This window comes from Mus musculus, chromosome 15 (genome assembly GCF_000001635.26).
Source record: "Mus musculus strain C57BL/6J chromosome 15, GRCm38.p6 C57BL/6J".
Taxonomy (NCBI): Eukaryota; Metazoa; Chordata; class Mammalia; order Rodentia; family Muridae; genus Mus; species Mus musculus.
The window spans coordinates 6,522,482-6,810,839 of record NC_000081.6 but is presented as its reverse complement, the minus strand read 5'-3'; the positions used below and the strand labels follow the sequence as shown (position 1 = coordinate 6,810,839).

Here is a 288,358-nt window from a genome sequence, read left to right as displayed (position 1 = left end):
TTTGAGAGTATAACCAATCCGATGTGAGACATGCAAATGAGGTATGATAATGAGGCTCTGTGAGGTACAGAGAGAGAGTAGCCAATCAGATGAGGAACATGCAAATGAGGCTTAGTGCATAACCAATCCGGGTGTGAGACACACCTCTCCTAGGCCTATATAAGCAATACCAGTTCTGGGCTCGGGGTCTCTTCATCTCTGCAATCAAGCTCTCCCAATAAATGTGTGCAGTAGGATCCTGTTGCAGCGTCGTTACTGCTGGCCAGTCCGGCACGCAAGAAGTGGTGCCGAAAACCCGGGACAAGAAACATCTTCAGGCACGAGCGAAGACTCCCTGCTACAGGGAGGATTCAGAACTGCATCACGGGGAAGGAGCAGTTAATAAAGGTTCCCGTAAAACAGACTGCTGAGAAGGATCCGGCATGGATTCAGAACTCTTCAGCTGAGGAACGGTGGTACCCGTAAGTATAAAGAAATTAAGGTAAATCTCTGAGAGGTATGCTTTCTTACACAGTAGGTCTGGTAATTGTTGCTGGGTTTGTGTGGGACCAGCTGTTAAGGAAGGGCAGCCACTTTGTAGGAGTACCAGGAAGGCATATCAGAAACAGAGAGAAAGGAAAAAGAAGACGCGCGCAGAAAAATAAGTAACTTAAGAAATATAAAAAGAGAAAAAGAAAGGAAGCTAAAATATAAAGATACAAAGGATAATATAAAATATAAAGATACAAAGGATAATATAAAATATAAAGATACAAAGGATAATATAAAGATACAAAGGATAATATAAAAAAATGAAGAACAAAAAATTAAGTCAATTTACCCTCCTCTCGAGGACTTTGACTAAAAAGGCAGCCTTCATCAAAGGCTTAAAGATAGCTCTCAGGGAAAGAGGAGTAACTATTAGAAGCAGCCACTGTGCAGAATTCCTAGAGGAAGGAGAAAAAATGAAAATAAGCTATTTCAGAGCCCTCCTAGGGACAGACGGAAAACGGGAGACGTCCTGCTTCCTCTCTGGCTCCTATGGAGATATTTTTAGCTTCGGATAGGATATCTGTGTTCTATTGTCTGTTTTTGGTGCACCAAATTGTCTATATGTCTGTCAACTTATGTTTGTTTTTGTTTGGATGATTGAATGATTGTTGTTCTGTGTTTCATGTTGAAAAACATAAAAAGCAGTCTCAGTCTGCACAGCAAAAATTGACAAGTTCGCTGCACGGTGGCTGGGAGTCAAGTACAGCTGAAAAAGCCCTGCTGAGGGCTGATTGCAAATGGAGCTTTTAAAGGGGCAGGCAGCCTTTTGCTTGTAACAGAAAGTTAGCTTAAAATTGGAAACTCAAGGTTGGAGTTATTCTAAACAACATAAGAAAACAGGTGATATGCAAAAGCAGTGTACAAAGGGTACAAAGAGTAGGTTTGAAAATAATATCTTTACAAATAGAAGGAAAACCCTTTCAAGGTATAATGGATACAGGAGCAGATAAAAGCATTATATCCAGTAAGTGGTGGCCTGCTTCTTGGCCTGTTAATCAATTGTCACATAGCTTACAAAGATTAGGATATGAGGCTACCCCAACTATAAGTGCAAAATCCTTACAATGGAAAGATAAAGAAGGAAGGACAGGGCTTTTTCAGCCTTATGTACTCCCTTTACCTATAAACTTATGGGGAAGAGATGTGTTGTCAGCCATGAACTTTATACTAACTAATGATTATTCTCAAAAAAAAAAGCAAGGGAATGATGAAAGGAATGGGATATATACCTGGACTAGGTCTGGGGAAATTTTACAAGGTAGAATTTCACCAGTTAAAGCCACAGAAAAAGCAGACAAGAAAGGGCTGGGTTTTGTCTAGGGGCCGCTGAGGAGCCTTTGCCCATTCCATGGTGTACGGAGGACACGGTGTAGGTGCCTCAGGGGCCTTTACCCTTTGAGAAGTTAAAAGCAGCTAAAGAATTAGTACATGAACAATTAGACCTGGGACATGTGGAACCCACTCAATCACCCTGGAACACCCCTATTTTCATTGTAAAGAAGTCAGGTAAATGGAGATTGTTACATGACCTAAGAGCCATTAATGCACAAATGCAAGTTATGGGTCATGTACAAAGAGGACTCCCCCTACTCTCAGCTCTACCTACGGATTGGAGAATTATAGTAGTAAATATTAAGGATTGTTTCTTTTCCATTCCATTAAACGAGAAAGATAAACCTAGGTTTGCATTTACCTTGCCTTCTATTAATCATATGGAGCCTGATAAAAGGTACCAATGGCGGGTATTACCCCAAGGAATGGCAAATAGCCCTACCATATGTCAGTTATATGTAGGAAAAGCTTTGCAACCGGTTAGGGATGGTTTCCCCTCCTTAAAAATTTGTCACTATATGGACGATATTGTGATTTGTGGACTTGAAGAAGAAAGTATACAGCAAGCTTATGGCTTGCTCAATGAAACTTTAAAAAATAATGGTTTGATTATTGCACCAGAAAAGGTACAGCAGTCTAATGTTAGTCATTTTCTAGGAGCCACTATTACTTTACAGTGTGTCACCCCACAAAAGATTAGTATAAGAAAAGATCATCTAAAGACATTAAATGATTTTCAAAAATTATTAGGAGATATAAATTGGATTAGACCTTATTTAAGGATCCCTACTTCAGAATTAAAACCTTTATTTCAAATTTTAGAAGGAGAATCACATATTACCTCATTGAGACAATTAACACCTGAGGCTTCTGATGTTCTTAGGAAAGTAGAAAAAGCGATCCAAACAGCACAGTTACATCGTATAAATGAGCAAGAACCTTTGTGCCTATGCATATTACGCACCATCAATTTGCCAACTGCTGTGTTATGGCAAGATGGTCCTTTAGTATGGATACATCCACATATATCCCCTAATAAGACTATAGAGCATTATCCTGTAGGAAGCCGCCCTCACATTTGCCATTACAAGATGGCGCTGACAGCTGTGTTCTAAGTGGTAAACATAATCTGCACACGTGCAGGGGCAGTTTTCCCACCATGTGTTCTGCCTTTCTCGTGATGACAACTGGGCCGATGGGCTGCAGCCAATCAGGGAGTAATACGTCCTAGGCGGAGGATAATTCTCCTTAAAAGGGATGGGGTTTTGCCATTCTTTTTCTTGCTTTCTTGTTCTTGTTCTTTCTCTTGCTCTTGCTTTCTTGCTCTTGTTCTTCTTCTTGCTCTTGCTCTCTTGCTCTCTTGCTCCTGAAGATGTAAGCAATAAAGCTTTTGCCGCAGAAGATTCCGGTTTGTTGCGTCTTTCCTGGCCGGTCGTGAGAACGCGTGTAAGAGTTGGTGCCGAAACCCGGGACGAGAAGACCCGGGACGAGAAGACCTGGGACGAGAAAACCTGGGACGGTTACCATCACCGGCGCAAGGAAGATCCCTCATTCCGGAACCAGAACTGCAGGTCATGGTCATAAAGGTTCCCGTAAAACAGACTGTTGAGAAGGATTCAACTGCGTGAATTCAGAACTCTTCAGCTGGGGAACAGGGTACCCGTAAGTATAGCTTTACAAGGTAAGTCTGGTCTTGAACTTTCTAACGAAATTCAAGACAGTCTATCAGAAGTAAAGTGGGAAATAGCTTTACAAGGTAAGTCTGGCCTTGAACTTTCTAACGAAATTCAAGACAGTCTATCAGAAGTAAAGTGGGAAATAGCTTTACAAGGTATGTTTGGCCTTGAACTTTTTCTAGTGTTAGGAGCCTTTTTGTTCCTTTTCACATGTTATCAAGTGGTTAAGGCAGGGCTGAAAATTCTGGATGAAATTCAGGGCAATCTATCAGAAGTAAAGCGGGGAGAGAGAGTAGGAGCAAAGAGGAAATATGATACACAAAATAAGTATACAGGCCTTTCCACGGGTCTTGAACCTGAGGAAAAGTTTAGGTCAGGTAAGAATACCTGGGGAGAGATTAGAAGGAAGGAGAAGGAAAAAGAAAAGAAAAAAGATCAATCAGCGAAGGTCTCTAGGAGAAGGAGCCTATACTCATCACTAGATGAGCTCAAGGAGCCAGTTCTTAGTAGTTCTGAATCAGATGAAAAGGCTATTAGGGCCTGGAAGGCGCTCTCCCGAGCAGGTGAAGCCACTGGACAACTAACAAAGATCGTCCAGGGACCTCAGGAGTCCTTCTCAGATTTTGTGGCCAGAATGACAGAGGCAGCAGAGAGTATTTTTGGAGATTTGGAGCAAGCCGCACCTCTGGTAGAATAGCTTATTTATGAGCAAGCCACACAGGAATGCAGAGTGGCCATAGCCCCAAGAAAGAACAAAGGTTTACAAGACTGGCTTAGGGTTTGTCGGGAGCTTGGGGGACCCCTCATTATGCGTTACTTCCATTCAGTATGAGAAATTTACTAGGGCAGCTAATTTGTTAAAAAGTCTTTCTCAGTATATGTTACAGAATTGGACGGCTGAATTTGAACAGACCCTTCGGGAATTGAGACTTGCCATTATTCAGGTCAACTCCACGCGCTTGGACCTGTCCCTGACCAAAGGATTACCCAATTGGATCTCCTCAGCATTTTCCTTCTTTAAAGAATGGGTGGGATTATTTGGAGATACACTTTGCTGTGGATTAGTGTTGCTTCTCTGGTTGGTCTGTAAGCTTAAGGCCCAAACTAGGAGAGACAAGGTGGTTATTGCCCAGGCACTTGCAGCTCTAGAACATGGTGCTTCCCCTGATATATCTATGCTTAAGCAATAGGTCGCTGGCCACTCAGCTCTTGCACCCCACGAGGCTAGTCTCATTGCACGGGATAGAGTGAGTGTGCTTCAGCAGCCCAAGAGAGTTGCACGGCTAAGCACTGCAGTAGAAGGGCTCTGCGGCATATATGAGCCTATTCTAGGGAGGCATGTCATCTTTCCAGAAGGTTGAGTGTCCAAGTGTCCTTCTCCCCAGGAAAAACGACACGGGAGCAGGTCAGGGTTGCTCTGGGTAAAAGCCTGTGAGTCTAAGAGCTAATCCTGTACATGGCTCCTTTACCTGCACACTGGGGATTTGACCTCTATCTCCACTCTCATTAATATGGGTGGCCTATTGCTCTTATTAAAAGAAAAGGGGGATATGTAGGAAGCCGCCCTCACATTTGCCATTACAAGATGGCGCTGACAGCTGTGTTCTAAGTGGTAAACATAATCTGCACACGTGCAGGGGCAGTTTTCCCACCATGTGTTCTGCCTTTCTCGTGATGACAACTGGGCCGATGGGCTGCAGCCAATCAGGGAGTAATACGTCCTAGGCGGAGGATAATTCTCCTTAAAAGGGATGGGGTTTTGCCATTCTTTTTCTTGCTTTCTTGTTCTTGTTCTTTCTCTTGCTCTTGCTTTCTTGCTCTTGTTCTTCTTCTTGCTCTTGCTCTCTTGCTCTCTTGCTCCTGAAGATGTAAGCAATAAAGCTTTTGCCGCAGAAGATTCCGGTTTGTTGCGTCTTTCCTGGCCGGTCGCGAGAACGCGTGTAAGATTATCCCACCATGGTAGCAAACATGGCACACAAAGGTATAAAAACTTCGATTACTCACTTTGGAAAAATGCCTGATAGCATAATTGTCCCTTATACTGTCGCACAAATGCAAATATTGTGTGCTACTATAGATGAATGGGCCATTCTTAGATGCAGTTATTCTGATTTAATTGATAATCATTATCCTAAACATCCGTTATTACATTTTATGTTATTACATCCAGTAATATTTCCAAAGGTAACGGCTAATACCCCTATAAAGGGAGCCATTGATATTTATACAGATGGATCCAAAACAGGAATTGGAAGTTATGTAATCAATGAAAAGGCTGTAAGGTTGCAATTTACACCAGGAGCCCCTCAATTGGTAGAATGTTTGGTGGTTTTAGAAGTTTTTAAAAGATTTCCTATGCCCATAAATATTATCTCTGATTCTGTTTATGTAGTTAATGCGGTTCTAGCATTGGAGACTGCCGGAAATTTTAAGCAGTCTAGTCCAGTATCTGAAATTTTGAGGAAAATACAAAATTGTATTTTGATGAGTGAGCATCCCTTTTATATTCAACATATTAGAGCACATACATCATTACCTGGACCTATGGTTAAGGGAAATGCAATTGCTGATTCAGCCACCAAAGACATGGTTTTCCTATCACAAAGCTCTATAGACAGTGCTAAGAATTTTCATCAGCTTTATCATGTCCCTGCTTCTACATTACGACAAAAGTTTAAACTCACACGAACCGAAGCTCGAAATATTGTCCTACAGTGTGGTAAATGTGTAGAATTTATTAATGCACCTTCCGTGGATGTTAATCCTCGCGGATTGCGACCCCTAGATGTTTGGCAAATAGACGTCACGCATATCCCATCTTTTGGGAAATTACAATATGTACATGTATCCATCGATACCAGTTCTGGTGTCCTATATGCCTCTCCCCTGACCGGGGGGGGGGGAGGGGAGGAAGCAGTTCATGTCATATCTCACTGCTTAGAGGTCTGGGCTGCATGGGGCAAGCCCCTAGTGTTAAAGACAGATAATGGTCCTGCATATACTTCTTCTAAATTTAGCCAATTTTGCAAACAAATGCAAGTGAAACATATTACTGGATTGCCCTATAATCCACAGGGCCAAGGCGTCATTGAGAGAGCCCATCACACTCTGAAACAATATTTGCAAAAACAGAAAGGGGGAATAGAAGCTATGACGCCAAAGATGGCTCTATCCCTTACAATATTTACTCTTAATTTTTTTTAATTGGATGATGCTGGAAGATCACCAGCTGAAAGGCACGGACAATGGCCTCAATCGCCCAATGAAATGGTCAAATGGAAATATGTCCTTGATAATAAATGGTATGGCCCAGATCCTATCTTAATCAGATCCCAGGGAGCTATTTGTGTTTTTCCACAGGGTGAAGAAAATCCACTTTGGGTCCCGACGCGACTGACAAGGACCGTGAAAGAGCAAGATGAACCCCAAGATGATTCTCCTGCTCCTGATGATTGAGACCGGGATAAGTATACCTTTGTGGGCCATAGTAAGATCATGGCCAGTACCTTTACCGGTACATTCCAATTCTTCTACCTTGCCTTTATTTTTTGCAACAGAATGTTATTTGGATGTGCCTTGTGCACGACAAAACTCCTCAAGAGCCACGGGTGTATAATAGTACTAGTTTTCATTTGAATTATACATTATGCTTTGTGCATAATGTGGATAAACCTTTTACACCCTGTATATTTTTAAAGAAAAAGATTATCTCTAATTGGGCAGATCCCCTTAGCCAAAATAAGGTGAGCTCTGGAGTGTTGTTTAATGCTTTAACACAAGTTGCTCAAGGAGCTCAATCAGGCTCAGGTGATGTTGAAAATAATATAACTTCACCTATAAACATCACCACTATTATGATAAAGGGAAAGGTGACCATTCCCAAAAGATCACGATGGCCTGTTGGCAATGCTACTGCTATACGCAGCATGCCTTGGTGTCATTCGGACCTCGCATTTCCTATAGTTTTTTCACCTTGTCAATCAAAAATTTTTCCTCAGAAAGAAATAGCAAAGGGTTTTGTTTTGTCACCTCCACTAGATTTTGCTGTAATGAACGATAAAGGAGATGCTACAGGGAAAGAAAATATTTGGCCATATTACCAATGGATTTTAAGCAATGAGGCAGGTGCTAGTACCAGTCTGTCAGCCTTTGCATTGCTGACTGGAACCTTTCATGAGATATTGAATGTTTCTGCCACACTTTCCAATACCTCTGCTCATTTAGATAATGTGACAACTAATAGAATTTTCAGAAATATAACTACTTCTCCAGTAGAAGTTTGTGTCAATCCTCCATTTTTCTTTATATTGGCTGAATTTCAAAATAATACAGAGTGGTTAGATTGTACAAATGTCACTTGTTTTTTGACGCAATGCTGGAATGGAACCAATTTCTTAGTCTTAGTGGTACATCTACCAACCTTTGTCCCTGTTGCCTGTTGAGGCAGATCCAGAGAAGTTCCCGATAATGAGTCTTGTTCAGCAAAAGAGAGGTTTTGGAATCACAGCTGCCATTGTTACAGCCATTGTGGTTACCGCAGGAACTGCTATGGCCCATCAAATTAATACTGCTGACACCATAAGTCAGATAGCAGAAAAATCGTCTTAAGTATTGCTTACCCTGCAAAGGGTGGATTCTCATATCACCTCAGGGTTAATGTTAGTGAATCAGAGAGTGGATATTTTACAACATAATATGGAACAGATGATGGATGTCATACAAATGAGTTGTGTGGCATCCACATCGCATGTGTGCATTACTCCCAATAGGTATATTAATAATTCTTTTATTAAAAGTACAGACCTAACAAATTACCTGAAGGGGAACTGGTTGCAGAAGCTGGAAAGGTTGCAGACGAGGCTGCAGATACAGATCCTGAACCTTATTAATGGGACCAGAGTGGAACCAGTTACCTCTTGGCTCACCTCTGTTTTTTCTTACTTTAAGGAATGGGTGGGAGTGATTTTGTTTGGTGCTGCCATATGCTGTGGACTGGTGTTCATGCTCTGGTTGGTATGCAAATTCAGAACCCAACAAAAAACGTGACAAGGTGATTATAACTCAGGCACTTTTAGCTATTGAAAACGGCTCCTCCCCTGAAATTTGGTTATCTATGCTCAAGAATTAGTTGGCATCTGAGTTCTCTGCTCTTGCACTCCACGGCACTGAGATGAGAGAGACTCAACGATCATTGATCAGCCCTTGCACATCACTGAGGTTTCCTCATTGCAAGCGATAGGGTGATCATGATTTCCCCACTAATTCATTTTTTGGCTGGCCTCTTTTGCAAAGTTCTCCCTAGGTCATTTAGCAGTTACTGTCACACAGCACTGTGGTATCCAGAGACAGGCAACTTTCCTCATGCACAGTCCAACCTAAGACACAGGGCCCGGTGGCGATAGGGTTACCCTATGACGGGTAAGGCTGTGAAACAGAGGAACGACCTAAAACAGGAGCCACGGCGGATGGACATAATTGCACAGGCCTAGTCCAGCCTCATTTTATTAAAACAAAAAGGGGGAGATGTGGGAAGCCACATGTGCCGTTGCAGAGTGGCACTGACTACTGCTGGCCACCATGCATAAGTTTGGACAACCAACCAATGTGTACATATGCAGTAAAGCTTTTTGCAAAGACACTGCCTGGCCTGGGCATGATAATGAGGCTTTGAGAGTATAACCAATCCGATGTGAGACATGCAAATGAGGTATGATAATGAGGCTCTGTGAGGTACAGAGAGAGTAGCCAATCAAATGAGGAACATGCAAATGAGGCTTAGTGCATAACCAATCCAGGTGTGAGACACGCCTCTCCTAGGCCTATATAGGCAGCACCAGTTCTGGGCTCGGGGTCTCTGCAATCAAGCTCTCCCAATAAATGTGTGCAGAAGGATCCTGTTGCAGCGTCGTTACTGCTGGCCAGTCTGGCGCGCGCAAGAAGCTGACAAACAAGATCGTGAGTTATCTCCAATTCCTGGCTCTAAGTGTATGAAGCTCACCTAGTGCTCCAGATGAGCACCAAGAAAACCACAGTGCTTTGAGATATTATTTCATGAAATATTCATTAAAATTTTAGTACAGTGGTTTGAGTATTTTTAACATTTTGTGTGTATGTCTGCCTCCACCTGTGCCTATGTATATGCCTGATGCCTAGACACCAGAAGAGGAAACTAGCATTACAGATGGCTATAAACCACCAGGTGGGTGCTGGCATTTGAACCCAGGTCCTCTGGAAGAAGAGCTAGTGCTCTTAACCACTGAGCTATGTCTCCTGCTATGTGAATACTTGCATCTGGAGACCCTTTAAAAATAAAACCTATCACTGTCCTATTCAAGTATGAAAATATTAGGCATACTCCTCACCTGGGTGTTAACGACATTTCTGGTAAACACAGTATAGCGTGTGAGCAAGATATGAACACAGTCCAAACCCCTGCAACCAGCTTGCTCAAGGTGGGAAAACAGACTTCAGCAACTGCCACAGCGAGTTTCTCAGCTGGCTCTTTTCTTGTGGTGCGCTAGTCTAGCCAAGGCGGCAGAAGGCTGGCCTATCTGCTCAGGCGAGTGTGTGTAGACTCCTGAGCATCAAACCACTTCCATGGTGGTCGTTGTCTTAACACTACCTCAGCAAGCCCAGAGCTCTTCTACTTAAAGACGTTTCTAGGTCCAAATCCTTCACCGTAATGATTTGAAATTGAAGAGTAAGCATGGCACACTAAATTTGGGAGAATGCCAAGGAAGTACAAGTGGGACCTCTTTTCGTGGTACAAGACCATGCCCATTTATAGACTCAAAAACCCCCATTTACTAGAAACCACACCTGTCAACATCAGCACATGATTCATACCAAGGCCCAATGAGACACATTAAATTTTCAAATAATGTCAACACCACCACAAGTTTAAGAATTTTAAGTACATTTTATTAACAATGAATCCCTTTGATAAGATTATGCTTCAGGAGGCTTTAATGCCCTTAACATAAACTGTACACATTGTACAAAAACAATACAACCACAATAACAACAACAAAAAAATCAAAGTGAGCAAAACCATTTTGGGACAAATCTTATTTAAATTATACACAACTCAATGAAATATTCTTAAGGAAAATATATAAATACTTTTTCTTTCTATGTTACAGTTATACAATATAAATCAGATTTCAATGTCTGTTCAGTGACCTACAAACACCAGAACCTCCAAAAATGTAGCAGCGTATTACTAAAAAAAAAAAAAAAAAGGTCATGTGGTCAGAGAGCATTAAATCTGAGATCCTCTTTATAATCCCTTACCACTTTTCAAAGCTAATTTAATTTACATCATTTGTTTTACAATGCATCATTAGGGTTTTTGACAGGCTAGTAATGGAACATTTTTCAACAATCATACATTAAAAGATTTTACCACTCCCGCTCTGCCCCAAGACTTTGCATCTTGTGCTAGATCAACCTAGTTGGGGAAATTGTAAGATATGTTTCCTTTTTTTTTGGCATAAATTAATTTTTCATACTAAGTATTATAGAGTCAAAATGTGCAATCCATGCATCTGCGGCAGTTATCCACCTAACTATAAAAATACTCAAAGGGGCGGAATCCCACACTCTTGTGAGTTGTATAAATGTACTGTAATGAACCCCCGGGGACCTGAAATGACAACGGCTCTTGTAAAGACTAGTGCAGACTCCTGTGTCTTCCTCAGCAGTGACCTCAGGGTCACTGGCAGGCTGAGGTGAGACTCAGTGTAGAGACACTCTCCAAGCTAAGAGACGTTGGAACAACAGGCTTTGTCAGTATGGAGGAAATGGAGACCTTCCCAACTCACACTCGGGAAAATCTGAAATGTTTATTGCAAGCAGCTCTTCTTAGAAGTCTCCTAAACAATTTTACTTTTCTTTCATGAACTGTGAATTTGGGACAAAATGGAAGTACAAGAAGAGGGGGAAAAACTTTACTTCCAAACTATATTTCCAAAGAGGTCACATGTTCTTCTCACACAAAATTAGCACCTCTTATCACAGGAGAATAACCACAATTATAATTTGAATGACAATTTTGTTTATTGCTTAATGGTCTGTGCTTTGAGTGGGGCACCAGGGGCATCAGCTGAAGGGGCTGAGAGTGCATGGAAACAGCAGTGGGCAGTTTACACACACACTAGCAGCCCCTACGCACATCTGGTCTCAGTGATGGAACCCAGCTTCAACTGTCTCAAGCTCTGGACAAGAGCCGAAAGCTCCTGAGGACACGGCTCCTGGTGACTTGGATACATCACCACAGCAACAGTGCACACACTTCCTAAGAGCCTTGCACTGCTGCTGTCTTGTGGGATGTCTCTACACTTACTCTTTATTAGAAACACTTAGGTCAGGGGACACTGTCTTCCTCCATTATACTCTAAGCAGAAACAGAAAAGCATAAGACATTTTAGAGCCTATTTTCTTATAAATACTAAATTTCTCACTTTTTTATTTGTCAGTACTTAGTATGTGAAGCTGAAATCTGTTCTTGAAAAAATTTCAATTAGAAATGACAATTTACAATTAGAAATTCACAGTTTACAACCAGCTTAACTGTTCAAACTCCTCCAAATTATTAAATAATTATCAATAGTACAAATTTATATGACTAAGATTAATTCTAAACTCTTGAAAAACTACGGTATTGACATTTTGGTAATATCTAATATTTATAGACAATTTTTCAATGATTGCTATTACCATTGACATCATTCATAACCTTTTCTGCTATAATTTAATAGTCTTAAACACCTATGCTAATCACTTGGCACTGCATGTCGTTTTCGTCATAAAAGTCTACTTTTATACATGTACTTAAAAAGAAATGTATTACACCTGTTGGTGAAACCATGGTTAAACCAAATAGCACTATAAATTTAAGCATAGACAATTTCCCCCAGTATACTGATCATCACAAAGCTCTGATATCTTCCCAAAGTAAGTGCTATAGGCAGATATGATCACACACACACACACACACACACACACACACACACCTTTCAAAGTAACAGTCAAAGTGAAAACACAATCCTTGGCTTAGGACACTAGGGCACAGCCTCAGGTTCATGATGGCTGACTTGGGCGCGAGAATGGGCATAGTTTTGTGTGAAGAAAAACAAACAAGAATAGTTATCATTAACTCTCAAGGGACGAAACCACAGATTTTCTACTCTGTTAACTGAGGTAGTGTTTAAAATGAATGTCTAAAATGTTAATCCCATTTATGAATAAGACTACATTACTTCCTTTGGAATTGTAACCATTATTTGGTCTAGTATCTCTGACATTTGGTTCTCTGGAAAGGCAGTTTTATTGTCCAAGACCAAAGACCAAGGTGATAGGCATGCTCTTTCAAGCACTGCTGACATTTAATGAACACGGGTTCAGTGATGAAGTTGAAAAGAAAGTTTTACCCTCACTGAATTTTCTGGGAAAATGCGAACTGTGCTGTAATGTGAGCAGCAGCTTAGAGCCCTTGTCTGCTTTGTTATCATGGAAGTTGCTATACAGTGCACAGAAGAACAACTCGCTCAAGTGCAGTCAAAGAGGAGTCAGGAGGGACAGGAAATGCTTCGTCTCAGTGCCAACTTTCAGTGCCAGCAAGTTCAAAGACAAATTTCTGTGAGTTATGTTTTCTAGTTCACAGGGTACTTTACAGCAGTCTTGCAAACAAGACCATTATGAGAAGGGTGTACGACATGGGAAAATATGGACCAATGTCTATGACATGTTAAAGCTGATGTGCAATTGTAAAATGGGTTACACAAAGGAATTGCAAAGGTCCTAGTCAGTCCTAGTCAGCTGGATGGTTTGTTCCAAGATAACCCTTTCACGCGTAAGCAGTCTAGTAATGATGTTCATGCTACTTTATGTACAAATTTGCATATATGTTTAATTCCTGTGAAGATTTCCAAGTCTCTTTATACATAAACAAATTAGACAGACAAAGTCTCGCCTTCATCAACTTCACAAATGTGATAAAGGCAATGACTATACTTTTAACTCACCTATAACTGCAATTTATGCAAAACAGGAACACTAACAAAAATTAAATTATCGCTGCTTTAAAATTTAGTAATTAAGGCTTTTCACCACAATTCTGAATCTTAATAACGAGTCTCAATGACGTTTTAATAGGACATATGGCTCTTCCTTTTTCCCATGGAATGTGTAAACTGCAGGCAAAGCTGTCTTTTCCTTGAGAGACTGCAGCCTCACTTCATGCTTCCTTTGCTTTGTCCAGACTGCTCATCTGGCTCAGTCCCTTGTAAGTGGTGAGAGGAGTGGAGGAGGTTGGGTACAATGTGCTCTGAACACGAGAAGTATTTACTCCTTACTACATCACAACCATAGTGAAAAACCTTAATTAGTAGAAATAGCCTTTAACAACGTATTGCAACAACCTGAAGCGACAGAGGACAAGTAAGCATCCTTATGCATCTAGCATCGTAAACTAACTTCCAAGTTCCGAGTGCTGAGGTGTTCCTTCTGCTGTGAAGTTATAAACCTCTGAAGTAGTGTTACAGACATTAAGAAGTGTGGAAAGGCGAGTGTGTTCCTCTGATACCAGCAGTTACAGCCCACGGGGTAACAGGATGCAGTCTCGGAGTCAGTGACTCCTGCTTTCCACAAATTAGTTAACAAACAAGGCATCTTTTGTATTTACCCTTGATTAAAAAGCATTCAGAAAACAACGGTGTGAAGGATGCGTCTTCATGTCCTGTTTTGTTCCACTGCCATTGCGCTTTGAAAATAAAAAAATAGAAAACCTATGTAGATATTCAGTGCTTGGCTCTTGCATATGATGGTAACTGAATTAAAACCATGGTAATGAACCACGAACCCCGAGAAGGGCCCAACGCGGGAGAGAAGTTGGCTTGGCTAGGAATGCCAGCAGTCCCAGCTGTTCTGTACCAATAACTGCTGGCCAGTGTCAGAAGGCTCTCCTGCCTCACTGTCAGCCAGTCAGTATCCTGTGGGGCTTTCAGGAAGTCCACAGTAGGAATACATATAGAGTATCCAGCTATAAACGTCATAAGCATGAGGTCAGGATTCAGCAGACTCATCAACTATAGGCTGAATTGGTGGAATTGCCAACACAGCCTCTGCTTCTTCATGCATCTAGGAAGAAGTAATAAACTGTTAATTTTTTAAAAAATAAAATTGGTATGTAATATAGACATAAACTTTCAACTTCAAATACAGAATAATTCTGGGAGACAAATTTCAGAACTACAGTCTTCCTTACTTGTAAAAACTGTACATCCTGAAATAACTCTTGTATGAACCGCCGACACTGAAGTCTAAATGTGCAGTGTGACAACAGATGAGAAACTTCAGAATAAAGGCATATGTCATCAAATGTTTGAGGATACTTCTCTTTAATGCTAAAATTAAAAGAGAGAACACGCCGTGATAAAATAGCACACGATATATTCACTCCACCCCAGCAAATGACACTGCTGCTAAGTTTCCCTCACCCCGGATACTGACTAGATGGAGTGTTAGCAACAGTGCCTTACTAGTATAAGGCAGTCAGTCAGTCAGCCAGCCAGTCAGTCTGTCTGTCTGTCTTTTCCTCCAGCCTTGACCAATGCCCCCATGCCTCACGCACTCCAGGCCCTCCTGCCTCCATCTTCCAGTGCCAGGATGACATGTGGATGCCACCATAGCTGGCTTACTGGGAAGCATTTCTAGTTTACACTTTAGACAGTTCAAGTGTCTGATTTTGAAAGAGTATCAAGATCTGAGTGCTTATTGTAAAGTTATTTTCCAGTAACACCAGGAAATTATGAATTGTATTTATTAGACTAGCACGACTACATAACATGCTCACACTGTAAGGCATTTAAGTTATTAGTTATCTCTGGCTGACTATCTTTCCATGAGGACAGCACGTCAGGAGCAGCCATGTGGGTGGGAGGCTGGGCTGACAGCCTCACTCTTGCAGCTCTGGACCACACGGCCAACACACATACAGAGCACACATATACGTCTTTAGACAACCACTGCTTGCACAACCCTGAGCTGTGCAAATAAAGATGATTTTCTCACAATTGTCATTCATCAGGCTCTGACTGAGAAACCCAGGTTAAGCAGGAACTCGCAGCAGCCTCGGCTGCCTTTCAAGCTTGTGCTCTTTAGGTCTCCTCAACTTTCTTGAGACGTGGTTGAGAGCCGGGCAGTGGTGGCGCACAACCTTTGATCCCAGCACTTGGGAGGCAGAGGCAGAAGGATTTCTGAGTTCGAGGCCAGCCTGGTCTACAGTGAGTTCCAGGACAGCCAGGGCTATACAGAGAAACCCTGTCTCAAAAAAAAGAAAAGTCATTGAGAAATCTAAAAAGCTTTTTTTTTTTTTTTTTTTTTGTATGTTGAGTTATAGCCACCAACAATTATTTCAGAAACTGGTATTTAGAAAATTTAAAAACATTTTATAGGTTAAAAAGTAAGTTATTTAATTAAACCCCCAAATTTTACCAAAACAAAGAGGGGGTGCAAGAGTGGCCCCGCTTTTAGATATTGTGTTTCAAGTCTGGCTGAATCCTCACTCCCTCTTGTAGTCACTCTGCTCTGCAGACTGAGGTGCCACAGCCAATCACCTGTAAGGCCCACCCACAGGTGGGAACCCAGCCTGTGACAGCAGCTAGGGAGCACTCGTATCTTTCCTACAATTTACAAGCAAAACAAGCTGACAACCATCATGCAGTTACTCACGTCAGAAGCCCGGTCTCGTGACACTTGGTGGAAACTGAACTACTCAAATTGACAACTAATCTTAGCACTTCCTTACGAAGCAGGATCCGGCACATGGGTGTGTCATCTGGAATGGTTTTAACACCTGGAATGAAGACATCAGTGTGAGGTCCCCTATCGCCTACAACAGAGAATGATTACAATTCATGATAATTATTTTCTAACTACACAAGCAGCTAAAACTGCAATCAGCTGCACATAATCTAGGAGGAGGCAGATCCCTGACAGGGAACCTGAGGACGGATGACACAGGGGACTACTTAAGAGTCTGCTAAATGCTTTCACTAATACCGACCTGCAGAGCCCGAGACAACCCTAACTACAGCGCACTGCTAATGAGCAAAATCAACTGAAGATTGTTTTATTAAGGAGTAGGAAACTGAACCTCAAGACTCACCCAGTAACAGCTCAGTGCTTTTGGTGCTGCTGGCTGAGCCTTCTTCCTGAGATGCGCCATCGCTGCAGCCAGAAATCCCCGAGAACTTAGAGGGAACCACTTCTAAGGGGTTGTGGATCGTCTGCTCGCACCAATCGGAGTACGGAATATCTTGAAGATCTGAAGAAAAAAGCATTTGACTTAAAGATCCACTCTTGTAATAGCACTGCATACACTAAACTATCTCCTTCTCCATTCTCAGTGATTTCTCTTCCAGAAGACTGTCAAAGAAACCTGAATTGCCCAGGGATGAGCATTCAAACATGGGAACCTGCTAGAGAGTTGGTTTTCCTAGTAACAAAACACTGTAGGACTCTGTACGTGACTGAAACTCAAGCAGTTACATATAAAATGGGAACACAGTGTACTGGTATTGTTCTCTCTCGACCCATCCTTTCTACCTGTATCTGAAAGCCTTATCTGGCAGTAAATATATTTACAGTTAGAAGGTGATTTCAGATCTCTTCCTAGCGTAATTTTTCTTTTTTGTTCTTCTCTCCCATCACTGCTAAGGCCCTCACAGTGGCATTTTCAAGTCAACCAAACATTTAAGCTAAAGTACTTTTTTAGTTAAAAAATGTCAAGGGCATGGAGCGGCTGGAAGGTTCAAAGGTAAAAGGTGCCTGGTTGCTTTGCCTTCTTCCCGGAGTCCACCTCCAGGGCCCACAGAGTGAAAGTAGAGAACTGACTCCCGCACTTGTCCTGATCTTCGAGTGGGCCCTGTGGCACCTGCACACTGGCACACGTGCAAGTGTGGGGCATAAGCACACTCAAGATCACATTTAAAAATGTAATAAAATTTAAAAATAGTTCCTAGGAACTAAAATCAATGAAAACAAAACAAAATTCTGAAAAGTCCTCACCCCACTGTAAACACGAAGCAATTCTTCAGCTTTCAGTTTCAGGCTCTCACTATGGCTTTAATCCATACATTTATTCAGAGTTAGCGACCTCTAGTGTTATTTACTTCCAGGAGGAGACCCAGTTTTTCTTTTATCAAGCCACTGTCCTCACTCCAGCAGGTGTCCTTAGCCCCTCTGCTGGATGTCTGTCAGCTGAAGATGTATAGCTTTACCTCCAGCTTCTCTACTCTGTCATCGTTATGCCTGTGTTTAATGCTGGTCTCATGACGCGCTGACTAAAGAGCTTCGGAAGGAGTTTGTAGTCAGGTGTATAATTCTGGTTGTGCTCACTGGAACCGTTTGGTGGCTGGCCTTCCTGGGATTTTCATAACTACAGAGCTCCACCCCAAGTGCTTCAAACACTGAGCGTCTAAAGGAAAAGAATGTGGAGTCCCTAAACCATGCAAACGTTGGCAAATGACAGAAGATGCCTTCCTTTCTGTTATTTGTTTTCTTCCTTCCTTTTTTTTTTCATTTGTTTGTCTTTCAAGACAGAGTTTCAATGTATATCTCTATTTGAGCTGGACCTCACTCTTTAACCTCAGAAATCTACGTGCTTCTGCCTCCTGAGCGCTGACATCAAAGGCATGTGCGACCACCACCCAACCACAGCCCAGTTACATGCCCTCTTTCCTATGCTGTGTAGTACATCTAACACTTTACAAATGCTCAAAAGACAATCATAAGTAAACACGTTTGTAAAAGCACAAATCCGTCAGAGTCTACAGAGGCTCCGAGGGTCCAGAGTGTGAGAAGCCTAGTTTAGGAATCTCTCCAATTCAGGCTTCTCCAGGGACTTGGAACCACTGAAGGGATGGATGTTTCTAAGCACTCTCTCAAACTATTTGTGGCAAATTACAGCAAGTACATTGCTAACGGGCGTCTCCCTAGTACCATCAGCTGACGCAGTCACAAGCTGGGAAGTAATGAAATACTAGGGACAATTTCTGCAGAGTCAACCAGAGAACTCTGGCAGCACTAGAGTTCTGAGGGTAGCTAAGTGATATTTATCAAGAAAAGGTATCTGCAGGAACACTTTAAACACTAAATGAAAGTGTGTGTGTGTGTGTGCAGCTGGGAAAGTCAGCTTCATTTGCAGCAGCTGTTGAAAACTTAGGCATGGTCTACCAATGATAAGCAATGAGAATGGCGAACCCACAGAACACAGAGTCTAACTATCTGTCGATCTTAAGCAGCATTACTAAAAGACCAAGTGGGGGAATGAAGGCTGGAATACTAATAGCACACTAGGCAGACACTGAGGAGCATCCACGTCTGCAGTTGGAGATGGAGTAAGAAGGCCGGCACAGCAGTAGTGCGGCTGGCGGGCTTGTAAATAGAGTGAAGTCCAAGGGCACCACTCACCGGAGTGACTGCAGATGGAACTTAGCTGGTTACTGGGCTGGAAGCCCAGGAGTTCAATGCAGACGCAGTAAAGGCAATTGTCATCCGTGTGCTCCTGCAGCCCAGTGTCTTCTGTGCTCTCTAAGAACAGGGAGGCGTCCGAATGGACAGAGTTCATTATTTCTGTGAGACTCATCTGCTGCCGCAGCAAGTGAAAAGAGTTCTTTACGAGACCACCGGCTCCAGATGAAAGACCTGCATGTTTAAGTAAATAAAAACACAACTCGATAACGACACTGTCGGTATCTTTCTCATGTCTTAAAATAGTACTGTTTATAAAGAGAAATATTTAGAAATCTCTATGACCCAACATCTAATTCTGATTAGGAAGGAAAGAGAATTCTGTGTTCTAAGTTATGAAAATTAAAACAGCACATATTCCTTTACTATTTCAATATAAGGTTTTAAAAATACAACTGAAAAAAAAAACCAGATTATTGTAGGATTTCAATTAACTCTCATAATTGCTTAAACAAAATCAGTAATTCTAAGAGGTATAAGTTAGGAAGCTGTTGAGCCTATGCTTCACATACACACACAACTCCCAGCACAGAATAAAATGTGGACTAAGAAGTTAGCCCTCATCTTGTTTCATTCGGAACAGCTGTGTCTCTGACCTATAAAACTAGTTTTAACATTTCTCTTGCACTTTAAGAAAAATGAAAGAACTATTTTGGATTTTATCAACTTAAGAGGCTGGGATCCTCACTGCAAAAATATTTTCTTAAAAAAAAACAAAACAAAACAATGTGCTTTACCGTTGTCTGTACATGAGATATGTTCTTCTAGCTGGGCTGCATTGTCTGGCCTCAGTGAGAGAGGAAACACCTCGCCTTACAGAGACTTGAAGTGCCAGGGCGGGGGTTGGGGGAGTGGATAGTCAGGGAGGCCCCCAGACTCAGAGAACGGGAGGGGGTGGGAGGAACGGTTGTAGGAGGGGGTGACTGGGAGAGGAACAGTGAACAGGATGTAAAGTGAGGAAGTAAAAAGTAAAATAAAAAATTTTAAAATATGCTTTACTTTTTAGTTGACTGAATTATTTTGGCTTAGTGTTTAAATTTAAACCGCAGAGTTTAGTGCAGCTAATTTTTAGTGTTATCTAACTGAAAAGAGCATTTCACTTTTAAGGTAAGAAGTCTCAGTAAAACGAGCAGCACCATTACCTGCTCCATCATGGGAAAACATTCTTGCACCTCGGTCATCTGGTGGAGGCACGTGCTTTGATTGAAAATAAGGAACATCCTTTATCTAAAACGCATACAAATCATGATCAGTTTCATCACACAAAGAAATTCATTATGAATATTAAGAAAATTAAAGGAAATGCAACAGAAACAGAATTACTGTAGCATATAAATCTAGAAAGCAAAGTTTACTAACGATGATTAAAATTACCAAAATATAACCAAACACCGGTCTCTTAACCATGGTCCTGGTGAATTAAGTGGGTATTCAAATACTTTATTGTTTATCTAAAGCACCTAGAGGCTGGGCACGGTTCCAGTGAGTTAAGGGTGCTTGCTGTAAAGTATGAGTTTCAATATCCACATGCACATAAATGCTAGGTGTGTTCACATCTATGTGCTCGTCAAACACGGGCAAGAAGGATGGAGACAGAATGACTGGGAGGGCTTGCTGGCTGCCCGCCTAGCTCCAGATTCTAGGAGCAATCCTGTGTCAAGTGAGTAGGGCAAAGTACTAAGCAGGATGACCAACAAGTTTCTCTGTCTACTGCAAGCATGTGGAACTACACGCATATATGCACCACAGTACACATACTTCTACTGTACACACAAAGAAAAATAGACCGAAGAAATAATAAAACAGCCACCTAAGAAACAATGTATTCTCCGGTACTATTACATGCAACTAGAAACTGTCCTATCTCATGGGAGCAGGGCTACTGTCCGTGGGCACAATAACTGGCTGCTGGAGAAAAGGGATCAGAGACTACAACACATGAGTCAGACAGCGTGCTGCTCTAGAGACTGCAGCCTGACTAGAATACAGAGCAGCTCAGAGTGTGGACTTAACAGTTTTAGATGAAAAATCACCTCCAAAACCTATTAGTGTAATCCACTATAAATTACAACTTCTAATAAGAAGCTACAGAACATTAAAAAACAAAACAAAACAAAACAAGAAGCCAGCTCATAGAAAACAGGAGCACTTTGGATACCTGGAAGATGTCATTGATGTCTACTGGAAGAGCAAGTCCAATGTAGTCATCGGAACCTCCATATGTAGCACTGGACACCATAGACCTAACTGAGGAGGAGCGCTGGAGGGTATTGTGATTAATAGGACTTAGTAAATCTTCTTTATCTAATGACGCATAACTTAAAGCTTTCATAAACCTGTAACATCACAAAAGAAACCTTGTATTAGCGTCTTCACTTACACTGGTAAGTGTATTAAAAAACGACAACAACAAAACCCCAATTGACACTATCATCAAGGCAGGCAGTCTGCCAGGAGCGGACCACCTGTATCTACTGTGAGCACATCAGCACTAACATCAGCTGCTACGTATCAACCATGGGGCCAGCAGTAATGCTCAGTGCTGCCAAAAGAACAACTGTTATGGCCCCAGGAAAAGATGAGAAGGGAGGCAAAGAGAATAATGTCCATATTTAGAAGAAAACAAAACTAACTTACAGACAAGTACAGTCAAAGACTGCCTTTACACGCAGAGAGATGCTGGACTTGCTATACTGTGTAGCTAAAGATGTATCTACTAACACTAAGTAATGCATTGTTGGAAAGTAAGACTAGTTGCTTATCGATCCTGTGTGCTAATTAACGCTTTCATCATCATGTAAGGAGTCTGTAACACACAAGGTACACACACCGTGGTACAATCCTTCCTCTCTCTCATTTGTAAATAGTACAAGGGACATCTCACAGCCCACTGGTCCGCCCTTACAGGCACAGAAGACTCTATAACCACGGCATGTGGACACCTCCCTAAGTTAAACTCTGTCACACTCATTACTATTCATGCAACAGACACAGTTCACTCTGTGTATACCTTGTTAAATATATGAAACACTATTCGAAGTCTCACATTAATAACTGGAAAACCAAGTCTTAAAAAATGTACAAATGTAAATCAAAGGATTATTTCACACAAAACACACAAAGAAATATGTGTTTGAAATAGTAGCCATTAAGATTATAGAAGCAAAGTAATTCCTAATCTCCAAAAAAGTACTCGCTTCTGATGTTTATGAATTTTGTGAAAGAGGTAACATGAGTCTCTTCACTTTCCAATTCTATTTCAAGCAGCTGTAGCTCCATTTTGAACTGCATTGTTTATTGGATTTGTATAGCTATCCTTCAGGAAGAAAAAAAATGTCCTGCTTAGAAAGTTAACATTGTAAAAGTTTAACCCACGGATCTAGCCGAGTGTCCAGTAGGCCAGCTCAGAGCCGCAGCCAGCCTAACGCAGCAGCTCTAGCCCTCCATGCGTGCCTCGTGGCCGTGTTCCACACTCCCGAGGATGGCAGAGGCAGAGACTCCCAGTTACAACAACCATTACTGCACATTTTTATTAAGAGGGGACACAATTCACTATCTGCTGCCAGGACCTTCTTTATTAAAAATGCTACCTAAAAGTCAGAAATGAGACTGATCTTTTACAGCAGTAACTCCCAATTCTGACAGTGAGCATACCCTGTAAATGAGGGCTCACTCTCTCATTTTACTACCTGACACCTAGCAGTCTGCTTAGAGAAATATAAACCATTTAAACGGACATAATTCAACTACGAGAATTCCCAACAACAAACAGGTGTGGAACTTTTTATAACTGTCAAGTTTCAAAGTGTATCATGGTAAAAAACAAACTTAAACTATACTGTTAATAGCTTGATATACCCTAAATATGGAATATTTAATATATAATTAGAAACTCTTGCTTAGTCTTGAGGACCCAGGAATTCATTTAGTGTTTATTAGGTTCCTTTTTAATTATGTGTACTTAATGCAAAATAATTGACCTGAAGTTTTCAGCTATTTTAACAACTAGTAAGAGGTCACCGTTTGGAGCTTTACCTCGACCTACCTGAAAAGGCTGTTTGTTACTGTAGGTCTTAAGCTCCTGACTCCCCCGACATGCTTCTTTTTAAAATCGATCCTTGCAGAAGCGAGAAATAAATAAGAAAAGCTTGTGACTGTGTAACCTTGCAAACCATGTTTATTTTCAGGGCCTAATGGACCTTATTTTCCCCCCTCGCAGCTGCAAGAATCCATTTCAAATGCTATCAGGTAACGAGGAGCTCTCAGCCTACTGAGGTAAGTGGGTCAGTTCTGAGACTTGGTTTCTGTGGTGCTCAAGCTGACTAGTGTCTTACATTTCAATCTGTTAGAACACGCTGACTCATCTCTCAGTGCATACTGCTCACCTGCTTGGCGTCAGTCTGGATTCAAAGCTGTTGGCCTTCATGGTGATGGTGTCGGTAAAAAGCACATCTTTTGCCGGCGACGCCAAAGCTTCCGAGTGAGACAAGGACGGGTGCATTCTTTGCTGCTGTAACCTTTTCAATGTAGCATAGCCAAAGGCATCTCTAGAGCTTGTGTAGCTGAAGTTGCAATCTGCTAGACTTTTTATTGTTGCAATGGAGGGCGCTTTAAGGGACTGGGCTCTTCTAGGAAGGGTGTGAGAAGAACCTGGTGGCACCAGGGACACTGAGTTCGATTTGGAGAGAGACAGATGGTTAGACTGTGGTGTCAAATAGTGGCTCGTCTTAACAGTTTTAGTACTTACCACGGTACTCAGACTTCCACAGTCCGTGTCCATAGCTGTGGGGTCGACAGCGACTGTCTCTCGGGAGGGGCTCGAGCTCATGGAGCTGATGCCACTCGTCGTAGTGTCCGTGTTAAAGCTCTGGCTGCGGATCTTGATGTGGGAGCTTGCTGAGCCTTCCACAACCAACCTTTCTCGGCTTGTGTTTTCTCTGTGAGTCTCGGTACCAAAACTCTTGGGGAATTTGAGGTCATTCTCTCCAATACTTGGAGTGCTGCCCGCGTCTTCAAGGTGCTTATTCCCAACGAAGGAAGGCTCTAGCTGTAATGATTTCTGTGCTGAGGAGCTTGTGAAGTCTTCGCTGTGATTCAAGTCAACACTGGGCTCCGTAAGTGTTCTGATTCGCCGGTTGCTTGTCTTATTTTCAGATGACAGTTTTCCTCCTTTTGGATCACTGCTACTGCGGTGTTTTTTAGTAGGCAAAGTAAGTGAATTTAAGATACGATTCTTTACAAGTTTGCTGGAGCCAAAAAAGGGAAATGAATTTTTATCTTTTATGGGTCCAGGTCGGTCATAAAATGCTGGCTCAGCATCTTCATTGATGTCAAGGAAAAATGTGCTGGTGGAGGTGCTGCCGAAGCGGTCGTCCTCCAGCATGAACATGCCTGCAAGTCAACAATGGGCTGTCAGTCACCACAGTGCTGAGGGCTACCACACTGTCTAACCAGGCACGGGGACGGGGATTAGTTAATAAAACTGCTTCCCTGAAGCTCAGAGTTAGGATGTGAATGAAAAAAGATCGTATCATGGTGAGGATCTACGAAGAAATCTGCAGTGCTCATCCCAGTGCAGAGTATATGAGGTTCCTATTCCTAGGGATTGTTCCAAATAGTCAAGATAGAGAAAAAGAGCCCTTGAGCACGGACGCTCTTTCTGTTAGACAGAAGCGGCATGGCTTCTTTACATTACAGTGGCAGGAGACACTCACCTTAGAAGAAATGAGTTCCCTAACCCTGAAATATACTTCATCCCTCCACATCCGAGTTAGTCACAGACGGCTTCAACTAACCAGAGACCAAAAATATTCATAGAAAGGTGCTTATATTAAACATGTTCATGTGCCTTTCTTGTTATTATTTCTTAAGCAATTAAGACCAGAACTTAACATTGAGCACTCAGATCGGGCATTATAGAGGATGTAAAGACGATAGAAAGTATGTAGGAGATTTGTATCAGAATCAGTTCTGGTACTGAGGTGGGGGCCTGGGATCTCTCACAGATATTCAAGGATAACTAAACTTACAGAGAATAAAGGCACACTTGCAAGCGTCACACTTAAACCAACTATGTTCACTGTCCATTTTGCCTTATATGCTATTCTTAGTGTCTACCCGTAAGAGATCAGTTAATGTAGGTGTCTGTCCTACATTAATGGTACCTGTAAGATTTATTTTATTTGTAACTGTCCTGTTGAGTAATTATTAAGGACTTTAAATATACTTTGGGGAAAAAAAAGAAAGAAAGTAAAATCCTAAATAAGCTCACACATTACACTGTTTTTCCAAATTTTGCAACTCTAAGATACATCTTTTTATATGGAATTTCTCAGGAATAAATCATGTAACAAAGAGTATGGAGAAGTGTAATGGGCAAGATGTATTTCTTTTTCTTGTTGGAATACGAACATTAGTACATCTTATAATTCAAGTTATCAAAGACTTGGGGTGAAATACGGTTCAAAAAATGTATGATTATCTTTATGTTTTGAGATATGATTTTATACTGCAGTCCATCTGGCCTCAAGTTCACTATGAGCTCCAACTAGTGTTGACAATCTTTGAGCTTCAGGTTTAAGTGCTGGGGCTAAAAAGGTGTACTTGCAGATCCAACCTCTCTCCTTCCTTTCCTTACTTGTGTTGTACCAAACACAAACCTCATCTAGCTGTCCAAGTTGGTCTTGGACTTATCCTGTAGCTTAGAAAGGCCTCGTGATCTTCCAGCATGAGCATCCTGAGGCATGTGCGAACAGGACTAGTTTGTGTTATCTAATTTGTTGCTACTGGTGTTGTTTTAAGACAGGGTTTCTCTGTGTAACAGCCCTAGCTGTCCTGGAACTTGCTTTGTAAACCAGGCTGGCATGTAAAACATGGAGATTCACCTGCCTCTTTCCCCATCCCGCCCCCCAAGTGCTAGGATTAAAGTGTGTGCCACCTTGCTCACTTGTGTTATGATCTTAGAGCAAAGAAATATGCCTATACTTTTGTACAACTCATAGCATCAACACAGACTCTGAATCCATAGTCTGCTTCACAAATCATTTATTTCTGACATGCTATCTTTTTAAGAATCTACCAATTTCCTTTCTTCTCTCTAGTTTTGAGAATTAAACCCAGAGCTTTTCAGAAAATAGTCAAGTGTTCTACTACTCAGCAATACCTGTGGCTCCCCACACTTGTTTAACATCTATGATTTATGATCATCTCTGATTACAAAATTCCTAAAGCTATCTCAAAAGCAAGGGAGAGAACAGGCTAGCTGGTAGTTACTGCTATGAAAAGAAGTGCAGCTTCTAACAGGGTCTAACCATCAAGATACTACTTTTGAAAATGGTAGTGTTGGATCTGGGTATGACTACATGTCGTCTGTATCCTAGCACTCAAGAGATGGAGGCATGAATATCAGGAAGCCAACACCATCCTTGGCTGTTCAGCACGTTCCAGGTCATACAAGACTCTTGCCCCCCAACAGCCCAAAGTCTAGTTAGAAAAGAGAAATGTAAACTCAAGATGGTAATGAATACATTGAAGCTGTGAGATCACAAATAAAAACTCCAACCCAGATTCTGGGGTTGACTTGACGTGAGCCATCACGGTACTCACTTGATGGTGCAGACTCACTCTCACTGTTATGTCTAGAGCTGGTCGACTCAGAGTTCAAGCTGAGGGTGCTTGGGACAGATGAGAGCTCATTGCAGAGCTGCTCCACATCATCTGGAACCACTGGCCATAGATGCTTGCGACTGTGCCTTACAGAATCCCAGCTGTGACATTTCAAAATATCACAGCCTTGCTTGGTTTTAGCTATGAGCCCAAGAACATATACACAGGTCCTGCATGTAAAAATATGTGGTAAAAACAGTTTATAATTCCAAGGTAAGATTTCTTAAATAGCCATAAAAGGGTACTGTATGGGTATTTATATTTTCCTTAAAAAGACATTTAAAAATTGTTCAGTTTGTGATTAAAACAAAAAGGTCAGGTAACAAGGCCATAGACTAGCACATTGAAATCGACAATTAAGAACCATAAAACTCTGCCTTACATTTATTTCTAAGTACGAATATGTTCACTAGAAAAACTTCAAGAATGTGACATACCCTCGGATGGAAAGGACCTCACACTGTTTTGCAAGTTTTAGTATATCTGGGATCACATTTTCTTCCTGTAGCAAATTAAGCCCCCAATTCGATGAGCCAATATTTCCCTAAAAGAAATATCAAATATTTATAAGACTAATATTTTGAAGAAACCTTAAAATCTACCAAGAAATATATTTAAATCTAACGGGGGGGGGGGGGGAGTCCATTTAAAAAAAAAAGAACCAACCCAAAACTTAATAAATAAGATGTGCTAGGAGTAAGCAATTATATTTTAGAAGAAAAACAAAGGCACTAATAGTTTAATCTAACATCTATTTCTTATGCATACAGATAATCTTTAAATTGGTAGGAACAATCCTGGTCTTTAAAATATTAATCTAAGAAAAAGTTCAAGGTAAAGTAATTTTAACTTATTTAGTATTAGTGGAAGAAACCTAAAAAACAAAACCCATAAGCACTGGAAAGACCAGAACTGTTTACTACAGACCAAGGCCCAAAGAGAGGCTTTCAGCTTCTTAATGTCTTCCCATTTGTCCAAGTCTGGAGTGCGAACATTGTGACAGAGCTCTGTGATGATACTCTGGAGAGAGAAGGAAGTACCATGTGAGCATCTTAGGCTTATCTTAGACTGGACCCTGGCACAAGACAGCAAAGGTGCTCTCCCGTCATTTCTGCTCACTTAGAACTGCAGGAGTAACTTAGCACTCAGCATTTTTTAGGAGGCTCAGGCTCTGAGTTCATAGTCTACACTTCTCACTAATCTGCACTAAGTTCAGCTCAGCTTCCGAAGCAGGGAAGAAACTTAATTTTTTTGTGTATGTGATTATAATTTCTTCAGTGAATCATGAAGACCACAGACCTTAGCTGAGGCTAACACCAGAAATTAGTTATTCAAGTTACCGAGCATCCCTGTGCCTTGAATTCTTAACCTGTAAGTGATTATAGAACCCATCTTACGAGGTCTTGTGAGTTACTATTACATATGAAGTACTTACTGAAGTACACGGTACCTAGTATTACAAATCATAAATATTAATGCTTTTAAAAAACTGTGTGTGTGTGTATGCCACAGCACACTGATACTAGAGGAAAACTCACACAAGTTGGATCTTTCCTTCTACACAGCTCCTTAGGAGCAAACTCAAGATTATCAAGCTAGACAACAGGTGTCTGGGTACCCATGAGCCATCTCTTCTGTATGTTTGTTTCTTTTAGTTAGAAAATAGCATCTTCTTAAAACTAATGTCTAAATTTTATCACAGTATATGATTATGACACCCAGCAACTTGAATACTGGCTAAGTCAGTTATAAAACTGCTTTTGAGAAATCTTGGCAAAGATAATGATTTTAGTCCTATTAATATTTTCCTTTTACTTTTTCTACAATTAAAATGCAAATTATATTTTTACCTGTACTTCCAGTAAATGGCAGCCTGTTTTGTGGTGTACCAGTTGTCCATAAAGGTGTACGGGCAGGTAGACATGAGGTCGCTGTAGTCTGGTGTGACGAAATATGACCGAGAAAGTTATTAACATGCTTAAGTATGCTAAGTGAGTAAACAAGTACTAATAAGCTTGGCACAATTCCTGACAAAACTACAGAGGGGTGAAACCATGAGGATGTCTCTGGAAAGGTCTCAAAGTTTAATGGTGAGCAAGCTGGAGCTAGTGCAGCAGACTGGGCTGAGGCCATGGAGCGTGGCTAGGTAGGGTGGCATGGAGCACGCTCAGCATGCACTACATTCCATTAGCAACGTGGAGCCCTGGGCAAGCAAGAGCTCTCCTCTATCACTGAACAGGAGTCCTCGGAAACGTTTTTAAATAACTTATTAAGAGCTGCTTTTAATTTGGCATTTGAGAGACAGTTATACAGGGACACACCGACTGGATCATACCTTTGATTACTGCGACGAACGTAGTTATCACCATCAATAGGCTTCCTGTATGTAGTGAGGGCTTCATTAAGTTGTTCCTCAATCAAGTCAACATACTTTGAATTATATTCCTAGAAGATAATATTGTTTTAAATCTTCTGTTTTCATAATTATCTTCACCACATTATAGCAAACCTTAGAGTATGTTCACAAGTTTTTAGGAAAGGAAAAGCATAAGTTATGAAGGCACACGCTCTACCCCATCTAAAAGAGCTCTGTATCGCCTCTCCTTCCATGTAAATGAGCAAGTAATGGCCTCTGTCCTGTTAGAGCTCTCATTTTCATTAACAAGTTGTCTTCTTAGCATTATATTCTGAAGACATTCAGGAGAAATTGTAAAAAGAAAATTAACTGAATTATATAATTTTAGTGTTTTTAGATAAAATTCTTTATTAATTTAAGTCAGATCAAAACCAAAATTAATTTCACATACATACCACTGAAAAAAAAATTGTAACTCAATGTTTTAGGGTGAGTGTACCATTCTGCTATTGCTATTACAAGAGATTTTCATTTCAAACTGTCAGCAAAAATAAGTAAAACCAACTTGGAAGGCAACTTAGCAGTATTTACTGAAAATTAAATTCAAATTTATTTGTATTTTATTTTTTAACAATTTAATTTATATACTTTTAGAACTATGAAATAGCTATCCTTATACATGTAATATAAGCAAATACCATTTATTTAAAAAAATTAGGTGTTTCAGGCACAATCTAAATATATTTTAGTACCAGGATTGGTAAAATTATGCAGTCTTTAAAAAAAAAAAAAAAGTAGTGGCCAGTGAGATAGTTCAACAGGTAGAGAGACACTTGCTGCCATGCCTGACAACCATTTCAATCCCCAGAGATTCCATAAAGGAAGATAAATGACTAAATGATTCCTGCAAATTGTTCTCTGACTTCCACACATGGCTGAATACATGTGCGCGCGCACACACACACACACACGCACGCACGCACGCACGCACGCACAGTGAGGGTGTTTAAAAAATGAATGAAGTAGATCTAAATGCACACTATTCTGGAAAGTTCTAATAAATAAAAATTCAGTTGTATTTATTTTTTTTTTCAGTTGTATTTATTTTTTTCAGTTGTATTTATTTGCAAACTGAACTAATCCCTTTACATTTTAAAGGACATAAAAATATATATATATATGTATATAAAAATGTATATATGTAGACTTATAGCTGTGTACATAGTCAAGTACATAAAAAAAGAAATTGTGAAGGATATTCAGAGAAGACAGGGCCGGACAGAGAAGCCAGTTTGCATTTTAAACCAGAGACTATGCCAGTCAAGCACTTTAACTTAGCATCCTGCTCAGGCCACTGAAAGCTCTTCCTGGTCACTGGGTTTTATATTTCCTGTACATTTACTGAAACAAGGGCTTAATTAATACTGTCACTGTACTTGCCTCTAATAAAAATGTCAGTACAAAAAACTTGATTAAGACAAGCATTTTAGCTTTCTGCAGGATTAGTTATTATCCACGGAGATATATATACTCAATGATATCTTACCAGTGACAACTAAAACCATATCTTTACCATTGCTGAAAGTTATGAAATGGATTAAATTTCTAATAAGGGCTATTTTGAAGATCTGGTCCAAAAATATTGACCTGGGAGACATGGCCCTCCATCCCAAGTGTGGCTGTCTACTACTAGGAGGTGATACAAAAGGCAGAGGAAGGGCAAGATGGAAGGGCAAGGAGATACACTCCTTCATGTCAACTGTGGACCTGTAGCCACTACGAGATTCAGCCAGATGATGGGAGACACTGCCTTGTCAAGAGCTGTAAACGAGAGGCCCATGAATGTAGCCTCCAACAAAAGACTCAACATAAATCAGCTCACTTAGAGCCAGCAAACCCATGTGAGTTTACCAAGAGAGAAAGAATGTTCCTTCCTCCTGTTTCAAACCTGGAGTTGTGTGAAATTTATAATCCAAAAATAGAGAAAAGGGCTGGAGATGGCTCACTAGGTCAAAGCGATGGCTACTGTCTGGACCCTGGCTTGATTGTCAGTATCTACATGGTGGCTCACTGCCTTTAGGACGTCAGGTCGAGGGGATCTGCTGCCCACTTCAGGTGCCTCCACAGGCACCAGGCACATGTGGTTAAAATAAATGGGGAAGAACAAAGGGCTCAAAGCGTGCTGGCTACCAAGCCCAGTGATCTGCGCCTGATCCTATGATTCCATGACAGAAGGAGAGGGCTCATTTCCATAAGCTGTCCTCCGATGTTCATACAACACACACAAGATAAATAAATAAATCTAACATTAAAAAAGAAGTATACAAATATATATGTTAATGTAAGATTAATATAATTTAGCATTAATGAATGAATAATTAATTTGTTTTTTGTTTTTATAGATAGGGTTTCATGTAGTGAAGGCTGGTCTGAATTTCCAAAGGAAAAAAGTATATCTTATTATTTCATAAGAAGTTACCTTGTGCCACTTTTCCAACTGTTTTGCAACATAACCCCTTTCATTCAGGTAAGAAAATCCTTTCGGAATGGAAAGAAATCTGTAAATTAGAACAACCATAACTGAACATTTCGTCCAAAAAAATATCTAAATTAGCACAAAGCATATGCTTCAGAAACAAAGAGACCTTGGACTATGTCCAGTATAAAACAATCTGTAAAGTATTAATATTTCAAACATGTGGACTTCCATTTCTCTCTCCATCTGACAGTCACACAGATAAAACCATGGGTGCACTGTTGTAATAGATACGCGTACTGGAAGGGCACTCTGACCACCACACCTGACTCAGCCATTTAGCTGCCAGAAGCCAGATCAGCCATCACCCAGCTACGTTACTGGATCTTAGTACCATAGCATGCAACCATGTACCTTATATGTCTACCTGATTCAGAAAAGCCCACCTTTGCCGGTCTTGTTTCTGTCTTCTTAACATGCCTTCCTTAAAACGTTGGGCTGTTCTACCACACTTTAGGCTTCCTTTCTCTCAGGCTTCCCTCCCACCATGTGGCTGCTTGTCTGCTGCATGCCTGCCCTTCATGCCATGTTAGGGCACGGCCTTCTGGACTCCTCTCCTCCACTGCCTTCCTCAGGATAGCTGTTAAGGTTTTACACTTTGTCTACTCTGGAGTTTGAACTTTTAAGCTCTAATAAAGTTGTCCTTGACTTTCCAATTTGCAGATAAACTTTCACAGTATTTGCAAAAAGACTGACTGCAATAACAGTAAGGGAAACGTCATGACAAGCAGGAGCACAACGCTAAGCACAAGCTCACAATGAGGAATAGTTCAATTCTAAATGAAGCATGGTTCAGATGTTCAATGTAAATTCAGAGAATCTCCTAGTCAGATTTGCATCTAACACTAATACACATGACCAAGAGGGCACCACAAATGTACTTCATACTCACCTCAGCAGTAGAAGCAAGCCCTTGTCTCCAAGGTGGGATAAGGCTGGCTTCATCTGAATAAGAGCATGAAGATTGGCCTAAAGAGACGATCACCGAGTTAGTAAGTAAGCCAAGGTAGCGTACGTTCTGCTCCAAAACGCTTATGCACTCGGAGCTTTTCTAACACTGCCAATTAAGGTGGAATAGTTTAATAAAATTTTGCCCAAACGAAACTCAACATTACCTTGTCTTCACAAGCTTCATCAAGAATATCCAGCGCTTCAGAAGAAATTGTTTTGTTTTTATCATGTAGCTGAGTTACTAGTAACTCAATTCCCCAATTGTTGAAGAATTCAACGTTAGCTCTCAATAAAACCCTTAAATGTTTTGTTGCATACAGTCTGCAAGCCTAGATAGATAAAGGAAGACATCAAAAGTCAGCATATACACCTTGCTATCATTTTGAAAACAACAAAAAACCTCTTCTACCTGGAAAGACCTGGAACTGAGTTGTAGTTACTATCTGCAGCCTCATTGATTTAACCTAAAAAAGTTCTCTATGGAGTTTCTCAGAGACTAGATTTTTGTTTGTTTGTTTGTTTTTTAATTTAAGAATGTGTGAATGTAATTACAAACTATTATAAATTATATATCAAATATTTTGTATTTGGTGAAGCCACAGGGGTCAGCATATGTAAAGGACATGGTACCCTGGAAATAACATCTTTAAGATCACAGAATGTCCCCTGCCAGCTAAGTACAAGACTAAAGCTCAAGATTAACTCAGTTCCATCCCATATCTTAGTTACTCAGGTTCTTGTGACTCAGCCTCTAGTTTACACAGTACTGCAATGAGCTGGCTAGAAGAGTACACTTTCCGTCTGTGTTATACTCACATCTGTGGCTGCCGTGAGGATTTTTGAAAGAATGACTCTGGCTAATCCATCTCTGCTATAGTCTAGGCTGGAAACAGTGAGTTTTATCAGATGATCTTGGTTTTTCAAGGAACAAAGATTAAGGAGACTAAAAGAGAAGAATTATAAATTACTATGATGATTCATTAACAATAATTTTTCACTAGCTTTATTGAAATATGACTGACAAAATAAAAATTATGTATATTCAAACAGAATACCTAATTGGATATAAATTTAACCTATCAGGTGATAAATTCATTAACAAATCCATTAGCACAGACAATTGCTATCTTAAGGTATAGGCATGTGAAAACAATTCCACATACATTTTAAAAATCCTTCATAAGTAAAGAGTCTTGATAAAAATGATTAACCAAACACACATGCGTAAGACTAAAAGGCAAACTGTGTCTGGACTCCCTGGGACTAAAGCTTAGCTTGCAATGCAGCAGATCTGAGAAGGCTCACCACTGAAAGACACTGCACTTTTCCAGCATTTTGACTCCATGAGGATGACAAGAGAGTGTTCCGATAAATAAGAAGTAGTGTTGACTAAGGGTGGTCAGTAAGCCATTATTCTGAAGGCTTCTCTCAGGTTTCACTCCAGATGAAGCATTGAGCCACTGAACAATATCTTTCACGAGATCTTCTAAGTATCCTTGCCCATCCTGTAGTTAGAAAATCACCTTTAGTAGCCATAAAAAACTTAGTGATGGTAAGTCACTAGTAACAGATAGGATCACTGAGTGAATTTTAACTCTTTCAATGAAAACACTGTTACCTGGAGATAGTCTTTATTTCCCATCTCTCCATCTTACCTGAGGGTAAACTAGTCCATCTAGAGGGCAGATAATTCCCTAAGGTTTTATACCTAGGTAGGGACTACATCAGGATTCACATATATGGCTAAGCTTGTATTTCAAACAGCATATACAGTCTAGGAAATAGAAGTAAGCCAGAAGGGCAGGTATGGTAGGGGTACATTTTAATCTCAGCACTCTAGCAGGCACATCGTTGTGTTCAAGGTAAGCATGGCCTACATCGTAAATTCTACACAGTATGACCCATCCTATAAACAAAACACCCAACCCCCCCAAAAAAAAACCAAAAACAGAAAGAAAAAAATAAAGAAAAAGAACAAAAAAGGAGGAGAGAGTATCAAAGAGTAATAGAGGAGGAAAATGAAGGGGGCGGAGTCAACAGAAAACACCTGCTGTGAAAGTCCGCAAGGCTTACCTCTTCAGACTCGAGCAGAAATTCTGTAAACTGACAACCAACAACTGTGAGCTGCTTGGACTTGGCCAAGTCCAGATCCAGACTAGCGTACAGTTTGCTGCTGGGCTTGTAAAAGTAAAGAAGTCTGCGCACAAACCTAAAATGAAGATGAAATGAGCAACAAAGCAGGGAACCAAACAATTATTAAAGAACAGGTCAGGAAACTCATTAAACACTTTGGCACAGTTCACGGATTTTAAAACTCTGTTGGTTGAGTAAGAACGTTAAGAGTAAGACCTGGTAGGGAGTGTTCAGGCATGGGCAGGCATGGGACAGACACTTTAAGCCCTCAGCACTTAGGAGATAAAGGCAGAAAGAGCAGTAGCTCAAAGCCAGGTTAGACCACATAATGGGTTTCAGGTTAGCCTGGGCTACAAAGCAAACTCTGACCTCAAAAAAACAAACAAACAACAAAAACAAAGCCAAACAAAAAACCCTCAAAAACCCTAAAGAGCAACATAAGACTCCACAGAGCAGAGAGAACATACAGACTGTAAAGCTAGGGAGGCACAAGGAAGCCTCAAGCAGACGCCGATGTAACTGAACTTACATACATATTTCAGTAACTTTCAATGCTGTGCTCACTTCATATACATAGAGTTCAGCTTACTTTCATGCACAACAGTGTAACCCAGAAAGGTAGCAGGAATTATTAAGATATCATTCGTTTTTTCTTAAAGGTTCTCTAGAGAACCATGCTTCTTAATGCCACTGTACCTTGTTGGGTTTTTATATATTTTTTCAAACCTGATATAAACATAGCTCCTATCATTACATATGATTACAGCGTAAGAACTGTTACTGATAGGAACTTCTCTAAGACATAGTAAGGCCTTGTGATCCAAAGAGACTGACCGCAGTGGTTGCTCAGTAACTCACAAGTACAAGAGCACACGGGCGCAGCAGAGAGCAGAGGCTCCCTGTGCTCTGTGAGTTGAGACAGAGCATGCTCTACAGACACTGGAACTGAGGAGCTGACGAGGAGGCCACTCTCCAAAGATGATCTGAGTGTGAGCACAAGCGGCTTAATAAAACACACGCCCTTTCTTAATTAATGCCATCCTTGTGTCAGGGCTAGCATCACAACCTGAGTAACACTACCCTGAAGTAAGTAACTTAGAAAGATCAAAGCTAGAAGCAGAGTAAGTAATGAGAAATTTAGCTGATGCACTGATTATAAGACTGTACATAAAATTATCATTTAAAAAATATCAATAATTACTTTTAAGCTTAGTATAAATTTAAGTTCTTCAATAGATTTTACATACCTGTGCAACTGCTCATCTTTATAGTTTCTTAGATTTACATTTGGCCACTAGAAAAACACAATACATTATATAATGTATATCTGACAATTCCTAAGCATAGAACTCTAACAAATAACAGTAATAAAATGACGGCAATTGATTCGGCAATGTCCAGGAAGTGCTCTATCTACCTTAAGGATGGTCCCAATCAGATTCCAATCCCAGTCAAGATTCTCTTTATGCTGAAGGACTTGGCTGTCTCTAAGGTTTATTAAAAGAGCTTCCTCTGTATCCTAAAACACCAGACAGTAAGAAGGACAATTAGGCAGTCTATGCTACATCAGCAAACTAAATTCTAATTTTAAAAATGAAAAAAAAGGAGGGGGGTATGTAGATGTAGTATTTATAGTTAGGTCGTCAAAGATCCTCAATGCCTATTTTCAAAAGGTTGATAAGACAACAAGAAGGGCCTGAGATGGCTCAGTTTCATGAAGGGCTTGCCTTACAAGCATGCGGACCTAAGTTCAAGCCCCATAGGCTACACATGCGGAGACTGGTGACACACTTGGTATCCCAGCATTGTGGAAGAGATGTAAGGAGAGTGCTGGAGCTGGGCCCAGCCTATGGGGCGAGGTTTTTTTAATAAGAGACCCTGTCTCAAAAACAAACAAAAATGAAAAACTCAAGATGCATGGTCTCTGAGGAACAGCAGAATGCTGCTCTCTTGACCCCACACGCATCTGTACACATCCACACACACTGCAATGCATTCTACCCTCACATACACATAAACGCAGTTCAAGGATTCCTAGTCATGGTAAAACTAGACGACCAATCTGCTTGCAAAAAACCTGAAAATCCAGACAATCCAGTTGCTAAGAACTAGGAAACTAATTAAAATTGTGTCCATTTCTCATGTCAGTACCTTAAGAACAAATATATCTTTCTGAACTCGAAGATACTGATCCCGCTTGTGGTGAGTTGCGATTGCTTTCTGAATGATGTGATCTAAATGAAGGCTGTAGGGCTTAGGTCCTCGCTTCTTCATCTCATGGAAGCGGTTCAAACAGTTCAGGGCTGCACTGGCTCGCCTGACAAGGAAAGAAAAATCCATACTGTGGCAGGGCTAGCATCCTTTCAAGCAGTGGCTGCTAAGTTACTTAAGCTTACATAAACAACAGAGATTACCAAGCAAATTTTGGTGGGGCATGGGAGCATAATGACAAGTCGACACTGCTAATTTACATAAGGAAGCCTAATGTGGGGTCATACTTCCACATACTAACTCTTTCTTCTAAGGTGGTAGGCCCACTCTGTAAGAATTCCTTCTGGACTACTGGCATGATGGTCAGTAGGATCACTTGCACGAGGGGTAACTGGGTTTGGAGCCCTAGTACTCACAAGATGTAGGCACTACACCTGCAGCCTCAGGGGAAGTCCCAAGGATCACTGGCTACTCAGCCAGCCTAGGCTGAAGGGTGAGGTGGAAATTCATACAAGGAGACATCTGACTTCAACCTCTGACTGCTACATAGATGGCCAGCACGACTCCCTGTCCCCTCCACATACTCACAGGTATACACAAGTATTTAAGTCGAGAACCCACTTTCCTTACTAAAGCTGTAAAGCTTTGTTTCTCACATGTAACTCATTATTGTACTTGAAACCAATTTTTGTTTTCATGAAGCTGCAAAAACCATTTTACTGTCCATCAATATAATCCATGATCCTAGTATTAAAGGGATTCTCTCTATCTTCTGCACCAATTCATCATCCTAACTAAAATATTTTAAAGTTATTTAATTACTTATTTGTTACATGCGAAGTATAGTTTTCAAGAATTTGGCAGCAACTAAGCTTTAGACTTGTGTTAAGTAGAGTCTAAAACCCTTAGGATACAGTCAGACTGGCGAGTATACAACCTGTCAGTAAAGACAACTTAGGGAGCTAAAGAAAAAAATGTTTAGACTATTACTATCTCAGTTCTTTTAACCACAATTTTTAATCTTAATGACCCCTGAGTCTTGTGACCTTAATTTGATTGAGTTTAAAACGACCACCAGGTTTTGAGAAAGGCTTTACCTCAATCATGGAACTACAAGATAAACCTTGTATATTGTACTGTAAGCTTCTCGTTAGAACACGGTGGCCTGCTAATGCTTCAGCTGAACAATGTCTCTAGGCTACTTACTGGAAAAGCGAAAATGAATCGCTATTTACTGATAGTTAGGCCCATCTGTAAGCACACACATTACTAAAGCTAATTCAACTCTTGAAGAATGTGTCATTTTAAACAAATGTTCACAGCTCCCAGGAGGTACTGAACTGCATTTTGCTTATGGGGGAAATATATATGACTTTTCCCAGATCATAAAAGCAAACAAATTAAAACCACAACAGAAAACCTTTCTATTTCAGTCATACAGTAAAAGCCTTGTTTAGAAACATGAAAGGAAAAACGTCAATCTACCACTTACTAACACTTTACAGCCTCAAATACAAATTACTACTATTTTGAGAATTGTAACTTCCCCTTCTTGGGGTTCCCAAGGGAAACTGCCAAACACAACCTATCAACTCCTTGTTTTCTCTCCCCACTTAAAGGCCAGGCCATCGAGGCAGACGCTAAGCAGACCGAGCACGCTTTGCGGAGGCTCCGATACTCACAGCCTCTTTTCCTTGGGAATATCGAAGGACGCAGCCATGTTCATGAGGGTTGGCAAGCAGTGTAGATGGTGGCTATGCGAGTGAGGCAGGATGGTGTTTGCCTACAGGGAACATGATGCTTCATGAGACTTCAGAGACAAATACAGTATGCAGGACCAATAAAACCCAAGGCTTTTCATGAAAACAACTTAAATCATTTCTGCCCACAGATACTTCTAATTCTGTTTTGTTTTGGTTTTTCGAGACAGGGTTTCTCTGTATAGCCCTGGCTGTCCTGGTACTCACTCTGTAGACCAGGCTGGCCTCGAACTCAGAAACCCGCCTGCCTCTGCCTCCCGAGTGCTGGGATTAAAGGCGTGCGCCACCACTGTCCGGCATACTTCTAATTCTTAATCCCATCAAATTTCAGTAAGAATGAGATAGCTCTGCAGGACAGATATCTGCCACTAAATATGAGGACTGAGTTCTATCCCAGGATCTACATGGCAAAGAGAGAGAGAACCAACTCCTGCAAAGTTGCATTCTGACCCTCAATGCACCATGGCACAATTTTACACACACACAAACATACACAGACAAGAAGAATAAAAATTAATAAAGCTACTATCATATCTGTTATTATTAAATATGGCTTCTAAAAGTTGCCAATCTTAAACCGGGCATGGTGGTGCACACCTTTAATCCCAGTACTCGGGAGGTAGAGGCAGGTGGATTTCTGAGTTCAAGGCCAGCCTGGTCTACAAAGTGAGTTCCAGGACAGCCAGGGCTATGCAGAGAAACCCTGTCTCAGAAAAACCAAAAACAACAACAACAAAACAAAAACAAAAATGTTGCCAATCTCATTTCTTTCGTGATCTGGAGAATTATGTAGCAAAGCACTGTATTTGAGAAAAGTAGAGAGGCTGTGCTGTATCTACCTCAGAACATGTTGGTCCCTTGTAGCAGCAATCCTTAAATAGAAACTTTATTTCCCGGTGACAGAAACAATTTAACTACCCAACCAGCTTTCTACTGAAAAGTACATTTATTAAATGTATAGAAGGAGAAGGTATAATAAAAAGCATTGAATAGTGCTATCATTTAATCCAGCCTGCTTTTATCTTTCATAAGAATCACAGAATTCTGGGGCTCACAGAAAAAGATTAAATTTCTATTAAAAGATTCCTTCATATAAAGAAAATGAATTCCAGTGTTTGTAGAGGAAGTGGTCTCTGAGAACCAAGATACAGCTCATCTGACCTGAGTCTGCAGTACTGTTTTGTGTTTTTACCAATAGGCTCAATGAGATCAGAGCAAGTGGCTAAGTCACTGATTAAAGACAGACATTGTATACTGTTTAATTCTTTACCTCACAGACACAGCTCAGCTGCCATGTAGGGAGGAAACGCACTTGTTTGGTGTTGGTTTCTGAGATGGTATCTGGTAAGTAGCGCTGCTGTTCTGACACTCACTATGAAGGAAGGCCAAGCTGGCCTTGACCTCAGAGACCCTCGCCTTTGCTTCCTGGGATTAAGATCAGAAGAATGCTATCGCGCCCAGCCAGAAACGCTCATGAGCCAGGTGGGGGTGGGGCAGTGCTAACTCTTGACAATACAAGTAAGCCACTGATGGGTATGAAAAAAATGTGCCCAAAAAAAAATCACTTCAATGGCAAAGGCCAATAGTTTCTAATTGTTAGAAAGGTCATAAAATGATGTAGTTACCCGAGGCCTCGTCCCAGAGTCTCACTCTGTGAACCTAAACTATTAATTTATGGAAATCACTGACACTCAGGTAAAACAACTATATTTAGAACTTTTTCAAAAAAAAAAAAAAGATCAACATTCAGTATTTGGTATTTTTCACACTTGTTACATTTATAAAACCAGTTAATATTAAAAATTTAAATCTACCAGGAATAGGTACCAAAGGCTTTGGCAATATTATTAATATATCCTATGAGCTATCAAAAGTAACACCATTCATTTAACCCGATTTATCATTGAAGATCCTACAAGTCCAACCACAAGGCAGAAGTCATAGTACTCACCATATGCAGGAGCTCTCCTAAAAGGATGGTCGCCCTCACTGAGATGTGGTCGTCACTGTTCGTTATCACCTCGACCAAGCCCTAGGAGGCAAGAAGGAAGCACCAGTGTTGCCCAGCAGTGCAGGTCAACACATTTCTGCACCAGACCTGGTTTGCACTCCTAGGAAGTTTTTGAAAAACAATGTAAGATAAAGGTTTGTAAATGTTACCTCTAAAAGTCCATTACGAATAAATGCAGAGAGTATCAGAGCCAAATAATTGTCCATGAGGTCTGGCCTGGAAGCAAAAGCACAGCCACAGTTTAGATGTCTCACGGAACATAAAAGCAGTGAGGAAATAAGTGGCCGTCCCTTTTCTACCTAAGGTACCTGGATCTAGCACGATGGGGAAGAATAGTTTTTGCCTCAGCTGCCACAAAGCCATCGGAAAGCCTCCAACTGTCCTGGAATCTTCCTGGATCTAAAAGAATTAAAATGAGGTTAGGAGATCAGGCAATACTGAAACACACAGGCATGGGACTATCAGCTATCCAGGCTACAAAAACTTCAAAGTGGTTTTAAAATAACACTTGGGGAGAGATGGGAATTGTGTCATGACTGGCACAGGGGTAACAACCCGGGCTTGTCAAGAGGTATGTGCCTGTGACAGCAGCATTAGGAAGTGTGCATACCTGTACACGCACATGCAATACACCCAACTGTTTATGGGAAGGTACACACTTGTAACTTCCTTCATTTGGAGACTTAGGCATCTTATGAATTCTCTAATCACCAGAAAGAAAAGCAACTGTTCATATTTCTATTTAGTAAGTGTTTGCATCAAGTCCCATGGAAATGTAAGCGGCAGACCCCGGTGCCCTTCAGAACCTACCTACACTGAGCAGGGCTTCTATGAACTCATCCGTCACAACGGGCAGAGGGAGACGAAAGATGTCATAGAGCACTTCGAGCAGACCTCGCTGGAACAACAAGTACACTCCACTTATTTCTACAGAAAAAGTCCTTAATGGCTTTTAAAAGATCATGTTTACAGAATAACAAAGTAACAGAAACATATACCTAAGGGATAATTACTAAATATTTAACATATATGTCTTTTAATTTTTTAATCTTTCCTTATCACCACTGTACAAATCTGGAAAGAGATTTCAGTTCTTTCCATATAGGCACAGAGGCCAGCTGGTGGTCAGACGGGTGGCTCAGTAGTAAACTCCTGCCTCGGACATTGCAGGGCTCGATTCCCAACACATCAAAAATAAAAGGTGAACAGAACTGCTCCTTTGTTTCTTGACCAGAGCTCTGTGAGTTATCAGCAAACCCTCCCGCTTCCGTGCACACCCAGCCAATGCTTTCTAACAGTTTTTCCTCATACAGGAACAGTTCATTTAAAGAAAAAACTAGAAGGCAAAATGGAGAAATGAAATTAAAAATATTTAAGGGAAAAGACAGCTTAAAAGCTAATATATGTTTTCTCCACATTCAATCTGGTTTAGCTATTTAATATAAACTTACTAATTATAATAATAATAATTTAGAAATATTGCTAATAAATCAACACCTAAGAGTTGTAGTGAAAAATCACCATCTTCAAGATAAAAGCATGGTAACATGGTATCAAAAGTATATAAATTACGAAGCATGACTATGTAAATATAATACCTATTTTTTCTACAATTGACTCATAAAATAAGAATACCTTTCTACTTTACTTGCATTGTTTTAATAAACTATAATTCATTTATATTTTAACTCATTTTAATAAAACTGCCACTCCTAACAGTATTTTAAGTGATTTATATAATACTCTGAAGTATTCATATACTGAAAAATGCTCTAAACTAAAAATTGCCAACTTAAAGAACAACTTCAGCTAACATGATTTGTAAAGAATCTGTGTGCATGTGTGTAGATGCCTAAGGAGAGCTGAGGAGATGCTATGAGGCATGCTGGAGCCTGGCCTGCGTCCTGGGCCAGAGCAGGAGCTGCCCTTACTAAGGGGCCTCTCTCCAGCCTCTAGTGTCACTTTTAAAGGTCTAGGCATCTAAGAGTTACAGTAACTGTTACCTACCCTTATTTCCATATTCGGTATGCAAAGTACTCCAATTAGAGACTGTATCCCAGAATTTCCAGGCTTACATAAATTAATAATACCTGAAGAGGATAAAAGTTTAAAAATTAAACTAAGAAAGAACTTCTACAATAATGTGTCATAATATAAAAATCTGTGATTTTTTCCCCAAGTTAAATTATACTATTTGGTTATTATACTTGACATCATATAAATAATAAATACCAAGTATTCTCAGAATTTCCCTAACTGGAAATTGACATTATTCTCACCACCTAAATTTCTTATTAATTTCTATTTCATGTGTAGAAACTGAACACAGAGTTGGCTATAAATAAATGTTTCTCTGGGAGTAAGAACATGAGAGGAAAAAAAGAACAATATTTTCCCTGTCTAATACTCCTTGAAACTACAGTGAAGAGCTGCATGATGCTTGTCAAATTTAGTTCTAACATCTCCTAAGTGTACAAAGGGGAATAAGCAACAGGCTCCAAATAAAATTCACAGATCAAAGAGTTTTAAGTTACAGATAGTTAAAGACACTAAAATTCTGTGTCACAAAAAATATGTATGTGCAAGCACAAAATACTCAGGACCATTAACTACAGTGAAATACAACTGCTTAAGTGAGACCAACACACTGGAATAAAAAGCCAACAGCAAACAGTGCGCATGTGCCCCTCCTTCGGGACGAAAGAATGCTGCATCTGCAAGCGCTTCATGGTGCGCTAGAGAAACTTAGATGGAATGACGAAGACATAGAGGGATACACTGACAGACAGACAGTAGACAGATAACAGAATCTACACAGTGGGAATACATGCTAATCACCACACAGTTTTTTAAATGCTCTGGAATGTTTTATAGCAAAATCTAGGGAAAATGTTTTTGAAAGTCACATAGGACTCTGACTCTTTCTCACTACAATGGCTGAAGTGTCCATTATCAAACATCCTTAGAACCAGATGTGTTTCAGATTCTAATTTTTTTTCAAATTTCAGAATTCCTGCATATATTCTAAGAGATAATTCACATGTGGGCATAACAAATTCATTTAGGTTTCAAATATACATTATATACATATCCTGGAGACTAAACTCAACGTTCTTATGTTATGAGTGCAACTAGTCCCACCAGGTCACACGTACAACCCTCTGCTCATGTCACTGCTCAAACAGCCTCAGCTACGACAGCATTCTGGGTTTCATATTAAGGGCCATCAATTTGTGTGCCTGAGTGCATGAGTATCTATAATTCCTCAAGTTCCTCAAGTTCAGCACAGTAAGCAAAATTAAGTGCTCCAGTCCTTGAAGTGCAGGTCCCCAACTTTGACATCTGACAGCCGTGTGAGAAATCAGAGATTACGGTAACAGATCTAAGTCTTACTTACCCTGTGCTAACAGAGGAAAAAAGGTGTTGACGCTTGTAGAAAGCCTGTGCTGCTAAAGTTATCCCTCCAGAAGTTATTTGTAATCTTAAAACTTGTTGTAGAATCAACACTGCAAACTGTATCTAATTATAAATAGGGCCACAGAATCGAAACACTATTTAGAAAAAAACTACTTCTGTTAGAAGAGTATTTTCAAGGTTGTTATTATTTTTCTTAGTTTGATAGAGGATAGAAAGCATCTAACTCGTCATAGATCAACACATAAGGAAGGCACTGGAGAAAGAGTGTGCGATGGACTTTAAAAGAGGCTGACCACAACGAGGCACGCAGTGATGGCCAGCAGAGTCTAGAAGGAGGGCTGAGTGAGCAGTAGGTGACCTTGGTGGTTAGAGCCCAGTGCAGCGTGTGGGTAACATAAAGATGCTATAGCAGCAGCTGAGGAGCAGCAGAGGATACCTAGTGACAGACATGGCATTATCTTGGAGTAAGGGCAAAGATGGCTAAGCTGGCCAAAGTGACTGAAGTCATGTCCTTGTTAAAAGAGAACATGGGGGGTTAGTAGTGCACTGCTGGACACTTTCAGCTTTGGGGGGAGGACCTCAGAGATCATATGACAAGATGATGGTCCCTGGGAGGGGACCTGTTAGGTGAGGCACCCTAACAAATCCCCAAGCTAAAACTAAGAGAGGGAAGCCTGGCACTAGTGGACCAGCTTTCATGCTCGCCATACGATGCTCATGCCTCCAGAAGTGGGAACCACGTAAATCTTGATTTTGAAATGAATCGTCTACTCTTTGGTATTTTGTTTGGACAAGTATGAGAGATGTTATGTTTACTCTTAGGTCCACATACAACCTCTCAGTTGTCCACGAAGGTGAAATAGGTAGGGCAGGGCTCTCACGGGGGCACCAAGCGAGCAGAGGAAGCACACTGGAGACATACGAGCTGAAGCCTACTGACGGCTGGGATAAGCATTTGTATGGACAAGATGTCTGTAAGGTGGGAAGGCAAGCACCCAGCAGTGAACGTTCCTTTCTAAGCTCTCTGCCGTACTATTATGAAACTAAGTATTTACTCCATAGAAAAATGAAGCATGTATAATCTTTATACTAAAGAAATCTGGTGACCTGGAGACAAGGCTCGAGAGTAGAGGTCTTGCTCATCATGCATAAAGCCCTGGGTTCAGAACAAACAAACTGTAAAAACAAATAATAAAGAAGTTTGAGTCTCCTAACACCCTGCTTAACTTAATAATTATGACATTACTATACCATATTTAAGTAATACATACAACCCCCTCACTTTTTAATTTTTTTATTTTTTATTTTTGCCCTTTACTTTGGGAGCCTCAGGGAAAGAGGTAGATAATGCTGGATTTTCTTAAAATGTTCAGGTAATCATTTTAGCACAGTGAGCTGAAAATGTAATGAGTATATATCAATACAAAACTCAGAATACAGGATGCAGTATCCTACTTACTATAAATTTTCTGTCTTTTATTTTGTATAAATCTCCTTGACTACCATACATTTAAAACTAGTCATATTTAAATTAGATGCTGCAACAATTAAACATTTGAAAAACTAAGTTTAGTTTTTTATGTCACTGAGGAATATACATAACATACCTGCCCACGAGCGGAATGTCGCAATGATTCCCATCTTACTGGCTAGAAATCGTGCTTCTCTGTCTTCTCTGTTGCAAGGTGTGGGTGGGCAGTTATTAAAGACACAAAATTTAGACTGAAGTGAGTTTTTGCTGATAATCATGTATCAGAGAAAAGTCTATCATTAAAGTTAATTATTTACATTTGAAATCAAAACAAGATGTTCTGAAAAAGACCAGGTCTACTCTAAAGCCATTACTCAGCTTTTAGTATAAACTGGTCTTCAGTTTTAAGGTGTGGAGTAGTGCACACCTCCAATGTCAGCACTCAGGAGACAGAGACAAGAGCGTTGCTGTGGGTTCTGGGTCAGGCTAGACTACACAGCAGGTGTCTGGCTGGTCAGGGATAACATGGTAAGGCAAAAAATAAATAAGTGACTAAAACTCAAATCCACAGCACGGGTTACAATGAAGTCATAAACCTCGCTCTTTCTGAAACGTATTCTTAGATGGGCTTCAAATGAGCCCCCGAGCACAGTCGGTTCAGTAAGCATCACACAGCAACGACACCACGGAGCCAAGGGGCAACACCTGCATTCCTAACGAGAGGAACCCGAAAGGAATTGCTTTGTATCACTAATTAACTTTTAAGTTTCTCAATGCTATCCTTTCATTTGTGCTATGTACAACTGAGCCACGAACAAGGCCATCTCCTCCCGTGCTCTGGCTCTGTAACAATCAGTGCTTACTGGGAACAGACGCCCCACGTCCTGGCAGACATGCAGGGCACTTACTTGAGCTGTCCTTCAGCCGTATCTGGACTGTGTCTGTAGTGGAAATCAGTATAGGGTGCTAAAATTCGCTAATTAGAAAAGGAAAGAGAAACACACAAAAAAATTTATTATAAAAAGCATTCTTTCTTTAGCACAAAATTAATCCCATTTCTCCGCACCTTTAAGTGGATTAACCACTTAAGACATTTGTTCTTCAAATTCATTTTTAAAAATGTAACATGATTTTAAGTACAAAGTGATTTTTTAATTCATTAACTAAGGTATAATGTACATCTAAAACAAAACAGACATGGGCATAAAGGCGCTTCTGGATTGGGCTGGCAGTCATCTCCTTCAGTGTTCATTATGGTCCCTACCGGACACCTTGACTCCATTTCTTCTGCTGAGAAACCAGCTGTTACACTGTTGGTGTTTATCTTTCTGTCAGCTTCTTCTTCTCAAGTTGCTTCTAAGAGTTTAAGTGACCTGGGTTCAGTAATCCTACAATGGAGTGCCTGACAACTTATTTTATGTCCTTATAAAATGTAGTTAAAGCTAGAAAATTGTAGTTGTTTTTTTGGAACCTTGCTTGTGCCTCCTTTCCAGGACTGAAGCTGCTGTCTTCTATGTGCTGTGTCCTGTGGGCCCCTTACCCCCATTGTGATTTACTCTGGTTATTTTTATTGACCCTTTAGATTTCCTATTGAAATCTCCTTGTCCACAGTGAGATTTTAATTTTATAGAATTCTGAATTCTAGATATTTGGTTTTCACATTTTTGATTCATTTTGTATAGGTTGTGATAAAATTCTTCATATTTCCACCCAGAACAATTTAACTGTGGTTTACCTGAAGTCGTCTTTTTTTTCTATGTAGATTATTCCCTAAGCAACACATCAAAAGGATCATCCATCGTGATCAAGTAGGCTTTGTCCCAGAAATGCTGGGATAGGTCAACATATGAAAATCTGTCTATGTGATACATTATATAAACAAACCAAAAGGGGGGGAGCACATAATAAAAAGTCTTTGACTACATCCAACCCTAACCCTAACACTAACCCTTCCTGATCTAAGAAAAACATTTTTTCTTTTGAGTTTCCAGTAACACGATCATATCTTTGTGTATGAATAGAAATCGTATGCATGCACATGTCTATGTTGGGGGTTGACTTGTCTGTGCAAGCACTGTCCACATTACTTCCCAAGACAGTCTCAATGAGCCTACAGAGCACTGTTCAGGCTAGACCAGAAGGCCACGGAGACACCAGGGTTCATCTACTTCCGTGTCTCTGCATGCTCCACCATACCCGGCTTGTCTATGCGATGCCAGTTCAGGTCCTTGTGCTCGAACCAAGCACTTTACATACTGAGCCAACTAGCCAGGCCATGACTAGAAATTTATGACTGAATGTCCAAAACAGTCATTTTATTAAAAAAAAAATTACTTGATGTTATCTTCCACCAGAGGCGGTTAATTTTCTTTTCTATGCAGATAAATGAAAGCAGCTACTCATTCAATCCCAATGATGTTGTTAAATAGAAGTTATACCCTAACTTAGTCATGCTGAGTATGCCTGTCTGTTCTGTGTCTTAGTGTGTTCTCCTAGTGTTTTCACTATAACTTAGGTCATTTTTTTCCTCCTTAACAGCCAGAATGAGATATTTAAAAAGGTTTCTTTTTAGTACTTTTAGATATGTGTATGGAAATACATGCACGTTGAGTGCAGGTGTACACAGAGACCAGAAGAGGCAGGTCTCCCCGAAACTAGAGTTATGGGAGACTGTGAGAGGTCTGCCATGGGCAGGTGCTGGGACTCTAACTGTGGCCCTCTAAAGGAGCAGAGACTGGTCTTAACCACTGAAGCATCGTCCCGGTCCCAACTAGATTCCTCTTTTTTTTTTCTTTTAATTAAAGACAAGTTCTCACTATGTAGCCTTGGTTGACGTGGGATTCACTATGTAGATCAGCACAGTTTTGAACTCAAGAGAGATCTGCCTGCCTCTGATTCCCCAGTGCTATGATTATAGGCATGCACCATGCCAAGAATTTTCCAGAATGTATTTTATATGTTTAAACTGAGACCTTTTACCCATTTAAGCAACTTTAAGAATTTGGTAAATATTAAGAACAAGAGATTAGTTACAAAGTACGTAGTTTGTTATTTTAGTACTCTACATTCAGCAAAAGTTCTTGATTTTTCTAATGTCACAGGAAGAGCTTACTGAGTACTTTCTCCAACACACCACAAGTCATCCTGCAAACGGTAAGCAATTACACATAATTGTATAAACTCACTCCTAATGAGTAGCAGGTAAGCTAAACATCGAGACACACAACCTTAAGTTAGTCGCACACCTTCTGTTAACAAAAGGAAGGTGATGCCAAGGGCACTATGAATAGTTCTTATAGAAAATAAAACAAATTGCTTTAGAATGAAAACAAAATTGATTTGATGTAATAAAGACTGCATTCTCTAATTGATTCCACGATGAAGACTTGGGGGTGAAGACAGAAGACAGTGATAAACAGCCAGGGAAGCCAGATTTATTAAGTGTGAAGAATTACACAACACATTTTAGGTAGACTAGAAATACTGGGAAATGCATATAACTAAATATAAGCTTCTATAGTTGCCAAGTACTGCAGCTACAATTCTTAAGATTTGTTATTTACAACATTTAACTTTTGAAATAATTCTTTTAAGTTTGAAAACCATGACCTTCATTTTCCCTATTAAAAATCTAAGTCCAGAGAAGACCTGCTGCCGAACGCTATAAAGCTAGCAAGGCCGTAATGGGCTAAACTCACACCCTCACAGTACAGCAGGCTGTGTTCTCACCACTGAGTTACCTGCTTATCACCAAACGTAACTTATACAGCCTAAAGTCTACCATCTCAGGCTCTGTCCCACTGGGTGACATACTCCTGAGGGAGAACGGTGGTTATGGTTGTATGCACATAATAAAACGGTTTGTTTAGAAATCTACCATAGTCTTTGCAGGTTATTTTCATTTCTATAAAGGGTTGCTAGTCTGCTTTATAATGTACAGGAAGAGTCTATACACTTACCTTCTTCACTTATAATATAATATAAAAATATTCAACTTTAATATTATTCTATTTAATAAATTAAAGCACTCTATAAAATATCAATACTGGCATAGGACTCTAAAGAATACATTTAAAAATCACTGAGAGACTACTGTGCTTATTACATTTGTTAGTAATAACAGTCTGAAGAAAGCTTTACCATCTGCAATGTTCTAAAAAATAGTCCTAATGCCAAGATTGTTGGTTCTGCCTATCATTCAACCTATGTGGCAGGCTGACCTAGGAGTCTACCCTCTGGAGACCAGCCCAGAACATTGCAAGACCGCATCACAGGGGGAAAAAGAAAAAGAAATGGTAATATGATCAGAACTACTACAGTTAAGGCTCCTTCCCTAAAATGGTTCGGATAACTAGAAAATAATAAACATAAGTCCTAGATAATTTATAATTTAATACTTAATTCCTTCATTTAGACTTAATTTCAGATGCTGCCTTCAATAGACAATAATGTAGTGCGTTCTCCAAAACAACCTGCCCTGCCTGATGCAGTCTCACTAGTAGTCCTGGATGGTTTCCTCTCCCATTACCCCTCCTCTGCCTCATGAATGCTAAGATTACATCATGTGCCATCATCCTCAGTTAGCACCACCTATAAGAAGGAGTGGACAGTTATCTTACTACTTTAGCTATAAAACACTCTACCTGAATTAGTGTAAAAATTTTATGTGACATACCTTTTAAATAATGCACGCCAAATACCAAAGTGTATTGTTTCTTCATTGTTAATTTTCATTATTAATTTACTATATATGTAAATGTGTGGTATTGGTGTACAGGTGCAGACATGCCATGGTGTGCATGTGGAAACTGAAGGACACCTTTTGGGGACTCTGTTCTCTCCCACCTTATAGCTGAGGCAGAATTCTTCTGTTTCTGCCCCTGAGGTACCAGCCAACTCTTATGCTTTTCCAGGAATGCTGAGATCACAGAACTGAACTAGGTGTCAGGTCCACAGTAAGGCCTTTACCCTCTGAACCATCGCCTCAGCCCCCAAAATGGTTCTTGAGAAAACTTCAGTATCGCTCATGAATAAGCGGAGCCCACTTAGCTGAAGGTAAACAATATTAACAGAGCATTTCCTACACAGGCGCATGTCTTAGTGCAATCTTACTCATCCTTTAGGTGGCTCAGGAAACTTCTTAGGGCTAATACAAAATGAACGATTTTATATGTTTCTGAAATATTCTTGAGAATAACACTTTTAACTCATTCCTAATCAAATAACTTTAATAAAGAATGGGAATAAACCAAACTGGCATAGGTTAGACAGTTAATATAGCACCCGAGTCTACATTTCAAAATTTCAAAGCAAAGTTTTGTATTTAAGCTTATACTTTAGGGCTAGAGAGATGGCTCTAACATTAAAAGCATTGGCTGCTCTTCCAGAGGATCAAAGTTCGATTCCCAGCACCCACATGAGAACTTACAACCATCTGTCGTGCCAGTTCTTGGGGTGCCAACGCCCTCTTCTAGCCTCGGTGGGCACTGGACACACACGGTGCAGACATACATTAAGGCTAACCACCCATACACATTAAGTAAACATAAATATTTTTAAGTTATTGTTTATATTAGAAGCATACTAAAAGGTGCCTACCTCTAATTCTACATCAGCTCGCACATACTGCCGGGTCTTTGGATGATTAAGAAGGTGCAAAATTGTAGTAATGAGAGCCTCATTTATTCGACTTAATTGGCAATCAATCACATTTTTCAGTATGGTGTTTAGTCCTCCTCGAAGGGCTACCACCTCTGGGTTCTGAAGTGCTAAAATGAAAGAAAGACTAATTATATTCACAGCACTATGTACTTAAACCCTACTCTTTTACTTACGTCTTAGTTTCCTTTTAGGAAAACCTAAAACTTTCTAATTACCTACATTTACAAAAGATATCAGGTTCCTACTGATTTAATATCTTTATTTAATTTAAAATCATTTAATATCTTTCCCCAAGCCTGACTTTTAAAATGTCTTTGAACAATAGTTTACTGAATATTTTTCTTCAGTTTCAGAGTTCATTTTACTATGAAGACATTAGTCCCATAGGCTTTTTTTCAAATACTTTATAGAACTTCTTGTTTTTAATTTTGATTTAAAGTGTGTATCATTTATTTGCATAAAAATACACACATGCAAAACACACACACACACAAAGAATATTCAATTTTAAGATGAAAACCTCTTTTTATCTTCCTTTGAAGACCAGGACTGCCCCTGAACATAGTCTATGCTTTTTGCTGTGGGATTTCTGTTATGAAAATAGGGCCTGGAAGTCAGCACCGAGCTCAAGCAGGCTTCTCATTCACCACTCTGTCTGTCCCGAGTACTAGGATCACAGCTGTCTATCACCACGCCTGGCATGTGTGTGTTTTAATGACTTAAGTTCTATTTATTTCACTCCATCATGAAGTTTTTATTGAGATAAATGACATTATTGAGATAGTAATCTCAATTTTTTCTCATATTTTATTAATTACCCCAGCACATTTCTCAAATTGATTTTTATACTTTACGTCTGTTGAGACAAGCTTGCTGTATTTGCAAGCTGCCTTTGACAATTGCTCTCTTCCTGGCTCTGTCTCCCAAGGCTGAGATGACAGCTAGGTGTTTGTTACTAAGCCCATCTTCCCTTTTTATTCCTAATGATTTGCCAATGTGTTTTTAAAATAGAATATGCAACTTGTTAAAAAGTTTTTCTCTTAAAAAAATGAGTGATAGATAGTTTTTTATTTTTCTTTCCAAAAATGTTTCTTCCATCATGTTTATTCTCCTGGATGACTTCAGAATCGGGTTTTCCCTCGTGTTCTGAAATGCAGCAGAGCTGCACAGCACACAAATCCCAACAACACAGGCCAGGCATCTCTTGGTCCCCATCTCCCCCTCCGCTGTGGCCACTGAGCCCATTCTGCATGCTGGGTCACTTGTATCTTCACACTTATGTATTCTATTCTGATTATTAATGCTGATATGTATCAGATTTGAATTCTCACCATCCCACAGTAGTCATCATGTGAGCCATCACACTTGTCCTGTTTTCTCTGTAGATCTTGACAGTGACATCTAGCTGCTTTCTAGTCCTTGAACTTCATGACCTCACCAATGTAAACAGTGTTTACTAAGACTGCTGTTCCAAAGCCTAAGGTACAAAGTGACCCAGGCAGACACAGAGTGCCAACACCTGGTCTTCACATGCGTGTGCACACACCATGCACACCCATACAAAAAGGTTACCACTGGTGACCCCACAGAAATTCTCTGCTGTTACTTTTTCGCACAAGTGTTCATGGTTTCTTGTGTTGTGCCTGGTTACACTGTTTAAGATTAGTCCCTCCACGTCTCCGTGGCACTTTATAACTTTTCCATTACTTTACATACATACATGTAGAGCTGTGGACATGTTTCTACTGATCTATGTTTCTGGACAGGGGTGTGTAGGACCACCCTCAGCAGCTGCAATCACTTCTGTGCCTTCTGACCTAGCATGTATTTCTACTTTCCTGCAACTGGTTATCAGCATTTATTTCAAAATAAATAAATTCCAAAATATGTATTTTTTAAAAAAATCTTCTAGTTAAAAGAACTCCTATTAGATTTTAATACCTTATTAAGGTATTACTCAACTTGGAGTTTATGTATTTCAATGTTTTCTTCTGCTACCTACGTAAGTGAAGGGCGAGCAATCGGTCTTTCATCCTAACAATAAACTAATGTCACCCTCACTCCACCCTGCTGACCATAGGATCTGGCATTTCCTGTCTTTCCTATTCTGGTTTGTCACCCATTTACATTTTGCTTCAGTTTATGATACGTATCAATCAATATAGTTTTCTAGGCATCTCATACATTGGCATATTGTAAAACTTTTGTAATTTTCGTAGTCACATTTCTGCTCCCTACAGCAGGACAGTCTTTAGTAGTAGAGTGGCTCTTCTCTTTTAACTTAAACTTTATTAATTTATTATCCCAAGATGAATATGATCTCTACAATGTCCACTTTTTGATAATACCAAAAACAACCAAACACCCACACAGACAAACAACCACACAAACAAACCCCATCGTTTTCTTTCTACTTAAAATTACATTGCATTGATAATAAAGGAGGCTAAACGTTTACACTGTAGTGGTGAGCCATGTGGGCATCTGGGGAAGGGCTTGCTTTCACTCTATTACTTTCCTCTTATTGTTCTGCTTGTCTGCTCTGCAGCACTCACTTGTTTGTGCCAGATAGTAAACTCTCGTCATGAGAGCACGACTTGATCACTTGTCTCCTCTCAGTGCCACCACAGCATGCACTCAGTCTTTACTCTGTTTTCACTCTAACTTTTCATCTCTAATAAAACAGGGTTTTAGGATTTACTCTGCGCAGTCTAGACTATTACTTTTAAACATATCAAGATACCGTATCATCAATCAAGGAAGGCTAGATTTTAGTAGATATTATTGTTATTATTGGATTACACACCATCATGTTTCATAATGAATAAATCTGAAAAATGACAACATAATTTCTAAATTATTTGATAAATAATATCTAATATTCTATCACAAATGTACATTTTCATATTTTTTTGTAGCAATAGACAGAGCATTTTCCTTTAAAAGACATTGGGGAACGTTCCGTGTGCTTTATAACCTTTCTTCATGACTGGAAGACAATTCTGACCTAGTTCACAGATGATGGCGATGCAAGCCCGGACCATTCTGTCTCGTTCCTGAAGCCCATCATTTCCAACCGCAATTAATGAGTTGGCCACAGAACTAGGAAACAAGGAAGCATTCACAGTAATCATCTGTAACAGAGAAGGATCAGAAAATAATTCGGGTTTAGTATATTTTAAAATTCATTTTACTTGGAGGGAGTGAGTTAAGGGCACAACATTCTTGTTTGGCTCAGGCATCGATTTTAACACTCAGCTTTGTATAAAGGGCTATTATTATAACTAGCAGGTTTTTTCTAATGATTAAAACTAGACAAGACTTTGCTATCTCTAAGATTTTAAGTCCCTCCAGAACGGGAATGGCATCTTACAGAGCTCCTCAGTGTCCCTAATGCTGCTCAGGGACACAAGCACGGGGACCACACACCAGGGCTGGTCCATCTCCATGTCCCTCATGTTACCTCCACTTGTCCTCAGCTATCAGGAAGACTGACTAACCCAGAATCTCCTGATGTGAAAAACAGTGCAGTAGACCATACAGAAACCAAGTGATGAGACTCCGGGTGAACCTCGTGTCAAAGGTCAAATTGACAATAATACAACTGCAGTTCTGAAAACAGGTCAAGAAGGTCTACATATGATTCAGAAAGCAGAAAGAAAATAAAGCAGGTGGCAGACTACTGTTTAAGACTATCTGGTAGACAACCATTTCAAAATAACACCCGAGAGCAGGAAAAGAGAAGGTGGTCTTGTTTTGATAGGAGGAAAAGTAACCTCTCCTGGATATCACTGGAGTTATGAACCTGCTGAAGATTAAACTTTGTATTCTGACACAGGATATAGATGACTAAGGTCTATGAGGACCACAGGAACACTCTGTGCTAGTCAGCCTGGCTACAACACAGGTGGCTTCTGTCACTTCAACAGTAAGAAAGAATACACAGTTCAAGTGAAATTAAAGAATACTACTTCATAATCATAAAATGAATCTCATTCCCAAAGACCCTAAGAAAGGCTTTTTAGTTTTTTTTAAATTAATTTATTTTTTACACTCCATATTCCATTCTCCACCCTCAACCCCCCCCCCCCCCCATCTACCCTGACCTCTAAATTCCCTGGGGCCTGCAGTCTCTTGAGGGTTAGGTCCATCATCTCTAAATGAACACAGACCAGACTGCCCTCTACTGTACATGTGTTGGGGGGCCTCGTATCAGCTGGTGTATGCTGTCTGTTTGGTGATCCAGTATTTGAGAGATCTCTGGGGTCCAAATTAATTGAGACTGCTGGTCCTCCTACAGGATCGCCCTCCTCAGTTTCTTTCAGCCTTCCCTAATTCAACAACAGGGGTCAGCTGCTTCTGTCCATTGGTTGGGTGCAAATATCTGTATCTGACTCTTTCAGCTGCTGGTTGGGTCTTGCAACTGTTTCCACTAAGCAAAGAAAGGAGGCTGAAGCAGCAGGGTAGAAGAAAGCGGTCTTCCTGGGGAGGAGCAGCCTAGCCTCTCCTGGTCTCCACGCTAACTTTTACTAAGTGCATTAGCATGGGAGTCATGGTTCTTGTGATCACAGAAAACTTCCACCAAGGGCTGGAAGACAGATCAGTTAGAGTGCAGCTACTCTCCCAGAGAACCGAAACTCATTTCCCAAGATTTCCAACAATTTCAAGTGCAGTAGAAATTCTACTATACAATCTTATGTCTACTAAACATATACTTTTTTATTCAATGAATTATACTATGGTCCAAATGCAGAAAATTAAACTTTTATAAATGAAATCATAATTGCTATTTTCCAGGGAGATGGGTGCATTGCAGAGAAAGTTGTTTTTTTTGTTTGTTTGTTTTTTTTAAAAAGTCACTGAGATCAAAGGATGCTCTCCTCTTTGACCTATGAACACTCAATCAAGGAAAAGCCATGGCATGCTTCATGCTCTGTGGCCACTGTTACAATCTTCTTTTCTGGCAGGAACAGACATATAATAAACTAGGCAATAAATCTGCACAAGTGGCACAAAGCAGTTAGACAACAGTGCTCAGAGGCAGGCAGCTACAATCTGTGCTGTGACTGGAAGGGGACTGAAGGACAGAAAGAGGGGGAAATAAATGGGAAGTAAGCGGTAACTGAGGTCACGGTGGTCCTCTGCCTACATGGACAATGTCATCAGATGACAGCTTGGATAGAAATGCTTGGCAGAACCAAGGTAGGCAGGTTGTATTTAATACCCATTAGCCAATGTGACTCTAGGAATCTGGACACTGGGTTCTCACTCTAGATTTCCCACTATTTAGTGGTATGGAATATCAAAGGCATGTGATTCTACAAAATGGAATTCTTATATGTACAAGGAAAAGAAAACAGCCCTTTTATTTATTTTATGAATAAAAATTCCATATGAATATTATATGAAGTTAGCATGATAAGAAGTAAGACGTATTCTATAGTGTGTGTGAAGGGGGAGGTACGTGTGCACATGTCCCAGTGTGTGGAAACCCGAGACCAATGTTGGATGTTTTCCTCAATTACTCTCCATTTTATGTTTGAGACAGGGTCGTTCTCTGAACCTGGAGCTTAGTGACACAGCTAAAATGGCTAGTCAAGAGCTGCAGGGGTCTGCCTGTCTGTGTCCCATACCCTCTCCCCACGAGGAGGATCCCCAGCCTCGTCCTGAAGTTTGCTCCTAATGCATGGACTTTATTGACCAGCCCTGGTGGAATTGAAAGGAGAAGAAGAACGCGTAGGAGCACTTGCCCAGTGGCAAACCGTAGAGATCGTGTAAGACAAAACCAGAAAAGAATACTGGAAGGAACGAGAAAAGAAAGAAGAGATGAAAGACACTGAAAAACAAGTGCCAAAAAGAATCCCTTCAAATAAACGAGACAGGTAAAACAGAAGGGAACGTGACTTAAGTATTCCTTAATTGCTCCTAGACTAAAGAAGCTAGGTTTTTAACATGTTGAATACATATAAAAAGCCTGAGTTATTATCGTAAGAATCATCAAAGTATTAATAAAACAAATGTTTGAATAAAAGGAATTAATGAAGTGGTGAGATGGCTCAGTGGGTAAAGGCGGCTGTAGCTAAGCCTGAATACCTAAGCTCATACCCTGGGACCCGCATACTCACTCAACGCAGAAAACTCACTCTTGCAAGCTGTCCTCTGACATCGACTTGTGTGTCAGGGCACACCACACACACACACACACACACACACACACACACACACACACACACGTGCATGAGGAAAAAGAATATTTTTACACTTAACTTTGGAGGAAACTGAAGAGATAGTGCAGTCAGTAAAAAGCCTACTCTGCAACTATGAGGTCCTGAGTTTGGATCCCCAACAACCATGTTATTCAGGTGCCCTGGTATATCACCTCACCTATCATATAGAGCATCTCTAAATCCAATTCTGGGTTCAGAGAATGGCAGCTTTCTAGAGTTCCTTGGCAAGCCAGTCTAGCTGGATAGATAAGCTCCAGGTTCAAGGACAGATCCTAAAACACAAGCTGAAGTGAAACCGAAGCAAACCCCAGACACAGCCCTCTGGCCTCCAGATCCACCTGCACGTTATTGATCTCAGTGTCCAGGTAATGCTGAAAAAGGACACATGTACCTCTAATGCTAAAGGACAGCGTTTACTCATCAAATGTTTTAACACTTTTAGCTAAATGAAAGAGAATCCAAACACTATAGCTCTTCTTCTTAGCCTATATAGTTACTATCAAGAAAACATGTATAATACATTATATATATTTATTTTCTCTTAGCCTATAGTTTTATCTTAGTCTATAGTTTTCTCTTAGCCTATAAGTTTTATCTTGGCTTATAGTTACTACCAAGTAATAAATAGATAACAAATTTTATATATGTATACTATATGGCTATTGCTTTTTAAAGTAATAACATACCAATGATTTGTACCCCGGGAAACAATGGAATTAAACTGTCTCTGTGTTATGTTGCTATTAAATTATTTTTAAGAGTACAGTTTAATGAAACTATGTTATAAATTAAAATTTAATGTATACAAGATAGGCATGATGACTCACAACTATAATCCTAGCATGTAGAAGGTAGCTAGAGGATCTCCAGCAGCTTAAGCCCAGCCTAGGTTAGAGAGTGAGCCCCTTTCTCAACAACCCCCACTACCCCCCCCCACACACCCATGCTCCCCAAACAGAGAGACAGACAGATGGGGGAGACAGAATATTTACTAAATAATCCAAAACTTGGGGTCAACTGTTTGAATCTATTAGATACTATCTTTTCTTCTGAAAGCAACATATAGGTCAACAATTATGAAGGGTCCCTAAAATATTTTTAGAGGTTCTACAAGACTGTAACTATTTCATTAGTAACAAAAGGATACATTGTTTTTATGATACCTATACTTTCTGCTTGTTTTATTTATTCAGTATACAATCAAGCTCTCTCTTGAGGTTCCTCTGTATGTGACAGTAAAACAGAGTGACAGAGAAGCAAACATAACACTCTAGCTATCTTTATCAAGACTTACCCTTAAGAGAGTTACAAAAAATGTAAAACAAGAGCACTCTCCTCACTAATTTTCTCTCTTGGAAAATATACTTTAGAAAAAAGATGTTAGGCTTATTATTTTTAGCATATAATTTATTTTTAATGCAATCTATGCTGAAAATATAGCTCCAAGCTCCAAACTGTTCTACAGGAAGAAATTTTTGTTTCTTGTCATGAGTACTCATAGCATTAGGAAGAATTTATGAACAAACAAAAATATAGGTTATTTTAAATTATAAATATGAGAAGCCAAATCATAGTTCTAAGCTAACCATTTTCTTAAAACAAAAGTCTCCAAGCCTCTTCCCAGTATCACTTGAATAGAACTTCCACCTTCTTTAAAGAAACTCATCCTTTCCTTATTCTTTACTACAGTGAACTTGTGGACCATTACTAAACCATTAAGGCTAACTGGAAAGGAAGCAAACAAGTCAGTATACTAACTCTGCAGCCCACTGTCTGAAACATGCAGTGGATTCAATCAAAGACAGTAGAAAGAAAAAAGAGACAGCAAATAAATTCAATCAATCAATAGTTGAAAGCTGAGGTTAGTGATGCATGCCTGCAATTCTAGCATTAGGGAGGCTGAGGCAAGAGGGTCAAGCGTTTGAGGCCATCCTGGGCTTTGTAGTCTATCTCACCCAGCTAAGCCACATACTCAGACCCAGCTTTAAAACATCAGTAATAATAATATTAGACATTTTCACATCCACAAACATACACTGCATCAAAGGGAAAGATATGATACTTGTTTCAGGATGTATCCCAACCAACTTTACTTTCTGTTTCCTTTCCTAGTTGGTCATGAGGCAATCACAACTACAACAGACAGGGGAGGGATCTCAGAAGCATTGTGAACTGCCTTTAATCAAATCCTTTACTGGGCTTAAACTGTAGCATTTTATACTGTAAGGATGTCAGCCCAATTGTTTGTCACAAGTGCCCATGGGTTGTGGCCAAACTCATCTTGAAAGTGATGAGCTCCTGTTTGTGACATCCATTTCATACTGTTAGCTAAGGAACGGCCACACATTAGAGACAGATGAAGATAGTTGTGGGCAAAGAATCCATTGTCTAATAATTACGCTGTAACTACATTTACATGTCCACTGCAGACAGAAATCCCCCTCAGCACGATCATTTCCTGAGAATATTCTAGCTATCCCAATCACATATACTAATTACACAAATAGTCACGCTTCACATGTGTAACAGCTCTATGTACTTCATAAAATTTCTTAACAAAATTAAAGTGTTTAATGAAAAGTCATTCTTTAGCAGCATGACACTCAACGTACTCATCGCCCTTCTGCCCTCACACATGGAGCGTACCTTTCTGACTAAGCGAAGGGCTTGTGTCCTCTCCACCTCGTTGCTCTGCTGAATGTCAATGCACCTAAATAACAAATAATGCATCAGTCATTGGGAAATCCTGTGCAACAACACCTTACAGGATATTAGACCACATTTACCTTCATAGTCCAGTACAGTGTATTAAAACTGTAATACATGCTTTTACAGTAACAGCAAATGTTTAATGTACTCTAGTGATACATATTGCCAGAAATATGAGATAAAATCTCAAGGGGGAAAAAGGTGCTACACCTATCAAGAAAGAATCACAACATACAAATGAAGCTAAGCATCAGATTCGTGGGAAGAGTTCCCTGACCTGGTGAGTCACAGCAGTGTATGTATACTCTAAAGGAACCATTTCCATTGTCTTAGCTTGTGATTTTAATCACAGATTAAATTGTATCCATCATGACTGTCTTATTCAATGTAATATCCTATTTTAACCAGGCATGGTACACACCTTTAATCCCAGCCCTTGGAAACAGAGACAGGTGGAGCTCTGAGTTTGAGACCAGCCTGGCCTACAGGGTGTTCCAGAACAGCCAGGGCTACACAGTAGTGAGGTTCTGTCTCAAACAACAACAACAACAACAACACTATTTTACTAAATAACTTAAATTCAGAATTCTCTTCAATAATATTTGATCAAGTATCACTTAGATAACATTTAATAAAATAAGATAAAATATAATAAATTTTGTTTTATGTCATAACAAAATTACTTAACTATGTTAGGCAGTTCCTATTTTAACCAATATTTTATAATTAGGTAAGTTACTATTCAAAGCATTTCTGGTTTATCTAAATGGAATTTAAAAATAAACAGGGAAGAGCTAGAGTGTTCGCTCGAGGTTCAAGTCCAGCAACTAACTCTCTACAGAGTCTGTCTCTGTCTCTCTGTCTCTGTCTCTCTCTCTCTCTCTCTCACACACACACACACAAAATCATGTGGATGAAGATTTACATTTTACAACCAGAAAGCTTGGATCATACCTAATCCTCCGCCAAAACCAACTCTAAAGGCTGACAAGCTTCCTGCAGACAACTTCTACTCAACCCTGAAAAGACAAAGCTGAGGAGCCTCATTGTCCATCACGCCATCTCCACTGGGAACATGGTCAGCCCTAGCTGTGGGGCAGCAGGAGCCCTGCAGGGCTGACAGAGATGTACTTGAAGGCAGGTAAGTGGCCAAAGGAGGGAAGGACAGGATTATGAGCTTAGACATCTGTATCAATGCTCTCACCAAAGCACTGGACAGGCTCTATGCTGTGCAAAGGCAGGATTAGGCTCTAATGGGCCCAGTAAAAGCCTACTCTGAGAAGCACAAGAACAGAGCAGAGATGCAGGAAATAATTAACTAAGAAAGATTCTCCAGCTGGGGCTGGCCAAGGAGGAGGCTCTGTTAAATGATCGCAGTTCTAGCTTTAGACTCCGAATCGCTGCTACTTTGAACATTAGCAAAACCTAAACTAGTGAGCTGGAGAGATGGCTCAATGGTTAAGAGCACTGGCTGCTCTGTCATGAGTTCAATTCCCAGCAACCACATGGTGGCTCACAACCATCTATAATGAGATCTGATGCCCTCTTCTGGTGTGTCTGAAGACAGCAACAGTGTACTATATACTATATACTATATAGTATATATTAATATAAATAAATAAATCTAAAAAACAAACAAACAAACATCTAAACTAGTGCAGTAAGGCAAGACTCTTAAATAAAACTCTCCTCAAAGGAAAATGATAACATTATCCAGTGCCAGAAATCTTAAACATGAATGTTTGCCTAGTTTAGTTGTTATAAGCCATGTTTTAAAACAAATACCCAAAAGTCTCAAGAACTCCAAATTAAAAAAAAAAAAAATGACAACAGAAAAAAATACAGATGATTTACATATCAGAACTTCAAAAATAACTGATTTGGTATGTCTGTGAAAATAGAGATGGAAAAATAAAAGCAGAAACAAATTTTTAAAAAGATAATTCATAAGGCAATAACTGAAGCAAACATTAAAGAGGAGGACTTACTGGCAGGGCAGTCTGGAATAAAGTTAGGTAAGGAGTAATAAGCCTTGAACTATGACGACAACAGAACAAACAAACAAAGGAAGGTTAAAAACCCAGTAAGGGTGGGTTCAGATACATGGGTGCTGTAAGATGACCCAGCACAGTGACCTGAGCGCCATGGGAGGGTAAGATGCAGCATATAAAACCCTGTAGAGGGCACTGACTGAGAGTAAGGAACAGGTAGAAGACACGGACAGACATACACTCACTGACAATAGCTAGCCGATGGGGCTGGAGATGGCCTCATGGTTAAGAGCTGTTGCTATCTTGTAGAGGGCCCAGGTTCAATTCCTAGCACCCACACAGTGGTTCACAGCCATTAGTAACTCTAGTTCCAGAAGATCTGATTTTTTCTGACCAATTCAGGCACCAGGCAGGTACACGGTGCATATATATACATGCAGACAAAATACTCATATACATAGTTAATAAATATCTCTTTTAAAAAAAGAAAAATTACTAGTATCAAATTAACCTTAAGACAGCAGATTAAAATAGAGATGTTCATGAACAAGTAAAAGATGAAAAATTCACCTTTTATAGGCCTGTGCTACAATAAACAGTACAAGATCTGCCAAATAAATAGCACTCCAAGGAAGCATGAGGTGCAAACACGGGCAGGCAAATGTCGCCTGTAAACACTGAATGGGCTCAGTAACACTTGTGGAGTTAAGAAGCAGGTGAGGGTTAGGTCGGCACAACCCACCCAGCACAACAGTGCAGAAGGCACAGTCCACTCCTCTGCCATAGCAGGAATGGAGGACTCCAACACAGCAGGAGTCCAGGAATCAGGTCCAGCCTGAGCTACTTGAGACCTTGTCTTGAAAACACAAGCTGTAACAAAACCACAAGAAAAGAAAATGCAAAGAACAAATGAGACAAAAAACGCCCATGTCGTAAGGTGAGAAGCTTGAATTTATTTATGTGACGGGAGCTGTGCAGCAGGAGAGTGTCTGACGGATGCTACAGGACCAGACAAGGACAGAAGGAAGCAGCACCCAGACAGACCTCTCCAAGACACCAAAGTCAAGCCTTAGTGAGTCCCAAACAGACACACACCAACACAGAAAACTCAACAGTGCTGTATCAACCAAGCAAAGTAAGCCACAATTAAAACAAACAAAACCCACCCCTGTAAGGTTCATGGTCTAGTTGTAACCACCTAGGGGAAATACTAACACAAGTCACAAGTTTTACATAGTATCTTTACATAGTACCCAAAGCAGAAGTATGTATTAGCAGAACTAAAAACTAAATACCAATGTGTTCAGTCTATTTAGAAATGAGAAGCCATCATGAATGAATGAATTGACTTCAAAAATACAAGTGAGGGCCATAGTTTACTAACAGCTACGCAAAGTCAAGCCAGTGGAGTACTTGGCACCTTCCACGCGAACGAGGGACGTCCGGATGCAGTGCAGTTCTCGAGAAGCAGAGGACTGAAGCAAGACTAAGGCTAAGGGTCCTGGAGGTGAGTCCTCAGGAGTTCACAAGCATGGGAGGCCCACGGACTCCATAGACTGGGGAAACTATAGGGATTTACCAAGGCTGCTGTAAAAGAAGACAGTACGTCCTATTATCTATATATTAGTAGCTAAAAATCAGAAGAAAAAATAATGGCACTGCCTCCACTACAATGTCTAAAGAGGGTGAGACAGGAGAATCAGTAAGCCTGAAGCCAGCCTGGAATTTGTAGCAGAAACCCTGTCAAAACAAAGTAATACAACAACAGGAATAAATAAATTAACCCACAACAAACAACTGTTGTGGATAGCCCTGGGGCTAACTGTATTTGATGTTAATTCCATTCTCTTGTGAGGGGTTGTGAACAAGGAATGAGTCAGCACTCAGGTAATTTCCTGTAAACCTGCTTCCCACCTTAATTTGTAAAATAAAGGAGAGCTGATGATTAGGCAGATAAAAGGGAAGGTGGAGTGGAAGGTGGGAGAGAGAGGAAGGAGAAAATGAGAGAGAGGACGCAGAGGAGGAAGAAGAAGAGCCGGAGGAGAAGCACATGGCCTGAAGAAACTGCAAGTTCTAAGGGGGTCTCACAAGCTGTGGAAGATGGTAGTGTAGCGGTAGATCTGCCCAATCTAGGCACACAGCATGTAATCATAGTAACTGTGTTGTGTTTTCATTGCCGGGCCTATTTGGGAGGAGATTTACCGCAACAAACAACAGAAGTCCCAAACCCAGTAAGTGTGACTAAAGCTCACCAAACAGTCACGGCATCTAAATGATCAGTGCCGTGTCTTAAGAAAAAACCTGCGGCCCCAACACATAGTCAGCAGAGGACTGCCTGGTCAGGCCTCAGTGAGAGAAGATGCATCTAACCCTTGAGGCCCCAGGGAGAGAGGAGGCCTGGTGGGGTGGGGGTGGGATGGGGGTGGGGACATCCTTTTGGACACTGGGGTGAGGAAGGTATGGGATAGGGAGTGGATGGGGGATGAAGTCCAGACTGTAAAAAGGGATTAAAGAATAAAAATACATTTTACAAAGAGAGAGGGATGCCGACCACAATCACATAGCTAAGCACACATGCATCAGGTTCCAACATCTCCTTCTCTATGCCTGCTTCTAAGAAGTGAGCACCTCACAGACTTACACAAGATTGCAGGGCAGATTCATTCAAAATAGCTCAACACTGAAAACTATCCTGAATGAACAGATTCAAGCATGTCCTAAGCATAAGACCAAATACTTCATAGCAAAAATAAAATTTAAAAACAGATATGATCAATGTGGAAGAACCTTACAGATGATGAGAAAACAATAAATGTATACTTACATATGTCGATTATACACATTAATTAACATGTAATGTGAAATGCAAAGACAGGAAAACAAATCTCTAAGGAGAAAACTATTTACAATTGCTTGAAAGTATAAAGGGAGTCCCTCCTTTGCTAAAAACACCATTAGTCTTGGTCTTACTTGATCATGCACCTTTGCAAAATTAAGCTTTACACCAAAAATCTGTACAGGTTTGGCTGGATGCTAAACACAAAACTTTAAAGGCATAAGAAAGACAGGCACGTCTCAGAACATTACCTAGCTATTAAATAGTCCACTTTCAGTTTTAGCACCTTCTGGAGAATACTGGAATCTTGGATGAGATAGCGCAGCGCTCGCAACCCGGCTGCTCTTACTTCTTTTGCCTCATTTAATAAAGCTAAGCGCAAACTGTAGGAAAACAAAAACGTTCTGTTACACAGGCTTCAAAGACACCACAGTTCAGCAGAGGTTACTTTGCCCCCATGTGAAATGCTTGGGACGAGAAGTAGTTCTGATTTCTTGTATTTTTAGACTGAAACTACTTTCAAGACTATTTCAAACTGAGTATCTCTTACTTGAAAATCTAGACCCCCCAACCTTGTGAATGCTTGAGATGGCTCTAACAAAGTCTCGGATTTTGGAGCATTTCAGATTTTTCATACTTTAGGATTTACTCCCATATCAAGTTCTTTCATGGCTAAGGTATCCCAAACTTTTTGTTATATACAATTAATTCTATTTAAGAAAAGTCAACCAAACAAAAAATACTACAAAGTAAAGAATTGTATTTGGTGATGTCTTTATTCTGTGCTTCCTCTGAATAGTCACACTAATCCAGCCAATTGGGAGTTTTACTCATCTTCTGGCAGATTGTGTAAATGGAAGAAGAAATCCTATAGTCTTTTCAAACTGTATCTTTAGATGTTTCTACAATGTATCCTTTATTTGCATGTATGCTTCCACATGTCTCAAAGGATAATTAGTTTAATTCAATAACAAGATAGTTAACAGTAGTTAGTAAACACATACTACTATATTAATGTTTACTCCCAAGAACATCCAAAAGTGGCACTGAAACTGCTTGATCAATTACCTATTAGCCTACAACAAGTTTGTAATAGATACATTCTTTCTTAGGGAAAATCTAGGGTTTTTTTTTTGTTGTTGTTGTTGTTGTTCTAACGTTTCCTGGAAAGAATGAGACATTCAGTCTGCAAATTTAATATTTAATTACAATTTTTGGAGAAGTTCGTGTAATTCTGGATATTTAGGTTTAGTTCTTTGTACCCAGCAGTACAAAATCTGAGCTAATGCTCACACAGCCAAGTTACTGACTGCTCCTTTCAGCCAAACACTGTGTCTACAGAACCAGGCATGTGCTGCAGGCACCCTAGCTCGGACTTAAATTGTTATAATAGAAATTACTAAAATAAGGGATGGGAGAAAAAACTGAACTACACTTACCAAATTATGATGTCTTCATAATTAAAGCCCAGTTTTTCTTCACTATGGCCAATATCGCAAAGAAGCTGTTAGAAGAAACACAGAAATACCTTACATATGAGTTTAGATTTATATGCTTGTCTATGCACAATTTTGGGCTGAAAAATGGAACCTTTTTCTTTAATGAATTTCTAAAAAAAAAAAAATCTGTAATCGTGTAATAAAAATACACTGCATTATTTCTATCATCTAAAGTTTTACTTAACCACAACTTTAGACTGACCTCTTCCCTCGACTTTTTGAACTGCCTGTCTTTTGTCTTCTGCTGAGTTTCTGTCCCACCGTCTTGCGTCTTAGTGTTGCTGTCTAGCCACCACTCCCACGGTCCCTGCTTTTACAAGCACTGCAGATGGTCTACAGACAGCCCGTCTATCCCTGACCCTGCTTACTCTTATCTTCACTCTCCCTCCGTCCTCCCAGTGTTATTCAGGATGCTTAAGATAGCACTGCTGTTAACTGTTTATTTTTTCAACCCACACACAGTTAATAATAGCTGATATTCACACCGTTTTCCCCTTATCGTTCTTCCCTAATGTCACAGTTCCCCCACTGGTCACACTGGTGACATTGTTTGCTCATGTTGTGATCTTACTTTTGCCTAGGTTTACAGTTGTTTTTTGTTTGGAAGTGATTTTATTTTCGTTTTTAAAGCAATTTTGGTGAACACACTGAATTTTAGTTTAACTGCTAATTTCTTCCTAAAGTTTCAGGGCACTTGGTTGCTCAGAGTCTAGCATAAATCTTGCTGTCTGCTCTTTCAAAACATGTCTTTCCTCACATTCTTTCAGCCATTTTCTTCCTCATCATTGGCTACTTTGATTTGTTCAGCTGTGATTTCCTTTGCATCCACTTTGTGTAAAATAAATAATACCTTGGGAATCTCTGGTTTTGAACATTTTATCAATTTTTTAAAACATTCCATATATTATCTCTTCAAAATCACTTTGTCCAAATCTCTTCTCTTCTGCTGGCAAAAGGTATATGCATTTTCATTAAATCATCTTTTCTTCTCTATTTTCTCTGATTTCAACTGTTCCTTATTTTCTACTGACGTCCTCTCCTACTGTCTGAACCTTCTCTCCTATACCAGTGGTTCACAGAGGCCATAGATCAGGTAACCTGCAGATCAGACATTTACATTAGGATTCGCCACAGCAAAATTACAATTATCAAGTAGAAACAATAATTTTAAGGCTGAGGTCACACAACAACATGAGGAACATGAGGAACTGTGAGAACCACTGCACTAACACATCTAGGGATTTTTAAATTTTAGATAACGTATTTTTCTTAAATTAAAACTTTCTAAGATTCTAGTGAAAACCCTTCCTTTTTCACCCATTTTCTCCACAGTTCTATTTCTTTGCTACTTACATGGTTACTCATGGTGCAAACTGATATAGACGCTAGCGTCTTTGAGGCTCTTTTTAGTAGTTGTATTCCTTTGCTCTGACCATGCCATCAGCCCTGTGCTTTGCTGGCTCCTGTGCTCTTAGCAGACTGGCATTTTTCCGACGTGAGCTCAGCCTTCTCTCTGGCACTGACAGAAAGAACTGCCACCCTCTGGACCCGCCTCACCACTAAGGCTTCAACTGAAAGCTTGTTAGTAACAGCCCTAGTCTCCAGGATAATACATTGTATTTGTCTTATAAAAATACTACTAAGTTCTATGTCAAATTCTCTGCCTAGCTTAGGCGTTAAGGATCCCATCCGAGCTAGCCCCAGGATTCAACAGATCCATGAAGGGGATCTCTGGCCCCGCCTTTCTTATCCTTCAACTCCAGCCCTCTCTCCTCAGACAACTCATAGCCATGCACGTTCTGTGCTTCAAGTCAGCTGAGTATTCCCGGAGAATGAGAGACGGACGCCCACTTCACAGGAGCCTTTCTCTACACCTCTGGCCTCCGTACTTCTGGATGGTCAAGTAGTTTGCTGTCTTCAAACAACACTCTCTACTTGTTTTTAACTCTGGGTTTGTTTGGGGGTTGTTTTTTTTTTTTGGGGGGGGGGGGGAATGGAGTTCTCTGGGTAGAGCCAAAGAAAAACCCTAGCTGACTTTGGTATTTGTCACTGTGAAAAGAAGAGACCCTAAAGAGCAAACTCACAAGTTTACTATCCTCTTGGTAACACATGTGCACATAAATACAAATATACGTACAGCAGTAAGCTTTAACGTGGTTTTAAGATCATATCAAACACTCTGTATGTTAAAAAGTGAAGTAAGTGTGTGTGTTGTGTGTGTATGTGTATGATATACCTAAAATTGAAAGTAACATATCAGTCACAAATATGTGCGTGCTGGTAGCACATCTGCAATTCCAGTCATTGGGAGGCAGATAGGGGCTAGAGTAAGTGCCAGAGGCCAGCTTGGGCTACATGAGACTCTATTTTCAAGAAGGAAAAAAAAAAACAAAAAAAAAAAAACAGACGATGAACTATAGCATATATGATAGAAAAACTAAGACTCCTTTTTAGTTTGCCAGAGTATCAGAACATACACAACAGAGATGTACTTTTTCATGATTTGCAGACCTAAAGTCCAGATGTGGGCAGAAATCTGTCTTGGAAAGGGCTTTCCCTTTAGCTTGTAGATGGCTATACTTGTATCTTCAAATGATCTCTCCTCTGCACATATCTGTGTCCTCATCTCTTTTAAGGACAGTAGTCATACTGCATTAGATCCGCCCATAGCTTTTCTAGTAGCCTTAATCCCCAAATACACTTCTATTTTTAAGTTCCTAAGGGCTAGAACTTCAAACATTTGGGGAGAACAAAATTGAGAACTCTAATTCAGCCAGCCAAGTTAGTACAGATGCTTATAATATAAAATGGAGAAAAACTGTATAGTAAAAAACAAAATTTTTCAAGGCAAAGATTATACAAGAAATTTACTGAGGAAATAAATAAAATTGACAAATAAATATAACATAAAACCGTGTTTCCTAAAACCTAAAAAATAGATCTAAAAATTCCACTTAAAATTGAAGTACCATATACGATTTACTGTTGGAAGTATAAGCTAGAAATACTTCACCAAATTTGGAAAAAGCATCAGAAACAAAATCTACCTTTGTAGATTTATAGATTTATAAGCATTACACTTACACTATTAGTTTATAATACTAAATAACTGTTCTTCTTTCATCTAGGACTTCTCTCTGCAACAGATGCAGATCACTACAGAAAACCACTATGGATCAAAATGCCTGTTCCCAGCGGACGCATCTACAACACAACTCCTGCACCCAAGGCTCAGAGGTGGAAAGATTATAAGAGCTAAAAGAACAGGTAGGTAGTTTGCTGTAAGATTTTTCCTCCTAGGAACACAAGAGAAAGTACCCCGAGGAAGTCTGACAAAAATGGCTGGCTAGACATGACCTGAACAAGGAAGACACCCACTATGCCTTGGAGGAAGACAGAAGCTCAGGAGGCCTCATCCCCAGACAAAGAACTGTGCAACTAAGGAATGCAACGAAAGTGGAAAATCGGTCTTCCCCAGGAAAAGCATAACTGTTTCTGCAATAGCAAATGGTCGGTCATCCCTGAAGGCTGGATGGGGCAGTAACTTAGGGCTAGAGGGATGACTGCGCAGTTAGAACACTGGCTGGTGTAGCAGAGGAGCTGGGCTCAGTTCCCAGCATCATGGCAGCTCCTAACTGTCTGTACTCCAGCTCCAGGGGTCCGATGCCCACTTCTGGCTATCTGCAGGACAAAGTACCCACAGGACGTACTGACATATATTTGTGCAAACACTCATGCACATAAAATAAGTAAATCTAAAACAAAAAGAGAGAAAAAGAGAGACCCAGTGATGCACTGTCAACGTGAATTGTTTGCCTGAAATTAGAACCCAACATTTCATCATCATAACTATGTAAGAAACTAACTTCTTTTCATTTTAGTCAAGTTACCTTAGGTTTGTTAAATTTGCTGCCTACTGAAAATAAAGTTAATACCAATCAATACCATTAGAAAGCTATAGTCCTGTCATAAACATGTCAATTGTATAAGCAAAGTAAATGTTGAAGACAGAAATCTTCAAATAGGCTAAGGTTGCTACGTCACTGGTTCACCTGCTTATAAAACTCCACACTCATCCGTGTCGGATAATGTGACTTCCTCACATAATCACACTCACAAAATCACACTCACATAATCACACTCACAAAAGGCTACTTCTAAAAATGTCAGAACGAATTTGCAAATCATCTCTAAAGAATATTTTTCCTTTAAAAAATATTTATTTAAATTTTCATTTTTATTACTTCTAATCATGTGTAGGTATACGGGTCTGCTTGTGAATACATAGGGTGCCTTCAGAGGCCAGAGGCTCCAGCTACCTTGGAGCTGGAGTTACAGGGGGTTATGGGCATCAGTGTTGGGAACTAAACCCTGGTCCTCTGGAAGAGCAGCACATGTTCTTAACAAAGGCATTTCTCCAGCCCTGAATTTTCTTATTAACAAAGCCAATTTTAAAATATATAATAATAAATTAGAACTAGGGTTAAATAAATATTTGTCCTATTTATAAGAACACAGAATAACCCAAATTTTAAAAAATTTTCGCACATAGGAGAATTCTACAGCATGGTCTTAAAGGACAATTATTTGTTTGCTTACTGTATGAGAGGGGTTTGCCTACATATAGATGTATGCCCCACGTCCATGCCTAGTGCCTGTAGCAGCCAGAAGAGGGTATATGATCCACCAGAAATGGAGTTACAGGAGGTTGTCTGCTTACATGGGGTGCTGGGAGTCAAACTTGAGTCCTCCGGACGAGCCAGTGTTCTTAACCATTGAGCCATCTGTGGTGGTTTGAATGAGATGTCCCCCATAAATCTCAGGCATCTGAATACCTGGCCCCCAATTGGTGGTTGGTTGGGGAGGATTAGGAGCCTTGGTAGAGGAGGTATGTCACTGTGGGTGGACTTTGAGGTTTCAAATGCCTGTGGGCTCTCAGCTGCTGCTCCAGTCAACATGTCTGCTGTTTGCTGCCATGCTGCTCTGGTGCCCTGCCAGAGAGATACACTCTACCTTTACAGAGGATAGAGTCACATCCCTCTGTAACTCTAAGCCCCAAAGCTCTTTCTTCTGTAAGTTGCTGTGGCCACACTGTTTTATCAGAGCAATAGGGGTATCTAACAGGCCTTACTTATTTACTGTTTCGCAGGGCTGGACCCAGAGCCTATTCATGCTAGGCAACAGTTATTCTTTGTCACTGCTTCCTACTCTTTAACTCTGTGAGACAAGGTCTGACTAAAGAGCTCAGACAGGCCCCTGAATTTCAACTACGTGTATATGTCTTATTTATGTGTGTGTGTGTGTGTGTGTGTGTGCGCGCGCGCGTGCGCGCGCACGTGCACCACCAGCAAGAGTGTAAGTCAGAGGACGGCTTGCAGAAGTCGTCTCTTCCATCACGGGGTCCTGGTATTAAACTCGGGCCATCAGGCTTGGCAGCCACTCTTTTACCACCAAGTCTCTCGCTAGCTCAAGTCCTTGAACTTGAGATCCTTTGGCTCAGCCTTGAAAGTAGCTGGGACAACAGACTATACCACAAGGCCTCACTCTTAGAAGGTAATTTATACATACATACAGAACACAGAGGTGGGCATTTAAAAAACATGGAATGGTATATTTAGAAAAGCAAAGCGTTCTATACTGCAATGTGAAAAAATGCAAACTGCAAATCAACATATACATAGATGGATATAGACACACACAAACCTGTATTTATACACACTGATATCTTAAACTCATCTAAAAACACTTTGTATATACATAATAAATTACAAATAAAACTGAGCACTTTATAAAACACTTTATTTAGTTCATTTAATTCTTATAATGTAAACAAAACAAACAAAAGACACTCACATAAACATATTTACCCAATGTTTGTTACTACAAAACTAAGTACCTTCTAGCCCATAAGCTCTGCATTATGGTAGAGTGAGTACTTTGGAGGGGGAAGGGTAGCAAATGAGAGAAGTTCACTTTTTACTGTGACATCTATGCCATTTTCATGTAACTACCTCACATAGACACCCTTTAAATTAAAAAAAAAAAAAAAGCAAATAAAGATGCTTTCAAAGCTTTAAAATGTTTAAAATGAAAAGGGCCTAAGTCTCCGTCTTTAGAAAGCAGGTCGTTAGACTGCAAACATGCTGTCTGTTGTCAAAATCGAACAGCAGAATTATATTCATCATCAGTCTGCCGTACACTCTGCTCTGTCTAGTGCAATGATGGCAGAGGACAAGCATGCTGTGTGGCAGGTTGGCAACTGATTAAAAGATCATAGCACTCATCTGCTTGCTTCATGGCTCAGGAGGAGGTTTTAGGAAAGTTCACCCTATACATTACCACAATTAACACCAACGCTACACTTACACTTTACAGTAAAGCAAATGCTAGTTACAATGAAATCCCATACTTAAAATGAAAACTCTTATCAATCTCACATTACAATCAGAAGTCTGGAACAAGCTAGATCTGGGATAAAGAGAAGCAGAAGAGTGGAAAGCCACAAAATATTTCATGGTCTGAGAAGCTTGGTTTAGACGGCTAGTGTTCTCTAGCTAAACTTCAGAAAGAGTGTGTGTTCTAGGGCAAACAGAAGAGAATTCCCAACTAGCTCTCATTCTTCTAGCATTATAATTATTACCTTTTCATCTTCTAGGCCAATCAACCTATTGGGTTTTTAAGAATGTCTACATTACACTAAGTAGGCACATGTACATGCAGATTTTATGGGTATGCCACCTCAATAAGTATTTCTTATACCCAGGCTCTAACAATATGGATTTCAGAGGCTTACTATTATTATAATCCAGTTCAGTATGTGCTTGTATGTGGTAAATTTTATTACAAAATCTACACACATTTATTTGGAGCTGCAGCAGATATTAAATAGAGACATCTTATCTCCTAAGGAACATCTGACTATTCTTAAGGAAATTTCTGCTCATCACAATTGAGGTGTGTTAAGTAAATGTTCCTGTCATATGGTGGGCAGAGTCAGAAACAAGGCTCAGCCTTCTTTCAAAACCATAACCTGTTCTGTTAAGTCAAGAGTGCTATACCCTGAAGAAACCTGATCTACCATCTATCGCTCAACAATTAAGCAGGCTTACCTTCTTAAGAGTTAGTGAAAACCTAGTAAACAGGTAAAAAGCATAAATCAAAATAAAATAAGCTTCAAATTGTCATGCAGTGTGCTATAGAGCTATCTTACAAGCCAGCACCGCGCTGCATCCAATGGTATTAACAGTACTGTGAAATTTCCCCAAGATTGGCCTCTATTAGTTGAGGTTACATTTAACTGAAACTTCAGGCTTCTCCTATATCATAGCCAAAGTAAATTTTATCAAGTCTACAGTTAATGGATTTATTTATGGGGCAGCTCTCTAGCCCATAACTGAGGAATTAACCCCTCTTACTGTAAGCATTCTCTACCAAGTCTGACTATCTGGCTTCCCAACCCACACGTACCTGAAGACAGCGAGCAAAAAGCCAGCACCAGGACCAGCAGCACAGGCAAAAGTTGATTTTACAATATGGCTTATAAGTACAAAATACACAAAGTCTCAAGACTTCACTACAGAAGTTACCACAGTCTCCATACAGGAGGAGGAGAGGACACATGAAGCTAAGAAGAATTAGGAAAGAAAGGAGGGCACAATGGGGCAGAGGGAAGAGCAGGGAGTGGGAGGTGGGCTGGGGGCACGGTTCAAGAGGGGAAGGAGAGCGAGCAAGAGAAAGGAGACAGTCCCAGAATACAAAACAAGAAGCACAGACCAAGTACAGGAAAAATAAGTGAAGTGCTATGAAAGAAATTTAGATAAAGCCAGGAAAGGAAAAAGAGGGAGGAGAATCAAGAAATGGATCCCCTTGCTCCAAGGCCTAGACACAGACAGAAAAAACAAAAAACCAAGACAGAGACAGGAGAAACACTGCTGCTCTAGGAATGAAGGCTTAGACCAACCCCAGCCCAAAAGTCTATCTTGGTACCATCCAATACCTGGTAGTGCCAGCCACAGCTGCTTATAGACACTAGAAACATCTTTAGCATGAACTGAGCCATTTATCAGTGTAAAATACTCGTATGAAAAGTTAAATGATACTTAATGCCGTATGCTTCATATAGCAATTTTAGGATAGTTTTGTGAAAGCCTCTCTTCCTGAGCTCACATGGATTGCTATTAGACAGCACTGTTCTAGAACGCTCTAGGACTTAGGCTGGTGCCACCATGTTGGCAACAGCAGTCAGAGCCATCTTACAGCCAACCCTAGTTTTCAAACTACACCAAGACAAGTAGAGCCACACACTGAGGTGAGCAAAAGCAGTTATGATAGTAGTTAGGCAGTGGCTTATTTGAGTTACATAAAGATCAACAAGATAAAATTGATATTTAATAAAAGGAAATAAAACCATAAAATACACCTCACTTGGGCTCTAATTTAGATGCCGATGATGGGAATAAACAATCAGGATAAAGGAAGAGAAATACAACAGGTCTCTGGGAATTATGTTTGTTTTTAAGATGCATAAGAGATTAATAGTCATATGTTAACAAGATAAATAAGCCAATAAGACACTGGATTACAGTGGCTTGCTTCTGGATTTTCTACAGTATGAACATATTCCTATCACATTCATTTGACAGCTAGGCATGGTGGTGTACAACTCTGGTTCCAACTCCTCAGGGAAATGGTGGGCACTCAGGTTCTGAGACCAGTCTAGACAACATAGCAACATTCCTCAGAAACTCAGAAACATGATGAAACCAATGAAAATTTACTAATAAGTAAATACTTTAAAAACTTCTTAATAATTAGGAAATGTTTATCAAGTCAAATAAAAGAACGCGTCAGTAGAGTTTCAAGCTACTTGCCTTAGTGAAGTTATTCAGATGGCCCAGCTTTCTCATATTTGATACTCCTTGCAATTTGGCCACATTTTGGAGAATCTCCCTCAAGTTATCAGAAGGTTCTGGTAGAAAATACAAAACAATTTAACATAAGCTTTAGAGTATTACCATAAGCAAACATAAAGTGTGCTGTAGCGCCCCCCCCCCCCAGTGTTGGTTCTCAGTTTACAGCGTAAGCCTTCTCCCCAAGTGCACAGCTGGCTGCCTTCAGAGTTCAATCCCTTTCGCATCGCCACTGCACTCACAGAAGCCCATCGTCCAACGCTGTGGATCATTCAGATTATTGAGCTATGAAATCATAAGTCTTAACGTCACAACTTTCATTTTTGTTATTAGGTGACAACCAGGACCGAATATACTGTTCAAATTTATATAACCAAAAACTTAGATAAAACATTTATCGGGTATACTTCTCACAACCATGAACATATTCAGTAAGGAACAATGATCGCTGGAAATGAGAAGCATGCATGCATGCCCTATACTTGTGCTGGCCAACTGCCTAAGACACTGCCAGGAGAAAACGAACTTCACAGACCTGTCTTCTGATCTTCATGTGTTAAGGGGGGAGGGAAAATCTAGGCAAATTGAGTTGAAGACACAAAGCTCAGAGTACAAAAGAGACCACGGACTACTAGAGAAGTCGGGCACTGCTCAGGAAAAGTACTCTGAAGATCTGGCCAAGGAGCTTGTGGTGCATTCAGTGGAGCAACAGTCACTGCAGCAGTGTTGAGGGGACAAGGAGCAACGGATGGAAGCAATTATAGGGAAGGAGTCCCTTCCTTCCAGGCAGGTTAAAAGCACTATGTGACATCCATCAAGTGAGCATTATCAATGTAATAACAACAGCAAGGCAATAAATTCAAGACTCCAAGCAAAGGGAACATGAAGACAACTATCTATACAAAGGCATATCCTAATTAAACTGCTGAGCATCCCTGAAAGAGGCGGGCAAGATGGGTCAGCTGGTAACTCATACAGGCCTGGTGAGTAGACACGTATTATGACCCACAGTAAATGTGGGAGAACATGAACTTCACGACCCTGTCTTCTCGTCTCCATGTGCTGCATTGCACACCCAGTGCATACACAGTGATAAAACTCAGAAAAACCTATCACAGTTCCCTCACTTTACAAGAAAGAGCAGGCCAAGAGCCAGCCAGGCCTCTGCAGCAGTTTATCAAGCCCTCAAAAACAATGTAACATTTCTCAAGCAATTATTTTCAACATCTTGTTTTAAATAAAACAAAAGCAGAATCTTTAACATTCTATAATAACTCTGGTAATAGTTTAAGAGACATTGAAACTTCGATACTTTAGAAAGGAACAACTATTAGTTGTAATTACTGTTTTCCTTACCAGATGAAACTGTCCTGGTCTGCATTTAGCTTCTCTTCTACCTAATTCCACCACAAGGGTGATGGCCATGACAGTGCTGATACCCCAGGAAGCACAGCACCAAACCCTGCTAATTCCCTCTGCTGTGAAGCTGGCACCTGCTACTTCACATCATCTCCTCCATTTCTATCTTCATCTTTCGTAAATTACAAATTCAGTATGAATGAAATTCACTTTAGTTTTAAGTGGGTTAACAAAGGTCTACATTAATGACTTAAAGATCTGCCTAGCAATAAGAAAGAGCAAATCCCTAAAAAAAAAATTATAAAGGCCTGATGAAGGTCTTAGCTGGTCCTTTGTAATACTGTTCTGTTGTTGTATTCTATCTATACAGAACGAGGAAGGAAAACACATTAATGATTTAGTAATGTATGGGAAGTTCACAAAATTTCTAAACAACCCTTTAGGATAATGTAATTTAGAACCTATGCATTTTCAAGAGTCAAAGAGAAAAGTCCATTAAAAACCTCAGGAACCAAAAAAATTCCTCAAGTGACATTCCTCCTCTCTGCATCCTCCCAGTTAAGGCTCATCAGAATTGCCTCAGAGAGCCCTGACAAACTTTCTAGGCTGAAACTGTTGCCATTTAAAAAGCAAGTCTGCGGTTAAGGGTGCAATCTTCTCCTGAGCTGAGCGCTCATTCTCCTCAGGCCCTGTCTCAGGCACCAAACGGAAGTCAGCACAGCCCTTCAACAAGGGCCTCACACTAGGTGACAGTTGTTTCTTTGCAAGTAATTGTTGAAAACACATCTCCTTAAACTGCATGTCACTTCCCAGGACAACTCAAAACAGTTAAGAAGCCCTTTTCAGACACTGAGATACGAATACTCACGTGCTACAATGTTGCAATCAGGGAACTCTCAATTTACATTGGGTCAAGGTTCCCCTGGGTAATGAAATGAGAAATTGCTTATTTCTTCTTTCCCTGTTAAACTGGGGTTTGGCAAATTTTTTCTGTAGAAGTCTCAGATAAAAGCCAAAGTATCTTAGACTTTGTAGATCATAAAAGTCTCTTGTATACACTTGACTGCTGTTATACTAAGAAACTGAAGAAAGCATGTATGAATAGAAACAGTTTTGTATTTTAGTCTAGGCTGCTACTAAACAGAAACAATAACTAGGTATCTTTTGAACAGAAATTTATTCTCATAGTTCTTTAAGGCCAGAGTAAGTTTGGTGAAGCACAAGTGAAGGAGTGAAGTCCTCTTCCCTTTAATTTCTCATTATTTCCTCACATGGTGGAGAAAGGGACAAGACAAAAGATGCTCTCACTATCTGCTCATGAGAGGCCATCCTCACATGGTAAGTATCTTCCCAGAGTTCAGTCTCCTAACAGCGGCACACCAGGGACTAGGATTTCAAAAGACAAATTGGGGATGGACACAAACATTTCATTCACCGGACTCTATCTCAACATGACTTGGGGTAAAGTGGTGGTTTCTGCCTGCTGTCTTGATGGTCTACACCTGTAATCCCAGAGGTGTCTCAAAAGAACTGAGAATTCAAAGCCTGCCTAGGACACACTGGGAGAGAAAGTCAGAGGAAATAAATGACTTAAAAAGAATGCACAGTCCATGGCAGTGAAGAGAACAACATTAATCACATGCCCATTCCTGTTTTGTGTTTTGAAACAGTCTTACAAGGCAGTCGTGGATGCCCGTGAACTCGAGGTAATCCTCCTGCTTCTGTCTTGCTTGTGTTTTTCAAACAGAGTATATATAGCCCCAAACTGGCCTCAAATAAACAATCCTCCAATCTCAGCTTCCAGCACTGGGACTATAAGCATTCCCTACCGTACCCTGCTCTTCCACATCATTTCTTGTAAGTAAAAAAGGGAAAGGATAGTTTCTTACATTTTTATTATTTAAGTGCATTTATACAAACATATTAATAATATTGAGTATTTTGAGAATTAAGTGATATATAAAAATTTGCTCAACTTCTATATTCATATCCTTTCATACCCTAAAAATATCATTAATGAACATTTAATACTATCCATAACTAAGGATCCTATATATAATGTTGAATACTAAATTTTTCAAAACATACAAAATATTCTTTGATAATTTAGCATAGTAAAAGAGCATAAAATATTAAAAATGAATCATTAAGAAATATATTCAACCCTGTCTCGTAAAAACCAATACACACACACACACACACACACACACACACATATATATATATATATATATATATATATGTTCAAAAGCCCTTATATGATACCACCTGACATAGTGAGAATGAGTATTTAAAATGCATTATATATCTGTGTACATTGTTTAACTGTAAGTTTACTTTAAAAAGATTATCAGTGTTTCTAGGAGAGAAATTATTTTATCAGTAAGTATATTTTAAAAATTTCAAAATAGCAAAAAGCTCTTTGAAGTTAAACATTAAGAAAATGCTAATTTCAAGCACAGTGAGAAAATTATCAATAATATTTCCATGATGTTTGTAGAACATGAATTTAATATTGTCAACTATTAATATCCAACAGACAGAATAATTACTTTAAGGTATATTTTGTTGTTATGTCTCCTATTTCATTTCTGATTTTATTAATTTGAATACTGTCTCTGTGCCCTCTGGTTAGTCTGGCTAAGAGTTTATCTATCTTGTTGATTTTCTCAAAGAACCAGCTCCTGGTCTTGTTGATTCTTTGTGTAGTTCTTTTTGTTTCTGTTTGGCTGACTTCAGCCCTGAGTTTGACTATTTCCTGCCATCTACTCCTCTTGGGTGTATTTGCTTCTTTCTGTTCTAGAGCTCTCAGGTGTGCTGTCAAGCTGCTAGTGTGTGTTCTCTCCGGTTTCTCTTTGGAGGCACTCAGCTATGAGTTTTCCTCTTACCACTGCTTCCATTGTGTCCCATAGCTTTTGGTATGAAGTATCTTCAATTTCATTAAATTTTAAAAAGCAAAACAGTAGTTTCAAATAACTAAATATAATAAATATGTGCCATATATTTTACTGTACTATATAGTAATCACAGCACACACACACACACACACACACGGATAGAGAAAACACTTCTGCCACAGTATCACATATTTTTGTCACCATAAATTATATTATTTATGTTGATGTTTGTTTGGTAGAGTATCTGAATACAAAAGTAACTTTTGTTAAAAAAGAAAAATCGGAATAATAAAAGGATACAAAAACATTCTAACAGTTGCCATGGTAACCATTTTTAATTGCCAATTTGACTACATTAAAAACCCAGAGGAGCAGCAAAGCTTGACTGTTCAAATGTGAAGGTATGCATCACACCCATATACAATCCATAGCCACCGACTGGCACGTGAGGTTGAGCAGACTCACTAGAAAGATCTGTTCTCGGTGTGGGCAGGAGCCACATCCATTTGGCCAAGCACCGAGACGAAACAAAACCTTAGGAAACAAAACTAAAATCACTTACAAGAAGGGGAAAATAAAAAAGTCTGGCACCACCAAATGCTTGAGAAGAAGGGGGCATTAGGGCCCTTATACGCTGCTGGGAGAGCATAAAAAATTATATCCCTGCTAGAAAGCTACTAGTACTACTGTAACTACGACCCAGGTCTACTAAGTTGTAGTCTAGTCAAACACTGAAATACTGATCAACAAAATACGACCCCTAGGATAGATACTACAGACCAGTCTCAGAACCTTACTAGAAGCCAGCAGGCTAAGTGCACACTGTGGTGTTCCACTTACATGTAGTTAAAACACAGATTAAAGTAATGCAATGGTGGGAGGAATTAGTGCCTGCTGGAAGATGAAGTAACCAACAGAAAACAGGTGAGGAGGATAAAATGTTTATCTAAAGCAGTGGTGTTAAACCTGTCAAATTTAAGGATGTAAGTGCTGGCTAGTTTGACAGCATCTGGAGTCATCTGAGAACAGGGAACTTTAATTGAGAAAATGCCCTGTTGGGAGTATTGTCTTGGTTGATGATTGACACAGGAGGGCCCAGCTCACTGTGGATGGGGCTACCCCTAGGCAGGTGGTCCTTGCTTATAAGAGAGCAGGCTGAGCAAGCCATGAGGAGCAAGCCAGTAAGCAGCACTCCTCTACAGCCTCTGCATCAGCATCTGACTCCAGGTTCCTGGCCCAGACTTCTTTGATGTCCAACTGTAATAAGGATATATAAACTGAAATAAACACTTTCTTCCCCAAGTTACGTTTGGTCATGGTGTTTTATCACACCAACTAAGTTAGGTACATTCTGCTCTGTGTTAATTGTGGCATGAAGTTCTTTCTATAACATAACTAGATCCCAGACTGAATATCATCATCTGAAGTACCTGGGACATGAAGTGGCCTGGGTTTCATGTCTTCAGGTTCTAGAACATTTGCATAATAAAATGAAATCTCTTTGGGAGGTGAGCTCTAAATGTAAACAAGACATTCCCTTATGTCACACACACCTTATCACATAGTATAGAGATAATCATATACCACTCCCTGGGTTTTGACTGGAACCTGTCACATGAGGTCAGATGTAATTTCCATTTCGAATTTCTAGATTAGGAAAATCAATCTATACTTCAAAAGGAAGGATAACTGAATTAAACTAACAAAACAACAAAAACAAGGATAACTAAAAAAACAAACAAACAAACAAAACCAACCAAATAATTCAGTTATCAGGTTCTGAAACACACACTCCCTCCCTATGAAAAGATGCACAAAACTACTAGGAGAAAACTAAACAAAACAGTCACTCAGTTCTTATTTACACATTCACTTATTTGCTCAGTTCTCCACGTAGTCACAGACACCTGTAATGTTTGTTGATGAGTAAACCTTTAATTTTACATGTTTTACACGCCATTATAACTTGTAGCAATTAACTATGCTAATATCTTATCTGTCAATAAATAACAATCTTATTTTAAGTGAGCTTTGGGATAAAACTTAACTGTCATCAACTCCAGCTTACGTAGTCTGTTAATCACTTAACTTCACAGGGATCCACTTTTCTATCTACAGTGAAAACAGCAACGACTACTCAATAAATACTAACTATAATTAAAAGTTATTTGCTTAGCAATAGGTTTTTATGAATCAATCATGAAAATTATGTGGTTAGCTCAAGCAAATGTTTCATATATGCATGTTTAAATTAATAGATTTTATTATAGAGTACTTTAATGCATCACTTCCATGATCTAAGATTTTATCATATTTAAAGTACAATTATCTTTCAGAACTGTATAGTGATTACACAGCCCATACAGAAATAGTAAAATCACAATGCTATATGAATACTAGAAAATTATGATGTTTCCTATTTAGTATGAATGGCTTGAAATCATTATTTAACAGACAAGGGATAATACAGTAATTATAGTAATAAATCTACCTAAAATAGTTATTATATAATAAAATTTCAAACGAACCCTTAAAGAAATATATGTGTTAGAAAAGTAAATTATAATAAACTAATGTGAATTTAATGGTACAAATAAGATAAGGGAGCATGGTGCTGTTATTAATATATGTGAATTTAATGGTACAAATAAGATAAGGGAGCATGGTGCTGTTATTAATATATTGCTGACTGCATTTAGCAGCTTCGAGAATACTTTCAAGATTCCGTTTTTAATCTTCTATCCTACAGTTTAGCTTGTCTTTAATTTCTCAACCTTCTTTTTACCTAAACTCAATATTCTGGATGAGTTCCTGTGTGCACTGGAGCATTATCTGTATATACTGTTTTTTATTCCTTTTAAACAATAAAAACGAGAGTAAAAAATCAGGTGAGCATTTACCCAAAGGCTTTCAAGTCTCACAAGAACATTAACATCTTATTTACAACTACAGGGACCAACAGTCTCGACCATAAACTGATTTTCAAGAATTATTTTCTGTATTACAGCAGAGCTGAGCATGGGTGGTCACTGCACGGCACTCCTCATTAGGCTAAGGTAGCACTGGCACAGGAAAGAGAAATAAATGCCTGGGCTTACAGGTCCCCTGCTGAAAGAGGGGAAAGCTAAGAGTCAGGGAAGGAATGGCTGAAGGAAGGACACATGGAAGGAAGAAAGAAAGGGCAGTAGAAATAGGAAGAAATTATTTTCTTAATAAAACTAGGCTGTTGCGATAAAAGTACTCGTGACAGTGGAGGTTTAATTTTACTAAGTACTGCATGTTTTACTTCTCCGGTAGCCCTGAGAAGCTAGCCAGTCAAAGTGCAGGGATGTGGGAAGCAGTTTACAAAGGATGACAGTAGCACAGTGTTAGAGACCTAAGAAAGTGTCAGTGCCTCCCAGTATTTGGGAGGTCTGCCTGATCACCCGCCATTCAGAAGCCAGTCTAAGCCACATAGTGGGTTCAAGGCCTGCTTGAGTTACACACAAAGAAAGTGTCTAAAAACAAAGAGCTTGGCCAAAACAAGCAAACAAACACCACCTCATCTCAAAATGCAAACAAGCAACAAACAAGGAAATAAAAACAAACACCTAAAAATATAATAATCACTAGCCACTCAACATTTTAATGAATAACTGTATGTATTACTATAAATAAATTCATAAAAATGTAAAGTCCATCAAGCTGTTTCCTGGACTTGCTACTGGTGTCAGAGGTAGGAGGGACAATGTATAAAGACTCACAGATCTCACCGCTGATGATAAGCAAGTGTTTAAAAACAAAAATAAAAAATGCTTTGTTAGAGTTTCAGATGTTAGAGACTACTAGTCTCCATTTACAGAACACAGGAATATGCTACTTTAGGCTGACTTTGTAAAATTTGGCATTTATATAACAATAAAAGAAGAAAGAGAAAGAAAGGACAAGAAAAGAACAGGACAGGACTCCAGGTCAGCACTGTGAATGATAAAATATGAATTTACAATAGAACTTCAAATTAATTTTATGATTAGCTATAATGACAGCTGTAGTGTGTGTGTGTGTGTGTGTGTGTGTGTACAAAGGAACAAATCAAAGTAATGCTAGCTCAAAGTTCATCAACTTTCTAAATAAAGAGCCAAAAAATATATATAAAATAAAATTTCCCCCCATATTTAACTACACTTTATTGAACTGAAAAAGTTCCACATCTTTAAATCAGAACAAACATATTTAATGTAATTAAAACATAATGGGCTTTGCTCAAATTTGTCAAATGTAATTTTTAAAAATAGCAGCAATTCCTAGGAATACGAAAAGAACAAAAAAACGACTATAACTTTTTGCCTATTATCTGCCATCAGAACACCTGACTCCTGGGCCTGAAGATGGTGAACTAGTACCTGCAGTGTGAGTGTGGTATCCACAGACATGAAAGTCAGGTGTGACAGCAGCATGTCTGTAATGCCAGAGCTTGAGGGCAGGAAGGAGATGGGTAAGTCCCTGGAGCTCACTGACCTGCGAGCTTAGGAGAAGAGATTAAAGGCCATGTCTCAAAAAACTAAGAAGGGAAGGCACCTAATGTTTACCTTGTGAGTCACACACTTGATGTGGGTGTGTTCGTGTGCGTGCGTGCATGCATGCACACCCACATCAAATTCTTCTTTACCTCAGCCTCTCAAGTTAAAAGTTACCTAAGAACTAGGTAGAAAGAGCTACTGAATAGATGAAAAAGAAATCAAGTCCTTTCTTAAATTTTGCCTCTTTCTTGTCATAATATTGGGGAATATAGTACACATGTGTAGCAAATAAATGCCCAGAAAAAAAACGTAATTGTCCAGGTATGGTGGCACATGCCTGTAATCCCAGTACTTGGGAGATGAAGGGGCAGGTGTTAAAAACTCAACCTTGGACACAGGAAGTTCCAACCATCTTGGGCTACATAAGACCCAGTTTTAGAACAAAACACAGAGGATTGAATCAAACACACAAAGCACTTTTACTTTGTGCACAAGTATGTACTAAAAAATTTACAAAGGCCAATTTTCAGGCTACAGAAATTTCTGTCATTCAAAGAAATGTTGGTAACAATAATTTTCATGGTATTTTTTCTTGAGAAAATATGAAAAAAACCTACAATTTTGCTTAATGACTACAATACTGCATGTGCTGCTATCATTTCTATGTCAACCTTCATATCTTACAATGATAATTGCAAGGTAATTAGGCATCCACAGTCCTCTAATTAGGAGCCCTTTATTATAAGAGAAAAATTGTTTGCCTTTAAAATAACTCACAATTTAAATGAACCCCATGAAAGAACAGAACATCTGTGTCTAAATGCAAAAAACAATTAACTGTGTTATATACCCCAATAATGAGATTAACTCTACACCTAGTGAGATTAATTCTAAATCCTCTACAACTGCTCAGGAGCTGTGTGCACACCTTGCATATTCACACGTACTTTCCTGTTTGGTTTTCTCTATAAACGAGGCTGCAGCTCAGCCCGAGTCTAACACGTGTCATCTATGAATGTAGGGAGGCACACCACACTCAGAAACTAGTAACAGCCCAGAGGCACAAAGACATCTCAGCTCTGCAGTATACTCAGATGAGTGTGGTTTGAAACCTAGGAAATAGTACCATGCTACATTCTGCTATTTCCATATATTCTTTTTTTTTGTTTGTTTTTTTGTTTTTCGAGACAGGGTTTCTCTGTGTAGCCCTGGCTGTCCTGGAATTCTCTCTGTAGACCAGGCTGGCCTCGAACTCAGAAATCCGCCTGCCTCTGCCTCCCGAGTGCTGGGATTAAAGGCGGGCACCACCACGCCCGGCTCCATATGTTCTAATTCCTAAGTTCATTCTTACACTTCTCCTAATTATTTTGTCACATATCTTGTCTCTGACGTCTGTCTGAAATCTTTAAAACCTTTTCATTTTCTGTTTTTGAGACACTGCTCTTTGCTGCACTCCCCAGACACAAGTGAATGGGTTCTTTCCTTCTCTGCTCCTAACCCTCACCACCTACTCTCTGCTGTCGACTGAAGAACTAAAGAGTACAACATCCACCCAGCTCAAAGGCTGCCTGCCTGCTTTCCCTTTTAGCCTTTAAGACCACGGCTTTCCTGTCCTGGTCACTCGATGGCACGCATCTTTCCTGGAGCTCTCCTTACTCGTTCTCTGTGTTTCCCAGTGTTCCTCTCAGGCCTGTCTTCCCTCCGTCTCTAACACAGCCTCAGTCCTACCCTCTGCCTTCAGAGTTCTCTCTCCACCATGTCCATCAATTTTCTAACACGGAGGGAGAACAATGCCTTGAAACTTTAACTCTAAACTTTTATCTTCGACTACAGAAACAGATGTCAAGTATTTAAGTTGCAGGACCTGTCAACTTTAATAAGACCTCTATGATCAAAATAATTCATCTTAAAATGAAAAACAGCTTCTCAAAATTCCTTTCCTTATGAGATATGAAAAACGGAAATTAAGGCTCCAGAGTCTACTATATCTATGCATGTGGTTTGTAAATATCACTGACACACCTTATTACATATGTTTTAACATAGTTAAGTCAGCCTTTATCATAATTATGTCTTGCCTTCATATTCTAAGTTTTGACCAAGGTCTTGCAGATATTTTCCTATTTAGTATTCAGCAGATATCTTTTGGTTAGGTATAATCATTAATAACATCAAAAACATGGCATGCACAAAATCATCACACACAAAAAAATGTATTGGCTAATCTCAAGCCCCAAAAGGAAAAATGTTAAGCCTTTTCATGACAGTCTTAAGTCAGGTTAAAGAAAATTATACATATATATGGTGCAAATGGAAGTTGGTCCACTTATTTTAAAATGACTGTTTTTCTTTCCTACATTTCACTTGGACATTCCTAACAACTTCATAGCATTAAAAAAATCCAAACTTTTGACCACCAAAAGCTTTGGGCTATTGTAAACAAAATCACTATGGTCCATTTCTACCTATATTTTCCAAGAATAAAAGTGTTAGAACACAATATTCTGTGTGGTAGTTTAAATAAGATGGCGCCCACAATCTTAAGCATTTGAATACTAGTTGGTGGCATTATAGGAACAGTCACAGGAGACAGGTCTTTGCTGTGGGCAGGCTTTGACGTCACAAAAGCCACCTGAATTCCCAGTTGGCTCTCTCTGCTTCCTGTCTGTGAATGAAGTTGTGAGCTCCCAGCACTATTCCAGCACCCATGCTGGCCTACTTGCTGCCATGCATGCTTCCTGCCCATGATGGAACCTGACCCCTCTGACCATAAACTCCAAACAAATCCTTCCTTCTGAGTTGCTTTGGTCTTGGTATTTTATCACAGCAATAGAAGAGTACCTAGAAGCACTGTTAACATGTCTACATGATACATTGTTAACATGTCTACATGATACATTCTGACAATGCTCTTGCCACATCTGCTTCCATACTTCTGGTGATTATAATCCCCCATGTAGTGGAGAAAGTTTAAAGTGTGTGTGTGTGTGTGTGTACATATATATATGTGTATATGTGTATATATATATATATATACACATACATATATATACACACACACATATATATAATATATAGGAGTGCTCTGTCTGCATATACACTTGCATGCCAGAAGAGGGCATCAGATCCCTTAAATGGTTGTGAACCACCATGTGGTTGCTGGGAATTGAACTCAAGGCCTCTGGAAGAACAGCCAGTGTTCTTAAAGTCTGAGCCATCTCACCAGCCCCCATTTATCATTTTAAAATGTGAATTATTAGAGTATTCCAAAATAGTATTAGGGACAGCCTTGCTTAATTATAAATTATAATTTTCTGTTTTAGGTAAAACATGTTACTAGATACGCTACAGGAGATCAACATTAATAATAAAATTCCAGTCAGGCTCAAAAAGAATGAGTTTAAGCCAGGTAGCATTTTATCAGGTTATTGGTAGAGGAAAAAATAATAATTTCCAGAAATCTGGGGTTTCCAAGGTTGTAAAGTGACCATAAGCCTATATAATTAATATTACCCACTATAAATCTCGAACTTTACCACAAAGGTACATAAATAAAAGCTATAAAACAAAAGGCAAGGATTTCCCTCAAATTCTATGTTAGGAGGCATTCCCCCTAGGGCTCCCGAAAAGAGCTAAAGAGCTGTATCCCAAGAACAGCAGTCACAGTGGGCGCAGGACAGGCCCGAGGGGGCGGGGTCTGTGCGACTTCCAGAAGCAAGAAAAATTACCCTGGGGTTTTATTCAAAATAAAAAAAGTTCTGAGAATAAAAATACTAATCTCCCTGACTTCTACATGGCCTGCTTTGCCATATTCCCAAGGCTACTGACATCTAAATGAAAGCACCCAGCAGCACAACACAGCCCAGCCCAGCCCAGCGCAGGGATCACATGTGTGTGCAGAGCTGAGGGGAAGAGAAAGAGCCGGCCAATGCTCGCCACACCCCCTGCTTTGTCAGTCTAACCTAACTCTAGCCTTTCAAAATCACTTTTATAAAAAATGATATACAACTAACTGAATCCTCCTTAAGAGTACGGTCAGCACTATGTTATAATCTCAACCAGAAGCTGGCAGCGTGCCCATACCTACTCACAGTAGCTCCCTGTATAAATGAATGAGTGAATGAATGAATGAATGTAGCACTCCTACCTACAACAGAAAATTCACTGAAGTTAATGGTGTCTCAGGTATTCCTTGATAACTAAAAATATTAAAAAATGAGGGTTTACAAATCCATAGGTTACTAATGCAACCATCATCTGCCAAGTCCATTTTGGTTTGTTTCTGTGAGAGACAATATGTAAGCCTCAAGTGATAAAAACTGAAAAATCTTGCCTGTCTTGTGACTAAAAGGAAAGAATTAATTCACTCACTTGGTACTGGCTCCGTGATATGTGCTATCCAGAGTCTGTTCCAAGGACAAGCATCTCTCCAAACAATGATCTTTTTAAGTCAGATCACATGACTGCCTCAGCGTATCCTTTTATCCAAGCTCATACCTGGCTGCCTCTCCTCTGATCTCCTCTCAGTGACCGTGCACCAGCCATGTCGGTTCTTCCCCATCTCTGGGAACATGGACTAGTCATTTCTGCTATTTGGAAGATTCCCATCCTACCATTTACAGTGTTTCCTAAATACTACACCCTAGAGAGCATTTCTCTGAATCCCCCTTCCTCCAGCCATGAGTCAACATTCTTTCACATACCAAATTCCATTTAACACTGCCTAAAATTCCATGTTCCCATACTGACAGTCTATGTCCCTCTAGAGCAGGGACTCATTCTATCATCACCGAATTCAGCACAGCAGAAGGTCAGTATCCAGTATATAGTAAAATGTCAATAAATACTTGCTAATTTTGATTGACTATAATTAGCTATAAGGTAACATATACCATGAAATCCCAAAGCAAGAATTCAACCCTATTTGGGAAGTTACTGCTAACTTCTCAGACAATGCGCTGGCTACAATACAGAAGAGAGAACAGACGAGGGAAAGAGACCTTCTGAAGGAGTGGACATATAGCATTCCAATCAGCCAAGAAGAGCAAGGCCTGAGTAAAGCTACAACAGCAGGCAGGCAACACCAGACCTTCTGTGTATTTCAGAAATAGAAACTGTACCATCATCCCACTCAAAATTGGATTTGTGGAACAGGGACAAGAAACAAGGTTAGGATGGCTCTAGGGTATCTGATTTGGCCCAATTAAAGCACTTCTCTTAACACAGGTGAGAAATAGGAAAGCATTTTTAGAATAAGAGAATTTGTAATTTTAAACCATTAAGTTTAGTGTACTTGCCTACATGGTTAAGATATTGTAAGCAATACAAAATTGCTCTGAAGCTGTCAGACTAAAACATAAACCTGATCGTCACTTAATAAATATTTATTAGGCATATACAGCATGCCAGAGCTGTTCCAGTCATCAATACAATAATGAGCAAAACAAAATACGCATGCTCACAACATTTTCACTGCAGGAAGACAAACGATAAATATATACTATAACATCACCAATGGCAAGGGCTATGAAAAAGATGTATTATAGTCCAGTGGTAGAACACTGCCCTACCTTAAGTGACATCTTAGGTTCAATCTCAGCAAGACAAAAAGAAATGAAAGGAAAAAAAATAGAGGGAAAAAGATAGAAGAAATCTGAAGACAGAAAGAAAGGAAAGGAGGGAAGGGGAGGAGAAGAGGGCCAACAATATAAAAAGAGATCACCAGCTGAGCACAGTGGTCCATGCTGCTAATACCAGCACTTAGGAGGTAGTGTCAGGACTGGGAATTGGAGGCCAGTCTGGACTACGTGAGATCTGTCTCCAAAAATTTAAAAAAAAAAAAAAATATATATATATATATATATATATAGAGAGAGAGAGAGAGAGAGAGAGAGAGAGAGAACACTGTTTAAGCAAAAGTATTTTGTTGTATATACTTAGGATAAGGTGTGATACTGTCCAGTTCTGATTACATTGGACAACAAGCTCTAAGAAGTCACTGACAGCAGCTGTGGTGAATGTACCAGCTACACCCCAGAACAAATAGTACCATTGTGTCATTCTTAACAGCAACTATCATTCAAAATTCATCTCTAAAAGCAACTGCCCTTTGGGGGCTAATAATGTATACTACATTAACACTTGTTCAATGTACTACAGACTCACAAACAGCAAGGAGCTTTCAAAGTTAGTGTTTCCAACCATCAGGGAAGTGTAAGCATAAATATTTGGGACTCTTCAGTTCACATGATGTTGTATGCCTTTAATTCTAGAACACAGGAGGCAGAGGCAGGCAGATCTCTAAGTTCAAGACCAGCCTGGTCTACAGAGAGTTCCAGAAAAGTCATGGCTATACAGAGAAACTTTGTTTTGGGGAAAAACAGAAGAGAGAGTGAAAGAGACAGAGAGAGATAGACAAACAAATACAGGCAGACATACTCAAAATAAATACCATCAACAAGTGTATTTACAACAGTTCATGTGTTCTCGACATCTGTCTTAGTTTCTGTTTTAATGCTGAGAAGAGACACCATGACCAAGATAACTCTTTAATTTAATTGAGAACTTGCTTACAGTTTCAGAGGTTTAGTCCATTATCACCTCCACAGGCAGGCTGGAGGTTTGGGGGTGACAGCAGACAGACTGTACCCAACATGGGCTTTTGAAACCTCAGCGCCTATTCCCAATGACACACTTTCTCCAACAAAGCCACACCTCCTAATCCTTCTAATCCTTTCAAACAGCATCACTTCCTGGTGACTAAGTGCTCAATGTATGAGCCTAATAAGGGCCAATCTTATACAAACCACCACAGCACCAGGCCCCTTTATTCTTTGTAATTATTGTCTTACTTTGCATATAATAACATTGAAAGCCCAGTTCTATAAGCTCACCAAAGTGAAAGTTGGAAAAACTTAATAAGTAGTGTAGAGTGACCAAAGAAATGAGGCAACATGCAGGAAATCAAAGGAGCAGCAGGTGCTTCATAGCGCTGGAAATGAACTGTCTTTACTATGAAGTGAGATTCCTAATGATGGAACAGTTAAGGAGAAAATGAGGATGAAAGCTAAACTATACTTTACTCCTAAGTGCTCCAAATCTATGCTCTGTCAGTGTTAGCATCTATCTTCTACTGCACCTGTATTAATTTTGGAAAGACAGTAAAGAGTTAAACTCATTTGGTCTGTCATAAGAAACAATAAAAGTGCTTGAATATCATTTCTCTCTCAATGCCCATATGACCTTTTAGCCAGTTATGCCCTGTGACACAGCAAAAGTCGAGAAGGAATCAGCTCTGCCCGTGGACATGACTGTTTACAAGTCTGGATTGTTCTCCTCTCCAGCCATAGTGCGGCCTGTTTAGCACTCTCTAAGCTTTCTTCCCCCCAGTGATCTCCCAGCTCCATCATGTCGACAAGTCCTTTCCTTCAACTGAGAGTCTATAGGATTTGACAGCTTTCACTGCTTGTGGGAAGGGGGAACCTCTGGGAAATCTACCAACTTTTTTAAACAACCTCCGTTTTTCTAGTGTTGTTCATATACTCAGTGACCTTATCTCATCAGAGCTCTTTATAGTTACATGGCTTTTTTGTGAATGTTTCTCTCATACACTGACTGTCAATTATTCACACAAAGTCTGCAGTGTGTGTGTGTGTGTGTGTGTGTGTGTGTGTAGCCACAACTGAAATGCCCACCTAGGTAGATACCTAGAAAGATTAGTAAGACCTTCATATTTATTCATGAATTCATGGGTTAAAGTTTTAAAGATTTGCTTTTTTTATATGTATGAATGTTTTGCTTACATGTATGTACATGCACCGTGTATATGCCGGGTGCCTGAACAGGCAAGAAAAGAATGTCACATCCCCTGGAACTCCAGCTATAGACAGCAGTGAGCTGTTGGGGAGAGGGGGACTGAGCCTGGGGTCCTTCACAAGATCAGCCAGCGCTCCTTACCACTGAACCCCCTCTCCGTCCTCCTTGTTCTGCAATTCCTTTTCTGTCTCACTTTTCTGATATAAGTTTCCTCTCGTCAGTTCATAACGGTTCTAGCATCTAACCTACATATTACAACTAGATGGCATTATATAAGAAATGTATACGTTAGGAAACTGTGAAGATAGTATGTATGAGCATGTGTCTATTGTCATTAACATATGCATGCTTTAGAAACACAGATTGGGCATGTACCTCAGTGGTTGATTGCCAACTATGAACAAGGCCCTGGATTCAAGTTCCAATACTATAAAAACTAAATAAACATTAAGTTCATACATAAAACATACCTTCCCCCAACCCAGGCATATGCCAATACCCCAAATACACATTTCATGGCAATATATGTATTGTTTACAATAGAAAGCTGGGTTTGGAAGTCTAAGTTTGTGGTTAGCTCCTATCTCAAAATAATAAAAGGCAATTATACCTTTTCTGTGTGGCATTTTCTAATACGAAAACAGAATTATTAAAAAATGAAAGTAGGAAAAGAAACAATAACAGAATCAACTGTTTTAAACCCAGGCTCTTAACATCTTTTTGTTTTCTTCTAAAAATCCAAAAGCTTTTCCTTTTTTCAAGTAATTTTTCTCCTTTTGTCAGGGAAAGAACAAGGCTGGAACCTAATTAACAGCTAACTCTAAATTCTCCTATTAAATAAAGGAAAAGGACAAAGGGGGAGGAAGTATATACAGTAACCTCCATTTCAAAGCTAACATAAGCTTAAATTTAATTCGTCAGCAGTAACTAAAACTGTACACAGGAATTCCATATAATAATTGAAACTTAGGCATGCACCTGACTTCCTTTGTACCAGCCTGTGTCATTTTAAAACACCACCAGTCTAGTAATAAAAACCACAGGCCATTCTAACAGAGTATCAAACAATTCTAATATTCAGACAGTAATTACTGATTAAGTCAGTAACACAGGAGACAAATGTGATTAAACAAAATCATACCACCTCTTACAATCCACATGTAGAATACTAAGGACCACACTATTCCATTGTCCCTTGGCCACACACAGAAACACAGTACAATGTTGGAGCTCACATCACCAAAATGTTTCCTCAACTTAAGTTTCTCTCCATTCACTTCTTTTTCCTCCCCCCTCCCCACTAGCAGGAGGCAGGTGGGGATTATACAATGTTAAAGAGTACATTAGAGGATTATGAGTGGGAAAAAAAAAAAAACAGGGCAATTAAAAGTTTTAATACACCAGGGATGAACCAAGTGCGGAAATAATTAGCACTACTATTTCAAGATGTGACTTTCTAGATCTATGTAACTGCTGAAAAAATACATACATGCCCACATTTAAAGCAGTTAAATATCCTTTTCTCTGGCAAACTGCTCCTTTTAAGTAACTAAGTGACTTGGCAACCTCCTCTGTTTACAGCTCCTGTGCCTCTTCACTCTTTATTCATTATGAGAAACACATGAAATTGCACTGAATTCCAAGCAACATTACTAACATCTCTGCAAGTGACAATCCAAGTCTGGTTCTGCTACCCTGCTACAGCAGCCATTTCACCATTCCACAGAGCTAAACAGGTTCTGGACTTAATGAAACACTGAGTTTTCAAGACAGATGTTTCTTACGTGTCTAGTATTCATTTACTTATGTTGAGCCGGGCTTGGTGGCGCACGCCTTTAATTCCAGCACTCGGGAGGCGGAGGCAGGCGGATTTCTGAGTTCGAGGCCAGCCTGAACTATAGAGTGAGTTCCAGGACAGCCAGGGCTATACAGAGAAACCCTGTCTCGAAAAAAGAAAAAGGAAAAAAACAACATTTACTTATGTTGTATGTTGGGGATATGTGTACATGCACATGCTATATCATGTGTGCTACAGCAAGCACACGTGTCCCCGGAGACAAAGGACAGACTGCTGGGGTCAGTCCTCTCCAGGCTTTCTGTGCCGCTGGGCTTGTCTTGTCGGCAAGTCAGGTCCCGTCCGTCACTGAGCCCTCTCACCAGCCTTCAGGATGTTCACTTCAAATTACTTAAGATCTCATCAGTAGGTCATATGCTTAAGTTCTGAGATCAGAAAATAGTCACTTCGCTGTAGAAAATAAAAGTACAGCCACCCCACTTTAGTCTCGTGTTTCCAGGGTGCATCTATTCAGAATTAAGTTTTCTAAACTGAGAGAAAGAAGCCCTTGAACTTGCACAGTACCCTCTGTCAAGAATGTATTAATGAAGAGGAAGGTCACATGCCCTACACAGTAATAGGAGAAGAATCATTTATGACTAAGCTTAAAATGCAAGCAATTACAGATTCATCAACACAAGTGTGCAATTATTTCACAGTATGATTCAAATCTCAAAATCCAGTCCAGCATCACTGCCTATCAAAGGTCAAACAAACCCAAACCTAAAATATAATTAGTCTTCAACATTTCAGAGGGAAAACACTTGCCACCAACTTTCTCCCAATACTATCTTAAACACTAAATGACTTGTTAGTAAGATGTTTGGTCTCAAATTTAGGTTTTGATTTTTAAAACTGTCTCAGGTCTGCTATGGTGGCATGTGCTAACATCAAGAAAAAGCACTATACATCCAAATTCTTTAGTATACAGGAGTAAAAACTGCAACTTATTTATGCTAAGTCTTTAAAATCCAAGTTTATTTGGGTTTGAAAGTCTTTTTAACATATTTGCTATTATATTTACCTGGCTTTGTTTAAGGCATTAACATATTCTCAATGTTATTTTATATAAAACTCATTACTAGGTACACAGCAATAGCGCATGAGTCTACACTGGAACTGGTGGATGAAGAATGCACTCATGTTTGGATTCTTTGTCATCTACATTACTTGAACATATGAATTATTTTTAGCTGGTATGCATAATTATTTCCCATTTATTTTGGCATCTGCATAATTCTATACGCCATTCACTGTACAGGGAGCAATTTTGTTTAACGTGGTCACACTGACAAAAAGTACAATGGTATCAAAACAATGGATGATCCAAAAAGTTTAGCAGTTTCCTCTCATCACTCATACATCGATTATTTACTAAATATTTTAACCTGTTCCCTTCCCTCCACTACTGATAGCATTTACTTAGAAAATAAAAATACAAAAAAAAAAAAATCAACAAACAAAAAACCTACTGAAGGGAAAAAGAACAACATGACGATCTGACCAAGCGACACAGACTCCACACTATCACAACACACAGAGTCAGTAACAGGACTCCACACTATCACACTCCCTGGCAGCTTTCTAAGCGCAGGGCAGAGCAGACTAACTAGAGGGTGACAGAGGAACCGGCAGGCAAAGCACTTTTGCTAGCCCACTGTGCTTTTCAGAGCCCTATTTTCTGGAGCAGGAGACCAAGGTAGCAAGTCTCAGCAGACAGATCGCTTGACTGTAACTTACATTTAAAGTGCTATGAAACACTGTCACGCCAACACATACTGTTTATACATACACAGTATTTAAGAAATACTTCTCAATACTCCTCACCATCAACTTAACAAGGTTCCGAATGCTTTCTCTTTATTTAACCTTTCAACAGCCAGAGGTGATTATCTGAGAATCACAGAGACGGAAGGTCAAAGTGCTGTGTGCAGTAAGCGTTATGCACCCTAGAGGTAAGGCAGCCGAAGCCCACAGGGTAAACACCAGCCAGAGTCACTCTCACGCTAAGAGCAGAACTAAGTTCCACAGGCCCCACCTTCCACTACAGCTTCCAGCCCCGCCAACTGAACAATCTCAGATTAGAACCTTCACCACTTTCATCTGTTGAAGGATCCTATCCACAATGTGCAGTCTCTCTGATCTTGGAATGCTCAGATCTTTAGCTGTCCACGGAGGAGCTGAGGACATAATTCAGCAGTGAACATGTTTAGCACATGTAAGGTCCTACAGTCACTCCCAACACACACAAATCTCTCGCACGCTCGTAACAACCTATACAAAAAATACTCAAATCATAAATTCAGAATAACAACTATTAAACATTCACTCTATTTTGTAGTACTTTTTCCATATGGTTGGTGTTATCAATCACACGAAATTCAAAACCACACACTGAAGTCCTAAGTGTCTTCTCTATTTTACAGCTCTATCACTTTGGTTCCAGTCTCTTTAATAATATACTACTCTGTTGTTCATTTCTTTCTCCATCCTTTCATTCACTGCTTCAGGGGTTGGGAACAAACTCAGTAACAGACTTCTTGGTAAGCATGAGCAAAGACCTTCAGCTCTACCCCTTAGCCTTAAAGAATTACCGTTTTTTAAAAAATAAAGACTACTGAGAATACATTCCTAGGTAAAGGAAACAACTACAGTAAGTAAGCATAAAATGGCAGTCACGCTTCAAAAACCATATTTCTCTGATTCAAACAATTACTCTCAAGAGGAACGGGGGGAGAGTCAGTGCTTTAGACCAGAAAACTGACCCTAATCTCCTGCAAATGGTGCTCTGTGTATGAAGGAGTGCGCTACAAACAAGAGCTATGCCAACAGGCAAATACATTTTGATTGCTACAGCTGTAGTAGCACAAAAGAAAATGCATAAATAGCTTATAAAAGGCCTTGGATGCCAAGCTAAGGAATTGGACTTTATACTGTAAGCAAAAGCAAGCCTTGTTTCGCTGCCGTTTAGTTTCAAGTGAATACATGGCAAGATCAAATCTGGATTTACAAGAAAATGCTCCTAGTAGCAGTAGAGCAGGAATGAAAAAAAGGTAAAAACGGAGATCAAGTCTTTTTTATTACTCCACAGGGATAATGAGAACTTGAAGGAACACCAACAATGATGGGAACAGACTACCAACTAGATATTTCAGAGGCCACATGCAGTAGTTCATCAAGAGAACTAAGCAAATGAAGAGCAGGTCTGGAGTTTGAACAACAGAAGATACTGATAGTACCTAGAAAGCAGAAAGTAGATAAGCCTTCGGGTGCCAAGTCTGACACACTCAAAGATGATTATTAGATACATGGCATTCACTGGCCCTATGACACTGAACGACATCTCTCTAGGTCTCAATGCTTTAGAATTTCAAAGCTTTTCTTCTTTGATTGGAGTAAGTATAGCGAACAGTTAATGAAAACTGAGATAATTGAGTGCTTGGCACAGCACGGTATAGTAATCATAGCAAAAGCAGGATGTAAAACTTCAAATGGCAGTGAGTTTCAGGAGAGGCTGTTCACATCAATTAAGACAGCGTTTTCACTACATGGAGAGAGCCCATGGAGAGAAGGCAGCTGTGGAGGAAACTCTGCCTGAAGTCTTCAGAGAATTATTGTTCCTAGTCTTTATCTCTTTCTACTCTGCCCTGACCTATGTCCACTCTAGTAACCCATCCAGAAGGATACAGCAAATATCTGCTAATCAAGTGGAAACGGGGCCAACAGGGAGAAAGAAACTAAAGTAAAGGAAGAGTTGTACAAAGACTTGAAGGAAATCTATCAGGAGTAGAGTCGCTCCTGGAGAGGAACTGCTTTACAGCCTGACTAGCAAGAGAAGTCAGGTCTGACTTCATTAGGAATCCAGAATTCAGATCTCTCAGCCTTTGCCTTCTTAATAAAGAAAAGAAAGAAGCTAGGTGTGCTAGCACATGCTTAAGCAAGAGGATTACTCCGACCTGGGCCACATAGTCAGAACCAAACCAGCTAGGAACACACAAGACTGCCTTCAAAATGGGAGACAGACAGACTTTTAAGTTACCAAAACTTAAAAGTCGCTTTTCAATAGGAGAAAGCAAATCAGCTGATTTCCTCACTCTAAAATATCTTTGATTCCAATTCTGTAGCTAAACCCCTGGTCTAATCCTTCATCATTTCTCCGATGCCAGTAGATGCCTTCTACACAGCTCCTCCATCCACCGACTTTCCCTTTCCACAGTGTGCTGGATTCGGCAGGCAGCCCACACCTCCTTCCACGTAGCCACAGCTTTTATGGACAGCTAGCCCTTTCAAGGCTTCTCTGATCACCAATGCGCCACTACTGATCACACTCTCCTCTGGCTGCTGCGACACCACTTCTGTCCCTCAAACAATCTGATTGCTTATTATTTCACACCAAATCTCTTCTTTACTCAGCACCAATAAACTCTTTAGGAGGAGCGACATCTTTCCTGTCCCTGCTTCTCCAGCATTTAATTCAGTTTCTGATACATAAGAGGTTTCTGTCAGGGTTTGTTTGGTTTAACTGAAGCGAGCAATTAAAAAAATGAGTAACCACCCAACTAAGGGAAATTAGGAAAAAAAATGTTCAAATTCACACTGTTTCAGATAACCATCCTGCCTTTCTAAATACTGAACAGCAAGCTGAACCATCAACAATCTAATCCAACAGACTGCATTCCAATAAATGTCTAATGCAGAAGTGTCCGTTTTCTAGGAAGACACTTCAAAAACTATACTAACAGGGACTTACCCTGAGAGATTACTGTGTCTTTCAAGTCTGAGTAAACAGGACCAGAAGGGGATGCACTATTTAAGAAAAAAAAAAAAGGAAAAAGAAAAAGGTCCATGCTTGCTATGGAAGTAGCTAAAGAAGTATTTGGGTATTTGGACTTTCTTTTAAAAAAAACACATTTTGGTATGAAATACAGGGAGTATTTAATGGTGTCAGAAGCAAACTGGGGACTTTCACAAATTAAGTAGAGTAGGCTTCTGAACAAAACTGAAAGCAAGAATTACTAACAAATTAACTCTAAGATTTACTAAATAGACTCCTAGATCAAAATTAATCCGTCAACAATTTCTAATACAGGCATTCTGTATGAGCCACAGTAACAACACCAGTACCAAAACCAAAGGCCCCAAGCCCTCGCCCAGGAGAATCAGAACACAAGTCAATCACCAAACTAAAAGCTTTCTGGTGTTAAAGAAAACAATTCTAGGGCTCACAAACTGTAATCTCACATCTTACCCTAAGTACATACAACAAACTATACTTTGGGTTAAACTTAGCTGGTAATCTTTGAGACAGGTCTTCCAGAGCCCAGGCTGGCCTCCAATTCCCAGTTCTGTGTCAACCTCCTAAGTGCTGATACTAGCAAAAACATGTTATCACTAAATACTCCATTTCAGATATACCTGATAAATAAAGTAGATCATCTCCAAAACAAACTCTAATTCGTTGAATACATATGTGTAACAGTCAATGATTTGGGGCTTGGGGAAACCAGTCAGAGAACTGCTTGCCAAAAGCGAGAGGCCCTGAGTTCAAAACCCAGAGCCCAAGTAAAAGAGCTAGGTGTGGGGCATATATTTTGTTCCCAGCACCGAGGAGCCAAAGGCAACAAGCAGATCCTATTCACGGGTCAGCCGTCTAGCCTAACTGACAAGGTCCAGGCCACTGAGGAGTTACTGATACCTAGGTGGCCCTCTGGCTTCTATACACACATGCACACATGTGCCTCTGCACCTGTACACGGACGTGCACACACAACCACCTGACATCCTTCATAAATTAGGATTTAAAGATTCCAAATTCCCAATGTAGGCAAGCAGCTAACACTAAATATTGCTTACAAGTGATAAGACATAATTCATACTGAGTAATTAAGAACTACCTTCCTTTACCTTTCACTAACACTTTAAAGTTGTTTGGTTGGTTTGTTTGTTTGTTTTTTTTTCCAAGTTGGAGAAACCAGAAGGTAAGCAAGGTCAAATAACTTGTCCCAAGTCCCCCAATACTGCTGTCCCTGAGAGTACAATGCAGAACTATCTGACTTGACAGTCAGTGCTGTGATATGCATGGATGTCCCTTTTACAAATCACTATGACCACGGTTGTCCACCTACACAGCAGACTTCACAAAACAATCTGCACACTGCCTTAGCATGATGTGAAACAAAAATCTGGTGGCTCAAACTTTACATTTTTCCGTACTGGAATCTAATCTACAAGCAGCTGCAACCCATCTGCGCCGTGGGTCTCAAATCATTACTAAAGTTCAATTCCTCGTGGACTTTCTTCATGTGTGATCCACATGCCTTCAAACAATGAAATGTTTGTTCAAGTAACACTTTCTCTAATCAACTGTCTCCCTATATATGAATCTAACTCCTAACTTTTTCCTTCTAAGCTTCCTTATGATTGAGGCCTACAGTTCTCCTGTAACCTCTCTCTGTTGTGCATTGCTTTTGCAATCAGGTCAACTGGCTGTGAATACTTATTTGCAACACTAGTACGTTTTATCCCGGCAAGCAAACATAACATTGTCTAAGCATTTTACGTAACCCTAGAAACAGCTGCTCATCACATAGCCGTTTAAGTCAAGTCTTAGAGAACTGATGATTTTCAATCGTACCCACTGATTTGTCTTCCCGAGTTCCTATTGAAGTGAGGCAAGTTTCATATAAGCTTGTATATAAGCTTTTCTACCATCCCAAATTCTGACAGCCTCCACAAAAATATATAAAGAAGATTAACAAAATCCCACATCTGAACAGGTTTATACTGTAGGTACTAGGCTCTAGTTAACCAAGAGGTATCTTCACACAGTTTCTCCGTTACCAATTAAATCAGTGGCGAACTACATGGTTAGAAAAGCACGATGCAAAATCTCAGGTCTGAATTATGATACTCAGAACCGCTGTCTGGAAAACCTACTTTGTATACATTTTTCAGGTATATATTAAGTTTACAAATTTGAAAAAAAAAAACAACTAAAGCTTGACCTTTTTTCTATAGTGTTTCTGAAAGCTGGTTAATGGTAAGAGTGTTCCAGATCACTGATGTAGTCGCCATCTCTAGGACTGACACACCACTGCACTGGATCTTTAAAGAGGTTCCCCTTTGAAAGGGCTCCTTTACTCAAAACAGCTTCCTAAACTATCAGAACCAAATGCTAAACAACAAACACGTGTTCATGAAACTAAATCAAAACTAGTCTTTCAGTCTACACAGAAGGATTCTTACAATACAAAAACCGAAACAGAACTGAATTACGCAGTCAATACAGAGATGGGTCCCCCAAATCCCACATCCACCAAATAACTTTATACGACGGTCACTACATACAGGGTGGGTGGGGGAACCAAATTCATGTCGTATATACAATGTTTACGACTGTTCTTGTCTTGTTTTAACGTCCTAAGGTGTTTCACGGATCTCAAAAAGTGATTCCGTAACAGCAGAACTAGTTAAGTTACACTCCACTCCAGCGCTGTGGAGTCGGACCGTCCGGAATCTGTAGACCCAACTCCTGTTTAAGGAGGCAGAGAACGGACTGATGCTTCGGCGAGATACTGGGAGATGAAACACCAGCCCGGGGGCCGGTGACCGAAGCAAGAAAATACCGATCGTTCGCCGGGTGCGGTTCTTAAAAACAAAACACACGCGGGGCTCGCCCTGCTGGGAAAGGTGTAAACAAACCCAGCTCTCCTCCACTGCAGCCACAAGGTACACAATGAAGCGGCGGCCGAGTGAGGGGGCGGGCGGTCTCCAGCCAACTACAGCCCCAGCGGGCCCGGGAGACGGGAAGCGAGCAGCAGGGAGCTGCGGCGTGAACCAGACACTTAGCAGTCATCACGGGCTCTCCGGGTTCTCAAAAAGCTGCGGGGACCCCCCCCACCCCACCCAAGAGGATCCCACGGGCAGGGAAGAGCAGTCCCGCAGTGAGCAAGAAGCCGGCAGGGTCCAGCATCTGCTCTTGGGGGGAACGGGGAGGGCAGGATGTGGTCGCTCTTCCCACAAACATCCTCCAGCAACCTAAATAACAACCTCTACCTTGCTCCCCCACCCACCCCGTCCAAGGCCGCCCCCGGGATCCGGAGGTGGGGGGACCCGGGAGCGGACGGAGGGGGGACACACACGCGACCGAGCCGGCCGGGGAGCTCCGCAGCCGCCCGAGGCCCCGGAGCGGGCTCAGCCCCCCGGGCAACCCGGGCCACCCGGGCGCGGGGCAGGGGGATGGGCGCGGGCTCGGCCCCTCGCTGCCCCGCGCGGCTCGCCTGCCAGCCCGCCCGCCCGGCTGCCCGCGCCTCCCCGGCGGCCGCGGCGGCCCGCGTTACCTCGGGTCAGATCGAGCGGGACGTTCTCCTCGCCGCTGTCATTCCGCCCTGTGCGAGACAAGACACACAACCCCAGTTAGAATCCATCGCAGGCCGGCGGCGCCCGACGCCCCGCTCGTCTTCCCCGTCCAACCTCACCCCACCCCATCCCCAGGCCCGGAGCAAAGCCGAGCGCCGCGACCCGTGACCCGCACCGGGTGAGGCGAGCGAGGGCGGCGAGCGGGCTTACCTCGTATTCGGAGGTTCTTCAGAGAGCGGCCGCGGCCGATCGCCGCCATATTGACGGGTTTCAGTCACAACACCGGAAACCTCGCCCGATCGCGCGAGAACCCCCTTCCCCTCCCCGCGCGCCGTTCCCGCCCCCTCCGCCCCCCTCCCGCGGCAGCGCCCCCGCCCCTCGGCACGGAGGCTCGCCCGCGGGCGCCGAGCAACGCGCCGCCGCCTGTGCCGACCCGCATTGGGCGGTGGGATGCGACCCCCGGCGGGGGGACACGGGCAGGGCGTCGGGGCGCAGGCGTGGTGGGAGGCGCAGTTCCCACGGGGGGGGGGGGCGCCCATTGATGTGGCCCGGGACTCTGGGCGCGCGCGCGGCGGAGGTCGGGATGCGGGCGGGCCACCTGCTGGCCCGCCCCGCCGCACTCCCCGCGTGGCTTTAAAGCCCGTTTCCTTACTCATCGGCTAAAATTGTTACCATTATTTTTATTATTATTATTAAAAGAGAGGGTGGGGTCCGGGAAAAAGGCGCGCGGCGCACAGTTAGGAATGTCGCTTTGATCCTTTTCCCAGAACCGCGGCGCCCCGAGTGAACACGTAACAAAGTTTGTTTTCCACCCACGCTCTGACCATTGAGCTAAGCGGCTTCGCGCTTGATCACAGGCAAAGCCGCTCGCCGCCGCCGCCGAGAGCTGGGCGGCAGGGCGGAGGTTTGCTTTCGGTCCGCCGGGCATCCGACGTGCAAGGAGTGCAGAAAGCGGGCGTGCAGGGCGCTCGCCCGAGCGCGGGACTCTTTCCCCGGCGCGCGCCAGCGCCTGGAGGCCCGGGACAGGGTTTCCTCTCCCGGAGCCCGGGGAGGAGGCTGGGCGCCTCGTCCTGGCTTTCTGTTACTCCTACATCACTGGCTGATGCCGATGTCGAGGATCGATGTTTTTAATGCGGACTAGTCACAAGGATTAGTTTACGGGTTTCTAGAAGCGGGTTAGTACGCACTCATTTGGCCCTTAACCCAGCAACTCTCTTAAGCTAGATTACTTTAATGAGAGGATATTTTGTCTCCTCCTATTCCTCACCTCTCTCTTCCAGACTTAAAAGTCCAAAGTGGAGATCTTGCCTTAACCACTTAGTTTTTAGTACAGACGTCAAAAACGAGTATCTGTTAGTGTAAACCTTCAGCTCCTTTTGTTCTAATAATGTTCTAAATAATAATAATGTTCTCACTAAAAAAAAAAAAAAAAAAGCAAACCAAAACCTCTCTAAAATCAAAAAGAAAAATAAAAAAATATTAGAAAGACTCTCCGTGTTAATAATAGTGAGCAATTGTAGACTTGAAAGCCCAAAGGTAGAAATTATGCAAATGTAATTTAAAATGACTTTGTTGATCCAGTATATTAACAGAGTGGTATTAAGTAAGCAATTACAGATTTCCTTTACTCATAAATGCTTGAAATACATATAAAATTCAAATGGTTCATTATAAAATACTTTTACAAGCATTATATAAGGAAAAAAATCCAAGATGTGTATCTGAATGTAAACTACTATTCCCCTTTCAATTGTGGGATCATGCCTGCATATTTTCTTCTTGCTTGGTCACCTACAACCAATAGTTGTGGTTGGACTTTTAACCAATAGTCGATCTATGACAGTTGTAGAAGCAACAAAAGTTTTTAAAAGAAAAATAAAGAAACACCAGGAAAATAAACTTGAATTGCTGCTCTCTTGGGGTACTACCCCATATCTCAGGATGAAGTCTGCATTCTGGCATCTGCTGCCCTGTTGCACTTAGCTTTAAGGATCTAACACAATTACAGTGCTTTAAAGAAATATTCCCTGACACTATCAGCACAAGCCTTGATAAACAACAAAATTGCTTCCTTTTTATATAGCTTCCAAGTCTCTATGGAAGTTATTTATTCTATTTCCTGCCTTAGATGAAGACCACAAAGCTGGAGGTCTGGCCAGAACATGAAAAAGTTTATCTTTCATCCCTCCACACATCACAATCACTAAAAACAAAATAAATTAGTAGAAATCTGTCCATAAAATGCTAGCAGATTGTCAAATGGTCCTTCTGGTGCTAATGTCCATCCTCGCCTGTTTTAAGTCATTTCCTAGCCTGATGTAAGTTCCTTTAAGTTCCAGGCTTTCTTTAAAGTGAGTACAATTGACTGACTTTAAGTTAGTAGAGGAACTTGCGAGTCTTTCATCTTCATAACTGTGTGTCCTTATTTGAAGACCACTATTTATTTATTCCATCTCTTCCAGGAGGGGGAAAACACACATCATTTTCAATCTAGCCATCATTGTTTGTTTTCTTCCGTTTCTATTTCAGGGAATTGGGTTCTCCACATTTGCTCTTAAAGTGGGTGGCTTTCTGACCAAAAGAACAAAAGACACTCATCTAGGGATGAGGACTTTAGACATAATAAACATTGTACAGTATGCAAAGTTATGCTTGAGTTTTAAATGATGTCAATCATAATTGGCCCCAGAACACAAGATACTTATTAAGAAAAACATAAATAAAAAGCCTGGTTATTTTCTGTGATGTGATGTGTGTTACAAATCTCCCTTGAGACCCGTCCTCCCCTCATTTGTTTTCGCCTGCCCAGAAGACTTGCTTCTCTAATTTGATTGTGGCTCTAACCTAGCCACTGTGGATATGACTTCCTCTTCTTAGTTCTCATTTCCCAGTCAGCTTTCAGTTACTGTGTCAATGAATCTTTTTTTTCTAATACTAGTCATTGATAAAAAAAAAGTTACGTGAGAGGGAGTCCAAGAGCACACCTCTGACTGACAGCTCAGTTGGCTTTGCAGATGCCATGACTTCAGTGCTGGTCGCCAGCTGCTTCAATCCCCCGTCCTGCTACACACAGTTGATAATCCTGAAACTGTATTTTATCAGTTCGAGGCACAGCTGTAATGTTGAACAGAAACAAAAGCCTCCTTGCCAAAGTCTTGGTTCCCTTTAGTCTATCTGCCTTGCTACATAGGCCAAATGGAGATAAAACAAACTGAAAACCACAAGGTTCGGGGAGACCTTCTCTTGGTAACTTGTCTTTGTCATCAAGCCACACATTTACTACCTAGATAAAGGCCATTAAAATGACAGACGATGGAGTCAGTGAGACCGATGATACCACCCTTCTCCCACTGGAATGTGAAGTTCCATCTTTGATCACATCAAAACAAAGTTAGATTTAAGGAGGATTTAAGCACTTTGAGGATTTCTTTACATTTTGTTCTGTCCAAAAATAATTATTTGAGTTTTATTTTAAATAATTTTGTAAGGTATAAAGGCCCCTGCATAAATAGTTTTAAATGAAGAATAAACTTATGCTAATGAAAGAGAAATATCTGTACATTCATAACAGCATCCAGAAGCATGTATGCTATGGTATCAGTTGTGGTTTGGGGCTGTTAGAAATGTGAGTGATGTGTTTCCTTGTTTTTCTCAGTTTATTTTAAAAAACAAAATTTTAGTTGGATAATCTTTTGTAAGGAAAACTAGAGAAATTTTCCTGGCTATTTTAAAGTCAAATCACAAATACTTGTATATAATACTAATTTTGTAATCACTGAACATATCAAAATTATTTTTGTATCACTGTTATTAAAAGGGAAAAGAGTCAAATATGTATCACAATGCATACATATATTTACCATTTTATTAAGTTAAAACATAAAGATGAAATAAAAATATTAAAAGTCACTGCTTTACTAGTGGAAGAGATAGTAATTATAGAACCAAGATATGCTTAATTTTTTCCTGTATTTCTTATTGAATCTTGTGATATAGCAATTCAAAAGTCTGCTTCTAGAAACACAAATTAATAAAAATAAAATCTCACAACAATTAAAGCAAATAGCGAGGAACCACACCACTGCCTTCAGTTTTTAAACTTCTATCCTACAGTTCCATTAAGACTGACCAAGATTTGAAAAATTAATTTTACTAATAAATGTCCATTTTTTTTACCACTTTCCCCAGAAAACTAGAAGATAGAACATTTAGAAAATTTCAGTGAAAACTAACAACATGCTTTCGGAACAATTCACCTGAAAGATGCTTACACAGATAGGAAAATTCTATTTCCAACTTTTGAAAAAATGAAAATATAAAAATCTGTGTGGCCGTACTTAAATTTTAATCGTTTTTAGAAGGAAAAATCACAGCACTGTGAAACTGAAATGTTCTTGCCTTACCCCACGTCTGTTGAAAGTCATGATGTGCTCAGTTATTGACACCACGTTTTTCCCAGAGGAGAAAGAGAACGTTTTAAGAATCTGGTGGGTAGCATGCCTTGGGGAGCTACTTACTTGCCATCGAAGGACAAAGAGTGCCAAATAGTTGCTCTCTTCTCATCTTAAACTGTGAAGAAATTGCAGCATCCGGAAGGTTTTGTTTCTAGAAAATGATTAGAGGTTAAAGCATCTCTCTTTGAATCTTGTTTTCAAATCTCACTTTCAGGAGGAGCTTTCGTGGCTCCCCTGGAGCACTGCTCTTATGAAGGAAGTTGTTTGGTGATAAGGACACATATTCTTTGATATCTTTTTACTTTGGTGGCATGGGGCTGGGACAAGGAATTACTTGGAAATTTTAGTACTGAAGAGAATTTAGCTGATCTCATAAGAAGGCGTGTTTGGAAGCACCAATATGCTTCTGGCCGACTGCACGGAAAAAAAAAAAACAAAAAACTTCCATAATTGCTATATATTTTCTGCCCTGGTTTACCAATGGAGCTAAATTTTGGCTTCATCAACAGATCTTGTTTGTCCTTCTGTTTCAGCCAATTTTTCTTTTTCACCATAGCAGGAAATACCACTATAGTCCCTGAAGATAATTCTGTCTATGACTAGAAAGAAATGTCTCCTTTTGGAAAGTACTGAATTCAATAGCGTATAACTTCTAACATCACTAAAAGAATATGGCTATTATACTAATCTTTAAAAAATATTTTACTAAGCAGCCAGCTTTGTCGCATCAATGGCTAATGTTTCCTGGGGGCAGTTTATACTTCAGATCTCAGGAATAGTGGGTAATGGGTGTAAACTCCTGTTTCACATAATGCTAATAATTTCTGTCTTTAGACACAACATCTAGTTGTACCATTGTTGCTTTTGTTTTCTTATAAGAAAACCCTGAAAATGCTAGAATCAGAACCATCAGATCTCTCAGACTCTGGATAATTTGTGCTTTGCTTTCGTTATTCTGTTATATACACACGTAGTTTCTTTGCAAGACTTTTTTTTTTTTTTTTTTGGATAGGTTCTATGTAGCTCAGGCTGGCTTTGCACCTGCAATACTTCTGTCCCAGCCTCTTGAGCGCTGGAATGGCAGGCATGGACCATCACATCTGGCTCTGGAAGACTGTGTTTAGACCATGTGTACATTTTGTGATGTATAGTTTAAAACATCCTCCTTAAATTCATTTAGCTTGGTATATAGTCATAAGCTAAGGGGGAAGGCCGCTCTGGGAACTCCTGGGATCTGTAGAATCCCAATTCTTCCGTCCCTCGGGATGCTGTGTATAGACTTAGCCTGCTGACCAAATGCCAGGTAAATTGTGGATCTTTACACTATCAATAGACTGTCTTCCGATCTTGGAGAAAGGAGTCTTCAAAAAAAACCTCCTCAAGGGCTGCAGAGATGGCTCCGTGGTTAAGAGCACTGACTGCTCTTCCAGAGGTCTTGAGTTCAATTCCTACCAACCATATGGTGGCTCACAACCATCCAGAGATCCCTCCGTGTCTGAAGACAGTGACAGTGTACTCAAATACAAAAAATAAATAAGTCCTTAACAACAACAAAAACAAACAAACAAACAAACAAAAGTCCTCCACTACAAAGCATAAAACCAAAATAAGAGACCTAGGAGATTCAAGATGTATATCTCAGTGGTACAGTCCTTGCTTGGGAAGTAAAAAGCCTGTGGTTGATCTTCAGTAGGGACAGTAAAATCAGAATAAAGAACAGGAAACGTGGTGAGTGGTATTACTCTAGGGATAAATGCCACAGGCACAGCAGAGAGAAGACTAAGGTAATATCCAAGGTTGGAGAGCCAGTATCAGGAGGTGGACCAAACTGAGCCCAGCTTGGTTGCGCCCCCTGCCCTCCATCAGCAGCAACTACAAGTTCTTTTGGGAGAAAAGTCTAGCATGTACTGGAAAATGGAATCATGATCCAATAAAGAATACTTTATATTATCAAAATCACAGGGAACTGTCACCACTACTAAGAATCAGAAGACAAAACTGATGGAACTCTATAATTTCTGGGAAAATTTATACTTAAATTGAGTGATACTTGGACTTTAGGTAGTGACTATCAGAAACAGAATAGAAAATGCCCATTGTACGGTGGAATGATTTTTTTGACCATGTCTCCGTGATACTGTGACCTTGGGGTAAAAGAAACAAAGAGAATGCCACATTCTCTCTGGCATTCTCCCTGGGATCTTTAATATATATATATATACACACACACACACATATAAATATATATATATAACACAAAGTTGTGAGAACTAACACAACAGCGGTAACCCCTGACTAGGAACTGAAATGACTGAGTTCAGCTGTGTTAGATGAACAGAGTACCAGAAATGAGGGGCACCTACTGTGCTTAGAAATTTGCACATGGGTCTCTTGTTTATTTACTGAAATTTAAAGTTTTAACAACCTTCGGGCAGGGCTCTGGGAAGCTTTGAATATTTTACTATTATCTATGGTTTTGAGGGGTTTTTAATATCTAATGTCACGGCATATTAAGAGGAGAGGAGGTAAATTGCCATGTTAAAAAGAAGAATTTGTTCTAAAGAAGCAACATTTAATGATTTCTTGTCTCCGTGGAAAATGATATGGTTTATTTTTCTTTTTTTTTTTTTTTTAAACAAGACAGGGTTTCTTTGTGCAGCCCTGGCTGTCCTGGAACTGGCTCTCTGTCGACCAGGATGTCTTTGAACTCAGACTCTGCCTCTTAGTGGTGGGATTAAAGGTGTGCACCACCATTGCCTGGCATTTTTATTTAATTTTTCCGTGTGTGTGTGTCTGTCTGTCTGCATGTCTGGGTCCATGTGAGTGTATGCACTTATAACTGTGCAGCAAGTGCCGCTATGTGCCACCCCCCCCACACCCCAGCCCTATAGTCTTGCGCGCGCTCGACTCGACCAGCAAGAACGACGCTGCAACAGGATCCTTCTGCACACGTTTATTGGGAGAGCTTGATTGCAGAGGCGAAAAGACTTCGAGCCCAGAGCTGGTGCTGCTTTTATAGGCCTAGGAGAGGCGTGTCTCATACCCGGATTGGTTATGCACTAAGCCTCATTTGCATGTTCCTCATCTGATTGGCTACTCTCTCTCAGTACCTTACAGAACCTCATTATCATACCTCATTTGCATGTCTCACATCTGATTGGTTATACTCTCAGTACCTTACAGAACCTCATTATCATACCTCATTTGCATGTCTCACATCTGATTGGTTATACTCTCAGTACCTTACAGAACCTCATTATCATGCCTGGGCCAGGCAGTGTTTTTGCAAAAAACTTTCCTGCATATGTACACATTGGTTGTTTGTCCAATCTTATACGTGGTGGCCAGCAGTAGTCAGTGCCACTCAGCAACGGCACATGTGGCCTCCCACATCTCCCCCTGTTTGTTTTAATAAAATGAGGCTGGACTAGGCCTGTGCAATTATGCCCATCCGCCGTGGCTCCTGTTTTAGGTCGTTCCTCTAATGTCACAGCCTTACCCGTCATAGGGTAACCCTATCGCCACCGGGCCCCATGTCTTAGGTTGGACTGTGCACGAGGAAAGTTGCCCGTCTCTGGATACCGCAGTGCTGTGTGACAATAACTGCTAAATGACCTAGGGCGAACTCTGCAAAAGAGGCCAGCCAAAAAATGAATTAGTGGTGAAATCATGATCACTCTATCGCTTGCAATGAGGAAACCTCAGTGATGTGCAAGGGCTGATCAATGATCGTTGAGTCTCTCTCATCTCAGTGTCGTGGAGTGCAAGAGCAGAGAACTCAGATGCCAACTAATTCTTGAGCATGGATAACCAAATTTCAGGGGAGGAGCCGTTTTCAATAGCTAAAAGTGCCTGAGTTATAATCACCTTGTCACGTTTTTGTTGGGTTCTGAATTTGCATACCAACCAGAGCATGAACGCCAGTCCACAGCATATGGCAGCACCAAACAAAATCACTCCCACCCATTCCTTAAAGTAAGAAAAAGCAGAAGTAAACCAAGAGGTAAAGTCTCCGAGGGTCACTGGTTCCACTCTGGTCCCATTAAGGTTCAGGATCTGCATCTGCAGTCTCGCCTGCAACCTCTCCAGCTCCTGCGACCAGTTCCCCTTCAGGTAATTCGATAGGTCTGTACTTTTAATAAAAGAATTATTAATATACTTATTGGGAGTAATGCACACATGCGATGTGGATGCCACACAACTCATTTGTATGACATCCATCATCCGTTCCATATTATGTTGTAAAATATCCACTCTCTGATTCACTAACATTAACCCTGAGGCGATATGAGAATCCACCTTTTGCAGGGTAAGCAATGCTTCAGAGGATTTTTCTGCTATCTGACTTATGGTGTCAGCAGTATTAACTTGATGGGCCATAGCAGTTCCTGCAGTAACTGCTGATGCCGCGGACACCACAATGGCTGTAACAATGGCAGCTGTGATTCCAAAACCTCTCTTTTGCCGAATAAGACTCGTTATTGGGAACTTCTCTGGATCTGCCTCAACAGGCACAGGGACAAAGATTGGTAGATGAACCACTAAGGCTAAGAATTTGGTTCCATTCCAGCATTGCGTCAAAAAACAAGTAACATTTGTACAATCTAACCATTCTGTATTATTTTGAAATTCAGCCAATATAAAGAAAAATGGAGGATTGACACAAACTTCTACTGGAGAAGTAGTCATATTTTTGATAATTCTATTAGTTGTCACATTATCTAAATGAGTAGAGGTATTGGAAAGAGTGGCAGAAACATTCAATATCTCATGAAAGGTTCCAGTCAGCAATGCAAAGGCTGACAGACTGGTACTAGCACCTGCCTCATTGCTTAAAATCCATTGGTAATATGGCCAAATATTTTCTTTCCCTGTAGCATCTCCTTTATCGCTCATTATAGCAAAATCTAGTGGGGGTGACAAAACAAAACCCTTTGCTATTTCTTTTCGAGGAAAAATTTTTGATTGACAAGGTGAAAAAACTATAGGAAATGCGAGGTCCGGATGACACCAAGGCATGCTGCGTATAGCAGTAGCATTGCCAACAGGCCATCGTGATCTTTTGGGAATGGTCACCTTTCCCTTTATCATAATAGTGGTGATGTTTATAGGTGAAGTTATATTATTTTCAACATCACCTGAGCCTGATTGCACTCCTTGAGCAACTTGCGTTAAAGCATTAAACAACACTCCAGAGCTCACCTTATTTTGGCTAATGGGATCTGCCCAATTAGAGATAATCTTTTTCTTTAAAAATATACAGGGTGTAAAAGGTTTATCCACATTATGCACAAAGCATAGTGTATAATTCAAATGAAAACTAGTACTATTATACACCCGTGGCTCTTGAGGAGTTTGTCGTGCACAAGGCGCATCCAAATAACATTCCGTTGCAAAAAATAAAGGCAAGGTAGAAGAATTGGAATGTACCGGTAAAGGTACTGGCCATGATCTTACTATGGCCCACAAAGGTATACTTATCCCGGTCTCAATCATCAGGAGCAGGAGAATCATCTTGGGGTTCATCTTGCTCTTTCACGGTCCTTGTCAGTCGTGTCGGGACCCAAAGTGGATTTTCTTCACCCTGTGGAAAAACACAAATAGCTCCCCGGGATCTGATGAAGATAGGATCCGGGCCATACCATTTATTATCAAGGACATTTTTCCATTTGACCATTTCATTGGGCGATTGAGGCCATTGTCCGTGCCTTTCAGCTGGTGATCTTCCAGCATCATCCAATTTTAAAAAATTAAGAGTAAATATTGTAAGGGATAGAGCCATCTTTGGCGTCATAGCCTCTATTCCCCCTTTCTGTTTTTGCAAATATTGTTTCAGAGTGCGATGGGCTCTCTCAATTATGCCTTGGCCCTGTGGATTATAGGGCAATCCAGTAATATGTTTTACTTGCATTTGTTTGCAAAATTGGCTAAATTTAGAAGAAGTATATGCAGGACCATTATCTGTCTTTAACACTAGGGGCTTGCCCCATGCAGCCCAAGCCTCTAAGCAGTGAGATATGACATGAACTGCTTTTTCCCCTGTCAAGGGAGAGGCATGTAGGACACCAGAACTGGTATCGATGGATACATGTACATATTGTAATTTCCCAAAAGATGGGATATGCGTGACGTCCATTTGCCAAACATCTAGGGGTCGCAATCCGCGAGGATTAACACCCACGGAAGGTGCATTAACAAATTCTACACATTTACCACACTGTAGGACAGTATTTCGGGCTTCTTTTCGTGTGAGCTTAAACTTTTGTCGTAATGTAGAAGCAGGGACATGATAAAGTTGATGAAAATTTTTTGCACTTTCTATAGAACTTTGTAATAGAAAAACCATGTCTCTGGTGGCTGAGTCAGCAATGGCATTTCCCTTAACCATAGGTCCAGGTAATGATGTATGTGCTCTAATATGTTGAATATAAAAGGGATGCTCACGCATCAAAATACAATTTTGTATTTTCATCAAAATTTCAGATACAGGACTGGACTGTTTAAAATTTCCGGCAGTCTCTAATGCTAGAACCGCATTAACTACATAAACAGAATCAGAGATAATATTTATGGGCATAGGAAATCTTTTAAAGACTTCTAAAACCACCAAACATTCTACCAATTGAGGGGCTCCTGGTGTAAATTGCAACCTTACAGCCTTTTCATTGATTACATAACTTCCAACTCCTGTTTTGGATCCATCTGTATAAATATCAATGGCTCCCTTTATAGGGGTATTAGCCGTTACCTTTGGAAATATTACTGGATGTAATAACATAAAATGTAATAACGGATGTTTAGGATAATGATTATCAATTAAACCAGAATAACTGCATCTAAGAATGGCCCATTCATCTATAGTAGCACACAATATTTGCATTTGTGCGACAGTATAAGGGACAATTATGCTATCAGGCATTTTTCCAAAGTGAGTGATTGAAGTTTTTATCCCTTTGTGGGCCATATTTGCTACCATGGTGGGATAATGCTCTATAGTCTTATTAGGGGATATATGTGGATGTATCCATACTAAAGGACCATTTTGCCATAGCACAGCAGTTGGCAGATTGATGGTGCATAATATGCATAGGCACAAAGGTTCTTGCTCATTTATACGAGTTAACTGTGCTGTTTGGATCGCCTTTTCCACTTTCCTAAGAACATCAGAAGCCTCAGGTGTTAATTGTCTCAATGAGGTAATATGTGAGTCTCCTTCTAGAATTTGAAATAAAGGTTTTAACTCTGAAGTAGGGGTCCTTAAATAAGGTCTAATCCAATTTATATCTCCTAATAATTTTTGAAAATCATTTAGTGTCTTTAGATGATCTTTTCTAATACTAATCTTTTGTGGGGTGACACATCGTAAAGTAATAGTGGCTCCTAGAAAATGACTAACATTAGACTGCTGTACCTTTTCTGGTGCAATACTCAAACCATTATTTTTTAAAGTTTCATTAAGCAAGCCATAAGCTTGCTGTATACTTTCTTCTTCAGGTCCACAAATTACAATGTCGTCCATATAGTGACAAATTTTTAAGGAGGGGAAACCATCCCTAACCGGTTGTAAAGCTTTTCCTACATATAACTGACATATGGTAGGGCTATTTGCCATTCCTTGGGGTAAAACCCGCCATTGGTACCTTTTATCAGGTTCCATATGATTAATAGAAGGCAAGGTGAATGCAAATCTAGGTTTATCTTTCTTATTTAATGGAATTGAAAAGAAACAATCCTTAATATCTACTACTATAATTCTCCAATCCTTAGGTAGAGCTGAGAGTAGGGGGAGTCCTTTTTGTACAGGACCCATAACTTGCATTTGTGCATTAATGGCTCTTAGGTCATGTAACAATCTCCATTTACCTGACTTTTTCTTTACAACAAAAATGGGGGTATTCCAGGGTGATTGAGTGGGCTCCACATGTCCCAGATCTAATTGTTCTTGTACTAATTCTTTAGCTGCTTTTAACTTCTCAGAGGGTAAAGGCCATTGAGGCACCTACACCATGTCCTCCGTATGCTACGGGATGGGCAAAGGCTCTTCAGTGGCCCCTAGAAAAAACCCAGCCCTTTCTTGTCTGCCTTTACAGTGGCTTTAACTGGTAAAATTCTACCTTGCAAAAATTTTCCAAGACCTAGTCCAGGTATATATTCCATTCCTTTCATCATTTCCTTGCTTTTCTGGGAGTAATCATTAGTCAATATAAAGTTCATAGCTGATAACACATCTCTCCCCCATAAGTTTACAGGTACAGGGAGTACATAAGGTTGAAAAAGCCCTGTCCTTCCTTCTTTATCTTTCCATTGTAAGGATTTTGCACTTATAGTTGGGGTAGCCTCATATCCTAATCCTTGTAAGCTATGTGACGATTGATTAACAGGCCAAGAAGCAGGCCACCACTTACTATATATAATGCTTTTATCTGCTCCTGTATCCATTATACCTTGAAAGGTTTTTCCTTCTATTTGTAAAGATATGTACTTTATTTTCAAACATACTCTTTCTACCCTTTGTACATTGCTTTTGCATATTACCTGTTTTCTTATGTTGTTTAGAATAACTCCAACCTTGGGTTTCCAATTTTAAGCTAACTTTCTGTTACAAGCAAAAGGCTGCCTGCCCCTTTAAAAGCTCCATTTGCAATCAGCCTTCAGCAGGGCTTTTTCAGCTGTACTTGACTCCCAGCCACTGTGCAGCTAACTTGTCATTTTTTGCTGTGCAGACTGAGACTGCTTTTTTATTTTTCAACATGAAACACAGAACAACAATCATTCAATCATCCAAGCAAAAACAAACACGAGTTGACAGACATATAGACAATTTGGTGCACCAAAAAACAGAAAATAGAACACAGATATCCTATTCGAAGCTAAAAATATCTCCATAGGAGCCAGAGAGGAAGCAGGACGTCTCCCGTTTTCTTTCTGTCCCTAGGAGGGCTCTGAAATAGCTTATTTTCATTTTTTCTCCTTCTTCTAGGAATTCTGCACAGTGGCTGCTTCTAATAGTTACTCCTCTTTCCCTGAGAGCTATCTTTAAGCCTTTGATGAAGGCTGCCTCTTTAGTCAAAGTCCTCGAGAGGAGGGTAAATTGACTTAATTTTTTGTTCTTCATTTTTTATATTATCCTTTATATCTTTATATTCTCCTTTGTATCTTTATATTATCCTTTGTATCTTTATATTTTATATTATCCTTTGTATCTTTATATTTTAGCTTCCTTTCTTTTTCTCTTTTTATATTTCTTAATTTACTTATTTTTCTGCGCGCATCTTCTTTTTTCTTTCTCTATGTTTCTGATATGCCTTCCTGGTACTCCTACAAAGTCGCTGCCCTTCCTTAACAGCTCGTCCCACACAAACCCAGTAAAAACTACCAGACCCACTGCGTAAGAAAGCATACCTCTCAGAGACTTACCTTAATTTCTTTATACTTACTGGTACCACCGTTCCTCAGCTGAAGAGTTCTGAATCCACGCAGTTGAATCCTTCTCAGCAGTCTGTTTTGCAGGAACCTTTATTAACACCGCTCCCCAGCGATGCAGTTCTGAATCCTCCCTGTAGCAGGGGGTCTTCGCTCGTGCCTGAAGATGTTTCTTGTCCCGGGTTTTCGGCACCACTTCTTGCGCGCGCTCGACTCGACCAGCAAGAACGACGCTGCAACAGGATCCTTCTGCACACGTTTATTGGGAGAGCTTGATTGCAGAGGCGAAAAGACTTCGAGCCCAGAGCTGGTGCTGCTTTTATAGGCCTAGGAGAGGCGTGTCTCATACCCGGATTGGTTATGCACTAAGCCTCATTTGCATGTTCCTCATCTGATTGGCTACTCTCTCTCAGTACCTTACAGAACCTCATTATCATACCTCATTTGCATGTCTCACATCTGATTGGTTATACTCTCAGTACCTTACAGAACCTCATTATCATGCCTGGGCCAGGCAGTGTTTTTGCAAAAAACTTTCCTGCATATGTACACATTGGTTGTTTGTCCAATCTTATACGTGGTGGCCAGCAGTAGTCAGTGCCACTCAGCAACGGCACATGTGGCCTCCCACACTATAGTGTTGTTCTCAATCCAGAATGGTGATTATTGAAGACTAGGAAGGGGTCAAATGGAAGACAGACAAAGAGAAGCTGGATCCAATCGATCCCTGTAGTATGCGTGTGTTGAAGTACTGCACTAGGCATTATTAATACTTACAATACATTCATGTTAGTAAAAAGGTAAACAGAAGGGGATAGATACCCTGGGAAACACACATCGGGTGGAAGCTACTATAACCATATCAGTATGAGACAGGACTCAGAAGAACACTAGTGAGGGACATGGAGAAGTAGTTCATTTCTATGACGATCAATTCACTAGGGAGACAAAACCAATCTAAGTGTATATGCAATAATGAAAGTTTTCAAAATAATAAAAGTGCAAGGAAGTACGGACAAATATCCAAGGATGCTGGGAAAACACCCATTCCCTTTTGTCAGTAGTCTGTAAGAAACATTTTACAGATCAGTCCAGTTGTGGTGGCGGGAATGAAAACCTGGCCCCTACAGATTCATATTCGTATGCTTGGTCCCCAGTTGGTGGAACTGTTTGAGAAGGTTCAGGAGGTGTGGCTATAGGATGAGGTGTGTCACCATGAGGGTGGGGGCAGTCATTGAGTTTCAAGGCCCATCATTCTCTTCCTTCTGCTTGTATGTTCCAGATATGCACTCTCATCCAGATGTGTGCTTTCAGCTGTTCCTGCCTCCTATGCCTTCGCTGTACAATTATGGGCTCTAGCCCTCTGGAACTGTAAAGTCAACTAAATGTTTTCTGTTATAAGTTACCTTTGTCATAGTTTTCTTTTTTAAAAAAAGCTTTATTTATTATATGTAAGTACACTGTAGCTGTCTTCAGACACCTCAGAAGAAAGCATCAGATCTCATTATAGATGGTTGTGATTCACCATGTGGTTGCTGGGATTTGAACTCAGGACCTTTGGAAGAGCAGTCGGTGCTCTTAACCACTGAGCCATCTCTCCAGCCCCATCATAGTTTTCTATAACAACAATAGAAAAGTAACTAGTGTCCAGAGCTTAGAAAACAAAAGCAATATTATCAACCGTGTTACTAAAGGACATTTAGAGAGCAATCTGGCAGATAATGACTACACCTTCCTTTCAAACACAAAAAAAGTATTTACCAAAGTAGGGGGTAACTCAGACTATAAAACAAACTAACAAACTGAAATAATAAGAAGCATATGTGTATGCCCTATAATAATGAAATTAAATTAGCAATTGGTAATATTTTTAAAGCCTGACAAATTCCCAGATTGTAGAAATTAAATAGCAGGCAGCACCCAAATAACCCATAAAATAAACTAAGAACCAATGGGAAAACTAGAGTGTATTTGGAATTAAATATAAATAAAAACACAGCAAACCAAAATTGTTGGAATGGTTCTAAGCATTGCATAATTAATTTGATGATTAAAAAAAGCAGCAAATTGAATCAAAACCAAAGAGAAGAAAGTTAATAATGAATGAAAGTAAGTACAAAATTGGGAAGAGTAAAACGGTAAAAATCTGTTTTCTTGGGGCTGGGAAATGGCTCAGCTGTAAGAGTGAGCGCTGCGCTGTGCTTACAGCTTACACAGTGTCTGGGATCGGCTCCCACGCCCCACACTGGTGCCTCATTGCCCCCTGTAAGCTCAGCTCTCCTGGGACCTGACTCCCCGGGGCTTCGGGGCATCCTCACTCCCATGCTTATCCCTACATGCACCTGTACACTTTATTTTTAAAAATTAAAAAGTCTTTGTCTAAAAGAAGACCCCTAAAGTTGATAAATCTAGTCAGACTGATCAAGGAAATAGAGACGGATTCATTTAAAACCATCAGGATCAAAACATGGGCTATTATAACTAATACTCAAAGCAGGAAGGAAATATTAATTTTATGCCAATTATTTTTACTGCTTAAATGAAATGAGTCAAATCATCGGGAGATAGGAAATGCCAAAGCTTGCTCTCAAGTTATTTAATAGATATAGCAAATGACCGTCATATTTATATAAAGGGAAAGGTCCTAAGAGCTCACAATTTCTAGTTTTAAGATTTTTTTAAAGGTAACAGACAATTTTAGAGGAAGGAAATCCATATAAATTAATAGCAGAGCAATAAAGAGCCCAGAAAAAGCTATGTGCAATTAAATTTTGATTAACATGACAAACCAATCCATTGTAAAGAGAATAGCCTTTGCAACAAATGGTGCTGGCTTAACTGGATTTCCATCTATAATTAATGGATATTGATCTGTACCTTAAGGTTTACACAGAGGCTGAGTCAAAATGGATCATGAGCCTAAAACTTGAAATGTCCAGAAGAAAATAGTAGAACATGGTCATGATTCCATGAGAAGCCTTTCTGAGACATGATATCAGAAGCATGATCAATACAGGGAAAAATGATAAACTGGATGGAATTTTATCCTTAGGGAAGACACTTTTGAAATAAAAGGCATACGCTAAGTCTTCTAGGAAATATTGATGTGTGTTTGTTGTGTCTTTTTTGCTGAATTGGAGATTAAGCCTGGGACATCACATGATTAGTTATAGTCCCAGTCTGGGAAAATATTTTTAATCATGTATTTGATAAAGTACTTATATACAAGCTAACTAGAGATCTCTCAATATTTAATTGCTTTTTTTTTCTTTAAGAAAGAAATCTGTGGAAAATAAGATCACCAGTAATTACACAATGAGTTATTCGAAACATGCTCATTAAACCACACTAAGCTACCACTCTACACTTAATATAATGATTTAAGCAATGGGGAGACTGTGTAGCAACTACAATTATCTTACTTTGTTGGTTGGGTAGGGACATAAAATGATTTGGTGACTTTGGGAACCAGTTGGTTAGTTCTTGTGAAGTTACATATATATATTACATAAAGTCAAGCAAGCACTGTGCTTAGCTGTTTACCCAAGTGAAACCACAGCTCAACGTAGCACAAAAATTCTCAATGTGGATGTATATAGCAGCTTTATTTGTAATTGCCAAATAAACTAACAAAGCCTAGAAACAGGACGATGAGCCTTTACTTGGGGAATAGATGAATGAATTCAGTTAACACTACTCAGCATTAGAGAGGACTACATTAGCAAATCGTAAATCAATATGAACGAATTTCAAATATGTTCTTCTAAGTAAAATAATAGATGTCTAGTTATGATTTTATTTAATCGACATTCTGGGGAAGGTAGGACCAGAATGACCCGGAAGCCCCCAGGAAAAGGAACTGACTCCAGCACGGCATAGCATCTATTTTCCGAGGGACGGGGTGCTTCCGGGTTTTGTTCACGTTGGTGGTTGGTTCTATGACTGTGTTACGTTTACAGAGCTGCGTGTTAGAAGAGGTGAGTTCCTCTAAATGAAATCTGTATACATTAAAAATTAGAAACAAGTCATTAATGCAGAGGATGAAAGATAGTTGGTGTGAAACCCGAGAACACTGACCGTGTGCTGACAGGAAAAGCACTGATAGGGAAGAACGTGCGAAGCTCCACAGGACGGCTCGTGCCTGCAATCCCGGGACTTGAGATGCTAGGCAGGAGGATTGCCTTTAGTTCAAGACAGGCTGGGTTACAGAGTGAAAAGACAAAAGCAAACAAACAGAGCGTGATATCATAAAAGACTATGTGCTGCATTTGCTTAGACTTGGGATAGACACAATTTAACAAACATCGGAGGGTTAATGTAAGCCAACCGGGATAACGCTAATGAAATACTATACTTAGTACCTTGTAGTACAGCTTACATTAAAATTACAGTCCGTCAGAGGCAAAGAGATGATAGAGAAGTTGAAAGAAGAGATTTGGAGCCCCACAAGAATGTACAATTAGAATCATTACAGTTTCCTCGGGGAGGTAGAAGACAGGCACAGGGAATATACCTTTAAACTGTTAGACAAAACAACTGTCAATCAAGAATTCTTCACTAAAAAGATCCATCTTTGAGGCCAGGGAGACGATTGTTAAAGGACTTGCTGTACAAACTGGGAGACTTGCTTTCAATTCCCAGAACCTACTGTGTGGGTGGAAGAGAGCGCCAACGCCACAGAGATGTGCTCTAACCCTGTCGTGCACACACGGTTTATGTACCCACATACACATTGTCCACACAGGAAACCTCCCGAACACACAGTGATAATTAAATGATTATTTAGAAACTCCATCTCTGGGAAAAATAAACAACTAGGTAAAAAAGACAGACAGAGAGAGAGAGAGAGAGAGAGAGAGAGAGAAATGTTACCACCATGGTACTCAACAAATGAAGCTTAATATTCACACTTCTTAAAGAAGAAACGATCCTTGGGAGGATAGCACAAGATGCAAGCAAGAACGAACAGCAAATGAACTAATTTTTAAAATGTAGGGAAACTTAGACACACAGTTTGCATTTAATATTTTTTAATTTTAGAAATTAAAAAATATAATTCCAGCCAGGCAGTGGTGGCACATGCCTTTAATCCCAGCACTTGGGGGGCAGAGGCAGGCGGATTTCTGAGTTTGAGGCCAGCCTGGTCTACAGAGTGAGTTCCAGGATAGCCTTGGCTACACAGAGAAACCCTGTCTCAAAAAAGAAAGAAAAAGAAATATAATAATTCCAGACAGTAAGACAGTAATAGCATTAGTTACTTTTCTAGTACTGTGAAGAGACACCTGATGAAGACAACTTTTCTATTGGTTATAGTTTCGGAGGGTCAACGTCCATGGTCATGGTAGCAGGAAGCGTGGCAGCTGCCCTGGAACAGAAGCTGAGAGATTACATGTTAGGACAAAAACTGAGACAGAGAGAGCAATTTGAGAACGTCTGAAACCTCCAAGCCCATTGAATGATTGAACAAGCCCATTGAACAAGCCACACCCCTAAGTCCTTCCCCAACAGTCCCACCAATTGCAGACCAAACACATACATCTATGAGCCTGTGGGGGCGGAGCATTCTCATTCAAAGCACCACGTGGTGTCTTACCCAGGAGCAGTCATCTTAGTTACGATCCTCTGAAGCTCTTCCACTGTTCTGAGGGAAGGGTTGGCTATCTGAGCAACCCCAGATTCCCTGAAATATGGAGAGCAACAAATTACAAGGCTAAGCAGCAATAGAGAAGCAGTAGTGTGTAAATTTGCCTATGAGTAAGAGTAGGGTAGGAAGAATTCCACCAATGGAAAAAATAAACCAATCTCCAGAAAAATATAAGAAGAGATTGAAGAGCAGGGGGAGAAAACTCATGAACAGAAAGCTTCACATGAAACAGAAGTGGAGTCCCAGCAGGAACATGTCACTGATATCCCTCTATCTTCCCCTCCCTTCTTCCCACGTAAGATCTCTTCTTCCCCAATCACAGCCCTCTTTCTTGTGCCATGACCTACTATTGCTTTGATGTTTTCTTTTGAGATAAGATCTCATAGCCCAAGTTGGCTTGCTTGTAACCTTGCTCATAACACTCAAAATCCTTACAAAGCTGAGGATGGCTTTGAACTACTGAGGCTTCTTGTCTCTGTCTCCACATCCAAGTGCTAAGATTATAGGCAAGTGCTAACATATCTGGCTTTGGTGTGTTGTTTCCAATGAAGCAATCAACAGACTTTCTTGTTAATCTCCTGATGTCCAAAGATTCATATTAATGAATTGTACTTAAAGATCTTAGACCCGGTCCTCAAATTATATCAGCTTAATGAAATCTGCTGTAGCTTCTCATCTAGGATGCAAATTACCTCCAATAACCAATGTCTTAGTCAGGGTTTCTATTCCTGCACAAACATCATGACCAAGAAGCAAGTTGGGGAGGAAAGGGTTTATTCAGCTTACACTTCCATACTGCTGTTGATCACCAAGGAAGTCAGGACTGGAACTCAAACAGGTCAGAAAGCAGGAGCCGATGCAGAGGCCATGGAGGGATGTTCTTTACTGGCTTGCTTCCCCTGGCTTGCTCAGCCTGCTCTCTTATAGAACCAAGACTACCAGCCCAGAGATGGTCCCACCCACAAGGGGCCTTTCCCCCTTGATCAGTAATTGAGAAAATGCCTTACAGTTGGATCTCGTGGAGGCATTTCCTCACCTGAAGCTCCTTTCTCTGTGATAACTCTAGCCTGTGTCAAGATGACACATAAAACCAGCCAGTACAACCAATTTCTGTCTTTTAATAATAGATATTTCCCTTTTAGCTGAGTTTACATTAGGAATAACAATGTATTTACAAGCCTTTCCTGCACATGGGTGTGGTCAACTGACTTGATCACTGGGAAGGATAGTTAAACATTGTGCTTGAAACTTCCAGGAAATGTCCCTAAAATGAGGGACATTTCCTGGAAGTTTTCTTTTCTTTCGCCCTTCTTTTCTTTCGCCCTTCTTCCTTCTGAATGGAATCTGAACCATGAAGTACATTTGGAGTTAGAGTTATGTGTCATGCCCCCAGCAGTGATTTGTAAAGACAAATGTGCAAAGGAGGTCACAAGGGGAGCCTGTTAGAGACAAAAGTGTCCAAGATTTTTTTAAAAAATATTTTTATTAGGTATTTTCCTCATTTACATTTCTTTTTATTTATTTATTTTTCCAAGATTTTTATTAAAGGCTGTTTCTATTTGTACCTAGTATGTACCAAACTTCCAGAGGGTCATAAATGCTGCTAAGTCATATTGTCTGTACAAAGAATTTGGGGATAGTAAGTGATGCTTATCTGTTCTGGAGAAGGTTCTAGAATTCTCTCTAAATCAAAGTCTCAACACCAGCCTCAAGCCAGCTTTCCCAACAGTCCTTCATTTGATCAGGCCTTGTTTGTAAAACTCTTTCCTATACACAGTCTTAATTGGTATTTTATTGCCGAACATGGTGCTAAGAAAAAGTGATTGGATGCTGTAGTAGTTAATTTTCTCATTGCTGTGATGAAAAATATCCCAATCAAAGCAACTTAGGAAGGAAGGATTTGTTTTCTCACATTCTGCAGTTGTAGTCCCTCATTCTGAGACAATCACAGTGGCAGGAGCTGGATTCATCTGGTGACATTTCACCCGTAGTTAAGGAACAGAACAAGCATTGCTTGTGTGCTCAGTTGCCCCTCTCCATTATGTCCCATCCAGGACCTAGTTCATGAAACTGCCCACAATTAACAAGTGGTTTCTTACTTAAATGAATCCAATCTAGAAACTTCTTCTCAGGCATAGCCACAAAGTAATAGACATAATCTCTTACTGAGGCACCATTCTTCATCGATTCTAGAACCCACCAAGCAGACAATTAAGATTAAGCCATCACAGTTCTTAGATGACTAACATATCCACCAGTCTTTACAGGGTGGTTATATACCCACTAGGTTTCAACCACTGGTCAGATGCCACCATTTCTTCTAAAGGTTATAAAGTGTATATCATGTTCAGGAAGAGACATACTTTCTTGTACCTTTTTGTCTGCTTACAAGGCTAGAAGACAGAATTTAGAGTTATTGGGAGAGGTTGAGGCAACAAAATCTGTAGCTGTCCTTCCCATCTCAGTATACTGTGACTAAAACCAACCCTTTGCAAGGCAGAGTGGCTCGTTAATAATCCGCACATCATGAGTTTAGTGTCCTGTGCTGGTTTGAATGACAGTGGTTCCCATAGACTCGTAGGAAGTGGCACAATTAGGAGGTGTGGCCTTGTTGGAGAAAGCATGTCTCTTGGAATAGGCTTTGGGGTTTCAAAAGCTCAACCTAGGCCCAGTGGCTCACTCTTCCTTCCTCCCTGCTGCTGACAGATCTAGATGTAGATCTCTTAGACCCTCCCCGTCATCATATCTGCCTGCACTTTACCATGATTCCCACCACAATGATAATAGACAGAACCTCTGAGCTATAAGTCACTCCCAAAATGTTTTCTTTTATCAGAGTTTCTGTGGTCATAGTGTCTCTTCACAGCAATAGAAACCCAAACTTAGACACATACTGTCAACCCAAATAAGAGGGTGGGGCTTAGGCAAAGTCTGGCTCAACCTTGATCTAGTAATATTATAAGCATGTAATATTATAACTCTTCCAACATGGGTGCTTTTAAAAAGTGAAGTTTTCTATTTAGTTCTCATCCATTTTTCTTTTTACATTTATCTATTTATTTTCTGTGTGTACACTTACACACACGAGCACAAGTGCAGCCACATATGCTACCATGCCTGTGGAGGTCAGAGAATAGCTAGTGGGAATCTCTTCTTTCCTTCCACCATTTGGGTCCTGGGGACTGAATCCAGATTGTCAGGTTTGGTGACAAGTGCCTTTATCTGCTGAACCAGTTTGCAGTTGTGTTATTGCTTCTTGTCATCTTCTAGGAAAAAATTTAGCAGAGACATCGACACTTTAAGCAGAAGTTTATTTAACAAAGCATTGTACGTACACTCTACTTTGGAGGGAGATCGAAGAAGGTTCACACAGATGTGGGGAGGGAGGGAAGGAGTTAGCAGCCTACTATGTATTGTGGTTTAGATTTTAAATGTTGTTATGAATTGTTATGATCTGGGTAGAATATTCATGAGGTGAGATGACCCTTTCCTCTTCCCACACCATACTACAGCAGAGCTCTTGTAGGGTATTAATTCCCATGATCCTCTTGAAAAGTGTGTGGGGTTGGGGGAGAGGCTCAACCATGGTGTATATATTAAAATGGCAGCCAATGGTTTTTTTTGAGAATAAGAGCCTAAAAGTTGCTTCGAGGAGTTAAGCCACAAAACCACATTCTGATGCTCAGGGGCCATGGGGGGCAGGAGAGGAGGACAGAACTGCAGTTTCTGTAGTTATTTAGTCCCTTGATCCTTGCCTACCGACCTCACCTAAGACTACTGGCATAAGCTCTAAAATACATTTGATTTAAATGTGGGATATTTAAAAAGTTTCAAATGTGTTTCATCTTAGGGTAATGGAATACCAGGTTCTTTCATAAATGCAAAGCTTAGCTGGCAATGTGCTGTTGAAAGACTCCGAGAGGAGCCCCTCGCTCAGGCCTCAGGACAATAGCGGACACCCAAGAACTCACGACAGACCGAGCTTGTTGCAAACCACATGAGGCTTTATTCAGGGAAAGCCAGAGCTCTGGGGACGACTCATATCCCACGCAGGGGTAGAGGAGTCATCCTCGAGGGGAAAGAGTTCCCAGTTTTTATAGGCCCTCAGGGGGGAAAGGAGAAGGGGGAGATTAGGGGATTTCCAGATCTAAACAATGTCTATTCTCAAGAAATGAGTATGGGAGGGGTACAAGGAAAGAGTCTAATGAAGGTGCAGCAATGGGCACACACCTGGTCAGAACATTGGCAGACATACAGGTTCAAGGAGTGGCCAGAGTACTGTGCACCTCTATTTTTCTAAATCAGTGAAGCTAATTCTGCTAACACTGACGTCTATCTTGCCAATTTCAGGGCTTCTGTGTCCTTTTACATTCTGCCAGGATCTTTCATTCCCCACTTCTTCTAGTTACTAGTTCTAATCTTAGAACTAAACTGCAACCTCTTTTTTAAGGTTCTGCAGAGACTGGTATTGTTGTCTTAATACTAGCAGCTGGACAGTACCGATCCTCTCTCTGACAAAGGTCATTAGATTATTAAGAATTAGTGGGCCACATGTCAGCAGTAAGAGCAAAATTATTAGAGGGTCTATCAGAGTAGAAATGAGAGTGGTCAACCAAGGGGGTTTATTCTTTAGGAGCTCGCTTTACGTGAAAGGCATGAATAGATGCCTTCTTCTTTGACAGCAGTGGGGGTGGTCAGCAGCACGATGCAAGAGCCTTTTTAACAAGGTTTCAGATTCTCAGCTCGATGTCGTCAGACGAGAACTGCATCTCCCACCTGAAACTGGTGTGGTATCATCAAGTCTCCTGGTTCATAGGCCTCTTTGAACTGCTCTCAGGCGGTGTTTCTGACCACTTCTAGGGCTTTTATGCATGTAAACAATGAAGGACCAGGGTTAAATTTTAAAGGATCTAACACTCTCTTTACTTTAGTAAGCGGGGGCGCCCCCCCCACCCCCACCATACAGGATTTCATATGGAGTAAGCTTAAATTTTCCTGGTGTGTTCCTAACACGGAACAAAGAAAAGGGAAGGAGGGCTGTCCAGTCATTCCCGCCGGTCTCTAAGATTAATTTAGTCAAGTTTTTTTTTTTCTTTCTACCTAGCCTGAACTCTGGGGTCTATAAACACAATGTAATTTTTAATCAATCCCCAGTTGGATGGCCAGTCCCTGACTTACCTGGGCAACAAAGGTGGGTTCATTGTCAGACCCTATTACCTTAGGTATTCCAAACCGAGGAAAAATTTCTTCTAGGATTTTCTTAACCACAACATTGGCAGTTTCTTTTTTGTTGGGTAGGCCTCCACCCATCCCGAAAAGGTATCTACAAAAACTTTCACTAGGAAACTGCTTCCGTCTGTGTACCAGTTTGGAACACCTGGCCACGGCTGGTCACATAGATCACTTTGCAGGCAGTATTGAGAATAGCAGGAGGAGCAAACACGACCCGTTCAGTCAGCAGCAGCCTCTGGTAGTGAGTCATCCAGGCATTTGTCATCCATCGGTCTGGGGGCTGACGGATAATGCTTTCAAGAGAGTGGGGGGCTACCACAGTTATTTGCTGTCCCAGAGTTAATTTGTCAGCATCCTTAACGAGTAGGGCTACTGTAGCAACGGCCTTTAAACATGTGGGCCATCCGCTGGCCACTGGGTCCAGCTTCTTAGACAAATATGCCACCGGCCTCTCCCACGGCCCTAGAGCCTGAGTAAGAACTCCTCTGGCCACCCCCGCCCTCTCATCAACATAGAGGATAAAGGGCTTGGTTAGATCTGGCAGTGCCGAGGCTGGCGCAGTCAGCAGGGCCTTCTTAATATTTTCAAAGGCTTTCTGATGTTCTGATGTCCATCTAAATTCTCCACTTTCCTTGGTCAGGGGGTACAGGGGGCGGCCAGTGTTGCAAACCCAGGTATCCAAAGTCTGCAGAACCCAGCATTGCCCAAGAATTCTCTCACCTGTCTTGGAGTAGCCGGAGTTGGTATTTGAGTCACAGTCCTTTTTCTAGCCTCTGTCAGCCACCGTTTTTTATCCCGGAGAGTATATCCCAGGTAGACCACTTCCATCTGACATAGCTGGGCTTTTTTAGCAGAGGCCCAGTAACCCAACTCACCCAGTTCTGCTAGCAATCTCTTGGTCCCCTGCCAGCATTCTCTCTCCGTGGTTGCAGCAAGGAGCAACATATTGAAGCTGAGTTACCTGGGAGTTTTCAGCTCAGAAGGAGGCTAAATCTCGATGTAGAGCCTCATTAAAAAGGGTGGGGGAGTTTTTGAACCCCTGGGGTAACCACATCCAGGTCAATTGTCCTGTTTGTCCAGTGTCAGGATCTCTCTACTCAAAGACGAATATGGGCTGGCTGGAGGGATGTAACTTCAGGCAAAAGAAAGCATCTTTTAAATCAAGTACTGTATACCATTTTCGCTCCGGAGGGAGTGAGCTGAGGAGGTTATAGGGATTAGGAACAGTTGGGTGAATATCTTGGACCCTCTTATTGACCTCTCTCAGGTCTTGGACTGGTCAGTAGTCACTCGTGCCAGGTTTCTTTACCGACAGTAAAGGAGTATTCCAGGGTGACTGGCAAGGTACCAAAATACCTAATTGTAATAGTCTCTGAATATGTGGCCTGATTCCATCTCTTGCTTTACGGCTCATTGGATATTGTTGCACTCCTATAGGGGTTGCATCCGTCTTCAGTCCCACAACCACAGGGGGAACTCTGACAGCCATTCCCATGCCTGCAGTCTCTGCCCATGCTCTAGGGAAAGCAGTCAACCAGTCTTTTAGGTCTGGCACCTCTGTTTGATTTATGCCTTCATGCAATCGGTATTCTTCCTCAAGCTGCAGGGCTAAGACTACGGAGGTGGGAGATTCCCAAGTTACTCTCGGCCCTTCTTAGGTAAATCTGATCTGGGCCTTTAATTTAGTCAGATCTCTTCCTAGAAGCGGTATGGGACACTCAGGAATGACCAAGAAGGAATGACTCACTTGGCCTTTCCCCAGATCTACAGTGCATGCAGTGGTCCAGGGGTATTGTTTCTGACCAGTGGCTCCAATCACTATGGTTCTTTTATTTTTTAATTTTCTCAGTGGATGTTTCAACACAGAATGTTCTGCCCCTGTGTCAATTAAAAAATCCATGGGAGTCTCTTTCACCATCAGGGTTACCCTAGGCTCGGGGAGGGGCCCTGAGCCCCGTCTCCCCTATTTATCATCTTTCAGAGTCAGGACCTTAGGGGCCCTTCCCTTTTTTCTTTGGGCATTCTCGTGCCCTATGTCCTTTTTCCTTGCAATAGGCACATTGGTCCTTCTCTAAAATCTTCTGGACAGATCTTCTTCTTTTAGGTCTGGGTTCCTTGTTGCCCAGGTACCCTGTCTATCTATTCTCTGGCCCATTCCTTTCTTTACATTCCCCTACTACTGAGGCCAAAATCCTGCTTAAATTCCTCTCCTGTCTTCTTTCCCTCTTATTCTCCCTTGGGATACACCCTCTGTGCCTCCTTAACTAAATCTTGTAAAGCCACGGCATGTAATCTTTAAAAGCCATAGCAACCGTGGCTTGTTAACCCTCAGAGGTTGGGTTAAAAGAAGTATAGTATCTATAAGCTTCTATCAATCTTTCTAAAAAAACAGATGGGGGCTCTGTAAGGCCCTGCATCACTTCTCTTACCTTAGCCAAATTGATGGGGCGTCTCATTGCTCCCTTTAGACTAGAGCCCGGCCAGTAAACTGTCAACCTCTCCTTACCTTGCACCGTGTTGTAGTTCTAATCTGGCCGGTCCAGAGGGAACCCAGCGTTCCAATTGTACAGATCAGCCGATGAAAAAGGCCAATATTTGAGGGTCTGCAGAAACTTCCTGTCTGTGGGCGGGTTACCCACAGCTCGCAAAGGAAAAGGCAGAAGTGGTGTCAGGAGCTTCATCTGCTGGGGGACTCTGGGCTTGTCGGCTCCGGGTCCCAGCTGTAGGTCCTCCGTCCTCAGACTGTGCCTTTAGCAATCTCAGAGCCGGGCACAGGGACTGCTTCTTAGGGCAGAAAGCGAGGGCACTGTGCTGACCCACTCGAGTGCATGGGAGCAGCCGGGGGAGGACTCTGAGAGGCATGGGGGAACCCATGGTTTGATTTATGGCGGTGAATTCTGAATGAGGTAAGGCTGTTGATCCAGGTGGGACCCAGGTCCACTCTGAAAAACAATGGCTTTAACTTCAAAGATAAGAGTAAACCAAAAGTCCCTTCTAGTGACCATTTTACATTAAAAGTCGGCTACTTGGAGGCGCAGAAAGTCTGCCAAGGTCCCTTCTTAATTTCTACTGAAAGATTATCGGCCCTTGATCTAACTTCAGTCCAGTGGTCTAAAGTCAAACTTAGGGGGGGTCGTTACAGTCCGTCCAGTACCACGGAAAACACAAAACAAACACAGAAAACACACATACACACACTGACAAATACCTGAAAACAGACACAAAAAACAAATACACACTGACAAATGCCTGAAAACAGACACAAAAAACAAATACACACTGACAAATGCCTGTTTTCTATTAAACAGACAAAACCAACTCAGAAATGCAGATGGTCGAGGGAGTACACTCCCCGCCTCAGACGGACTCCTAGAGTCCTTCCCCTCGCTCAGTGCGTCCCCCAGAGCGAGCAGCAGCCGGTGATTCCAGCATGTCTGCTGTTCACACTCAGTGCCTCATCCCGAGGCAAAGGTCTCTGTTTCTCACGAAACATCGTGGCTGCAAATTTCAGCACAGAACCTAGCCAGCTTACAGAAATATTTTTGGACAAAAAATTTCACCTCCAAGTGGGTCTTCGGAGACGTAGGTGGTCACGCTAATCCCGGGATGAGCCCCCAAATGAAAGACTCCAAGAGGAGCCCCTCGCTCAGGCCTCAGGACAATAGCGGACACCCAAGAACTCACGACAGACCGAGCTTGTTGCAAACCACATGAGGCTTTATTCGGGGAAAGCCAGAGCTCTGGGGACGACTCATATCCCACGCAGGGGTAGAGGAGTCGACCTCGAGGGGAAAGAGGTCTCAGTTTTTATAGGCCCTCAGGGGGGAAAGGAGAAGGGGGAGATTAGGGGATTTCCAGATCTAAACAATGTCTATTCTCAAGAAATGGGTATGGGAGGGGTACAAGGAAAGAGTCTAATGAAGGTGCAGCAATGGGCACACACCTGGTCAGAACATTGGCAGACACACAGGTTCAAGGAGTGGCCAGAGCATTGTGCACCTCTATTTTTCTAAATCAGTGAAGCTAGTTCTGCTAACACTGACGTCTATCTTGCCAATTTCAGGGCTTCTGTGTCCTTTTACATTCTGCCAGGATCTTTCACTGTGTTCTTGTGTTAGAGCCCTGCCTTGTTTTATGTCTTTCATAGGTAATTGGGTTTTTTGGTTTTGTTTTTTTGTTTTTTTGTTTTTTTTTTGTTTTGTTTTGTTTTGTTTTACGAATTTTACTTCTGGTGGGGCTTGATTTGTTTGAAAATTGTCCTTTATTTTATTTGCTTGGAAAATGGAAGTCAGTTTAGAAAATATTATTGAAGAAACATCGCTATGTTTAAAAAGGTCATTCCATGAAAACAGATCTAGAAGTATCGGGACAACAAATACTGTAACGGTCAGCCTTGAGTCTTATTCTAAAATGTGATAATGATTAGTTTTGTATGAGTAGATAGACCATGAAGGATGCCCATGATATTGTCAGAGTTGCATGTTAAACCTGTGAGATGTGCTCTCAGATGATGAGGAGCCAGTCAGGATTCCAGATTGTGTTCTTTGGTGAGAAGGTTACCTAAACAACTTAATGCTGTAAAAACAAAAGAAAACAAAACAAAACCTAGTCATTTAGGATAGGAGAGCATCTTAGCTACATTTCTGCTGCTATGAAGACTCACCATGACCAAGGCAAATTATAAAAGGAAAGCAGTCATTTGAGGCTTACAGTTCCAGGGGGTAGTAGAATCCATGACGATCATGGCAGAAAGCATGGCAGCAGGCGTGGCCCTGGAACAGTAGGTGAGAGCTTCTGACCTATAGCATGAATCAGAGAGAATCAGAGAGAGACAAAGAGAGAGAGAAGAGGGAGGAGGAGGAGGAGGAGGTAGGAGAAAAGAGAGAATTAACTGGGACCAATGTGGGCTTTGAAACCACCAGGTCCAACTTCAATGATATACCTCCTCTAATAAAACCATATCTCCTAATCTTTCCCAAACAATTCCACCAACTGGGAACCAAGCATTCAGCACATGAACCTATAGAAGATACTGTCATTAAAACCACCACAGGGTCCATAAGTGTTTCTTTAAAGCTTAGCTGATCTCACATTTAAAAAAAAAAAAAAAAAAAGGCAGTTGAAATCCCCTTAACAAAGCAAAGGACTGTACACTCAACTCTCTGGAGGGAAATCAGAGAAGGTTCACTCAGATGTGGGGAGAGAGGAGGGAGCTTGCAGACCATTCTGTAGTGTGGTATAGATTTTAAATATGTCTCATGAATATTTATGAGCTTGGCAGAATATTCATGAGGAGAGATGACCATTTTTCTCCTTGAGCTCCATACTATTGCAGAGCTCTTTTAAGCATTTTTAAAAAGGGGCTCAAAGGGCGATAAAGCTGGAAAGTAGAAACGCTAGTTGCAGCTCACTTATTTCACTTGATGTCTGAAGGTCATTGGACAGCACTGATGGCCCAGATACTTATGTGGGGGACAGGGTTTTGCTCTTGTTTATTTATTTGACTTTTTTTTTTTTTTTGTAGTTGTGTTTTGAGATAGGATCATGCTACGTTGCCTTGCAGGGCTGGTTTCTAATTTCTGAGCTTGAAGGCCCTTCTTCCCTCTGCCCTGTCAGTAACTGGCACCGTGGGCACCTCCCTCACACTTAGAAAAAGACTTACAAATTTGTCGTTTACTTGCTTTTGTTTGTGGGTGGATTTTTTTCTCTTTTTTTAAATTAGATATGTTCTTTATATACATTTCAAATGCTATCCCGAAAGTTCCCTGTACCCTCCCTCCGCCCTGTTCCCCTACCCACCCACTCCTGCTTCTTGGCCCTGGCATTCACCTGTACTAGGGCATATAAAGTTTGCAATAGCAAGGGGCCTCTCTTCCCAGTGATGGCCGACTAGGCCATCTTCTGCTACATACGCAGCTAGAGATATGAGCTCTGGGGGTACTGGTTAGTTCATATTGTTGCTCCACCTATAGGGTTGCAGACCCCTTCAGCTCCTTGGGTGCTTTCTCTAGCTTCTCCATTGGGGGCCCTGTGTTCCATCTTATAGATGACTGTGAGCATCCACTTCTGTATTTGCCAGGCACTGGCATAGCCTCACAGGAGACAGCTATATCACGGTCCCTTCAGCAAAATCTTTCTGGCATATGCAATAGTGTCTGGCTTTGGTTGCTGATTATGGGATGGATCCCCGGGTGGGGTAGTCTCTGGATCGTCCATCCTTTCGTCTTAGCTCCAAACTTTGTCTTTGTAACTCCTTCCATGGGTATTTTGTTCCCCATTTAAAGAAGGAAGTATCCACACTTTGGTCTTCCTTCTTTTTGAGTTTCATGTGTTTTACAAATTGTATCTTGGGTATTCTAAGTTTCTGGGCTAATATCCACTTATCAGTGAGTGCGTATCATGTGTGTTCTTTTGTGATTGGGTTATCTCACTCAGGATGATATCCTCCAGATACATCCATTTGCCTAAGAATTTCATAAATTCATTGTTTTTAATAGCTGAGTAGTACTCCATTGTGTAAATGTACCACATTTTCTGTATCCATTCCTCTGTTGAGGGACACCTGGGTTCTCTCCAGCTTCTGGCTATTATAAATAGGGTTGCTATGAACATAGTGGAGCATGTGTCCTTATTACAAGTTGGAACATCTTCTGGGTATATGCCCAGGAGAGGTATTGCTGGATCTTCTGGTAGTATTATGTCCAATTTTCTGAGGAACCGCCAGACTGACTTCCAGAGTGGTTGTACAAGCTTGCAATCCCACCAACAATGGAGGAGTGTTCCTCTTTCTCCACATCCTCGCCAGCTTCTGCTGTCACCTGAATTTTTGATCTTAGCCATTCTGACTGATGTGAGATGGAATCTCAGGGTTGTTTTGATTTGCATTTCCCTGATTAATAAGGATGTTGAACATTTTTTTCAGGTGCTTCTCAGCCATTCTATATTCCACAGTAAATTCCTCAATATTCCTCTGCAAATTCCTTGAGAATTCTTTGTTTAGCTCTGAACCCCATTTTTAATGGGGTTATTTGAATCTCTGGAGTCCAGATTCTTGAGTTCTTTTTATATATTGGATATTAGTCCCCTATCAGATTTATGATTGGTAAAAATCCTTTCCCAATCTGTTGGTGGCCTTTTTGTGTTATTGACAGTGTCTTTTGCCTTACAGAATCTTTACAATTTTATGAGGTCCCATTTGTCAATTCTTGATCTTACAGAGCAAGCCATTGCTGTTCTGTTTAGGAATTTTTCCCCTGTGCCCATATCTTCGAGGCTTTTCCCCACTTTCTCCTCTATTAATTTCAGTGTCTCTGGTCTTATGTGGAGGTCTTTGATCCACTTAGACTTGAGCTTTGTACAGGAGATAAGAATGGATCAATTCACATTCTTCTACATGATAACCGCCAGTTGTGCCAGCACCATTTGTTGAAAATGCTGTCTTTTTTCCACTGGATGGATTTAGCTCCCTTGTCAAAGATCAAGTGACCATAGCTGTGTGGATTCATTTCTGGGTCTTCAATTCTATTCCATTGATCTACCTGTCTGTCACTGTACCAGTACCATGCAGTTTTTATGACAGTTGCTCTGTAGTACAGCTTAATGTCAGGCATGGTGATTCCACCAGAGGTTCTTCTATTGTTGAGAATAGTTTTTGCTATCCTAGGTTTTTTATTTTTCCGGATGAATTTGCAAATTGCCCTTTCTATCTCAGTGAAGAATTGAGTTGAAATTTTGATGGGGACTGCATTGAATCTATAGATTGCTTTTGACAGGGTAGCCATTTTTATTATATTAATCCTGCTGATCCATGAGTATGGGAGATCTTTCCATCTTCTGAGATCTTCAATTTCTTTCTTCAGAGACTTGAAGTTCTTATCATACAGATCTTTCGCTTCCTTAGTTAGAGTCACACCAAGGTATTTTATACTATTTGTGACTATTGTGAAGGGTGTTGTTTCCGTAATTTCTTTCTCAGTCCGTTTATCCTTTGTATAGAGAAAGACCATTGATCTATTTGAGTTAATTTTATATCCAGCTACTGCACTGAAGCTGTTTATCAGGTTTAGGAGTTCTCTGGTGGAATTTTTGGGGTCACTTATATATACTATCATATCATCTGCAAATAGTGATATTTTGACTTCTTCCTTTCCAATTTGTATCTCCTTGATGTCCTTTTGTTGTCGAATTGCTCTGGCTAGGACTTCAAGTAATATATTGAATAGGTAGGGAGAAAGTGGGCAGCCTTGTCTAGTCCCTGATTTTAGTGGGATTGATTCAAGTTTCTCTCCATTTAGTTTGATGTTGGCTACTGGTTTGCTGTACATTGCTTTTATTACGTTTAGGTATGGGCCTTGAATTCCTGATCTTTCCAAAGCTTTTATCATGAAGGGGTGATGGATTTTGTCAAATGTTTTCTCAGCATGTAACGAGATGATCATGTGGTTTTTGTCTTTGAGTTTGTTTATATAGTGGATTACGTTGATGGATTTCCATATATTAAACCATCCCTGCATCCCTGGGATGAAACCTACTTGGTCAGGATGGATGATTGTTTTGATGTGTTCTTGGATTCGATTTGCGAGGATTTTATTGAGTATTTTTGCATCGATATTCATAAGGGAAATTGGTCTGAAGTTCTCTTTCTTTGTTAGATCTTTGTGTGGTTTAGGTATCAGAGTAATTGTGGCTTCATAGAATGAATTGGGTAGAGTACCTTCTGTTTCTATTTTGTGGAATAGTTTGAGAAGAGTTGGAATTAGGTCTTCTTTGAAGGTCTGATAGAACTCTGCACTAAACCCATCTGGTCCTGGGCTTTTTTTTGTTTGGGAGACTATTGATGACTGCTTCTATTTCTTTAGGGGAAATGGGACTGTTTAGATCGTTAATCTGATCCTGATTTAACTTTGGTACCTGGTACTGTCTAGGAAGTTGTCCATTTCGTCCAGGTTTTCTAGTTTTGTTGAGTATAGCCTTTTGTAGTAGGATCTGATAATGTTTTGGATTTCCTCAGGTTCTGTTGTTATGTCTCCTTTTTCATTTTTGATTTTGTTAATTAGGATACTGTCCCTGTGCCTTCTAGTTAGTCTGGCTAAGGGTTTATCTATGTTGTTGATTTTCTCAAAGAATCAGCTCCTGGTTTGGTTGATTGAATATATCTTTTTGTTTCCACTTGGTTGATTTCAGCCCCGAGTTTGATTATTTCCTGGCATCTCCTCCTCTTGGGTGAATTTGCTTCCTTTAGTTCTAGAGCTTCTAGGTATGCTGTCAGGCTCCTAGTATATGCTCTCTCTCTCTAGTTTCTTTTTGGAGGCACTCAGGGCTGATTTTTCCTCTTAGGACTGCCTTCATTGTTTCCCATAAGTTTGGGTATGTTGTGGCTTCATTTTCATTAAACTCTAAAAAGTCTTTAATTTCTTTCTTTATTTCAACCTTGACCAAGGAATCATTGAGCAGAGAGTTGTTCAGTTTCCACGTGAATGTTGGCTTTCTATTATTTATGCTGTTATTGAAGATCAGCCTTAGTCCATGGTGATCAGATAGGATGCATGGGATAATTTCAATATTTTTGTATCTGTGGAGGCCTGTTTTGTGACCAATTATGTGGTCAGTTTTGGAGGAGGTACCATGTGGTGCTGAGAAGAAGGTATATCCTTTTGTTTTAGGATAAAATGTTCTGTAGATATCTGTTAAATCCATTTGTTTCATCACTTCTGTTAGTTTCACTGTGTTCCTGTTTAGTTTCTGTTTCCAAGATGTGTCCATTGATGAAAGTGGTATGTTGAAGTCTCCCACTATTATTGTGTGAGGTGCAATGTGTGCCTTGAGCTTTACTAAAGTTTCTTTAATGAATGTGGCTGCCCTTGCATTTGGAGCATAGATATTCAGAATTGAGAGTTCATCTTGGAAGATTTCACCTTTGATGAATATAAAGTGCCCCTTCCTTGTCTTTTTTGATAACTTTGGGTTGGAAGTCAATTTTATTTGATATTAGAATGCTACTTCAGCTTGTTTCTTTGGACCATTTTCTTGGAAAATTGTTTTCCAGCCTTTCACTCTGAGGTAGTGTCTGTCTTTTTCCCTGAGATGGGTTTCCTGTAAGTAACAAAATGTTGGGTCCTGTGTGTGTAGTTAGTTTATTAGTCTATGTCTTTTTATTGGGGGAATTGAGTCTATTGATGTTAAGAGAAATTTAAAAAAAGTAATTGTTGCTTCCTGTTAATTTTGTTGTTAAAGTTGGGATTCTGTTCTTGCGGCTGTCTTCTTCTAGGTTTGTTGAAGGATTACTTTCTTGTTTTTTCTAGGGTGTAGTTTCCGTCCTTGTGTTGGTGTTTTCCTTTTATTATCCTTTGAAGGGGTGGATTCATGGAAAGATATTGTGTGAATTTGGTTTTATCATGGAATACTTTGGTTTCTCCATCTATGGTAATTGAGAGTTTTGCTGGGTATAGTAGCCTGGGCTGGCATTTGTGTTCTCTTGGTGTCTGTATAACATCTGTCCAGGCTCTTCTGGCTTTCATAGTCTCTGGTGAAAAATCTGGTGTAATTCTGATAGGCTTGCCTTTATATGTTACTTGACCTTTTTCCCTTACTGCTTTTAGTATTCTATCTTTATTTAGTGCATTTGATGTTCTGATTATTATGTGTCAGGAGGAATTTCTTTTCTGGTCCAGACTATTTGGAGTTCTGTAGGCTTCTTGTATGTTCATGGGCATCTCTTTCTTTAGGTTTGGGAAGTTTTCTTCTATAATTTTGTTGAAGATATTTGCTGGCCCTTTAAATTGAAAATCTTCATTCTCATCTACTCCTATTATCTGTAGGTTTTGTCTTCTCATTGTTTCCTGGATGTTTTGAGTTAGGATCTTTTTGCATTTTGCATATTCTTTGATTGTTGTGTTTATATTTTCTATGGAATCTTCTGCACCTGAGATTCTCTCTTTCATCTCTTGTATTCTGTTGCTGATGCTCGCATCTATGGGCCCAGATTTCTTTCCTAGGGTTTCTATCTCCAGCATTGTCTCACTTTGAGTTTTCTTTATTGTGTCCACTTCCCTTTTTAGGTCTTGTATGGTTTTGTTCAATTCCATCATCTGTTTGGTTGTGATTTCCTGTATTTCTTTAAGGACTTCTACCTCTTTAGCAGTGTTCTGTATTTCTCTAAGTGAGTTATTAAAGTCCTTCTTGATGTCCTCTACCAGCATCAAGAGATATGATTTTAAATCTGAGTCTTGCTTTTCGGGTGTGCTGGGGTATCCAGGATTGGCTGAGGTGGAAGTGCTGGGTTCTGATGATGGTGAGTGGTCTTGGTTTCAGTTAGTAAGATTCTTACGTTTGCCTTTTGCCATCTGGTAATCTCTGGAGTTAGTTGTTATAGTTGTCTCTGGTTGGAGCTTGTTCCTCCTGTGATTCTGTTAGCCTCTGTCAGCAGACCTGGGAGTGTAGCTCTCTCCTGAGTTTCAGTGATCAGAGTACTCTCTGCAGGCAAGCTCTCTTCTTGCAGGGAAGGTGCACAGATATCTGGCATTCGGACCTGCCTCTTGGCTGAAGGTGAAGGCTCGAAACAGGGCCTTTTTCAGAAGCTGTGTCGCTTCTGTAGTCCACACTCTCACCTTTGCAGACTAGTCTCTGAGGGATCCGGGACCCAAGATGGCTCTCCCAGGTGCTCTGGCAGAGCCCTCCCAGGCGACACCTCCGCTGGCAGGGAAGGTGCCAGGATGTCTGGAGCCTGAAACGGGGTCTGTCTCAAAAGCTGTGTCACTTCTGCCTGTCCCAGAAGCTATATAGCTTCTGTAGTCAGCACACTCACCTGTGCAGACTAGTCACTGAGGGCGGACTTTTGTTTTTTATTATTATTTTATGGTTTGCTTTAAGATTTTTTTTTAAGACAGGGTTTTATTAGGTATCCAATGTTAGCCTCAAACTCTGAACTCTCCTGCCTTAACCTCCTGAGTGTAGAAATTACACCACCACACACAGCTGAGGCTTGTGCTCTAAAAGTAATTTGAGAAACAGGTCTTTAGGACTATGCAAGGGTGAAGAGTTCAGCTGAGAGTGCCCGAAAATCGACTCATTCCTGATTTTGTTTCTTAGTTGATGTCCAAGCTGAAGTGCTTAAGGGTGCTGGGAGGACCTAGGCAAGCCAGGTGATGTGGAGAAAGATGGCTATCAGATCTGGTCCATACACACACACGCTTATGCCTGGTTTATTCTGAGTGAATCACTCCCTGCTGACATTTGCAGACTTATTCTTGATCATTATCCCCGCCCTCTCCCTGATGTCCCTGGAAGGTGAACTGATCCCACAGTGGCTGTATGATTTGGCTGCTAAGTCTGTTGCTCCTGCAGATATTCTGGAGATGTGTTTTGGGCCCAAAGGAGCATCAGAGCCAAGTGATCCATAGGAACTGAGGCTGGAGAGGAGAACCTCTAGCAGCCAGGGACTGAGATGGAGCAAATACCCAGCTTCCTGAGTAAGTGGTGGTCTAGCCAGCGCTGTTCTTGCTCCAAGATGAGGCTGATGAGAGACATTAAGTCAGAACTTGTGTGTTCGTTCAACTTCTTCCACCATGTCCCCAACTTCCTGAACCTCAGAAGCTGTTGCTGAGAGCACTCTCTCAAGAAATCCTCAACAGTCTGTGTAGTCACAGACCTGCTGATAAGGACTTTCTATTGGATTAAACCATGTGTGAGTGATCTTCACTGGTAAATATCCCACAATAGGTCCAAACAAACCTTCTCTCTCTCTCTCTCTTCCTTCCTTCCTTCCTTTCTCTCTCTCTCCCTTTCTCTCTTCCTTCCTTCCTTCCTTCCTTCCTTCCTTCCTTCTTTCTTTCTTCTCTCTCTCTCTCTCTCTCTCTTTCCTTCTTTCTTTATTTCTTTTTGTCTTTTTGTCTTTTTCAAGACAGGCTTTCTCTGTGTAGCTTTGTCTGTCTCAAGACAGGTAGCTCTGGCTGTCCTGGAACTTGAGCTATATACCAGGCTGGCCTTGAACTCACAGAGGTCTGCCTGCCTCCGCCTCTCAACTGCTGGGATTAAAGGTGTGTGCCACCACCTCTTAGGTCTTTTTTCATAGCAACAAGAAAAGGAACCAGTGTATCCCAAGGTTCCTTCCTAATGTGTACTTCTCCAAATGAAAGAATTTCCCTGTTGTTTCTCTTCTAAGTGAGTGTACAACAATCTTTATGTGCCCATGATTACTGTGTGGTCTGGTTTTCTAGCATTGCATATTTATTTATATCTTGGCAGTTAGGTAACCACTGTAGATTAGCACATCTTTTTGAGATCTTTATATATTAAAAATGAGAAAACGCTGGTCCCTTGAGGAATGTGGGAGGCACCAGAGTTTCAGTGCCTCACTTAACATAGCTTCTCCCACTCAGGGTGAGGCTCAGCGAGTGCATTGTATTAGCTTATGAATTATAGCTCAACTCATCCTAACTTTAGAAATGACTGCTTTAAGAAGCACGCTTAGAGCTACGATAGGATAATGCTTTTGCATCTGATGACAGGTGGATCAATAGTTAAAAAGGAAGATGTGGCTTACATGTCTAAGTAAAACTCGGTAACTTATTAGATAGTTTTTGGAAAATATCACAATGTCTCAAACGCCTGCTTTAAGGAACTGAGGTGAATGAGTTGATATTGGTGTCATAGAAGGAGTTGCATTGCTCTCCATTGATAAGAACTTAGCCATTAGCTATGAGTACTCTGCTCAATAGGACATGCCTCAAACCACAGTTGTCCTTTAGAATTCTTTTCTTTGTTTGTGTTTTAGACAGTGTCTCTCTGTTGTATCCTGGTTATTCACTACGTAGACCAGATTGCCCTTAAATTCACAGAAATTCTGCCTCTACCTTTAAGGTTGGGATTAAAGGCAAGTGGATTCTATTTGGTTTCAAGCCATTCTATTTTCATTCTTAGAAAACCAAAGAATGGGGGAGCAACACTTTAGTAAAAAATAGATTTATTTCTAAAAATAGATTTTCTTGGGAGGAGTGGTAGGCTTGATGCTCCAATGTAAGGGGATACTAGAGGGGTAAGGTGGAAGTGGGTGAACTGGTGGAGGAGTACCCTCATAGAGGAAGGGGGAGGGGATAAGATGGGGTGTTGGTGGAGGGGTAACTAGGAAGGGGGTATCATTTGAAATGTAAATGAATATAATGTAAAAATAATAAAACAAAATAATAGATTTTCTTAGTTTTAATTATGCATGAGTGTGTGTTCGTGTGTATGTATGTGTGTGCACGCATGCGTGTACGTGTGCGTGTGCGTGTGCGTGTGCGTGTGTGTGTGTGTGTGTGTGTGTGTGTGTGTGTGTGTGTATGTGTATGTGTATGTGTGTAGGGTATGTACAAATGAGTTCAGATACCGCAGGAGGGCAGAACAGGGTGTCAGCTCCCTTGGAGCTGATGTTACAGGCAGTTGTAGCACACTCAACATGAGTGCTGGGAACCAAAGCGTGGAACCTGGGTTTACATCTAGATTCTGGAAACACTTGGTGACATGGACTCAGAAGCTATTAGAATTGAGTCACGTATCCTTAGGGGTTAGGTGGGAAACAAATGGTTAAGTGAGAAGCCGCAGGTAACTTTGAAAGGCTTGTTTACAAATGTGTAGACAGTCTGTGGAGACCACAAGATAAAGAGGAATCCTCTGCCGCTGACACTGGGTGTGTCTGACATCCTGAAGGAGCCAGATGAGGAAGAAGCAGTAAAATGAGAGAGCTGGTCCCAGTGGAAGCGTCTGTCTGAAAGAGCCGGAACTTCAGGGGAGCAAGGACATAACGAACAATGATGAGTCCCCCAGAAAGATTCTGAAGAAACCCGGCTCGCTCTCTGTATCTTTGATAGACCACAGTCATTCCTCGAGGGTCACATGAACCTGGAGGCCAGAGGTCAAGTGATCCTCTGCAGGGGGCTGATAAAGCACAGGCTCAAAGGGCAAGGGACAGTGGCAAGGTTGGAAAGGGCACCAGGAGAGCCAAGCCGAACGGAAAACATCTGTCACAATTAGCAACTTACTCCCGCAAGCACATGCTCATGTTTTTCATCAGACACAATCATCTGTTCATCGATGGATCTATCAAAAGCCAGCAGAGAACAGAGAGGGCCGAAGCATTTGAGAAAACAAAGGAAGAATACGTAGGAGAAATAAAATATGATTTTGAGCTTTATGTGTAAACAAATACATTTTTTTCTTTTAAGTTATTTGGGGGCTGGAGAGATGTCTCAGGCGTTAAGAGGCTGCTCTTGCAAAGGATACAAATTCAGTTCCCACACCTACATCAAGTGGCTCACAACCTTGAATTCTTGAATTCTGTCTATAGTTACAGCTCCAGGAGGATCAAATGTCTTTACCCTGCATGCATACAATCTAAAAGGCAAGAGTTTTGTTTCAATCTGATTTTAACCACTAAGTGTGTACTTTCATATTTTATAAATAAAAGATTTTGAGGCCCTGAGAAGTTGAGAACCTTGTTTAGGGTTATGCGACTTAGCTGATTGTCTCAAATAAGTGAGCAGGGTGTGCTGCCACGGCTCAGTCATCCCTCCCAGGTTGTAGGGTGAGGAGGCTCACACAGGGATGAGCACAAGGAGTTCTGTTGAAAGGGCTCACTACTTTGTCTGAAGGGAGTCTGCTGATGAAACATTTAATCAGAGACCTCTCTGTCCCAGCGGTTGCCAGGCCTGGTTCACAGTCAACCTTTCTTTTTTTTCTCACTCAATTTTGCTTGCTCTTCCTTTCACAGATACCGATCCCTAAGAGACAAGTTGTAATCTATACTCTCCTGCCATCTGTTTTCAGAAAGGCCAGATTGGAACACTGTTGTGATCAATGTGATTGTGACTGCAAATCACTTCAGCGAATGTAAAGTTGGCAGTCACCTATGTTTTGGGGGAGTATAATAGATATAGCTACCAATTCCTTGAAGCTCTTAGGGCATTTGAAATAGTAATTAGAAGAACAGTGGTAACTGTACAGGCTTACCCCATTCTTGTAGATCCATCACCCACTGATTCTTCCATTATTAAATGTATTAGTTATAGCTTCAAATACCATTTTATGCAGGCATGTAAAAGCGAATCAGGCAAGAGTCTTTATTTTCTTGGAGCTCTGTGTCTCAATAGACAAGAATAAAACAAAATAAAATAAAGTAGAAACAAACGTGTAGGTGCCAAGCTTGGGTGGCAGGATAATGAGATGCCAATGAGGAGGAATGTTGAGGAAGCACAAAAAGCTGAGGTCAAAGGAAGACTTCTACTTGGAGTCTTATGCGGCTGATATGGATGTTTATTTTTCTCATTGCTGTGAAAAATACCTAACTAAAGAAATTGAAGGGTTTGTTTAGCCTCAAAGATTGAGGAATTACTTTGGTGGTTTGACTTATAATGGCTCCCATAGGTTCATAGGGAGTGGAGGCGGACTTAGGAGCTATGGCCCTGTTGGAGGAAGTGTGTCAAAGCTGTGGGCTTTAGGATTTGAAGTGCACAAGCTGGACCCATGGCCTCTATCTTGCTGCTGCCTGTGGATTCGTAAGTAGAACTCTCAGCTAATTCTCCAGCCCCATCTGCCTGAGTGCCACCATGCTTCCTGCCGTGGTAATGAACTGAACCTCTGAACCTGTAAGCCAGTCCCCCCACCCCCGGGTTAAATGTTTTCCTTTGTGAGTTGCCATGATCATGGTGTCTGTTCCCAGCAGTAGATCATTGACCAAGACATCGGCACGGCCGCAGAAGAGTGAAGTGTCTAGTCCCATTGTGTGCACAGTCAGGAATCATAGACAGAAGAAAGCTCAGCTTGCTTTCTCCTTTTTATTCAGTATGAGATCTCAGGGAGACTGGTCCACATCCAGGAAGTGTCTTCTTGGTTAGACTTTTCTTAAAAAAAAACAAAAAAACAAAAAAACAAAAAAAAAGCCCAAAACTCCCTTACAGAAACACCCAGAGATATATTTCCTATTCTAGGCGATTCTAACCCTCACCAAGCTGAAAATGAAGATTAACGACTACGAGGGTGAGGCTCTTTTGGGGACATCACGTAAAAAGGACTTTAAAGTGACAGTAAGCTGAAGCCAAGTTGGAGCAGTCTGGAGACTGAGTGTATCTTGAGAACCTGAAAAAGGATTAACAGAGTGATTAATTCTCAAACTCCAGTCCCCAGTTCAAATTTAGGGTTACTTACAAATGACTTCCAAAATTACTTCCCCCAACTTTTGATTCAGTTTATTCTGGGGTTCAGATACAGGACTTAACAATGGTTTAAGCTGTACTGTGCTCGGTCTGGATTCCCTGGAAAGCTGCCGGCAAGATGAGCTGAAAATGCAAAATGGTGGACCGGAAAAAACAGGTGCAGGAAAGAGAGCCAGCTAGAAAAGATGGAGGAACCCTGTGTCCGCAGTGCATGCCTGCCGCAGTGAAGTTAGGAGGTAGAGTGGTTGGGACTCTGAGGAGGGGTTGTTAGCAAGGCCCCTGGGGAGGCCTCAGCTGAACTTGCTCTGTGAATAAACAGTATGTTATCTTCAACCCCTTGTTATTCTCAATGGTTTGTTAGGACAGCCTGTAGGCATCCTGATCTCTGTACACGTCGGTGATGCTTTGCAGAGTACAGTAGTGGGAACCTCTGTTTCATCAAATTCCACACAATTGGAGGAATCTGAGGCATGTTGTAACAGCTGGCACATGCACCACTCGCAGCTAATGGAATGAGAGAGGAATGCTGAAACGGGTTATAGGTGAAGAGGTATTTGTTTTCGGGTTGAAAATTCAGCTTTCTTACAGCTGAGAAATGTTTTAGTATAGTTTAAACATACAGAGAAAAACCACTCACAGCAAGTTAATGATAGGAAGGGAAGGAAGTGAAGAAAGAAGGGAGGGATAAAAGAGAAATGTGATAGAGGAGGAAGAAGAGGGAGAGAGGGAGGGGAGGGGAGGGGAGGGGAAGGGGAGGTAAAAGGAGATGAAGAGAATGGATTTTGTAGGAACAAGCTCAGAGAGAAGTTGGGGGAAATTCGGTCCTTCGTTATGGCTTTGAATTCGGGTTGCGGCATCTTACGCTCTGAGAAGTCTGAACGTGGGTGAAGTTTTGGTGGCGGGAAGTTGAAGAGACTTGTACTTAGTTATCTATTTCTAAGACAAAGCGGGAAGCAATGTCCTGGGAGGCACCAGGGGGGAGTTGGTTATGAATAGGAGGCAGAGTGAGACACACAGGGAGGAGGATGCAGATAGGTCTCTCCTGTAGATACAGAAGGAGCTAAGGGAGAGGAAAGCTGATGGCCTTGATATGGACATGAAACAGGAGGCCAGGTCACTTGCTGAAAAAGTATTTTATTGGCAGCTCTTCTCATACAACAAAAGTCCACACACAATCTACAACAAAATCATATTTAGTATATTAAAATTAACACCTCAAATATATATTAAATAATTATTACACAAATTTCTCCTAGGTATCTGTCCATTTCCTTGACTATACATCGAAGCTGAAATATTCTCTTGATCTAATTTGGGATTTTAGCATTGAATTGTGCTAATCTTAATCAGGGAAAATTACTGAAAAGGCAGGCAGCATATAATTTATATTTGATGCCAAAGCTACCAAATGGCCACTTTGAGCCACGTCATATTTATCTAGTGATACAAGAATTTATCACAGGGACACATGATGGCTAATACTGCCAAATACTTCCTAATCTGAGATGAGTTGAGATGAGTAGTTCCCAGCCCAGGAGACTCAGAGCCTGTATCCTATAAATTGAGCTGTAGCTACTGCTGACAGTCTTTAAAATTTCAAATCACTTGGCTGGGCAGTAGCACACCGTTAGTTAGTTCCACCACTAGGGAGGCAGAGGCAGGTGGATCTGTGTGAGTTCAAGGCCAGCCTGGTCTACAGAGCAAGTTCCAGAACAGCTAGGGTCACACAGGGAAACCTTGTTTCAAAAAACAAAACAAAACAACAACAACAAAGTAATAGAAACTCTAACCATTTGAAGGCTTTGGGCTATTTTTACAGATTTTTTAATCCGTATGCACATGTTCCTATATGTGAGAGGACATATATGTGTAGGGTCCAAAGGACTCCTCAGCTCTTGTTCCTCAGGTGCTGTTCATCTCCTTAGAGATGTCTGTCCTTGGTGTGGGACTCAGCAATTAGGATAGACAGAGTGTCCACTGATCCACAGGAACCTCCCACCTCTGCCTCCTCAGCACTAATATGGCGAGTACAGGTCTCCACATTCGGTTTTCACCTGGGATCTGTGGATTGAATTCCATCTTCAAGCTTGCCTGCAAACACTTTTACCAACTGAGTTATTTCTCTATCCCAGAGAATTTTTGATTTTAAAAAAATGTAATGGGGTCCCTCTTCGGAAACGCCAATGGACTTTTGCAGTTTACTTATATAATGTATTATTATTTAATCAGTGATTTCAAATAGAAAAACACAAAAGAACTTCTGAATTGTGCATCTGAGATGGAGGTAAAACTGTAAAAGCTTGAAGCTGGCAGTAGAAAAAAATGCTGGGACAAACTTAGTTGACGCCTATTTTACAAGAACAGTGGACGAGTAATGAATATTGCCAAGGTTGCAGCATGGTCAACAATAGAACCAGCCTCAGGACTCAGTCATTTTAAAACAGTGTTACCTCATCTGTTATCGACTTGGATGTGGGGGGCTCTGTTTTGCATAACGGTGCTTAGTGTTCTTAGCATATGAAAGCCAATGCTTTGCAGTTTGGAAGAGGTGGTGAGGGACAGGTCTCAGCGGGGAGCACCCAGGCTAAGCACTGGGAGCACTGGGATTTCTTGCCCTGCGTTCCCTCTGCTCAACAATTTTCTAGTAAAGTGGTTATAAACATCACAAAGTTCTGCAGAAGCAAAGCACAAAACCCTTCCCAAGAGACTACACAGTAAAGCGCCACTGTGAAGGAGAGCGGGTCTCAGGGTTCTTCCTTACAGTGTTTGCAACTGTCCGGTAGCCTCCTCCATTTCTCTAGGTAAGGATGGTATTTAAACAGAGCACAGAAGTCAACGATGTGTGTACAGATCCACAGAAATAAGATTTTAGACTCTTGTACACAGGTTAATCTTAGATGTGCATACAGAGCAGAAAGCATGCTTATCAAATAATTAACATATGATTTCATAGTGAACACAAAGGAACCAATTTGATACAAATGTTCTGCCACTACTCTTGTCGTTCAGCTTGAGAGGCGCTTGCTCTGTCTATTTTTTGGGTAGGTAATCTGATGACAAGTGAAGGCTGGCTGCTTGTGGGATTGAAAACTCCTTCTTTACATTCCTGTTTCTTTATTTCTTTAAAGAGCCTATGGCAGAGGAGATTCTGCTGCTGGTCTAAGAGAAGTGCGGAAGCAAAATGGGATCCTTAAGCCAGCTGTGGTGGCTCAGGTTGATTATTTCAGCCCTTTGGAGGCTGAGGCAGGAAAAAGGCATGAATGACACAGTAAGAAACCCTTGATCACAACAACAGCAACAGCAACAGCAACAGCAACAGCAACAGCAACAACAACAACAAAGAGGAAGGAAGGAAGAAGGGAAAAAAGCCCATTCCTGATCTTCCAACATATTAAACAGAGTTCATTTTCCAGGTTTAAAATTTCAAAACTTTATAGAGATTGACATTTCATTTTGTATGTTCACATTTTTTTCTATAATACCCAAGAACATTCTAATTAAAATTCATGTTGGCCACTAAGAGGCACAGTGGAATGAACAGAGCAGAGTGCTAGTCATTGTCATAGATGCAACCTGGAAGAAAAGAGAATATAACTTTAATTAAATTGGTTTTTATATTTGTGTGTGTGTATGTTTGCATGTGTGTGCAGGTGCGTATGCGTGTGACAGTGGAGGCTGGAAGACAACCTCTAGTGTCGTTCTCAGGAGCCATGTACTTTCTCTGAGAAACGGTCTCTCAATCTCACCAGTTAGGGAGAGCCCGAGATCTTCCTGACTCTCCTCAGAGGGCTGGGATTCTAAGCATTTACCACTGCCCGCCATTTTCCTAAGCACTTACCACTGCCTTCTGTCTTCCTGTGTGTTCCAGAAATTAGACTCAGCTCCTACGATTGCGACATAAGCTTGACTCCTGAGCCATTCTTCTAACCCCCTATTATGGTTTTGGAGGCAGGCCCTCCTGACGCCCCGGCAGCTCTCAATTTCTATAGATCATTGAACAGGACTTTCAACTTCTGAGTCTCCTGTCTTCACATTCTAAGTGCTGCTAGGTCTGCATTACCACATCTGGTCTTAAAATTTAAATACAGATTATATACAACATACCTTAAGTGTTTCAAGTTAGAATTCTGAGTAATTCAATCTCTCCAGAATTAAAATGAAAGGAAAAAAATAAAACTGGCTGGGTGGTGGTGACGCATGCCTTTAATCCCAGCACTTGGGAGGCAGAGGCAGGCGGATTTCTGAGTTCGAGGCCAGCCTGTTCTACAAAGTGAGTTCCAGGACAGCCAGGGCTATACAGAGAAACCCTGCCTCAAAAAAACCAAAAAGCCAAACAAACAAATAAATAAAACTGGCTTATTTTACACTAAAAATGCTAAGTGAAATTCCATACATTTAATCTTCTCTATTTGCTAGTTTTATGCCAACTTGACACAAGCTAGAGTCATCAGAGAGGAGGGAGCCTCAGTTAATTAACTATCTCCATAAGACTGCAGGCAAGCCTGGAGGGCATTTCTTAGTGATTGATGTGGGAGGGCCCAGCCCGTTGTGGGTGGTACCGTCCCTGTATTTTATAAGAAAGCAGACTGAACAAGCCACTGGGAGCAAGGCAGTAACCAGAACCTTTCATGGTTCTCTGCATCGGCTCCTGTGTCCACATTCCAGCCCTGTTTGTGTTCTTGTCCTGACTTCCTTTGATGATGAACAGCAATGTGGAGGTGTAAAAGAAATAAACCCTTCCTTCCCCAACTTGCTTTTGGTAATGGTGTTTCATCACAGCAATAGTAATCCTAACTGAGACACCTTCATTGCTAATCCAATTTCGACCACATTGGCGAAGAGATTTATTCTCCATCAAATGAGACTGAAGATTAATTATTCTGGCATCTCGTCACCTTTTGGAACTGAGATTAGCTAAGCATCAACAAGTATCACAAGCTTAAAAGACTAAAGGACCAGGGCTGGGGAATGACTCCATCTGTGAAGAGCTTGCTTGTAAGCAGAGAAAATAGGTTTGATCTCAGAATTGATGTAAAAACAAAACAAACAACAACAAAACCTGGACCTGGGTGGTGCCAGGTGTGGTGGTGCACATCTTTAATCCCAGAGTTTGGGAAGAAGAGGCAGGTGGATCTCTGAGTTCAAGGCCAGCCTGGTCTAGATAATAAGTTCCAGGCCAGCAAGAGCTACAAAGTGAAACCCGGTCTCAAACAAAACACGTGCACACATGCACACATGCAACATGATGACAACTGTGCACGTTTTGTTGAGATTAATGCTTTGGGTCATCATTTAGAAACATCTGATGATTTTACTAGTGTTATTAGTTATGAAATATGTACCTGTTCATTGACCAGAGCTGTTTGCTAGTCTCCCATTTCAGCATTTGCCAACTTTATGGTGGTTCAATTTGGATTTGTTAATTTCATATTTTAGAGGATGCAAAGATGAGTCTATTGCTAACTTCTTGAGTATTGTTTCAGTTGGTGCAGAATGAGTGCTGCTAGTTTTAAAACCTGTTCCTAATTAATTGAACAAGAATTCATTTTTCTGTGACAAAAAAACCAAACCAAACCAAACCAAAATCTTAACTCATGTTACAATACAAAATTTACCAAATACTTTTCCTTGCCCTCCAAATCTTCCCACTTCTTTCATGTCTTCCCTGTTCTGTTGATTTTTTGACACAGGGTCTCATGTAGCCTAGACTTGCTCCCTAGATTTCATTTTGTGGTTAAGGCTGCCCTTGAACTTCTGGTCTTCCTGCCTCCACCACCCAAGTGCTGGAATTACAAGCCTGAACCATCATGGCCATCTTATATTTTCTCACTCTCTTTTCTTCAACTGCCTCATCTCGTGCGAAGGTAATCCCTCTTCTCCCTACAACACCAAATCGTTTTCTGTCTTTGCATTTCTGAGAAACTCAAATTCTGATCAGCTCTGATGGCTCTAATTAAGCTAGCCAGCGGTTTTCACTGTTACTGTGGAGGGCGCTGCAGGAGACTTACCATCAGCGATGTCGTCATAGATTTCTCCATCACTGTGAACACAGAAAACCGTTTTTATTTTATAGAAAAGAGCTTCCCAACATTAACACACAGAAGAAGACAGCAGTAATATAATTGTCACGCATCAGAAACACTTAGGTGGATGTAAATGGTGAGTCTGTGCAGGTGGATGTGGTAGGGGACAAAGGTTTCACATCCATCTCTGCGTCATCCTTTCCTGCTTTGTCGACTCCTAGTTCATTCTATAAACAGAATAGCAAACACATGCCCTGAGAGCACAGACCGTGCCGTACTGTGAGCTTTGCCACGGGCTTAGGACATCTGAATTCCCTAAGAACTGGGTACCAAACAGAATAAACTGGATTGCCAAGGCACCACCCTCCTCCAGAGACCTCAATCCAAAACTGCAATGAATTTAAACAGCAAATAGTACAAGACTCATATCTTTACTTGAGTTTCAAGTATTCTACATTTTAAATGAAGGAAACAGTATTTAGCACAAAAATTGGCTATGTCCTTTCCATGTGTTTCCAGTTACAATGTTTAAAGTTTAAAGTATTTAAATACTTAATATGGAGTATATAGCCATTATGGAATTTTGTATAGTACTCACTGTGAAGATCACACCCACCACAGTAATTTTGGCTATGTTTATATTTTCAGGCTTTGCTTAGTCCTGAATCTTCATGAAATATTCTATTAACAAACACCGAGAGGCTCCCATGCTCTGGGAGACTTATAAAATATGAGTCAGATGTAAGCTTTGATTGTAAAAGTGTATGGTCTAATGAGTGATCTTTAAACAATAAAATAATATATTGTAAACATAAACACAGTCTTGTGTAGGATGCAGTTCCAAGCATCAGAGCAGTGTATTAGTTGTGTAACTTAGGGTAGACGAGTCCTTCTTTTTTTCCCTATCTCTGACTTTATCGTGGCGGCAGCAGCAGGCCCCTCGTTGTTGCCAAGTGTGGCAGATGCTATGAGTTCCGTATGTCTTCTGTTTAGATCCTTTCTCTGAGGTAGAGGGAGGCTTTGGCTAATGGAAAGCTGATGTGAATTCAAAGAGGACAGATTTTCCTGCTGTTTACTGATGCACGCCTTTTGGTAGGTACCAAACCAATAGTCACTTAGTCTCCTTTTTCAATGTTCTCTCATCCATCCCGCGATCATCACTGATGAAGATATGTTGCTATCTACAATAACACTCTTCTCATAAAATTTGCATCTTTCTTAGAACAAACCAGATCAGAAATACTGTGCCCACCTCTGTGACACTGCTGACCTCCAGCAATAACGCCCACCACTGGAGCATTACTGAATACTGCTCAAGAAGAGAAAACTCTTAGGATTCTTTTTTTTTTTTTTCTCTGCTCTCTTCTGGCTTGCTGACAGTATTTGTAACATGCATGGTCCTATTCAGATGTGTGTGTCCTGTTCCTTATGGTAAATGGCTTGTGAATCCTTGGGACTTACATTATGTCAGTTTTACAAAAGTTTCTATTGCTGTGAGACTCAGCCTGATGGTGGGTTAATTTTATGCTGGGTTTCTTGGACTTAGAACCTTAAAGTACTTTGGAAGAGTCTAAGGGCTTAAGTACTAGGCTGTGACAGACTGTGAAATGGTCTTATTCATAAGAATACAGGAGTCATTGATTACTATCTCTTTTAGGGGGATGGGCATACTCTCAATAAGGGCAACATGATAGAGAACTATGTCTGGTGTGTGTGTAGAAAATCTCCAGTTAGAGGCTAAACTATGACATAATAACTGATGATATTAGTACCTAACACACAGACAGTAGTTGGCTCTAATTGGGCCAGTTCAAATACTACAATAATTAGTAAGCAAAATACAGACAATTAACAAACAAGGCAGTGGCTTTGCACTGTGTATCTTCTGTGCTTGCTGAGCAGATGGCTCACCGTGTATGTAAGACTATTCATAAGTGAGCCAGGCTTTCTTCCTGGTTAGGACTGGCACTTTCAGCTTTGCTATTGGCATTATTAGATTGATACCAATGTCATACGTTGTTTTCAATTTATTATGAAAGTCCAGCTCATTGCATTATGGCAGTGATATTAACACTTTCTCCTTAAGGAAGCCATGAGAGTCTTTTAACAAATACAGTGATGAAAATGGTCTTACTTGTCCACCAGGTAACTCCGAAGGACATAACCATCTATAAAGGAAAAAGGAAATGCACTTTAATGACAGATACGGTTTTGAAAACATTTAACATTAACTACAGATACAGCCTTGAAAATATTTCATATTTAGTTTTGCAAGCTGAGAGACAAGTGAATAATTATGAGATAATATACTGAGGGTCTGAAGAGATGGCTCAGTGCTTAAGAGCTCCTGCTCCTTATCCACGGGATCCAGTGTGGTACCCAGCCACCATATCACATCAAACAGCTCACAACAGCCTCCAACTCCAGGGGCTCCAATACTCTGTTACAGCCTCTGCAGACACCCACATACGACACACCCATATAGACACAGACACCCACACAGATACACACACTCACAGTAATAAAAATAAAAAAACCTTTAAGACGATAGATAACATGGACTAACTACATGTATATAGAACGTGCACATAGAGGAAATTGATCATGTTTCTCTACTCTATTTCTTTTTTCTTTTTTTATTAATTTTTAAAGTCAGCCTAAAAGGTAATTTTATGACAGTGTTTTCACACATGTGTCCTCACACTTTTGTCTAAGTTATTCTCTTCTCTGGCTACATCCCCTGTGCCCCAGGTCCCTCTCTTGATGGTTCCCTCCCTCCTTCCAAATGGTGGCCCTTCCCACCTCTAAGGTCACCCTTTCCCTTCTCATCCCCTTCCTCGCCCCCTCCCACATACACATCTAGACAGAGGTTCCACGTGTGAGAGAAATCATGCAGAGAAACTTGTTTCTTGAAATCAGATTTACTTTGTTTAATATAATCATTTCGAAGTCAGAGGGCAGCTGGCAGAAATCCGTTCTTTCCTCCCACCATGCGAGCAGTGGGGATTGAACTCAGGTCGCCAGCAATTGAAAAAAATGTGTGTGTGTGTATACATACATACACATATATGTCAGTATACACACACACACACACACACACACACACACACACACACGCACAAAATTATAAACTGTTGATTAAGATTGCTGATAAGTTTTTCTAACATTAAATGTTTTTATTTAAAAAATCTCCAGATGATTACGAAAAATAAAGTTCATGAAAGGAAAATGTGACCACCTTTTTGGAAATTAAAGATTATTATTATTTGCTGATGCTTTTAGGTAATTTGCTTTCAATTAAATGACTTTTAATTTAAAACTCATTTATGATAAAAATTTGCAGGCCTGGTTAAACCACCACTAGCTGAGCTTTATGTAATCAAGTTAATAATTCATAACACGCAGCTTAATTATCTCAACTTCATGAACTAATTCTAAAAGCTATATTCTCTCACACTCCTAAACTTAGTATCTCCCCTCCTATCTGTCCTTGCTCAAGAGTTCGAAGTAACAGCTTTCTCCTCTGTTGAGGATTCCTTTATAGATGCTATTGTTAAAATCCGCTCTTCTCTCTGCCTCTTGCTGTTTCTTTGTGTGTGGGGGAAAGGAGGGAGGGAGATATCAATGACTGTGAATACTGAAGAAAGTTTACTCAGGTAAAGGAGGTCACGTGGGGGGGGGAGGCTGTGCTACTCTACCCGAGTTCCACGATGATGTGATAACTTAGGACTTGCTAACTATAAAATCTCTTACATAGTGTTCTTATGGGATTAGTGACTTTTAACAGAGCATAGGCTTTGCTGTCTAGCGCTCTCAAGTGCTAAGACTTTATTCTATTCCAGGATGGTTTGCAATAGTGTCAAAACAAATGACTTACCACGAATTGTTACACAACCCTGGCAGTATAGTTCCTAGATGTTATTTTTTAATGCAGGGAGAAAAATGTTCTCTGTATTCACATGGTATGCGACCAATATGAGATATTCATAGAAAATATGAAAAAACTCTCAAAGAACAAAACAAAATCATGGTCATGGTGCAGAACAGCCTCTCTGTTTAGCCTTACAATATCATGAGCACTGATATTCCTGGGATTCTCATGAGTCACATCAAGTTGTCATTTGGAAGCCTTCTGCTCACAGAAAAAAAAAAAACAAAAAAACAAAAAAACAAAAAAACAAAAAAACAAAAAAACAAAAAAACAAAAACCCAGTGCCAGTGACTTCCACCAGGTAGGAGCGAGGAGAGGGAGGGAGGGAGAGGGAGAGGGAGGGGGGGAGGGGGAGGGAAGGGAGGGGAGAGGGAGGAGAGGAGAGAAGAGGAGAGAAGAGAAGAGAGATTGAATCACAAGGAGTGACGAAAGGAGTTCACAAGAGTTCAGCTGAGTCAGTTTCTAGATGGTCATTACTTCTGTCTCTACTCCACACTTTGTATAACTCCTTCCATGGGTGTTTTGTTCCCCCCTTCTAAGATGGATAGAAGTATCCACACTATGGTCTTCCTTCTTATTGAGTTTCATGTGGTTTATGAATTGTATTTTGTATATTCCAAGCTTCTGGGCTAATATCCACTTATCAGTGAGTGCATATCATGTGTGTCCTTTTGTGATTGGGTTAGCTCACTCAGGATGATATCATCCAGATGCATCCATTAGCCTACGAATTTCATAAAATCGTTGTTTTTAAATAGCTGAGTAGTACTCCATTGCATAAATGTACCACATTTTCTGTATCCATTCCTCTGTTGAGGTGCATCTGGGTTCCTTCCAGCTTCTGGCTATTATAAATAAGGCTGCTATGAACATAGTGGTGGGGATCCATACCATTTACAATCACCAAACCCAGACACTGTTGTGGATGCCAAAAAGAGCTTGCTGACAGGAGCCTGATATAGCTCTCTCCTGAGAGGCTTTGACAGTGTCTCACAAATACAGATGTGGATGCTCACAGCCAACCATTGGACTGAATATAGGGTTCCCAATGAAGGAGCCTGACTTGAGGAACTGTAAGCTACATCTGGAACAGTCTTCATTCCACAATGTCCACAATATTGTTGAATTCTAATGGACATAGACGCCTGAGCATCATTAGCTTTGATGATCAACAAGACATTTCCACGGGAGAACAGAAGGGCTCCACTAGATATGATGGATGGATCACCAGCATGTGTCAGAGTGAAGTGCTCCCCATTCCCAGGACACCACACTGCTGGAGCAGAAATAACCTAGAAAGATTCAAACAGCAAGTATTTGGGGTCCACAGATGGGGAGGTAGCCAGTCCCAGTCATTAGAAAAGGAGATTAAGAGTAACCCACTGATAACTTCCAAAGCCAAATAAATAAACCTTACTCTGAGTCTCATTCTTTTGTAACCGGACAGTGATAAGCATGTGCTGCTTTGAATCTGCTTGGCCCATAGGGAGTGGTACCCATAGAGGTGTGACCTTGTGGAGGAAGTGTGTGACTGTGGGGGTGGGTTTTGGAGGTCTCCTTCTATGGCCAGGCCATTGCAGAAGAGACCCTCCTTCCAGCTGCCTGGAAGACAGTCTCTTCTGGTTGCCTTTGGATTAAGATGCAAAACTCTTAGCTCCTCCAATGCCCTGTCTGCCTGCATGCTACCATGCTTCCTGCTATGATGATAATGGACTAAACCTCTGAATCTGTAAGCCAGCTCCTAATTAAATGTCTGCCTTTATAATAAAGAGTTGCCTTGGCCATGGTGTCTCTTCACAGCACTGGAAAACCTATCTAAGACAACATAACTTAGTTATTTTACAAGTGTGCACAGTAATTCAATCTTTCTGGAATAATACTCTTTTTTTTTTTTTTTTTTTTTTTTGAAGTGATTTTACCTTTATTTCCTTCACTTTAAGCCAATCATGAAATTTCACAGTGATTTTCTGGGGTGGGGCAGAAGGAAGGCGTCATTCAGCATGATGGAGGCCGTGGCCCGGCTGGCCTCACTGGGGAAGCTGGAGAAGCACGGACTGGCCCGCTGGCAGGTAGGTGATGTTCCGAGAGCGGGAGAGCTGGTACGCAATGTCCTCGGCGGCCTCCAGCTTCCGCAGCTCGATCAGGCCGTCGCCTGCCGTGGCCAGCGAGTTGGCGATCAGCTCAGCGGCCTTGGAGTCACCCTCAGCAGAGATGATGGCTGCCTTCTTCTGCTGCTCAGCCTTTTCCACCACAAATCTGGCTCTCTCCGCTTCCTGCTGAGCCACCTGTTTGGCTTCTACTGCCTCTGTGAACTCCTTCCCGAAGGTCAGATGTGTCAGGGACACGTCATCCAGGATAAGCCCAAATGTTGCCGCTCGCTCTGTGAGGTCATCGCTCACCTGCCTGGAGACCAGCTCTCGCTGGGTAATCAATTCTCCAGCATCGAATCGAGCCACCACCGACTTGAGGATCTCTGTGGTGATAGAAGGCAGGACCCGCTCATCATAGTCCTCGCCAATGCTGGTGTAGATACGAGGAAGCTGGCTGGCCACCGGCCGGAAGAGGATTCGCAGTGTGATATTGACGTTCTGCAAGTCTTTGCTACCAGTGATGACCGGTACGTTCCGTGGTCGAGAGCGGCAGTCAAAGATAATTGGTTTCTGTACCCAAGGGATGAGGAAATGAGTCCCTTCCCCGACCACAATGTCCTGTACGCCACGGAATCGGTCAAAGATGACAGCTCTGTGTCCAGCATCCACATTATACAAAGCAGAGTTCACCACGCCTCCTGCAACTGCCAACGCCAGGCCGAACTTTCCAATGGACTCAAACACTTTGGCAGCCATGACTCCTTCTGTTGCTTCCACTCACACCTGCTTTCACACTGACCTCCACATGAATTCCCCAGCTCCCTGGAATAATACTCTTAAAGGCAACCTCAAATGTTCTCTACAACTACTTCTGTATCCATTGGTCCAAATTTCTGCTAATATTAAACCATTTTGTTCTATTTATGGAGGGCTTGGCTCTGGCTTCCAGAACTCTCTGTAAGATTGCTCAACATCCTGAATACCTTTACACCTCCCTAGGAGCAGCCTTTAACCTTTTGTCTAATCTTCTGAATACATACCCAGTTTGCTCCCTACCTGGTGGGACAGTAACTGACAAGGGTCACATCAACACTTAAGTTTAATTACTCAGGATCTGACAATTTGATAATAGTACTTTCCTGCCCGCCTTCTCTAACCTTCTTGTTTAAAATTTATTTTATGTGACTTCTAACTATGTATATGTGCATGTCTGTGTGGAGTTATGAGTACAATAGCGACGATTCCTGCCGAGGTTAGAAGAGGATGTTGGCTCCCCTGGAGCAGGGGTTACAGTTATTTGTGAGCTGTCAGATGTGACTGCAGGGAGGCAAACTTGGGTCTTCTAGAAGAGTAGTAAGACCTCTTAACTGCTGAGCCATTGTCTACCATACACTATAGTCATCTTTAAAATGAGGAAGTCAAACTAAAACAAATACAACCTAAAGAATGTCTTTCTGATAAACAAAACACATCCTACCGGGTGGGGTTAGGGTAAGAGATTTACACAGTCATCCTGTGGAGATAAGACTTTCAGGCTGTCTAGAATGGAAGCAAGTATCAGTGAGCTTAGAAATCACAAAGGTATCAGTGAGAAAGCTTATAGAAGGGTATGCAATGTTTCCACTGGCATTTTCAAGCCCGTGTTCTGCCACTGATGGTGCTCACAGCCTCCACTATGGTTTTAAAAAGATGGAGGAACACGGAGATTGGGAGAATGTCTTCCCCAGGGAAGAGCACAGCAATTGGTTATCAAATACCAAATGATCATCCCTGAACAGGTTACACACATACACACACGCACACGCACACACACACACACACACACACACACACACACACACACCAACAATTAAAGAAAAAGAGGCTGTGAATGAGAGCAAAGGAGGATACAAGGAAGAAATTGAAAACAGAAAAGATGGGGGTGGGCGAAAAGATGTAATCATGATATAACTTCAAAAGGCCTCCAAAGACATTAAAGTAGAATTCATCAATTTTAGAATAGCAGAAGCTCCAGTTTCTTAACATGTTCTACAACTCACAAACCACAGAGCAAAATGACTTAGGAGACAGGCAGGACCACTGTAGCCAGTCTGGCTGTTGTTAAAGGCACAGGGGGGTGTCAGCTGTGACTTACATTTGCCCTCTTCATTCCTGCAGAGAACTTTGGTGTCATCTGTGCTTTGTATAACTTCGAGTGACTCCCCAGGTTTTATCTGCAGATCTCTCGCTCCCCACTTTTTAGAGGTTAAGGAGGACGCAACTTTAGTTGAATATAGAACTCGAATTTCACCGTCGTACTGAAAAAGGTAAATATATTCACATTAATGATATGAATTATTATAGAAATGTACTGACAAATTTACTAAGAAGGGTTTTGCTCTACACATGCATGTGGGGGGTTATCTCAAATTTGTTACTCAATACAGGAAGAACTATGTTAATTATGGCTGGGACTATGACTTGGACAGGGACACCTAGCCTGTATAAAATGGTGAAAACAAGCTAAGCACCAATATGCATTCATTTGTTTCTGTCTGCTTTGTGACGGCAGACACAATGTGACCAGCCCCATGGAGCTCCTGCCTTTGTGATTTCTTCATAGTGAACAGTAGCTTAGAACTGTGAGTCAAAAGAAATCATGCCCTGTTCTTCAAGATGCTATCAGGCTATTTATCACAGTCCCGTGACAAGAACTAAGCCAACTCAAACCTCACCAACTTCACATACAAATACTTAAAGATTTATGTACTCTGAATTGTATTAAATATTACACACCTTAAATTTTTTCCTGAGGTCTTTTTCTTCCTTTTCTTGCTTTTTTAGCTTCTTGGGATCTTTCTCTTCCGTTTTTGCCCTTCCAACACTCATTCCTTGACTAGGGTGACAGGACACAAATCAGCCAACACTTTGACAAATAGCAATGGATAGATCAGAATAGAGATTTAATTCTTAACATTAAATTTTAAATGTTTTCTTTTTGTTACAGGGTCTTACTGTATTCACTGTATACATGTAGACCAGGCTGGCCTCAATGTTCACAAAGATCAATTGGCCTCTGCCTTCCAAGTGCTGAGATTAAAGGTGTGCACTACCACACCCAGCATGTAATAATAAATTTTTGGCCAATATTGTTTTTAACTCAGTACTTATCATTATAACCCATAATGTCTTTCTGACAGATAGATGGGGTTCATGAAAATAATACAAGTGAGTTAAACTGTAACCAAAAGGCTTACTGTTATATTAGACCAGTGCTGACATTCCATGGTTTCATGTGGTTAGACCTACATTTTAACCCTGTACATTTTTCTATCTCTTTCTCAAAAATTGAGTGACAGAGATAATGTTACTAAAAAGGCTCAAAATTGCTTTTTAAAAGAACATAGTTTTATGACTTATGAAATGTATCTATCTTTCTATATTCACAGCTAATTAAATTGGAGTTATGAGGGAGAAGACAGAGTTGAGTGGGAGAGCACTCACACATCACACACCTAGACTTGATCCACACAAGAGGAAAATAATACAGAAATAAATGGAGAAGTCATGGAAGAGAGGAAGTGTTGGCTAATGAGAAGCATGTACATAAAATTACTATTTTGATATCGTGAGGGAACATTTTAAAGACGGTAGCTAATAGTCGATCTTCACCTTAGCCATCTCATTAAGTTGCTCATTAGAATATAAAAGTTGAATACAGACAACTAGAAAGATGTGTGAATTCCTGTAGAAGGGAGTTTTTAAAGAAAGCACTAGAATAGGTGGGAAGATTGAAAATTTGATATTGTTATTAATTTTCATTCTGGTTACCTAGAAAAAATTGTCTGTGATCTTTTGAAAATGTTTGATTCGTTTTATTTTTTACTTTTTAAAAAATATTTGTCTTGCTCATTGAGAAAAGAACTAGGACCATTATCCACTTCATGTCCTGCATCTAGCCCCAGGAGCCTTTCATGCCGAGCATTGGTGGAATTGCCGGCCCAGATCAGCTGTCTGAGATGAGCAGAGCATGAATGAATGCTGAATATGCACCACAAGCTATGTTTGAAAATAAGTTATTGCAAAATAGGATACTGTGTTTAAACATAGAATTGTTTTTAATTTCTGAAAACAAACAGTGGGTAAGGGGGGGGGACCAACAGTCATATCTGGTTAAGTTTAATCAGCTGGCGTATGTTTTGCTCCAAGAAAAGGGCCAGGATGTGACTCTGGGTTCCCGGAGAGCCAGCTAATGGGATGTGGGGGTGTTTCTAGAGTAATGTAAACCAGAAAATTGTATTAAAGCTCATCAGAGACACGCACAATGACCGTGTGGTGAGTAAGATTAGAATGAGTAGGTTACTAAGGGGAGACTTTCCGTTCATAGGCAACGAAAAGGGAGGGAGTCTTCTCTCATCTTTCTTTCTTGTTTTGCCTGTAGAACTTGATCTTTGTGGACCTCAGCATATTTTGCCTTCTGCTTCTTCGATCTTGATACAGTCTGTAGTTCAGTCAGATTGGCTTAAGTACTTGACATCCTCCCATGTGCTCTTCAGTCCATCTCAGCAGGCTCAGCTCGAGTCAGTAATGCTATGCTCGCCCGCTAACTTGTCAACTCTACTGTCTTTTCTTTTCTTTATTCTTTTTTATTAGATATTTTTTAATATACATTTCAAATGCTATCCTGAAAGAAAGTTCCCTATACCCTCCCTCGCCCTGCTCCCCTACCCACCCACTCCCGCTTCTTGGCCCTGGCATTCCCCTGTACTGGGGCATTAAGATTTATTTATTATTTATCTAAGTACACTGTAGCTGTCTTCAGATGCACCAGAAGAGGGTGTCAGATCTCATTACGGATGGTTGTGAGCCACCACGTGGTTGCTGGGATCCAAACTCAGAGCCTTTGGAAGAGCAGTCGGTGCTCTTAATCACTGAACCATCTCTCCAGCCCTCCACTGTCTTTTCACTCGTCTCTTTCTTGGGTATACTGTTGGAGGCTTCTAGCTTTTGTATACAAGTTACCTCACATAGTTATTCAAAAAGTGAGCAAGTGTTCTAGCACATTACATTCTACCTCCAAAGGCTTCCCAAAAGGTCTTCTTTTTATCCTCACTGGTCTTAGATACCTTTCATACACTTTAACCTGAAAGTTAAACATAAATCTTGGGTAAACTGAAGTTATTATTCACTCTTAACTCAAGAAAGAAATTGGCATAAAAATTTTGAGAATCTAATGAACTTGTGAACAAAAACGACATACATTAAAGACCTCTTAAGTAATAATTTTCTTTTTTTTAACCAAGGAAACCATTGGTGGAGGACAGGGAAGAAGACGGTTAAGGGATGACATAGAAAGGAAGCGTATTCCAGGGGAAAGAAGTCAAGGAAAAGGGTAAAAATGAGAGAGAATGTGAAGCATGGAAGTGACTTGTGAGCAGAATCTCAAGTGTATGTTCCCAGTGAGCGAGCGACTACCCAGTGAGTCACCAGCAGACAGCAGACCTTAGTCAGGAAACCAGGGGCAGAGGCAGTGTCTGGGGTCAGAGGAAGGAATGGAGAGGGGCAGAGGAGAGACAAGAGATGGTTAGGATAATTTGCTCACAAACATAGCTGCAAGGTGCGAGGTGTGATCAGAAACAGGCACAGCTTTAGAAAGGGACAGCAGAGCCCACACGACTTCACACAGCACACATACACCCTGCTAGATTTTTACTCCTGGTCATTGCTGTTGAGCAATCTCCTTGTCAACACTTCAGTGCAAGGAAAACAGTTTAATGACCTCATCTCTGCAGGTGGAGGAGGGAAGTCTGAGGCATCCACATCATCGTAAACTTCTTCTCCCACATCTAATAAGAGACAGAACATCAAATATTAAAACATGGTCCATTTACACTCTGATATAAACATTCATTGATGTTACTTGAAACTGAAGACTTCCCATAGCCAGTAAGAGATTTTTCTGGATACATTTCTACTAAAGGTATTATCTACTTTTAAAGGAAAGAAGGAAGGAAAGAAGGAAGGAAGTCCTTACCATCCTGAATGTGAATATTCAACTTCAAATAATCAGTACATAAACAAACTAACAATGGAAACCAGTGAATATGATTACAACTATCATTATTTGGGGGGAACTTGAAATAGTGCTATTACTCTGAAATTCCACAAGTATAATCAGTGGATGATTAGTAGGACTTCAGAACAGTGGACAAAGAGGTCAGCACTCTTGGGCACTGGCAGTATTCTACATGCTATGGAGTGCTCTTGCACTCATCCAAATCTATGTATGTATGTATGTATGTATGTATATATGTATGTATGTATGATCTATGTATTTATCTATCATCTGTCATCTAACTCTATCTATCTATCTATCTATCTATCTATCTATCTATCTATCTATCTATCTATCTGCTATCTATCTATCAGCTATCTATCTATCTATCTATCTATCTATCTATCTATCTATCTATCTATCTATCTATCTATCTATGTATCCATCCATCCATTCATCTTGCTATCTGTATCATCTATCATCCACCATATCCTTTTTGTGATTTGTTAGGTATTAGTTTATATCCTACAGTGATAGTATAATTGTACTGCCTTCAAAAGCAAATCTCATTTCTATAAATAGTATACACCAAGTGATGAGAAATAGCAAAAACAACATTGATAGAAAGTAGCCATGAGCTGGGCTAGGTAGTGGTGGCTCATGCCTTTAATCCTAGTGCTCTGGAGGTAAAGGTAAGTGGATCTCTATGAGTTCAAGGCCAACCTGGTCTATAGAGTGAGAGCCAGAACAGCTCGGGCTACAGAGAGGAACCCTGTCTCCAGAAGCAAAAATGAAAGCAGGCAATCAAGCAGGAAGGAAGGAAAGGAGGGAGAGAAAGAAAGAAAGAGAGAGAGAGAGAGAGAGAGAGAGAGAGAGAGAGAGAGAAGGAAGGAAGGAAGGAAGGAAGGAAGGAAGGAAGGAAGGAAGGAGAGAGAGAGAGAAAGAAAGGAAGGAAGAAAGAAGTAGTTATGACTGGTGTGGTGAACTGAATGAGAGTAGCCCCTATGCCTGTTTTATGGCGTTCTGGGGATCAAACTCAATGCTACAAACCGAGCCACATTTCCAGCCTGACATACTCTTAAAAACACATTTACAAATTTAGGTAGATAAATTCTTTAAAAGCCCTCCAATATTTTAGAAACAACATTTTATTTTATTCAGAGCAACATTTTAAAAATTGTTAAAAGATCTGTCCTAGCAGAATTTTAAAATGACTGAAATTGTACCAAGATGAAAGCATTGTACCATTCCCCCCCCCTCAAGTTCAACACAAGCATATGAGTTGAAAAGAGGATATCTGGAAGTATCTGGTTGTATGCCTTCTGCGTATTTTTACACATGTATATCAAGCACAGACTGAATTGGGGTGGGGCCATGGCTCACATTGGGTATCCATTACTTTCCACTTATCTCTATGCCACAGTGACTTTCAGATTAATACTTTTGAAGCCACTTGTGTCAACTTGAATGAGATGTCTCTTATGTTCTCAGGCATTTGAGTTCAAGGCCAGCCTAGTCCCCAGTTGGTGATGCTGTTAGGGCAGGCTTTGCAGGTATGGCCTTGTTGATGTTTGTCACTGGAGGTGGCTTTGAGAGTTGAAGGCACGTACCATTACCAGGTGTGAGATCTCAGCTTCCTGCTTGTTCACCATGCCTTCATCAAGGTGTTTCACAGTAATAGAAAAGCAATACAGGGGTTGGTACCAAGGAGTAGGTAACTGTTGGGACAGGCCTGACCCTTCTGCTTTGAGGAGGGATATTAATGGTGTTTTATCACAACAACATGAATTTTATTTTTATGGTTGTGTTATTCTATTGTTGGGTAATTGGGCTCATCTAGGATAAAATTGTTTGTGTAATGTGATATATTTATTATTTGGAGTCAGGACTTAAAGCAGGAACAGAGATGACATTCAAAGCTTCCCTCTACCACATGTGTGAGAAATAATTTGTAAAATGCATAATTAGTTTTTACTACATACCCAGTTGCTTATGCTGAGAAGGGAGACTGAAAGAGAGAGAGAGAGAGAGAGGATATAGTTAAAATCAGAGTAATATGAACCTTGAACTTAATTCCTTTACATGAGGGAGATGTGAAAATATTCTAAAGGTGTGACATGGGTTAATCTGCTGACCACCATACCTTTCTTATCTTCCATTAGCCACTAACTTCTAGCCATCGATTTGGAATTTGTTGAGACTGGCTTTGAACTAGCTTTGTTGTTCAAAAAAGGTCAAGAATAAAGACAGTCATTTTATGTTGCCCACAGTTGCTAGGCCAATATCTTAGTTTTGCTCTAAAGTTTGAGCATGTCAACACACCAGAGTAAGTTAAATGGACTTAGTATTTTAGAGCCCCATGCTATTCATATGCTTGGCCCAAACTGTTTCTTTGAATTAAGGACTGAAATTACAGAGTCTAAAATCAACAGCAGTCATTGGAACATGACCACATTTCTCCAGTATGTCCTTATCTACACCAAACTGGAGAGTGATGAATAAGAAAGGAATGTACTCTTAAACTAGACAGTGAGAGCTGATGGGCAGAGGTGAGAGGGACCAACATCAGGTGGGTTTAGTTGTAGCAGAAGAGGAAGTTTTTTTTTCTGAACTATGACAGTTAAGCACACACAAGCGTGCGCGCACACACACACACATGCATTCACACAAGCATGAGCACATTCGCATGCACGCAAGCAGACACACACACACAGCAGACCCCCTCCCCACACACATGCTCACTCACTTCTGAAAGATTCATGTACAGCACAGGAATGACTGGTTAAAGTATGATATAAAGACATTCGCTCAAATAACCACAAATCAGAATTTGGTAGTGTGCAAACAAGGCAGAAAAGTAGCCTTCCTTTGGCACCAAGTGAAGGTTACATTTGAGCAATGTTGCTCAAGAGAAGACTTCTTGTTCTGTGTCCTCAGCATGGTAAGTGTGCTGTTTATTCACTGCTCTTTGGTGCGTCACACAAAGGATAAAATTAGGAAGGCTGTGTGAAACAATGTATAAGGGTTTCAGTTAAATGTGAACACACTGAAAAATGCAAAAACGGAAAGACTCATCTGTACATGGTTAAGATTCTTCAAATTTATATCCATGGAATTTACACTAAGGGGCTGTTTTGAGGCTGAAAATTGTTTATGCATTAGTTATTTAGATTAACTTGAAGTACTGAAAACAAATCTGTATATGCATATAATTTAAAAAATAAATTACTATTGTAAAATTTCAATTTTATATTTAGAAAAAAATTCTAAATTATGCCTTAGATTTTAACAAATTAAATTTTAATAGAGAATATGGAGTTTTAAAAGTAGTCAGTATAAAATACCATACAGTAAAATGGAGGCTTGCAATCAAAATAGTAAAGTTTTAGATGATTGTTCTGATGAGAGAGATCCTAGTGGTGTGTATGTTCATGAATGACTGTGTGTGCTTGAGTTCTTAAAAGTGTGTGCATATGTGCACATGTGTGTGTATCTATGGTATTTATGCAAGTTTGCAGGGAAAGTAAAGTGTACCTTAGAATTACACAATAATTTCAGAATAAGTGGGGTCCTCTGATGTAATTAATTACACTGTGAGATGAGTGTATGATGATTAATGGAAAATGGCAGTTAAGTGGTGTAAGTTCAACAGGATTTCCTTATTGGTTATAGAATATTAGTAGCATTCAATTAAACCAATATTAGTGTAGTTATTGTGCACTGAAGGCAGTCAGTTGACTCTTACGATGAACCTTCATTATTGTCTGATTCAGAGACTTTAGGTTTCTCTCGAATGCTTTTCTTTCTGTCATCTTTTCCCTTTAACATCTTCAAAATCCCCCAGGACCATGCGTTAGTCTTCTCGTCAACCTGTGGCACGGATCTTGGGAGCATCAGGCATTGACAGAATGTAATAATCAGCAAACCATGAAAACATTGCGTGGACATTCAGAGTTTAAGTAATTATACTATGCTGACCATAAATAATAGTAAATAGATCATTTTAGCCAATAATATGGTGTTGCTAGATTTATACATGCTGGTGAGTGAATATTTCCTTTGCCCAGCTAGTCATTTCTTAGTTATTCAGTTAGATTTATTTAGGTTTCTAAAACACAAAGCTAGGACAAGTCAGCTAGAATTAAGTTTAAAATGTTGACTTGGAATTATTTATGACTAATGTAAAATATACACTAGATCTTAAATATGTTATTTTAAAATGGAAAGAAGATTTATCAACTCAAAAGATTTTTATAAATTATAATTATAAAAATAAAGGCATTTATTATCAAGCAAAGGAATAAATATTCAATACCAGTTCTGCTATGAAATTACCACAGATAACAAAGGTCTCAATTTACTTGAAACAGAATCTCATCCTACAGCTCAGGTTATCTCCAGGTTTACGAAGCAGCTGTGACTGGCCTTGAGCTCCTGGGTTCAAGTGATGCTTCTGCTAAGCCTCTGGGGTCCCAGAATTATAGGTATGAGCCCTGACGCCCAGCTATAATTATGTTATTATGCAGAAGACACCACAGCCATGTAACTAATAAATTCTAGAAATGGTTGTAAAAGTATTATTGATTAATAGATAAATGATTGTGAGATTCTTTTAAAAAAATAGAAACATCCACATCACTTGTAATTTGTCCTCTTTTCTTTCATTTTTTTCTCATAAATGAGATTTTTCAATTTACTAGTTTGTTTACAGTGTGATACAATTATCCTTTATGATTTACCCTTAATGACAATTAAACCTTCTCACAATTTTAGGACCGAAGAAGAACAACATTTTCTACTGTTTATACTATCTGGAGATGAACATTAAATTGTCATATATGTGATACCATGGGGGAAAAGCAATTCAGTGATTATTCTTACCCATCGTCATCATCTTCCTCCTCTATTCCGTCATAGATCTCGTCGTCTGTTGGTGGCGGGGGGAACATCCCTTCATTCGGATTAGGAAGGAAATCTTTTGTCAGTTGTACAACCTGATCACATACAGGCCACTCTGATTTTGATACAATTCTCTCCCATTTGACTGCGGAAAGCATCCCTTTTTCGTATTAGTCATTTAAGTGGAAAACTTTGCATTTCTCACTACCACGTAGATAGTTCCTAAATCAGTTGCTTTATTGATTATTTTAAAGCGTGTTAGGGCCAAAGCCATCATAAAGAAATGAGGGATGATGGACACTCCGGATCTGATGTAAAATGTGTGGGTGAGAATTAATATGAGAAAACATAGTGCTCCCTCGCTCATGGATTGGCAGGATTAATATAGTCAAAATGGCTATCTTGCCGAAAGCAATATACAGATTCAATGCAATCCCCATCAAAATTCCAACTCAATTCTTCACAGAGTTAGGAAGGGCAATTTGCAAATTTATCTGAAATAACAAAAAAACCTAGGATAGCAGAAACTCTTCTCAACAATAAAAGAACCTCTGGTGGAATCATCATGCCTGACATTAAGCTGTACTACAGAGCAATTGTGATAAAAACTGCATGGTACTGGGGAGGCTTCTTATTCTAAATTGCACTCAGACAGTGTGCAGAAAGCAAGACTATCCCAGGCACTCTGAGAGTGGAGTCACACGAGGATCCACAGCAAACGTGGAAGACAGAGGTGACCGAGTCACAGTCACTTGGTGACCAGGTCTAGAATCTGGGTCATAGACTCCGAGGACTTTCCCTCCTGAAGATCCTGTTGGGTCTTTAATTTCTGGTTCCTATACAGATCTATAAAATGATGTATGTATATATGACAAGAAAGCAGAAGAGAAATGGTCTAGGGGAGCAAAGGTAGGAAGTAAGGGGAGGGGGAAGAGGAAGAGGAAGAGGAAGAAAGGTACGGGTTGGGGAGGATATGATAAAGTTCATTACATGCTTACACAGAAATCTTGTGGTACAATGGCTGTACCAATAAAATTATATTTAAAACCCTTGACTTGATGTACAGAAATATAAAAAACTCCTCTTTACAGTCAGCAAACTACAGTGTTTTCTCATTAACATTTTCAAACATGTTCAAGACTACAAACAGAAAGCTTGTGTCTCACCTCCACTTCCGCTCTGACCGTGGCTAGGAACGAAACAGAAAAAAAGAAATGTGTTAATGAATGAATGATTTAATTTCCAAGAATAGAAATTCAAACACTGAGCAGACTGTAAATATTTACATTCTACTTAAAACTAGGATGAAATACAGGAAAAGCAAGAAGAATGTTAAGTGTAGTAGATCAGAAGGGGCAGGGCAACAATGTAACCAATATGCACCCGGCAGGAAACAGTGAGCTCTAGCATCCTAGTTCACGACACTGAAGGCTGCTTTCTTTCAGTAAACTTCCCATTAGGCAGTTTTCAGTCATTACACATTATATTTAAAATTACTTTAAAAGCCACCCTGTGTTATTTTAGGAGTCAATTAGGACAATTATCATTTCACCAATTAAATCCATTTTCAGTATCTTAGACCCACAGTATCTCTTAATCTAATATCATTACACCCTTGTTTTAAGAGAAAATAAAATAAGCTGATCTCTTGATAGGACTTTTATCTCTCAAAACCCAGGTCGGGTTTGTTTTTTATTTTTATTTTATTTTATTTTTTTACCTAACAGTCAAGAATTTCTATTTTAGCTTTTATAGTCAGGTACTCTGGCCTGTGTCTCCCTGTGTGAGCCAAGTGTGGGCACTGGAAAAATGTAAGACGTCTGCTTGTACAATTTTGTCATTTTGCAGGAAGGAATCTGGGATTCCGGGGGTTTAACTCCTTTTGAACCTAGCTGTGTGCTGACCCCATTTTGGTCTTTGTACCAGCAGCAGGCACAAATGTGATGTTATCTCCATGCAGGACAACTGTACCCTGGTTCTCAACTTGAACACTCGTTTTATAAGCCAGTGTAAGGAACTAGTCTGATACAGACCACTGGATAATTAATAAAGGCACACTGCTCTCAATGGAACTTTGTAGAATGGCATGGTACATCACCCTCTAGAAACTGCTGTCACACTGTCTCTAGCAGTCGCCGTCGTATCTATTTTCTCTGCTCCTCCCCTGAAAGAGGCAGTTCTTAGAACTGTGTTCTGGATAACTGATGCTCCTGGAGAGTGTCTCCCCTCCGAGAGTCTCACAGCCAAAGCCTCAGGCGTATCGCACGCTAGGAGCAGAGCTCCACATGCTCATTTCGTCTCTAGGGTGAATTTATTTATATTTGTATGTAGTATATACAATTCCTTGATCTCAGAGTGGAACTTCCAAAATACCAGTTACACAAACCTTTCCTCTTTATAAGTCACAGGTCTCAAGTATTTCAGTGTAGCCATGAGAAACTAACGTGCTGGCATGTGGGAGAAGATGCCTTTATTTGCCTCTCCAAATAGGGCACTTCCGTTTTGTTCCTCTGCTCCGTGAAAGTGTGTTTATTTTTCTAGGAGGAAATGCCACTCTAATGTAGTGGAGTAATTAGGTGTAATTAGACACTGGAAAGTTGGATTTTTACTGAATGTCTATGGATTATAGAAGATTGAGATCTGATTTATTTTAGGCCTATACTGGAGTTGTAGTGGAAGCCATTCTCTTTCTTGTTATATTTTTACACAATGACATGAAATGTATTTAGACTCAGAGATTTAAGGGTGAAAAAGTATGTGTGTGTGTGTGTGTGTGTGTGTGTGTGTGCAAGCACACACGCATGTGTGGTATACTTTACCTCTTCTTCTTCATAGTTTCTCAAATCATACTAGTTTACGCATGTCCCTAAGATCAACTCATAATGAACACTACAAGAGTGTTGTGTAGCGGACAACACATTTAACACAATTATACAACCCACTGTGTTTCAAATAGCACATGATGTGTGTGGCCAACAAGTAAAAGAAGATAATGAGTTTCAGAGGGCCCTGCACTCACTCACACTGGGGTTGTACACAGTGATTTAGTTTGGTGACTGAGGGCATTAGGTGACATGGAAGGTACAATTGTGGAATCTTGAAATACATGACGTCTGGCAAGGGGGCAGTGGTCTGCTCGCTGCCTGGGTGTGTCACACACCTGTTAGGGGCATCCTGCTCAGCCACATCATCATAGACATCCTGGTCATCTTCAACAAGTCTTGGTGGGACAGCATTGAGGGAGTTCTTCTTCCGTTTCAGCGAATCATAGTCAATCTCCACGGCAGTTGTTTTAATATAACCATCTACCAAAGGGAGAAAAGGGTCCGGGCACCTGGAGTTTAGACACTTGAGAGTGTGTTTTGAAGTATCAATTGCTCACTTACTCTTAGAGACTTCTCTTCAGGGCTGGGAATGGAGCTTAACATGCCTAGAGCTCTGGATTTGGTCCCCTGGCTACATATGTGCACACCTATGCATGGACGCATGGGTATAACCAATGGTACTTCATTAAACATTAAAGGTCTCTTTGCTTGCCACCTTGACTTAAGGACCTTCTGTGGTTTTTATATGCTCTGTTAGAGACTTAACTTGTGACTCTTTAAAGTGAGTCAAGATTCAATGTGAATGGGCTGGTGATATGGCTCAGCGGTTAATAGCGCTGACTACTCTTCCAAAAGGTCCTGAGTTCAAATCCCAGCAACTACATGGTGGCTCACAACAATCCGTAATGAAATCTGATGCTCTCTTCTGGAGTGTCTGAAGACAGTTACAGTGTACTTACTTAAATAAATAAACTAAAAAAAATAAATTAAAAAAATTCAATGTGAAGATTCTAAAGTGCCTCGCAGGACACGTTTCTTTTCTTTCCCCCAACAGAAATGAAGAACATAATAACTTTTGTAAAAGTTTACATCACTCTTCACTAAAGAGAACTATCCTTTTTTTCCCCCTCTGTCTATCCAGTAGCATATTCATGGAAGGTATGTATAGTATCCCTTCCTCCAAGGCTCGGGGATATTGCAGAAGGACAGAAAGAGTTTAAGGACCAGAAAAAGGCAGACAATTAGAAGAAAACCGTCCTCCAGACACAGCAGGACAACTGTACATACAAACTTATAGCAGTTGTGATACTATTCACAAGACCTGTCAAGACCTAGACAGGTCAAATCCCAACACGAGAGGGGAGTTGGGCATGAAGTTCCACTCCTAACTAACAAGTGACTGGTAATTGATAGTTATTGGAAAAGAACAAGTAAGTTTCCTCTAAGGTATAGCCCCTGGTGTAGACCACATGCCAGTGAAAAGACACACATCCAAGAATATTTGGGTAACATAAATTGCTATGGATCAGGGAGAAAGGGAGGGAAAAAGATACAAAGTTGGTTGAAAAGGAGAGAGAGTTTGAATCGGGGAAGAGCTGGGGGAGGAAGGTGACTATGATCAAAACATGTTATATAAAGTTCTCAAATAAAACTAGCCAAAAATAATACAGAAAAAAATGAACACAGGCACAGACACAGACACACACACACGCACACGCACACACACACACATACACACACACATACAGACACCCAATCGAGGGAAAGAGAGGGAGGGAGGGAGGGAGGGAGGGAGGGAGGGAGGGAGGGAGGGAGGGAAAGGGACAGCAGAAGGGAAGGAGAGAGGGAGAAAAAGGGGAAGGGAGAGAGGTAGGGAGGGAGGGAGAGAGGTGGTGGGGGGATAAGAAACTGACTAGCCCCGGAAGCCTCCAAGCCCCTGGAAAGGCGAGCTCACATGACCCCCTTGCAGTCCTGCCCAGCCATTTTCCTTCTGGGTTGTCTGTGATGCGGATAATCTCAATGTCCTCTCCTTGTTTGAAGCTCAGCTCATTCTTTCCTCCTTTGACATCGCAGCAGGCTTTTGCATGGTGGATGACTTGAATGGGGCCCGTGAGCTACAAGGTAGAAATCATAATGAAAAAACACTAAAAATGTAATCTCAAAAGACAATAATTCCACAACAGTCACTCCTGGTGTGTGCTCTTATTAAAGGGGTTAAGGCAGACACAGTGTCCCACAGCCAAACAGTAGGCTTACCTCAGGGGACCCTGTAGAAGGGGAGGAAGGATTGTAGGAACCAGGGGATCAAGAACACCAAAGAAACCCCACAGAACCAACTACCCAGGGCTCACAGGCGCTCACAGAGAGTGAACTGACAATCAGGGGGTCTTACTAGTGGATCTAGTCAAAGAATAATACAGAAAAAATGAACACACACAGAGACACACACACACACACAGAGACACACACAGATACACACAGACACACATAGAGACACACATGGACACACAAACACACACGCAGAGGGAAAGAGATGGAGGGAGGTCTAGCTCTGACTCGTGGGTTTAACCTTGGCCCTCTGCATATATGTTACAGTTGTGTAAACTGGCTTCTTGTGGCACTCCTAAGAGTGGGACCAGGGGCTATCCCTGACCCTTTTGAGTGCTTCTGAGATGCTTTTTTCCTTCCTGGGTTGCCTCATCCAGCCTTAATATGAAGAGTGGTGCCTGTCCTTACTATAACTTAATGCGTCATATTTTGTTGATATCCATGGGAGCCCTGAACTTTTCTGAAGAGAAGTGGAGGTGGAGTGAAGGGGGGGCAGGGCTAGGAGGGGGTGGGGGAAGAGAAGCTGCAACGGGATGTAATTTATGAGGGAACAATGAAGAAAAGATACAAAAGAGAAAGAGTTAAGCACCAAACCACAGAGGTGGTGCAAGACCAACAGAGACCAGGGGAACAGGTATGTGTGGTTCATCAGAGAGTGGTGGGGGTCTGATGAGCAGAAGACCTCTGGAACAAACACCGAGTAAATGGGACCGCATATGTACTGATGTACACTAGCCCTTTCTCCCTCCCTCCCTCCTTCCCTCCCTCCCTCCCTCCCTCCCTCCCTCCCTCCCTCCCTCCCTCCCTTCCTTCCTTCCTTCCTTCCTTCCTTTGTTCCTGAATTCCTTTCTTTTGCTTGTTGAAATATAAACTTGTAGTAAGTACTATCTGCTACAAATAAGATAGCAGTTTATAAATAGCTTCAAAAATAGTAAACAAATACTAGGCAAAGTTTTCATAACTAATATTTGAATAGTATGATGATTTATTAATAGAATAATATATTTTAAGGCATGAGTTCTTAGATCCTAATTTTCTTTTCCTAAATGGCTGTCTTTAATAGGATGTCTCTCATCTTTTGACAAATAAGTATGGATTGTGATGGGGGGGGGGAGAACGTGTTTCATTGAGCCTATGTTGTGAATTAGGTGACATATTAATTAATTAAAAGCATAAATTGATAGCCAACTATCATATCAATTATGGGATTTATTAGTAAAAGCAGACTCAAGTAGAAAGGTTTTGGGCTGAGCTGGCTTTATTATATAGTTGGACTCTGTAAACAATCTGTAATCTGAATATTTGAATAACAGATCTGCAGCTGCAGTGGGCTTGAATTCATGCAGTGTCCAGAGTATGAATTGGTTACTTGTTGACACTTTCTTATGACTTCAGTGAAATACATAGTGTCATGCCAGTTTTTGAGGATGATTTCTTTTCTTTTTTCTTTTCTTTTTTTTTTTTTTTTTCTTTTTTGGTTTTTGAGACAGGGTTTCTCTGTATAGCTCTGCTGTCCTGGAACTCACTTTGTAGACCAGGCTGGCCTCGAACTCAGAAATCCACCTACCTCTGCCTCCCAAGTACTGGGATTAAAGGCGTGCGTCACCACCGCCTGGCGAGGATGATTTCTTAATAAAGTCAAATTTATTTTAGTATCAATAAATTGATATGTCAGCAAAAAAGAAAAACTATAAATTTAATTATGATATGCCATTACACTGATGGATTCTCACATTTATGAACCCCAGTGTCTATTAGCATCTGAGTGAAATATAGGTCTCAGACTTGACAGGCTCTTGAGTTCCTATTCACTGATATGACTTCTATACTGGTTTCGTATTAACAAAATTATTTGAATGAATGTGGGAAGCAATGTATTACCTTTTTTCCCCAAACTAACCTCAAATCCTTTTTTTTTCTTTTTTGCCTTAAACATAGAGGCTTTATTATTGTATAAAATTATTCCCTAGAGAAGTTATTTATTCGTTAAATGTTTAATGTGTATGGAGTTTTGTCTGCATGTATGTCTGTGCACAAGCATGCAGTATCCATTGAGGGACTGCAGTTACAGTTTGTGAGCCACTATGTGTGTGCTAAAAATCAAACCAGGTCCTCTGGAAGAGCAGCCAGTGCTCTTAAGAGTTAAGCCATCTCTCAAACTCCAAGCTAATTATATATAAAAACTGCCCTAAGTCAATAAATATCCCTTTTCCTGAAGAGGAGACATTGCTCACAGGCAGGACACAAAGTACTGTCCAAAATCTTTCTGGCTAGCCAGTCAGTTGGATTCCAAGTCCTTTGGGGTAGCATGACTCTCCGACACATCTCCCTGTCCCTTGCAATGAGCTCTGCTGTGGCCCTGTGCAGGGAGTAACTAAAAATCCCTCTAACGCTTTGCTTGGGGTTGGTGTGAAGGCTGCTTGGCCACTGAAATTCTCTTCTTGGTAATCAAAAGTCCTGGATGACATTTGAATGCCTTGTTTTTTGTTTCTGTTTTTGTTTGTTTGTTTATCGTTGTTGTTGTTTAAGATATGGCTGCCTACTACAGTTCTCCTGGGTAGGCAAAGTCTTTGTCAAATCCTTGAAAACTATGGATACTCTCTTGTGAAAAGTACACTACATGCATTTTCCTGCATTAAATGTTTCCTTCAAGATCATTCATCTTAGTAGTCACGGATTCTGTGTAAGTAAACTGTTTCAGCTTTTACATTACGATCGCAACGTTACTTGTACACGGAAGACTTTCTCCAAGATGTCATGACGACTCACAGTAGATATAGAGGCTTTCATATAATATTCCATTTAATCTTGTAACAGACTATGGAAAGTGTCATTTATTTTCACTTTAAAGACTAAGAATCTGAATCCCAAGGAGTGAGTAATAAGTCTGAGAATACAGAATGTGTATGTACAGCTGGAATTGGAATCTATGTCTGTCCCAACGACTCCAAGCTGGGTGTTTTCCTTGCAGCATGCTGGGAAACTTTTGTTTTAACATAACAAATGCACTGGGAAGTTATACATGAGTCACACTTCGTAATCCCATGTATCAAATTCTCTAGAGAAATAAATACTTAAAGGAATAAATATTTAACGAAAACCATGTGAATTCCCTTAGAAGTGAAGAATAGTTTTGTAACTCACATCATTGCTCCAAATACTTCTGAGGCCCCAGAAACATACCAGATGGCTTCCATCATCAAAGATGGCACAGCCATGAGAGTTCAGCCTGTGCATGTAGCATAGTAGGGGTAGCCGTAGAGGTGACAGTTACCAGCATTCAGAGAAGATAAAGGTCGGAAGTTGAAGCATTTAAAGAGGGATGAGAGGCAACAGGTCATAGATTATCACTAAGTATGAGGCTTAAAGTGTATGGTTTGATCCAGAGACCAGGGTCTCTGGTAACTCCAGGGAATGTGGTTCATCCAGGAATACTATGTTCAAAGCACCACTCTGTGATGTGCCATTGGGACATCTTGTGTGTGGGTCCAGACTCATGGCACACAGTAATGATGTATTCATTTCCTCTGTCAACAGAAAATCCCTGGGTACCCACGAATTATAAGCTAGTTTTATTTTATTTTATTAATCCCATTTCATTTTTGATGGTAGGGTAAGATGATGTTTTGGACAAAAATGATGCTATGGCTTTATTCATCAGCAAGTAAACTCTCACCTTGAATTTCTTCTTCAGTTCTTGCTCTTTCTTCTCTCTCTCCTTCTGCTCCTTTCGTTCTAGTTCCAACCTCTTCTTTTCTTCTTTTTCCCGTTTCTTGTCTCGTTCCTTAGATGAATCTCTGTGAATAGAAATTGTTATATTGTGGTTACATGTGCAGGTGTTTGTAGGTCAGGAACTGCTGTGCAGAGGTGTTGTCTACCCACTACAGAAGGAGGTCTCCAAAAATGAGAGATGAAGGCAAGAAGCTAAAGATGTGAGAACTCTGGCTGTGTGAGATTGTTTGTAAAGCCAGAGGAGCCCATAGCTACAAATACCTTCTCTGGCAGTGCAGCTCCTCCCCGCTGCAGCGTGTACCACAAGGAGGAAGGCACTGATCAGAAAGCCCCTGTCCTTGATACTAGCAAGTCGCCCCCGCACTTTCCTAGGCATGCGTGAGCGCAGTTCCTCAGACACAGTCTAATCTAGAGACTCCATGGAACAGGTTGAAGAATTGGGCAGAGGAAATTAAGACACCTGAGCTCAGCATTCAATCGAACGCTATTAAAGATCCTTTGCTCTGCTTGCAAATAGGAACCCAGCATAAATATCCTCCGAGAGGCTCCACCTAGCAGCCAATGGAAAGAGACACAGAGACTCACCCAATCATAAGATGGAGCTCGGAAGTCTTATGAAGAGTTGGGAGAAGGATTGAGGGACCCGAAAAGGCCGGGGACTCCACGGGAAGACCAACAGAGTCAACAAACCTGGTCCCTTGGGGGGCTCCCAGAGACTGAACCACCAATCAAAGAGCGATCATTGGCTGGACCTAGACCCCCTGCACATATATAGCAGATGAGCAGCTTGGTCTTCATGAGGGTCCACCAACAACTGGAGCAGAGGCTGTCCCTGAGCCTGTTGCCTACCTGCCTGACTGTGGATCCTGCACCCCTAAATGGACTGACTTGTCTAGCCTCAGTAGGAGGGGATGTGCCTAGTCCTGAAGTGACTTGATGTGCTGGTGTGTGTGTGTGTGTGTGTGTGTGTGTGTGTGTGTGTGTGTGTGTGTAAAACACCCAGAAGGGGGATTCCCTTTTTCAAAAGAGAAGGGAAAGGTGAAATGGGGGGAGGAGTTGTGTGAGCGGGTACTGGGAGGAGAGGAAGAGCTTATATTGGATTGTAAAGTGAATGAATAAATACCTTTAAAAAAGATTACTACTAGTTCCACACACTTTCTGTGGTGATTTGAATAAGAATGGACCCCATAGACTGATAGGCATGAATGTGTGGCCCACCAAGAGTGGCATTATTAGGAGGTGTGGCCTTGTTGGGGGAAGTATATCATTGTGGAGTCTGGCTTTGAGGTCTCAATATGCTCAAACTAGGTCTGGTGGGTCAGTTGCAAATGTTGCCTGTGGATCAAGATGTAGAACTCACAGCTCTTTCTCCAGCATCATGTCTGTATGAATGCTGCCATGCTTCTCACCATGACAATAATGCACTGAACCTCTGAAACTGTAAGCCAGTCCCAATTAAACAATGTTTTCCTTTTTAAGAATTGCCATGGTCATAGTATCTCTTCATAGCAATAGAAATCCAAACGAAGGCAGTTTCCAAGCAATTTCTTAGTCTATTTTAAACTCCATTGCAGAGTCATTTTTCATATCTACTCAATAGACTATAACATGGGCATCTGGTACAGTCCATAATAGCTGGGTGAAGAAGATACAACACACACACACACACACACACACACACACACACACACACACAGAGAGAGAGAGAGAGAGAGAGAGAGAGAGAGAGAGAGACAAAGAGAGAGACAGACAAAGAGAGAGACAGAGAGACAGAGAGACAGAGAGGGAGAGGGAGGAAGGGAGAGAAAGATACAGATTTTGGAGTCTATTCCCTGACTGTTTTTCAAGTGGCTTCAGGTCCCACATGGCAGTTTGTCACCAGAGTCCCATGTTGAGTTCTTGAAGAAGTGAACCAATTTCAGTCCTTTGTAGTAAAATAAGGAAGGTCATGACAGGCCAACCGTTAGTGTAAATAAAGCTTTTCCTTCCTAGTGCTTTTGCATACCCATCTGCCCTCTTATAAAACATGGTAAGGAAAGCACTGCATACATGTCTTCGTATGTTTCCCCTTCACTCTCTTGTTCCTGTCAAGAAATATCAGATAATTACTGTGATTGTTCCAAAAGGTCACACACATATTTCATTGACAATTTATTCCTTAAAATAAGTGTTTAACACATATCTCATTGGCAAATTGTTCCTTAAAATGTTTATGAGTTTATATAATTTGAGCCTAAATTGGCTTATTTGAATTTTCCTTTTTTTTCTCTCTCTCTCTTTCTAACTGTGAGAGACACTAAGAACAAAATAAAGGAAATTGAATTCTCTGTCTTGTTCATAATTTAGCTATGCAGCCAGACACATGTTCAGCGTTACCCTTCCCTACCATGGGTCAGCATGCTGGCTGGCATATACTATTTCAAGCCTTTGAATTAAGTGAGGTTAGAAAAGGAAAAAATACCATTGGGACTTGTAAAACTTTTTATTTGTCTGTTTATAACAATAGTATGTGAATCATAATAATTGTTAGGCATTCCCATTTTAGCGATAGAAAAAGAGATATAAAAATATCTGACCTCTTCTAGATTTCCAGTACCTAAAGGATTGAAAAAACAAAACAAGACAATATGCTGTAATTAGACACACTTCAAAATGGATAAAATAGTACTAATAACAATTGAAAGTATAACTAAAATAAAATAGTACTTATAACAATTGAAAGTATAACGGAACTTAACCTTTTAAAGCACAAAATAAAAGATGTGCTTGGTATTTTTAACACTTGTAATTTAATGACAAAGTTATTTTATTAATTTTTATAAGATAATGCAAAACTAAATAACAATTATGGTACCTATTATTTGCTTTATGTGGGGCATAGTACATTTGATGCATGTATTTATGTGAAATGATGTAAAGCAGGGCAGGGGGTGGGAAGGTGGAAATCACCAATAGTTCACACTCATTGGCACATTCTTTCTTGAGGATTTACTTTCATGAATTAAATAAGCTAAGGTGATTAAATTAAAAAAGACGACTCAAGAGCCTAGTGTAAAATGTGCCCTGGCAGATATCAAGCCATGATCTGATATTATGTTACTAAGATAATAACATTAAGCACAGCCATAATAAAACAACAATGTTGTATTGCTTTAAAACACATAGGTAGGACAAAGGGAGAGAAAAGAGCTCAGGGACTGTACTGGGTACTTTTATGCCAACGTGACAGAAGCTAAAGTTATTTCAGAGAAAGGAACCTCCACTTTTAAAAAATGCCTTCATAAAATTGGGTTGTAGGAAAGCCTATAGATTAATTGGTGATTGATTGGGGAGGGCCCAGCCTATTTTGGACAGTGCCATTCCTGGACTAGTGGTCCTGGGTTCTATAAGAAAGCAGACTGAGCAAGCTGTGAGGAGCAAACCAGTAAGCAGCACCCCTCCATGGCCTCTGCATCAGCTCCTGCCTTCAGGTTCCTGCCCAGTTCCTGTTCTGACCTCCTTTGATGATGAACTGTAGTGTGGAAGCTGAATAAACCCTTTCCTCCCCATGTGCTGTTTCATCACAGCAATAGTAACCCTAAGACGGGGACTAAGAAAACTTCCGATTGGCCACATCATATATGCACACACATACCCACATTCATATATAGTCGATATACTATAGGGGTGCACCATAAATTATAGGAAGAGCATGAATTACTTTGAGTTTGGTTGGAAGAACACTGGCACTGTATACAAACTCAAGAGCAGAAAACAGAATCATGAAATGAAAACCAATATGAATTAGCTGAGGAGAGGCGCTGATTTCAGCGATGAAGCCAGTAGTGGGTTCCCAATGTTCCAGGAGAGGGGTCCACACTCATTCGAATGTAGGTAGTTTGCTAAATTCAGTGGGTTACAAAACAGAAGCATGAAATAGAAAGGAGAGTGGGGAAGTGGTGTTGTGTGGGTAGGAGTGGAAGAGGGAGGTGGGAGGCTGAGCGGGGCAGAGTGTATGGTATAAGTGTACAGAGTATATGATATAAGTGTACAGAGAGGCTACAGAATAAGTTTAATAAAAATAAAATGTATAAAAATTAAAATGAGATCTGTTTTATACCATAAGACTGGGAAAACGATGAGAAAGCTTAGTGAAAGGTGGGGACATGGCCACATCCGTGCCTTGTGGCTGAGACTGTAGACAGGGTATCAGTTCTGAGGAGCACTCTAGTCCTATCCAGCAAAGTAACTCTACCTTGGAGCACATAACCAGCCTTTCCACTGCCATTTCTCTGTGAAGAAATGGCGTCTCTGAGGTCCACCTGGATGAGACCATAGAGGAGCACTGCAGTGTTTCTTCACTCCCAGTGAGGCAGATGTGCATTCCATGCTGTGCTGGGCGGTGCCTACTAACCACACACTAAATGTGTGCACAGTCATGGAGTAGAGGCTGGAAAACCCATGCACTGAGTGTTCTCAAAAAGAAAACTTGAGAATCTGCTTTTCATATAAGTTACGTGTGTCCTTACATATAATCATATGAGAAGAATATGTACAAATGCACACTGAGTGTTGTAGGATGTTGTCTGTAGTGAGAAAGAGAAGGAAATGGAGCATGAGAATGCTAAGAAATAAGTAAAACAGGGGACCTGGCATAGGCCAGTGATGGTAACTGGCCATTAAGGATGCCATGACATTTAACTAATTCAAACATGTACTTCAGATTTTAAAAAAAAAGGAAGAAGAAGAAAGTTACTCCTTACCATCAGAGTGCATGACACCATCTTGATTTTCGTCATTTATAGGATGTCTGAAAACAAGAAAGAAAGAAAAGAAAAACACCCATGAGAATAAAGTAGAAGCTTGCCTTAAAGTGAAAATATACATAAACATATACATATAAATGGAAATTTCTTCTGGCCTCAGTAGACACTCAGTGTGTATACAGCACACATACATACAGGCAAAACACTCTCACACATAAAATAATGATAAATAACATAAAAAATACACTATCATCTAGACACAAGCTTTACACCAAACCAAAAATAAAACAGTAAGAAAGAAAAACCAAATGTCATCAAGCCAACTTTGCATTCAATTAGCAATCTTCAGGAGGCAGAGAATCTTCTAATAGAGACCCAGTCAGCAAAACCCAGACAAGGCTAGCCATAACATCCACAAGCAAACAATCTGATTTCCTTAATAAATAAATTGCAAGGAAAAAAAAAGAAAAACTGAGGTGGTAGGCAAACCTCCGTGCGAAAGGTATAAATGCATGAATACATAAAATATGAACATGAATTATCAAAGACTTTAGGCTGTGAGCTCTTAGTCAAAGTTAAGGCACACAGGCATACTACGACTGAAAAATTTAGCAGGTCAAGTTGGCCTTGACCTAATAACCTCCATGGTTCAAAACCTTGAGTGCTGGGATGAGAGGCCTGTGTCCTGCTGATGGCTGATTCGATATCTTATGCTAACACATGGGGTTTACTTAGTAATTTAATCACAAAAGCTCTTGGGTTCTTTAAAGGAACTGATTTAATTCCAAAGCTTTTACAGTGTCATGGGAGGGGTTTCTGTAGTGAAGTCTTTGGGACGTCCATTTAAGGCAGTGGTGCTTAGCCTGTGGGTCATGACCCACATTGGGAGTCTGTATCCGATATCCTGCATATAAGATATATGCATACAATGCATAACAGTAGCAAGATTACAGTTATGAAGTGGCAACAAAGTCATTTTATGATCGAAGGTCACCACAGCATTAGGAACTATATCAAACGATCACGGTCACAGCGTTAGGAAGGTTGAGAACCATTGGTTTAAGGTATTCAAAATCCTTAAAAAGGAAAGTCGGTATATTACATTTGTATATGGGACGTGCAACATCCCAGAATGGTTAAGTCACTTTAACCTTCAAGCCAACACGTTGAAGCCGCCTGAAGTTGGGTGGTCCAATCAGTAATGAACAATTGCTGTAGCTTTGTACTTACATACTTATTTATAATTGCGGTACTCTGGGGTTCAAAGCCAACCTGGACTATATAATAAGTTTCCATTTCAATGACAAAGCAAAGCAAAGAAAAAAGGATCCTGTTGGAAATAATTATTTAAATAAGATTGCTAGGTGTGGACAAGGAAGAACAAGTTTTACAATGGAAATTAAGTAATGTTTGGTTTCTGAGCTGGGGGAATGAAGTGCTTACTTTACATATCAAAGCAGATCTGGACTTAAGGTTCTCCCAGCATCCCTCAGTCCATACCTGGCACACCCTGCTCCCATCCCTGAACTTTCCAGCCTAGGGGTTGAGCTGCCCTTCCCCCAAAAGGCTCCTGCCTATATAATCCAGACATTTTGATCTCTCTCCCTCATTTCTCTTTCTCTTTCTCTCTTCGGGCACACACACTTTCTCCCCCCCCCCCCCCCCCCCCACACACACACACACTCATAGTGACTTCCCTGGCCTGGTCTTTGGGGTTAGTGAACTCATCCAAGAGCAGCTCCCCAATAAACCTGACTTCAATATATTCTAATCTGGCTTGAGTTGGCTCATTTCACTGGCAGAGAAATAACCTATCTCTTAACATAAGTCCTTCACCTTAGCTTTAAGGAATAGCATTTTACTGAGAACGTAAATACTCTGGACATAAAATACACTGACATTCAACCAATGAATGTCCTTTTCACGGTGAGCAGGGCGCAGGGCTGAGTAATGAACTCTGTTCTTCCACTGCTTTGCTTTTACAGAATCCTCACTCTGTCTCGGACACTCTCTTTCTCCATGCTTAGCTGGGGGGGGGGGGGGTTTACTGGGTTAATTCCATCTCTAAAATAAAATGAAATAAAATAAAATAAATAAAAATAAAGAACTGTTACTAGGGTGTGTGTGCGCGCGTGTGCGCGTGCGCGTGCGCGCACGGACACATGAGTAGAGGTCAGAAGAAGCATGCTCTGGGGTTGGGTCCGTCCTTCCATCTTTCTGTAAATTCTGGAGATTGGAGTCAGGTGCTCGCCCTGTATTCTTTTTTCATGTCATCCCCCTGCTGTAGACCCCTGACCCAAGTTTTTCATAAAAGTGCCTCTTCTGGGAGGTTATTACCCAGTTCCAAAGCCTGCCCTTTGCTGCTTCCGGGTGTTATCAGTCCACCTCTACAGGGCTACAAAGTCTCTATCTATAACCAGACCACAAAACCTTTGATAAAATAGATTGTCACTTTGCTAATTTACTATAAAAGTTATCATTTTGAAAATACTTTTAGAGTAACTCCTGTCTTGCTAGTTCTGGGTGTGTTTGTATTTTTAATGAACTAATGATACAGAGACTAGGGGTACTTTTATCACCCAAATGAATTATTGCCATTTGTTTAAAATGATGTAATCACCATCACCATCATCATCCCCCACTGGACTCATCGACTACTTTCTAAAACACCTGGATACATAATAAATAAATAATAGTAATAAGACAAAAGGCATTGGCACATTCAGTCAAAGTGTTTCTCACCCAAGGAGATGTTACTTGTATACATAGACTCAATATTATGCCATATAAAGTGTGATGCCATTTTATATAGGTCTGAGTTCATGAAGTTTATAGTATTAAAATATTAAGTATGAAATAGTGACCCCAATGGCCATGACAGTGGAGAATAAAATGGACCAAGATGAGGATAAGAAATAGATGCAAATGTCCTGAAAAGATCCAAGTCCAGTTGCCACCAACTGCTCAGTGTTCCAGGAAGGCATAAAGAAGAGTTTCACAGAGAGAAGAAAGGAACCAGCCACAGCTGACCACAGGCAGCCAAGAGGAGGCAGTGGGCAGGGAGGAGAAAGAGCAGGAAGCTTATCTGAGGAGATGAGTCCCTGCAAGCCGGCTTCTCACTACAGCCCTTTGTTTCCTGCGCAGCCTAAAGAACCAAATGAAATTCATTTAATGTTATGCCCGTCATTTTGGAGCACTCTTAGGGTGGGGTGGGGGTTGCAGCTCAGTGACAGAGTGCTTGCCTAGTGCCTGTGAGGTCCTGGTTCAATTCCCAGGAAGGTAAAACCAAAAACAAATAAACAAAGGCTCTATATCTTAACATTTAAAGATGTGAAACTATATATTTTTTTAATTTTATTTTAATGCTCTTATTTACTCTTTGTAAGTTTAGCCTTTAACTTTATATGCCTCAGTACAGGGGAACGCCAGGGCCAAGAAGTGGGAGTGGGTGGGTAGGGGATTGGGGGGGGGAGTATGAGGGACTTTTGGGATAGCATTTGAAATGTAAATGAAGAAAATATCTAATTAAAAAAAAGTTTAGCTTTTAACCTTTTACTGCTGATTTTTTTTTTTTTTTTTGTGAAGAAATCTAAGTGACACATATCGTTATTTTTATACCTGCCCTTTTCAGGAATGGACCCCTCCCTTGGGAACACGTCTTTCTATATTTCACCTATGAGAAATTTCCAAACGATGACTGGCCTAAGCCAAATATTGCCAAATGGAATTAGGTAAGGCTATCTGATGTGCCAAGTGTCCAGTTCTGGAAAATTCAAAGCACTTGTAGTTGATTACAAGATCACACTGGTACATTCTTGTTTGAAACAATCCCTGGTCCTAACTAGAGTGACTTCAGGGAGAACGCTTGGCCCTTCCTTTTCTGACCTTAGTCACTTCCCATTCATTATTATTTCTTATTACCTCACGTTTCCTGTCTTATTACTATTAATACCCAGAAAATTTGCTTTGTATATAAAATCTCAACCCAGGGTTCCATCTGAAGGATGGGTTATACTGATACAATTCTGATTCCTTCTAAAACAGCCCTAAGAAATGTGCTATAGTCAAAGACATGGACTTGAACATTAACAACAAAAAGCTCCCCCTTCCGATTTCATTTCACTTGGTCAGACTACAGGAAAATGTAATGAGCGGCCTGCTTTCTGCCCACTAGGTGGCGAAAGAATGCAATTTAAAATACCGGTAACATGCCTCCCACAAACTCAAGATTTTTGAAATGATTCGTGACTTCTGGTTCCCATTTACCTTCAAACCTTTCAGACTGAAACATAAATCGATCTGAAGGACATGATTAGAAATTATTCCCTAGAATAACTTCAGAAGCTGAGCAGGTTCTGCATGGTCAAAGTCCCCATCTCCCCAAATTCCCTCCCCACTTCCTGGTTGGAGATTCCACTGTGCACCCAGGAAGCTCTAACCTGTCAGTCATTTAGCCCAGCCCTCACTGAGGCTGAGCCAGACTCTGTTCCAGAAATTCTTCCCAGCCTACAGCATTGTTTTTGCCTTTGCTGGTTATTTCTTATCACCATATATAAGCATGTTGTCATTTTCATATAAGCTCCATGCTACCCTTGCTACCTAATATCAGCCTAGGTTATAGTGACATGAGATCCTGACTCAAGATACAGAAACAGAAACGAACCAAAATTCTTCCCATCCTAGTTGTTACTCCGTGTCTTTGCTTCACACCTTGAACAGACTCTGAATTGGCTCTTTCCAGTTTCTTTCTACGTGTGTGCATGCATGTCTAGACCGGCAGTTGAAGTTGGGGAATCTTCCTTTATCACGTTACACTTTGTATTTCTCAGTGAATCCAGAGCCCTTGATTTAGCTACCATGAGCCTCGGGACTCTACCTGCCTCTGCCATATCCGTAACCCCTCCACTTCGTCAGAAATGGGGTTCCATATACATGCTTTTAAATGTGTGATGGGCACAAACTTCATGCTCCTGTGGCAGGCACTTTCCAGTTGCTAAGACCACACACGATCCTCACTGTGAGTTTCATTAATAAATTCAAATTCTGCTACTGTTCCCTTCAAAATGTATCCACAGTGCAGACATTTCTTGCCGCCTCTGCAGAGGACAGCCCATCTTGGCTAGAATGCTTTGGTAGATTGCCTGCATTTCTGCACCGTCTAAATGGTTCTGGTGCTGCCTCCGCGTTTGCCCATCTACTTAAAGTGGCCTTAATCAAACAAAAGTCAAAAAACCTTGGTGCTGTGCTGCAACCATCGGGGTTCGCATCTCACTTACCGTGACAGTCGCAGACTGTCACAGCACGCAGAGCCCTTACAACAGCGGGCTCTTTCCCCATTGTGTCTCTTGCTGCTGTTAGTGTAATTCTGCCCGCCTCCTCCTTAGACTCCAGCCTTTCTGTTCTCTGCCTTGAGCAGCCCCTCCCCCACAGCTTTATGCCCAACGCCCACATCCCCTTGCATCTTTGCTCCCTCGCATCTCTGTTTAAAGCTGTAACGCTATGCTGCCTGTAACACCCCTCACGTTTTCCTTTCCTGTTTTCTCCCTCAGCACTTGACCCTTACTGCCCACCGCAGTGTCTTCCATCTGTCTGTCAGTTCCTGTTTCTCCTGCCCTTGCTTCATATAGAAGCAGAGATCTCTGTTTTGTGCATGGCCTTCCCGGAAGTTCAATAGAAAAGACACAGAGGAGTGACTTGAAGGTTTATTGAGTGACTATTTTACACACCTTTTTTTTTTTTTTTAATGTATGAGTACACTGTTGCTGTCTTCAGGCACATCAGAGGAGGACATCAGATCCCATCACATTGTGAGCCACAATGTGGTTGCTGGGAATTGAACTCTGGACTTCTGGAAGAGACTTGGTTAAGAGCAGTCTTAACCAAGGAGCCATCTCTCCAGTCCCAGTGAATATTTTAAAAGCCCAATAGGTTGTGACTTGTGAATGGATTCTGAGTAGGGAGGGAACAGCATCCCAAGGGTGCTCTGAAGGTGGGATAAGAGGCTTAGAAACACATGCCTCTTCTACTTTTCTGCCTCAAACCCAACCCAGCCATTTCCTCCATACTCTTGAGCATGACTAAGGCTCATTTTGCTTTCATTTCCTCTATGTATTTATCTAACTTCCCCTTCAGCGGGGGAGATTTCGCATCTAGATATTTCCTCATTGTGGAATTTATGGTTGGGGACTTTAAGACTGTTAGAGTTTTCTGTTTTGAAGAGTCGACTAAGCTCCTAGAGGTCCTTAACTTTCCCACTTCCCCCCTTTCTGCACACCGTAGTTAACTTTACAGTGCTCTAAGTATAGATTGCCCAGGCAATGGAAAGCACCCAGCCTCTTTTGTTCTTTCCAAGTTCCTTCTAAGTTGGATCTATTTTTATGAAGTTGGCTGGTCATAGATAAGCCACGTAGCAAGAGGAAGCCTTGATATGATGGAGATTATAAACGACTCAAGGTTTATTACTATCAGTGGGCGTTGGAGATAACTTAAGGAAACAATATTGCCTACAAGAGTCCAAGCCTACTGGGCGGGCTGTTGGCAGCCATCTTGTTGGTTTTAGAGGGAAGTTGTTTGAGGTGTGTGTGTGTGTGTGTGTGTGTGTGTGTGTGTGTGTATTTGTAGGGAGTCATTCTTGGTGTTACTTGAATTCTTGGACATAGCCATCCCTGAGGCAGCCATTTCTGGGCTTTACAGTTATACACACCAGTATTGCCTTCCTTGCTTAGGTGTGAATTCCTGCCACATGCCAATTAAAAAGCCATGATCCCAGCACTTAGGAGGCAGAGGCAGGCAGATTTCTGAGTTTGAGGCCAGCCTGGTCTACAGAGGGAGTTCCAGGACAGCCAGGGCTATATAGAGAAACCCTGTCTCAAAAAACAAAGAAACAAAAAAGACTCCAAGCATGTTGCCTTTTTTAGTGATTCCTGCAAAGCTGGCACGTTGACTAGCATCCCATGCTCTACCACAGCTTTTGAAATCTGTTCTTCCTTCTACAGCCTTATCCAGGACAGATTCTAGCAATGAGGTTTTCAGAGAGTCAGCACAGCAGGCCCCATGCTGGGTTTTAGAACAATATGCTATCAAGTCTGGCCTATGACTGACAGAGGAACACATTTTCTTTATAATTATACACTGCTGTAAAAGTTGCCTAGTTGATAAAAGTATTTTTGCTGTGTGAGGCCTTATCAACAATGCTTGCTTTTTGTCTAGGTTTTTAGGTCTTCTGACAGGTGTCAGGCCTAAGGAAACCATGAGACAGTCCCCCTAGTCCCTGTGCAAACCTTAGTTTCTACCAACCTCAGACCGGTTCCTGATGGAAGCTGCTGGAGACACCCACTGCTTTTTCATAACGGTGGTTTCTGTAGGCCCTTCTCATGCTTGTGGAATTGCCTGGAAACCCGTGCTTAGATAGCGCCACCTGCTGGCTGTCCTTTCTTCTTAACCTTATTGAATGCCAGCCTCTTCTGTTAACTGAACCCTGAGACCTGGGAGTCCTTTTAATGAGTCATTACACTTATGGGTGGTCTGGAGGGCCCCTGAAGCAGAGGATCTATTGTCAAATACATTTTTTTTCATAATCTCAACGAAATGATAACTGGCCTCCAGGGTTTATCAACTTTCAGATTGTTTGAGCCATTTGTGACGATTTCATTCTAAAAGCTTGCCATACTCAGAGGCTTTGCTGGAGCTGGTGTCTGGGGGAGGGCTTTTAACAGACTTTAAAAGTGCTAGGATCCTGGGCCCACTATGGTGTCATATGCCTGCAATCGAGGTGGAGGCGGAGGCGGAGGGAGACGGAAGGATCTTTCTAACATCAAAGTCAGCCTGGGCTACATAGTTAGTTCTAGGCCAGCTAGGGGTATATAGTGACGGTCTGTCTCAAACAAAACGAAAAATAAAACTAAAATGTAAAATAAAAGTAAACATATAAAAAAATTCAGAGATCTAAATTTAATGAGTTAAATTGACCAGAGGTTAAAATAAACCTAGAAATAAGAAATATGATTTTATTTATATATGTGAACAGAAAAAATTTATATGGAAATTAAATGTTTAAGAGAATATATACTAGTTATTTTAATTAGGATAATATTTATAGGCCTAATAAAATATATTTAAATAAATATATAGATAATGTTAACTAGGCTAATAATAGTAGTAGGTAGATGCTCACATGTTGATTTGGTAGCAGAATCTACCAGAGTGTTCACAAGGGTGTTTAAGTCTTCAAACAAATATCTCTAGACTCAAATGCCTGAAAGGCTGTAATGTTAATATGCACACACATAGCAGCCCACATAGAAGACCCACCAAGCTGTACATACATACTTAGTAACTTGAGACTCCCGTGGAAGTATTATGATGTTAAAAAGAATCATGGGTAACTCAATGCGTTTTCAATCACTGTTCTAAATTGTAACCATGAAGCAATTAAGTGATTTTGTAATTAATACATTCTATTATGAGCAAAAGACAAACACATCATGCTGGGGATAAGGTGAAATCAAATTATGCTTCTATAGTGGAATGTCACTTGTGAAGGTTTGTATATCCTTGGACCAGGGAGTGGCACAATCTGAAGGTGTGGCCTTGTTGGAATAGGTGTGACCTGGTTGGAATGGGTGTGTCACTATGGGTGTGGGTATAAGAGCCTCACCCTAGTTGCCTGGAAGTCAGTCTTCCACTAGCAGCCTTTGGATGAAGACATAGAACTCTCAGCTCCTCCTGCACCATGCCTGCCTGGATACTGCCATGCTCCCACCTTGATGATAATGGACTAAACCTCTGAACCCGTAAGCCAGCCCCAATTAAATGTTGTTTTTTATAAGACTTGCCTTGGTCATGGTGTCTGTTCACAGCAGTAAAACCCTAACTAACATCACTGTAGTGTGTATAGCTTTGTGTCAACTTGACAAAAGCCGGAGTCATCAGAGAAGGAACCGCAGTTGAGGAAACACAGCTATAAGATTCTGCTATAAGGCATTTTCGTAGTTAATAATCAGTCTGGGAGAGCCATACATGGGCTGGTGGTCCTGGGTTCTACAAGAGAGCAGGCTGAGGAAGCCATGGATAGCAAGCCAGTAAGCAGCACTCTTCGTGGCCTCTGCATCAGCTCCTGCGTCCAGGTTCCTGCCCTGAGTTCCTGTCCTCACTGTCTTTGATGATAAACTGTTATGTGGCATTGTTGGTGAAATGAGTCCTATCTTCCCCAAGTTGATTTTGGTCATAGTTTTCATCACAGCAATAGTAACCCTAACCAAGATAAGTTGGTACCTGGTCAGAGGTATTACTGGCCATGTCATTTTGGAGAGGAATGTAGAAGGACTTTGGAATTTTGGGTTAGAAAGGTCATTGAGCGTTGAGAGCTCTGATCTGTTCTATAGGAGCTTTGAAAAAGTGAATGTCAGAAGTAGTGCAGACAGTGGAGGCCTGGCTTGTCAAGTTTCAGAGGAAAGCAAACACTCTCCTGGGCTTTTTTTTTTTTTTTTTTTTTTTTTTTTTTTTTTTGGTGAAGAATCTGTAGTTCTGGTCAGCTGGAGCTGAAGAATCAGCTGTGATTAATAAGATACCAGAACCTTTGCTTTGCTGGGATGCTTTATGCTGGTCAGCTGGAGCTGAGAAATTAGCAGTTCATCAGAAGCTCTCACGAGGTGAGATCGTCTGGAAAGCTTTTCCCTCAGCACATAGAACCTGTGTTCCAGGTGTGGCCAAGGTTGTACCTTGTGTTCCCAGATGAACCCGGTAGTGTAGGAGTCACCCAGGGGGTGCTCGTTCTGAGGGTGTTGAAGGGGTCATGGAGAGTATCTGAGACTTAGCACTGTGTGACAGGGCTGGAGTCCATGAATAGAGCCCAGGAGAGGCTTCTGGTGAAAGTGCAGCCCTTTCAAAGAAGCCCCCTGTAGTTTTGGAGATGTCAGTGCCAGGGGATGACCACCAAGAACAGCGAGCGAGCAGCAGCAATGGAGCCTGCTGGAGCCTAGAAGACAAGCTGCATGTGTGGCAGAGGGCAGAGCTGGTGAAGTGACCCAAGTATCTCAGTCCAGAAGATTGTCAGTAAATCCCAGACAATTAGACATTGAGTTATCTACACTGCTGGAGTCTGGTTTTGCTTTGGTTAGATTGTGAGTGTGCCCTGGCTCTTTCCACTGGAAGTAAGAAAGTATGCAACATAATTTTGCCTTTTTTCCCAAGGAGCCCACAGGTGAGAGATTTCAAACTTTAAGAAGAGCCTGCCTTTCTCGCTGTCAACTGCCTACCAAAGTACCATGGGCGTTTTCCACAGGCCGTTTAGCACCCAGCCATGCATGATTTGGACAGCCCTGGCGAGACCCTGCTGATGAAATCGGAAGATGATCCTTTACTTACTTCAGGTCAAGGGGAGGTTTGATGTTTCTGGGGGGCAGGCTGGGGACTGGCGGATGCGCTGGGTGAGACGCTGGCAGAGGTGGCTGGCTGGCTGGATGTGTAGGCGGAGGTGGTGGCAGGGAAGTTGTCGAGTAAGGTGTCTGGCTTTTGGTGGCACCTAAGAAGCAAGGGATGGTAAATTAAGAACTTACTGTTCCAAAGATGCAGAAACAAACTTGAATAGAAACCTTAGAAATATACCACCTTGTTGAGCAAATGCTTTAAAGTGTCTTAATATTTTATGTATATTACCTTTTATGAACTTTTTTATAAACCTTAATTTTAACATTATTTTGCGAACAACTCTATATGGATTTTATAGCACTTTCTTCATGATTTTGCAAATACACTTTATTTTCTTTTCATTAGATCTGTATTTTAGACCAGAGAAATCTAGTATTCACATCTCCTGTCCCCAGACCTAGCACTCACATCTACTGTCATCACAACACACTTTGTTGTTTTTGACAAGCTCTTTGACCTTTTAAAAAATTATTAAGTATTGATTTTAAGTATGTGAGTTCACTGTCACTCGCTTCAGACACACCAGAAGAGGGCATCAGCTCCCATTACAGATGGTTGAGAGCCACCATGTGGTTGCTGGGAATTGAACTCAGGACCTCTGGAAGAGCAGTCAGTGTTCTTCACCACTGAGCCATCTCTCCAGCCCACTCTTTTTTTTTTTTTTTTTTTTTTTTTTTAAAGAGTGCAGTCTTTTAATATATTTTTAAAGATTTATTTATTTATTATATGTAAGTACACTGTAGCTGTCTTCAGACACTCCAGAAGAGGGCGTCAGATCTTGTTACAGATGGTTGTGAGCCACCATGTGGTTGCTGGGATTTGAACTCCAGACCTTCGGAAGAGCAGTCAGGTGCTCTTACCCACTGAGCCATCTCACCAGCCCTCCAGCCCACTCTTTTGCTTTTTAACAAATGATATTTTGTTTGGGCTCTCGTTTTTAAACATGGAAGCCTATGAAATCATCCCATGAGTAAATCGGATACATTGCTAAAATTATATTATAGATATTAAGAAAATTTAAGCATGAATCACCCATATTCCCACCTCCCCCACTGCCTATTGAAACACATGTATTTTTGAGTGTTAAGATGTGAATGTATGATATCTGTATATTGTCTCCTTTCAATTCCTCTAATATGACTCTGTTGACTTTTATTTTATTTGGAGTTTTGATATGGGGTCTTGTTGTGTAGACTAGGCTCACTGGAACTCGGAGGGATTCACTTCCCTCTACTGCTCGAGTGGCATAAAAGGTGTGTGCTAACACACTCAGGTCTCTGTTGCTTTTAAATTCTGCAGCATGGTACTCATCTGGATGTCTCTTTGCCGGCCTCGTGGCTCTGATGCCCTCAGGGAATGTTCTGTGGCAAAGAGCATGGGAATGAAGTCCGAGAGCCTAGTCCTGGCTTGGACCGGCTATTTCCTGCATTCTTTTATGAAATGGAGCTAACCATTATGGCCCCTTATATGTTTGTGTGGGATGTTATGGTCCAACAATATAAAGCACTTACGATAGTGTCTGGTGGGTAGTAAGTTCAATGTTTTATTTTTTATTTAATAAATTTTTGTAGAGTGCCTACAATATGCCAAGTTCTGTGTGAGGTACTAGGAACGCAGCAGAGATAAATCAGACAGTTTCTGAGGAAATATATAATACCTAAATACATAAATAATACTTACTGTGAATTGTCACATAAATTGTAATACGTATAATGAAAGGTGGAAATGTTATGTAACTGCATGCGATGGGTGTTCCCTCCAGCTCTGCATTTAATGACCTGACCATGGTATACTGGAGTTGGACCATATATATAAACACACTTTTTTCTAATAGAAATTGAAAGCACCAGGCTTCTTTCGTGACTATCTTGAGAAAGTCAAGAGCAAAACACTGGTGATGCTGTTTAGATTTAAGAGTCCCATTCCTCCAGTTATCATATTATGAACAGCATAAAGTCAAGGAAATGCTCTTCTAGTACTTAGCCAAATAGTTATAGTTTTTGTCTAACTCACTGAAACACTCACTCATCTCATTCACAAATGAATGAAGCTCTGATGTGCAATTTTATTACCTTTGCTTGCCAATTACTTGAAAAATACTCAACTTCATCAATATTTCGGTTGGTATAGAAGTCGCTTATTGATTGCAACAATAGACTGGCTACCAGATACAACAATCATGTGCATTTACTACATGCATATAAGCACACAGGCACACACACAACCCCACACACTATTATTAGTTTTTCATGAGAATTTGACAGCATGTTTCAGTTGGTGCCTGAGAACCTTGTTCTGGCTAATGGGGAGCATGGAGGGCATGGGAGAGGCACAGTTGCCTCTGTACATTCCTGGCTTGCTTTGACTCCTTTCCCAACACACAATTCTCCATTTACTTTCTCACTTGACATTTTAAGCTTTAAAACTACTTGTCGTACCCAGTTTCCTTGATTAGGGAGATTGTGTCTCTTATCGTCCTTGCTTTGATGTGACTTTTTAGAGAGGGCAAGAGGGTGTGTTAATTTTATTTGGAAAACATATTGTTTTTATATAAATTTAAACACTGGTGTAATTTTCTATCTTTAGATTTGTGTTTCTTTTAAAATGTTTAATCTATTCAATTCTTTGTCTATATTCTACATACCATGTGTTTGTTCTTATTTATTTATACAATACCCTTATTAGGGACATGAACCTCGGGGGCTAGAGAGATGGCTCAGTTCTTAGCAGTGTGTACTTGTATTTTAACTAATAATCTTATAGGACCCCCTCCCCCCGTGGTTCATGTAGCCTGGTGTTGACTGACATGCTATTTCATGACCCATGGCAGTGCTTATTAATTTGAAATGCTTCTTTCACCAGAGCATAAATATTAGATTATTGGGCAGATGAAAAGGAGTTTTGCTATTTTAATTCATAAATAAGTGATTTGTAGCCAAAGAGAATATGCTGTTGTGAGTGAATGCTAATAAGCCATTGCATACATACAAAAATGTTTATGAGCCATCTGTGACCTGTATTTCAAGGATGGAATTTTTGGCAAGCCGGAGTCATTACCATAGGAGAGTGAGCTAAGGACTGGAAGGGAGGAGTTACAGCCGAGGGCCGGGCAATATCTAGTCTTGAGAGAGACAGTGTACTCAGAAAGCTCTCTACCTGCCCACAGTCTGGTGGGCCCTATCTGAAGAGGTGCCTGTGGCCTGTGGTAGATACCTCCTGTTCTGCATGCCTTTCACCCACTTGCTGTTCACTGCTAATCATAGCCAGAGTCAAGTTGGAAGGGTGTACTCTCCTTTCCATGGGACTTGGAGCAGAAGGGTGAGTGAGTTTCAGTTGTTGGCAACCTTGTGCATCAGCAGGACAGGGCTTGCCTGAAAGTGCACCAAGGCTAGAGAAGGGCAGGACTCAAACAGAGAGAAATAGACTGGATTTGAAATAAAGACGACCATTGGGAAATTGTTAAAAAGAAACAGCAAGACTTCATAAGGCACTAAATTAACTGTTAATTATTCCCACTCCTCTTGACACACTGAAGTCTCCCTGTGATACACTAGGAGTTGGCAGTGACAGATTTTGCTTTGCAAAAATCTGTGGTCACTCTCAAATACTGCAAAGAAAAACCATTTGCATCTATGAAAAACTATTCTTTTTTTTAAACATACTGCTTTATTACTACTATTAAGATGTTTGCTTCCATTACACTCATATGAGTCATGATATTTTTCTATTAACACTGAAATAACAATACAAGAAATGATAAGACTCAAAATTCATCAAACCTTTAAAACACAAAGGTGAGCTTTTTACAATGTAACACTAGGATTTGTTTTAGTAGTAGTTGTTGTTGTTGTTTAGATTTATTTATTTTTATGCAAAGTGTATGCTTGGTGCTAGAGAAGATCAGTCATCAAATGGATTAGAAATGAAGTTGTTTATGAATATGAAGCACAATGTAGGTTTTGCTAATGGAATGAATCTAGGTCCTCTGCAAGGCCAATGAGTGCTCTCAATCACTGAGACATCTCTCCAGCCACGCAATGGTTTGTTTAATGAAAAACTATTCTAAAACAACGCGTCTTAGTTTTCCTAGGACAAAGAAATGATCAGACTAACCCCCCTCTCTCTATCTATATCTATATATATTTATATAAAACTATATATAACCTTATATTTAATTATATATAAAACTATATATAGCTATATATATATATATATATATATATATGACTCTAAAATCTCAACCATACAGGCTTCATAAAACACAGCCAATACTGAGATTCTTGTTAGGAAGAGTATAGACATTGAACTATAATGGAATATGGAGAGATAGATAAACAATACACATTGGCAGAAAATGTCAGAGAATAAGAGTCCATTCCTGAATTTTAGTAGGGACCCTACAGGTGTTGTACATATGCAGTTTTAGTTATCCCTTATAACAGCCTTGGGATAATGCTACCATTTACTTTCAATTTAGTGTTGAAAACTGTTCAAGTTCAAAGTAGATGAGCAACAAAATGGAGATAAACCACAGTCATGTTTTTGTTGTGTTTCTGCCCTTTCTGTTATGGTGTCTTGCTGTAATAAAACTGAAATTATTAGAAAGTTCAAGTAGACAATAAATTTTCCTAAGATTGAAATATAATTCAACTATTTTTGATTTTTTAAAAACCTTTCTTCTTAGGTCGATTTTATAAGGGTATTGGGCAAAACTGGGTCAGACTACCAAGTATATATGGAGGGGTGTGTGGGATGCTAACTTTGTGTTGCTTTAGAATCTGATTTTGGAAGTCCAATGACAGGTATGTAGTCATCCTGGAGTTAGTAAACACTCTTAAACATGCTGCCCGACACTAGGAGAAAACTCCTCTGGAATTAGTCAGGGAATTGGAAATAAAGCCACAAAAGTATGTTAAATCTATGAAATAACAGCAAAGAACAAGTTTAGGCTTTTGCTGGCATTAGGAATTACAGATGTGAAGTTTGACAGATGCCCCCTGCAATCCTCATCTACTAACTTGTCTTGTCCCCCAAGACTTGGGCACTTTGTTGGGTGGTCTGTGGTCCTCAAGAACCAAGACTAAAAGATCAGGAGTGTTTTCCTCTGAGAAGGACAGGATTGGCCAGAGATATAGAACCCTGCATCTGTAGACAGGGCTGGTTCCTCCAGCAGTCGTTCTCAATCCTCCTAATGTTGTGACCCTTTAATACAGCTCATGTTGTGGTGAGCCCCCAACCATAAAATTTTTTTTTTTGTTGCTACTTCATAGCTATAGTTTTGCTACTGTTATGGATTGTAATGTACTCTGATATGCAGATGGTTTCCTTTGATCCCCCAAAGGAGTCTCAACCCACAGGTGGAGAACCACAGTGACCTGGAAAGTCAACAGATATTTTAGTAAGGTCCCCCTGTAGCCCACTCTTATCTCTCTAGTTCAGATGAAGGGGCGCAAGGGAAGGAACTGTGTTAGAGCACTGGAGCCGGAACCTGAAGCCTCAAGAGGAGATGTGATGGGTATTTTGATGATAAATCAGATAGGATCAAGAGCTGCTATGGGTCATATAATAGCATGTCAGTCATGCTGAATTTTATCCTGTCATGCAGATAGATCACATTTATGTATCCATCCATAAGTTGGACAACATTTATGTTATTTGCAATTTTGTCTATGCTAAAGAATGCCTGCTATGAACATACACACATACACACACACATCTCGATGGGCCTGTTCTCACATCTTGAGTGTCTATCAAGAAAAACATTGTTGGGTAACTCCACAGCTGTCATTCTGAAGGCCTCTAGGTCAGTTCCTAGTTTCTGACAGCTTAGGCGATTAAAATTTAAAAAATAAAATTATTCTCGTGTTTGTGTCTTCAACTACACATATAAACAAATCTGTGGAATTCATTTCTGGGAAGTGGAGCTACTGCCCTAATGAGCTGAGCATGGAGACACCCTGGTAAATGTCACAGAGTGAGCTTCTTCCACTTCGTGTGCCTCTAGCACAGAAGAGCACCTGTCATAAACTCAGCAACATTCTTAATACTGAAAGGCAAAAGCACAGTGGAATATTGCTATTTAATTTGCATTTCTATACTCTAGGCTAAGGAATTTGAACATGCCCACGAGATGGTTTATATCTCGTAAGCATGCATATCTCTTATAAACAAGCATACACTAATTTGTAAAGTATAGCATTTATCTACACAGTGCGCATGTCTTCGTTTATAGAGAGACAACAAGAGCATCAGATCCCAGGAATTTTAGTTAGGCTCCAAGCATACCCCCTCACTGGCACATATCTAACTATTTTGGAGAAAGCAAACTTTTGAAAATCTGCCTGTCCTTTTGAAGCATACATAGTAAGGGTGTGTGGATGAAAAGAAGCTGGAAAAGCATACATTCCCTTTTATGAATTTATTTATAGGATATAAAACATCGCACAGAATATAGGTACATAGATAGCTCCTGCTATGTTAAAAAATTTAGAGAACTCTCAGCTGCCTTCAGTGGGTAAGGTCTTGAAACCACTGGGCCTTACTCTTAGTCTGGTTTTACAACACTTTTGCTTGCCTCAAGTCAATATCTTCTGTTCTTATCTTCAAAGAACTTGTGAGCTGCAGTGGATGGGAAATTTTGCAAACCAATTTAGTTGAGAACAAAACACAGGAACTATATTAGTAAGAATTGCTTTTGATTTGAAAGCAACGTGCCAAGAAAATGTTAGCCAGCTTAGAACAGTCCATCAGCACGGAAAGAAAAGTAAGACCGAAACATGAGGGTCACACAGGGAGCCAAGGCCATACATAAGTAGGATGGAGGTGAAGAGGTGGAGATCAGAATGGCTCTGAGGATGAGTGAGAGGAAAGAAGTTAACTCTTCAGACACACCTTTAACTCCACATCTTATCCAAGACAATAACACCTAGAGCAGTGGTTCTCAACCTTCCTAATACTGTGACCCTTTCATACAGTTCCTCGTGTTGTGATGACCCCCAACCATAAAATAATTTTCTTTTTTTTTTCCGAGACAGAGCATAGAATTATTTTCACTGCTACTTCACAACCATAATTTTAATACTGTTGTGAATTGTACTATAAGTGTCCATTATGCAGGATATCTGTTATGTGACCCCTGTGAGACCACCATTTGACCCCCAAAGGGGTCATGACCCACATTTGAACTCAAGTCCTGTGCTTGTCCAGCAAATACTAAATCCCACTGAGCTATCTGCTTGGCCCTAAAACAACGTTTGACATTAGAAGAAAGACGTTGGGACCCACTGATATAGAGTGTTCAATTATTGTTTTGGACTTACTTATAATGCTCAGAATTTAAGTGTGTGAGCATGTCATCTCCCATGTGTGGATGCCAGAGGATAGCTTGCAGGAGCTGGCTCTGTCTTCCATCATATAGGTAGGTTTCAGAGATTGAACTCCTGTCCTCAGACTTGAAGGCAGGTGCCTTTTCCGGATGAACCATCTTGACAGCCCTTTTCTTTTTTAAGTCTTAAAAAATTCTTAGCCGGGCGTGCTGGCACACGCCTTTAATCCCAGCAATCGGGAGGCAGAGGCAGGCAGATTTCTGAGTTTGAGGCCAGCCTGGTCTACAGAGTAGTTCCAGGACAGCCAGGGCTACACAGAAAAACCCTGTCTTGAAAAACAAAAAAACCCCCCAAACCCCCCCCCAAAAATTTCTTTTCCCAGTAACAGCTCTAGTGGCTATTTAATTATATGTAACTGTAAAGGAAAACTAGTTTTATTAGTGATTTTATTTTTAATACATAAAATGTCATGAAATTTAATTTTTCAGTAAGTTAATAAATTGCTGATTTTTGCATCTTGTCCATTTAAAAAGGATGCCAAATATTAATTAGCTTATGTTTAACATTTTTAAAATATTTAAGTACTTTAAAAATAAAGTCTTTATATAAGATAAGCTCTTCATTAGATATTTGTAGAATACAAAGTATTGTTTTCTGTTTTCAGGCGGAAGACAGTAGCTCAGTGTCTTTCTTCTGATGTCAAATGTTGTTTTAGGGCCAAGGAGATAGCTCAGTATGATTTAGTGTTTGCTGTGCAAGCACAGGATCTGAGTTCAAATCCCCAGTGACTACTTAAAAAGGTGGGTGTGACTCTGTGTGCTGTAGTGTGGGTCGTGTGCTCTGTGTGGGTGTGACCCCAGTGCTGTAGTGTGGGTCGTGTGCTCTGTGTGGGTGTGACTCTGTGTGCTGTAGTGTGGGTCCTGTGCTCTGTGTGGGTGTGACTCTGTGTGCTGTAGTGTGGGTCGTGTGCTCTGTGTGGGTGTGACCCCAGTGCTGTAGTGTGGGTCGTGTGCTCTGTGTGGGTGTGACTCTGTGTGCTGTAGTGTGGGTCCTGTGCTCTGTGTGGGTGTGACCCCAGTGCTGTAGTGTGGGTCGTGTGCTCTGTGTGGGCGTGACTCTGTGTGCTGTAGTGTGGGTCCTGTGCTCTGTGTGGGTGTGACCCCAGTGCTGTAGTGTGGGTCGTGTGCTCTGTGTGGGCGTGACTCTGTGTGCTGTAGTGTGGGTCCTGTGCTCTGTGTGGGTGTGACCCCAGTGCTGTAGTGTGGGTCGTGTGCTCTGTGTGAGCGTGACTCTGTGTGCTGTAGTGTGGGTCCTGTGCTCTGTGTGGGTGTGACCCCAGTGCTGTAGTGTGGGTCGTGTGCTCTGTGTGGGTGTGACCCCAGTGCTGTAGGGGCAGAGAGGATGCTGGGATTGTTGTCGTTCAGTTCAACTTTATCACAAAGGACTAAATTAAAGAGTGACAGAGAGGGATACTTGATGTCTTTATGTGGCTTCTTCCTGTGTACAGTAACACGTGTGCACATACTTCACCCTCCATGCCAGCTTTAAAAGAGCACCTATAACAGGCATAGGAGAAACAGCACTAGAAATCAAGTTTAGAAATCTCTGATGAACAATTTAAATTTCTTATTTTTTTGAGGGAAAAATAAAAGTTTAGAAATCCTTTGAGAATACTTTATTAAGAATGTTGGTGTCACTCCCCAAGACAGCATTTACATGTAGAGAGGGAATAAATCTGGTCCCACAGTGGCAATAGTCTTGAGGGTGGTGCAGACGGAGGCAGAAATAGCCATCTAGAGTGTCTGGGGCAGTTGAGCCAAAGCATGCTTTTGACCAACAAATAGGCTGACAGTAGAGCTCATGAGGTTATTATAAGCCTTGTTATTATGGGAGGCCACTGCTGGGATAAATATGTGAACAATAAGCCATGATATTTCCATAACATCTTCCAGTTTTTGAGTGTTTGCAGCTAGTAAGGTAAATAAAACAATGGAGTTGTGCAGAGAAACAAGCACACCTTGGGGTTATTCTGGTTTCATATCCATTATTGGAAATAAATGCTTAGGATGAGATCTGTTGCAATCTGTGCACACCTAATGAGATATACAAGAGATGTGACCTAAATGCAAAGGAACATGAAGATAATGAATTATGTGTGTTTTATTCACAGGGCATGAAGGCAATGTTACACAGCATGTTCAGTTCACCCAGGGAGGTCAAGGAGAGGTGACAAGATGGATTATTGGGTGAAGAAGCTTGCTGCCAGGTTTGACACCCTGAGTTTTATATCTGGGACCTTTGTGATAGGAGGACAGGACCTACACCTGGAAGTTGTTCTCTGACCTCTGCATGTGTGTTGTGGCATGCACGTGCCCTCCAATAAATAAAACCCAAACAAGCAAATTTATGTTACAAAGGAGAGCAGAGGTGTGCAGCTTGTATTTCAGTGCCCTGCTGAAACTTTCAGGGCATTTAGGGTTTTGGGTTTTTAGATTAGTGAGACTCAACCTTTATCAACTTGTGGCAGACATCTTCTTTTAAAATGCATTTGAACAGACAGGTGTTTACCGTACAAGTGATATCTTGTCACATGTTTGCAGTACATTAAGGACATTAATAAAATCAGGGTATTTAGGTCATCTCTGATCTCACAAATTTATCATTTCTTTGTAATAAGAAGATCCTAAATCACTTTATTGATTATTTTGTTGTATCAGACACAGTGTTGGAAACAGTCCCCTTCTCTGGGACAAAACACAAGTGCTCCCTCCTCCCACCTGGTGAGTCTCAGTGCACCTGTAGGCCTTGTCCACTACAGCATCCCCTCTAGAGCCCCTGCTAACCACTATTTTATTTTCTACTTCACCAAGCTCAATTTTGACATGTTTTGTTTTGTGTTTTGTATTGTGTTGTTTTGTGTTGTGCTGTTTTGTGTTGTATTGTTTTGAGGTGGGGTTTCTTTATGTAACCCAGGCTAATCAATCCATAGAGCTAACTGACCTGGAGCTCAGAAACCCACTTGCCTCCCTGCCTCATGAATGACACTTTTTTTTTTTTTTAAAGTAAAGGGAATAGCCGGACGGTGGTGGCGCATGCCTTTAATCCCAGCACTTGGGAGGCAGAGGTAGGCGCATTTCTGAGTTCAAGGCCAGCATGGTCTACAAAGTGAGTTCCAGGACAGTCAGGGCTATACAGAGAAACCCTGTCTCGAAAAACCAAAAACCAAACCAAAAACCAAACCAAAACAAAAAAACAAAAACAAAAACAAAAGTAAAGGGAATACTACCAAGAAAATGTTTGTTAAGGGAATTTTTCTGACTCGTGGTTTGTCCAGAAAGGCTCTCTGATCCTACTACAACTATGGGATTTTAACAGTGACAGAGTAGAATCAGACCAGGCAAAGAGCCATAGACACCGGGGAAAGAGCAGGAAGGACCACCTAAGAAAGAAGAGCCTCCCTCCAGCCCTGGACAAAACAGATATTTTGGGAACAACTCCAAGAAAGATCCATGAAGGTTAACAAACTGGTGTAGCTAAGAATTAATCACACTGAACAGCGAGAAAAGACTGTTTGTTATTTCAGCTAGGAAAATGACTGCTGTTGTCGTTGCTATTTTGGGAAGTTTACCTCTGTAGAAGGTAGGGGCACCAAGTCAAAAGACAACACAAAAGGCCAAGCTGATAAGTCAAGACCAGAGAAGAAAATGACAGGGTAGATATGGAAAAGAGGAGATGAAAGTACCAAGGAGCAGTGCAGTGCAGAGGGAGGAGCAGTGCTGTGCAGAGGGAGGAGCAGTACAGTGCAGAGGGAGGAGCAGTGCAGTGCAGAGGGAGGAGCAGTGAAGTGCAGAGGGAGGAGCAGTGCAACGCAGAGGGAGGAGCAGTGCAGTGCAGAGGGAGGAGCAGTGCTGTGCAGAGGGAGGAGCAATGCAGTGCAGAGGGAGGAGTAGTGCAGTGCAGAGGGAGGAGCAGTGCTGTGCAGAGGGAGGAGCAGTGCTGTGCAGAGGGAGGAGCAGTACAGTGCAGAGGGAGGAGCAGTGCAGTGCAGAGGGAGGAGCAGTGAAGTGCAGAGGGAGGAGCAGTGCAACGCAGAGGGAGGAGCAGTGCAGTGCAGAGGGAGGAGCAGTGCTGTGCAGAGGGAGGAGCAATGCAGTGCAGAGGGAGGAGCAGTGCAGTGCAGAGGGAGGAGCAGTGCTGTGCAGAGGGAGGAGCAGTGCAGTGCAGAGGGAGGAACAGTGCAGTGCAGAGGGAGGAGCAGTGCTGTGCAGAGGGAGGAGCAGTGCTGTGCAGAGGGAGGAGCAGTGAAGTGCAGAGGGAGGAGCAATGCAGTGCAGAGAGAGGAACAGTGCAGTGCAGAGGGAGGATCAGTGCAGTGCAGAGGGAGGAGCAATGCAGTGCAGAGGGAGGATCAGTGCAGTGCAGAGGGAGAAGCAGTGCTGTGCAGAGGGAGGAGCAGTGAAGCGCAGAGGGAGGAGCAGTACAGAGAAATCAAGTGAGCTGAGACTACATTGGGCAGGTCTTTTCTCTCTCTTTAATAAAAAACAAACATGCAAAAAAAAAACCCACACGCATTTTTAAGCTGTGACTCATTTCTGGATAAAAGAAATAATCATTCATATTGATGTTCTCTCCCTTATTCCCCGCTTCTCCTTTCTTTCATATTGTTTTAGAGACCGGATCTTACTATATTGATCAGGCTGGCCTTGAACTCACAGTCTTCCTTCCTCAACATCCTGAGTTCTAAAGATTACAGGCATGGTCCACTACTTCTAGCTCCCCCCTTTTATTCTCTACACCCCCAAAATGAGAAAATAATTTTCTGCTTCTTCCTCCTGTACTCCTCTGGTTCAAGCTTTATTGTAGTCTTTTAGCTAGCCTTTTCTTGATTTAATTACTTGTTTATTTAATGCATATGTTTGTCTATGCATATGACATGTATACATGGATGTCTGCATGTGCATGCATATGAAGACCAGACCTTGGCACTCGGTGTCTTCCTCAATCGGGCTCTGCCTTATTTTCTGAGACAGGGTCTCTCATTGACCCCAGAGCTCACAGATTCTGTGAGGTTGGCTGGTCATCAAGCTCTTTGATAACCTGCTTTTGTCTGTATTCCTGGCCCTGGAATTGTGAGCCTGTCTGTGGGTCTCATCTCAGATTCTCCTGCTTGCATGTCAAATACCCTACCCTCTGACCATCTCCCCGGTCTCTTGCCAGCTTTTTGTCTTATTCTTACTTGCCTACAACTTACATTTGACATAGCAAATGTGGGTTCTAAAGTGCCATCCAAACAATAATATTCCTTATTATAATGGTTTCAATGTCAATTACTTCAATTGCAAATATCAAGCTATGATCTAAGATCTGTAATATTTTGTTGGTGCTTATTGCTGCAGATGCATCATTAGTCTTTTCTCTTTGATTCCACCCCAAATTCTTCTTTCTTTTTCTTTTTTAGTGACATCAAAAGTGCCCTGTATCTTCAGTGATGAGACTATGCCATTCTGTCTGTAATGTTTATAGCACTCTCTCTCCATGCTTGGTTATTCATCCACAGGTATGGTCTATTCATCCAACTAGAAGTTATTTGTAATAGAGACAAAACCCCATGTATGTAATTCCTTTTGTATTTTTGAGTATAAACACATAGTCGGGAGTCACTAAATGTTGAATAGGTCTATGAATGAGTAAATGGTTTTCTGGGGGAAAGAAAGAGGAAAGTCAACCTCTGCTAGAGACATCCACTCTTACTTTGAACCATAGAGTTTTGCTATACTAAATTATATTAGGCAAATTATTGGATCTAGATCTATAATTTTCCTACCCTGGCATAAATAAGAAGCATGCTTAGTAGACGGGCTCTAACAGTCTAGTAGAGGGATTCTGCTTTCAAGTGGTCTTGGATAAGCTCAGAGATCTTGCTTAGAACACCAGAGAGTTCGTGTGCAAGTGACCTATGGGCACTTTGTGTCCTAGGAGTGAACTTTGTTAGTTTGGTTTTATTTTTAAATTACGTATTTTCCTCAATTACATTTCCAATGCTATCCCAAAAGCCCCCCATACCCTCCCCTCCCACCCATTCCCACTTTTTGGCCCTGGCGTTCCCCTGTATTGGGGCATATAAAGTTTGCGTGTCCAATGGGCCTCTCTTTCCAGTGATGGCCGCTTAGGCCATCTTTTGATACATATGCAGCTAGAGTCAAGAGCTCCGGGGTACTGGTTAGTTCATAATGTTGTTGCACCTACAGGGTTGCAGATCTCTTTAGCTCTTTGGATACTTTCTCTAGCTCCTCCATTGGGAGCCCTGTGATCCATCCAATAGCTGACTGTGAGCATCCACTTCTGTGTTTGCTAGACCCCGAGGAGTGAACTTTGTTGTCTCCTCTTGTGGACTGGAGATCATTCAGTCAGGTAACAGTAACATTGCTAGTCAGATAGAACTATAAATTATGACATAAAGACAAGTTTTAAGTAGGTTTTTCAAAATAACTAAAAAACAAACAAACAAACAAAACAAAACAAAACAAAAAAGCTGGAAATAACATTCACCCATTTTATTTTACTGTACTGAGGATAGCAGATCTTAAATTCTGATTGGCAGCATCAGCATCAACTGAGAACCTATGAGGACCAAAGCTCAGGCCTATTGCAGACCCACTGAGTCAGACACGCAGAGTCTGATCCCGCAGCTGCCTTCTGCAGGTTTTCACGAGTAAGATGCACACTGAGATCTGAGCAGCGGTTCTGTAGTCCAGCGTGAGGATGTTCGGATTCAAGCCTCTGGGGCTGGAGCAACTCCATGAAGCGCTTGCCCTGCAAAAGTGACAACTGGCTGCCTGAACCCCACCACTGCCCGCTCTCCCTTCTTAGACAATACCTATTTTGACTCTTTAGTTTTCTTTCCAATTTTTATAATTTAATTTTACTTTTAGAATTTCATATATAAATACTGTATTTAAACTATTTTTCATCCCTCTCCAGCTTCTCCAATAGCCTCCCCATTTTATGCATTGTCATTATTATCAGGTATGCATGATGTGTGCACGGGAGGGTAGAGAAAACTTTCAGGACACAGTTTTCTCCTTCTATCATGAGATCCGGGTACTAAACCCAAGTTCTCAGGCTTCTGTGGCAAGCCCTTTCCTCATGGGTCTGTCTTACTAGTCCACACTTTTTGCTCTTAACCATACAGTATCAACTGTTTTCTGATATTTTTGGTTAGGATTTCATTCTCTGAGAGTTCCTCTATCACTCCTTGCCCATACTGCAAGGGGCAGGACATTTATGAACGTCTGTAATTGAAGTAAGAGAATGCAGAAATTTTGAGGGACAGAAGCTCTTTTAGAAGGCTACAGGATCATCCTGTTAGAAACTGGATGAATGGGTTGCTGACATGGGGGTGGCGGAGCTGAAGGGGATGGTGAAGTCAGATAACTAGGAGAGGTATATTCAAAGACTCGGGACCAGAAGGTAGCATGTACCCTCTGATGTAGACATCAGTATGATATGGCAGAATAAATGCTCTACCATTTGTGTAACAGTTGACTAAAGACTGAATCACAGCACCCTAGAGTTAAAAGGACTCATCAATTTGTTGTTCCAGTAGTTTTCAATGATGTTTGTTGTAAACAGTGCGATTGTTTTTTTTTTTTTTTCTAGAGTCACTTACTTCTGCACTGGACTTTGAAATACAGCGGAAGAAAATAATTTAGGGTTCAGGATGATATAACACAGGCTAACCCTTAAAAGCATCCTCCATTCTTTCCAAAGATAAGAGGTCCAAAGTCTGGCTAAGAGTAATGGTTCACTCAGACACAAAGCTTAAAACCACAAGATCTGGGATAAGAACCTGTTTTTCTTATTTAAGGTTGAAGAGGTTTCTTTGTTTGTTTGTTTAGCATGCCATGAAGCCAAATATGCTTTTTTCAAAAATGCAGTTTGTCTCAAAGCCTCTGTAGGTAAACATCTCCCTTTAGTGAGCCTTACAGCATCTCAATGATGAAAGAAGCTATGAGATCAAGCAAAAAAAAAAAAAATCAATTACTAATATACTAAGGATAAATGCAGACAAAACTCTCTCTTTCTGTATGTGACCAGCTCATATGTGTATGTGTGTGTGTGTGTATATATGTGTGTGTATGTGAGAAAGAACACCAATTGCCTGATAGTTACAGCCAGATGCGTTGTTTGTGCATACTTTGGTATGAGCCTGTGACTGCTGGATTCAGCAAGATTAGTCATTAGTTTCCCAGGAGGAAGAATTGTTGCTAGTCACACCTCTGGTTTATGGGAGTGGGGAAAGAAAAGAGACTTTAAGTTAGGAAGGGAGAACAGAATGGAAATTTACTACATTGACTATTCAGCCTGTTTTTGAAGATTTATTTTGTTACATATTTTGTGTGTATGCCTGTGCATTTGTGCATGTCTGTGTGCACACGTGTATATATGTGATGTGACTTAAACTGCACCATTCTGAAATGAGACTGTCTTGTGTGAAACGGAATAAGTGGGTGTCTGGTAAGTCGTGAGGTGTTTCTTTCCATCTCATTAGGAAACACCCCATAACTTGTGGCTTTTAACAGAAATGTATGGAATTGCCATTCTAATTTCATAACGGGCTCAACCATTTCTGTGTTTCTTACATGCAAAGTGCCTGCCCATGTGTGATGTGCCTATGAGGTTTAGATGACAGCATTCTAAATTCTAGTTCCTTTTATCCTTTAGGGATGCTAGTCGGGGAGGAGTCCCAGAATTCACCTCAGTGGTTTTGATTGGTGACAGAGCAGTTCTGTCTTCTATGGAAATATTTGGAATCCCATGTGGGTCTAGGGGAAGGGTTGCTTTTAGTGGGCTTATTTTGGGGTTGGTAACTGCTCCTAGCTTGCTTGCGCTCTCTCTCTCTCTCTCTCTCTCTCTCCCTCCCTCCCTCCCTCCCTCTCTCTCTTTCTCTCTCTCTCTCTCTTTCTTTCTTTCTTTCTTTCTTTCTTTCTTTCTTCACTTTTTAAAAAAGATTTATTTTATGTATATGAGTACACTGTCAATGTCTTCAAACACACCAGAAGAGGGCATCAGATCCCATTATAGGTAGTGAGCCACCATGTGGTTGCTGGGAATTAAACTCAGGACCCTCTGGAAGAGCAGTCGGTGCTCTTAACCCCTGAGCCCTCTCTCCAGCTCACTCCTAGCTTTTGATGACAAGAGTTCAGGAATCTAAATTCCCGCAGTGGACAAAGTTATGATTTATAAAGAATAGAGCGTGCCCACTACATCAGTGGCTGTCTAGGACAGTGGGCAATTCCTTTTGTGTAAAAGATGCAGAGGCATGGAGCGAAGCAGGGGACAGATCAGTTTACTTCAAATGCTGTGTCCCTTGTGTCAGAGCTCACCCTGCCCCCACCCCCACAGTTGTATGTTCACACTTGTCTTAGGAGAATCTTAAGTTGTTTCAACATCTTTCCTAAGAACAGTCACATAGGGAGATATGCTGCCGCTTCTGATATTGGCGCCATTCTCATAGGCAAATCTAGAGTTTTAACTCAACTAAATATCTCAGAACCCACAGCTCCCATCACCACAGCTAGTCTTCACCTGATGCCAGTTATCACGAGGGGCATAACATTAGATACACCAGTCTTCACCATGGTAAACAGTATTTGCTTCTCAGAACAATCCCAAATTATGGGGAAGGAAACACAGATTGTATGCAACGTTAGAGTTTTTCAGAAATGAGGCTTGCTGTTAAAGTTAAAAGTAAAACTAAGAGGAGCAACACAGCTTCCTGATTTTCTATTTCAAGATGTCTCTCCTGTTATAGTCTTTCTGTTTGCCTTCTCAAGCCCATTTTAACCTAGGTTGCTGAAGGAACAACACATGGGTGAAACCAGGAACAGGTTTCACCTCAAGAGGCAGGCATCGGATCTGAAAGGCAAGAGGCTCCCCTAATTCCAAAGTATCTATCTGCACATATGTACATAGCACTTCTGACTTGAAAGATAGAGTCTACCTCTAAACCTTTGGTCCAGACAATAGAGGAATGTAGCTATTTGATGGCTACTGTAATTTCCAGGCAGTCTGGATGCATACTTACACTTTTCAGCCCATTTTGAATTTAGCAACATTACACCAGGCCCTGAAGGCCGAGGCTCGACACCTGCCTAGTCTTCTGTGGGCTGTGGCTAACCTAGCTAAGTTGTTGCTACATGTTTACTATGTGCTCGGCTCACGCAGGGAGGCTTCTCTTTCCTTAGGGGAACTCACAAGCCTAGGAGGTCTGTAGCCTACCATCTTCTCAAGAACAGAGAGTTAGTTCAGAGAGACTCCTTGGTGGAAGTCTAACTCAACTTGCTCCTTTTGAAAATGAGAAGGTGATTGAAGAAGTTACTTGGTCCAATATCTTCTGAAATTGATATGATTCGGCCCAGAATGGAATCTCTCTTGATGTTAAACCCAATTGCATTTTCCAGTTTGACTGCAGTAGGCTGATTAGATCCTGTCTGGCTGATCATTTTCAATTACAGATTGTAATATTATACATATTACGGATCGCTATAGAATTAGGGCATCCTTTAGGAAGAAACTTTTAATTTTCCGCCCAGCGAGTTTACAAACTTTACACTTGCTTGACTTCATGTTTTGAATGTGAACTGTGATATTTGATAGAATTCAATTTCGAACTTCAAATCTGGAATATTCTTCAGTGTGAGCTTGGTGATCTTGAGCTTGGCAGAGCGTGTGCACACGCCTTACCACATCAAGTGATCAGCAACCCTGCAGAGTTCTCAGAGACTGCAACAATGGCCACTTCCTACTTTACTCTGTGACATATTTCTGAAAAGTCGTTCTTAGCTTCCCCATCTCAAGCACACTCGAGATTAACAACAGAGAATACAAGCTCCTTTTACTTCCTTTTACGTTTCCACTCTGATCAGTCAGAGGGCTCTCCTAGCAAATGCAAGTCACTTGTCCCTGCTGAACTTGAACTGTAACCATTATCCACCAGTCTGTTTTTTCTCACCTGTTACTAACCCTAGGGTTAGTTCTGAGGGAGACTGGTCCCACTGAGGTAATTTTTAGAGAGGGAGACAAAAACAAAATAATCAAACTAACAAACAAAGAAACTGAACCAAAATAGAAACATTCTATAAGAATTGTGATTGGGAAATCCCTGCAGACTGTCCTCTCACTCTGATCCTTCTAGGTCTCAGTTCAGTCACGGTTTTGGTTTTCTGAGATGAGGTCTCCTATATTCTAGGTATTCTGGATTTGCGTTGTAGCCCAGGCTAGCACTGACCCCACAAGACCTGCCTGCTTTAGGCTTCCATAGGTATGCACCACCACACTGGATCCCTCAGTTGTGTCTTTATAATAAAAAGACAATCTTAGCTTATCCTGGGGCTTTCCAAATATGTTTTACTTATAGAACTTTTTTTTTTTTGCACAAAATCTTTCAAAAACTTGTTTTACTTTTGTGTGTGGGTGTTTTGACTGCATGTACGTATGCACACTGCATGCATGTCAGATGCCTGTGGAAGTCAGGAGAGGCCATAGACTCCTCGGGAACTGCAGTTACTATTGGTTAGGAGCCACCAGGTTTCCTAAGAATCAAACCTAGATCCTCTGCAATAGCACGTGCTCTAAATTGTTGAGCTCTGTCTTTAGCCCCTTCTGCAAAAATCCTAATTCTGAGATAAGGACTAATGTTGAGTGTATATTACATGTCTTACAGCATCTTAATAACTTATAGAGATGGGGTTTTTAAAGGAGCAGGTATTGCAATATAAACCTAGACTCCACCCAAAGGCCTGGGGTGTAGTCTGAGTGCTGCTTTTGACTCAGTCATTGGTTGGATAAATCACATGATCTTCCAGCCTTGGTATTTGCTGCAAAGTAGAGAGAATCAGAATCGTCTGTGGCACAAAAGAACTCACTTGAGATGCACTCACAGGTAAGTGGATATAGCCCAGAAACCTAGAATACCCAAGATACAACTTCCAAAACACAAGAAAATCAAGAAGGAAGTCCAATGTGTGGATACTTCATTCCTTCTTAGAACAGGGAACAAAATACCCATGGAAGGAGTTACAGAGAAAAAGTTTGGAGCTGAGACAAAAGGATGGACCATCTAGAGAGTGCCTACCCGGGGATCCATCCCATAATCAGCCACCAAATGCAGACACTATTGCATATGCCAACAAGATTTTGCTGAAAGGACCTAATATAGCTGTCTCTTGTGAGGCTATGCCAGAGCCTGGCAAATATAGAAGTGGATGCTTACAGTAATCTATTGGATGGAACAAAGGGCCCCCAATGGAGGAGCTAGAGAAAGTACCCAAGGAGTTGAAGGGGTCTGCAACCCTATAGGTGGAACAACAATATGAACTAACCAGTAACCCCAGAGCTCGTGTCTCTAGCTGCATATATAGTAGAAGATGGCCCAGTCGGCCATCATTGGGAAGAGAGGCCACTTGGTCTTGCAAACTTTATATGCCTCAATACAGGGGAACGCCAGGGCCAAGAAATGAGAATGGGTGAGTAGGGGAGCAGGGCAGTGGGGAGGGTATAGGGGACTTTCGGGATATCATTTGAAATGTAAATGAAGAAAATACCTAATTAAAAAATTGAAAAAAAAATTAACTGCAACCAAAAAAAAAAAAAAAAAAAAAAAAGGATAGCCTGTGGTATAGTGTGGATAGCCTGTGGTATAGTGTGGGTGTGGGTGGTGCAGAAGACAAAGATTGGTTGTGGACTCTCCAGATACAGTGGAAGTAGTGAGCGATGGTTTTACCTGTACCGACATAAAGATAGGCAGGAAGCGTGGCCATTGTATGTCTTGTAAAAAGTTCACTTTTAAAGCTTAAAAAATTATATATCATCTTGGAAAGATACCACTAGCAGTATTAAAATAGTTTTCCCTTAAATTTCTTATCTCATTTATTACATTTTGTTTTCGAGACAGGGCCTAACACAATAGCCCTGTCTGGGTAGAAAATCACTCTGGGACCAGGCTGGCCTCCAAATCACTGAAATCCGCCTGCCTTTGCCTCCTAAGGACTGGGATTAAAGACATGAGCAACCACATTTAAAATATGCTGTAAGCTTTCCTTTGATTCAGTTAAAATGTAATTACATGGTTTCTTCCCTCTCTTTCCTGCTTCTTACTAGTCCTGTGTACCCTCCCAAATCCATGAGGCATTTTTTCTTTAACCATCATTATCGTAGTTGTTTTTGATAGGGACCTGAATATTTTCTGACTGTCTTAGGAACACCTTTATTTTGATAAATGTGTCATCTTGTAGAATACATAGAAAATCAGCTAGAGCTTTTTTTTTCTTTGTCTTTTTTTTTTTTTTTTTTGTCTTCTTAGCCTTGGCATTGGTGGAATTGGTGTGTATAGTACTGTATAAATGTACAGTGAATAATATTCTCACACTGGCTACCAAGAAAGAGCCTTTGTTAATCACATAAGATAGCTTTTGCCGAGTGTTTCCTGTGTGACAGACACTGTTGTATTCAGCTCAGACAAGTATTTGCTTACGTAATCTCTCCAAAAAACCTTATGAAGCAAATGGCATTATTTGCTTTATTTTAGGCGAGGAAATAGATACACTAACTTACCCCAAGTCCTGAGGTTGCCTGTTTGCATTCTCTCTGCTGGCCCTCAGAGCTTCAGTCCTTTTCCCTCACCCAGTACCAGATCAGGTAGGTGGGGGGGACCCCCAGAATGCACCAGAGACCTGGGAGGTGAGAGACTCCCAGGACTCAAAGTCCTTTGAAGAAATGCCTGACAGTAGGGAGAGGGAACTTATAGAACCCACCTCCAGCAGGAAGACAGGACATCAAGTGAGGGATGGGGCTGCCATCCCACAGTCACATCTCTGACCCATAATTTTTCCTGTCTGAAAGGATTTCAGGGATGGAAATGGAGAGAAGCCTGAGGAAAAGAAGGTCCAGTGACAGGCCCAAAGTGGGATCCAGCTCAAGGGGAGGCCCCAAGGCCTGACACTATCACTGAGGCTATGGTACACTCACAAAAAGGGACCTATCATGACTGCCCTCCAGAAGACCCAACAAGCAACTGAAAGAGTCAAAAGGAGTTATACATTGTACCCAACCAATGGGCAGAAGCAGATAACCCCTGTTGTTGAATTAGGGAGGGCTGAAAGAAGCTGAGGAGAAGGGTGACCCAGTAAGAGAACCAGAGTCTTAATTAACCTGATCCCCTGAGATCTTTCAAACAGTGGACCACCAAACAGACAGCATACACCAGCTGATATGAGCACCCCAACACAGATTCAGTAGAGGACTTCTGGGTCTGTGTTCATTCAGAGATGATGCACCTGACCCTCAAGAGACTGCAGGCCTCAGGGAGTTTAGAGGTCAGGTAGGGTGGGGCATCCACGTGGAGACAGGGTGGGGAGGAGGTGTGGGATGTGTAGGGCGGATGGGGAAGGGTGGGGAACAGAATATGGAGTGTAAAAAAATATTTTAAAAAACCCAAACAAACAAACAAAAAGAAAAAAAAAAAAAAAAAAAAAAAAAAAAAAAAAAAAAAAAAAAGAGAGTTGCCCCAAGTCTGACAGCTAGTCAGGTAGATCTGGGCTTTATATCCAGAGAGTTCGGGATCTGGTCACTGGGTGTGTCTCCCCATAAAGTAGCTGAACAGCAGATTCTGTTTGGATTTTACTTTGGGCTCAAGAAACAGGGAGTAGGCTAAGGGGAGGAGGAGGAAGAGGAGGAGGAGGAGGAGGGGGAGGAGGAGGAAGAGGAGGAGGAGGGGGAGGAGGAGGAAGAAGAGGAGGAAGAGGAGGAGGAGGAGGAGGGGGAGGAGGAGGAAGAGGAGGAGGAGGGGGAGGAGGAGGGGGAGGAGGAGGGGGGGAGGAGGAAGAGGAGGAGGGAGACCTTCCTTTCCATTTGCAGGAAGCACAGAGGGCCCACAGAAGCCTCAATGGTTCACCTGTGGAGACTAAGGTCACAAAAGGCCACTTTCAACTTGTCCACTCTCCCCAGATACCTGTGTAAATTTATCTCTTCCCTCCAGTCCCTTTCCTTCTTCTCTCCTCTCTCCTTTTCTTGGCTGGCATGCCTGTACCATTTTGGTGCTCAACAAAGGCTTCAGTTCCAACTAGAAGGCTTCCCTCCACTGTCTAGGACTTGGAGACTTCAAACACTCAGCACTCTGTGCTGTTTTACTTTAGTGCCCCCCCGGGGGCATCTGTGGATCCTAATAGAAGGCACGTGTCAGGTGGGTGGCAACAAACCCTTCCTAGAGAGCAGGCATCTTGGTAGCTATTGTGAAAATATTCTTCACTGTATCTGTATACAGAATACTGTATACAAACCAATTCCACTAAAGCCAAGGCTAAGAAGACTTAAAAAGCTCTAGCCAACTTTTTGTGTATCCTACAAGATGATACACATTTATTGACGTTAAACAACGATGGTTAAAGATCTCTGGAGATCCCTAAGGTCTAGCACAGTACCTAGCACGTTGTTGTGGCTTAGTAGATATTTGTTGCTATCCCTAGCTACGTCTTTCCACAGTGGCTTGTCCTGTGCAAAATAATTACCCCTCACATAAAGTTTGTTTCCTTTCTGGTGCATAAATAGGTGAATGCCTCAGACTTCATAATACTGTTGGAAGAAGCTTTATCCGTTTGAGGGTTGCCTCGCTGGTCCCGTTCTATGTTCATGTTCCCACCATCCCTCTAATCTGCCTCACTAACTTCATTCTCTTCTATATTTGCTGAGGTTCCTTGAAATGAAATCATAATGGGCATATACGATTATGTTGGTGGATTCTCAGGGACGTCTGTACTGGGAAAATGACCGGATCCCAAACATCCTGTGGACAGGACTCTCCCTATCATCATAGTTATCCAGGTAGTTACCATGACTTTTAAGAGGCAGAAGGTAGTGTGGATGGAAGCAGAGATGTGACTCTCAGCGATGCGATTGCGGTGTAGTCTCTATGGAGTGGTGAAATCATGTGCTATAGAGTGCTGGTGGAGCCCAAGCTGACCACAGTGGGGACAGGAGGCAACCATCTGTGTTCCAACCCTCCCTGCTTTTCCTCTTGTTATAATTTTTCAATAACCCCCCCCTTTTTTTTTTACCAACACTATTTTATGGCAGCTCTACTGCTCCACATCCTCATTATTTTTAGTAACTATTTATTTTTTTTCAACACAAGTTGAAGCGCTTAAGTAAGTGACACTCTCCCTGGAACTGAAGCTGAGGTGTTAGGTCCTCAGTGACACAGGTTCATTTGTTCATCTTGTCTCTTACAGAGCCTCAGGAAAAACTCGTGGGTGACTAGGGCATGTGTGTAACTCACAATGGTTCTGGTTCAGCAGGAGATACAAATAATACTGTTCAGAATGGACGAGGACTGTTACAGCTGTAGAAGCAGAGGCAGCTGACGCTATCTCTTTCATAGTGTTCTAAGAAGATAAAAAAAAAAAGACCCAGTGTCTGAGTTACCCTATAATACAGCTACATGCGAACTATTTAAATTGGGGTGAGTTCAATTATTCCAGGTAGAATTATATTTTTAGGAAAAATGAAATGAACTACATGAAAGCCTAGGTCTACACATACTAGGTGATAAAGTGTTTTCGGGTGTCTCAGCATCGGATTGTATTTTTGGTTACAGTCAGACCCATATCTAGGAGTGGTGGTACACAGCATCTTCTGTTACAATAGAAACAAGCAGAATCTGCCCTGGACTCGTTGGAACCATCCGAAGGGTATCTGTCTCCGCTGGGGAGCACGGAGAAGCCTCAGCGTGAGAGAATGAATGCTCTTCCCCATCATCCCTGCTTCTGCAAGTGTAGACTGCTAGATGCCAGCCCTTGGGGATTTAAGTCAAGCCAAGATCTACAGGAAGTTCTGGAGTGATTGTTACCACTTCTTTGGTACATAGGCCTGCTTTATCCTTAGTTTCTCTACCCTTCCATTCTGACTCCACACAAGGTGTGGAAAATGTGATTCTAAAATAGCTTCAAACACGTCATTTAAAAAAAAATATGTTTACATGTTAAGTGTGCATAAAAATCTCCTGGTGGGGCTGGAGAGATGGCTCAGTAGTTAGTGCTCTTCCAGAAGACCTGGGTTCAATTCCCACTACCCAAGGGTGGTTCACACCAATCTGGAATTCTAGTTCCAGGGGACCTACTGTCCTCTTCTGGCCTCCATGGCTATCAGGCATGCAAGTGGTACACAGGTATACACACAAGAAAAACACCCATAAACACACCCAATAAAATGTAAGTGACGCCAACAAAGAATCTCTCAGGAGAGTGATCAGAAGTGGAGAAACTAAGACTCCAGATAAGGAGCTGATGAGGGGCGCTACCTGGAGTTAGAATAGGGACAGGAGCCTCAGTTTCTGAAAATGCCGAAGCCATTCTGATGGAGGAATTGCTTTGAGGCCCAACTGAGACAACCCAAAATCCATGATGGCTACCATCGTAGAAGTATTTTGAGGTGAGAAATATTAGCTTTATCTAATGGCACACTGGATTCTAGTTACCAATTCACAAGGCAAATTTTGTTTTTAGAAAGAACAGAAAAATCATTGCAAACTGATTTTCTAGGCAAATTTTGTGAGCAATTGAGAAAACATAATCAAATTTTTATCTAACAGTTACCAGGGTTTCATAGTGAATCAGAAGTGAGCCAAATGAGTGACGGACGCTCCAAACCCCCTTCTTCACTATACTCGGGACAGAACAACCATCTGACACAATGAACAAGTCATGAGCAAGTCAATCCCATGAATCACAGCGCGGCTTGATGGGCTTTCTTTTCCAAAGGGTGTGTTTCCCTTAATACATTCAGCAATGTTGTCTGCTTGGGTCACTTTAAACTATTACAATGTGAACTTTTTGAAAACACAATTAAATAGCTTGTTTTGGAGTTTCAACATGAAAACCACAGGCTATTAGACGGTAGTCACAGACTACAGAAACCCTTATTTTCTTACCTATTGAAGAAAAATTCCTTAAGGATTTTCACCTTGGATGTCAGTCTATTTGGGGGAAAGGCTAATTTTACTTTTCCAGAAGAGGCTAAATACGTTCCTGATATTAAGAATCAAGTTTTTGTTAATTTTCTTCATTGTGGAAAGATGCTGAAGTGTTTACCATCAGTTTTCTAGCCTGGCATAAAAATTCTCTTCAGTATTTGTTGATGATTTATCCTTTCCACCAATTTCTTTCAGTGATATAATAGAGACAATTTGGTGTATGTTTTCAAGGTATGCCCTTCCAAAAATTAAGAGATGAAAAAAATCAGTTCTGACTTAAACATACGACAATTCTCTTGTCTTTAGTATGAAACAGTAAGTATCAAGCCTCTGCCCCATGAATGTCTTTCAATACTGCCATATTTATCTCCCCTCTAAACGTAAAGTCCTTTAAGTAAGATCAATTGTGCTCCACATTCGTTGACTTTGACTTTAGCTTCTACCATCGTAGAATGGTTTAAATACAGAATTATGCTTATGCTTTAAATATAGGATCTCAGTCAAATTTCTTCTTGAAAAAAATGTGACCCCTGAGATTCCAACTAATTACTTTTGAGGCCCTTTAAGGAGCACTGAGTTCTTTTTGTTGTTTGTTTGAGACAGGATCTCTCTCTATAATCCTGATGTCCATGAACTCACTATGTAGACTAGGCTAGCCTCTAGCTCAGAGAAGTCCACCTGCCTCTGTCCCCCAAGCACAGGAATTAATGGCGTACACTACTCCATCCACACCCAGTGACACAGAGCTCTCCAAGATACTGTTTGTCCTATGACATAGTACAAGTAAAAACTTCAGATCAGCAATTAGCTTCACAGGATGCTTGCTTTCCCTGTTACTTACTGCAGACGTTACACTGATGTATGTACTTGTTCCAAACATGGCAAGGGGAAAAGTTAAATACCTTACAGCTAAAATGTAGACATCTGATTAAACATTGCTAGTGAAAGTGGTAGGCAGAGTTGTGTTGCTGCAGCCTAATCTGATTGCTGTCAGCCTCTAGAAATGATGGGTGAGGTAACTAACACACACTCACACACACACACACACACACACACACACACACACACACACACACACACATGTGAGTTGCTATCAATGCTTTGTGTCTTTGTGATGTACCAGGAACTACACGGGGTACTTTTTCTATATATTGTTTAACCATCATAATAACTGCACAGCATAGAATTTTATCTCCACAAACATGAAAAAACAAGGCTTATAGAGGCCAAGTATCTTTATCGGGTCCAGCAGTAAGTGGTACAGCTTTTATGGGGCTTGTGTCTCTAGCAACAAAATACCTTCAGGCCTCTTGAATGAAAAAATGATTGTGAAGTCTGCATCTTCAAAATAAAAGCATGTACTTATCTTTATAATACAACTTCAATTTTATAGGTAGATGTTCATAAGATGTCTACAAGGCCACTTATCAACTTCACAGCTTAAAACAAGTCTCCTGGTTAAAAAAAAAATACAGCAATGAGCTTGAAAAAAAACCCTGTTTTTGTAGCCCCACCTCCTCCTCCTCCTTTTATCGTTAAGCACGTAAGCATGAGTGTCTATCTGCATCATCAAAGCCTGAGAGTGCTTCCTTCAAACTGGCACATCTTTGGTTCAACTGAAAAGGCATTTCAGAAGAAAAGTCACTCCTTACCACAGGACAGCTGCACAGCACTGTTTTCTAGCAGTCCATGTTTTTAAAAGTACTATGTGAATGCTTTAAAAAAGCTCTTTTAAAGATTAGGTGTTGGACAAGTGCAAAATTATTGCGGAATAAATGAATGTTGTTGCCAAATGACGAGTTATCCAGAAAACTGAGCAAGTAAAGCTGGGCACGCCCTGATCAGATCTAGACATAACCACCACCAATGTTTTAACCCCTTACAGCCCTTTCTGTTGTTGGTCAGCCGGGACGTGCTCTCCCTAAACACGGGGCTCTCCCAAAGGGACAAGGAGGTACATGCTGTCATCCGTGTTAGTTGAGATCTAACAGTTGTCAACATAGCGGCCACTCTTAAAGTAATATGCAATTATTCCTATTTTCAAAGTCAATTTTCTTAGCACCTCTGTTGTCTATCTACCTACCTATCTATCTATCTATCTATCTATCTATCTATCTACCTACCTACCTGTCTATTTACTTATTCATGCTTTGAATGCTGCTTTGAATACCACCAATAATACTAAATATGGGTTTAAATTTTGTTTGTTTGCTTTTTTTTTCTTTTTGCTGTTTGATAAATAGCAAGCATATTGTGCAGGGCAAACTTTAAGAGCAAAGTATGGTAGAAGGAGGGAGAAGATTCAGGGACTAGAACAGAAGAAAGGTATAGAGGAAAGTCAGGTGAGTGTGCAAGAGTCCTGGGTGACTGACTTGGTACTTCACTCTTCCAGGCTGATAGGCAGTTGGACAATTCAACCAACAACTGTTTAGATGACAAATGACAACCACAGCTCTCTAAGGGCTCCATACTCCCTCACAACTACCTGAACCTCTTTGCAATCAAGAAGCTAAAGCATTAATGTTGGCCAGAGCTCTGCCACCCTAGGTGCTATATATTTGAATGCTATCTTTGTCCTTCCCTTAAGTAAGCAAATGTCTGAGACCCAGTGTGAGGCAGTGCCTGTTTGCTCAAACACATCACTCATCCATTTGCATGTTTTGATGTAATCACCATCTTCTAGTATCCTCTTCCTGTGCTATGGACTTTTTTTTTTTTCATCTGAGAAAAACACCCATGGCTTATAAACTCTACTTCTCCCCAACTCCTCAATTCCTTCATCCCACTGTGACCAAGAACAGCCACGTGAAAGTCACATGATGTTCAATACATACTCCTACCCCTGTGTCCACCCCAGACCTCTCTAGATGCCCCTCCCCCCCCCCAACTCCTGTGATCATCCTAGATTCCTTGAAGGTGAAGCATGGGGATCTTTTAAGTGCAACTGTAAGTTAGCCCTTGGAAGACTAATGCCCAGTTTTGATGTTTTGTTTTTACTTCTGAATGGATGACACATTCGCATTGGTTAGAACCTTAATCCACATTTGTTATCTTGCTCCCACCAGGGGTTTGTTGGTTTGCTTTCTGTTTTTCCAGGTCTGGCAGCACAAGGCTACCTTTTTTTTTTTTAAGGCTGTCTAAGTCATTTAACACTAAAAGTAGGTAAAAGGGTAAAACAACCTGTTTGTTATAGCAGCTTGGGACAGCTCCTCCCTCTCCTTGTATTTAGATGAGTTATATTCTCACAGAGATGTTCTGTCCATCAGATATCCATTTCTAGTAAAATAACAGCACCGATAACAACAGAAACTAAAACCACTTCCCCTTGGCCACCCTTTTCCATCCCATCTGCTCCTTCTGTGGGAAGTGACCTTGAAGCCATGAACACCTGCTTATAAGTATAAAAATGGCAACGTTGGGTAGAGGGTTTAGGCTGAAGGCGGTTGGTGTTCTGAATAAGAAAGTGGAAAGAACATTTTTTTTTCCTTTTCCTTTGCTGTTGAAAAGGATAAGTAAAGATGTGGATGCTCTCAGCCATCCATTGGACTGAGTACAGGGTCCCCAATGAAGGAGCCAGAGAAAGGACCCAAGGAGTTGAAGGGGTTTGCAGCACCATAGGAGGAACGACAATATGAAATAATCAGTACCCCCAGAGCTCCCAGGAACCAAAGAATACACATGGTGGGACTCATGGCTCCAGCTACCTATGCAGCAGAGGATGGCCTAGTTGGTCATCAGTGGAAGGAGAGGCCCTTGGTCCTGTGAAGATTATATGTCCCAGTGTAGGGGAATGCCAGGACCAGGAAGAGAGAGTGGATGGGTTGGTGAACAGTGGGAGGGGGAGGGGGGTAGGTTTTCGGAAGGTAAACCAGGAAAGGGGATAACATTTGAAATGTAAATAAAGAAAATAAAAAATTACTAAATTTAAAAAGAGAAAAGGATGGGTCAAGAAAATGCAGAAAAGGAAAGAGGTGAGCCACAGGAAGAGGTAGATGCCTTTGTTCTCAAACCCTTAACTGCCTTTGAAGAGCAGAGGAAGCCACCATCCCATGTCATATTTATGCTCAATATTAATGCCTCCGGTTCATTTTTTTACATTTTTAATTAGATATTTTCTTTATTTACATTTAAAATGTTGTCCCCTTTCTTCATTTCCCCTCTGAAAACCCCCTATCCCATCCCCCTTCCCCCTGCTTACCAACCCACCCACTCCTGTCCTGGTATTCCCCTATACTGGGGCATCAAACCTTCACAGGACCCAAGATAAAATTCACAGACCACATGAAGCTCAAGAAGAAGGAAGACCAAAGTGTGGATACTTCAGTCCTTCTTAGAAGGGGGAACAAAATACCCATGGGAGGAGATACAAAGTGTGGAGGAGAGACTGAAGGAAAGGCCATCCAGAGACTGCTTCACCTGGGGATCCATCCCATATGCAGTCATCAAACCCAGACACTATTGTGGATGCCAACAAGTGCTTGCTGACAGGAACCTGATATGGCTGTCTCCTGAGAGGCTCTGCCAGAGCCTCACAAATACAGAAGTGGATGCTCAGAGCCAACCAGTGCCTCTGGTTCTTGAAGCATTTGGTACAATCCTTCCTGCATGCAATTGCTTTGCAATAACTAGGCTTTAGTGAAAACTAAAGACTCTGCCTGCACTCATGCTTGGTTATGGCAGTCTCCATCACACGGGAAGGAAGAGATGACTTTCAAGCCTATCCAGATTAGAAGAAGCAGGAGACAGAGGCCAAGCTTGTCCTTGAGAAATTGAGCCTCTTGTTCATTTATTAACTAGCACAGAGTAGTCGATATTTCTATAGTCTTCCAGCTCGTGCTTGGAATTTCCCCCCTTCCCCACTGATTTCAAGGAGCACAGAAACAAAAATAAAACCTTAGCTTTCTTATAGGTACAAATCACACTAACAAAATTTTCCGTTTCCCTAGTGAGTTACTTAGTAGCCTATTTACATCTCTACGAAACTCAGTCATTATAACAAGAGTTTAGCTCCTAACACCTATGTTGGGCAGCCTACAAAGACCTGTTGTTGAGCTCCAAGGAAACTGATGCCCCATTCTGGCCTCCACAGGCACACATAGGTGCACACACATAGGTGCACATACAGAGTCATGCATGAACTCATGCACGTACCTCTATAAAATAAAATTCTTAAAAAGAAAGAAAAATGATCAAGGAATAAGTCAGAGTAATAGCTAATGCTTGTGGAGATAAATGCATGCAGAAGTACAAATGCTTATGTGTCTTCACGTGTATATGTGTTTGGTGTGTGTGTGTGCACGCGCATGTGAAAGTGTGTGGAGAAGCTAACATCTAGATAACAAGTAGAAGTAGGATTCCTGGTGAAGCTTCAATCTAGGTCCTCAGTAACTGAGGTCACATATGGTGGCTCACCTTCTTCAAGGTGACAGTCTGAGAGAGAGCTAGGAGTTACTGTACAATCACTAGATACGCCAGTGAGGAGAAAGTCCTCTCACTTAATCTAGGATTCTCTTCTTACTCTGGTGAGCACCATTTATTGTTTATAAAGTGAGCAGGCGCTAGATCTGCTGTGAGGTGTGCAATGTGTAACTGTGTGGCCTTAGTGGTTTATTTGAGTAGGAATTTGTTCTTGCCTGGTCACCCTAGTCATGGTAGCACATAGGTTAATTTTGAAAATCAACGGAGCCTGCTTATTCCCCCGAGAGACTTCAAGAATTGAGAGATGTTAGACTGGGTGTGGTGGCTCTCACCTCTAATCCTAGCACTCAGGAGATAGAGGCAGGAGGCTAGCCTGGTCTACTTAAAGAATTCCAGGACTATATATAGACACCCTGTCCTCCTGCCCCTTCCCCGCCAAAAAGTGGTCTGTGTGCTCTGCATGTCTCTGTCTCGTCAGTCCTCTGCTACCCACAGAGAAACACAAGCGCAGTTGCCAGGAGAGCCGAGGAGCTGTTGTGTAGAGCAGTGCAGCTGTAGAAACATGGCTGCTGCCTGGAGCACAGACGTTGACTCAACAATGCAGCTCCTTTCTCGGGGGAAAGAAAAACCTCCTATGGTTTTGGGTTCAGGTTTTTTTCTGTAAGCAGATGTTGCCCGTTTGGTTACAGTTTGCTGATAGTATCTATTGCTACTGGGGGCTCTAGAAGGAGTTTCCACTTTTGACATGTCAAGCAGAATTAAGCCTCTTCTTTTCTCCTCCTACTGGAGACATTAAAACAGAATAGAAATGTGTTTCTTTTCTTTTTATTAGCAGTTAACAGTTAAATTTCCCCAAACTTTTGGACTCTTTTCGTCATCCTTATTTCTCACACATTGGAGAAATACACAGTCTAGCATTCTAGAAGGTTCCCTGGGCTTTGGAGACATGCTATAATTATCATGTTTATGCTTTCTATGAAAGGATAGAAAACTTTCCAAGGAATTTTGAGAAATCAGGTAGCTGGATTTGTGCTCCTGGGGCAAAAGATTTTGTTCTTCCGCAGCTGCAGTTAATATTCCTGGTTTGGAAGCCGATTTTATTTTGTTCTTAAAATAAAAAACATATGCACAAAGATATGATTTTGGGATTCAAATTCATCATCAACATCTGACATAGTTTTGATCACGGCAGAGAGACAAAGGAGCCTTTAAGGCCATTTACACAGAGTCTACAAGTCAAACTATTTTTAAAAGGTTTGTTTGGCTTGGCTTGGAGATTATTTTAGCAGATCATATGATAGAAGTCATCTCCTGTCCAGGGATTATGTAACACACACATCTGTCTGATCTTCCTAGCTGGTTTTGTTAGTTTACTTGGCTATGCACAATCAAAACTAAGCTGAGAAGAGCTTTCTTATATTTCATTATTAGACTTACCCTCTGTTTTTGTCAGCTTTGATGATTAAACAGAGAGCCCCAGTATGTTGGCCTTGTCCTCTCCCTCTGAGCTTGATGTATATACTATATGCATTCCCATGCCTGAGTTTGTATGTGATTATTAAATGTTGTTTTAAAAGTTTCCTTCCTTTCATGAAAACATTGAAATTTCACTCTAATGATTTTGAGATTTTGGGGAGGATGTGAATTTGATCAAACTTGGAATAGACTAAGAGTTATCTTAGAGTATGTTTCACCCTTGAATGGTAAGAGACACCATTCCTTTATGTTATAACTGGTCAGCATTTTTGGTATTTCACAAATGTGATTAAAGTTAATATAATGTCTACTTTTTTGGTACTACTTCCACATATTATTAAAGTTTAGGAAGACACCAGTTTCAGCCTTCTGTCCACAGGAAGAGGTTTTACAAAGGAAAAAAATATCATGGCCTGTTGCCATAAAATTTTATAGGAACTTCTGTTTTATAAAAGAAAAGTGATAGCCTTTTTCACATCTTACAGGGTGGATCTCACTGGAAGAAAATTTTTCTCTAGATTGGCAGGCATGTGTGGATTCTTGAGCTAAGACCCTGTTAGAAGAATAGCAGATGGGAGTGGGAAAAATTGTGAAGGTCAAACTCAGGCCCAAACAAAGAACCAGGAACCCACATATCCCAATGACAAAGTGGCCTAGGCATCGGAGGGAATGGCTGCTCTCCCTACAAGCGACGCTCTTCTTGTCCACTCTGCCAACCACTACAATATTCATTTTTCTCAGAGTATAAAGTTGGTAAAATGAGGACATTTCTCAAGACATTTACAGAATAGCAGTCAGCACACTGAGGTGTCGGCAGGGTATGTTAACGGGTAAGAACTGGTTAGTTTCCTGTCTGTCTGCTCAACTTATGAAGATCGGTTGCAGTCAGCACACTGAGGTGTCGGCAGGGTATGTTAACGGGTAAGAACTGGTTAGTTTCCTGTCTGTCTGCTCAACTTATGAAGATCGGTTGGCTGGTCTTTTTGAAGATGTCACCGAGTCCTAGAATAAATCATTTTAGCTGGTACTAGTTAGCTAGATTACAGGATGGCTCTCCTCTAATTCTCAAATAAAAGTATTAAAAACAAAGTAAGACGGACATCCGAAATAACTGGTTAGCCACCTTAGAAGGAAGGAAAAATAATGCCATGCATAAACTTTAAGAAGTTGTTGAGTAAGGAAAGAAATGATGGTCCTCATGCCATAGGTGACAAGCAAAGCTCCTAACCTGTTTCCTAGACCCAGAAGCATTTTGGGAGGGGAAGACAGTGATTCTAGAAAAAACCCTGTGAATTCTCACTGGGACATTCTACTTCAGAAGTAGGCAGAGGGGTAAGAGAATAGCCTGGGTAAGGTCAAGAGAAATCCTTGATAGGGAGGCCCCAAATATCATAAAATGGATCGGTGGCTAAGAAGCACTGAACAGGAGCTCAGAGAACAGCAGACTCTGGGTCCCCAGTAAGGGCTGCCCTCAAATCCTGCACAGTTAACAAACACTGCGGACAAAGGCATTTAAAGCCATGCTTACATCTGAAGTCATATTTAGAGGGGATGTCAGACTTATCAGCCTGGATGATGACGTCAGACATCTGTCAGATCAAAAGGCATGGGGTGATCCCTGTGTGTAGGGATAAGATTCTTCGGATGAGCCCAGGAACAACAGAGGTGCAGCATCTCTCGGGAAATAGCTGGTGTGGTGTCAGGAATAGCCTGGCTAAATTTCTAGACTTCTGAGACAAAGGTTTCTCCAAGAATTCTGATAGAAAACAAATAATTTTCAAAGGAATAAACACAGGAGAACCTCTGAATTTTCCGCAGTAAATTTACAACAGAGGCTGTGTAAATGCTAGTTGATGTGGTAAGAGGTTGGATTTTTACAAAATCCAAGGGGTGCTACTGGGATATACACCTTTCTGGGATGGTTTCATCAAGAGAACTCTTTATGCCAAGGACCAAGGTTATCTTGGGCGGGAGATACATGTCTAGAACTCAGTGAGGAAAGACTTGTACATTGAAGGGAGTCATTCTGAGGTATTTATGTGAAAGGGTTAAACCTGGGTAAGATGGCTAATTGGTTAACCTTAACAGTTTCCTCTATCGCAGGGTTGCAACCTGTGATAGAAAGAAGGACCATAGATTTTTGAAAAACAGATTTCTCAGGCTCAAGAAGGGTGAGAGAACTGAAGTTAAGACAGGGGTCTAGGCTCAAAGTGGAGAGAGAGAGAGAGAGAGAGAGAGAGAGAGAGAGAGAGAGAGAAGACTCACATAATTTGGAGAAGGCCTCATTTCCCTGGTCAGGCTGAAGCACACAGATGCATAAGCTCTGATTCATCTGTATGCTGAAGAGCCTTGCCTGCAGATTCAGTGTCCCAATATATTCCAACGAGACATCCTTGGATCAACTCTAGATAGGCTGCATTCTTAAATTCCAAGTGTACAGTGGGATTGCCAACCATGAAAACACTCTGCTGTACCCTCGGATCTTTTTGTCGCTTCTGAGCCTTGAATCCCTGTCCCTATCATGACCTGTTCCTATCAGCAACAGGGTAGGAGAGGCTGCGGTACACTGAGATAAAGCATTTTTTCAGTACATACAAACCCAATGAGGTCATATCACAAAAGCACATGTCAAAAGATGATGGTGGACCTGAAGGAGGCAGTGATAACTCTGGGAACCGTGCAGGAAAGTCTCACTGTCTCCTAGAAACAGGTTACCTGCTTAACATAACCCAAGATCCTCTGCTTTTCTGCCTTAGGGTACTAAGCCAGGAGCTCCAGGTGACCTCTGCTCCAATCTCAAACCAAGATTTTTTTTAAGTTTCTCTTTAGAGGCTTATTTATCTTATTTTATGTGTATGAGTGTTTGGGCTGCATCTATGTCTATGTATCACATGCATGCCTGGTGCCCATGGAAAGCAGAAGAGGGGGTAGGGTTCCCTGGAACTGGAGTGACAGATGGTTGTGAGCTGCCAAGTGAGTGTTGGGACTAATCCCAGGTCCCCTGCAAGAACAGTAAGTATTCTTAACCCCTCAACTATCTCTCCATCCTCTGCTAAACTCTTCCTGGGGTCAAGGTTTCTGTCAGCTGTACTAGTTGAAGAAGCAAAAGCACAATACAAGAAGGGACATGCAATCCTAATGGGCTCTGGTGAATGCTGGCCCTGGATTCATTCCTGGAGCTGTTAAGGCACCATACTGATTATTTCCAAAGTTAGCAATAGAATAAAGCAAGAAAGAGGGCTGAATCGAATGTGTTCTGCTAGGCTTTCACTACCTCCTACACATGAAACCGACAGCTGGGTCTGGCCGGTGCTCAAGAGCCCAGATATTGTGGTGACTAGTACCAGAACACCTGGGAAGAAGCCTTCTAATGGAGTCAAAAGCAAAGAGAGTTTAGAGAACCTGCTGATGTTTCAGTGATCATGATCAATAGCTTAAGCTTTTTGTGGCAGTGAAGGCTTGGGATTACTGGGGAGTCCAAAACTCTTATTAGCTCCACATTCAGAAAGCCATGTGATATAGTCATGCTTACAGTTTCCAGGTAAGATGCTGAGAAGATATTTTTGGGGTGGATGCTTTGTGCAAAATGATTTTGTGTCAAAGCTCCATGTAATTGGATATGCAGCCAATCTGTGAAAATAATTAGTGAACTGTGGGGGGCATATTACAATTTAATTCTGAAAGGGCAGAGAACAACTAACTAACTTCTTACTAACATGCCTCTGCAGAATGATAGACCTCGGAAAGTGATGAAAATTCACATTTTTTTTTTTCTATTCCAGAAATGAGAGAAGAATGGGAAGCCAACTGCTCTCTGCTCTCATGGAGCCTGCAGGGGCATTGAGAACAAATCTTTAAAGGACAGATTTTAACCGAAAGACAGAGGGAGACACAGGAATGTGGGGTCTGTGGGTACCATTTACACTTTTTCATCATTTCAAGGGATCTTATGTTTCCTGAAAGGCAGCCAGCATCGAGTTAGGACAGGGATGAGGACACAGACTGCAATCACAGAGACCTGACCCTGCTTAGTTAAGGCTACACTTTGGCAAATTTCCTAATTGTGCTGAAATAGAATTCCATTTCATCGCTTAGAAAGAATAAATAAAGTAGGGTTGTATAGTATTATATCAAAAGTCCTCTATAAATGATAAAGATTTATCTGAATATAGAAACGGAAAAGGGGTCATGAAGGAGGGAAAGATATTGAAGTTTTGAAAGCCAACTGGACCATTACGTAGAATTTTGTTAATTTGGACACTGTTGTAATTACCTTGAACAACAATAAAAGTACCCTGCTTAGAGTAAGTCACTACCTTCACTGCAAAGTCTTTGACTCCAATCAGTATCCTTACATCTTAGAAGATTGAAAAAGGAACCACCATTGATAAACAGTTTTTCCAAAGCACACAGTCTCTTTCCTTTCCCACCTTATTGCAAGTGAATGCCCAGTGCCCTGAATTGCACCAGGCTACAAGTCACTTATTGCAAAGCTCTTCTGTGTGAAACTTCACATCTAGCCAGGCATGGTTATCAAGGGTATTCGTCAGAGCTGGGGGGGGGGGGGACAGGACTGTGAACTCAGAAAACCTTGGTGGCCATAGAAGATGTCTAGAGTTTCCCTGCAAGCTGTCATTCTGAGTTAGAGAAACACATCAAACTGGGCACATTTTAGTAACTCAAGAGGAGAAGCACTTTCTGTGGACAAACTGCCCTTGAAGAGACCAGTGTTGGGAATAACACGCTATGGGAGCCTGGCTCTGTGATCTTTCTCCACTTCTAGTAGAATTGGATGGCTTCTTGGCCTCAGTCAGAACCAGGTAGCACAGTCTAAGGGTGACAATGCCCTGCGCTGCCTAGACTGTACCTTATTTTCTTGCTCACCTTTGTACTAGGCAGAGAGAGCCTATGGGAAGATCTTCCAGAGACAATGATTATGCCTACGCCTGCTTAAATCAGACTCGTTTTTGTTTGTTTCTTTTTAAGGGAGAGTCTCATGTAGTCCAGGATGACTTCTAACTCGGTTCCAAGACTTTGAGCTTCTGATCCTCTTGCCTTCAACTCTCAAGTCCTGAATCACAGGCCTGTACCATCACGCATAGATTCAGACCAGTGGCTCTCAACTTGTGGATTGACCTTCCAAGGGCTCACCAAAGACCCTCAGAAAACACAGATATTTACACTACAATTCCTAATGGTAGTAAAAGTACAGTTATGGAGTAGCAATGAAAATAGTTTTAAGGTTGGGAGTGGGGTCACGAGAAAGTGAAGAACTGATTTCAAAGGCTGCAGCATTAGGAAGGTTGAGAACCACTGCTCTTGATGACACTTTGGAGATGCATCCGACTTACAGTGGTATCGTCTCTCGTAAGTATCATTCTCTTTCCATCTCACAATGGACAGCACTTGGGTAACATTTGCTAGGATATTAATCACCGCAAATATGGGAGAGCTTTTCTCATCAAGACACAGGGTGTCAAGTCTTTACCGAGACTTTCAGTATCAAATTCTACCACATGCCAAAACATTGCAATGACATCTTGGGAAGAAAACCGGGGGCTGGTTTTCTTGAAGGGCAACAAGGCACCCATTGTCTGCCTTTGTTTTCTAACTGTGTATTCCTTTGTAAACTGGAATAGTACAGATGTTTCTGTTTTGGGAAAGTAAACAAACAAACAATCAAGAAACCAACAAAACAAAACAAAACAAAACAAAAAAACCAAAAACAGCTAGAATACAAAGCATGGTCTCCTAAAATCCCTGCCACTGTCCTATTTGAATCTTGGGCTTAGGGGACATGATGAACAGTGTAGATATTTGAAGTGACTTAGAAGAGGAGTTTCAACTTCACAACATTGACATTTTGGCCTGGATAGTTCTGTGAAGGACAGGAGTAAGTGGCTCTATTTACAAAATATCATTAGCTTCATCCATTGTGACAATCAAACATGCCTCCAGAGAATGCACACATCCTTTGGCTATCAAATTTGATTCTTTCTAGAGTACTGACTTAGACTACTCTCTTCTCTCTGTCAACGGGCAGCATAACTTCTTCAAGTTACAGAAATGAAATACAACCAAGGGAATAAATGCAATGGTTATCCTTAAGCAAAACCAACTATCCGTTAAATAGGTATATTTCTTCCCTATTGTCTCCCTAAAATGTCAGTGCTCCCCACCCCAAGGTCCTTTCTTACAGAATGCTCAACCAGAACTTGGATTTGCTACTCTCTCAGACCTCCTACACAACGGAAAAAAAAATGCCAAAAGAAAATTGACCCTATACTCACATGAGCATCAGTTATGCAATCATTCCTTGCTCTAAAGTTTCCCCCAGGAGCTGAAACACTCAGTTGTGTGAGCAAACCACAGCTACCAGCAATGAGAAACAACTCACTGTTTGCAGAGTCAGCCTTTCGGAATCTGGTCAGGTCAACGTTGGGTGGTCTGTTGGGCTTGGGTGGAGGCGGGCCCAAGACGGACAGGGGTGGCAGGGCCTTCTGCTTCGGGGTTGCAGAATTCTTGTCTCCTTCTTTCTCCTGACTTTGGCCCCACGGTGTCCCCGCTGTCAGCTTGGAAGGGGCCTTAGGGAATCTGGCCGGCTCTTCTTGATTCAGTTTGTTCAGAAAGATGTTCTTTGCAAGGTCTGTTTTCCTATCTTCTTTTTTTTCTTCAAAGTTTTTGGAGAGACCCGGGCTCCCTCTGCTCGCAGCAGGTTTCAGAACCACTCCAGGAAAGGGTGAACTTGGTGCTCCATGGTCTTTATCCTCTGGGTCTTCCTTAGGTGGTTTGAAAGGGGCGCCCTTGGACTTGGCGCCCAACTGCACTGGGGATCCTTTCTGGACAGGCACGTTCTTAGAAGTGTTCTCTTCCTGGGAGTCCTCTGTGCTTAGGGATGGCTTCTGGCCAAAGGTGTGTCTGGGAAATCGGGGTTTGGAGTCAGTATCTTGTGCCGCTGGCATGAACTTGCTCTTAGCTCCAGCTACCTTTGAGAATCCTGGCTTCAGTTCGTTTTCTGGGACTGGGGGAGCGGGCCCTGGCTTCGGTCCTGGCGTCTTTAAGTCAGACTCTTGGTTCAAATTGTGAAGTTTATTCCCAGGTGGCCGTAAAACCACAGGTTTGGAATCTTCTTTGGTCAAGCTGGTGGGTTTGGGGCTTACAGGTTTCAGGAACCCCACTTTGACCTCAGGGTCTCTAGAAACTGAGTTTGGCTGTGTTCCAAATCTTGGGCTCCCTCCAGTAGGTTTTAAAAACGGGGGTTTAGGTTCCTTCTCAGGCTTCTCCTCGTAGGTAGGTTTCGCTGCCAAGGGTGGTTTTGTGGTCCCAAATTTAGGCATGCTGCTGGGTCCTGCGGGCGGGCTGGCATTTCCTTGGTTGTCAAATAAATTCTTTCTTGATTGTATTCCAGAAGGCGAGCTTTGTCCTGCAACTTTGAAGGGCCTGCTGCTGGTGGCGGCCTCCTCTGTCGGGTTACTCCCCGTGTTGAACTTCGCCATGAGGGATTTTACATCTGTTTTTCCATCCTACAAGCACAGGGAACAAAAACCAGCTGAGAGTCAGAAATCTCACTTGCAATTTAAAATACTGTACCTTCAAGGGTTTCCTGATCTGAGGCAAGAGTGCTGGGGTGCCGGCAAGCTGCTGATTGGTTGACCAGATATTGTAACATTTAAGTTCCTCTATGGCAAAACAAGTTGTGAATGTTTCTCGCGAAGGAAAGGCTAGGGCTGTGTTTAAACTTCTGTTGTTGGTCGTACAGGGACACAATCATTTATCTTAAAAAACGTTTCTCTTCTCTTTCCTGGTCTGCCTCGCTATCTTGTTGGAGATATCTGATTCTGTATTTGTTTACATTTTTTGCTTCACTGAAAAACATACAGCGGTGGCTACCAAATGGATTTTCCCACTTTTTACAACTGAGACTCATGTGGAAACTGGACTTCAAAACGAAAGTAGGCACTGTAAACTCAGGCTACATGCTTTTTTTTTTAACCCAGCAAAGCAATGCTTAGCATCAGTGTGCTGGCCCGTGCTTCCCTGTTCCTGTTGCGTTTAAAGTGCGTTTGCTGTCGGGGAGGTGTTACAGAACAGCCCAGCCCTTCTAAAACGAAAGAAGGTTTCCTTATTATTTGCAAATCCAGAGTGCTGTTGTGTGGCTGTATGCAGACTAACGGGACATGAGCTAAACCCACGGGACAGCATGGGCTGAACAACAGGCCAGCAGAAGGAATTGCCTCGTTTCCAGATCTTTCTCTTCAATAATGACTTTTACCAGTCCTCTGAGAGGTCCTGCCTCACCTGCCTTCCTCATAAGAATTAGGAAATTATGCAGTAAAGGTATCAGATAGTCACCCTTTTTTTTTTTTTTGTTGTTGTTAATATAGTCCCGTTTAACCTGGGAGAATTAATGGTGTCTTTACCCTTTCTTTCAAAAACAAGGAGTTTGAGCTGGAGATGAGGCTCAGCTGAGAGACAGAGAGAGAGAGAGGGAGAGAGAGAGAGAGAGAGAGAGAGAGAGAGAGAGAGAGAGAGAGAGAGAGAGAGAGAAAACCTACTTAGCATCTAACATCACTAAACCCTGTCTCATGTGCTCAGCATTCAATAAATCAGGTTGGTGGCGTACTCTGTAATGCAGGAGGTAGAGACAGGAAGATCAGAAGTTTATGAAGGTTAAGGTCATTCTTGGCTACACAGCAGGTTTGAGACAAGCCTAGGCTATGTGAGATCATGCCCGCCCCCCACACTCCCCCCCCCCAAAAGGATAAAAAAACAGGAAAAACTTCCAGGGCTCTAAAGCTTGATGAGAAATATGAAATGGTAGACAGAAGATATAGCTGGGTGATGGAGCAGGAGCTCAGCATGGGTAAGGTCCTGGGTTTGCTCCTTAGTGTACACACACACACACACACACACACACACACACACACGCACACACACACGTGCACGTAAGCGTGTGCACACACACACATGAGTACACGCATACACCCCCCCCCCCAAAGTTTTCTTTCTGTTTAGAAGGAAGTTTGTTTCTGAGAAAGAATTTCTGATTATCCCTTCCCCTCTACTAGTATTGTTCATATTCTTTATGTATAGCTTCTTTTAGGTTTATAAAACAAGGTGAAATAGCAAAGTGATTAAGAATGTCAGCTCGGGAGCCAGGTAGCAGGGGATATTAATGCGTTTTCTTATCTTCTCACTGCAAACAACGTCTAGGCGCTGCTCTTAGGCAGGCACGTGTATAAAGCAGTAGAGGACATTGGCACATCCGAGGGCTTCCTGTTTTTGTATAAAGAAGACACTTAGTGATCGTCTGCTCTCCCTCCTCATTGCACTGCTGGGGAACAAGGTCATTCATTCCCCGCTGTGGCAGCTTCAAGTCTAGCACATCCCAGGGGGAAAACCTTGAAATGTCTCTGGCCACGGTCAAGCACTGTGCCACATTTAGTTCCAAAAATATAGAAGTTGTACATTAAGGATGGAAGCTTTAGTCTTGGCTGCTAATCCAGATCCAGGAGAGCCTGCAAGTGTCGGAGCTAAAGGCACGGGCCTTGGAGTTATTGACTGAGGCTCAAGCCTTGACTTTGCCGTGTAGCATAGCATCTAGCAAGTGATCGACTTTTCCCAGTCTGCTTCCTTCATCTCTGAGATCAGAGCTGGAATTCCATTTCTCACTGGAGTTTTGTTTGTTTTGATAAAGACTAATAAACAGGTCAATACAAGTAGTTAGGTGTTTAGCTAAAGCACTTGCTTAGCAAGCACAAGGCCTTGGCTTTGGTCCTCAGCTTCAGACACACAATAGCAAACAAAAAGATCAAGGGTCGAATGTCACACATATGCAGTGATTTTTTTCTGCCATAGTAATGATTTCTAATTCATTCATAATATATCATTGTCTTTTCCAGACAGATCAAAAACTTGAAATTACTTACTGTCCCTGTGAACAAACACACTCGCAAATGACACATAGATAATGATGCTTAAGTTTGATTCACCCGTACTCTTGAGAGTTTTCACTGGGAAGGAAGGAGCAACAAGTTCCTTTGTGAGGAACACACACACACACACACACACACACACATGCATACACATAGATACACATAGATACACACACACATGTGTGCATATACACACACACAAATACCTTGCACACAGATCTACCTTTCCACCTTCTGTTTCCACTTAAAAATTGGGAGCCCCCCACCCCCAAAGCCCAAAATCAAATCAAACCAAAACTCAAACAACCTGGAAGCCCGTGCTTCTGGACTTTGCTTTCTTCTGGCAACCTTGTGGGTTGTAGGATTCCTGTAAAGCTTGGGTTGTTAAATATTCCCCATGTCAGCTCTGCGTTCTCTCTTTGCATAGAGAGGTGTTTATTATTTCAGGACCTTCCTTATCCCCACTACCCCAAATGTCACTATATCTCCCTGGCTGCCTGGAACTGGCAGCGTATACCAGCCTGGCTTTGAACTCACAGTGCTTATCCCACCCTGCCAAGAGTGCTGGGATCCCGAGGATGTCCCGCTTCTCTTGGCATTTAAGCGCTTAGCCCTGTAAAGGTGAGCTGAGCTCTGTCCTACCTGCTCAAGTGCTGGGTATCAGATGGAGAGCTTGGAGTCGGGAGCTCTCCCAGGGAGCTACGTTCCGGCCTGTTTATTCCAAGAGGCATTTCATGGTCTGGAAGACCTCAGAGCCTTATGTTTTAGGTAAATCAACATTTCATACCAAGTTACCCAAATTTCTCTTTGTAAGTCATGTGAAGGGATTTTTTTTTGATTATTTTTAGTTGATACATGCCTCTATTTTACTATGACCAAATACTTGACAAGGGGTGACTTGAGGGTGAAGAACTTATTTTGGCTCGTGATTTGAGGGTACAACTCTTTCTACAGTAGTGTACTGTACTTTTAAATAGTGTGCTCTCTAGCATTCCCATGCCCCTAGATATGCATCTACGGAGCTGAGTTCTACCCTCTTCTGTATCACATCATTGATAAATATTTGAGGGGATAAAAGGCTATTACCAGAGATGGATTTTGAAATTCCCTGTTGTTTTAAGTCATTCTCTTCTTTTCGGCTTAGGTATTGAATCAGTGGGATTCTGACGGTGAGTCGCGTGCTCTACTTCCAGGCCACATTCTTAACACTTGCCAACATTTTAAAATACAAAAGAAATAAAAGATTCATGAATGATGGGTAGCTAATGCAAATCTAAAGTAACCTGGAAGCTCAGTTTTGACCTTTGTAAGGCGTGTTCTTCATTCTTGCAATTAAAGCAAGGGGGGAATGAATCATTTCAGTGGGTGTTATTATTCTTTCCTGGGCAAAATGCACAAGAGAAAAGAAAATGTCTTCATGCCTATAGTGCTCTTATTCTCCAGGAAATGTAAGTCAATAACAATCGTTTATGCAATTTTAAAAAGAAGTTTGTTGATAAACTTTTGGCTTGTTGTTGGGTCTTCTTTGTTTCATTGGTGTCCTGACTCACTTGTTCTGAGTCACTGATTTTTCTCCCTGAGTACCAGTCTTTTCTACTCCTGTCATGATGGCCCATATTAGGATCACAGGGACAGTGACATCACAGGATACCATAAGGCTGTGAGGGGCTCATGCTTAAAGAAAAAAAGTTGTAGGAAGCCAGCCCCTAGTCCTAAGTTCCAAGGCTTAACTGATTCTATATAAGAAGCAGAAAGTGATGGGATCGAATAAGAAGAGGAGGCCCAGCTTCTCAAACATATGAATCGCTCTGCCAAAGATGAGCCAAAAGACATGGCAGAAGTCAGAGAAAACAGAAAGCCTTCTTCAACCTGGAAAGGTCTTCTGTCTTGAAGTAGATAGCAACTCAATGAAAATGTAATGGATTCAAGATCAAATAGCACAGAGAAATAGCTTTCAGCCATAGCAGTTTGCTTCACTGAAGAAAGACAAGGAGAAATACACCTTGAACAACTGAGCCCTTTTCCCTTCTCAACACATGTGCACAGGCATCCCAACATGTATGCATGCATGCACACACACACACACACACACACACACACATGCATGCTCACACACACATGCACAAAGTGGAATGCCATTGCTTCTATTTTACCTGATACACTTGGAAGTTTTTTTTTTTAATCTGATAATAAACATTCTCAAATCTTATTGTTAGAAATTACAAAATAAAGTTATAAAGTTAGGGTTAATGGAAGATTAAAATCTAATTCTTGTGACAAAATCCTAATCAAATACAAACATAGCAAGTCTCACTAAAGAAGAGCAGACTTGCAGTGAGCTTTCTTTTCCCCTCAAAGGCACTGCACAGACATTTAACTAATTATAATTTGCATATTTAGTGTGTACACTATCTACTTGGCAAGATATATTTTCTTTTCCCTCTTTAGGAACATGCCTCCTCCCTTGCAAACATTCCAACTTCAGGCCTGGAACTTTCTCGAACAACATACATTAAACACGCAGGCTGGTGGACTGAAGTTACTTGAATTTCTCTATGACTGATCACAGAGTAGTTGGCAAATGATTTCTTCACTTCTTTGGTTGACCTCAGCCATGAATCCAACTCTGAGATCTCTAGTCCATTGCAAAAGGGCTGTAGTGGGTTCCAATCAGCTGAACCTCTGAGACTGGAGTGAGTCGAGGCCCCTTTCTCAACAGGATGTGGGAACTTGTCTCTCACCACAAACTTAAGTCCCCGAGGGCAGGAGCCTACTGTCTCAGAGGGCAGGGCATTGGTGGGAAGATTTATTGACAGAAGCCTCATTGACAGCTTTAATAATGCTGTCACTCTTTTTGACATATGAGAGGAGATACTTTTGTGATATCCCACCAGGCAGCAATGCCCTTTCCCTTATGGCTTACACTCTGAGGTAAAAAATGTCCCCTGAATAATACACCTGGCAGCTGTGCGCTCTCCTGAGGCTGTGTGTGCTTGCCTGCTTTCCTGCGGGTAGGTTGGCTAGCATACAGCATAGTAGGCAGAGAATTCCTGTGGGTATTATGTCATAGCATTGGCTCTAATGCTGCTCAATGCTATGATGTTCTGTTACCCAAACCTTCTCCTTGTTTCTACCGTGTAAATGGAGGGAGAGGAAGCAAGAGCATTTGGTGACCTATTAAAAGTCCAGATTCTGGCTACACAGCTCCCAAATGCCTTGCATTCTCATGGTATATCAATCAGTAGGATTTTTGTGCCCTTCCTTGAAGATTAGGAGCTTGGAAATCTCTAGAATTCTCCAAATTGGAACTGGCAGACCACGAATAATGCTATTCTATCAAATACTTCTGCACACCATTTTTAGTTTGTCATGACTCCCAAAGTCTTGTGCATAGAAAAGTGGAGGAATAAAACATAACTTTCCATGTGCTTCTGATATCTTTCATGCTATTAGTTTTTAAGATTTTGATGTGAATAGAGATGGGATGTGGAGCACGCAGAGGATGATGGTGTGGATTCTATAGACTAGAGAGAACAATAAACAATCTTAAAATTGCTTCTTTTGCTTTTCTATTTGTGTGTGTGTCTGTGTGTAAACAAAAGGATGATATATATTAGAGCAAATTTAGTCTACATCCTTTAGCTTTCATTATCAAAGTATATGAAATTAAAGATTATCTTTGAAGAATTTACATTTCCAAGTTTGTAGCTTATAGATAATTATGAAAGGTTTTCACACATGTGTTATTTGTTGCTGATTTGATTCTTGGGAGATTATTGTTTGTTGTATAATGCAGGACAAATTCTTCCATTTTTCCTGGTCCTTCCAATTGTCTTACTTTCAGTTGCTCTTTCTTGTGGTGGCCCTCTCAACACAGCAGCAGAAGATTCACTGTGCTGAAAACATAAACAAGTCCTGTTGACGGAGAATCTCCTCAATATGGAGGAAAGAGGCTCTGCCCTCCCACCTCCTCAGCTTCTGGATTGCTCCCCACAGCCATGAGCACACCCACACATGTTCCCAGGCATGGAGTCATTTTTATCACCCGAGAAAAACCCTAAAAATTCAAAGACTATGGGGAGCTAGAGGGATGGGGGCATCTGTGGGGTTTTCTAGAGGCTTCCTTCCCAGGGTGTGAAAAGATCCGAGACAAGAGACCTGCCCAGATGGTGACAAACGGAGACCGGTAGCAGCTGCTATTCAATATTCAGAGTTCTGAGAAAAGTAAAAAACCAGACATTAAGTGAAGGGTCTGGAGGGTCCCAGGACAGAAGCATGTAGTCTTTTGAACGATTACTCTCTGGAGTGTGACAGGGAAGGCTCCTCTGATTCATCTCCTACCTTCCAAACCCCACCTCATCCATCCCCTCTCTGAACCTTGAAGGATGCAGTATTTAGTGTCAGCTTTCAATGACGTGATCACTTGATTGCTCTGAGCACTGACTGCTCTTCCAGGAGTCCCGAGTTCAATTCTCAGCAACCACAAGGTAACTCACAACCCTCTGTAATGGGATCTGATGCCCTCTTCTGGTGTTTCTGAAGACAGCGACAGTGTACTTATATACATAAAGTAAATAAATAATTCTTTAAAATAAAAAAAAAGTGTGGTGTCTATATAAACCACTGCTTTTAGAAGGCACGTGAGCAAGAGGACCTCAATGGTCTGGTGGGATAAAATGAGAAAGAACATTCTCTTTCAAGAAAGCCTCTTGAGGGAGAGAGCCATTGGAGATTGGCTAGGTCCAATGCCCTGATTTAAGACTTCCTTCTGTTGTTACAAGCCACAGTTGATGGTACTTTGTAACAGAAGTCACTAGGAACTAAAACACGTAGCTTCATATGAAACACCTTGTGTTAGATTTCTGTGCGGGTTCAAGTGCCTACATGGACGAAGTTTAGAGAGAAAAGTAGAAAGGGCTCTTCATATGATTACATCACAGGGTAATGTTTGTGGCTCCCTCACCCTCACCCCTGGGGAGCATCCAGCTGGTGATTAGAACAGAGAAGCCTTGGTCATATTTATCCTGCTCAAGCAAGGTCATAAGTTGTTCTGACCTAATCCTAGGATACATGTCCCGGCAGGTGATTATCTGAGTGAGTCAGTTAACAGCATTGTTGCTGCAACAAACTACCTGAAGAAAAAAAGCAACTTATGGGAAGAAGGAACATTTTATTTTGGTTTAAAGTTGTTGAAGATATAGATAGTTCATCGGGACTAAGAAGATACGGTGTGGCAGGGGCATGAGGTATCTGATCATATCACATCTCCAGTCAGGATGCTGTGCTCAGTTCAGCCCCACACCCTTTTACTGATCTGAGAACCCAGCCCATAGAACAGTCCCATTTGAGTTTTGGTTAATTGACCTAATCAGACAACCCTGTCCTAGACATGTTTCCATGGTGACTCTGAATCCCATCAGGTTGACACTGAAGACAAACCGCTACACAAAGTATAATATGCTGAGCTTATAGATAGATAGCCCCATAACTTGCCTGGTTTTCTGCTTGTGGAACTCGATTGGTTAGCAGAGCCATGCAAACAGGGTCAGCCTGAAGCTTTCCACATCACCAGAGAACCGCCAGACTACTTCCTAACGGGAAAATGCCTTTTGGATTCGACAGCTTCTGTTGCCTTCTCACCTCTGTCTGGACACATCCGTGACTGTTCTGGTTAATGCAGAGGCCATTCTGACCCCTCTGCTCACTCCCAGCAACTGCACAGTAGTTAAACAAAGGCTCAGCCCCAAGCTTTAATAAGAAGAAAATGTGTCAAACTGGGCCTTATGGCTAAACCAGTTTAATGGTGACCCTAGCATAGAGTCACAGTGTCTGAGAAAGAGACAGAGCCTTAAACACTGGACAATTCAATGCCCCACATTTTTTACAAGCAAGAAGCAGGGTAAGGGGTCTGTCTGGATGACCCATGGGACCCCACTCTGGGCCTTTATCTTGCTTATACACTGCACTGCTTACTGTGACATTGGTAGCTGTATTGCCATCAGCTGTCGGATCACAGATAACCTATGCTGGCCCAGGAAAATTTTGGGTGTCACTTAATAAATTCTTAGCTCAATGCTCATTTTACAGATAAAGAAACCAAGGCACAGAGACTTCATTCATTTACCCACCGCTCACAGCTGGCACATGGTTGAATATATACCAAGCTTACATTTTCATGTTGAAGCTACAACCTCAGGAGTCAGAGAGCCCAAACCTTCTAACGACACACAGTTTACTTCCACTATGTTCTTAGTAACATTTCTTCAAAGGCAGCCCCCAGCACGACTTCAGACAAATTCATAGCTCTGGCGCATCCCGGGACTGCCCTGCGTTGATAACTTGAGATGCCAAGTGGGAAGCTACAAACTGAGCATCCAAGCTGCTGAGAACGTCCCAGCCACCTGGTGAACTTAGTCTGTGGGCCACTAGATGGCAGTATAATCACTCCCGGCATTTCCCCAGATACTACTCTACCGGGAAATGGAGAAGGGAGGGAAGAAGGGGGGAAGGGAATTAGACCCCAATGGGTGTTAAAGAGATGGAAATGACAGGGATGTAGAATTGAATCTGTGGAAATGAGTCTTTCCCAGCCTTTCTCCCCTGTTTTGAAATAGGAGACCAGCTTTTCTCACAGTGTTCCCAAGCTACAAGCTCTTGGCTATTAGTGATTGCCTGAGTAGAGGGTTTTAAGGATGGGATTGGGTTGAAGAGAATAGCTTCATCTCTTGCCCCTTCACCTCTTGTTGTTTGTTGCTAGCTTCTTGGGACATTAGGACTCACTGCAGTCTGTGTCTGATCTTACACACACACACACACACACACACACACACACACACATTGGTGTATATATATCTGTTCAGTAAGTTCCCCTCCTAGCAGGAAGAGAAAGGCTATATCTAGTTATGACTTTGCTTATGGGACTGCACACTCTTTTGGTTCTCTATATGAATTAGTCTGTACCCGGTGCCAATATATTTCACATAGCAAGTACCAATAATGTAGTGTTATGCATTAGTATTTAATATACAACTTTATCCCCACAACCAATGTTTGAGGCCAGTACTACTATTATAGCCACTTGTAAAGAAGGAAGCTTAGAAACATTATATGGCTCTCTCAGAGTTACACAGAAGATAGGAGGTAGAGTTCAAGGTCCATTCCCTTTTAATGACTTCAATATAAATATAGTAAATGAAAGAGGAAAAAAACAGTCTTACACTCTTCAAAAGCAGCGCACAGCAGTGCATAGAAGAGGAGCAAAGCTTGCAACTCAAATGTGTAGTTACTGATCCCTCTCAAAAGTCTTCCTTGTCTGACTTATAGCTGTTTGTCATCATCTATCCATGTTGCCAGGGCCTGTTTGGAGAACGAGGGCCACTGGGGATATGGCCTCTTTTCTTTGTCACTGTGGGAATCTCACAGAAACCCTATGCCCTGCCATAGCTTAAAGTCTGAATGAGACTGAACGCAGCGCTTCCCAATCCCCATCATGAGGGCAAACCCACATTTGTTAAGAGCCAGAATGAGGCAAGTTGCTGGTGCCCAGCTCTGCAGGCAGTAGGGTAGTGCCTCTGGACCAGAAGCACGTGCAAGACCAGAGGCTGCAGGGCACAGAGGCCTGCAAACGCAACTGGTAGACAGGTCCCTGGCTGCGTTGGCTGAGATGAGGCTGAGATTTAGCATCTGATATCTGTCTCCTCTGCTGCTTTCCAACGGGGCATGCGCCTTTCGTCCACTTCCCCAGCTGCAGTCTGTCCTGCCAGGATTTGGAGGTCTCATCATCCCCTACTGTAAAAACAATCTGTACATGGATGTGAAAGAAGAGACCTTGGGCATAGCTGTTACCTGGTCGCTGCAGAAGATGTAGAAAGATGGAGAGGCTCATTTAGTGCATCTTCCTGGGGCCCGTGACTTGTATCCCCTTGCTTTAGCTGCTGTATCTGTCCTGCACGCAAACTCCAAGAATGGTGGCATATTCTGATGCCTGTCGGGGCTATGTGTAGGGGGATGGTGGAATGAGCTGCCTCTTTCTCCCTGTGCCAGGCTTACATGCACAAAAACAGTTCAATTATGGCCTCAGGATATTGAGCAAGAAGGGGGAAAAGACGGGAACTAAAAAGTGTCTATTCAGCCCGTGTACTTCTGCTCTCATTCCCACCAAGCATGTGATATGCAAAAGAGCAAAGCCAGAGTTCTAGCAGCCACGATTATGTACAAGGGAAGTAACTTGTGAGGACTTTGGTTCCAAGATCTCTCTGTATACCCGGAGCTGTCACCTTGCTGTGGAGGCCAAGTTGCTATGATCTTGATTGGGAAAGTCCCCTCACCCAGTGTGTGCAATACTTGGGGCCTAAGTCTGCTTGTGGTCTAGAGATGAAGGGATGTGCGTGTGGGTGGCATATGTGCTGGAGAGCCCCATGGACTCACTTCTAATGTTTTTGTGAGACTCTCCTTCAAACTCTGGGGGAAAGCAAAGGACAAGACAACAATTTGTGTTAAGAAACAACAGCTAGGATTTTAGCAAGTTTTACTTAATTTCTTCCTTCCTTCATAACATGAAAGACCACCTTTGTAAGCCAAGTACTATCCCCAGCCCAGCAAAGCGAACCAGGCAAGTAGACCTTGTAGATGTCATACTAGAGCCTCCCACTGTCCTCCCAGGAAGATCTGCCTTCATAGATGAGTGAACACTAACTGACTCGCGCTCTCCTGCCAGTGACCTACTTCAGACAGCTCTCAGAACAAGAGATTCCTATATTTTGATAAGGGCTGTGAAATGGACAAACAAAAGAAGTTACTATGAACCTCAGCTCCTCCCTCTGCATCCCTCACCAGCTGTCAATCAGGATGCCTCTTTTTCCTCCCTAAGGAAACTGAAAGTAGAGGCTTGGGGCTGAAGCCCATCCTTCCATAGGGTTCCTGTGAGGGTCTTTACCCCCACATCCTTTTGGTGGGTGTTTTGACATCTTCTAGGATAGAGCAGTCTGAGAATGTTGGGTTTTTTGTTTGTGTAGTAGATATGGCAAAGGCAGAGCGCCTTCCCTATACTTTCAGGATAACATATTGCCTTGACATTTGTTCCTCCAACTGCAGCAGTGGTTTTTCAGCTCTCCTAATGCTGCAACCCTTGAGTACAGGTCCTCATAGTATGGTAACTCCTGATCATAAAATTATTTTCATTGCAATTTCATAGCTGTAATCTTGTTACTGTTATGAATCATGATATAATTAACTGATACGAAGGCTATCTGATATGTGGGGTTGCGACTCACCGGTTGAGAACCACTGATCTAGAGGCAAGAAGACACATCATAAAGAGTGCATTTTTTTTCTTTTTTCTTTTGTCACCTTGAATCCTTCTGGAGATAGTGTTAACGGAAGAGTTGGAAAGAATTGCTTTCATTATGTCCTAAAAGAAACCTGCTAGGCTGGCGGAAAGGCCTCACTGGGGAAAGTGCTTATCATGCAAGCATGAGGAATTAACTTTGAATCATAGGAACTCAGATAAAGCCCTGTGGCAGCAACCATGTTGCAAGTTAGGAAGCTTGTAGTCCTGCTGTATAGTGAGTGAGTGGTGTATAGAGTGCTGGATGGAGAAGAGACCATGTTGCAAATAAGATAAAAGGTACTGTGAATGTGCTCAAGTGATCTCTCTGTCTCTCTGTCTCTCTGTCTCTCTCTCTCTTTCACACACACACACACACACACACACACACACACACACACACACACAACATAATTTTAAGAAGAAACTGATAGATAATGTTTTCATTATTCTCGTGCTTACTTCCCAGTAAAAGCTTTGGTAAATCACAGGAAAACCTGAACAGTTAAATAGAAATAAAATCACGTCTCTAACTTTGTGGGTACGGATGCCAAGCCCAAGCTGCTATCCCCCATCCTGCGCTGCTCTAGGGCACAACACAAGGAAAGACGAGTCAGTGTAGAGCGGGGCAGGGCCTGGGAGGATCAAATGAGTGTGTGGGGTATCAGAGCCCTCCTTCACTACCTCTGCAAATTCCTCTAACTCAGCCCACCCTCGCTCAGGTTGAGAAATCAGACCCCGTTCCACTGGACCAGGAAAATGATAACTGCTCACATCCGTTGTTGTCCACATGCTTGCTTCTCTGTTTCCACATTAGATGGAGAACTTACTATTATTGTTGCTTCATTTTAGCAATTAAAACACTCCAACTCAATTGAAAAATAATATTTAATATTCTGGGTCTTTAAAAAAAATAGTGACCAACCTGAAACCGACGCCCAAGGCAGTCCTGTTTCAAATATGGTGATCTGGTGTTGGTGGCTATGTTAGTTCTTCTGGCCTTTAAAGCCTGTTTGGGAATGAAACTCATTTGGCCAAGAGTCTGCCTTCAACACAGTCCTAACAGCTTCCTTCGTGACAGGGATCTAAGTGCAGTTTGATAGCTCTGGGGCTCCCTTCTGGCTGTTCAGCAAAGGAGTGAATTTGGCAGCAGGGTCACGCCCTTCCACCACCAAAACTGACGTGGAGTAGGTGAAGTTCAAATGAATGGATGTCTCAGGGAAAGTTCGAGATGCCTTCGTGATGGTCAAGAGCTTTGTGAACCGAATATGTCCCGACCACAGCTCATCCAAAAAAGACATCCCTCCCTCCACTGAGCTTACAGTCTGCGGCGTTAGGCTGCATGGTGCCCAGACCCACGGGGGATGGAGAGGGGAGTGGGTTCTGTAGGAATGGGGAGACAATGTGAAGTCTGCTGATTCCCTTTGGCTTTTGTGGCCACTTCTTCTTCCTTACCTCAAGACTTCTGCACGCAGAGAGAAACATCACAAGCCATACCGTGCAGGACTGGCTCCTATGTAATGTGTGAAAAACAAAAACAAAAACAAAAACAAGCCGGGCATGGTGGCACATGCCTTTAATCCCAGCACTTGGGAGGCAGAGGCAGGTGGATTTCTGTGTTCGAGGCCAGCCTGGTCTACAAAGTGAGTTCCAGGACAGCCAAGGCTACACAGAGAAACCCTGTCTCGAAAAACCAAACAAAAACAAAAACAACAAACAACAAACAAACAAAACAAAACCCCCAAACAAAACCCCCAAACAAACAAAAAACTCACCACCAACAAAAAAACCCAAAAAACAAAAACAAACAAACAAACAAAGAACCCCCCCCCAAACGGCAGTGGCTTTTCTCTTCTGTATTTTGTCCTTTTTAAAAAAACCTCGACATTATTCGTCTCATTTCTCTTTTCTTTTAAAAAACTCTCTGGCGGAGTTAGTTTCCATCTCTGAGCTTCTAAAGATCCTAGAGACATAGTTACATTGGAGAATAAGACTTTAAAAAACCTACAGGGCCAGGGCTGGAGACAGTGCTTACTGCTTAAGGACACTGGTTGTTTATCCCGAGGACCTGGGTACCCAAACAGTGGCTCAGCATCTGCTGGACCCCCAGTTCCCGTGGATTGTGGTGCCCTCTTCTGTTCTCCATGGGTACTGCACACAGTTGAGGTACATAGATATCCAAATATTAACAACAACAACAGAATCAACATGGACAAAAAAAAAAAAAAAAAAAAATAGTGATGAGGTCTCAACCCTACATTAAGACATAAAGGCGACTAAGGAATGCTGAATCCAGGAGAGATACTCTTTCCCAGGGAAATGCACACGGACTGGCTGGCAATAACAAATGTCAGCGCAGAAGAATGTACATATGAGTACCATTATACAGATCGAGCGGGTTGTATTTATGAATTTAGAAATATATCTAAGTAGCAACAGTGAAAATAAAAGAGGCTATGAATTTGAATAGGAATGGGGGGGGGGAGACACGGAAGGATTTGATATCTAATTATGACCTCCCACACGAATGGTTTAACTTGGTTTATCTAGAGTTTTTCTTTGCACAAAAAGTACAATTTGATGACATCAGTATTTGATAGAAAAATATAAGGAAAATTAAAAAAAAGATTAAATGTTTAAAATAGAAGATTCGAGAATAGTCACAGTTTCTTCATTCTTGATGAATGTCTTGACCAGATTTTTTTTTTTTTAAAGTGGGGAAAGGAAAGCCTCAAGGTCAGCTGAGAACACAGGGAAGACTTTCAGCAAAACCGCAATGTTTCCTCCCCTTCCTTCTGGCTCCACCCCTTTGATTTGGATAGCAAGTTCCCTATAGGGCTGGAGTGCCTGGAGAGGCCCCATCTGGCTTGCACCCTACCCCTGACTGCTCACTGTGTTTCTTGTTAACCTCTTATCCTCACGCTCCCTGGTCCCTGTCTTTCCGATCCAGTGAACACACACCGGTCAATGTTCTCTGGCTGTCCGGCCGACCGGACATGAGACACATGAGTTGGCAATCTGTTTTAGACTCCTTTTTCTGACTCACAGTCTTACCTCCTGTCAGCGTGTCCCTGTCTCTCAGCCTCCCAAGTATCTTTGGAATTTCGCCCTCCCCTCCCCCACCGAGCACTGCCTCTAGTCTTCCTGTCTGGCACTAACACAGCCTCTTACAGTACTGCTTTTCTTCAAATAGGATCCTTTCCCCGTAGGCCTGTCACGATCTCTCTGTGATAAACGAATCACATTTGCTTAAAGCATTTCATTGGGTTTCCAACCCTTAGGGTTAAAAAAAAAAAAAAAAAAGACATTTTTTTAAAACTTTCTTGAGTTCTGGGTATTGAACCTATAGACTTACTCTAGGTAAGTGCTTTAATATTCCATATTCCAAACCCTCAGTGGCAAGTGACACTGTTTTATTAACTTGGAAGACATCTATAGTCGCACACAGCACCCACTTCTCTCAATTCCTGCCTTCCCCGTAACTTCACCTGGACTCCTGCACATCTGTATGTAAGCTCAGGTCACATTATTCTCTCACACTCGCCTCCTAACGATATTATCACGTGGTAATATCGTTATGTCCTGATTCATTAAATCTTGTCCTGTCCCAGTTGACAAGTTATTGGTAGTTGATGGCTGCTGAGGGAGGAGCATCATCTTGCTTTGAGGAGTATGGCCACAGCAGGTCCCCCATGCTCCAGTGGGTGACCTAACACTCATGTGCACACTGGCAGTACTAATTGCACTCTGTGGGCTCAGTTAATTAATCAATTAATTAATAACTAGAAAATGAGCACCTGGAAATGAGAAGGAGATGTGCTGAAAAGTCCTGGGTGCAGAAAAAGGGTGAATATGATCAAGATACATTGTATACATGTATAAAAATTTCAAGTGTGTATTTAAAGCATCAGGGGACATTTATGCCAACAGCACATAACCAAAGCAAGGTTTTAATCTTTATTAGACCTTTGATTTGGAATAAAAACAAGGATTCCAAAATAATTTGGACCAAGATGAAGAAATTTCAAGATGAGCCATCAATAATATACAACTGTTATGGTTTGTAGGCTTGATAATCATTTTGTAAGAGATGCATACTGAAAAATTTAAGAACTAGTTATTCCATTTTACATAGTTTATGTACTCAGGTGGTTTATGAAGTATTTATATAAACACGTGTGATGCGTCAAAATGTTAAAAATCTGAATGAATTTAAATGATGAGAATGAAGGATTTCAGGAATTATTGTTTAAGCTTTTCTGTAAATTTGAACTAAAAAAAAAACAGAAACAGAACAACAATAACATTGAAAAGGGAAATGTAGACTGGGCATTTTCACATTCAGACAGACGTCTGGCTGCCTGTGAGAGTCTAATCCCATTAGTGGTCTAGAGAGCTGGCATGGCTTGCTCTACTTGGTCCCGTCATGAAAGTCACCTGCCTGACCTCAGCTGGCATTGGCTTTGCAAGTCATGATGTGATGAGCCTTCGAAATTCTCCTCCTGGCTTATCCTTCATGGCATTGCTTCTCCTGAAGTCTACAGACTGACCTCAATTATGACCTTGAAAAATCCACATGGAAACTGGAAACCATGGATTGCATGAGCTGTAAGAGCATGTATGTCAGATCACACACATGTAAATGCATCTCCCCCAAGTCAGTGGCCAGATGAAGGGGAGAAGCATCAAGAGATAACCTTTTTCCTGGAGAAATAACATCTCTATCTTCCAGAACTTGGATCCTGGACACACCATCATGATGAGCAAGCCTGAGTTTTGTAGGTAGTGAGCACAGAGGAACCCCAGGAAAGTCGTGATAGTCTGTGGCAAGTAATGGCAGCAAATAGGCCCCCGGAATAATGATGATTGAAGTTTGACTTTCTTTGAGCACTTGGTCTTTCTTTGTCTTTCTTTGACTTTCTTTTATATTAGAAAGACCAAGGAGCTGTTGAGATGGCTCAGTGGTTAAGAGCACTGGCTGTTTTTCCAGAGAACCCAGGTTCAATTCCCAGCACCCACATGGTGGCTCACAATTGTCTGTTACTCAAGTTTCAGGTCCTTTGACACCGTCTTTGGTCCTCCATAGACAATGTATGCCCATGGTGCCTGGGCATACATGCAGAAAAAAATACTCATACACTAAATAAGTAAGTAAACAAATAAATAGATAAATACCAGCTGGAGACACTGTCACCTGTAGCAATGCTCTGTGAGTCTTCCCCCTCCCCGAGTCACCCCCCCCACCCCCCGAATTGAAGGAAGAGGAAGCAGAGCTCCAAAGCTGAGGTTCTCCTGAATACAAAAACCCCACACATTTTAATCTTACATCACCAGACTTAGGTGTTTTTAGATATGATATTTCTGCAATGCTCTCAATATAACCAAGTACAGCTATCTTATAGAGAAACATGAGAAATATTACTCACAACTTATTCACCTTTGAACCCCAGGACATATTGTTTTATATGCCAAAGAGGAACTGCAGGGGAAATGATTCAAGTTCAAGGTTATATGGGAAAAAAAAAACCCAAATGCATAGTGCTGTGTCTATTACAGCACAAGATATTTTAAGCCTTGAGGAAGAGTGGTCACGAGAAATCATTTCAAGATGGCGGAGCCTGAAATACTACTTGAGAGATGTGTAGTGTTTGGTGGGATGGGGGAAAATGTGAATAAGGAAGTGACCAGAGACGAAGTATTTTCAAAATTCTTCTGTGCCACGAGGTAAATAGCTACAGGGAGTATTCTTCTTTTCACAGAGGTCCGGGGAACTGAAACAGAGAAGTCTAAATTCCCACGGACTTAGCTCATCTCAGATGCTCCTTCTTTAGTTGGGGTTTGACCACTAGGCCACCTTGGCATTAGCCTGTGTGTGAAGCCTTGGAGGGGAGTCTAGATAAGGTTGGGTAGAGTTTGACAATGGTGATGAGACTTGAGGAGTAATGGCAAACCTGCCTCAGACAGGACAGAGTCTATAGGGATACAGGAGAAGGCTATATTGTTCAAGTGTGTGGCTCTGGGCTCTTGGGAAAAGGATTACTATAGAATAATGAAGAACAGTGATCTTTTCCTTCCTCCTCCTCCTCCCCCCTACTCCTCCTCCCCCTCCTCCTCCCCCCTCTTCTCCCTTCCCCCTCCCTTTCTCTCTCTCTCTCTCTCTCTCTCTCTCTCTCTCTCTGGGTAGGTAAGGGTATAAGGGTTACTGGAAGAAGTAGGCAGACTAATATCTGTTTAAAGGACATATGCGTGCATGCATGAAACTTCCATTCTCTTTAGTAGTCTTCCTTGATCAATATGAACACTGTAGTGGCTAAAGCTGTAACTCAATGGGTAGATGTCTTTATTGGCATAGACAAGGCCTCATGTTCCACCCCTAGACCTTGAAAACGAGCAAACAAACTAAAACCAAAACCATTTGCTTTGTTATATTTAAACCATTGATTTGATGTAAGTTTTACTGGTATCATTAACCCCCAAATATAAGTCATATGAAAATAAAAAAAACAACAGGCTTCTAGGAATGTGAGACAGATGACTTAGGCAGTAGGCTACTCATTATTCTTGGAATGACCCACAAATACGTGTGTGTGTATAATATATATATGTGTGTGTGTGTGTGTGTGTGTGTGTGTATGTGTGATATCCATGTGCTTTTACTACAGCCTCAGCCCAGGCTGCCAATAGTTCCAGCCATCTTCTCCAATTAAAATTAAATCCTCATTTAAAACTCTTGTGAACACAGGATCCTGAAGTGACTATTTTGTGAAACAAAAGAGTTTGTATGCAACTGGAAAGTGCTAGCAAATCTTTGTTTGAGCAAATGAGTGGTTTTGTTTATGGGGGGATAAAAGTACGTCTTAGTTGTGGCTGTGAAAAGAATAATTAGCTGATGGGGCTATGAAAACATGGGAATGTCTCTAAGAACGCTTGACCATCTGACCAACCGTCCCCTCCGCTTCTTCCCTTCTTCAGTTAAGTGTTGTCTAGGAGGCTATTTCCCTTATGTTTGTACATTCCATATTCTAGAGCCTTGATTGTAAGCTCTGTGGACTCACTGGATACTTAGAACTCACTGGAGGACCCTGAAGAACTTTTAATGATATGGTAATCATTGAGAGCACTTCTATTTTTTAGTAATCCATTTAGAATAAGACATCATTAAATAGTAATAAGACTATCACTTTTATGAAAACGGTATTTCCCCAATATACACTCTATTAGGAGGCGTGGATTTGTCATGTGGTCTGCAAGTGTCTTTAATGTCTGCTATGACAGAAAGCAGCTGCGTCCTCGTATTTACTCAGCATTTAATCGGTTGTGACATTGTTTTGGACGACATATTTGAAGACACGGCCTCACACAGATATGCTTTTGGGACGTGGAAGGATATCGTATTTGCTTTTTCAGATGGTTATATAGTATCTGGAAAATCCCACTGAACATTCTCAAGAGTGAGAATCCAGAAGACGAGTGACCCCTTGGCATTATTGTATAAGCATTCCGAACCTCATGGATTGCTGGAGAGGGAGTGGGAAATTTCCAATCATCTTGGGACTTTATTTGGAGCTGTGATGCTCTGGCCCTTCTCTAGTTGATGCGAATCTATAGCTTTCCAGGATGCATGAGGTTTCCTGCTGCCTGTGGTCGATCTTCACATAAACCACCTTATTTCCAGGGCTGTGGACAGCATTTAGCCTTTGCTCCTAAACTCACTACATTTCACACCGGTGCCGTGACAGCTACTGTGATTTTGTGTGGAGCCGTAAGGAGTCTGAGAAAAAGTCACTCCTCATACCCAGCCTGTTTCTTTATTAAAATATTGTCAGTGAACTAGTAAGATGGTTCAGAGGATAAGGGCACTGGGTGCTGAGCTTGGTACCCTGAGGTTCATCTCAGGACCAACAAGGTAGAAAGAAAGAACCAACTCCAACAGGTTCTCTGACTTTTACAGGTAAGCCATGGCACTTGTACACACACCCAAAATAAACAAACAAGTAAATGTAGTTTTTAAAAATCCAAGCATAATTAGAATATTATTAATATTTAAAAGACTTAGCTTTTGTCAAGGAGACACATTCATAAATCGTAGCTGATTAATATGTATAAAATAGGTATCTATCAATCATTTCCATTCAAGTCATGTCCTCCTGCGTCATGGGACTTAAAGTCCGACTCTAACGGTATTGTGAGGAGGGGTTTACAATTCTTTTTAAAATTTGTTTTTATGGTGTGTGTGCACACGTGCATGTGTGTAAGCATGTGCACATGAGTGCTGCTGTCCATGGGAGCTAAAAGCTTTAGATCTTCTCAAGTTATAGGCAGTTGTGAACTACCCAGTATAAGCACTGAGACTGAACCCAGGTCCTCTGCAAGAGCAGTATGTGCTCTTAACCACTGAGCCATCCATCCCTCTAGACTCTACAGTTCTCCATATCCCAAAAGGCAATCACAGAATTGCACATTTGATAATTATAAGCTCAATATTCAATTTAAACTCCTTGTAAGAAAAAGAACTCGTGTGACTCAGAGAGTGATAAATTCCTTATTCATCTTATGACTGAGAATAAAGGCAAGATGGTGCCTTTAAGTAGGGAAATACAGCGAAAACCCCAAGGAACAACTTTTTCTCCTTTGTAGTCGATGTAGAATTCTAATAGTTTTCTTGAGAAATGAACAAAGATGACATTTTTCCTCCTTTGGGCCTAAACTGGGGTCAGCATACATTTCAAAAATAAATCTCTCTGAGCTGATTTGATGCAGCTGTCACCCACAGCTGTGCAAGCAGGGGCAGAGCAGTGTCAACAGTTTGTCACAGATTTACATTTCACATTTGGCAGAACTCGTGAAATGTAGATTGCTTATTTCAGAACCTCGTTTGCTTTTCTTTCTGCCCCTTTCATGATGACTTTAAACTCGGGTCACGCCGCCACACAACTGGGCAGCTAGATAGGAGTTGCCAATTTTATCCCACGAACGCTTTTGAACACAGGTTAGGTACCAAGTGTGTTGTGTCAGGTGGGTAAATGATGAATAAAACCCTCACACGGGAGAAGTATTAAGCAGACACAAGAGCTGCCACAAATGACGTAGTTCTCAATAAAACCACTGATAACCTTCCAGAGTAGTGTTCTTCAATAGCTTGGACAGATTATTATTATTATTATTTGCAAAGTAGAACTGTTGTACAGCTGTGTGGTGTAGGGTGGCATTCATAACCGCATCTCCCTATGGAACACCTGGTATGTGTCTCATGTAGCTAAGAAACTGAATCTGAAGTTGCTTAGCAACATTTTTGAGACAGTATCTTGCCATGTTGTCTTGGAAGTCCTGGGTTCAAGTGATTCTCATTTGCCTCCTAATTAGGGTGCTACAGGGATGTGCCACCCCTCTCAGCTCTTCATTTTCAGTTGTTTAAAACTCAAATGGGCACATGCGGCTAGGGTCTACATTGCTGGGTAATGAGTACAGTTCTAAAACCTAGGACCAAGTGTTAACCGTTTGCTATCTAAGCCTTTCAGATACTAGATCACGTCTAGGTGTGCCACTAGATTTTGAGAGTTCCTTCTATAGGAAGTCAAACTACTCATCTTGTCATTAAAGCTCAAATTTGGGTTTATGTAAAGATTCATATACAACTTCCTTCAGTCCAAAGCCAAAATATATCTGAAGACAACCTCTAGAAGGCCCACTGCATTCTAGCCTTTAAAGAAGGTAGATTTCTATACTTTGAAGAAAAACTAGAGTCTAAGCTTTCAATAACTAAAGAAAACACTCGAGCTTTTTGATATTATAATACTCTATAAATTGAAAAAAATTAGGCTACTATATATCTCTGATAAAAGAGACAGAGAAAAATCAAGATAAGACATGTCAATCAAATCTCTTGAGAGCACTGTGGTATAGCTCAATCAGGCCAAAGGCACTACAGTGTCTAGGGGAAAATTCAGAAATCAAGTTCTCATGATCACAGAGACAAAGCAAAACCTAAAAAACTGGAAGGGATACAGTTTATAGTCAAAAGCTCCCTGAGTAGTTGTGCAGATCAAGAGAGAGATGTAGATAGAGTTTAACTGTTGAAGAATCAGAGACCCACAAGGAACACTTGAAGGATTACTGCTTTATAGCAAACTTTAAATTGACAAATTAGAAGATTTGAAAGAGATGAAATGAATCAAGAAAAAGCTGAGCTCACATCTGATAAGGACAGCAGAGAGAATGTGATGTTTGAAGTCAGGCTGAGATTCGCAGTGTAAGCTTTCTGACACTTGGTCTGTTTTTTCCTTTGGCTAAGTTACTTTACTTGAGTTTCTACCTTTTCACCTGTTCTCAATGGGGAATAATGTCAGTGAACACTGAGATTAGTGGTGAACCTAACATATCAGGAACTCAAGTCTGCACGAATGCTCAAGAGTCTTGACTGTTGGTTATCAGACTTCCCAGAGAGAGCAGAGCAAGTATTAGAGACATGGTGATGCTCATGAGAGATAGTAAGTGAACATAATTTGAGAGGAAGCTGCTACGTGAAAGAATGGATAATACTGTGCCAGGTAAAGACAGGTTTATAAAATCTCTTTCCTTGAAATTCTGAAAGGATTTCTCGGTTATCCATCATAGATAAAGGGAAACAAGAGAAGGCTCAAGCCCAAAACAGGAGGGTAGCTTAGCCAGTGGAAGCCCAGAAGGTAAACTCCTGGGAGAGGCTGGGAAACAGGTGTGAGAACTTCATGCTCACTTTTTTTTCTTCCGGTTTTTCGAGACAGGGTTTCTCTGTATAGCCCTGGCTGTCCTGGAACTCACTCTGTAGACCAGGCTGGCCTTGAACTCAGAAATCCACCTGGTTCTACCTCCCAGGTGCTGGGATTAAAGGCGTGTGCCACCACTGCTTGACTTCATGTTCACTTCTACAATTGAAGAAAGGACACTGTCAACATGAGCTTGCAAATCCCCGTGACTAAAGGTTAAGGCGAGTAGAGATCTTGCTGCACTAAGGCCTTGGGTCTGTGGAAAATACTCTCTTCCCAACAAGTAAATAGTCCCAGACACAAGTAGCTTATTTTTGGTCAACTCATCAGCCATACCATCATTTCCTGTGTGGTGTGGCAACAGGCGTTCTGGCAGCCGCTAAGCTAAGGAACTTAGAACCACCCTGAACATAATGAAAGAACGAATAATTTAAATGATGACAGCACTTGTTCTTGTGGATGAGACAAATGTTGGCTATGGGCGATATACACTGGTAAAGCTCACCAGTTGGAAAATAGGAGCATGAGGATCAGAAATCCTAGGTCCTGTCCTGGCAGCAAAAGCAAAGCCAAGAAACCAACCAGCCAGGAACAAGATGGTGCCTACTGCTCATAGCATGTCAGTGAGTTTGGTTCTGAAACTTTCATTTGCTGTGAATAGGAAATCTTCATGAAATAAATAGTAGGGGAATAAACCTCAAAACAAAGAAGACAAAGATGAGGGTTTCCTTGGACACGGAGGTCCTCTGTACTACAGTGGAATGAATAGAACCAATTGAGTTTGGCTCAAGTTCCACTCTGAGGATGTGGATTAATGGTTGGATATTAACCTATTTCTATTTCTTGGCTTTTAAGTCTATTGGAGGAATCATCATCCTCGTCTTACACAAAGATAGAGAAGCATTCTGACTTTGACAAGCGGTACAGATCCGAGAGGGCTGTCTGCTGTCTTGACTGACGTAATCCTGACTCAGGATGATAGGTTGCCCTAACCTCAGAAGATAAAAATGAACATTGCATGCAACCATGAATAGATACTTACATACTTAAAAAAATGGTAGGTGGAAAATTTCATATTATGCCTTATAATTCAAAGTTAAGGAGTTAGAGAGGTGGCTTAATGATTAAGAGCACATATAGCTCTTGCAGAAGACCTGGGTTCAGTTCCCAGCACACATATACACATCATAACTGTACATAACTCGAGTTCTGTAGGAATCTGATGGCTCCGGCATCTGTGTGCATCTGCGCCTATGTGTTACACATCAACACACACATACACACACAGATCACGTAAACTTAAGCAATATTTACTGTAAAATCATAAATGTGTGTATGCCTACATTGTATGTACCATATGTAAAATATATGTATAAGATGTATATGTGCGTCTATACAATTACTGTGGTGTGTATAATAATGGAAAATGCTTTACATTGTCAGGGGAATTTTTTTTTTCAATGCAGGAAATGAAATCCAGGACTTCACGCCTATCAGGCAAGGACTGTGCCCCTGAGCTACACCCCAAGTCCTATTAAATGAATATATATTTTCTTCCTTTGACACTGACCTTAGAAATCCCCTCTGGAGGGAAAAACCAGCCTCCAGCTGGAACTGAACAAAGCCCTAACTCTTTACCTAAGGTACTTGCAGTGCCCACTGTGCTGACTCATTTGCCTGACTTAGAGGGCAGGAGGGGCGGTTATTGTGTGAAGAAACAGTGTGTGTGAAGACAATGAGGTCTCTTATAGTCAAATGGGGAACTGTTACTGGGGTGTAGGAAGAGGAAATAAACAGAGAGTTTTACTCCCAGAGTACAGGCTGCTATTCTCTGCAGACACAGGTCAGCATCGTGCTTGTCCAGAGGCAGTGTTTGGATGATTAACTCAGTTTGGAAAACTTCACTAATCCGTGGCAAAGATTACCTTTGCTTTGACAGCTTTTTTAATTGAAAAAAGTTTTTTTGTTTTTTTTTTCATACAATATCTATCCTTAGTATGTTTTCCCTTCCCCCAGTCCCTCCTGGATCTTCCCTACTCATCCAAGTTTATGTTGCTTTTTGTCTCTCTTTAAAAATAAAGCAAAACCAAGAAGCATACGTGTACACACATATGCACACCCCGCACCCCACCCCCCACAAACACACACACACACACACACACACACACACACACACACACACACTAGAAACCAAATGTTCAAGAAGACCACCATTTTTTTTTAAAGAAGCCCAAACAAAGCAAAATAACACACACAAAAAAAAAGGTCTACAAAAAATACCATCAAGCTCATTTTGTGTTGGCCAACTCCTGTTAGGCCCAGTGCCTTCCCTGATCTGTGCTTGATATACCTGGTAAGACTCCATTGGAAAGAACTAATTTTTCCTTTCTCAGTGGGTAACACTAACAGATAGCTTCTCAGTTAGGGGCGTGTCCACTTCCTTCTCTCAGTTGACAGCTAAATGTTGAACCACGCCCTTCTGACTGTGTGGCAAACTCTTGTGGGTAGAACAGGCTGACTACTCCTGTACCTGCCAGTGGTTTTTGCAGACGGCTCAGTTGCTCGTGGGCACTGGTGTACCACTAAGCTGCTCTCAAAGGGGCATTGCCATCTGGAGTCTCCACTAAGCTTTGGAGCTTAGTTCCTGTTACTGTGATTAAAAACCCTGACCAGAAACAATGTAGAGGGAGGGCTTATTTGGTCTACAGTTCTAAGTTACAGTCTTTTATTTCAGGGAAGTCAAATGGCAACTTGCAACATAGTATCCACTGGCCAGAACAGGCAGAGAGATAAGAATCCACTTGGCTTTCTTCACTCCAAGTCAGTTAATAACCCAGCTCTCTTAGCTAGCCTCCAAGTTTTTGCTTTCTTTCAGTATTCTTTTTTAACTTGTAAAATGCTAGAGTATATAACATTCATTACTTAACAGCCAGCCAACAGTCAATACAACTGCCCCAGTCATGTCCAACAGGCCAACCCGACGAAGATAATTCTTCAGGGAGACTCTGTTCCCAGGTGGCTCCAGGTTGTGCCAAGTTGGTCCCTCAAGCTAAAGAGCACATACCGCTTCCTTCTGCTCTCACCTCCCTCTCTCCCACTCGCTTTCTCTTGTGGTTTAAAATCTGGAGTGAAGGATAAGTGGAAAGTCTGGAGGGAGGCACGGCCATGTTGAGAGTGGCAGAAGAGCTCTGCCCTATTTCCTGAGTTCTCATTTATAAGGGTGTTTCTATATACAAACAAATGGGTGAGGCCAAACTGACTGTGCCTTGTACAACCTCAAGGGGCCCTTGCCAGTGTGGTGTAGAATGCAGACCACTCTCGTGAGAAGCGTACCCCAGTTGAAGAGCGGGTGCCATGGCAGAAGAGACCTAAGAGTCTGGTTCTTCTGGAGTCTCCCTGCTGCAGCTGATAGTTGGCTTTTAGCTGGAAGGCACCAGCTTACAACCATTTGTTCAGAGGCTTGGTTATTTGAGGTACAAGTTTCTTGAAAACTTAACATCAAAGCTCCAAGGTAAGTTTTATCAGGCTGAGGACTTTGCATCCGTTTTGCATCCGTTCCCTCTCACTCACCCCCACAGCCCTCCAGTTGCCTGCCCTTCCCAGTTGTCCTGAGATAGAGGTCTCAGCTGTGTCATACGCCAGTCACATACATCACTTCCTTGTTACTATCTTCTCAAGTAAAAATCATCTCAACTCTTGGGTATCCTCAAATTTTTCAATCTATTTCAATTTAAAAAAATTGTGAAATGCCGAATAGAAAAGATATGCATTTTGTCATGATTATTTTTAAAGAGTGTGTTCTAGAGAGAACAGGAGATAGAAGGAGATGATGACATGTCCCTAATGTGTATAAGGGACAGTGACACACACACACACACACACACACACACACACACACACACACACACACACACACTGTTAATTTATTGGGCTAAATGGGCAGTCAACAAACATCTGTCAGACTTCCTGTGAATGGGCCACACATATCTGGGGAGTTGAGGGGGGAGAGATGGTAAACATAGTTGTCTTAAGTGTTCTACGGAATGACGCAGTAGCTGTTTGATGGCTTATTCTTGTGAGTTGTGGAACAGGCTCCAACTGAGGATTCACTATGTTCCCACTGTGCCTCTACAGTTCCTGAAGTGAGACTGAAGGGGAGGGGTGCTGCTAAGGCAAACCCAGAGAGAGAGGCGCTTGCTTGAGAGGTCCAGAGGACCTGAAGAGCAGGCCTTTGAACAGTGGATAGTATGATTAGTTAACAAGACTCCTGTAGTAGGACCATCTAGGGCATTTATTTCTGATCTTGTTTTCTTTACAAACCGTGCAGTGACTCTGCTCTGCCAAATTGGTGTTTTGTCTTTTGTTTCATTTGTCCCGTGCCTGATCGGGAAGAAAAAAGTAACTCACTCATGCAGGAGGAAAGTGAGACAACCCTGAAACGAGAGAGAACCGGAGGCAAGTAGTGGGAGGCTCAGCCCCCCACAAAATTAGAGTGTTGCCTTAATTCTTAAATTAATGTTTTATTTTATGTCTATGTGTTCTGCTTGCACGTATGTCTGTGTTGGTGCCCGTGGAGGCCAGAAGATAGCATCACATCCCCTGGGACTGGAGCTCCAGATGGCTGTGAGCTTTCACGTGGGTGCTGGGAATCGAACCCAGGTCCACTAGAAGAGCAGCTAGTGCCTTTAGCTCTCCAGCACAGAGAGTGTCACTTTTTAAAGCTCATGCATGAGAACTAGCCTATCTCTTGAATGATATGCAGAAAACATGGAGGGCAGACACTTAGGAATACACACACCATTTCTTTTTTTTTTTTTTATCACAGTGATTACTTGGCCAGATTAACCTAATTCCCCCACCAGTATTCTAACCCATCAGAGTTCCTATTACAGCAAAAATGCCATTTCCTTCCACAAAATCTAACATATACTTCCACACAGTTTTCACACACGCCCCACCGCCCATTTGTACAGACAAGGATTTTAAGAGTTGAAAGAGCCTTTTATTGTGGGAAAGTACAAACATAGTGTCCACGGGTTCGACTAGCTTAGCCCATGTGTAGCATATACAGACATGGGGATATTGTTTGGGTATGAGAAGGATGGTACCCATGTAAAGCAAAAGTAAAAGATGTACCTGTTCCAGAGGCACGTGGCAAAAGACACGTCGAGGAAGCTGCAGCATCATCTTGGGTCTAGACAGACAGAAACAGTAGCCAAAAAGACAGACTGAAGCAAGGGAGTGGGCTGAGCCGAGGAGCTGAGCGGAATGACTAGGTGTCAACGGGAGCTCGGCTCTTTACTATGAAGTCAAGGACAAGGAACTTCTCATGTTTCCGTACGCTGTCTGAAGACAGATTGGTGGTAGCAATGGTATCTGTCTCAGGAGATTATAGCAGTGTGTATCAGACACCAAGGAAGGACACACAGGCACAGTGAGTCTTGATATGCCCAAAAGCTGATAAGTTTCTTGCCTAGTAGATTATAGTTTCCAGTAACAGGGTTTTGAAATAATTTAAAGACCTCCTATTTCAATCTCTTTGTGTGTGCTTAGTCTAAGTGCTGGTATTTTCAATCTCAATATGCAGATCATATATCAAATATTTGTCACCATGCACTTCACTACATCTTTTGCTTATAGATTCCAATATGCTGATCACCTTTTACACATGTGAAAGATTAACAAACAAACAAACAAACAAACCCTGTAGTTTGACAAAATGCAGCAAACGAGATTCAAACCTCCTAATAAGTACTTCAAATGGAAAGACTTTGATTTCAAACAAAACCCCTGGGGCAGTTTGAATATGCTTGCCCCATAGGAACTGGCACTATTAGAGGAAGTGTGTCCTGTGAAGGTGGGACACACACACACACACACACACACACACACACACACACACACACCTAAGTTTGTTTAGTGTGACACAGAGTCTCCTCCTGGCTACCTAAGAAAGATAGTCCACTTCTGCTGCCTGCAGAACTCTCCACTCCTCTACCACCCCGTTTGCCTGCACTCTGCCATGCTTCCCACCGTGATAATAATGGACGGAACCTCTGAAAACTGTAAGGTAGCTTCAATTAAATGTTTTCATTTACAAGAGCCATGGTCATGCCTCTTCACAGCAATAAAAGCCCGACTAAGACCACATCCCTACAACAAGTAGAGCAACGGAAGTATAATATATGAAGTATCATTTATGTTGAATCTTCTTCATTCTTTCCCCCTTAGTGTCTTTCCATGTACTCGTTGCTGTCCTGATCTCAAACTCACGGCAGTCCACCTGCCTCAGCTTCCCAAGTGCTGCGATTCTAGGCTGGTGTTACCATGCCCAAATTGAACGTTTCTTATCCTAAAAATATATGGACACTTTTCTTCATATTTCAACTGTGGTATCTCATCAACATATTCTAGAATAAAATACACATCAGGGCTTACTGCTAGCATTTAGCAAACAATTCCTGAGCATCTAGGACTGCCAGCCTCATGCTGTGCTTCCAGGATTTTGTACTGTTCTTATAAACACTTGAGAATTTGCCCCACTGGCAAAAATTAGGTTTCTTGGCTTTGGGTTTCCTTTTTAATTTATCCAGTGAGCCCGTGTTTCCTGTTTACAAGGCTTGGGAATTTGGTTCCACAGCTTTGAAGAAGTCACAGCAAGCCTGTGGCTACTCAGTTGTATCAAGACAAAATGGTGACCCTTTTCAAGGGGCTCTCTACTTTCTGGCCACTCTGGGGATGGGAGTCAAATGGAAGCCTTCTGTGGTGCTATCAGTAACCCCAGACTCAAATCCCACTCACTGATGTTATAGCCCCAGCAGAGTCCCAGGTGCTTCCAAGTAATGTCAGAAGTTGGCTATAATGCTTCTAAGTAGGAAGTTCAGCTCATTAAAATCATTTCAGAAGCACTAAAATCCATCCAAAGTGATTTTACTTTGAGGTCTTTAAAAGCATATGCACTAACATTTGAAACAACTTAAGAAACACAAATAAAGTAGCAAATATTCCAAGACAGTTACACATCATCAAACATTCTCCTGCCATATTGGGTCAGTGGATATTCCAGAACAGGGGTACATCACTGAACACTCCCCTGCCATATTGGATCAGTGCATGTATGCTAATACCCTCAAAGACAGAGGCTGTCATCACCCTGGTTTTACAGCGTGGCAACTAAAGGTGGCTCGCTCAAGGCACAACAGGTAGCAAAAGGCGGATTCTAGACCCGCACAACAGTCCCGCAGGCTGTTCCAGTCACACCAGGCTTCGCTGTGAGGGTCAGGTAAATACACAAAGCCCATTGCTATCTTACTATTTCCTGATATTCTCTGATCCTACAAAGATGTGGTGTTAGTGTGTGAATACAGTATTAGGGAGTTACAAAGTCCTTGGCATATAGGACAACTGTCTGAATTTTAATGTCAATAACTTAAACACTGTGGGTGAATCTTGAAGTGAGTCACCTTCCAGAAATTTTATTCCATATGAACACACGGCTCCACAAATGCCAATATGTATGTCAAACTTCAAAAAAGGAAGCCTGCAGCATATTTACTTTGATACTTTAAACGCTACGAATAAGGGTAGTTATAGATTTGCAGCCAACTTTGAAATCTACCTCACTAGGTTAGGTCCTTGAAGCTTCTCAGATTTGCTACATGAATTTCTTGGATCCTGCTCCTAAGGGATTCTGTTTCTGTAGGTTGGTTGTTTTAAGGGACACATGGAAGTTCTTAGAGTTTCCTGTCTATTCTCAGCATAGGGGGAGGGGAGGGGGAGGGGAAAGAGAGAGAGAGGGAGAGAGAGGGAGAGAGAGAGAGAGAGAGAGAGAGAGGATAGAATATATGCATGTGTTGGAGGGGCATGGGGACATGGTTGGTACTATGATAGCTTATTTTACTTTATGTGTATGTTGTTCATTTGTCAAAGAATTATGAATGAAGGGAAGAATTTTACATATTAGAAAAGAAGTTGAGTGTAACATTGATGAATCTATTCCATCAGAATCAATGTTGATTCAGCTTCCGACATTGTGCTAGCTTAGAAACCTTTGAGTTAGAGACAAGTCAATGGCTGTTGTGGTCGGAGGAGACAGATCAGAGCCTGTTCTGATGTTCAGCAATGGATTAGTTGAGACACAACATGAGCAGACTTTATTAGTAGAGTCTATTTGGAGAAAGGACTCTAGACTCAGTGTTATAACACTTGCCTTGTGGGAGTAAGTCTCTGGGTCCAGTTGAACCTACAAAGAAACGAAACACCTACAGAATAAAATACAGCCCCAATAGAGACTTTTAACAGTTGAAAGGTATCAACCGAAAGGAAAAGGATTGCTAAATGACGTAATCTATCAAAGGTGTTCTTAGCCTTTTACTTTCTGAATGAGTAACTTTCTTATTTCTGTCATCAAGTACTTGGTAGCAAGCAACTCAAGGGAGAAAGGCTTGTTTTGGCTTATACTTGGGAGAATACAGTCTATCATGGCAAGGACAAGTGTCTGGCAGGAGCCGGAGGTGGCTAGAGACACCCCTGAAGACAGAAAGAGGTGAGTGTTACAGCTGCTTCCTGGATTTCTGGCCCCCCACCTCCCAGTCCCCCCATGTTCAACATGGACCTTCCCTCTTCAGTTAAACATCTCTAGCAATATTTTGGTAGACATACCAAAGGTGACTTTAAATTCAGCTACAGTGACAATAAAAATCAATTATCACAGAGACACAGTCTTGCATAATACTACCCAATGTAGTAGCCCCTAGTCACTTGTGGCTCTTTTAAGTTTAAATTCATGTTAATTAAAATTTATTACAATAAAACATTCAGTTCCTTGGTTGTGCTAGGCACACTTTAAGTCAGCAGTTACATGCTGACAGTGGTAGTGGCATTGGGTAGCAGAGACACATGATTGCATCTACATGTGAGCACTGGCAATGTAGATACATGACCTGTCTATTAGGGGAGAAATTTCTACTGACCCATGTTGGGGACCAGCAAACAGGAGGGGAGCAGCTAGGCAAATATCTGGCAAGATCTGGGCCCACAAGTAGAAGTTATGTCCAAAGAAGGAGCCACTTTCTCATGCCACAGTGTGAGCTTAGACCATACCCACTCAGCTGGATATCAGCAATCTTTTTCTACAAATCACCAGTTGGTAAATACACTGGGCTTTGGGACCATGCAGTTTTTGCCCAAAATAATACACTCTGCTACTGTATCACGAACCAACTACAGACAATATAGAAATGAATGAGCATGACTGTGTTCCAGTAACACTTTATTTGAAGGAGAGAGAGAGAGAGAGAGAGAGAGAGAGAGAGAGAGAGAGAGAGAGAGAGAGGCAGAGAGGCAGAGAGGCAGAGAGGCAGAGAGGCAGAGAGGCAGAGAGACAGACAGAGACAAACACAGAGAGAGACAGACAGAGAAGGGGAGGGGAGAGGGAGCGGGAGGGAGATAGGGAGAGGGAGGAAGAGGGGAGAGGAAGGGGAGGGGAGAGGGAGCGGGAGGGAGATAGGGAGAGGGAGGAAGAGGGGAGAGGAAGGGGAGGGGAGAGGGAGCGGGAGATGAGGAAGGATAGGGAGAGAACCTGACAATGGGCTGGATTTGATTCTCAAGTTATATTTTGTTGAACCCTGCATTGGGTCAACGAAAGCTGTATGTGTGTTACAGCCAAAAAGTTACAGAATTGTGTGCCTAGAAAGCACATTCTAGTAGCAGAATGAAGATGAACTTAGGGAGTGTACGACACAAGGCAATCACAGTCTGGTCAATAAGGATGGAGTAGGTTCTGAAATATGATTGGAAAAAGGGTGCTGGAGGCACTGGAGAACACATACAATAAAGGAACACAGAGATGGCACTCAGCACATTATAAAATGTCGAAAGGGGAACAGATTTGGGAAAGATGACTTCATTGGAGTTAGGTGTCACTTGAGGGGTCGAGTATGTGGGTTGTCAGCAGAGGCCAGAGACAAAGCCCAGGGAGGCAGGAGCAGACGAGGAAGGCAAAGATGTCATCTTGTGACGTAGTGCTTGGAGCAGACCAGATAAGATGGTACAGTGTAAGGGGGCTGAGGAAAATGTGAAAGAATGAAGCTGGAGGAACCAAGAGAAGATTTGCAAATGATGCTGAGAAGACAGAAGATAACACTGGGTTTGGCAATTAGGAAACAGTTTTGAACATCACTCAGAATTAATCTTGCAAAATGAAATAAAACCAAAAGAGCATCCACTGGCATTGGGAGCCCCTCTGGTGCTGCTCTGTATTCAAATGCTAACTATTGGCCTCAAGATCTGTGTGCCATCTCAGGCAAGCGGACTGGTAAAGAAAAAAGTGGCTATAGCTCATTATTTGGGAGAATAGAGATAGGTGGGGTCTTGGTTACTGAGCTGGGGGTCACAGGTAGCAACATGTAGAAAAGAAGAAGAGAAAGAAAACAGAGAGGACTGGAGGTCTCTATTAAAAGGGGTGGACCAGGGGCATGTGGCCAAGAGAAGTGTGCCCAGAGGACAGGTGGATGGAGAAAAAACAGCCTGGGCGAGATTCAGACCGCAAGGAATTGGGGAGCACCCCTGGGAAACAGCCGGTCTAGTGTAAAATAGATTAGGGGTAATCACCTGGTAATCACGCTAAAGCTGATTAAGTAAATAAATAGGTCTCAGTCTCGATTATTGGGGGGCTGGCTGGGTCATACTGAAAACTAATAGAGTTACTGATAACATTTACAACCACACACCAGCGTCTGGATCTTCCGTACAGGAGCTACATTAAGTGGGGTGGTAATGATGATCTATCATGACCTTGGATCACATGGTAGGCCGACAGTGCGCATCTCTCTAAGCTCATCTTATACAGTATGTGCAGCAATTGCTCTGTGGGCCAAATTCAGTTTCATCACTCGGGGTGAAACCTTGTAAACTTGGATGGACTGTAGGTTGTGGATGCTGTGAAGCGGTTCAGAACCTTTGCAATTTTACATTTGGGGTTCAGATGTATTGTGGAGTTAAATGAACTGTGAGAGAATTTAATTATGAATTAAAAGAAAAAATGAGAGGTTTAAGTCTGTGATCCTAAGGGGTGTTTTATTTTTCTTGTAATAACCTGTAGTGGCTATTCCTGGTTGTCAACTTGACAATATTTGGAATGAACTACAATCCGGAATTGGAAGGCTCACCAGTGACCCTTATCTGGAGGCTTGGAGATCCTTATCTGGATCTTGGTTTGAAGATCTTGAGCCATAGTGGCTATGGATTCCAGAAGATTGAATCTCCGAGTTTAAGGAACACACCTTTAATCTGGGCTACGCCTTTCATCTGGGATTAAGGGTGTGGCGGAACACACCTTTAATCTGGGCTACACCTTCTGCTGGAGACAATATAAGGACATTGGAAGAAGGGAGTCTAGCTCTTGCTCTTGCTCCTTCGCCTGCTTGCTGCGTGAGACTGAGTAACTGCTAGATCCTTGGACTTCCATTCACAGCTGCGACTGAACAATTGTTGGGAATTGGGCTGCCGACTGTAAGTCATCAATAAATTCCTTTACTATCTAGAGACTATCCATAAGTTCTGTGACTCTAGAGAACCCTGACTAATACATAACCATTCTTTCAAAAATAATTTGCAACTTTAATTTTCTTTAATTTTTGAGTTTCATTATAATTACATTATTTTCCCCTTCCTTTTCCTCTCTCTAAACCTTACCATGTATCCCTCTTTAATCTCTTTTAAACTCATGGCCTCTTTTTCACTAATTGTTGCCATACATATATATATATATATGTTTGTGTGTATGTGTGTATAGGTATTGTATATGTTGATATATATGTATATTCATAAATACAAATAAATATTTAATTCTTAAACTTAATAAGTAGACTAACTGCATATTTAAGATAGAATGATGAGATTGTCTTATTTTTATAATTTAATGCTCAAAGTCATTGTTTCATGCAAACATTTTAAATGACTTATAGCTACGTTTGAAGAGGTTTATAGTAGAAATATGTTTTACATGGTTTCTGGATGAATGTATCTCACCAAATGTAGGCCAATCCAATCTGCTTATAATTTCTTTTTTAAATCTTGAAAAAAATGGACAAAACCAGATTCATGGTTTATAGGAAGTGCTTTTGGGAGAGTAAAAATTTGCTCCTGAAAGAATTGCTTACATTGGAGCATGAACGTGGAGTGTATGCTGCTGTGTATGCACTTCAGCTTCACCTGGACTAGCCACCATTACTGGTCAAAGTAGAATCACACTGACAACATTGTCTCCATCCTGGGGCCTACTGGGTCTCCAGGAGCAACTTGGATGCAGTTGCAACTGATACACAGTTTTGTTATGGAGTGGCTTTGTTCTCAGGTGGGGTTCCTTGGACTTTCTGGCTAGACTATGCCCTGGCCTGAAAAGCCACTGCTCTTACATGGTAGAAAGATCTCTAAAGGACAAAGTGTAAAAAGATGGCAGTTTCTGCCCAGAGAAACACTAAAAATAAAAGCAGTTTCTATGTATCTCCTGCGTTTGATTCTGAGGAGCAGAGTCACACATAGAACTCTGTAAGAACTTAAAAATGTTACCATCAAATTTACTTCGAAAATCACACGTGAAAGATATTAATAAACATGTAAAAGCATGAAAAAGAGGAACTGCAATAGAAAAAGTAGTGAAGACAGTCCCTAGTAGATAGTATATATTATATCACATAGAATGAATACATTGTTATAGCACATTATTATGTATTATAATAATGAAAACAGTATGATAATCATACAGAGATAAAATTAAGAGACTCAAAAATCTATAATGTGTAATAATGTTACAGTAACAAAATTAAGGTAAGAAAATATAAATGGGTATTCTTTTAGGCTCACACAAAATTTCTTCCATAATTTAGGACAATGCTGAGTAGAATGTACTGTTTAGAAGGGAAGGGAACAGACCGAAGGCTACAGTATTTATCCACAAATATATTGATTTGAAAAGTAATTGTAACTGGGAAGACCAACTAAAATGAATGATTATAAACCCCTACAAGTGTTAGATTTTCAATCTGTGCCCTATTAAACTAAAATATAATAAATTAAGACTTCTGATATGAGAATATCACTTAGATGGCCATAGAGATGGCCTAACTCTAAACTCAGTGGAAGCAGTTATGGACATTGCTCAGTAGAGTAAAAAATGTTCAGTTCAATAGGATTAAAGGAAATTGATCTAATGCAATTTTTACTATTGTTTTATTCACTAAGATATACATAATATATAAATATATAAAAATATGTATTTAGGTATCTAAATATATAACATATTTAGATACATAAATATAGAAAAATCCTAAGTTCCTTATTGTCAGCCTATAGATGCAATAAAATAACAAAATTTAATCTTTTTGATTACCTCTTGGATTTTAGTTGAAAGAAAACTAAAGTAAGGAAAAACAACGATCATGTATGGACATGATGATTTCAGTTTTTCTAACGGAAGAGTTTTGGCAGCCACAACTATCTATTTGTTAATAGATAGTTGAAATAAGAAAACTATTTGTGTCATCATGGAATGTCAGAATCAGCACAAAGACTGTGTACAGTGATGAGGTGGCATAAGTGGATATCTTAGTTCAAGGCTAGCCTGGTCTACAAAGTGAGTTTTAAGATCACAGTGAAACCCTGTCTCAAAAAACCCCAAATCAATCAATCAATCAATCAATCAGTCAATCAGTCAATCAGTCAATCAATCAATCAATCAATCAATCAATCATGGATGGTTAAGAATCAACATGGGAAGCAGTGAAAGGCAGCAGAGAGGCAGAAGCAAAATAATCGCTTGCATTCAAGGCCAGTCTGGTCTACAGAGCAAGTACCAGGACAGCCAGGGCTACACAGAGGAACCCTATCTCAAAAACAAAACAAGCAAATGAACAAAGCATGATAATGCTTCTAGTCATGGACAAAGACCGACAGGTTTAATGATATAAGGTAGTTAGCTACAGCAATGGGTATTTTCAAATTACTTTCAATGTATTTTAAGTATTATATACAAAAATACAGAAGAACAGTTAAGGAAGTAGAATTAATTATCAAAAATTCCTTTCAAAGAAAAAGACCTCTGAAATCATATCTTAAGAGAAGGTACTGTGGGCTGGAGAGATGGCTCAGAGGTTAAGAGCACTGACTGCTTTACCAGAGGTCCTGAGTTCAATTCCCAGAAATCACATGGTGGCTCACAACCACCTGTAATGGGATCTGACGCACTCTTCTGGTGTGTGTCTGAATGCAGCTACAGTGTACTCATACAAATCAAAATAAATAAATAATATTTTAAAGAGAGAAGGTACTGTAGTGTCAATGTATCTCACATCACTAATGACCTTGTATTAACCAACCTACTGTCACCCATGGAGAGACATCCAGAAGAATACATGAATGAGCAGGTTCTCTTGCTCTGTACACTAGGTTAGTGGCATTCCTTCTTAACTCAGAGAACTGACAGGGTAAAATACTTTAGCCACACTCTTGGGGGAAGTCTGATTTAAATAGTTCTGGTTCCTTGTTGCTGAACACCCACGTAACACACACATACACCTGTTCTCTCTTTTTCCAGGTCAGTGACCGTGCCTCCAGGAACAATCCGAGAGAATTCAATGCATTGAAACCTTCGCAGTGTAATAGTGGTCAGCATAAAGAAAGCATTTGAGAACTTGTTAGGAATTTTTTGTTACTGTATTCCCAATTTTAAAAAGTATGAAAGTGTTTCGAACATTTTGTATCTTAGGACAATGCTGTACTTACAGGAAAAAGAAATAATAATAAAAATTCCTAAAAAATATGCACTTTTTACTCCACAGACTATCCCATCTGTCAGTCTGGGCTCGTATGTTCTCTTAAAGGAGTGTGTGGTGAGAATAAATAAGATATTTCTATAAAATCAGAACAGTCTAATTCAAGAAAGTGAACTGATAGAAATATCCCAGACCCCTCTTTTCTGTGAATCTGCGTGTTTCTTTTCACCTTTTAAAGAATGAAAACCCACTTATCCTGTGAAATAAGGATGCCCACAGTCACTGTCTACACATCTGGGGAACTCTGAACCTTCCCTGTTCTTTAGTTCAGTGATGTGTCCTCTGGGACAAGCCTAAGGGAAACTGTATCAGCATTCAGTTAAAGACGGAGGTGGATTTTGTCTTATCAAACAGGAAGTATAGTGATCTAAGTTTGGTCTTACTGTTTCCCATCATCATTTCACATAAAGTGATTTACATGGATACCCTCTTCCCATCTGGAATGGGAGCATTTTGTTTTTAAATGGTGTCATTACATATTAACATAGAAGCACAGTTTTGCCTTTAAGTAGATTAGGCTTTTGCAAGTAGGAGTCAGCCAACAAATATGCAAGATTGCAGAACCAAATGAACATTAAAGGCACTTAGTGAGAATTTCACTGATGGAGAAGGGAGACAGGGAGTAGCCAGTCAAGAGGCATTAGGTGGGCAAAGGAGCAGTGAACATTTTCATGAAGGAGTAAAGTTGCTGCCAAGCGATAAGGGAAGTGTCCCACCTGCTCTGGCAGGAAGGGAGAGCGAGGAGGCTGTGCCAGGGAGCCACTCACAGGAATGTCATCTACACTGTCTAGTGATATGTTTTCAAAATCATTGACTAAAATGTTAATAGATATCTGCTTTGGGTTACTCGGACTTTTATTTTCTGAAAAATAATGTGTCATCCGTGCACGCTCCACTTTCCCAAGAGGGGAAAACGATAAAGCTTTTTTGTTGTTTTCATAATTGAAGGGAAAAGATTTATTACTGTTTCTTTCCATTGGTGGATAGAGGGTGGCTGTACACATGCATTGGTTAAGAGTGCAGAACATAAAAGTCAAATGCATAGCTCCTTTTGCCAAGTCCATGTGACATTTCAGCTCCCCCCCCACATTTTATTATAAAATATTTCAAGCATATGCACGCGTTTTTATTGGCATTGAAGGTGAATGTCTGGACATCTGGCACTGAGCCTGCACAGCTCTCTGGACTGGTTCTTGTCTCAGCCCACCCACCCATTTGCTTACTCAGCTCTTCTTAGAGGAGGGGGACACATACCAAAGTCAACTGTACACATCAATAAGCCATCCCCAAATTCCTTCCACACACATACACTCAAGGCTAGCCCAGAGCCTTCCTGGAGGCTGGTATATATTTAATCTAATTTCCACCTCTAGATGCTGTTTCCACATCAAATGCACTCCAAAACCAGCAACCTATTCAAGGGACAAAGTCCACCAAACCTGGTCCTGATTCTTTCTGTTATTTCCAGAACTGTCCATGGTGTTCACTAAATAGTAAATCCAGAAACAGAAACTGGATGGGGGTTATCAGGTCCATTGTTTCCAGGAACTAGTCATGGAACTTGAAGAATGGACTGTGTACGATCAGGTTTAACGATCAGGTTTAATGATGGAGAGTGACTCAGTCCGGTTGCCAGCAAGGCAAAAAAGGAGGAAGAGTTCCTCGGCACGGGAAAGCTAAGGGCTGGTGATGGAGGCAAGGCTTCTCCATTGGCTTCTAGTTCCTAGGAGTCCCGGCTTTTATCCAGCATCTCTCCTGTTTCTCCATTGTGGGTTGAGTGCTTCTAAATGTATTTTCAGAACAGCAAACTGCACATTGCCAAGCAGAAATGTTCATTACAGACCCCTATGGACACACTATTCATTGCCATGTAGTTAAATGTAGATTTTTAACAATGAAAACAGTAAATAATCACAACTTGAAGATATCTTCGTTTCCAGTTTTTGCAAGTCTTTGCCCAAGAAGGCGCCACCCTCCCAGGTCTAGTTTGACAACTTGCATGTGATAAACCCAAGGGAAAGAGAAACCTGTTCCTCAAAGGTCAGAGGATGGTCTGGCCTCTGTTACCCAGGCAGGTACCCGCTGTCTGTTTGCAGGGAGAGTGAATTGCAAATTAAATAGAGGGACTTACCATGTGGAAAGGAAGAACAGTCAGACAAACAGGGATGCAAGTCCCTCCCTCCTGCCTTGTTCTGTGTATCAGTTTAACAGCACTTGTCCAGGTTAGTTGATGCTTCCTTCTGAGGACCGAATCACCTGCAGCGGGCACGCTCAGTAGCTTCAGGTGAACTCAGCTTAGAAGTTAGCAATTACAGTAGTTCCTCCCTCATGGTCATTTCTGGGACTGAACATGTTTTGGAAACTCCCTGAGTCACCCTCCCCAGCTCCTAGGTGACTAATGTGAACAATCTGCTCTTTGGGTCTGCTGTGTTGGGGTGGCTGTGTTCTGCCACAGAAAAACTCTACTCCATTCTGAAATGCTGCTTCATGCGGTTATGAGTACATGTGATAAAATTAGGTTCTCTCGGATGAATGTCCTCTTGTGATAAGCTCAACTACACCTCCCCCCACTTTTTTTCTTCTTCTTATTTTTTTTTTTTTTGTAGTGAATAGCATTACAACAAGTTCAATGGGCTACTTTCATACGCTGGGAAATCAAAATGTATTCATGCACAGTAACCCTCCAAGTTTCTAAGTTGTTCTTAGTAGACTTCACTGGAATTCTTTCATCTAAATGTCTGCCGTAAATCAAATTGAGCCCATGTTTATTTCAGCTCGGTAGCTTTTAGTCTCTGCCAGGATTTACATAAGGATTGAATTGATTGCTGGCTTATCAGTATTTGTAGCTGAACACCAAGAATAGAATAGTGAGTCTCAACTCAGGTTTTAGAATTACGTACCTGAGATTGAGACACGTGACAAAATTCTGAGAATTTTTGTGAACAAAAGTTTATTTTTCAATGTTTAAAAAGAACATTTCAATAAGCAAAAGCTTTCTCTCTCTCTCTCTCTCTCTCTCTCTCTCTCTGAAGAGACAAGGTTCTTTGACCTCTTTAAAAATCCCCCTGCCTCAAACACTTTGACTTAGGCCTATTTTGTGGGTTCTTTGCACCTTTTTATCTTCAAGTAAATACTTTTATACAGTTTTGTAGAACATTTGCTTATGTCAGGCACCTTTTAAAGGCATCCATTTATAAATTATATATTCTTTATAATATCCCTATTCAGTAGTATAATGATTTATGATGATTTATTCATTTTACATATGGTGACACGGAATCACAGAGATCTTGCATTGTCCAAAGTCACAGAACTAATAGTGAACAGAGAATTGAGATTTCTATACATAAAAGCCAGTCTTAGGACATATCATTTGTAGTGGCTATTCCTGGTTGTCAACTTGACTATATTTGGAATGAACTACAATCCAGAATTGGAAGGCTCACCAGTTATCTGGAGGCTTGGAGACAGAAGTTTCTGATCTGGATCTTGGTAAGATTAAATCTCTGAGTTCAAGGTCATCTGGGATTAAAGGTGTGGTGGAACACACCTTTAATCTGGGCTACACCTTTCATCTGGGATTAAAGGTGTGGTGGAACACACCTTTAATCTGGGCTACACCTTTTATCTGGGATTAAAGGTGTGTGGAACACACCTTTAATCTGGGCTACACCTTTCATCTGGGATTAAAGGTGTGGTGGAACATACCTTTAATCTGGGCTACACCTTCTGCTGGAGACAATATAAGGACATTGGAAGAAGGGAGGTTTGGGTACGTTGTGGCTTCATTTTCATTAAACTCTAAAAAGTCTTTAATTTCTTTCTTTATTCCTTCCTTGACCAAGGTATCATTGAGAAGAGTGTTATTCAGTTTCCACGTGAATGTTGGCTTTCCATTATTTATGTTGTTATTGAAGATCAGTCTTAGGCCATGGTGGTCTGATAGTATACATGGGACAATTTCAATATTTTTGTATCTATTGAGGCCTGTTTTGTGACCAATTATATGGTCAATTTTGGAGAAGGTCCCGTGAGGTGCTGAGAAGAAGGTATATCCTTTTGTTTTAGGATAAAATGTTCTGTAGATATCTGTCAGGTCCATTTGTTTCATAACTTCTGTTAGTTTCACTGTGTCCCTGTTTAGTTTCTGTTTCCACGATCTGTCCTTTGAAGAAAGTGGTGTGTTGAAGTCTCCCACTATTATTGTGTGAGGTGCAATGTATGCTTTGAGCTTTACTAAAGTGTCTCTAATGAATGTGGCTGCCCTTGCATTTGGTGCGTATATATTCAGAATTGAGAGTTCCTCTTGGAGGATTTTACCTTTGATGAGTATGAAGTGTCCCTCCTTGTCTTTTTTGATAACTTTGGGTTGGAAGTCGATTTTATCCGATATTAAAATGGCTACTCCAGCTTGTTTCTTCAGTCCATTTGCTTGGAAAATTGTTTTCCAGCCTTTCACTCTGAGGTAGTGTCTGTCTTTTTCCCTGAGATGGGTTTCCTGTAAGCAGCAGAATGTTGGGTCCTGTTTGTGTAGCCAGTCTGTTAGTCTATGTCTTTTTATTGGGGAATTGAGTCCATTGATATTAAGAGATATTAAGGAAAAGTAATTGTTGCTCCCTTTTATTTTTGTTGTTAGAGTTGGCATTCTGTTCTTGTGGCTGTCTTCTTTTTGGTTTGTTGAATGATTACTTTCTTGGTTGTTCTAGGGCGTGATTTCCGTCCTTGTATTGCTTCTTTTCTGTTATTATCCTTTGAAGGGCTGGATTCGTGGAAAGATATTGTGTGAATTTGGTTTTGTCGTGGAATACTTTGGTTTCTCCATCTATGGTAATTGAGAGTTTGGCCGGGTATAGTAGCCTGGGCTGGCATTTGTGTTCTCTTAGTGTCTGTATAACATCTGTCCAGGCTCTTCTGGCTTTCATAGTCTCTGGTGAAAAGTCTGGTGTAATTCTGATAGGCCTTCCTTTATATGTTACTTGACCTTTCTCCCTTACTGCTTTTAATATTCTATCTTTATTTAGTGCATTTGTTGTTCTGATTATTATGTGTCGGGAGGAATTTCTTTTCTGGTCCAGTCTATTTGGAGTTCTGTAGGCTTCTTGTATGATCATGGGCATCTCTTTTTTTATGTTTGGGAAGTTTTCTTCTATTATTTTGTTGAAGATATTAGCTGGCCCTTTAAGTTGAAAATCTTCATTCTCATCAATTCCTATTATCCGTAGGTTTGGTCTTCTCATTGTGTCCTGGATTACCTGGATGTTTTGAGTTAGGATCCTTTTGCATTTTGTATTTTCTTTGACTGTTGTGTCGATGTTCTCTATGGAATCTTCTGCACCTGAGATTCTCTCTTCCATTTCTTGTATTCTGTTGCTGATGCTCGCATCTATGGTTCCAGATCTCTTTCCTAGGGTTTCTATCTCCAGCGTTGCCTCGCTTTGGGTTTTCTTTATTGTGTCTACTTCCCCTTTTAGTTCTAGTATGGTTTTGTTCATTTCCATCCCCTGTTTGGATGTGTTTTCCTGTTTTTCTTTAATGATTTCTACCTGTTTGGCTGTGTTTTCCTGCTTTTCTTTAAGGGCCTGTAACTCTTTAGCAGTGCTCTCCTGTAATTCTTTAAGTGACTTATGAAAGTCCTTCTTGATGTCCTCTATCATCATCATGAGAAATGTTTTTAAATCTGGGTCTAGATTTTCGGTTGTGTTGGGGTGCCGAGGACTAGGTGGGGTGGGAGTGCTGCGTTCTGATGATGGTGAGTGGTCTTGATTTCTGTTAGTAGGATTCTTACGTTTGCCTTTCGCCATCTGGTAATCTCTGAAGCTAGCTGTTTTAGTTGTCACTGTTAAGAGCTTGTTCTTCAGGTGACTCTGTTAGCCTCAATGAGCAGACCTTGAGGGTAGCACTCTCCTTAGTTTCAGTGGGCAGAGTATTCTCTGCAGGCAAGCTCTCTTCTTGCAAGGCAGGTACCCAGATATCTGGTGTTCGAACCAGACTCCTGGCAGAAGTTGTGTTCCACTCACCAGAGGTCTTAGGGTCCCGTGGGGAGTCCCGTGTGGGCCCTTGCGGGTGTTGGGCAAGACTCTGCTGGCAAGGTAGCCCGGGGCTTGAGTCTCGAGTCGAGCGGAAGGGACTTGTGCCCCAGATCAGGCCTGGGTAGCCTGCTTCCCTATGTACCGCAGTCTCAAGTTCCACGCGATTGGATTGGGGCAGGCGCTGTGTTCCACTCACCAGAGGTCTTAGGGTCCCGTGGGGAGTCCCGTGTGGGCCCTTGCGGGTGTTGGGCAAGACTCTGCTGGCAAGGAAGCCCGGGGCTCGAGTCGAGCGGAAGGGACTTGTGCCCCAGATCAGGCCCGGGTAGCCTGCTTCCCTATGTACCGCAGTCTCAAGTTCCGCGCGATTGGATTGGGGCAGGCGCTGTGTTCCACTCACCAGAGGTCTTAGGGTCCCGTGGGGAGTCCCGTGTGGGCCCTTGCGGGTGTTGGGCAAGACTCGGCTGGCAAGGAAGCCCGGGGCTCGAGTCGAGCGGAAGGGACTTGTGGCTTTAAAGTTTCTAAAGCCCACACAGGATCAATGTCTATCTCTCCCTGCTGCCTGTGGATCAGGCTTTCAGCTCCACGGCCTGCATGTCTGCTTGCCTGATGCCATGCCCCTCACCATAATATAATATGCTCTGTAACTGTAGGGAAGCCCCAATGAAATGCTTTCTTTTATAAGACTTGGTCATGTTGTCTCTTCATAGCAATAGAACAGTGACTAAGACAGAAATTGTTAGACAGTATTCCAAAACTTTATTTGTGTGTGTGTGTGTGTGTTTGTGTGTGTGTGTGTGTAAGAAGATACAAGATACAGGAGCCTAGAACACAAGCACATGATATAAAAGACTATGATGAACATTTGGTTTTATGAACTGCAGAGTCAGGAGTCACACCTGTGTGGGGAATGGGCTTTTGTATGACACAGGAGAAAGGACAGGAGTGAAATCAATAATGCATCAGGTGTGTTAACACATACAAATCTCACAGTCATGAGGCAGTAGGCTTTTGTAAGGATGAGGCTAGCCTAATATGTATTCTATAAGTATATATATGCATGTATACATACCACATATATGTATATATACATGTATAATCTATATACATAGACATATGTAGATACCCATATATAGATACACATATATACATACATAGATGCATATATACTTATATATGTACCATATACATATATATGTAATATATATAATACACACACATACATCAAATGTAAAATCACTTAGCCACCCATATGAAAACATATTAGATGCCCACCTCATGTCACAAATGTAAACAAAATCCTGATGCTTAAAGATTTAACTGTCCATATTAAATCTTTCAACCAATATATTCAAGGAAAAACTAAGAAATGGCTTTAATACTTAGTGGTAAGGAATAACTTTTTCAAAATAATCACATCAAAACCAGAAATGATAACAAATTTCTGTAAAATTTGACAGCATTAAAATTTTAAACGTCCAGCCAGTGAGATGGCACAACGAGCATCTATGCTTGTTGAAAAGCCTGACTACCCGAGTTTGCCCTCTGGGACCCACAAGGTGAAAGAAGAGAACCAATTTCCCTAAGTTTGCCCTCTGACCTGCACATGCCTGCTGTGGAATATTCATACCCTCCTCTCTAAGTCCACAGAGCTAAATAAGCACAACGTAAAATATTTTAAAATATCTGTATGAGAAGAGATACCAAAATGAAAGTAAGCAGGGGTCAGTCATTGAGAGAATAAACTTTGCAACGCATGTAGCTGACAGGAGATCAGAGTCTTAAGGAGATAAGAAAGCTCCACAAGCCAGCCCAAAAAGATAGCTTGTAACGGTGGAGTAAAAGAATGTTTATGCTACACTGGTTTTGAAAATTTGGAAATTGAAAATCATCGCCAGAAATGAAGCACTGGGGAATCAATAACTTGATCGTACAGCAGTTCAGTGCGCCCGCCCACTGCCTCAAAGTGATGACGATGTATTAACAACATACATCACACAGTAAAAGAGAGAAAACCCTAGAAGCTTTTGACAACCTAAACAGTATTACATTAAATATGCGAAATAGATGTTATATGCTATTTTGTAAATATCCATAGATGAAATGAAAGCATAAAAACATGACTATGAAGGCCAAATGCTACTTTCAAAACAGGCACGCCTCTGCAGAGGGAAGGAGAGACACAGACCAAAAGGGGGCAAAAAGCAGAATTATTTCCATTTATTAAGCAGGTGTTGAAGTGCTAATATGTATTAAGTATAGCGGATGAGAAAGGAAGCATCTGTTATATTATTAAATCAGGTGCACATTTAATTTATATTTATCTATTTCTGAGTTAGAGTCTCACTATGGGGCCCCAGGAGGCCTCAACCTTATCCTCATCCTGGTTCTACAGCCCCACTGCTGGGATTACAGACATGCACTACTGTATTTTACGGCGTTATATTTAAAAGGAGGACACAGTGGAGTCAAAGGTCAGATAGGATGCACATCTAAGCACTAGGGAAGTGATATTGCAGTTACACAACCAAGAACTAGAGGACCACACCCATTAACTTCAGAAGAAATTCAGTGCATCTCAGCTGGTCCTCCCAGCCTGTGTTCCCAGCCTGTGTTCCCAGCCTGTGCTCCTCAGATTGTGCTCCCAGCCTGTGCTCCTCAGCTTGTGCTCCCAGCCTGTGCTCCCAGACAGTTCCTCAGCCTGTGCTCCCAGCCTGTGCTCCCAGCCTGTGCTCCTCAGACTGTGTTCCCAGCCTGTTCTCCTCAGCCTGTGCTCCCAGCCTGTGCTCCCAGTCTGTGCTTCTAGACTGTGCTCCCAGCCTATGCTGCACAGCCTGTGCTCCCAGCCTGTGCTCCTCAGACTGTGCTCCCAGCCTGTGCTCCTCAGCCTGTGCTCCCAGCCTGTGCTCCTCAGCCTGTGCTCCCAGCCTGTGCTCCCAGCCAGTAACTCAGCCTGTGCTCCCAGCCTGTGCTCCCAGTCTGTGCTCCTCAGACTGTGCTCCCAGCCTATGCTCTTCAGCCTGTGCTCCCATCCTGTGCTCCCAGCCAGTTCCTCAGCCTGTGCTCCCAGCCTGTGCCCCTCAGTCTATGTTCCCAGCCTGTGCTCCCAGCCTGTGCTCCCAGCCAGTTCCACAGCCTGTGCTCCCAGCCTGTGCTCCCAGCCAATTCCTCAGCCTGTGCTCCCAGCCTGTGCTCCCAGCCAGTTCCTCAGCCTGTGCTCCCAGCCTGTGCCCCTCAGTCTATGTTCCCAGCCTGTGCTCCCAGCCTGTGCTCCCAGCCAGTTCCACAGCCTGTGCTCCCAGCCTGTGCTCCCAGCCAGTTTCAAAGCCTGTGCTCCCAGCCTATGCTCCTCAGCCTGTGCTCCCAGCTTGTGCTCCCAACCTGTGCTCCTCAGCCTGTGCTCCCAGCCTGTGCTCCCCGTCTGTGCTCCTCAGTCTGTGCTCCCAGCCTATGCTCCTCAGCCTGTGCTCCCAGCCTTTGCTCCCAGCCAGTTTCTCAGCCTGTGCTCCCAGCCTGTGCTCCTCAGACTATGCTCCCAGCCTGTGCTCCCAGCCTATGCTCCCCAGAATGTGCTCCCAGTCTGTGCTCCTCAGACTGTGCTCGCAGCCTGTTCTCCGCAGCCCTTGCTCCCAGCCTGTGCTCCCAGCCAGTGCTCCCAGCCTGTGCTCCTAGCCAGTTCCTCAGCCTGTGCTTTCAGCCAGTTCCTCATGTGCTCCCAGCTTGTGCTCCCAACCTGTGCTCCTCAGCCTGTGCTCCCAGCCTGTGCTCCCCGTCTGTGCTCCTCAGTCTGTGCTCCCAGCCTATGCTCCTCAGCCTGTGCTCCCAGCCTTTGCTCCCAGCCAGTTTCTCAGCCTGTGCTCCCAGCCTGTGCTCCTCAGACTATGCTCCCAGCCTGTGCTCCCAGCCTATGCTCCCCAGAATGTGCTCCCAGTCTGTGCTCCTCAGACTGTGCTCGCAGCCTGTTCTCCGCAGCCCTTGCTCCCAGCCTGTGCTCCCAGCCAGTGCTCCCAGCCTGTGCTCCTAGCCAGTTCCTCAGCCTGTGCTTTCAGCCAGTTCCTCATGTGCTCCCAGCCTGTGCTCCCAGCCAATTCCTCAGCCTGTGCTCCCAGACTGTGCTCCCAGCCAGTTCCTCAGCCTGTGCTCCCAGTCTGTGCTCCCAGTCTGTGCTCCTCATCCTGTGCTCCCAGTCTGTGCTCCCAGCCAATTCCTTAGCCTGTTCTCCCAACCTGTGCTCCTCAGACTATGCTCCCAGCCTGTGCTCCCAGCCTATGCTTCCCAGACTGTGCTCCCACCCTGTGCTTCCAGCCAGTGCTCCCAGCCTGTGCTCCCAGCCTATGCTCCCCAGACTGTGCTCCCAGTCTGTGCTCCTCAGACTGTGCTCCCAGCCTGTTCTCCGCAGCCTGTGCTCCCAGCCTGTGCTTCCAGCCAGTGCTCCCAGCCTGTGCTCCTAGCCAGTTCCTCAGCCTGTGCTCCCAGCCATTTCCTCAGTTTTGCTCCCAGCCTGTGCTCCCAGCCAGTTTCTCAGCCTGTGCTCCCAGCCTATGCTCCTCAGACTGTGCTCCCAGCCTGTTCTCCGCAGCCTGTGCTCCAGCCTGTGCTCCCAGCCTGTGCTCCCAGCCAGTGCTCCCAGCCTGTGCTCCCAGCCAGTTCCTCAGCCTGTGCTCCTAGCCTTTGCTCCCAGCCAGTTTCTCAGCCTGTGCTCCCAGCCTGTGCTCCTCAGACTGTGCTCCCAGCCTGTGCTCCCAGCCAGTGCTCCCAGCCTGTGCTCCTAGCCAGTTCCTCAGCCTGTGCTCCCAGCCAGTTCCTCAGTTTTGCTCCCAGCCTGTGCTCCCAGCCTATGCTCCTCAGCCTGTGCTCCCAGCCTGTTCTCCGCAACCTGTGCTCCCAGCCTGTTCTCCGCAACCTGTGCTCCCAGCCTGTGCTCCCAGCCTGTGCTCCCAGCCAGTGCTCCCAGCCTGTGCTCCTGGCCAGTTCCTCAGCCTGTGCTCCCAGCCAGTTCCTCAGCCTGTGGTCCTAGCCTGTGCTCCCAGCCAGTTTCTCAGCCTGTGCTCCCAGCCTATGCTCCTCAGACTGTGCTCCCAGCCTGTTCTCCGCAACCTGTGCTCCCAGCCTGTGCTCCCAGCCAGTGCTCCCAGCCTGTGCTCCTAGCCAGTTCCTCAGCCTGTGCTCCCAGCCAGTTCCTCAGCCTGTGGTCCCAGCCTGTGCTCCCAGCCAGTTCCTCAGCCTGTGCTCCCAGCCTGTGCTCCTCAGACTGTGCTCCAATCCTGTGCTCCCAGCCTGTGCTCCCAGCCAGTTCCTCAGCCTGTGCTCCCAGCCTGTGCTCCCAGCCAGTTTCTCAGCCTGTGTTCCCAGCCTATGCTCCTCAGACTGTGCTCCCAGCCTGTGCTCCTAGCCTGTGCTCCCAGCCTGTGCTCCCAGCCAGTTCCTCAGCCTCTGCTCCCAGCCTGTGCTCCCAGCCTGTGCTCCTCAGCCTGTGCTCCCAGCCTGTGCTCCCAGTCTGTGCTCCTCAGTCTGTGCTCCCAGCCTATGCTCCTCAGCCTGTGCTTCCAGCCTGTGCTCCCAGCCAATTCCTCAGCCTGTGCTCCCAGCCTGTGCTCCCAGCCAGTTCCTCAGCCTGTGCTTCCAGCCTGTGCTCCTCAGACTATGCTCCCAGCCTGTGCTCCCACCCTATGCTCCCCAGAATGTGCTCCCAGTCTGTGCTCCTCAGACTGTTCTCGCAGCCTGTTCTCCGCAGCCTGTACTCCCAGCCTGTGCTCCCAGCCAGCGTTCCCAGCCTGTGCTCCTAGCCAGTTCCTCAGCCTGTGCTTTCAGCCAGTTCCTCATGTGCTCCCAGCCTGTGCTCCCAGCCTATGCTCCCCAGATTGTGCTCCCAGTCTGTGCTCCTCAGACTGTGCTCCCAGCCTGTTCTCTGCAGCCTGTGCTCCCAGCCTGTGCTCCCAGCCAGTTCCTCAGCCTGTGCTCCCAGCCAGTTCCTCAGCCTGTGCTCCCAGCCTGTGCTCCTCAGACTATGCTCCCAGCCTGTGCTCCCAGCTTATGCTCCCCAGACTGTGCTCCAAGTCTGTGCTCCTCAGACTGTGCTCCCAGCCTGTTCTCCGCAGCCTGTGCTCCCAGCCTGTGCTTCCAGCCAGTGCTCCCAGCCTGTGCTCCTAGCCAGTTCCTCAGCCTGTGCTCCCAGCCATTTCCTCAGTTTTGCTCCCAGCTTGTGCTCCCAACCTGTGCTCCTCAGCCTGTGCTCCCAGCCTGTGCTCCCCGTCTGTGCTCCTCAGTCTGTGCTCCCAGCCTATGCTCCTCAGCCTGTGCTCCCAGCCTTTGCTCCCAGCCAGTTTCTCAGCCTGTGCTCCCAGCCTGTGCTCCTCAGACTATGCTCCCAGCCTGTGCTCCCAGCCTATGCTCCCCAGAATGTGCTCCCAGTCTGTGCTCCTCAGACTGTGCTCGCAGCCTGTTCTCCGCAGCCCTTGCTCCCAGCCTGTGCTCCCAGCCAGTGCTCCCAGCCTGTGCTCCTAGCCAGTTCCTCAGCCTGTGCTTTCAGCCAGTTCCTCATGTGCTCCCAGCCTGTGCTCCCAGCCAATTCCTCAGCCTGTGCTCCCAGACTGTGCTCCCAGCCAGTTCCTCAGCCTGTGCTCCCAGTCTGTGCTCCCAGTCTGTGCTCCTCATCCTGTGCTCCCAGTCTGTGCTCCCAGCCAATTCCTTAGCCTGTTCTCCCAACCTGTGCTCCTCAGACTATGCTCCCAGCCTGTGCTCCCAGCCTATGCTTCCCAGACTGTGCTCCCACCCTGTGCTTCCAGCCAGTGCTCCCAGCCTGTGCTCCCAGCCTATGCTCCCCAGACTGTGCTCCCAGTCTGTGCTCCTCAGACTGTGCTCCCAGCCTGTTCTCCGCAGCCTGTGCTCCCAGCCTGTGCTTCCAGCCAGTGCTCCCAGCCTGTGCTCCTAGCCAGTTCCTCAGCCTGTGCTCCCCGCCATTTCCTCAGTTTTGCTCCCAGCCTGTGCTCCCAGCCAGTTTCTCAGCCTGTGCTCCCAGCCTATGCTCCTCAGACTGTGCTCCCAGCCTGTGCTCCCAGCCAGTGCTCCCAGCCTGTGCTCCTAGCCAGTTCCTCAGCCTGTGCTCCCAGCCAGTTCCTCAGTTTTGCTCCCAGCCTGTGCTCCCAGCCTATGCTCCTCAGCCTGTGCTCCCAGCCTGTTCTCCGCAACCTGTGCTCCCAGCCTGTTCTCCGCAACCTGTGCTCCCAGCCTGTGCTCCCAGCCTGTGCTCCCAGCCAGTGCTCCCAGCCTGTGCTCCTGGCCAGTTCCTCAGCCTGTGCTCCCAGCCAGTTCCTCAGCCTGTGGTCCTAGCCTGTGCTCCCAGCCAGTTTCTCAGCCTGTGCTCCCAGCCTATGCTCCTCAGACTGTGCTCCCAGCCTGTTCTCCGCAACCTGTGCTCCCAGCCTGTGCTCCCAGCCAGTGCTCCCAGCCTGTGCTCCTAGCCAGTTCCTCAGCCTGTGCTCCCAGCCAGTTCCTCAGCCTGTGGTCCCAGCCTGTGCTCCCAGCCAGTTCCTCAGCCTGTGCTCCCAGCCTGTGCTCCTCAGACTGTGCTCCAATCCTGTGCTCCCAGCCTGTGCTCCCAGCCAGTTCCTCAGCCTGTGCTCCCAGCCTGTGCTCCCAGCCAGTTTCTCAGCCTGTGTTCCCAGCCTATGCTCCTCAGACTGTGCTCCCAGCCTGTGCTCCTAGCCTGTGCTCCCAGCCTGTGCTCCCAGCCAGTTCCTCAGCCTCTGCTCCCAGCCTGTGCTCCCAGCCTGTGCTCCTCAGCCTGTGCTCCCAGCCTGTGCTCCCAGTCTGTGCTCCTCAGTCTGTGCTCCCAGCCTATGCTCCTCAGCCTGTGCTTCCAGCCTGTGCTCCCAGCCAATTCCTCAGCCTGTGCTCCCAGCCTGTGCTCCCAGCCAGTTCCTCAGCCTGTGCTTCCAGCCTGTGCTCCTCAGACTATGCTCCCAGCCTGTGCTCCCACCCTATGCTCCCCAGAATGTGCTCCCAGTCTGTGCTCCTCAGACTGTTCTCGCAGCCTGTTCTCCGCAGCCTGTACTCCCAGCCTGTGCTCCCAGCCAGCGTTCCCAGCCTGTGCTCCTAGCCAGTTCCTCAGCCTGTGCTTTCAGCCAGTTCCTCATGTGCTCCCAGCCTGTGCTCCCAGCCAGTTTCTCAGCCTGTGCTCCCAGCCTATGCTCCCCAGATTGTGCTCCCAGTCTGTGCTCCTCAGACTGTGCTCCCAGCCTGTTCTCTGCAGCCTGTGCTCCCAGCCTGTGCTCCCAGCCAGTTCCTCAGCCTGTGCTCCCAGCCAGTTCCTCAGCCTGTGCTCCCAGCCTGTGCTCCTCAGACTATGCTCCCAGCCTGTGCTCCCAGCTTATGCTCCCCAGACTGTGCTCCAAGTCTGTGCTCCTCAGACTGTGCTCCCAGCCTGTTCTCCGCAGCCTGTGCTCCCAGCCTGTGCTTCCAGCCAGTGCTCCCAGCCTGTGCTCCTAGCCAGTTCCTCAGCCTGTGCTCCCAGCCATTTCCTCAGTTTTGCTCCCAGCCTGTGCTCCCAGCCAGTTTCTCAGCCTGTGCTCCCAGCCTATGCTCCTCAGACTGTGCTCCCAGCCTGTTCTCCGCAGCCTGTGCTCCAGCCTGTGCTCCCAGCCTGTGCTCCCAGCCAGTGCTCCCAGCCTGTGCTCCTAGCCAGTTCCTCAGCCTGTGCTCCCAGCCAGTTCCTCAGCCTGTGCTCCTAGCCTTTGCTCCCAGCCAGTTTCTCAGCCTGTGCTCCCAGCCTGTGCTCCTCAGACTGTGCTCCCAGCCTGTGTTCCCAGCCAGTGCTCCCAGCCAGTTTCTCAGCCTGTGCTCCCAGCCTATGCTCCTCAGACTGTGCTCCCAGGCTTTTCTTTGCAGCCTGTGCTCCCAGCCTGTGCTCCCAGCCTGTGCTCCCAGCCAGTGCTCCCAGCCTATGATCCTAGCCAGTTCCTCAGCCTGTGCTCCCAGCCAGTTCCTCAGCCTGTGCTCCTAGCCTGTGCTCCCAGCCAGTTTCTCAGCCTGTGCTCCCAGCCTGTGCTCCTCAGACTGTGCTCCAAGCCTGTGCTCCCAGCCTGTGCTCCCAGCCAGTTCCTCAGCCTGTGCTCCCAGCCTGTGCTCCTCAGACTGTGCTCCAAGCCTGTGCTCCCAGCCTGTGCTCCCAGCCAGTTCCTCAGCCTGTGCTCCCAGCCAGTTCCTCAGCCTGTGCTCCTAGCCTGTGCTCCTCAGCCTGTGCCCCCACCTGTGCTCCTCAGACTATGCTCCCAGCCTGTGCTCCCAGCCAGTTCTTCAGCCTGTGCTCCTCAGCCTGTGCTCCCAGCCTGTTCTCCTCAGCCTGTGCTCCCAGCCTGTGCTCCTCAGCCTGTGCTCCCAGTCTGTGCTCCCAGAGGCAACCCTTGTTTCATGCTACATGAACTGGCAAAATATGGATGAAAGATGTCACTCATCGATTTTCCTCCTTGGCTTAAAGCTTGCATGGTGTTTCACAGGAATCTCTAATTTTTCACATTCTCGGGTTCCTGTGAAATTCGGAAAGGTTGGAGTACAGTCCCCGTGGGAACCTTTTCTAGCTCTGATTTCCTTGGCACACCATCTTCCAACTGGGTCTCCATTGGAGTCCCTCAGTTTACTTGCTGTGCGGGTTTAGGAACCATTCTTAAACTTAAGAACCTGGTCATATCCAAAATTTTGTGTGTGTGTGTGTGTGTGTGTGTGTGTGTGTGTGTGTGTTGAGGAATGAGAGAAAATGATGATATTTAAGCATTAAGCCAAGATCAAGGATATCTATAGAGGATGCACATCTGTTTAGAAGGAGCTCCACTCAAAACGTGAATCAGCACACAGCATCCAGTCCTTTACTCGGAAGTCTTCAGAGACTCTGGTGGTGTACAGCAAAAATCTGTTTCTATGTCCTTAAAAATTCTTTTGCAGATAGCCTAGCCCCTAAAGCAGCGGTTCTCAAGCTGTGGGTCTCGACCAATCTGGGAGTTGCATATTAGATATACAGTGTATCCGCTGTGTATGTTAGGAATCACAACACTAGCAAAATTGCATTCATGAAGTAGCAGTGAAAGAGTTTTATGCTTGGGGATCCTCACAGCATGAGGGACTGTATTAAAGGGTCACAGTGTTGGAAAGATTGAGAGCCGGAGCGCAGTCGTCTGGAAATCTCATATATTTGCCCTCACAACACAAAGTGCTTTTGTGCTCCATTCACACAAATCTCTAAGTTTCAATTTCTTTACCGGTAAGTTGTGTGTGTGTGTGTGTGTGTGTGTGTGAGAGAGAGAGAGAGAGAGAGAGAGAGAGAGAGAGAGAGAGAGAGAGGAGAGAGAACAATAGAAGGCATATTTTCTAGTAACCACTTGGGTTATCATATGTGGTAAGAGAGCAGAAGGGCTTGGGGGAGGGGAGGGGTGAGGATAGGAGGTACTTAATCAGTTCATCTCTGCCTCTGAATTCTGGGGGCAAAGGAACACAAATCCAGGAACCTGCCCTTTCAGGATCCCATCCCAGGGACACCTGAAATACTTTCCTGGAGTTAGTACTCTGAAAATAGAATGTTCTCATGGCAGTTATGACAGAAGCAGGTGTGGCTACTGATTCCTCTACCTTTGTGAAGAATTTCCCGCAATTCCAAGAAACAGTCCTGGGCTTTTATTTCCCATGGAACTGCGTTCTAGAATGTTGCCAAAAGTAGAAAACCCCAGGCTTTGAGAACAGACAGACTTGTGTTCATATCCTAATTCCAATATTTAATAGCTGTGTTACAAACCAACAACCCACTTCCTCCAGCTAGGCCCCACCTCTGAATGTACTACAACTGCACAGAACCACCCCATGAGCCCCAGCCTGGAAAGTTCGAGTATGGGAATTATTGTCAGTCTAACCCATGATACTGTCTGAGCATTTTAAAGTGAGCTAAGTCTCAGAAAGAGAGTAGATAACCTGCAGAAGGTAAAGCCTAGCCGGAGGAAGTGGGTTACTGGTGTGTGTGCGTAGGTCTCATGGCTTATACACCAGCCTCAATTCCAGCCAGAGTGCTTTTGCTTCCTGCTCTACTGAGATATGATCAACAGCCTCACTCCTCTTTTGCCAGGGACAAGAGCTGTTCCTACCAGCAAACCTTCTCTACCATAATGTACTACATCTCCTTGAACAATGGTCCAAAGTAAGGCCTACTCCCTTTAAGTTGTTTCTTAGCACAGCAACAAGGACAACTAATGAAGGCAACTGATCCCTCTAAAGAGTTATTATACAATGTAATAGCCACCAGTGTCAACTGCCATTGTCCCTCCTCTTTGGGATTCTAGAGTGTCTCTATCTTCTTCAGAAACTATGTATTGGGGGTTGGAAGGAAGGAGTGCAACCCTCCCCAGTGTCTGGCCTGTGGCTGTGCCTTGCTAGCAGCTTTATAATTACACTTTTCTGTGCTCATCAGCCCAGTAGGAAAACTGCTTTCAGTGCCTGCATCACTAGATGGAGAAACAAGCCTGGAGCTTAAGAGACTTATGAAAAAGCCTATGAGTAGAAAGTAAAGTTAGCCTATGAGGAGCAGTAAATGCAGATTTCAAACACACACACACACACACACACACACACACACACACACACACACACATACACTGGTATCTTTTAAGGAGAAGGTTAGAGTCTTCCTGTTATAGTCTGTCAAAGGTAATGCTGGGGAGAGATAACGTAGGATCTTGATGCTCGGCAGACAGGTGTGTGTATGTGTATGTGTCCAGGGGTAGGCATACACAGACCACATTGCAGGGGGTGTGACTTATGCCACTCTCAAAAGGCAAACTATAGATGTACTCTTAAGAAGAGAGTTAGTATTGGGAGTCTTAACTAAATGTGTGGTGTTCTTTTGCTACTTTCTCATTTTCTGATAATTTTGTCAATGGAAAATCATCAATGCTAAGATGATCTTTCCTATATCACAGTAAGGAAAGGTGTGTGTGTGTGTGTGTGAAATGCAATAAACCAACTGAAATGTCCAATTGTCCTATCCTGGAGGAAGAGAGAGCGAAATAGAAATAAGACAAAAAATAACCAGAAATCCCCAATCACACGAAAATGATTAAGATAAATTATTGATACCACATAATTGTTTAAAATGTTCCATCACTAAAAATGACATTATAACTTAGATATTAGTCAAGTAACTCTAAATTAAAAAACGATGAGGAATGGCTTTATCCATTATAATAGCAGAGAAAATTATACTTATAAAATATGTATTTAAATTGATGAAATTCTAGAAGAATAGATACAAATTTACAGACTGTCCCTTTGGACTATAGACTTTCTTATTGTTTCATTTTTATAGCTCTACATTTCCCAGAAGCTCTTGAATTAAGATGTGTTACTTCCACAGTAAGAAAATAGCAGTTTTGGTGAAAGAGCTAGTCAGTTACGTTTCTTTTCTTTTACACAAATGTCACCTTGTGTTGTTTCCCTTTAGAAAACCTCACCCTGTAAGTTTCTGTTAACCATAGTGCCCTCCTTTAATTATGAGGGAAGTATCAGTAACTAAGAATGATTGTTTTCTAAGAACCCTGGACCCCAAAGGCTCAATGTGAAGAGGTTGCAGGATTGGTGGCACCTCAGACACAGCCGCTGGGAGAGCTGTGTGCCTCCATTTCTTCAGCTGCTGTGCCCTCCCCTCCCCTATGATGCTGCGACCTTCACCCCATCTCCCTCTCTTCCTACTCACTCTTTCCTCTGGTGCAAGGTTATACTCTCTGCCCTCCGCACTTTCTTAATCCTGCCTCAAACAGCTCTGGAGGAACTCTCTGCTTTCCCCCATTGCAACAATTGTGGGCATCATAGTCTCAGACATTGTCTTCTCAGTGGGCACCACCAAAGGAAATGACTGTCTCTCTGTATCAGAGAAGGGATGGTACAGAAGCAGTCCTTGGTGGGTGGTAGGGGGTATGCAGAGATGGTTATGAGATTACAAAATGACTCTCTTCCTGAGTAAGGGAGCAAAATCCCACAGTGTTCAGGAGAGTTAATTCTTTATAGGTAAATGATGGAAGAACTGTTGGACAGAATGTTAGTGTAGCTCGGTGACATTGTAGGTTAAGCTACTTTTTGTGGTACACCTGTGAACCCACTCACTATTTTAATATGCTCCAAATAATGACTTTCAATTAACTTTGGGAACATAGTCTGTCCCTAAGGTTACTTGAGTTTTGTTTTCTTTGCTTAGTTAATATAGCAAAAATCATTTTCAAACAAAATAACTCCTTTTCCAACCCCCCCCCCCCCATATTTTCAAACCCTCAGCAGCAAGGCTGCCCATTGCACATCACTGGAATCTTTGTTGGAGACCTAAGGTGCTCACTCAGGAACCTGACGATGGTGCTACGCCGTCACTCAACCCTGTTCAGTGTCAAGGATAAAGAATTCAACTTTTCTTTCTGTGAGGCAGATACTTTCCTCCCTTCTGACAGCTAGAATCTGAAAAGGGAACTTCCAAAGCCTCGATCTCAAAGGGCAGAGTAGACATAGCAACTTCCTCACCACAAGGACGGCAGTGGGCATGTGCCAATCCCAAAGGCAGTGAGAACATGGGCATGAGCCCCCTCTCCCCCAGTACAGAAGATCAGCGTGTTTGCCTGGAGACCAGAGAGGGTTGTAAAATCCAAGACTTACCATGTTTATTGGAAAGAGCCGATGCGCCTTGCACTCCGTGACCCTGCAGATGCTGTGACTCCGGCAGTGAATGTGCAAGTTAGCTGTGAAGAGCAGCTACTTCCTTTTCTGAGCAGTGTGGTCTAACCAGCCTTCACACATTGATATGGAAGGGCCCTATTTGCATTTTATCTCAGCCCAGGAACATTGTATGGCTGGCCTTGTTTCTCTTTGTTATAATTGATAACACAAGAGAAGGGATAGACGAAGCTTTGAGGGCTGAAAGATTAATGCCTAAATGAAAAAGTATCTGAATACTAAATAATAATAATACTATCTATCTATCTATCTATCTATCTATCTATCTATCTATCTATCTATCTATCTATCTTCTATGTATCTATCATCATATGTCTCTCTATCAATCATCCATCTATCCATATCTATCAATCT

At 41.7% G+C, this 288,358-nt stretch overlaps 2 protein-coding genes, 1 long non-coding RNA gene and 1 pseudogene across 15 annotated transcripts; 1 reads left to right on the top strand and 3 right to left on the bottom strand.

Annotated features, from left to right (window-relative positions):
* Positions 1 to 10,438: 10,438 nt before the first annotated feature.
* On the bottom strand, positions 10,439 to 102,491 carry Rictor (RPTOR independent companion of MTOR, complex 2). Of its 3 annotated transcripts, XM_006520003.1 has the most exons (39): positions 102,389 to 102,491; positions 102,160 to 102,207; positions 75,378 to 75,475; positions 66,448 to 66,512; positions 65,260 to 65,391; positions 60,119 to 60,182; positions 54,253 to 54,379; positions 51,183 to 51,352; positions 46,493 to 46,560; positions 45,721 to 45,788; positions 42,704 to 42,786; positions 41,507 to 41,594; positions 41,005 to 41,095; positions 40,846 to 40,912; positions 40,637 to 40,717; positions 38,608 to 38,708; positions 36,866 to 37,031; positions 36,132 to 36,233; positions 35,962 to 36,008; positions 34,655 to 34,790; positions 33,887 to 34,086; positions 33,398 to 33,524; positions 32,746 to 32,910; positions 32,523 to 32,599; positions 31,574 to 31,652; positions 29,074 to 29,183; positions 28,589 to 28,676; positions 27,666 to 27,758; positions 27,176 to 27,282; positions 26,679 to 26,908; positions 23,459 to 24,464; positions 23,119 to 23,190; positions 21,232 to 21,409; positions 20,216 to 20,300; positions 19,014 to 19,247; positions 16,708 to 16,866; positions 16,272 to 16,395; positions 14,806 to 14,944; positions 10,439 to 14,678 (listed from the first exon to the last, which is right to left on the bottom strand). In XM_006520003.1, the coding sequence occupies exons 1-39, from the start codon at positions 102,435 to 102,437 to the stop codon at positions 14,604 to 14,606; spliced, it is 5,199 nt and encodes a 1,732-aa protein (XP_006520066.1). In that variant the 5' UTR covers positions 102,438 to 102,491; the 3' UTR covers positions 10,439 to 14,603. The 3 variants fall into 3 exon arrangements, with proteins under 3 accessions (XP_006520066.1, NP_084444.3, XP_006520067.1); NM_030168.3 differs by lacking the exon at positions 23,119 to 23,190 and having other exon boundaries at positions 102,389 to 102,459; XM_006520004.4 differs by lacking the exons at positions 10,439 to 14,678; positions 14,806 to 14,944; positions 16,272 to 16,395; ... (3 more) ...; positions 21,232 to 21,409; positions 23,119 to 23,190 and having other exon boundaries at positions 23,566 to 23,723; positions 23,821 to 24,464.
* Positions 102,492 to 145,231: 42,740 nt separating this feature from the next.
* Positions 145,232 to 288,044, bottom strand: Fyb (FYN binding protein). 11 transcript variants are annotated; one of them, XR_003951372.1, is made up of 19 exons: positions 287,927 to 288,043; positions 229,794 to 230,919; positions 191,090 to 191,246; positions 180,722 to 180,768; positions 178,556 to 178,575; positions 178,029 to 178,063; positions 175,924 to 176,044; positions 171,874 to 172,033; positions 170,255 to 170,399; positions 168,261 to 168,283; positions 167,077 to 167,170; positions 165,948 to 166,078; positions 164,178 to 164,203; positions 161,920 to 161,986; positions 158,937 to 159,036; positions 158,296 to 158,458; positions 152,275 to 152,308; positions 150,126 to 150,157; positions 145,232 to 147,690 (listed from the first exon to the last, which is right to left on the bottom strand). XR_003951372.1 is itself a non-coding variant. In XM_011245328.2 (19 exons), exons 1-19 carry the CDS (start codon positions 287,927 to 287,929, stop codon positions 147,668 to 147,670), a joined length of 2,514 nt encoding a protein of 837 aa, XP_011243630.1. In that variant the 5' UTR covers positions 287,930 to 288,044; the 3' UTR covers positions 145,232 to 147,667. The 11 variants fall into 11 exon arrangements, 9 of the variants coding, with proteins under 9 accessions (XP_011243630.1, XP_006520045.1, XP_006520046.1 ...); XM_011245328.2 differs by having other exon boundaries at positions 165,941 to 166,078; positions 287,927 to 288,044; XM_006519982.1 differs by having other exon boundaries at positions 165,941 to 166,078; positions 167,077 to 167,146.
* On the bottom strand, positions 155,975 to 156,983 carry Gm7666 (predicted pseudogene 7666; annotated as a pseudogene).
* Positions 156,537 to 206,413, top strand: Gm2245 (predicted gene 2245). The gene is made up of 7 exons (NR_155272.1): positions 156,537 to 156,688; positions 158,319 to 158,467; positions 184,356 to 184,455; positions 190,916 to 191,094; positions 199,142 to 199,277; positions 200,648 to 200,743; positions 203,936 to 206,413. It is a non-coding gene; the product is annotated as a predicted gene 2245 (long non-coding RNA).
* Positions 288,045 to 288,358: the final 314 nt, after the last annotated feature.

What these genes read in the sequence shown, in the direction of transcription:
- Rictor (XM_006520003.1), bottom strand. Translation starts at nt 102,437, where the DNA reads ATGGCGGCGATCGGCCGCGGCCGCTCTCTGAAGAACCTCCGAATACGA. An exon ending in TATGAAGACATCATAATTTG is followed by an intron (nt 65,392 to 66,447) that starts GTAAGTGTAGTT and finishes GTTTTCCTACAG; the next exon opens with TTTGCGCTTAGCTTTATTAA. An exon ending in CCCTTCGCTTAGTCAGAAAG is followed by an intron (nt 54,380 to 60,118) that starts GTACGCTCCATG and finishes TCTCTGTTACAG; the next exon opens with ATGATTACTGTGAATGCTTC.
- Fyb (XM_011245328.2), bottom strand. An exon ending in GAGCAGGATGCCCCTAACAG is followed by an intron (nt 168,284 to 170,254) that starts GTGTGTGACACA and finishes TTTCGTTCCTAG; the next exon opens with CCACGGTCAGAGCGGAAGTG. An exon ending in CCTCCACCTGCAGAGATGAG is followed by an intron (nt 159,037 to 161,919) that starts GTCATTAAACTG and finishes CTGTCACCCTAG; the next exon opens with TCAAGGAATGAGTGTTGGAA.